The sequence below is a fragment of the Eretmochelys imbricata genome, chromosome 9, assembly GCF_965152235.1.
Source record: "Eretmochelys imbricata isolate rEreImb1 chromosome 9, rEreImb1.hap1, whole genome shotgun sequence".
Classification (NCBI taxonomy): Eukaryota; Metazoa; Chordata; order Testudines; family Cheloniidae; genus Eretmochelys; species Eretmochelys imbricata.
The window spans coordinates 60,585,304-60,870,357 of record NC_135580.1 but is presented as its reverse complement, the minus strand read 5'-3'; the positions used below and the strand labels follow the sequence as shown (position 1 = coordinate 60,870,357).

The 285,054-nt window shown below is 53.8% G+C and overlaps 4 protein-coding genes across 8 annotated transcripts; 1 reads left to right on the top strand and 3 right to left on the bottom strand.

Annotated features, from left to right (window-relative positions):
• Window positions 1–46,656: 46,656 nt before the first annotated feature.
• Window positions 46,657–75,631, bottom strand: OCRL (OCRL inositol polyphosphate-5-phosphatase). Of its 5 annotated transcripts, none has more exons than XM_077826097.1 (24): window positions 75,516–75,631; window positions 75,226–75,298; window positions 73,085–73,164; window positions 72,196–72,234; window positions 71,006–71,116; window positions 70,835–70,930; window positions 70,168–70,291; window positions 69,918–70,079; window positions 69,088–69,189; window positions 68,441–68,555; window positions 66,186–66,302; window positions 65,747–65,934; window positions 63,966–64,077; window positions 62,763–62,872; window positions 61,228–61,363; window positions 60,087–60,197; window positions 59,351–59,516; window positions 58,876–59,111; window positions 56,720–56,743; window positions 51,359–51,478; window positions 51,009–51,093; window positions 49,292–49,419; window positions 48,706–48,817; window positions 46,657–48,626 (listed from the first exon to the last, which is right to left on the bottom strand). In XM_077826097.1, the coding sequence occupies exons 1-24, from the start codon at window positions 75,550–75,552 to the stop codon at window positions 48,562–48,564; spliced, it is 2,649 nt and encodes an 882-aa protein (XP_077682223.1). In that variant the 5' UTR covers window positions 75,553–75,631; the 3' UTR covers window positions 46,657–48,561. The 5 variants fall into 5 exon arrangements, with proteins under 5 accessions (XP_077682223.1, XP_077682220.1, XP_077682221.1 ...); XM_077826094.1 differs by having other exon boundaries at window positions 46,657–48,606; XM_077826095.1 differs by having other exon boundaries at window positions 46,657–48,606; window positions 75,226–75,287; window positions 75,514–75,606.
• An 8,970-nt stretch (window positions 75,632–84,601) lies between these two features.
• ERCC6L (ERCC excision repair 6 like, spindle assembly checkpoint helicase) lies at window positions 84,602–89,579 on the top strand. The gene has a single exon (XM_077826402.1). The coding sequence runs from the start codon at window positions 84,798–84,800 to the stop codon at window positions 88,395–88,397; it is 3,600 nt and encodes a 1,199-aa protein (XP_077682528.1). The 5' UTR covers window positions 84,602–84,797; the 3' UTR covers window positions 88,398–89,579.
• A 5,343-nt stretch (window positions 89,580–94,922) lies between these two features.
• On the bottom strand, window positions 94,923–100,747 carry PIN4 (peptidylprolyl cis/trans isomerase, NIMA-interacting 4). The gene is made up of 4 exons (XM_077826883.1): window positions 100,594–100,747; window positions 100,282–100,361; window positions 99,567–99,686; window positions 94,923–95,254 (listed from the first exon to the last, which is right to left on the bottom strand). Exons 1-4 carry the CDS (start codon window positions 100,631–100,633, stop codon window positions 95,096–95,098), a joined length of 399 nt encoding a protein of 132 aa, XP_077683009.1. The 5' UTR covers window positions 100,634–100,747; the 3' UTR covers window positions 94,923–95,095.
• A 17,672-nt stretch (window positions 100,748–118,419) lies between these two features.
• NHSL2 (NHS like 2) lies at window positions 118,420–261,885 on the bottom strand. Its single transcript, XM_077826639.1, has 8 exons — window positions 261,621–261,885; window positions 133,252–133,404; window positions 131,969–132,105; window positions 131,246–131,441; window positions 128,555–128,686; window positions 122,677–124,980; window positions 121,133–121,265; window positions 118,420–119,683 (listed from the first exon to the last, which is right to left on the bottom strand). Exons 1-8 carry the CDS (start codon window positions 261,883–261,885, stop codon window positions 119,368–119,370), a joined length of 3,636 nt encoding a protein of 1,211 aa, XP_077682765.1. The 3' UTR covers window positions 118,420–119,367.
• Between the last annotated feature and the right edge of the window lie 23,169 nt (window positions 261,886–285,054).

The following is a 285,054-nucleotide window of genomic DNA, read 5'->3' as shown; positions in this document are numbered from 1 at the left end:
TCAGATCCCTTTACGCAGTACTCCTTCCTAGGCAGTCATTTCCCATTGTGTATGTGTGCAACTGATTGTTCTTTCCTAAGTGGAGGACTTTGCATTTATCCTTATTGAATTTCATCCTATTTTCTTCAGACCGTTTCTCCAGTTTGTCCAGATCATTTTGAATTTTAATCCTATCCGCCAAAGCACTTGCAACCCCTCCCAGCTTGGTATTGTCCACAAACTTTATAAGTGTTCTCTCTATGCCATTATCTAAATCACTGATGAAGATAGTGAACAGAACTGGATCCAGAATTGATCCCTGCGGGACCCCCTCGTTATGCCCTTCCAGCATGACTGAACCACTGATAACTACTCTCTGGGAACGGTTTTCCAACCAGTTATGGACCCACCTTGTAGTAGCTTCATCTAGGTTACATGCAGGGTGGCTCAGGGAGTGCTAGGGTTGCGACCTCTGAGCAGGACAACCACCTGCCCCCACCCTACTGCATACCCCCTGGGCACCACCTGCCCCCCTTCCAAGGCCCTGTCTCCCATCCTGTCTACTGCTCCCAGGGCTGCCATGGGCACTGACCTCACCAAGCAGGATGTGGCACCAGCCATAGAATCATAGAATATCAGGGTTGGAAGGGACCCCTGAAGGTCATCTAGTCCAACCCCCTGCTCGAAGCAGGACCAATTCCCAGTTAAATCATCCCAGCCAGGGCTTTGTCAAGCCTGACCTTAAAAACCTCTAAGGAAGGAGATTCTACCACCTCCCTAGGTAACGCATTCCAGTGTTTCACCACTCTCTTAGTGAAAAAGTTTTTCCTAATATCCAATCTAAACCTCCCCCACTGCAACTTGAGGCCATTACTCCTCGTTCTGTCATCTGCTACCATTGAGAACAGTCTAGAGCCATCCTCTTTGGAACCCCCTTTCAGGTAGTTGAAAGCAGCTATCAAATCCCCCCTCATTCTTCTCTTCTGCAGGCTAAACAATCCCAGCTCCCTCAGCCTCTCCTCATAAGTCATGTGTTCTAGACCCCTAATCATTTTTGTTGCCCTTCGCTGGACTCTCTCCAATTTATCCACATCCTTCTTGTAGTGTGGGGCCCAAAACTGGACACAGTACTCCAGATGAGGCCTCACCAATGTCGAATAGAGGGGAACGATCACGTCCCTCGATCTGCTCGCTATGCCCCTACTTATACATCCCAAAATGCCATTGGCCTTCTTGGCAACAAGGGCACACTGCTGACTCATATCCAGCTTCTCGTCCACTGTCACCCCTAGGTCCTTTTCCGCAGAACTGCTGCCTAGCCATTCGGTCCCTAGTCTGTAGCGGTGCATTGGATTCTTCCATCCTAAGTGCAGGACCCTGCACTTATCCTTATTGAACCTCATCAGATTTCTTTTGGCCCAATCCTCCAATTTGTCTAGGTCCTTCTGTATCCTATCCCTCCCCTCCAGCGTATCTACCACTCCTCCCAGTTTAGTATCATCCGCAAATTTGCTGAGAGTGCAATCCATACCATCCTCCAGATCATTTATGAAGATATTGAACAAAACCGGCCCCAGGACCGACCCTTGGGGCACTCCACTTGATACCGGCTGCCAACTAGACATGGAGCCATTGATCACTACCCGTTGAGCCCGACAATCTAGCCAGCTTTCTACCCACCTTATAGTGCATTCATCCAGCCCATACTTCCTTAACTTGCTGACAAGAATACTGTGGGAGACCGTGTCAAAAGCTTTGCTAAAGTCAAGAAACAATACATCCACTGCTTTCCCTTCATCCACAGAACCAGTAATCTCATCATAAAAGGCGATTAGATTAGTCAGGCATGACCTTCCCTTGGTGAATCCATGCTGGCTGTTCCTGATCACTTTCCTCTCATGCAAGTGCATCAGGATTGATTCTTTGAGGACCTGCTCCATGATTTTTCCAGGGACTGAGGTGAGGCTGACTGGCCTGTAGTTCCCAGGATCCTCCTTCTTCCCTTTTTTAAAGATTGGCACTACATTAGCCTTTTTCCAGTCATCCGGGACTTCCCCGGTTCGCCACGAGTTTTCAAAGATAATGGCCAATGGCTCTGCAATCAGAGCCGCCAATTCCTTCAGCACTCTCGGATGCAACTCGTCCGGCCCCATGGACTTGTGCACGTCCAGCTTTTCTAAATAGTCCCTAACCACCTCTATCTCCACTCCAGATCAGCCAGATCCACTCCATTCCTGGCCAGGGCGACCTTGCAGCTGGTATGTACGTGACAGCCACTGGGCGCTGCTGCCCCTAAGCTCTACCTGTCCTGCTTGCTGCTCCCAAGCCACCACCTCCCCAACACTCTGAACCCGAGCACCCTCTGCGCAGGTACTGCCCCCCTGGTGCAAACTGTAGGGCTGGGGGAGCCATTGGGGTGACTGACAACAACCAGGGCTGGGCTGGGAGGGCTTACAGGTTTCCTGGGACAGCTACCTAAAAAAGGGAAACTCCTTGGAAAATGAGGACAGGTGGCAGCCCCAGCGAGTGCCAGAGACAGGAACCGCTCAGGCAGCAGGGACAGGTGGCAGGGCCAGGGAGGGGAACCGCTCAGGGCAGCAGGGACAGGTGGCAGGGCCAGGGAGGGGAACCGCTCAGGCAGCAGGGACAGGTGGCAGCCCCAGCAGGCGCCAGGTTGGTAAATAGGTCAGGGCAGCACCTGAGACAAGTGGCAGCCCCACCGGGCGCCAGGGAGGGGAATGGCTCAGGGCAGCGCCCCAGGCTGAAGGGCAGCGATTGTTTGCTCCAGCCACAGGGAAGGAGCCCCTCAGAGATCTGACTGTGCCCTAGTACTGTATCTGTGTCCCTGGCACAAGGGTGCCAGGCTCTCTGAGGCCCTGTACTGCTGGCCATGGGCGTAGAATAAGCCAAAGAACAGGAGCTAAGGCGGCGGGTCTGGAGTTCAGCTGAGCTATCTCAGCTCTGACTGTCTTAAGCCCTGGCTGAATCAGCGGGCGAGATGGTGGAAGGGCCCCAGGAGAAGATGCAGGACAGTGTCCATTGGAACACCACCTTGTGGTGGAGGCAGAGGCAGGTTCTCCTCACACTCGGCTTGTCAACAGCCCTTATTGAAATAAAAACTTGCCTGGCTATACTAACTCCGCACAGCCCCCAGCTGAGTGCGGGTGTCAGCTGGTCCACAGGGACACATGTTCATGTCACCCAGGAGCCCACACCTCCTGTCTCCCGAGAACAGGCAGGGAGTGATCCACTCACCACATTTCCACATGGGACTCCATGCCATCAGAGCGCAGCCCATGGGACCTCGAGTCTGTGGGGGGGCGTGACCCTTGTGAAGGAAGGAGTGTCTGCTCTCCACCGGCAGGCATAGGGCTCGAAGACTCCTTGGGTCCCTGGCATCTAGATCCTGCAAAAGGGCTTTCCCCAAGTCGGTCAGGACCATCCCCATTGCACAGCGGGAAGCTGTGTGGGACGAAGCCTGGAGGGAGTGGAGTAGTGAGGGGCAATTTGGTTCTGATCAGTGGGAATTCATGAGCAGCTCCAGGGTGGTGGAATGTAACTGGGGCCCTGCCCAGTGCAGGAGACAGTCTGTCCCATCACCTTAGTCCCCTCCCAGGATTTACTGTTGCTGTTGCTGAGCTCGCTGGCCAAGGCAGTTGGTTCAAGCCCTGCTGTCCTTGCCTGCCTGCTTCAGCCACGCTGCAGCCCTCTTTGAAGTTAGGGCAGTTCAGTGAATCAACCCTCTGCCTCCCCTCCGTCCCATGCAGGCCCATGCCTGCCTTGCCAGAGCTGAATTAGGAGGGCTGTGATGCTGGCTTAGATGGCAATGCAAACCCTTGAGCCCAGAGTGAGTTCTTTGAACCAGGCAGCTGGTCTAGTCATGCTCCTCCCACTTCTGCCAGTAGCATTTCATTTTAGAGAGACAAGCGGGGGGGAGCGAATACATTTTATAGGACCAACTTTTGCTGGTGAGAGTGTAAGGACTGAGGCCTTTTTCTTCAGTAAGTAGCAGCACATGTGGACAGCAGCAGCCATGAGCTAAGAAGCAGAAAGTCACATACGCACATTGCATCTAAATGACATCAAAACAGTGCACTATCGGGCTGTTAAGAAGGTGCTCCCGTCCTAACAGTACCCACCGCCACCAGATAAAGAAACAGATCTTAAGAGCTTTAAATAAAACTTTGCTTGATAGCATTCTGTCTTGGCAAGAAATCACTTATCAACCATTGTGATTGTGAAATCTCTGCTTCTATTGTTTTGTCTTTGCGGTCCCCACTTCCCTGTTGTTTATCTGTAGGGTCTCTGATTCTTTCATTGTTTCTGTCTGTTGCATCACTCATTTTGCAAGATTTAAATCAACTAAGGTGGTAGGATCTGACTGGGTAAAGAATTGTTTAGTAGTGGTCTAGGGTGGGTGAAAAATACTGGTTTACAGGACTTTCATTTAAAATGATTGGTTATGGTATAGCTAAGCAGGACTCAAGTTTCACTATATAAACTGGAGTCCAAAGGGAAGTTTTTTGGAACCTAACTCCAGGACACAGCCCAAGATCAGAGCTGCCAGACCTCAACACACTGCCAACCATGTGGTGCAGAAGCTGGAGTACCCAGATGACCTGATTCTGACTGGCCACCAGGAAAAGTTTGTCTGCCTTATTGGGAGTGGTAAGCATTGTATGCTTAGCGTGTGGTGTCTGTTTTGGTAACTGTTAATAAATAGAGGATAAGGATATTACTGTATAAGGCCCTTTCACTTGTAAAAGGCCCCATGAACCCACAGAAGAGTATGCCTTGAGCCCTAGGAACTGAGTAAGGGTGGCCCCGAGCCCTAGGAACTGGGTAAAGGTGGGGGCATAGGTGCCAACTCTGAGGATGCTCCAGAAAAAAATTAGTGGGTGCTCTTCACCTACCAGCAGCCAAGCTCCCCTCAACCCCCATCCCACCTCCACCTCCTCCTCCTCCCCTGAGCATGACGCGTCCCCGCTCCTCCACCTACCTCCCAGCGTTTCCCACCCAGCCGCCATCAAACAGCTGTTGGCAGCGTTAGCACGCCCCGGGAAGGAGGGGAGAGGAGCGGGAACGTGGCGTGCTCAGGGGAGGAGGTGGGGAAGAGGCAGGCCGGGGTGGAGATTTGTTGAAGAAGTTGGAATGGGGCAGGGAGTGGGCGGAGTTGGGGTGGGGACTTTGGGGAAGGGGTTGGAATGGGGGTGGGGAAGGGGTGGGAAGAGGCAGGGCAGGGGTGGGGCCTCATGGAAGGGGTGGAGTGGGGGTGGGGTCAGGGGCAGGGGGAGGGGGTTGAGCACCCATGGGAAAGAGGGGAAGTCGGCCTTATGGGTGGGGGTGCCTAAATTAACTGGGTTATGCCTTGAACCCACAGAAGGGTAAAGGTGAGGTGCCCTAGAGTGTGTGGATAACAAGAGAGACTAGCTTTTAAGCTTACACAGAGCTCTTCCTGAGGTCTGGGAAAGGTCCCAGAGTGTCAAAGGTGGAACAGATTCGTAAGCATAAGGATCATTTTTCTGTCAGTTCATTCAAAAGTGTAGTGATTGTTGGTGGGGCATTTAGTGCACAGGATGAGGTACACCCCACGTTGTGACAGGCGTGTGCAGGGCCCATGGATTTTGAAAGGTGTGTAGTGGGGGGGCGTTGATCATCACATCAGGGGCACTACATCTGCACGTTTTGCATCTGCTGTTATGATAGGCGCTGGTACCACTTTGAGTTGGTGTGTCCTGGTCTGTGGGGAGCTTGCTTCTGATGATGAACTTAGTGAAGCTGGAGGGTTGTTTGAAAGCCAGAAGAGAGAGATTGGGAAAAATTTCTTTCAGAACATGGCTACCATCCAGTATGGGTTGTAACTGTTTAATGATACACCGTATGAGTTTTAGTGTGGGATGATAGGTGACAAGAAGTGGTGTGTGGTCAGTGGGGTTTGTTTCTGCATGGGAATTACTTCTCTGGGGTTTGGTGAAGGCAGTTTTAAGTGTGTTAAGGTGTGTAGCCTGGACTTTCTCCAAGGAGCATATTCTGTGGTATCTGAGTGCCTGGCTGTAACTAACAGATTTCCTAGTATGTTTGGGGTGGTTACTGGATCTGTGGAGGTAGGTGTGGTGACCCATGTCTTTCTTGTATATAGTTGTGTGTAGGGTTCCATTGCTGAAGCTGATCATGGTGCCTAGGTGTGGGAGTTCTCTAGAGAGAGTCTGATGGGTGGTGGTTGTTGAAGTTGTGGTGGAAAGCTATGAGGGAGTTTAAGTTGTCTGTCCAGAGGATGTAAATATCACTGATGTATCTCAGGTGTATCATTGGTTTCGTGGTGCATTTGTCCAGATATTCTTCCTCAAGGTGGCCCATGAAGAAGTTGCAATATTGGGGAGCCATCCTAGTACCCACGGCTGTGTTCATGGTTTGGACAAAGTGTTTGTTGTTGAATGTAAAATGGTTATGGATGAGGATGAAATGGATGAGTCTGGCACTGTGTTTGGGGTGGTATCTGAGGGGTATCTATTGTCTTTAGATAGTTGAGGCAGGCAGTGATGCTGTCATTGTGAGGGCTGTTGGTGTATAGGGAGGTGACATGCATGGTAGCGAGGATGGTGTTCTGAGGAATGTTATTAATGTTGCAGAGTTTCTGGAGGAAGCCAGTTGTGTCCTGGAGGAAGCCAGCCCTTTGTGTGGTGAGTGGTCCGAGGATGGTTCTATGAGTCCCCATATTACTTCAGCAAGCGTTCCATGGCCAGATATGATGGGTCTGCCTGGGGTCCCTTGTCTGTAGAAGGTCCCTGGGGTGGGTTCGTGGGGGTGAGGTTGTCAAGTTTCTCTTGGAGTTGTTTGGGGAAGGATTCAATGATATCCCTTAAATTCCTGGGTGGACTGTGGTGTGGGGTCTCTGAGTTCTTTATAGTAGGCAGTGTCGGAGAGTTGTCGGTTGGCCTCATTTGATGTAGTCTTCATGGTTGAGGACTATGATAGATACAATCACCATGCTCTCAAATGAACTCAAACAGAAAAATGATAAAACACCCTATCACCTGTAGGTTAACACTTTTCACAGAACGATCATTCCATATCTGACCTCTCAGTCTTTGTCCTCAAAGGAAACCTGCACACCTGCCAAAGTTGAGCCTGGGAGTTTAAATTCATAACTCTGCTAGACACTACTAATCATGGACTGAATAGAGAGACACTGGATTTATGGCTTGTTACAAGAATCATAGAATCATAGAATATCAGGGTTGGAAGGGACCTCAGGAGGTCATCTAGTCCAACCCCCTGCTCAGAGCAGGACCAATCCCCAATTAAATCATCCCAGCCAGGGCTTTGTCAAGCCTGACCTTAAAAATGTCTAAGGAAGGAGATTCTACCACCTCCCTAGGTAACGCATTCCAGTGTTTCACCACCCTCCTTGTGAAAAAGTTTTTCCTAATATCCAACCTAAACCTCCCCCACTGCAACTTGAACCTATAACGCACTAACCTCCTCTGTCCTATGACTGCAGAGGCGCTAATTTCACCATGAATGGTCTCTTGCAACATGTGTTAACTCCTTGTGCTTAACAATCTGTTCCACCTTGTGTTTAGCTGTGACACTCGTACCTCTCCCAAACCTGAAGAGCTCTGTGTAAGCTTGAATGAATGCTTGTCTCCCTCACCAGCAGAAGCTGGTCCAATAAAATGTATTACCACACCCACCTTGCCTCACTAATATCCTGGGACTGACACAGCTACAACACTGCAAACAACATTTAATTTTGTCACAAACGACTTGTATTTGCTGAGTCAGTGATTCATGGCTACAGTCCGGAAGCTGCTGTTCACGGACATTCCTACCAACCGCCGTGTGGGGTGTGAGTGCTCACAAACAGCGCATGAAGAAGGGGCAGGCTCGACAGCCAGGTTCTAACCCTCAGGGTCTGTCTACACTTAAAGTGTTACAGTAGTACAGCAGGAGCTGTGTCCGAGCACTTCAGCATAGACACTCATGGCAGCGGTGGGAGTGGGTCTCCCATCGCCATGGTTAATTTACCTCCCCAAGAGGTGGTAGCTAGGTCGATGGAAGAATTTTTCTGTTGACTTAGTGCAGTCCACACCGGGGGTTAGGTTGGCATAGCAACATCTCTCCGGGGTGTGGACTGTTCACACCCCAGAGAGCCATAGCTATGCCAATGTCAGCTACATAGTGTAGAGCAGCCCCCAGTGAGCTGTACACAAAGAGGGCTGTTCAGAGCAGAGAGTCTGGGCAGGAGCCTGGGACTCAGGAGGAGACCTGGAGTCCATTCCCTTCTCTGCCACAGACTTTTTGTGTGACCTTGGGCAAGTCACTTAACCTCTCTGGGCCTCAGTTCTTGACTCTTGGCCCTGCCCTGATGCACAGGGGATGTGAGAGTAAAGGTTATGACACACGCAGATCTCATGGTAAAGGGGGCTGACTAAGTATTGTTGCCCCTTGGCCCAAGAAGTGAGGGGCCTTGCTAGGTTGTTTCTGTCAGGGGTAGAAGCTGATGACGAGTCAGGTGTTTCTTTGGCACAATCCCATTTATTCACCAAGCACGTCCTCAGATGCTCTCCCTGAAAACAGCAGGAACAAATAGCTGCAGGCAGTTTCCTAGCTCATACTTCCCAACCCTGCCTTTCCAGCCAGTCCTGTGCCCCTAGCAAGCTCTGTCTGTGCTCCCGCTCAGAGCCATGCTCACGGCTGTGTCTCTCCTACACACCCCGACAAGCAATCCCCTTCATCCTGGGGCTGACTGCCTTGGGTGGTAGCATCAATTGTCTCCAGCTATCTCACTTCCTGAGGGGGCTTAACTGCTCTTTCCTGTTATCTTGAATTAGGGTGGTTAGCCCACCCCTCAGCTTTAACCAGGTCTTTGGGGCTGGTGGCTGAATTTATTTGGACATCACAGTTAAATAAATAATGTCCTGGTTACTAACTTTGCTGGCTTCTGTGTGCAGATTATTGTTTTTAATGACAAGTTTTTTAAATCGTGCCTTACATGTGTGTAGTTATGTATGCTGGTATTTTAAAATGCCAATGTTGCCTTGGTTACCAGCGTCTATGGCTCTCTAGTGAAACGTGCACTGAAGATTCACTAGACAGGCTTGGCTGTCCCTAGCAGGGTTAGTATTGATTAAAGGGGACTCCACAGTGTGGGACTGAAAAAGCCACCCAGCCATCCTAAAACCTGGCTGTACTGATGGGGTTGTCACCACGGACGACAGTGTGTTCCCAGGCACCTCTAGCCAAGAGGAATGCAGCCTAGCCTGCGATCCTGGCCTAGCAGCCATCTGGCAATAAACATACTGGGGAAGTGGGTCTCAACCTTCACTCTGACTCAGAGTCAGCCATTTGCCCAGCCCCCTCACCTTTGCTCTCAGAGTCAAACACATGTGACTGATTCCAATGCTACCCCTATAGAATGGAGGGGGTGTGTATGGGGAGGGAGAGGGCTGCGCTGGGAGGCTGGCAGAGAACGCTCAGCCCTCAAGAAGCAGGGCATGCGGGGAGTGGGGGGGATGAGATTTGCTTTTCTCTAGGCTATAAGATTTTCAGCACCTCCCCCCCACCCCAACTGCCTTTTGTGACACCCTGAAAACTACAGAACTTTCTCCTCAAGGGACACCACTCTTTTCCTGTTGTGAGCATGGTCTTAAGGCTCAGCACCCATTCCTGCAGCCGCACCTGACACAGCAGCTCACTTCTCCCCCGTCCGGGCCACTGGCTCTTCACTTCATAGAGGCACAGAATTTAAGCCCAGGCGGGACCATGAGGCCATAAGCTAGGGCAACCTCCTTTATAGCACAGGCCATTCATTTTCAGCCTTTCCTCTGTAGTGAACCCACAAACGCGTGTTTGACTATAGCTCACTGTGTCACAGGCACACTCGGGCAGGTATAGCTCCTCTGTGTCGGCCCAGCTTTGCAATATTCCACCCAAGGCTCTGTGTGGGTCTCCATCAAAAGCTAACAGTTTGCTGGTTCTCAAGGCTGTTTGTCCAGGAAACGTTTTTAGAGTTTGGTACCAGGCAGAACCTTGGCTTCTAAAACTGGTGGGGCTGAAACTTGTCCCCTGCAGCAGGCTGGGTCTCAACACTGAGAACAATCAACAGCCCTTGACCCAGCCCAGCCTCATCTGTACAGCCTGGGGCAGATGCAGACTTGATTTCACACAGAAAAGGTCTGGGACTGTAGCAGAGAGGGAAAGACGGCAACAAACATTATCCATTAAGGAGGCAACATTCTGCCAGCAAGGGTGTCTCATGAAAAGTGGATCCCAGCTCTGTGGGCCAGACAAGGACTGTACGAGCTGACTACTGGGTGACAAATACCTTATTAGACTGGAAAATTACTTGTTAATAATTCTAGGCTAGCCATTCTCTTTTACCTGTAACCTTACTTTCAAATCCTTTTCGTTGCCTTTAGTTTGAATCTATCTCAAGCTCTGTTAAATAAACTGTCCTTTTGTTACAATTGACACATCTACATGCCTTGTGCTAAGTGGGGTGTTGAACTAAGGTGAAACCGGGGTGCACTGCTTTCCTGGCAGCAAGGGTGTCCAGAAGACAAGGGACCAGACACTCAAGTGTAACAAAGGGGGTGTGTAAATTGCTAGTCTGAAGCGAGACAGAGCAGGGCTAGCAGAGCTCTTGTGCTGCCAGGGACTGGCAGAATTGGGAGGCACTAGGTGTGGGCACAGGTAAGGCTGGAACCTGGAAGCAGTGATGCACCCCAGGCACCCCCAGGAACCCTGAAATGTGTCACACCTACCTTTCCGAAAGGCAGCCAGTTTGGATCTGAAGACATCAAGAAATGGAGAAGTCCATCATGTCTCTTGGAAGCTTGTTCCAATGGTGCCTTATTTCTAACCTGAATTGGTCTGGTTTCAGCTTCCAACCATCGGGTCTTGTTCTCTACTAGATTAACAAGCCCATTAGTACCCACCATTTTCTCCCTGTGAAGATACTGATGCAGCATACTCAAGCCACCTGTCTACCCTCGTTTAGATTCACTGACTAGATTAAGCTCTTTAAGTTTTTCGCTGTCAGGGCAATTTTTCCAACCCTTGAATACTTTTTGTGACTCATCTCTGCATCCTCTCAAATTTGTCAATATTCTTTTTAAAACTTGCACATGAGAACTGGACAGAGTGTTCAGTATTGTTCTCACCAACACCATACAGAAAGGTCACATCTCTTCCCTGCTCCTCCACACCTCTCTTCTATTTATACACCCAAGGATTGTATTAGCCCCTTTTCTGACAGCATCGCAGAGGGCACTCATGTTGGCCGGCTTGTCCACTTGGATCCCTGGATCCTTTTCAGAGTCACTGCTGCCCAGGATACAGCCCCCCAGTCTCTAAGAATGGCCTTCATTCCTTGTTACTAGATGTATAACTTTGCTTTTGGCTGTACTCATAGATTCCAAGATCAGAAGGGACCATTGTGATCATCTAGTCTGACCTCCTGTGTGACACAGGCCAGAGAGCTGCCCCAGAATAATCCCTAGACCAGAGCTTTTAGAAAAAAATCCAATCTTGACTTTAAAATTGTCAGTGATGGTGAATCCACCTGAGCCCTGGGTAAGTTGTTCCAGTGGTTAATTACCCTCCTTGTTAAAAATGTATGCCTTATTTCCAGCCTGAATTGGTCTAGTTTCAACTTCCAGCCACTGGATCGTGTTAGACCTTTCTCTGCTTGACTGAAAAGCCCATTACTAAATATTTGTTCCCATGTAGGCAGAGGCAGATTAGGAGTTTGTGGGACCCTGGGCCACAGCAAGTAGGAGCCCCCCCCCCTTCCACCTGCAGTCCCCTCTGCCCCCACAGCACTCCTGCCGCGGAGCTGGGTCAAGGTGCGGGGGTGCCCATTTTTCCAGAGGCCTCCCAATTGGCTGGGGCCCCTGGGCATGGGCCCCGTTGGCCCAGTGGCTAATCCGCCACTGCATGTAGGTATTATAGACTGATCAAGTCACCCCTTAACCTTCTCTTTGTTAAGCTAAACAGACAGAGCTCCTTGAGTCTATCACTATAAGTCAGGTTTTCTAATCCTTTAATCGATCTCATGGCTCTTCTCTGACCCCTCCCCAGTTGATCAACATCCTGCATTGAAGCCGGGCTAGTGGTCTATAATTACCCAGGCTGCCCTTTTCAGATGTTGGCACAATATTCGCCCTCTTCCAGCCATTTGGCATTGTCAGGTCACTTCCCTGTGCACTGGACTCACGCACCCCTCATGGCTCGGGTGTTTCTCTATTTATAAACACAAGGTATTTAACGAGTGTAGAATTGCCAGTGCCAGCTGGTCAGAAAATGTAGAACAGACAATGAATATTGGTCGTTTGCATAATGCCAGCTAAGGGTGTTGTGGGAGATACCAACATGGGGGATAGTTTACCACCCAGATCCGGGTCCCAGGGAGCCGTAGGTTGGTAGGGGGAGCAGCTCCCCCAAGAAATGCTCCCAGAGCTGACTTCATGAGCACCCAGCACCTCCCAAGTGGGTGAGCTTGGTGACAATCACTGCTCTGCGGTTTGCTTCAGTCATTCCAAGCTCAGGGGTCAGAACATGGTGGCCCTGGTTCTGGGTCTGGCTACTTCTCACCAGGCTAGACAAAAAGTGTAGCGGTGAGGCTGCATAGCCAGCTTTGGATGCAGCCTGGCTGGCTCAAGAGAGTGAGCATGTCACCCTCTAGTGGCTGCTGCCCCTCCCCAAGGGGTTACAGCTCAGTACCAGCGGTGTGGTGGATGGGAGAGAGCTGGTGAGGCACCTGTCTGAGGCACTAGTGTGCTCAGGGGCCTGGAGGAGCCAGCAAAGCCCATGGTGCTGGTTTTTCCTGTTCAACTCAGCACCCTTAAATCCTCCCCTAATGTCAGCAGTCACAGTAGCTGCACCATGGCTGTAAGCCAATGGCCATCAGTGGTGAGCCCTGGCTGAGTGGAGAGGTGTTGGAGTCATTCTTGCTGTGCTCTGAACCATGTAGCTAGTGTGGTGCTCTCTGGCCGGGTTTTTAGCATTCCAGGAGGAAGTCTGCACTGGTTTAAACAGGACTCCTGGAAACGCTTCCATTCTAGAATTTTGTAAGTCACCAGCAACCCCCTCTGCCCCCTGGGGGATTTCAGCCACGCCTTTATTTTGGAGCAACGTCTAATTGAGACACAATAGCAAACACCAAACCAGATCTGGAGCACCCCCTGCCCCACCCTGCCGAAGGACAAGCCAACAGAGCATGTGTGACGAAGTGGGGATTTTTCTTTGTTATGTTGTATGTGAGCCTACGTGAGTCTTACTGTTTTGCATCAATGCATTGCTATGCATGCCTCAGTTTACCTGTGTATTGCACCAATGTCTAGTTGGTGGGAATAAGGGTGTGTGACTTTTGCAGGGGCTGCTCCAGCTGCCTGCATGGATGCTATGGCCTCCCCTTCATAACCTGAAACACAGGAGGGGGATGCAACCAGGTTATTCTTGGCCCAGGAAGCGAGACAAAGGTCGGAGGAGGCGCAACGGGCAGGGCAGGGGCCAGGCAGCTGGAAGCGAGTCAGTCTCAGCTGGCTTGGGCCACAGGGGAGGGCCAGAGCCCTGGCTCCAGGCTCCCCACCCCCTCAAGATGGACTTGGCTGAAAGTCACTGGTTTCTGTGCAAACAGGTTCTGTTCTACGCTGTGTTCCTATCCATTAATAAATCTTCTGTTTTACTGGCTGGCTGAGAGTCATATCTGACTGCGGAATTGGGGTGCAGGGCCCTCTGACTTCCCCAGGAGCCCCACCCAGGTGGACTCGCTGCAGGAAGCGCACGGTGTGGAAGGGGATGCTGAATGCTCTGATGTCAGACCCAGGAAGGTCGAAGCTGTGTAAGCTTCTTGCCCTGGCGACAGTATGCTCAGAGAGAGGAGGCATGGTCCCCACAGAGTCCTGGCTGGCTTCACACGGTGTAGTTCCAGAGCATCATCCCAGGTGACTCCGTGACAGCGTGCATGGAGGATTCAGGTGCATGCATAGAGCAGACAGCTTTGGCGTACCCTGTACCACCCCCTGCCTGCCAATGGGCACCGGAAGGCTTCCCTGGATTTTTAACTGGCATCTATTCAGCTCAGGTATGAGAGAGGGTAATGCCACGTGCCAGGCAGAGTGACATGAAGGGCACTTGACAGAATTATTTGCATTGCTGTGACACTGCCGAGCCATCTCCACTGGCCCTGGGGCGAGATAGGCAGGGGCTTCCTTCTCCAGAGGCTTTTGTTTATTAAAACACAGCTCAAGTGACCCCAGCCCAGGAACCAAGCAAACCTGCACACACCTGAATCCAAATAGCCTGGATCCTGCAGAGTCCCCACAGCCCTAACCGGTGTGCCAACCCCCCTGGAGAATCACCTTCACGCTCCTGCTAACACATGAAAACACAGGCAGAGCGCCACAAACACAGATCCCCAGCTGGCGCATGCCCCCACCCCCGCCCTGCCCCGCGAGCAGCGAGCACCCATCACAGAGGACTCTGCACATGGTGTCAGCGGGGGATGGAGGGTTCACCCACTCACCCAGCATGGCCACACCTGCCCAGAGGCCTGGGTCACACACACCAGCCCACACCCCAATCACTGCCCCTCGGTGCCCCAGGGACACATTCCCCCCCATGTAGCCTCTACTTCTGCCCACCCTGGTCCTCGCATACCGCCAGGGCCAGCCTGGGAGCAGGCTCTGGCTCCTGAGCCAGCCCACCCTGAGCCACTGCACCCCTCTAACATGCTCCGTAGCCAGCATGCTAATCCCACGTTGGGGGGGCCAGAGGCAGCAGCACCGCAGCAGCCTGGCCCAGGCCAGCTTGGTGCCAGGGTGCCTGGGTGGAACCCGCAGCACTGCAGATCCCCCGGACTCGGCCGCAGCACTCGCCCTGCCCTGGGGAGCGAAAGCTGGGCGTGCAGGGGCAAGCACCCCTGGAAGAGCAGAAACTGGAGCCAGGCAGCAAAGGACGAACGACAAGGAGGTCAGGACAAAGCATCCCCCCATCCAGGGCCGGCTCCAGGCACCAGCTTTCCAGGCAGGCGCTTGGGGCGGCAATTAGAATGGGGCGGCAGTCCGTGTCCCCTGCCGCCGCGGCAATTCGGTGGGAGCTCCGCCACTGTTGGGGTGGCAAAATTGCTCGAGCCGCCCCGCCCCCATCCCTTGGGGCACTTCAGCAGAAAACTCAACAAAACTCCCCCAGGACAGAGAGTCCATGGCCCCAAGTGCCTGGGGCCCTTCCCACTGCTGCATCCTTTTAGGAAGCGGTAGAGGCATCTGGACGCTGAGCAGTGGTCCCTCTAGTGGCACCAGCCGGGCACTGCTGGGAGACACTGACTGTTCCCTCCACGGGAGGGGTGAGATCCTTCCCCCCACCCCCAGACCTCCTACACTCCCCCTGTCGCTGCACCAGCCACTCTCCCACTCCCGCCCCCCATACTGGCTGTCTCCCAGCACAGCCTGTGTGCCTGGCCCCGGGGCAGTGACAAGGGCAGAGGGGCCCAGCCAAGCAGAGGGCAAGGGGCTCTGTGCAGACACACGCGGGCAGGGTGGGGCCCAGAAGGGCCCGGGGAGCAGCTCCCGAGCATTTGGGCTGGAGCTGGGGGGCAGGGTGTCTCTGTAGAGGTGGGGCTCAGCCACTTCCCAGCCTCTCCGGCCAGGGCCAGCTCCAGCAGGTGCGAATGGAGCGGCAGTCCGTGTCCCGTGTCGGCAATTCAGCAGCAGCTCCGCTGCTCTTCCCGCAGCAGCAGCTCTTGGGCGGCAGCTCTGCCACTCTTCCGGGCACGGCGGCAATTTAGCAGCAGCTCCGCCGCTGTTGCGGCAGTGGCAATTCGGCGGCGACTGCTTGGGGCGGCAAAATCGGTAGAGCCGCCCCTGTCTCCGGCTGCAGCGGGAATGCTGTGGGCACCTAGCTCCCCCGAGCAGGCCCTGGACCTTCCTGGTGGCCACGCAGGGACTAACCTCCCAGGAGCAGGAGCACCCAGAAAGCAAGGGTGTGCCTTGCCTTCCTCCTCCCCCCTGGCAGGATGTGTCCTTGCCGTGCTCCCAGCTGGGAATGAACCCTGACCCTGCAGCTAGGAGTCTGGCTCCACAGCCCAGCTCGGACATAGCTCGGGCACAGCCCCCTCCCACGGGCAGTACACTCAGCCGCAGCAGCCCCAGCCACCATCTTCCCCAGTGTTCCCATGGCCCCGCTGGACTCCGTTTGCTTGACAGGGGCCTTTTCACCCTCTCCACTGCAGGGGGCTGGTGACTCTGCCAGGATTCACATGCCAGGCCTGCGTTGGTGGCTGGCTCCCGTGATGGGGAGCAGAGGCCACACATGAGGTCAGCAGGAAGAGGGTTAACCCTGCCGCCGGGAGACGTGGACAGTCCACATCTGCAGGGTTCAGTGCAGGGACTGGGGCTGGCCACGGGAGAGTCGGCTGGGTGCATTTCATCCCCCAGGCTCTAGGAGAAGGCTGTACTAGGAGTCCACGCCTCCCCATGCACCAATGCCAGGCATCCCGCCCCTGCTGCTTGCTGGCCCTGAGCACGTCCCAGACAGCCTGCAGGGAGTGTCACTGGTCACATGTGGGTCAGGCTAATCTCCTCTCAGGTTCTTGGCATCCCGGAGGCCTCCCAGCAAAGCAGCCCAGTCTGGGTACCGGCCAAGTCCCTGCCCCTTCCCCACGGCCTGCAGGCATCTCTCCTCTTGCACCCCCTCGCATCCCAACCCCCAGGTGTTTGTCTAGGGGCCGGGGAGGTGGGGGCAGCCTGGTGCTGGGGTTAGACTGGAGTTTTCTCTGGTCCCCTGTGGCAAGAATTTCTGCAGCCCCTTGGGACCCAGCTCAGACTTGGTACTGACAGGCCCAGAACACCCCATACTTCTTGGGAGAGCTAGACCAGGGTCGGGAGAGGCCGTGGGCTGGTCCCTGGACAAGGCCCTAGGCTCCAGCTGCGCTGCTCTGGGGACTGGAAGATGGGCTCAGCCTAGTGTGCTGAAACCAGCAACGTGGCTATTGCAGCACCGGCAGAGGCTTGGGCCAGCCACCTGAGCGCAGAGCCACTCTGCTTCCTGGGCTGGTGCGAGGGGGGCTGGCCCACACTGCTAGTTCTAGCGCGCGCCTGTCTCCCCAGGCGGGGAGGCTGGCACCCCACTGAAGTCCAGGCACACCTTCTGCGTGCAGCAGGGCCTGGCTGTAGAACGGCCATAAGCCTGCATGCAGTCTGGGGTGTGGGGCACAGACCCAGCGGCGCTGGGGGCTGGCTAAGGGTTTGATGGAGAGCGCAGGCCATGCCCAGGGCGGTGGGGGCGGGGTACGGTGCATGGCAGCAGCCCAGCCCCCACGGGGATCCCCATAGCAGGGCTGCCTCTGTCTGGAAAGGGCGCCAGCACCGCCAGCTGCCAGCGTTCGGTCTCCCATAGGCAGGAGGTTGCTGGGTGGCGGCAAGGCTGCTGTTACTGGGCAAGTGATTTTTAGAGCCATCCCCCACCACCAGCCCCATCTTGCCAGGTCCAGCTTCATCCTGGGCTGAGAGGTGTCTGTGCTGCTGAATTTAGGGCTATTGCATCTCCCAGGCCCTGTGGAGGCTGGCGGAGCAGGGAGACGCCGAGCTGGCTGGGGGAGCGGGGCACAGCGAGAGCTCTGCCGGCAGAGATGCTGCTGCGTAGGGAGGGGAGGCTCACAGCCAGCCCGGCTCGGCCCTACAGCAAGTCAGCAGCACATTGCGAATGTCTGTCAGGCTGCGCAGAGGCAGCCATGAGAAGCAGGGATGCCCGTCCACTGTGCAAGGCTGTAGGACCAGCCACTGGCATACGTGTCGTCACTGTGCCATCGGCTGGCCAGCTGGGGGCGGGCGGGGTACTGGTGGGGGAGACAGCTCTCTGCCAGCTTCCTCAGTTTCCCACTCCGTGAGGGAGGCTCAGGGCTAGGGCTGGGATGGGTCAGTGCCTGACTTTGTACACCTGACCTTTCGGTGCAGGAGGGCCCACACCTGGGCTCTGGTGCCGGGACTCACACTCAGCCCCCAGCACGCTGAGATTTACATGGCTCCAGCACATTCTGGCTTCATCTCGCATCTTTGTCTCAATCTCCTTAAGATTCCTGCCATAGTTCTGGCCTTTCCCGGCCCTGAGGCTGCAGGGGCAGGGACGGGCAGATCCCTGGCAGGAATTCTGAGCATTGCAGCCGGACAGGAGGAGGAGGGAGGTCGCCAAGGCAAACCCCTCCCAGCTACGCTCTGCTCCCTGGACCCCCCTGCCCCGGGAAAGCAGACCCAGGGCGCTGCACGGGCCTGAGAAGGAAACCGAGGCAGTGCTGCTAGAGTGGGCACAGCTCTTGCAGCTCCACCCAGTGCCATGTGCCAAGGGGCTGATGGGCAATGGGGCTGGGGCTGCCCTGCCCAGGCACGGTGGCGCTCCCATACCCAGGTGCTCAGCTGGCTGGAAGGGTGGACAGAAAGGAGAATGGGCACGCAGCCTGATGGCCCGGGCCGGAGCCAGAGGCATGGAGCTCAGGCTCTCGGGTTCCTATGGGGATGACACCACAGTGTCGTTACCTTGGCACGCACGCAGCTCCAGAATTGCCCTGATGCTGGCAACCCCCAGCGAGACCCCCCCCCCCTCCAATGCCAACACCCATCTCCAAGCCCCCTGCCCCAGAGCACCTAACTCACCCAACCCCCTGTGGCAAAGGCCCCATCCTCAACCACCCCACACCCCAGTGCCAATGCCCCTCAGCCTGCACTCCACCCCAGGGCACCGCCAGCCCCAGCCCTCCCCGGCTGCCAGCACTGCCCGTGGCCACAGGGGAGAGAATTGGGAGGGGTCAGGCTCAGGGCAGGTCCACAGGACATCACTGGCACCATGAGCTGTATGGCCACCCCCAAAACGGTCAAAAATCATGTGTCAGGCACCACAAAAATCATGAGATTGTATAAAACTCACAGCTGTGGGGGGGCTCTGTATTTCCCTCCTGCTATCTGAGCCCTAGGGTGCCCTGGGGCCACATCTGGAAGCTTTCTCCACAGCCATGAGGGCTAGAGACTCACTTTTTCTTTAAGTGTGAAAGCTGAAATCATCAGCTCCACTTGGCTCCAGGAGCTGGGGCTTTAAGGAAAACAAGAATTATCATGAGACTCACGACACAATCATGAAAGTTGGCAACACTGCGGAAATTCATAAGAAAAGGCAGATGTGGACCAGGTCTTTCAGTCACGGGGCAAAAGCCCCTCTGCCCCATGGTTCCCTCCGGGGCCCCCCAGGGTCTGTTCCTCTGTCCCATGGCTCCCGCTGGGCCCTCCAGGGTCTGCCCCTCTGCCCCACAGCTCCTGCTGGATCCCCCAGGGTCTGCCCCACTGCCCCATGGCTCCCACTGGTCCCCCCGCCGGGGTCTGCCACTCTGCCCCAAAGCTCCCGCTGGGCCCCCCGGGTCTGCTCCTCAGCTCCTGCTGGATCCCCCAGGGTCTGCCCCACTGCCCCATGGCTCCCACTGGTCACCCCCCGGGGTCTGCCACTCTGCCCCAAAGCTCCCGCTGGGCCCCCCGGGTCTGCTCCTCAGCTCCTGCTGGATCCCCCAGGGTCTGCCCCACTGCCCCATGGCTCCCACTGGTCACCCCCCGGGGTCTGCCACTCTGCCCCAAAGCTCCCGCTGGGCCCCCCGGGTCTGCTCCTCAGCTCCTGCTGGATCCCCCAGGGTCTGCTCCTCTGACCCATGGCTCCCGCTGGGCCCTCCAGGGTCTGCCCCTCTGCCCCACAGCTCCTGCTTGATCCCCCAGGGTCTGCCCCTCTGCCCCACAGCTCCCACCAGGTCCGCCCCATGGCTCTTACTGGGCCCCCAGGGCCTGCCCCTCTGCCAGTGAGAAGGATGGAAATCGCAGCTCCAAGTCTGGCCAAGAGTCAGAGGCCGGGCCCAGGGTTTTCCCTTTGCGGGGTCTCCTGGGCTCTGCCTCTCTGCTGAGCAGGATCAGCCTGATCCGCATTCGACCCACCCCCGTCTCTCCACTCCCATCTGCAGCTGGTCTGCCTCAAGCCCCGTGCAGCCGAGGGCCAGCCAGCAAGGGGGCATTTGCTGCAGTTACCAGTCTAGCTCCCCGTTGCTCCACGAATCAGCCATCCCAGGGGTCCCGAAGCAATGTGCACCTGACACTCCCCTGCCCCTGAAATGCAGCCGCCTCTGGAGGGGACTGGGAATTGCAGCCCCTGACAGAGCCCAGAGCAACAGGCCCCTTTCAGACAAACAGCAGAGGTGGCTGCAGTGCCAGACTCAGCTGGGGGCCAATGAGCCCGGATGCATTTGCTCTGGCTGGTCCCTGGCCCTACAGAGAGTCCTGAGAGCTTGTGTTCAGAGCCGTGAGCCTCCAGCCCATCAGCAAGGCAGCAGAGCGCCCCCTGGCATCAGGCTGGGGTGTTAGCACAGTACTGAGAGAGAGATAAGGGGTCACCTACTGCAACCCCACACACCCCCTTCCTAGGGCTGACTCAGCCCTGCCCTCCTGCACTTGGGGGGCTGTGGGGCTAACACGGCAGAGTGGGACTGAGGAGCTGAGCTGCGCTGAGCACTGGCCCAGCCTGCGGGAGGTGAGTGGGGGGCAGCGTGGCCGGCACAGAGCAGACTGTGCAGACCGGTCAGCTGGGCCCAGGCTTTGCCCTGCAGCGGAGGCTCAGCAGGAGGTGGGAGGCGTTTGCCCTGGGTGGGGCTTGCACCCACGGGGTGTGCGCAGCTCTGCACTAGTGCTCGCATACTTCACTGTCCCAGTCCCTGGCAGGCGACAGGGGCCTGGCGGGGCCCTGGGTTTACAGCTGGCATTTCTCGGGGGGGTGGCAGGGCTCATATGCTTGGCACCCTGAAAGCTTGGGCTGGGAGAGGCTGAAGGGAGCCGCTCTCAGCTCACTGAGGTTTTTTCTAGTTGGGAGCACTTGTGTTACAGTTACCATAAGGTGGCAGCACAGCCTGGTGGTTAGAGGGATTGGAAAGCAGGACCACTGGCTCCTATTCCCAGCTTGGCTAGCAGCCTCCTCTGAGATCTACTCCTGGGGGAATTCTGTGCCACTGTGCAATGCAGAATTTTGCAGAAATTAACATTGTATGTGCAGAATTTTCTTTCCCCCACCGAAATAGATAGAAGACGGGGAGGGAGCTAGAGGGTTCCTGGCAGCTGCAGTTCCCCACATGCCCTGAGGGAAGGAGACAGCGCACAGGAAACTCCATGCAAGCCTGGGACCCAGCATCAGGCTGTTTCTCCCTCTGGATCCCTGGGCTCTGAGAGTAGGGGGGAGGGTATCTGGGCTAGGGGGGGCCAAAGCTGGGCTCTGGGGGGTAGGGGGTGTGAGTATCTGGGCAAGGGGGAGCGTGGCTGGGCTCTGGGGTGTGGGTGTGTGTGTGGGTGTGTATCTGGGCCAGGGAGCCCCCACGGCTGGGCTCTGGGGGGGTAGGGGGCGGGGTAGCGGGGCCCCACAGCTGGGCTCTGTGCGGGGAGAGATTGTATGTGTCTGGCCCCCAGGGTGAGTTCTGAGGGGGGGAAGCCAGCCTCCCCAGACGATGGTGCCCCCATGCCCCCTCCCCAGACAACGATGCCCCCCCCCGTTCCCTCCCACAAAATTGGACCTGTCCCACCCCTCTCCTCAGACTACGGAGCCTCCCCCCTGCCCCTCCCCCAAACCGGACAATTCCTACCCATCTCCCCAGATTATGACGCCCCCCCGTGCCCTCCCCCTCCCCAGATGAAGGTGCCCCCCGCACCCTCCCCCAAATTGGACCTGTCCCACTGCTGTCCCCAGACTACAGCGCCCCCCATCCCCTCCCCTAAATTGGACACGTTCTGCCCCACTCCCCAGATGATGGAGCCCCCGGCCCCAAACAGGATACATCCCGCCCCCGCTCCCCAGATGACAGTGCTCCCCTGCCCCCCTACCCAGACAAAGGCGACCCCCCTTACCCCAAACTGGATCCGTCCCTCCCCTGTTCCCAGCTAACAGCACCCCCTGCCAGCGTCCAAACTGGACCCATCCCGCCCCCTTCCCAGACAATGCCCCCCACCCCTCTCCCCAGACAACAGCCCCCTGCCCCTCTCCCAAACTGGACCCATCCCTCCCCCTTCCCCAGATGACACCGCCCTCCCACCCCCAAACTGGATGCCTCCCTCCCCCCTCCACAGATGTCAGCGCCCCTCTGCCCCAAACTGGACCCCCCCCCAGAAAACAGTGCCCCCCTGCCAAAAACTGGACATGTCCTGCCCCCATCCCCAGATGATGATGCCCCCCACTCTAAAGCTGGACCCGTCCTGCCCCCTCCCCAGATGTCAATGCCCCCCCACTGCAAACCTGACCCATTCCGCTCCCTCCTCCGTCTAAGGTGCGCCCCCCTCCCCAAATTTGATCCATCCCACCTCCCGACGACTGTGTCCCCCGCACCCTCCCCCAAACTGGACCCATCCCGCCCTCCTCCTCAGAAAACGACGGTGCCCCCCGCCCCAATCTGGACTCTTCCTGCTCCCTCCCCCAAACTGAACCCGTCCCACCCCCGTCTCCAGATGACGGCACCCCCTGGCCCCTCCCCAGACTATGGTGCCCGTCCCGCCCCCTCCCCAAACGACACTTCCCCCCCCCGCACACTCCCCCAAACTGAACCCATCCCACCCCCCCTCCCCGGACAGCAGCACCCCCTGGCCCCTCCCCCAAACTGGCTTTGACCCCCCTCCCCAGACTATGGTGCCTGTTCTGTCCCCTCCCCAAATGACAGTGCCCCCACGCACTCCCCCAAACTGAACCCACCCTGTCCCCCTCCCCAGACGATGGTCCCCCATCCCCAGAAAATGACAGCGCCCCCCATGCCCTCCACCAAACTGGTCCCATTCTGCCCCCCCTCCAAACGATGGCACCCCCCCACCCCAAACTGGACACGTCCCTCCCCTGCCCCTTAGATGACTGCGCATCTCCGCACCAAACTGGTCCTGTCCCGCCCCAGATGACTGCGCCCCCCTACCCCCTATCCCAAACTGGCCCTGTCCCACCCCCCTCCCCAGACAACTGCGCCCCCTCCACCCCAAACTGGACACATCCCGCCCCTCTCCCCAGATGACAGAACCCCTTTCCCCAAACTGGATATGTCCCACCCTTGTCCCCAGACAACAAAACCCACTCCTTCCAAACTGGACCCATCCTGCCCCCTCCACAGACAATGGTACCCCCTTACCCCCTTCCCCAGACGACGGCACCCTCCCACGCCCTCCTGCAACCTGGACCTGTCCCACCACCCTCCCCAGATGACGGTGCCCCCTGCCCCTCCCCCAAACTGGCCCATCCTGCTCCCCTCCGCAGATGACGACGGCACCCCCCTCACCCCAATCTTGACACTTCCCACCCCCCTCCCCAGACAATGGCCCAACACACCCCCTCCCCCAAACTGGAACCATCCCACCCCCATGACACGATGGTGCCCCACGCCCCCCTCCTCCAAACGACCCGTACCGCCCACCTCCCCAGACGATGACAGCGCCTACACTCCCTCCCCCCAACTGGACCCATCACAACCCCTCCCCAGACAACGGTGCCCCTGCTCCATACCCTGAACTGGACACCTACCAACCCCCTCCCCAGACGACGATGGCGTCACCCCTCCCTCCACCAAACTGGACCTGACCCGCTCCCCTCCACAGATGACAGCCCCCCCATCCTCCCAACTACCCATTTCCCCAGATGTCCCCCCGCTCCCCTCCCCCAAACTGGACCAATCCCACCCACTTCCCAAGACAACAGCGCCCCCTCGCCCAAACTGGACCCGCCCCACCCACTTCCCCAGACTACAATGCCCCCCCCGCCCCTCCCCCAAAGCCCCTCCCCCAGCGCCCCTCTCACCCCCCACCCCAGATGTCGGTGCCCACCCGCACCCTCCCCCAAACTGGACCTGTCCTGCCACCCTCCCCAAACAATGACAGTGCCTCGACGCTCCAATATGGACACTTCTCTCCACCTCCCCAGACCATGACGGTGCCTCCCCAAAACTGAACCCGTCCCGCGCCCCTCCCCAGATGTCGACAGCACCCCCTCCCACAAACTGGACCTGTCCTGCCTCCCTCCCCAGACTATGGCACCCCCTGCCCCCTCCCCCACATTGGACGCATCTCGGCCCACCCCAGACAATGGTGCGTCCCACACCCTCCTCCAAACTGGACCTGTCCCGCCCCCCTTCCTAGATGACGACGGCGGCCCCACTTCCTTCCATGAACTGGACCCATCCTGCTCCCCTACACAATGATGACGACACCCCTGTACCCCAGGATGGACACTTCCCGCCCCCCTCCCTAGATGACAATGGCAGCCCCCTCCCCAAAACTGGACCCGTCCCACCCCTCTCCCCAGACTACCAGGGGTCATGGCCCTTTCCATCATGTCCCTTGATATCTGCCCGAAGGTATCGTAATTCCTATGGCTGGAGCGCAGCTGGGGCTGGACAGCTTCCTCCCCCCAAACAGTGATGAGGTCCAGCACTTCGCCATTGCTCCATACTGGGGATCACCTGGAGGCATGGTCACCTGGAAAGATGCGCTGAGAGCACTCCACGCCTTGCTGAGCAAACAGGAAGGAGATTTTCAAAATTCCCAGAGAATTTAAAGGGCGGGTCTGCCGGTTGGTCACCTGAGGGCAGAGCAGTAGAGTTCAAAGTGATGTCCAGAGTGGCTAGAACAGGCATTGTGGGACACTTCTGGAGGTCGATCAGGCACATTAATAGACCAGGGCGTCCACACTTGTGCCGCAGACCTCCAGCCAGGGCACAGCAAGCGTTATGCTTCTCATGGAGGTGGATTACCAGGAGTGCTCCAGCTGCAAAGTCCGGGCTTTCTACGTGCCTTGCCAGTGTGGACACCTCATGGGTTAAGGCACCCGGGGCTGACTTAATGCACTCTCACTTGCAAGTGTAGCCAAGCCCTCATGATTTAGTTATACAGATGCAACTGTGTGTGTGGACACTCTCCCATCAATTTAAATCTGGCATGTATTCGTTTAGGTTGCACATGTAAGGCCTGGTCTATGCTGAAAAATTAGGTCAACTTAATTATGTCGGTCAGGGGTATGAGAAATCCACACTCTTGGGGCCAAAACTGTGCTGAAAATAACTCTTGATGTAAGCACAACTATGTTGACAGAATAATGCTTCCATCAGTGTAGATGAAACTTCCATCAACCTAGCTCCCCATGCTTGGGTGTGTGTGTTTTCCTACACCAACGGAAAACCCCTTCTCTTGGTGTAGGCTGTGTCTACCCTACGGGATTAGGCTGGCATAGCTACAGTGATGTCAGTGTCGACATACCCTGAATTAGCAGGAAAGGTTGAGTAAAGATCTACATAAATATTTGGCCCTAGCTGATTTGGCACCGATTTGTTTAAAGACGAGTCTGATCTTCCACCTAGCTCCGTTCCCAGGTGGAAGATCAGCAGCCTCCCAACATCAAGTGCAATCCAAGAGCAGTGTGGAAGCCCGGACAATGGTTGTGTTATGCACATCTCCCCACATCAGCTGTGCCAGGAATCCACTGAATCCCCATCTATGGAGACCCTGAAGTCTCCCTACCCCCTTCTGTGGGTTTTTTCACCAGAAGGGGGCAATTTGGCCCAAGTAACCCTAGCTGTGACTGCTGCAGGTGGTGGCGGTGCCAGATATACTATAGGGATGGTGGATGCTATATAGATTCCTAGTCTAAGGTGAGATTGTGACTTCACCATCAGACCTGAGCAAGGGGCAGCACATCTGAATCTCACTATAGTCCTTGTGGGGAAGCTTGCTCCATAGGGAAGCAATCCCTGTCACAGGCACAGATTACTTCCCCCTCCATGCAGGCTCAGTGGTGCTGGTTGGTGCACTGAGGGAGAGCAGAATGAAGCCTCTGCCCATGCCCTTGCCCACCTGTGCAGGAGGGAAAGGAGCAGCCCCAGAGAGGCTACTGCCTGCAGTAAGGGTAACTTGTGCAGGGGGCTGGGGCGCTTTACATCCCCTTACTGGCCTATGCTGAGGGGGAGTCAGAAAATGGTTCTTAGATTAACAGCTGGGCAGCCCACCTAGGCCCTGCGGGGTGGCGGAGGAAATGATGCCCAAACTCAGAAAAGGAGGAGGGAGAAGAAGATGAGGACTGAATGATGGGGATAATGACTGTCCACTCAAAATCAGGATGATGATCCCTTGCTAACATAAAGCCCAGCGTCAAAAGAGGTCTGGGCCCACTTAGCAATTCTGGGGCTGCTGTATTGGAAAGGCAGGAGCACAGTTAGGAGATCAGCAGCAGCAAGGGGAAGAAGGGGAGGTGAAACCAGCAGGAGAAGCTGGGTAGCTCACTCTTAGCTTCTGCAGCTATCCAGGCTGCGGGAGAAGATTCACTCATGTGTAGGGTGACCACATGTCCTGTTTGGGCTGGGACAGTCCCTTTTTTAAGCCCTGTCCTGGCTGGCCCAATGTTTTAGGCAAAACTGGGCATTTGTCCTGTTTGCTCTCCGCAGCTGAGCTTTAAGTGCCCCCCCCACCCCGGATTGCCCTGCAGGGGAAGGGAGGGAGAGGGGCTCTACCCTCTTTCCCTGTGCCTCCTGTTCCCCCCCGCCCAAACTTTGGCTACATTGGCTGCTCTCCCTGGCAGCCGAGTGGGGAGCAGGGCAGAGCCGCATCTGTCTGAGAGGGCTTGGCTGGGTGGGGGGGAGAAGAGGGGACTCTAGCTCGCTCGGCTCCAGTCCCTGCAGCATGGCCCGGCCCAGTTGCCAGGGACGGGGCTGAGCGAGCCAGAAGCATGCTGGCGGGGAGAGAGGGGGACTCTGGTTCACTCAACCCTGGTCCTGGCAACTGGGGCGGCAGTGGGCTGCCCCCAGCCCGGGCCCTGCTGCAGATCCAGGGGCCGAGCGAGCGGGAGCCCCGCTCCCTCCCACTGGCAGCCAAGCCCAGGCTGCCTCCCAGCCAGGCTCTGTCATGCAGAACTGGCTCTGTCCTGCTCCCTGCCCGGTTGTCAGGGAGAGTGGGTCAAACTTGCCTGGGGAAGGGGGAGGCACAGGGAGAGAAAGACAGAACCCCCCGGGGCCCCTCCCTGCAGGTAACACGGGGCAGGGAGAACGCAGCGGCCTGGGGCTGGGAGGTGTCACTCAAGCAGGGGAGACACGGGGGGGGGTCACATGTCCTCCCCTTTAGCTTGTGCCCCCCCAGTCATAACTTGTCCAGGGGCAGGGGGGAGGGACAGTAGTGGCTGTGCATGGATTGCATTTAGCCCTCTAAGTTGGAGATAGAGGGTCCATCAGCATTTAACAGAGGTGCTGGTGTCTTAACAGGGGACGTCAACTCCCCTCGCAGACACTTCACTTCCCCAGAAGGCTTCTGTGGTATTTCCCCAGCTGTGCGGATTCCACATCCTTGTGAGCACGGGAAAGGTGGCTGGGTTAAAATAGGTTTCAGAGTAACAGCCGTGTTAGTCTGTACTCGCAAAAAGAAAAGGAGTTCTTGTGGCACCTTAGAGACTAACCAATTTATTTGAGCATGAGCTTTCGTGAGCTACAGCTCACTTCATCAGATACATACCGTGGAAACTGCAGCAGACTTTATATATACACAGAGAATATGAAACAATACCTCCTCCCACCCCACTGTCCTGCTGGTAATAGCTTATCTAAAGTAATCTAAAGTTAAAATAATGGAACAATGAATGCTGAGACATTTGGCAGACTGCGACCTTAGCTGCTGAGTTTCCCATGAGCAGGGATTCCCATTCACAAGCCTGAAATCATCTCCTGCCTGGAGCGAGGAGAGGAGCCCTTTGTCCCAGCTGCCCAGGGCCTTGAGGAATCAGAGATCCTGAGAGGCATCTACATAGATGAGCGATGGGATAAAGCATCTCCGAACCCATGCCTGGGGGGATTCGCCCCCTGAGTACCAGAGATTTCTGGAGCCAAAAAAAATTATAAAGGTAGAGTCCTGAGGCCAGAAGGGACCATTACACTCATCCAGTCTGGTCTCCTCAATCACCTAGGCCAGAGAACCGCCCCTGGAGAATCCTGCATCCCGCCCAGTGGCTAGTGACTGAGCCAGAAAGGATCTTAGGGATTCAAAGAGAGAGTTCCCCCGTCCCCACTCTGTCACCTTCCCTTCACTGTTCCCTTTCCTAGCTGTCCTCTCCCATCTCCTCCCCTCTGCAGATGGATGTTGTGCGTACAAGTCTGGGGTTTGTGCCCTGGGAGAAGTGGTTATCGGTGACACACCTGTGTGAGGTTCCTATTTCCGAGTTTCCCTGTCTCCCACCCCCAGGGGATGGCTCGTGCCTAGACGGCCCCTTTATCCCAGATGATGACGGGATTGTGTCTCCAACTCAAGAGTCCTCACTGGGAAACCTAACTGGAGAGCGAGTGAAGCAGTGGGCACCCTCTGGAGCCACACAGAGAGAAACCCCCTCCATGCACTGGCTGTGGGGGCATCACAGCTGGTGTTCCATCTGCCAGATAGAAACCAGCAGGGCCATGTCTTCTGGGCCCATGGGGCCCCATCCCACCAGACACATTCTGCATCACATACTATTCGAGACATGTGGGCTCAGCCGTGAGTTGTGAGCTCGGGGGAAAGGAGCACTTTCCTGGGGTGATTGATTGCTTGGGAATCACATAACAGGGGGCATTTGGGTGGAAACCAGAGGAGAAGAATTCCTGGTGGAACCACTGGCCTGCTGGGTGACCTTGGGAAAGTCACTGCCCTGCTCTCTGCCTCAGTTTCTCTATCGGTAAAATGGGGATAATGTTACTGACCTTTGTAAAATACTTTGAGATCTAGTGATGAAAAGCACTAGATAAGAGTTGGGTCTTATTATTATTTTATTTTATTATTAAGGAGCAGCATCTTGGGCTTATTGATCATTGCTTAGGTGCCAGTGATCATGACTTGATTACATTTGTCATGTGCAAACAGAATAATGTCCAAACCAGTATAATTATATCTACACTTGTGCTTTAAAAGGGCCAGTTTCACAAAGCTGAAAACCGTGATGAGTCAAATGAGTTGGGAGAAAGGATTTAATCAAAAAATTGTGAATGCTATTTTGGAGTTGTATAAGAACATTGTACTAGATGTCCAAAAAGCCAAAAGTCTCCAAGCAAGAAAGAAGGCTACACAGGTGGAAAACAAACAAACAAACAACAACCTGGCTTAGAGGAAAAGTGAAAGCAGCCTAGAAAAAAATACAATATGTAACATATTGGGGGAAAATATAAATTAGATGCAAGGAATTGTAGAAAATTGCTAAGGGAAGCAAAAGAACACAAGGAGATTATCTATCGCCAGCCAAGTTAAGGACAATAAAAACACATTTTAAGAATATTCAGAACAAAAGGAAACCTAACAATGGTATTTGACCATTACTAGGTGGAAATGGTAGAGCTGACAATAGTAAGGTAGAAAAGGCGAAAGTGTTCAATAAATAGTTCTCTTTTCCATTTGGGAAAATGCCAGATAATGTATTCATGTTATATGATAGTAGGAAAGACTTGCTATTCCAAGTGACTAAGAAGAATGTTAACAACAGCTACTTTTAAAGCAGCAGATCCAGATAACTTGCGTCTAGTTAGGTTTTAAAAGAGCTGGCCAAGGAGCTTGCTCACCCATTAATGCTGATTTTTGACAAGTCTTAGTACACAGGGGAAGTTCCAGACGACTGGAAGAAAGCTAATGTTTTGCCAGTATTTTAAAAGGGTAAATAGGACACCCTGAGTAATTGTAGGCCTGTCAGACTGGCATTGATTCCAGGCAAAACAATGGAATGGCAGATATCCAACTCAATCAATAAAGAATTAAAGGAGGGTAATAGGATTAATGCCAATAGCATGGGTTTATAGAAAATAGATCCGCTCAAACTAACTTGATATCTTTTTTTGATGTGATTACAAGTTTGGTTGATAAAGGTAATAACACTGATGTAGTATATTTAGAATTTTGTGAGACATTTGACCCAGCTCCACCTTCCCCCCCACACTGCCCGGTGCTCCCGGAGGGGGCCTGTGGGAACCCAGCATCCCATCGACCCCCACCAGGTGACCCGGCGGGGGGGAGAAGGGGGGCTGTGGAGACTTAGCGCTCCTGTCCCCGCACCAAGTGCCTGGGGGCGTTGTGGCCTGAGGGGGTCCCCCCCTTCACATTGTCACTTGACATACGTATGTCCTCGCCAAGCCACCGCCTCTCCTCCCAGAGTGGGCCTGGCTGCAGTAGGGCTGGAGGAGGCAGCATGAGGAGATGGTGTCCCAGGGTTCTGGGAAGCTGGGAGATGGGTCTGGGGGCTCCCAGAGGCCGAAGCCCTAGGAGGAGCCACTGATCCCATTTCTGCTGTTCCCCCCCCCGAAAATTACGACTTGGGGGGGGCACAAGCTAAAGGGGAGGACATGTGACCCCCCACGTGTCTCCCCTGCTGAGTGACACCCCCCAGCCCCAGGCCGCCGCGTTTTCCCTGCCCCATGCCTGCGAGGCGGGACCCAGGGGTTCTGTCTTTCTCTCCCTGTGCCTCCCCCTTCCCCAAGCAAGTTTGACCCACTCTCCCTGGCAGCTGGGCACGGAGCAGGACAGAGCCGCTTCTGCGTGACAGAGCCTGGCTGGGAGGCAGCCTGGGCTTGGCTGCCAGTGGGAGGGAGCGGGGCTCCCGCTCACTCGGCCCCTGGATCTGCAGCAGGGCCCGGGCTGGGGGCAGCCCACTGCCGCCCCAGTTGCCAGGACCAGGGTTGAGTGAACCAGAGTCCCCCTCCCTCCCCGCCAGCATGCTTCTGGCTCACTCAGCGCCCGTCCCCAGCAACTGGGCCGGGCCATGCTGCGGGGACTGGGGCCCAGCGAGCTAGAGTCCCCTCTTCTCCCCCCCACCCAGCTGAGCCCAGGCAGGGAGCAGGGAGCGGGCCCCACTGCCTCCCAGCCAGGCTCTCTCAGACAGAGGCGGCTCTGCCCTGCTCCCCACCCGGCTGCCAGGGAGAGCAGCCCTTGTAGCCAAAGGTGGAGGGGGGGGGGGCAGGAGACACAGGGAAAGAGGGTAGAGCCCCTCTCCCTCTCTGCCCTCTGCATGGCAATCGGGGGGCACTTGACCCCCCTGCCACCCCCCACATCACCTCTGGGATGCAGACTTGAGCTGGGAAACACTTGGACCATGGAATCAAGAGCCAACCTGGCTGCACAGCAACCGGACAGGACCGGGTTAACCCCGAGCGATCAGCTGTGTTAGTGCTGCAGTATGTACACTGACTCCTGGTAGCAGGGACACTCATTCACTCCCTGTTAAGAGACACAGGCCAGGTGTGCAGAAACCCCCACATCGCTAGACTGGAGGCTGAAACCAGAGGCAAGCCCTACCAAGAAAAGGGGATCTCCGAGTTAAACAGGCTCCAGGTGCTCAGGGCCGTTCCCTGCAGGAATTAACCAGAATTCCTCCATCCATTCATCCATCCATCCATCTCAGAGTGAGTCCCCCCCCCCCCGACTCACAGCTCTACACTGCAACTCTAAACGTTCTCTTAGGCTTTCCATGGCAGTCACTGCCCACCGGGATGTTCAGAAACCCCAGTCCCAGGATACAGGGCACTCTTCTTTGTGACTGGCCCCGTTCGAGGGCCAGGGTATCCCCACCCCACCCTGAGAGGCTTTATGACGCTGGCACAGAGCACGTGTTTATCCCCTACCTCCCCACTCCACCCAAAAACACAGCTAGAGACTTTCTGAATATGGGCAGTAGGCAAGACACCCAGGAGTCTCCTCTTCCAAGCACAGTGCTGTGCTCTGGGGACACGTACTGGAGACCCTAATGACTATAATCCACTATCAAGCTGCATGGCTTCAGCCAGGCACCTGAAGAGGTCAGGAAGGATTTCCCCCACTGATGCTCAACTGTAATCTAGGGAATTTTTCCATCTTCCTCTGAAGCATCAGAGATCTGGCTACAGCTGGAGACAGGATCTTGGTTGGGGTGGGCCGGTGGTTTGAGGTGATGCAGAGAATCCTCTCTCGAGATGCCCAGCTGGTCCCTCACTCACAAGCTCAGGGTCATACCGATACTGGATTTGGGGTTGGGAAGGAATCTTTCCCTTGATCAGAGTGGCAGGGACCATGGAGGTTTTTCACCTTCCACTGCAGTATGGGGCGAGGGTCGCCTGCTTGGATCACCCCGAACCAATTCCCTGCCATTGCAGGGGCCTCGGGTGCTAGTGACGCCTGGATTGCTCCTGTTCTCTGTCTGTGATTCACAATAGTGTAGTGTCTCAAGGGCTTTAGTTTAACTGAAGTCACAGGGTTCAAAATTGGGATATCGGGGTGACATGTCAGGGCCTGTGACACACAGGAAGTCAGACTGGATGATGTAATGATCCCATCTGTCTGTAAACGCTCTGAAACTAGGAAATCTGGCCTGTCCCGTCTTCTGCTGGCGTGGCTCTGGGAGTGGGGGGATGACAGCCTCTCACACAGGTTCTGGGGACGACAGAAGCCTAGCCCTAGGAAGTCTAAGGGATAACAAGGAAACCTGAGGCAAGGCCTGGACTCCCCGCCCTCCCAGCTTCTAACACACGTGCCCTGGGGTGAGGGGAGGGGACCCAGTGCCCCCGTCCCCCCCTCCAGCACCTCCGGGCCCCTGCAGGTTGCCCCCAGGGATGGAAGGGAACCCAGTGCCCCCAGAGGTTGCCCCCGGGAGGAGGGGTGGAGGGGGGGGGACCCAGCACCCCCATACCCCTTGTCAGGTACCCAGGGGTAGGGTGACCAGATGTCCCAATTTTATAGGGACAGTCCCGATTTTTGGGTCTTTTTCTTATATAGGCTCCTATTTCCCTCCACCCCATCCTGATTTTCCGCATTTGCTGTCTGGTCACCCTACCCAGGGTGGATGACAAGGGGACTCAGCATCCCAATGCCATCTGCCAGGTACCTGGGGGGGATGAGGGGACCAAGCGCACCTGGCCCCCCCGCCAGGTGCCTCGAGGGAGTGGGGATCCAGTGCCCCCATCTCCCCTGCCAGGTGACTCGGGGGACCCAGCACACCCATCCCCCCCTTTGCCAGGTGCCCTGGAAGGGGAGGGCACCCAGCGCCCCTGTCCACCCTCGACACTGGATGCCCTGGGGGGGGGGTAGGGGACACAGCGTGCAGAGCCCCTGTCCCACACTGCTGGGTGCCCCGGTGGGGAAGGGGAGAGGACCCAGCACCTCCATCGCCCCTGCCAGTTGCCCTGGAGGGGGGGAAAGGTACCCTGCGCCCCTGTCCCCACCCCACACCTGGTGCCCCAGGAGGGGACCTAGCACCTCCATCTCCCTTCAGGGACCCTGGTGGGAGAGGAGGGGACCCAGTGCCCCTGTCCCCCCGCTAGGTACCCCAGGGGGAGGAGAGGAACCAGCACCTCCGATGCCTGGTGCCTCAGGGCAGGAGGAGACCTTGAGGGGGGGTGCCAGTCGGGCCGGACCTGGCCCAGTTGTGGGGGGATGGGGTGCAGGCTGGGCTCAGTTTCGGGGTGGGGGTGGGACATGCCCAGTTTGGGGGTTGCGATCTGGGGGGGTGGTGCAGGATAGGTCCAGTTTGGGGGCTGAGGGGGTGCCATCATCTGGAGAGGGGGTGAGATGGTTCCAGTTTGGGGGAGAGAGTGGGGGGCGCTGTTGTCTCAGGAGGGCAGACCCCCCCCCTTGCCAAATGAAGGTGGGACACTGAGGCCTCCCTTCCACACAGGGTGAGAGACTGTGCCGCTCAATCCTCCCTCAGAGCTGGGGAAAGGCCTGGAGGGATGGGGCTGGGGCAGGGGGGGACCCCACCTTGCAAGGACCTCCCCCCCCAGGCTGGCCCTTAAGAGACCCAGTCCTAGAGCATCCTAGAGAGCCTGGGTCACAGCGCCCCCTACAGGCTGGCACCAGCACAGGTTAGTTTCTTGCCATGACATTGCCCCTCCCTCACCCAACGCTTCCCCTGCTGCTAACAGCCTGCCTCACTGCACTGGGGCAGGCTGGAGGCAGCACGTGGTGACCCAGGCGGGCTGTTTCTTGCTGGAGGGCTTGTTCTAGATGACACACAGGCTGGCTGGAGACACGAGTCCCTGGTCCAATTTGCCTGGGGCAGGGAGTCCCCCTGGGCCTTCACAGTTAACCTCTGCACTGCTTGAAGCCCCATTGGCTGGAGCACTGTCACTCAGTGTTCCCAGCCTATCAGTCTTCCACACGGAGGGGCAGGGCTCCCCAAATCTGACACTCCCTGGCCTGAGAGCTGGCAGGGCAGGCCCTGGTGCCCGCCCTGCTCCGGGGGAAAGGCAGCTGGTGGGGCAGGCCCTGGTTCTTGCCCTGGTCTGGGGGAAAGGGGCAGGACCTTGACCTGACCCCTCTGGAGCTGCCTTAAAGCAGTGGTGTGCCCGCTCCTATCTGCATGTCCTGGGGCACGCCTCAGTCCCCACTGAGCCCAGTGGCCTGGCCAGGGCTGTCTGTGCTTCAGCCAGGTTGCTGTGCTCTCACTTGGCAGCCTGTACAGAGAGCATGAGCCTAGCAGGCATATAGGGCCACCCCACCATCCGGGGGCAGGATACAAGGGGATCCCGCAGGCTGGGTTGTAGGGTACATGGGGGCCGCCAGGGGTCAGCTGGGGAGGGTGTCCCATAGCACTGAACACCACGCAGCCTTGGTCCCTGTCCACCAGACACACAGCTGGGCTCTGACCCGAGCTGTGCTGTGTTTGCCTGCACTCAGCCGGGGCGTGGGAGGACCCAAGGCTCGGATTGTCCAGCAGGAGCGGGGCGGAAAAGGTTCCCCGTGCGGGAAGCCCAGCAGGGAGCGCTGGAATCTCTGGCCCTTCCTGGCCTGGCTCTCTGCCCACAGCCCTGCTCCGCTGCGTCTCCAAGGCCGAGCAGATGGGGCCGGCAGGCTCTTCCGAAGCCCTTGGCTTCTCCACTGTGCTTAAAAGCAGCTGAGCTCTGCTTTTCCCTCTGCTCGTGGCTTCCTGTCTGCAGGGGCCAAGGAGCCCCGTCCCACCATGGAGAGGAGGCAGGGTCAGATCCAGTGCTCTGAGATGGGGCAAAGCTTCCCATTCAGAGCATGGTGGGGCACTGCCTGGGCAATGGGGCTGGCATCAGACAGCAGCACTCTCACTAGGCATCGCTGGTATAGGCCTGTTGGCATACTCAGGGCTGTGCAGGGGCACGCAGTGCCAGGCAGGTGCTTGGCCTGAGGGCACCCACAGAGACCAACAGGGCCCAGCCAGGGAAGACAGAGAAGTTGGCACATGCCAGAGGGGAGGTCCTTCCAGGCGTGGGGGGCACAGAGATGGGGCCGCAGGAGGCTGGTGTGTGGACCAGCAGTAGGAGTGGGCCACCCTGTGGGACGCAGAGCCAGAGGTCTGTGGAAAGGAAGAGGAGTGGCTGGAACCCAGTGCAGACAGATGCCCACAGAGACATGGCCAGAGAAGTGGGCGGGAGGGAGACCCGGCAGCTGCAGTTCGGGGTGGCTAGCGATAGGCCCAAGAGACAGGGCCCAGCAGAAGGGTCGTCTGTCCAGAGCAGGGAGGGGATCTGAGGACTCAGCCCAGAGGTGATGGCCGAACCCAGGAGCTAATGACCTGGGAAAGGGGCAGAGTGCAGGAGAATGGAGCCCTGTGAGCACTAAAGGAGCCCCTGGGCACTGGTGCCCCTGCCAGGAGGGCACAGTGAGTCACACGCCCAAGAGGAGAGTCAGTGTCAGCAGAGACCCAGAGAAGGAGGCTGGCGGCGTGGCCATGAGACAGCCAGGACGCCAGCAGGGCTGGTGAAGCAGCCAGAGTGACACCAGGAAAGGGCAAGGCAGACAGCAGGGGGCTGGGGAGAGATGGATGGGAGCCATGCCCGGGTCCGGGTGCAGGGAGTGGGATGGATTGCCACAGTGGAGCCCCCTGCCAAGGGGCAGTATAATGTGGGCGCTGCACCCAGAGGGGCAGGTTTAAATGACTTGCTGCAGCAGAATGCAGATTAGCGGGAGCAGCTCCATGCTGGAGGATGGGGGCTGATCGAATGGGATGGGCGCTTGTCTCTGAGGATTGTAGATCAAAGAGGGATTAACACAGGAAACAGCTCCAGGCTGTGCTCAGACCTGGCAGCTTCCACAGCTTGCACTCACACACCATGTGAGCATGTGTTTGCACCCACACCCACCCACACACACACCCCTGTAAGTGCATACCCCCCCAGTGAGCACACAAGCCCACACACACACCCCTGTAAGTGCATACCCCCCCAGTGAGCACACAAGCCCACACACACCCCCCTGTAAGTGCATACCCCCCCAGTGAGCACACAAGCCCACACACACACCCCTGTAAGTGCATACCCCCCCAGTGAGCACACAAGCCCACACACACACCCCTGTAAGTGCATACCCCCCCAGTGAGCACACAAGCCCACACACATGAACACCCCCCTGAGCATGTGCATGCACACACCCATACCCTGTGAGCATAGGCACACGCACGTACACACAGCCCTTGTTACCACACACACACACACACACACACCCTGCAAGCGTGAGTGCACACACATGCACACCCCCATGAGCATGTGCATGCACTACGCCCTGTGAGCACCCACCCGCCCACACACACACACACACACACAGTGAGTGCACAAGCCCCCCCCACACCCCGTGAGCTGACATACACACACACGCATGCTGTGACCACACAAAAACACACCCTGTGAGCAGACAGATGCAGCCCTTGTGAGCACATGTACACTCCCACCCTGAGGGCACATGCAGACCCTTGTGAGCATGGGCACATGCACACACACCTCCCCGCAATCACACACACACACACATACACATGAGCTGGTCCCATGGCCCCAGGGCAGGCATGCAGCCACAGCTGCCCAGTGCTGGTGGGCCTCTGCACAGGGCTCATTCCCTGCTGTGCACTAGCCCTGCCTGGATCAGACTGTGAGCAACTTGGCTTCAATTCTCATTCCACTTCCTCCCGGGCCAGGCTGGTGGGGGGCACAGCAAAGGCCCAGAATGGGCTGGGGCCCGAGGGCTCCTGCAGTGGCACATGCCCCAGCTCTGTCATACTGTTGGCAGCTTGCCAGGAGCCCAGGGCAACCCCACTTTAGCTGTGAAATGCCCTTTCAGCCACACAGAGGGGTGGCCTCAGACCTGGCTCCTCCCTGACAGGGGAGCGCTGCATGCTGGCTGGGTCAGCAGTAATGAAAGCAAAGCGCCACTGCACCATCAGAGGGGCTGGGCCTAGCTTGGGCTCAGTCAGAGACCCCAACACGGTGTGGGGGGCCACACCTTGACTCTGGAACTGTCCTGGAGCATCCCTGGATTAGCACAATACAGGAGACAGATGTCAGAGGGAGCTGGTCCCTAGCGCCACCTATGGGCCGGAACCAGTGCCTGAGAGACTGGGTCACAGCATCCCCTATGGACCGGAACCAGCGCTCGAGAGACTGGGTCACAACACCCCCAGTGGGCCGGAACCAGCGCCCAAGAGACTGGGTCGCAGCACGCCCTACGGGCAGGAACCAGCGCCCAAGAGACTGGGTCGCAGCATGCCCTACGGGCAGGAACCAGCACCCGAGAGACTGGGTCGCAGCACGCCCTACGGGCCGGAACCAGCGCCCGAGAGACTGGGTCGCAGCACGCCCTACGGGCAGGAACCAGCGCCCGAGAGACTGGGTCGCAGCACGCCCTACGGGCCGGAACCAGCGCCCAAGAGACTGGGTCGCAGCATGCCCTACGGGCAGGAACCAGCACCCGAGAGACTGGGTCGCAGCACGCCCTACGGGCCGGAACCAGCGCCCGAGAGACTGGGTCGCAGCACGCCCTACGGGCAGGAACCAGCGCCCGAGAGACTGGGTCGCAGCACGCCCTACGGGCAGGAACCAGCGCCCAAGAGACTGGGTCGCAGCACGCCCTACGGGCAGGAACCAGCGCCCGAGAGACTGGGTCGCAGCATGCCCTACGGGCCGGAACCAGCGCCCAAGAGACTGGGTCGCAGCACTCCCAATGGGCCAGAACCAGCGCCCGAGAGACTGGGTCGCAGCATCCCCTATGTGTCGGAACCAGTGCCCAAGAAACTGGGTCACAGCACCACTTACTGCTCCCCATGACTCAGATGCCACAGTCCGCCTACTTCCCAGGATACCCCATAGATTCAGCCCTGTGCAGCCACCAACACTCCCCTACCCCTTGGCACCAGGACTCCTCATGCCAGAGCCAGCCCAGTGCTGCCTGTGCTCCAGCCAGGCCAAGGCCCTTGTCCTGATTCCCTGCCACAGTGATGGCTTGAGGGGTTGGGATGAGTCCATGGCTGGCCTCTGCCTGACTCCCACTGGGGGCTCTACTGGGAAGACTGGTTGTTCGGAGGCCAAGAAGTCTTGGTTGGATTTGCTGGTACAGGACCGAGAGGAGGCAGCTCGGGCCCCACAGAGGAACCTGGACCAGGCTGCCCGCTGCCTGCTCCCTTGGTGTGGCCGTGCACTGCCCTGCGGCCCCTCTGGCACATCCCGCCAGCTCTGGCATTTCCTCTCCTCAGCCTGAGAAATGCGGCTGGTGTGCAGAACAATGGGCTCACTTTGCCTGGGTTCCGGGATGCTGGCCGGGGCACCCAGCTGCTGCAGGGGGCCAGGAGCAGCCCTGCAGGAGCCCTGCAAGGAGGTGGCAGGAAGCAGCTGGAGATGACACTGCCTGAGGCTTCCTGCGGCAGGACGCACTCGGCTTTCTCCACTGCCGCCCCAGCTGCTCTCCCTCCCATGCAGGACGTGTCTGGGGACCAGAGAGGGGCAGGGCCGAGGAGAGCACTTGCCTCGTGCTCCAGGCTCTGGGGACCGGCTGGGGCCCAGGCAGTGGGCAAGGCCCCTGGAGGGTGGGCTGGCCCAGCTCAAGCACCCAAGTCTTTAGCTGGGACCTCCTGACCAGTCAGGCTCCCAGCTCCAACGTGCAACTCTGTTCTCTGCAGCAGGGGCTTAGCCAGTGCCCATCACCGCAGTGTCTGGGCGCCTTCCACCATGACTAATTCTCCAGGCCCATGTGCCCTGGGGCCCAGTGCAGCCCCTTAAGCGGCTGGCAGGACATTGCACAGGCAGGGCTGTGCTCCACGGGGACAGGCACATGGAACCAAGGTTTCCCAAGAGCTCTGCCCCCATGTAGGCAGTAAAACAGGGCCAGATGCCCCTAAACACCCAGCTCGCTGGGCCCCTGGCATGCAGCTTCTAGCCCTTACATGATGGCTGCCATCTTGGGCTACTCCAGAGATGGAACTGGGGTGTGTGGCCCTGGCACTGGGTCATGGCTGGGGCCGGGGGCTCTGTAGGGGGGGAGGTCCCAGCTGGGGCAAGGTGCTGCAGGGGGTGGGGGCTCACAGCTGGGGCAGGGGACTATGGGGTGCGGGATCCCAACTGGGGTAGGGGCTATGTGTGGGGGGGCACCCTAGCTGGAGCAGGGTGCTGCAGGGGGTGGGGGTTCCTGGATGGGGCAGGGGGTTATGAGGTGTGGAGTCCTAGCTGGGGCAGGGTGCAGCAGACATGTGGGGTCCCGGCTAGGGCAGAGGGCTGGGGGGTCCCCGCTGCGGCGGGGGGGTCCCAGCTGAGATGCTGCTCTGAGCGCAGTGCTGGGGCTACAGTGGGTTTGTCTTTGTCACCGAGGCCTTGTTCACATGGGCCATTTTCCCGGGACAAGCTGAGGGTGGATTCAATCCGCTGGCCTCACCTGGCCTCGTGCTAGCTGGTCAAGGCTCCCCAGGGCGGTTTTAGTTTCACTTGCAGCTTGCTGAAGGGTTAAACATGGGCAGGGAAGCTGCTCATGGCCCCTGGGGCCAGGGGTCTCACATGGGCTCAGGCCTCAGCCCAGCTGTTGGGGTCCACATGTGTTCTAGGCCCCTGGCTCCTCAGCCCATTGGGAGCTGCCAGGAGCCCAAGTGTGCCACCGGAGCTGCCCATTTGCCGGGACCGTCTGCTGTCCCCAGACCTGACAACTGAAGCTGGCTGCCAAGCTGCTCCTGGGCAGCAGGGCAGGCCCTGGCCCAGGCTGGCACCCGTGTGGGAGCCACACAGAAGCTAGGAGGACCTGGCTCTAGGCCAGCGAGTGGCCTTGTGAGGAGTGCCAGGTGAGGACTGATGAGTGATGCTGTCCCCCGAAGCTCTGCGCAGCTCCCGAAAGCAGTGGCATGTCCCCCCTCTGGCTCCTACGCATAGGGGCAGCCAGGGGGCTCCGCATGCTGTCCCCGCACCAAGAACCAGCTATGCAGCTCCCATGGCTTGGCTGCATCCCCACCTAGGAGCTGGAGGGGGGACATGCCACTGCTTTCGGAAGCCGCTTTCAGTAAGCGCCACCTGGAGCCTGCACCCCTGACCCCCTCCCACCCTCCAAACACCTCGGTCCTAGCACAGAGCACTCTCCTACACCCCAAACTCGTCATCTCCAACCCCATCCCAGAGACCTCACAACCCCTGCGCCCCAACTCCCTGCCCCAGCTCAGAGTTCCCTCCCATACTCTGAACTGCTCAGCACCAGCCTGGAGCCCCCCTCCTGCACCCCAAATCCCTGGCCCCACACCAGAGCTTGCAACCTCAGCCAGAGTCCTCACCCTACCCACACACACTCCAACCTCCTGCCCCAGCCCACTCCCGCACCCTGAACCCCTAATTTCTGGCCCCACCCCAGAACCCACACCCCCATCCCAGAGCCCATACCCCCTCCCACACCCCAACCCCCTGCCTCAGTCCATACCCCCTCCCATACTCCAAACCCCTCGGTTCCACCCCCAGCCCATAGTCCCCTCCTACACCCAAACCCTTCATCCCTGGCCCCACCCCAGAGTCCACACCAGCCGGAGCCCTCACCCCCTCCCGCATCCAACCCAACCACTGCCTCAGCCCGGAGCCCCCTTCTGCAACCTGAACTCCTAATTTCTGGCCCCATCCCAGAGCCAGCACCTGCAGCCAGAGCCTTCACCCCCTCCCACACCCCAACCTCCTAAGCCAGCCCAGTGAAAACAAGTGAGTGAGTGAGTGAGTGAGGGTGGGAAGAGTGAGCTAAGGGGAGGGGGGGATGGATTGAGTGGGATCTTGAAGAAGGGGCAGGGTAGGGGCGGGGCCTCAGAGGAGGGGCTGGACTGGGGGCGGAGCAAGAGTATTCAGTTCTGTGTTAGTAGAAAGTTGACAACCCTACCACCATGGGGCCTGCAGCTTGGCCTCAGGGTTTGCTAGGAAGGGGGCCAGGGGATTGACTCAGCCCACAGACCAGCAGGAGCCACTTAGCCAGGGTCTTTGCCTCCCACCCCGGCCCAGCCTCTGGGCTCCACATGCAAAGCAGAGGCTGGGCAGGTCTGGCCTGTGCTGCTGCCCCAGCCACTGCCTGCCAGGGCACAGGCTTATGCCACAACCCCAGCCAGTATCTGACCAGGCTCTCCCGCTGTGAGGGGGCAGGTGCAGCTCTGCGGCCCGGACTGGCTGTGGGGTTCAGAGCAGTCTGGCTCTTGAAGATCCACAGAGAGGAGAGACGGACGCCCTGCTAGCCCAGCCTCCTGTCAGTGCTGGATTGGCCCCAGTGCCAGGGTCCTCTCTACACCAGGGGGCACTCGACGGGGCACTGTGTATGACCCGGCCAAACCCAGCTACACCAGGGCTCCCAGCCGGGGCAGTGTTCTGGGAAGGGTGAACGAGGCCTGCCTGGGGCTCTACCCGACTGCTTCTCTCAAACCTCAGCAGGCTCAGGGCATGCAGCCAAGGAGCTGCTGGGGGAAGGGCCGGTTTGCTGGCAGCTCTCCCTGCTCGGTGGAGAGGGCCGGGGGCTGGATCGTCTATTGTCAAGGAACAGTCATACAGGCCCTTGACCAGGGCAGAGCCCTGCTGTGCTGGGTGCTGTATGCACATAGAGCAAAGATACGGCCCCTGCCCCAGGGCACTCACAGTCTAAGGCAGCTGGGCTGCTCCAAACGTCAGTCACACCATCCCGAAAGCAGCCAGCACCAGGGCAGACTGGTATGCTGCAAGGGGCAGGCAGTGGGTGCGCTGAGGGAGTGACGCTGCCCTGCTGAGTGCAGACGGGACCTACCTGCGGCGTGGCATACAGGAGATCCGTCCAGGTGATCCTCGAGGGACTGCTGCCAGGCTCCATGCTGTCTCCAGCTCAGTGGCAGGGGCCTGTTGCAGCGCCAGAACCGGGAGCTGGGGCCAGCCGTGAGTGACTGTGTCTGGTGTATTCTTCCCCTGAGGCCGGGAGCACAGGCGGGGGTCGGGGGGAGGCAGAGCACAAAGCCCATGTCTGGGCGCTGAGCCCCAGCACATGGACCTGTGCAATGTCCTGGGGGCTGCAATGGGGCTTTAGCTCAGAGGGAGTGGGGAAGGCAGGCAGCTGGGCTGTGAAGCTGCGGCCCAGCAGAAGGGGCTAAGGGACCAGGCAGGCTGGGAACATGCAGCCGCTTCCCCGTGTGTCACCGGGCCTTACCTTTGGCTCGGTGTAATGGGAAGGGAAAGTAGTGCTCTTGTGCCATCTGCTGGCTGCGTGTGGAATTGCTCTTCTCCCAGCTCTACCCTACCCTACATCCTACTCTACCCAGGACCCCTGTCCCCCACCGACCACTCCCAAGGCCTCAGCTCCAATATCCCACCACCCTGCCCTGAGGTCTCTGTCCTCAGTGCTCCCCCACATGCACCTACAGCCCTTGAGCCTGAAGGGGGGGCGGGGTAGTAAAATAATCTGTGAGTTGACAGAGATTTGCAATGCGGGGGAGAGGAAAGGGGCAGTTGACTAAGTCAGATTTCAGCAGCCTTCAAAGTGCCCTGGCCTGGTGCCTACCGCAGCTGGGGAGAGGGCAAAACAAGCCCCGTCTCTCCAGAAGTGGCCCAGCCTCCCCTGCTGGCCTGACCTTATAGGGGAGGGTGCTCACATGATGGGCACCATGCGCAAAGGAGCAGCCTCCTGGCAGCAGTCCTGCCATGTAGCACATCAGACGTGGACAGGCAGCTCAGCAGCGACAGCGGCTCAGTTCTCTCTGTTACGTGCCACTCACACCCATGCTGCTGGGTATGATACAACATGTGCCTTGCCACTAACCACAGCACAAACCGAGCAAAGACAAAGGGAGGCTGAACGGGAGAAGGAAGGTTCCCCAGCACAGGGCTGGGAGTCCCATTGCTAGGACTGGTATGAACTCGACAACTAGCGAAAAACCTCCATGGCATGGCAGGGACCCTCGGAGCATCTGTCTGCACGACAGGCAGGGGCTGGTCCTGTGAGCTACTCATGGCACCATTCCCAGCTCCCACAGCAGTAAAGTCTATCAGCTGGGCCCATGGTGCTGGGGGCACTTGAGGAGACACTGTGGAATGTGCTGCCACTTTGGTCTCCAAAGCAGGTGCTCCTTTGAAATGTTCTAGCTTACAAAGCTGGGGCCCAGGCGTGAGTCCCCACCCCCCATCTGGCTTAGCTTAGTGAAGAGGGCCTTCCCCATGGATCTGGCGATGCACCTGGAGGTGCATAGGCTCCACGAAGGTGGTGGGGACTGCACGTGTGTGAACAATGGCCTGGGGGCAGTCGAGTGGAGTGCTGAGGCTGCTGCCACTTTGGACCATGCCCTGTGGCGCTTCCAGGGTTACCCAGGGCTGTGGGGCACCTCGCTAGCATCTGCCCTTAGTGCAAGGGAGCCTTTTCTGTACCTTCTGGGAATCAGTTCCCTGCCGCCATCACCCATGGGCAGCACGCTGCTCCTGATCCACTGGACACTTGCCCAATTCCAAGCTCCTCTGTCGCTAAAGGAACAGCATGCCCCAGCTTAGCAGTGACACACCATGGAACTTACACTTATCTGCTTTCTCGATAAACAGTGTATTAAACAAAGCCCAGAGATTCAAATGCTAGCCAGCAGAAACCAAGGGTTACATATAAACTAAAGTCACAACATACCTACTAGAGCAGTGGTTCTCAAACTTGTGTACTGGTGACCCCTTTCACACAGCAAGCCTCTGAGTGCGACTCCCCTTATGAATTAAAAACACTTTTTAATGTATTTAACACCATTATAAATCCTGTAGGCAAAGCAGGGTTTGGGGTGGAAGCTGACAGCTCGTGACCCCCCATGTAATAATCTCACAACCCCCGAAGTGTCCCAACCCCCAGTTTGAGAACCCCTGTACTAGAGGCTAAACTTAACTAACCAGTTCCCCTCAAGTTCTTCTTGCAGCAGTTCATTGGCTGTGAGACTTCGTTGGTGAAGCAACCCCCTGCTGGCTAACTGCCTAGGGGAAGGATACAACATGAGTCTCTGGCCCTACAGTTACAGTGCAAAACTCCACTGTCTGCACTTATGACCAGGCTAGCTCCTGCCCCGCCACTTGGGTTTCCCTGGCTGGAATTTCCCCTGGAGACTGAGTCATGTGGTGACCCTGTGGCTCAGACTGTAACTTGGAGCTCACTAGGAAGTGTGCAACACTCAATGTACCTGCAGACAACCTGAGAGAAGGAAACACAACCAAGTTTCTTTCTTTTATCAACTTCCCATGGCTGGTCCCACATTCCAGACCCTATGAAGAGAACCATCAGTAGCTATACTTAACTCCTCCTGTGTGGTGTCCACACATCCATCTCACCATGGTTATAACAGCCACAGAGACCTCAGGACACTAGTATGTAAATACTAGACCCAGAGGCTCCTTGTGACCCTAATGCACCCCTGTGCCCTCTGCCAGCGGGCATCAAGACATCCCTGGATCACCAGTGCCCCTCCCCATTGCAAGCCCCAACAAGCCACCCCTGCAGAGGGTACACAGGTGCCATGAGAGCCTCCTGCGTCATGGCTGAGCCCAGCTAAGCAGCTGCTGCCGCTGATCAATTCCCACTGTGTGCAGTGGGAGTTACCTGGATGCAGGATCTGGCTAGCAGGGCTCCACAAGGCAAACCCTTGGGAGGAAGCTGGGACAGCCTGATCCAGCCCCAGCCCCTGGAGCCTCCCCAGCCCTAGGGTCCCTCAACAGCCTGCAGCATTTATGGCCCTTGGGGCTGGGTTTAAGGCAGTGGGTCTCTAGGGCAGGGGTTTCCAATGTGGGGGGTGCATGAGCCCTTGGGGCCACCTGCTCCTCTGTCCCTACTGCTAGCCTCATGCCCTGTCCCCTGCAGCAGGGCTGCACTGGGGGTGCAGAGGTGGTGAGCCCACAGAAGGAAAAGGAACTGGCCCACCTGGGAAGCTGTGATGCTGTGCGGGAGAAGCGGGGAAGCTCTGCTCCAGGGCTTTGAGGCTGCATTCTCTCTGTGGATTTGAAAGGCCCTGAGCCAGCTCCTCTCAGGGCCCGTCTGCTGCAGGGCCACAGGGAAACTTTCCCCAGCATGTAGGGAGAGGACAGGATCCCTTTCAGTAGTGGGAGCCCTGTGGTGGTGACGTTCGTGACCGAAGCACCCATTAGCAGTGGGCTGGGCATGGCTGGGAGTTGTTTACTGCTGTTGTGTAAAGACCCCAAACTGGGGAGTGCGGGCTCAGCTGCACACAGCCTGGGGAGCCCTGGTGCAGAGGCTGCTGGCTCAGTGCAGGTCAGCCCAACATGGCATCTCTGCTAAGTTCCCTGCATGGCTGAAAGGGGTTGGCAATGGGAAGAGATGGCAGGGCCCATGAGACAGTGCCAAGTGCCCCAGCCATAGCACAGGGCTGAGACCATTTGCCACAGGCCATACCCAGATACAGAGCAGATGTGTAGATGAAACTCATCTGGTCCCCGCAGGGAGCTATGGGTGGGTGTGGGTCACATCCCAGCCAACATGGGATGCTAGCTAGCAAGTGCCCAGACCACTCAGTGGTCCCTGTAGGAGGCATCTGGCCTCGCCTTTGCAGGATGGTCTGTGCACCGCCAAAGCCCCCTATCTGTCTGAGCTACAGACAGTGGGAGAGGAGGCTAAGGTAGTTATTTCCTCTACTCAGGCACTTTTGCCTTGGTGAGGACGGACACACAGTGCCAGGACTCCTGCCTCCAGCTGCTGTGTGGAGACTCCCCACCCCACACCTATAGCACCTGCACTTTGCCCTCCTTGCTGCTGGGGAGCAGGGCAGTTTCATGAGAACATAGTCCTGGGAGAGAGGGGAGCAAGGTGCTGAGAAGCTGATGGCACATGGGAGCTCCTGCCATGCAGCTGGATTCCAGCCCCTTTCTTTGGGGCAGGGACAGGCTCAGGAGCAGACTTTGGGGATCCCTTTCTCAGTAGAGTGGCCTGGAGCAGGAGCATGGAGAGTGGCCATAGAGTGGCCTGGAGCAGGAGCATGCTGCAAGGCCAACTCCGCTAAGTGCCCAAGTCAGCCACAGCACCATGCTTGCTGGGAACCCCCAACTGGGCTGCCCGTCAGCCATTCTCCCCCAACACCTGAAAGGTTTCCTATCTCAGAAAGCACAGCTGCTGCTGACAGTACTGACAGTGGCGGAGCCAGCCCTGAAGCCCTGCCTGGAGGTGCCAACTCCACAGCCTGCCCTGGGGAGTGCTCCAGTTTGGATCACCTACCTTCAGCCTCCTCCACTGTCTAGGATACCAGCTGGATGGCGAGGCCCAGGCCTTAGCATGGGCACAGCTCCCAGGCTGGGCCAGGCTGCAGGTTCCGCAAGCAGGTGCCATTGGCAGCAGTGGTGAGCATAAGCCCCTTGCACCGTGCATGCCATGTATGCCTAGGAACAATGTGCAGCTCCGAGCTGCTGCCCTAGGAGAGCCCAAAGCACTTACTACCCCACTGGGCAGCACAGGGAAAGGCAGGTCTGGGGGCTCGTGACACCACTTTACTCATTGCACAACAGAGGTTTATTTGGAAGAAACAGTTTTCTAATAAATTATGTAATAAAAAAGAAACAGCCCAAGGTACAGGAGCCCCGGACAGCTCCGAGCAACAGGACAACGCACAGAGCAGCACAGGAAATGGAGGGGAGAGCTCCACAGGCCAGCCTGAGTGCAGAGCCCTCCCTGGTGGGGGGGAACATGGGCCTTCCCCTCTCCTGGCATTGTGTGTGTGTGTGTGTGTGTGTGTGTGTGGGGAGGGAGGGGAATCTTCCTCCAGACACTTACCAGAGCCTACTGCTGACCAGGACCCACTCCCTCCCCCCAAACTACTAGCTGCCTGGACCTGGAGGTTCCTTTCTGCTGTGGCTCTGGCCCACATCTTGGCTCCTGGTGCTGGAGCTGCCCAGGCTGGGCCTGTGGCCAAAGCTGGCACGTCTTAGTGTTCTGGGAACCCTCTCCCCCATGCAGCCCCCACCCCCCTCAGCCTCAGACACAGACAGGAAGCACACAGCTGGGAGCACCCCACCAGCACTGGTACTGGGAGCAACACCAACCCCCTGGCATTTCAGCCCTTCCTCCCCGCCACGGGGGAAACGGAGCAGCAGAGGGGTGAACACCAGGGAACAGAGCAGTGTAGAATGATGTAGGCCTGCAACTAGTCTCTTCCACCGGCACCCGGCAGGGCACATGGCACGTCCCCCCTCCCCTCCTAGGGCTCAGCTTTAGGTGAGCACCAGCACAAAAAGGGGAACAAGTGCCAAAGAGCCTGGGATCTTCCGTCCCTTGGAGAGCAGGGCAAGGGCTCTGCACAGACAGCAGTGGGCCCAGCATGCACAGGCAGGAGCGAGGTGCTGGGCTCAACTGTAGCAGAAAGCACAGGGCTGGGGCACAGCCAGCGCCACACACAGGAAGGGGGATCCCCTCCTCAGTGGCTGACAGCAGAGGGCTGGAGGGTGCCACGGGCGAGCGTTGAGGAGACTGCAGGGTGCTGGCTGCAGCGTTCTGACCTGCCAGAGAATCGACAGCCCTGCCAACTGCCCACACAGTCCCACTGAGCTACCCCAGCACACCCCCAGGAGGCTCAGCCCTCCCCCTGTTCCCACGGGAGACTAAACTGCCCCGGACAACCCGACTATGCAGATGCCTCCCCCCATTCCCTGCAGCCTTCACCAGCGAGGCTGCACCTTCACCCCATAATTCCAACAGCAACCCCACCGGCACCCCAGAAGGAAGTTGGGCCAGGGTCCCCATGCTCACTGCCCCAGCACTGGGCTGGGTGCCAACAAGCCACAGTAAGGCTGCCCTGCTTGGGGGAGGGTCGGAGTGAGCAATGCAGGGGCAGGGGTCGCATCACACAAACCACAGAGCAGAGAGGAAAGGCCAGGCAGCCCTGAAGGGACTGGAGAGGCCAAAGGACTGATTAACCCTTTCAGTGCTGCTGCTGGCACACACAGGGCCCAACACAAGGGATGCACACTAGGGGAAACCCCTTTGCGCAGCTGGCAAGACACACAGTTGTCAGCTCCTGGTCTGCCCTTCCCATACATAAGTCCACTGCCAGGGAAGGGATGCTGCGGGATGAACCAGCACAGCCCCATCCCTTGGAGGGCTCTGGCTTGCATGGCAGTGTGATGAGTGTACAAGTCCTCTGCAGTGTAGGTACAGCAGGGGGAAGGGTGGGAGGCCACTTCCTTTCTGATGATAAACACGACCCGTAGCATAGCTTAGAGACTTCTCCCATATCCCCTCAAGGGCTATGGGGTGGGCCTGGCCCCCACTAAACCACCGGCAGTGGGTCCCACGCATCAACACCGTGGGCAGGGAGGTGACTCCTGGTCCCCGCCGAGCAGGAAGCCCAGGAGGAAGCTGATGGCTCGCTGGCGGTCTTGTGGACTCTGTTTCAACATCAGGTTGGGTGGAGGCCGCAGGAGGAGGCTGGTGAACAGGGTGGCTGCAAAGAGAGGCAAAATCCTGCATTAGACGTGCAGGCAAGGGCTTGTGTGGACACTGCATGGATGGCAGCAGGCGCGGGGGCAGGCTGGGCTCTTACCGATCATATTGGCACTGACGTTGTTGTCCTCCGAGTATTTCAGGAGCTCCCGCAGGAACGCCATCAGGTAGTGGAAGACGTTGTGGTGACACCGGGGCAGGTGAGAAATCACCTGCAAGGGGGGAAAGGTAAGCTTCCCCAGCAGCACGCGTTCCTCCTCCCCCCACGCCCGCACAGTCTGCTACGGCCCCTCCTGCCGGTCCAGATCAGGCTGCGTGTGTCCCCCTGGACCGGCACAGCTCCCGGATGCCCAGCACCACCTGCCAGGCCTCACTGTCTTTCCTCAGCAGCAGGACTCCTGTGAGGAGGAGCCCTCCAAGCTCAGCCCCTGCCTCAGGCGCACGTCAGAGGAGACGTATGTGCCTGCAGCCGCTGGACCCAAACCTCCCGAGCCAGCTTCCCCAGCCCCCACAGCAGGCACGTGCCGCCATAGAACACCGGCCGCACACCCAGGAGAGGGCCTTGGGCCAAAGGCCTGGGCGGGTGAGGGGCAGTGGCATAGCCTGCTCCAGCCCCAAAGGCCATGCTGCTAACCGCAGCAGGGGGGAGCCCCAGTGGCCCTGTGACGGGGGAGGGAGGCGCACACCTGTCGACACAGCCGGCTGTCGTGGGAACAGTCCAGGCATCGCTGATACAGCTCGTAACAAATGACCGGCTCCGGCAGAGCCTCCAGGAAGATGAGGAGTGCCTCAGCCACCGAGTGGTTGCTGCCCGCTGCGCCAACCCAGTCAAGGAGCAATCTTCTCCAGCATGGCCCTGCGCAGTGCCCAGCCGCCCCCACGACTGGTGTCTCTCCGCCACCCCTCCTTCAGCCTCCGCCCCCACCCGTCTCTGGCTTTGGGCTCCCCCTTTCCTCAGGCAGCCTCCTCAACGGTGCTTCCCTCTACCCCCTTCTATCCAAACAGCCAGGGCCCAGCACAGCCCACTGTGCACCCCCCGTCCCCCTCCGACACCCCCGCTGTGCACGCCCCCACACCCCCTGCCATACGCACCCCTGCCCCCTCCAACACCCCCGCTGTGAACCCCGTCCCCTCTGAGACCCCCGTTGTGAACCCTGCCGCACCCCCTGACATATGCACCTCTGCCCCCTCCAACACCCCCCACCCCCTGCCACACGCACCCCTGCCCCCTCCGAGACCCCCGCTGTGCACCCCCCATCCCTCTCTGAGGCCCCTGAAAACATGCCCCATGAACACCCCTACCCACTCGTACACCCCCACCGTGCATCCCTTCAATTCTCATGCACTGCCCACCCCCTCCGGCACCCCCCCACACTCCCTGCAGTACGCGTCCCCAACCCCTCCAGTACCCCCTCAACACCCTGCGTACGCACCCCCAGCCCCTCTGGCTCCCCCCTCACATCCGCTGCCATACGCACCCCCTTCCAACACCCCTGCTGTGCACACCCCCCACCCCCTGCTGTACACATCCCAGCCCCTTCCAGCACCCCTGCCATGTACCCCCCGACACCCTGCTGTATGCATCCCCAGCCCCTCCGGCACCCCACTCACATCCCTTGCCGTACACACCCCCGCCCCTTCTGACACCTCCGCCTTGCACCTTCCATGTGCATGTGCACCCCTCACTCTCCCTCCAGCGCCCTCTGCTGTGCACACCTCAACACTCCTGTCATGTACTCCAACCACACAGCCCCTGCCGTACCCACCCTTGCCCCCTCTGACCCCTCCGCTCGGCACTCCCTCATGCACGCACGCACGCACACACACACCCCCCCGTGCACACCCCCACCCTCCCTTCAGCACCCCCTGCCATGCACACCTCCTGGATGTCTCATCACAAACAGAACATTTCCGAAACTGAGCTCGTCCCCCTCTGACCCCTTCATCTCCCTCGCTGTTAACAGCCCCGCTATCCTCCTCACTTCCCACTCCCAGCATGCGCCCTCAGCGTGGGCTTTAGCGTCTCCCCAGATCCCTGCTGCAGCCCTACTCCATGCCGGAACCCACCCTACACCCTCCAATCCAAAATGCTGCTGCAAAGGGCTCCGGCCAACCCCCACCCTGCCTCCTCCACCCTCACCCTCACGCCCACACCTGCATCTCTGCTCTCTCATCAGGCTCCTCCCAGAGCTCCCTGAAGGCATCGCTCAGCGCCTCCTGTACCTGGTCCCCTTCTTCTGACCCAGGGCCCTGTGGTGCTTTGGTGTTTTCGAGTGGCTCCCTGGAGAGGGGTGAGATGGAGGCAGCTCCCCTCACAGGGAGCCTGCCCCAGGGAAGGCAAGAGCAGGATCTCCATGGGAAGGGCAGGGAGCTGGGCTCCACTCTCAGCACTGGGAAGGATACGGATTGTCTCGGGGATACTGGTGTCCAGGCAGTCGATGATCTGCTGCAGCTCCTCCTGCATGCCAGGCGTCTGGAACAGGTCCTCCTGCCAATGACAGCACAGTCAGGGCACCCTCCCGAGAGCCGCAGTGCAGAGAGTGCAGCCGAGGGAGGCTGCACGGGCCCTGGGACAGCCTGGGCTGAGGCTGAGCACAGGTGCGATGGCCAAGCCCTTGGGGAGCCAGCCTCGGCCTTGCAAACACCCAGCCTGAGTCGTGGTCTGAGTACTACCGACTCACTGAGCCGGGGTGTCTTCCCTGGTCACCAACAGTGGGGAGCTCTCTGTGCAGGCACATGCCCTTTCTGTTCACCTGATGGCAAGCGCACTTGAACAGGTGGTCCACCAGCAGCCAGATCTCCTTGGGCACCTTCAGGGGTCTCTCGCTGGCATCCTCGCTGTCCAAGGGGCCCATCTGCAAAAGTGATTTCTCCTGGTGGGAAAGAGCAGACCCAGGGTCAGGGAGCCCCAATCCCTCTACAGCACAGACACCAACACCACCAGAACCTGGGAGAGCATGCGCCCTACCGGCACTCACCCAGGCCAGCCAGCTCCCACCTGCCTTCCCAGCACCCAGCCCCGCTAGACCAGGGCCTCAGAGTCCTTTAGAAAAATTCTGCCACTCCAACAGCTTCTGCTCTTCTCCCCGCCCACTCGGGTGACAACCCTGTTAGGACCCCGTACAGCACAGCCTCCCCCTCACCTGAGATCTGCACCATGCAGCTTCCCTAGACCCTAACCCTCCTCCACACCCACCCTCCCTCTTAGCCCCCTTCAGACCAGGCTGGCTTGCGTGGATCACCTGACCCACAACTAGCAAGGGTGGGAATGCAAAAAGCTCATGTGCTAGGCAGGAAAATAACCTTTTAGAGAGGCCAATACAAACCCACCCCCCTTCCAGGCCACCTGTCTCCAACAGAATGCAAAAGGTTTCAATGCAGTATTTCCAGCCAGGCCAGAGCCCACAAACCCCAGCTATGACAGGCACAGGTCTCTGCTGCTCTGGCAGGTATCCATGCTGAGGATCCCCCCCTGGGGGGGCCAGCTCCTGCCCTGCCCCAGGGCAGGCAGCGCATGTCAAAGCACTACCGTGAGGCTGCTCCAGCAGCTGCAGGGCAGAACAGCCTGGCCCAGGATGAGGGAGCTTTAGCCAGCTCCTGTGCGGTATGCTGACCTTTGGCTCTAGAGCACTCATCCAAACCAGCTAGTGCCAAATGCTGTCCCCAGCCTCTGAGCAAGCCTGACAAGCCGGCTGACACTCAGCATGCCAGGAGATGCTAGAAGATGCGACAATGGCCTAGATTCCCCGCTGCACCTGGAGAAGGGGAAACACCCACAAACACCCCCTTCTTTTGGGGGCACTTTTCCATCCCCCCCAAAAGAACCCTCAACTTCTTCTCCCTACCCCCACCAAAGACAAGAGCCAAAACTAACTTCCTGCCCAGCTCCGCCTTCAGGCATGGAGACCCACAGCACTCTGGGCTGGACACATGCTGGGAGACCACTATTCTCCTCCTCCTACATCCAGCCTGCTTCTGCGGAGAGCTAGTCACCTGCTGTCCTAGGAGCTGCTCACGCGCTCAAATCAGCCATCCTTAGAAAGGAAACCGGCAAATTGCAGCCAACCAGTTAGCCAGCCTGAGAAGAGATCTGTGTAGCTCGAAAGCTTCTCTCTCCTCTCTCGTACCAACAGAAGCTGGTCCAATAAGAGGAACCTCCCTCACCTTGTCTCTCTCATACCCTGGGACTGACACATCTACACCATCACTGCAAGCTAGGAAGTTAGCATTCCCCTGCCCCAAAGCATGCTGAAGGGGGCCCAGCAATACACACTGGGTCCTGGGCAGGTATTGCCGACATGGTGATGGGACTCCCTGTGCATCTCCAAGCCTCTGCCAGGCTAACATATCTCAGCAGAAGAGAACCTGCTCATTGTTCCTTTGGGCAATGCCATTCCCTTAGTTACACCCCCTCGGGCCACACTAGGGTGTTTACCCCCACCCAGGATTGGGAGATGGCTCCAGCTCCTACACCACAGCTGCAAGTCCCAGTGAATGTCTCCTTTTAATCCGGCCCCTGCTGCTCTACTCTTCATTCTAACAGGCGGACATCCCGAACGTCCAGCTCCCTGCTGTCTGGCCGCTCAAGCGCTGCGCAGTGAGACTTCCTCTGGCCTGCCACGTGGTGCTTCTGCACATTCAGCCCCAAGGTCCCACTGGCTGCTACAGAACTGGCTAGTTGCTAGCAGCCCTAACGCGCTGTCATACTACAGGCACGTTTTGCTCTATAGCTGAATCCCTGGTTTGGATCACATGCTCTCTCCCCTCCCCTCAGACGTACTGGCTTTCATTTGTCCAGGTTCAATCCCACTGCTGTTTCCTTCCTGCCCAGCTAGCTGCCCATGACTGTGGGTTTAGCACAGTCGTTCACTAATGCCCTTAGCACTCTGACATGCATGTTCTCAAGCCTGCTGAACTGCCCCCATTCGGTCCCCCCAATGCCCACCCTGCTGGTGGTGAATAGCTATATTCAGGCTCCACTCCGTACAGAGTGCCCACACCTCCCTTTGCCTCATTCTCCTGGCTACCCGTGTGAAGCAGCTGAGACACTGCATAGCTTTGGACTCTCCACTCACTTCCCAAGGGACAGGGCTTCACCCGCAGTGCGTGTTCCCAGTTTTACACCACCCTGGAGGAGTGCCACTAGCCGCACGCAGCGCTGACCCGCAGGTACCGCTATTGGGAACGCACCTGCCCCCAGAGCGAACCCTGTCCTGTACACACACATGCGTGGCGACCCAACTGCCAAGTGGACTTGCTTGGCAGCTGCCCTTTTCCAGACCTGCTGGGTAGGGTTTCCCATGCGCAGCCTTAGGGATTCCCCTCAATCACAGGACGCACTTTCACAGAGGCTGTCTGAAGGAGCGGGACCTATTAGCTTTACAGTGCTAGAAATCACGTGCAGGTGAAGGCTCTCTCTCTCTCGCGGCTCTAAACATACAGGGCCACAGATCTGGAGCAGCACGTTGACAGCAGTGAGCATACTCCAACTACAGCTTTTATCCTGCAAAGCAAAGGCCAGAGCTTGAAATCCTTATCCCAGGGCTGAATCTACACCACAGGCTGTTTATCCCATCTCAGGGCTCGTCTACACTTAACAAGCAGCTGCGTCACTGTAGCGCTTCCATGTACCAACACTGACAGGAGGGGTTCTCCTGTTGGCATCGGAACTCCACCTCCCTGACAGGATTCTCCCATCAACTAGTGCTGTCTACACCAGGAGTTAGGGCAGTTTAACTGTGTTGCGTGGGGGGGGGTTGATTTTTCACACCCCTGAGCGACAGTTATAACAACCTAATTTCCTATTGTAGGCCAGGGCTAAGAGATTACATGGACATGACAGCTGCATAACACTGGCAGGTGCCACCTGCCAGGACTGAACACTGAAAAATGCATAGCTGGACTCTGGCTCACCTGTGGGTTAGTACAGTTAAAACAGATAGTACTGTTACAAGAATCAGAGTAGCAGCCGTGTTAGTCTGTATTCGCAAAAAGAAAAGGAGTACTTGTGGCACCTTAGAGACTAACCAATTTATTTGAGCATAAGCTTTCGTGAGCTACAGAATGCATCCGATGAAGTGAGCTGTAGCTCACGAAAGCTTATGCTCAAATAAATTGGTTAGTCTCTAAGGTGCCACAAGTCCTCCTTTTCATTCACCACAAGAGGTGTTATCCCCTGCCCATCACGAAGCACTACTGTGTCCAAATGGGCCATTGTGGAATAAGGACTTTGTTGATTGTTTCCCCCACAGCTCTGAGGAGGGGACATGCCCAAGCCCTCATTCCATCCCAGCTTGAACGCTGGGGGAAGGGAATAAAAAGGCCTGTTAAGGAGAACTGATTATTCCTTTCTTTGCTGCTTGAAATCTGAGGGGTGAGGATTTCTAAGGGCTTGTCTACACTAGCACTTCACAGTGCTGCAACTTTCTCACTCAAGGGGTCACTCTTTCTCACCCACCGAGCGCTGCAAGTTTCAGCAAAGTGTCAGTGTAGACAGTGCACCAGCACTGGGAGCTATTCCCCTCGTGGAGGTGATTTTTTTTATAGTGCTGGTGCCACAACTACACAGCCACATTAAAGCGTTGAAAAAGCTGACACAGTCCACCCCTAGCTGCTGGGAATGGTGACAGGCTGCACTGGATTCCTACCAGGGCGCTCTTCACTTTGGCTTGCAGATGTCTGACTAATTTGGAGCGCCCTCTCCTCTTGTGCTGGCAGGGAGGAAGGAGTTTCTCCTTTCCTCCCTTCTTCACCCCATTAGCCAGCTGCTCCAAAGACAGCAACCCTGGGAGACAGGTCGCCCTGCTGTTCCCCTCCTCCCTGCTGGATGAGAGGCAGAGGCTTTCTTGTCCCACAAGATCACTCCCTGACGCCCCACCTCCTCTCCTGGTTCGCTCTGCTCTGTGAGCACAGCCTAGGGCAGCAGCACAACTTCGCACGTTAGCAAGCCTCTGAGCAGCTGCAGGAGGAAACAAGAGACTGGGGCAATCCTCTGAGGATGAGTTGGAAGAATGGGGGAGAGGGAAGGACAGTGGCTCCTTGCCTCCTCTCCCCCAGGCAGCGGTGGGATTTGAGTCCCTGACTCTGCAGTACAATCAGCACATGCAGAACAACGGTTCCTAGCACTGCCCTGGCTTTGCTGCCTCTGCTCAGCTAGTGGCAGTTGCGAGAATTACCAGACTGCTTCATTCTGCCGCTGTGGCAAGTATCAGGCAGAAAGCGTGCCTAAGGGCTTTCCTCAAGCTATGGCAAGGCCCTCCCCAGCCCCAGGCCTCCACACAGACATGCAGAGATGGAAGCCATCCCTCCAAACTCTTTTTGCAGCTAGCAGAGACCTCTCCCCCAGCAAAAACATAACCTTCAGAAAGCCTTCCTCAATTCTGAAACCCATTTCTCATGCATTGATTCAACTCACTCATGGGGGGTAAAGCAAAGTCAGATTTTGCAGGCAGATTCACCTTGGGCACTGAGATCCGTCAGGAGAATTTCTTACCCAATAGAAAATGTTCTAAGGAAATTACACACACCTGAAAGGTGCCATCTCCACCTTAACTAGAGTCACTATGAGGCACACAGGGGCTAATTCAGTACTGTAGAGTGTACCTGTCTGTTCTAGGCCCACAGCAGTGCCTTCTGGCACCAACACTCCCTCTGCAGCAGTCTCCCCCTGCGCTCTCCAGGAAAATGGGAAAAAAGTCTAAGTTCTCATTTTTTACAGTGAGTTCAAACAAAAACCACTGGTTTCAGAGTAACAGCCGTGTTAGTCTGTATTCGCAAAAAGAAAAGGAGTAATTGTGGCACCTTAGAGACTAACCAATTTATTTGAGCATGAGCTTTCGTGAGCTACAGCTCACTTCATCGGATGCATACTGTGGAAAGCGTAGAAGATCTTTTTATACACACAAAGCATGAAAAAATACCTTTCCCCACCCCACTCTCCTGCTGGTAATAGCTTATCTAAAGTGATCACTCTCCTTACAATGTGTACGATAATCAAGGTGGGCCATTTCCAGCACAAATCCAGGGTTTAACAAGAACATCGGGGGGGGGGGGTTGTAGGAAAAAACAAGGGGAAAAACCACTTAGAAAGCCCCCTCAGCATTGGCTTGCATTACCTTCTCTAGGAAGCTGTCTTCTCCCTGAGAGGAGAGCAGGATGTGAGAGAGAGAGAGAGGAGGAGAGCATGATTAACAGAAAGAACCTGATTTAGGATTAAGCAGAAAAGAAACAGACTCTGCAGCCTGAGACCACACCAGCACTGACTGGCAGCTACTTCTCAGATGTTTTGCTGACACCACTGCTGTTAAAGCTGCAGCAGGAGATTTAGATCCCAGTTAGCAGGAATGCTGCTCACAAAGGCCTGTTAGGATTCCACTGAGCACCCCCAGTGACCTTGTAGCATTGTTCAGCACTCAGCAGACTCCCATGGCCAGAGGTGGAAACAGGCGCCTACCTGGAAGATTTCTCTGTCCACTCCCCGAGTCTTCACAATCAGCATCAAGTGTCCCTGTACAATCTGACCTGCCCAGTTTCTCCTGTGACTATTTGTGTGTGCGTGGCAGCGGGTGAGTTAAAGATGACCATCAGGAACATTGTGCAGTCAGGGGCAGGAAAACACATGCTCCAAAGGCCCAGAGCGAGTCAGCCTCAACCTAACAGTACTACATGATAACGCCTCCTCTTTCAAATAGCAGAGTTCTCCCGCACCTTCCAGCCTGTGTACATAGGGACCCCTCAGCCACCATGGAAAGGCAGCAAAGCCCAAGGGGGCCTGGGGTCAGGAACTCCCAAAACCTAGACAAAGTGGGCTCCCCTTCCACAGCACTAGGTGATTGGGAGCAGAGATAGACAATATAATCTTCGGCTCTGGTGACACCCGACAGCCACATCACAGAGAGAATGGCTCACTTTATTGCCTGTCCCACCAGGGCACTAGCCTTCTGCTTGCCTGTCCCCTTTCTGTGGTCAGTACAGTAACAATTATTTTCAATTTTGCTGCCTGAACACCATCCGCTCCTGTGGATGCAAACCCTCCAACAGGCTGCTCTGGGTCCTGGACTGGCATTCCAGCTGACAGCAGAAATGGTGCTAGTTCTTAAACCACAACAAATCATTATCACCTGGCCCCTGCAAGCACATTCAGAACTGGAGAGAACCATGCACAAATACGTCTCCAGCTATACTCACTATTCCACACCAATCCAATTTCCAGACCCTCCTTCAACCATTCTGTCCTGTTGCCTTTTAGAGATTATCTCCATTCCGGATCACAGTCCAAGTCAAGTTGGCCTTAATTTGAGCAAAGCTTTTGATGCAGTAGGCTTGTTTCACTATCTAAACTCAACAACACCGGATAGATAACAGATCTCTTCTCATGACCTCCTACAGCTCAGTCTCTGTATCTACAGGTTTCAGAGTAGCGGCCATGTTAGTCTGTATTTGCAAATAGAAAAGGAGTATTTGTGGCACCTTACAGACTAACCAATTTATTTGAGCAATTTATTTATAGGAGGAACTCAAAGATCACTCTGCTCATACACAGATCAAGCACATCTGCCAAATGTGCATGCTTGGTGTGAAGCCATCATGTGTGTTGAGGGTGCCATTGCTAGTGTCTGTTGCTATCACTCTCTCTGAGCTTGCTCTCAGCCTCGGAGCAAGCCCGTAAATCCAGTGCCAGAATAAATATGGGGAATTGATTTTGGCTTTAGAAGAGCCCAGCAGTTCGTTCAGGTAAGTCACTGGCAGCATTTGGAAAGGACTTGTATTTCCTTGTGCACCCAAATCAGGGCCAGCCTCTGGCATTTTCTGACAGTCTCTCTAACAGCTACTCACAGGACTGCTTGGAGGCAACGTCTGGAAATGGCAGACTCATCTTACACTGTGCCCTGAGCTGACCATAATCAGCACCCCCTAGAATAAAGGTTTCCATAAGGAAACCCAGGCAATTCTAAAGATGCAGCAGGAACACGACCATGAGGGTCTGGGTTAGCTTTTCATCCCATTAAATATGAGAAGTGAAGCCCTCAAGAGAGGTTGGGGTTGAAAGCACAGAGCAGTGAAGAGTCCTTAGGGGAACGTGAGGAAAGCCAGGGTGCAGCGTGTGGAGGGGAAGCAGTGGCGAGTCAGGACCATTACCCAAGTGAGGGAGGTTAGCCCTTGGGAAATGCGGCCATTTTTAGGAGGGGGAGAGTTCAGTGTCTGGTTAATAAACCACAGTGCAAATCTCAGGAAGCAAGTTCCCAGGAGCTTCAGGACTACTGCTCCTTACCAGATCGACAAGTTTGGTGACAGGAACTTCACGGATTGGTCGTCTCATACGGCACAGAGCCTCCAGGGAGGTGCCGAAGCAGCTGGGCAAGTAGCTCCCACTGATTGTGAGGAAGTAATCCTTGCCTCGGTCCAGGTGAAGGACAAGGATATCCTCAATTCTGTCCTCACCTGAGTTTAGGAGGGTCACAGAGTCCTTACTGACATACACATCCAGGGAGATGTCCACAGTCTCATCTGAAACAGGCAAAGGGCACACATGGACTTGTAGAACCCCACAGTGGAAAAGTAATGGAGACCTCATGGACAGACACAGAGCACAGGAGAAAGTTGGGCAGAGAGGCAGAAATCCAAAGGGGAAAGGGAGACAGACGGCTCGTGATGGTGGGAATGGTGAAAAACAGCAGAAGAGAGGGAAAGGACAGAATGGTGGTGGCCTTAGCCAAGACACTACAGAGACAGTGTGTAAAACTCACTCGGCTCCAGGTACCCCTCACAGGGCTCGGCCCGAAGCCATGGTTTACAGTACTGGCTATCATTAAGTTTGGGGATGAAGAAGAAGTGACAGGTGACCTGCCCGTTGTTGGTGATCTGGAACTTCTCCTTCTGTAGCTGCCGGAACTTCACTTTCTCAAACACAAACTACAGAGCAAAGAGAAAACAACTTTTCTTATTACCTGCAGGGAACTGTAGTTAGGTATAAGGACTCCACATCACCATCAACACTGGGAGGTAAGTACACCTACCAGCGTGCTTGCTGAGAGGTTAGGGCAATGGACAATTTCTAACCCAATACCTGGTTGTGTGGAGGTGACTGAAGTTAGTTTTTGGCACATTTGTCCACACTGGCGTTTAATAAAACATTACCAGGCCACGTCTACACTACAGCTGCCATAGGCCGTGCAGCTGTGCCACTGAAGCACCGTAATGTAGACGCTTCCTACACTAACGGAAGGAGTTTTTCCATTGATATAGGTGGTAACTAGGTTGACAGAAGAATCCTTTTGTTGACCTAGCTGTGTCTACATTAGGGTTAGATCAACCTAATGGTGGTACTCAAAGCGTGACATTTTTCACAGCCCTGAGAGATGCAGCTAGGTCAGCCTAAGTTTTAAGTGTAGACCAGGGCCTCAGACACCTTTAGAGAAATTCTAGCCCTTCTGCAGCTGCTGCTCTTTGGGAAGCAGACAAGGAATTCATTTCTGTTCTCACCTCTCTCCGGCTAAGCTCCAGTGAAGGAAGGAAGTCATTCTCCATTCTGTCCATCAGACGAACAATATCCTCAAACAACCTCCGGTACCTCTGCTCATCCACAATCTTCACCTGCAGGAGATCAGATCACACTCACTGAAGGTGTAGGCCTTAAGAGTGTAAACTCCCTTAGTGGTTTGTAAATAACTGCAGCAGAAGCTGAGGACATTCTTGGGCATTTCACATGTGCAGCTTTGAAGGCTGAAGATTTGTTCAGTTGCTCCCCCAAGTCTCATGGGTAATTTCATGCAAGTTATTATACCTGGAGTAATTGTACTGGTGTCTTTTTCTGGCCAATGGGCACCAGGAAGGATCTGCTATTTGCAGGAAATGCTCTAAGGCCATTATGCACCTAGTAGCACAGGAACTCTGCAGTCTTACCCCAAATTCCTCAGGATTTCAGCCTGCTTGATTGGGTAAGAGGAGAAAGCAATGAGTTGTCTAGGAGACCACCCTAGTTCAGAGAGTGGGGGAGAGGAATACTGGACACACATGCTGGCTCCGCCCAACAGGCCAGGGATCTCAAGTCTCTTCCCTCCCACAACTTATATTCAGCCGTTCACAACCCCCCCAGCAAGCCAGAAGCACCCCAGAGTTCCTGTTTCTCCAAGCAGAGCAGAAGCAGCATCATGGGAGTGGGTGCAATCATTTACAGGTAGCTCATGGCCCCGAGGAGGAGCCAGTTGCAAACAGCTCAGTGCACCCGTCCCAGTGGCAGACATATTGGGATCACACCTTAGAGCCTAAGAAACACTATTTAAGCAATCAATGGCTGGAGCCTTCCTGCTGAATACTCTGCATGTCTGCTGTGTAAACGCCAACCATTGTCTGTGTCAACATGGCACAAAGCTGCTCTGGCACTGCACAGCCGACCCGTGCTGCATATGAGAACAGCAGCTCTTGTGAGTCCCCTGCTGCAGAGACTGAGGTAAGTAAGGCTGCCCAGCTCCAGCTGCCGAGCAGCTATTACTCATTTCTGCTCGCCCCCCTCCCTTTTATATCAATACAAACATGGGTGTTTGTATCCCTTGCTTCAGCAGATGGATCCTTTAACTTGGAACTTCAACCAAGCGTTCTCCCCAGCACATCAAGTGACAGTTACCCCAATAAGGAACAGCGAGCTGACTGGCTTGTGGTCGCTGGTTTTCAGGTCCATGTGACTGCGGTACCGGAGCTGATTAATGTTCCCCCCTCTCCAGAGGATTCGATCGCACCAGGCTGGCACGCGACACTTCCCACTGCAGATATACAAGTTAACAGGAAATCAGACAGTCCTCCTGTCCATCTGACCATTCCCCTCCTCAGCCAGATTGGTCCCTGCAGGACACACTTCCTAGGGCAGCATCTGGAGTGATAGGGCTCCCACCACTTTCCTCATCCAAAATGTTACCATTCTGAAATCGCATCCCATTACTTCTGTTCTCCTCTCTCTGCCCCCCTCCCAGGGCTACAGTCCTACACTGGGAGTGGCACCCTTTTCATACCTAGTTAGGCTCCCTGCCCCAGTTGTCAGCTAGCCCATATACATGGATTTAATGCCCCTGATCTATTCATCATCCCCGCAATCGCTCAGGTTGCTCTTCTTAGCACCTGTTAACACCTTGCTGGTACTGCAGTGCTAAGAAGTGGAATGGGCTCAGTGGGGGCTATCACCATAACCGGAGGCTTCTGCATGTGGCCCCAAGTTGCATTAGCTTCTTTTGTTACCACACTCCGGTGCAAGCTCCAGTTTAATTTACTACCCCCACTGCTGAAAATCTATTCAGCTGTTCCTGCTTTCCAGGGTCCTCGAGTCTGTGTTTTGGATGATCTTTCCCCAGATGAATTTGCATGGGCAAGAGTAGCAGAGTAGTCTTCCCCTTTAAGGGCCTGCAGAGCCAGGGAGCAGCAAGCCTTGGCCTAAGGAGAAGCCCAACAGGCAGGTGTTGGGATCCAGCTGAGCAGCAGCTAATGATTGGCTCTGATTCCCAGCTGGAAGATATAAGGACCCAGTTCTGTAAGGGAGGAGGGGGGGACCTGGTAGAGAGAGACACTTTCCTGAGCAGCAGCAGAAGGCTGCAATGGGGCAGGTAGGCCCCGTGGTGCCCCTGAGGCTAAGTGAGATGTGTGATCCTTGAGTTCCTGGGGGGAAGAGGACCCTGCAGTGCCAGCCCAGGACAGGACTATCATTTTTGTTTCCTGTAAATATTTCTTGCCTTTGTGTGGTAGAGGAATCAAAGAGCCTGTGCTGAAGGCTAAACCAGAGTTCGGCATGGCTGACTGTTCTGTCCTCAGGCCCACCAGACTACAGCAAAGCTGACTTCTTCTGAGACTATCTGCACTTACTCCTAACCCCTCAAGTGCCTTGTGTGTTGTGTCTCTGTCCTCAGAGGTATTCCCCACACCTCTCAGACGAATATCAACTGTATATTTCATTCATTAGCCTCACTGACGTTCTGCATCAGCAAAAAGCTCCGTCCCAGATAACGCGTCTAGTCTATTTGTGAGGGATCCACGAGGCTATTCAATGTCATGTTGATGGCTCTAGGCGTGTTTCCAGGAGAAGGATCAGAGTCTAATAATTCAGCCAGGGAAGGAAGCTGTGTGGCAAGATGCTGTTGGTGTCACAGGTTAACAGGCCACCATCAACAGACTTACCTGGAATCCCAGCGGTCCGTTTTAGAGTCAAATTTGTACGTGGGGATGAATTTAATCTCTCCCTCTGTGAAATCAGCAAAAGCTTTCTTATGAGTCCGCTGAATATTCAACTAGAGGCAAAAAAGGAACAGCCTGTCAGCACAACAGCAAAGTCTTCATAACTCTGCAGAGCAGAGTTACAGGCAGGGCCCTTTTACTCCGCAGCCATGGACTCTGTCACAGAACCCACCCCTTACAACAGAACCGTGCCCCCAGACAGACACTTTCATTACAAAACAGAGCTACTCCGAGTGCAAAGAAAACCTTCCGAAGACAAACCAGATGCAAACTGACATAGTGCTGCCTGCCTGAGTCTGTACACAGCATGAACCAAGAGACAAGGGAGCCAAGTTGTTCATCTCAACCAAGTGTTAACTTTGAAACCTAATGATGACAGTTAAGCAAATCCATTGCTAACTACTTCACTGTTGGTCATTTTAACAGAAACCTACAACTGGTGTGCTTGGCCGACAAGGCCAAACCAGCTCTCATAAGTCTCCTACCCAGTTACAAAACCTCCTAAGTTCCCCTAACAGCATCAAAAATTCAGTTAGTTATTTTCAATACAAAATTCTGCAGCATCCTGGAAATTAAGTAGTAAGAAGCAGCACGAAGTCAGATTTACTATCACCATAAATACTCCAAGGGACACTGCACTGATTGTATTGTTCCTTTTGTGTTTCACTGGATAAACCCCGCTTTTTGAAATGTATCTAACGCTGGCCCAGAATTTCCAATGTGCTGCAGGGACATACTTCACAGCCCACACCCGTCAGAGAACTCAGGTCCAGCTTGTTGAGGAGCACACAACAGTTACAGGCAGGAATCCCCAGCGCTCCTGCAACACACTTTCCAGGGTCCCTCTGAGCTGTGACTGACCTCGGTCAGTGTTCCCGCTCTGTCCTCAAGAGCTGGTGAGAGGAGCTGTTGAGCATGCAGCGTGTATCTCTGAGCTTTAATACATATTCTTACAGCCTAAACATCACATCTTTTGGCCAGAGACACTTTTTAATATTTTTAATGGGAACTAAAACGGCAAGAAACAAAAAACACCCTAGAGCCGTGTCTAGATCTCATCACCACAGGATACATGCCAGCCTTCCCAAGTGTAAGGATATATTAAAACAGGATGACCCAATACCCACATGACTGAAGTTCACTTACCTGGTCATATGTCAACAGTTTCTGAAGCTCATGCTTACTGATCAGAGTTTTCACCTCACTGGCATCAGGGAGGCACAGCCTGTAGTTTAGGTCTCCCAGCCAGATGACAACACTACGGACAAAGGCAAACATGGAAAAGAAAAGCCTGCAGTTCGTATCAGAACTCCCATGGGAGAGAGAGATGGGGGTGTCAGATTGAAAAAGGGGTCTCTCGGGATAGCTAGAGCACAACAGGACATATAAGAGAATCAAAATATGCTAGCAGCTGCCGCTCCTGTAAGTGTCTACAGAGATAGCATCCCAAAGGTGGGTGATCTATATGGGATGAAGCAGTCAGCTAGCTAACAATGCAGAGATTCCAAGGACAGAAGGGCGCATTGCGACCATCCAGTCTGAGCCCCTGGACAGCACAGGATAGAGAACTGCCCCACAATAATTCTTGTGTGAACTAGAGCAGATCTTTTAGAAAAACAGCCAATCCTGATTTAAAAATGCCAGTGATTGAGAATCTACCAGGATCCTCAGGAAGGGCTGCTGACGTTTTCCCTAGCCTGAAAACAATGTGGAAAAACCCACCAATGTTTTCATGAAATGAAACAAATAAGAGGAACAACACAATTCACTGCACAGTGGTATTTATCTCTCCAACACAAGGCACACACGTCACCCCCAAGGAAGAGCTTGCACTTCTGTAAGGCACGCATAAGAACACAGCAGCAGAGTCCCCTGCCTACCCAGCAGTTAGGCCTTTTGCTTCTGCCCTTGGATCCCACACAAGTCTACCAGTTTGTTTGCTTTTCCAGTACCTAGTACATTACCAACCCAAGGCACCTATGCTGACCAACCCAAGGCACCTATGCTGAGCACACAGACTGGTGCTGAGCTGGCAGGACACACAAGCAGGTCTCTTGAAAATTCACAAATCTAAATGCAGCTGTCCTATCTCATTGTTCCACCCACTAATCATAGAATCACAGAATATCAGGGTTGGGAGTGACCTCAGTAGGTCATCTAGTCCAACCCCCTGCTCAAAGCAGGACCAATCCCCAATTTTTGCCCCATATCCCTAAATGGCCCCCTCAAGGATTGAACTCACAACTCTGGGTTTAGCAGGCCACAGCTCAAACCACTGAACTATCCCTCCCCCATCACATCCCTCTCTGCAATCACCACACCAATGACAACTCCTGTTCCCCTCACACATAGGCTTCCAGACAGTCCTATAGCCTTCTCATCACTTCCCAACAGGTATAACAAGAACTTTGACACTCTCATAATTTTCTTAGCCTTTTACAACAAAGTTTATATTCACAGATTCAAATCTGAGCTCATTTCTAGAATCAAAAACCTTGCAGACTATGTGAGCTGTTTATGTAAATCCTTCCAAGTAACAAGAGCTCAAAAATGAACAAACCAGAGAAACCTGGAATAAAACCCAGTTTGTCTGTTGTTCTAGAAATGCCCCAGGTTTTCCACAACCATGTAATAATCAGCCTTTGACTCAAGAGTGCCAGCTGCTGAGATGAGCACATTACAGACTTCTTGCAAGGGAAGGGTACTAGAGACAGGTTTGCCCTGTGAGCCACTACAAGAACACTGCCCACTAGTGCAATCACTGGTTCAGCTGCACCAACAGCAGTGTTAGTGTAAACAAGGCTCTGGCATTTTCCTCACCATCTCAATTAACCTGCAGGTTTGTCTACACTTGGGCTCTTCTTGGTAGCAATTTCTAGCTAATATTCCCCAGACCTTGGAGAAGGAATGTGGAGTTGGAGACTTACTCGTGTTTCATGATGCTCAGCTGAGGCAGGCCCTGGTCAGGAGGCAGGAAGCTTAACCGGGCACAGATATCCTTGTAATCCTGGTTCCGCCGCTCAAAGTCCTCCACATGAGCAGCAAGGTGGGAATTGACAATGCAGAAAGTGGTGTTGTGGAATACAAATCTCACAGCCACACCACCCTTGTTACCCTGGGGACAGAGTTACAGGTGAGACTGTTACACAAACACATACAGAAAAGGTTGGGTAACAGATTGAACAGGAGAGAGCTGGGGAAATGAAAACAATGGAGACAATGAAAACAAGAGGCACACTGACAGGAAAAGAGGCAGCAGGGATGAGAGAGTAAGGCAAGACACTGTACCACAGACCACATTTCACACAAACATACACCAGAGTCAGCTATTCTGAGGCTATGCACCCACAGACCAAGACCACTCACCATCTTCCCCATGATTCCAGTCCCCACAGTCTCTGCCATGATATCCGTGATATAATTCAGTTGATCCTTCCTGGCAAACACAACTAGCATCATCCCAACCAGACGGACCACCTGCACCTGCAAAACAAATAAATAAATATTCTATGAGTTTCCAGGTCAGCCGTAATACAATCCCCGATTTCTCACCCCCTGTGCTGCTTGTCTCCAGAGTCTCTTCCCATCTCCCATGGTCCCCCAACACTCCACGTACTGCACTAGCTTGGGGACTCCCTGCACAACAGGTGGAGACTTGGGAAGTCTATGGTCCTCCGACAGCACCCGTAAGGGGTGCTGCTGAGCTCATGGTTGTTCAGGTTCTGGTGTATTCCCTTGAAGCAGTGCCCCACTGTGAAAAATTTGAGGCTTCCCAGGTGCATTGTAGGATACAGATTGGAGCCACATAGCAATACTATGGTGGGAGGGATAGCTCAGTGGTTTGAGCATTGGCCTGCTAAACCCAGGGTTGTGAGTTCAATCCTTGAGGGGGCCATTTAGGGATATGGGGCAAAAATTGGGGATTGGCCCTGCTTTGAGCAGGGGGTTGGACTAGATGACCTCCTGAGGTGGTCCCTTCCAACCCTGATATTCTAGGATTCTATGAATACTAAACTAAGCTCCCACCAACAACACCTCGAAGAAGGAACTGACCAAACTAGTCCTGAACCTCACAAAAGGCCTGAGCTCAGGTCCCAGGATGGCTGGAATTTATTTCTGCTCATCTTTGCTTTTACAGAAGTACAGCAACCTGGTGGTGGAGCTCACGGTTTAAATTCCCAACTCTTTGCATGAGTAGTTTCAATGTAGGGGAAACAGCAAGCAAGTGAAGCATACACAGAGTCCGATATGCCTGACCTGCAGGCACCACAAAGCAGCATCTCTGGGGTCCTACGCAATGCCTGCTTCCCACAGAGCATTTGCTCCTTCTGCAGGACGGAAGAAGGGAGGTCATTCTCCACTGTTCTGCTCATCCTACAGCCATTAACATGGCACCTGTGTGCACAGTCTCTTGCTGCATGGATCCTGGCTCTGCCACTGTCTCTTCTGGGTGACTCTGGGCAAGTCACTTCACCTTCCATACTGATTTTACCAAGGTGCTTCTTTACTTTTTTTCTTTATAATAAAGTTCTGATTTTTAAGAATCTGATTGGTTTTTAGTGTCTTAAAAACCCAAGGATCTGGTCTGTGCTCACCTGATTTACCTATTTGGTTGGTAGATTATTCTCAAGCCTCCCCAGGAAAGGGGGTGAAGGGACTTGGGGGGATACTTTAGGGAAACAGGAACTCCAAGTGGTCCTTTTCCTGAATCTTTGTCTAACTCACTCGGTGGTGGCAGCAGTACCCATCCAAGGACAAGGAAGGATTTGTGCCTTGGGGAAGTTTTTAACCTAAGCTGGTAGAAATAAGCTTAGGGGATCTTTCATGCGGGTCCCCACATCTGTACTCCAGAGTTCAGAGTGGGGAGGGAACCCTGACAACCTGTAACTTGTGTCACTGGGCTCTACATAAAATAGTAGTGCACGGATGTCACAGCAAAACATGGTAGGGGAGGAGGAAGGGGAAATTAACTAATGTCTTAAGACAGAGCCACCTGCCAGAAGGCCTGCTATGCCAGCAAGAAAAGCTGTAGTGACTCAGTCCTGACACTTCATGAAGGAGCCAGCTAGCAACATTACAACTAAAGTTACTCTTTCCCAAGGCACAGTCTCCTAGCTAACTTCCCCTATACAAGCAATTTTGTTCCTTCAAGGAAAAGCTATTCACTTGGCTCCTTAGAACAAGACACACCCGGTTTTTATAGTTGCGGAGCTACCAAAACAAGGGAAATGTGGAATTTGACCCGCCTCTGCCTCTTATTGCCTGCGTATAGGAGGGACACATCTCACACCGAGCACCTGTCCTGTCAGCTCTCTGAGGGTATTTTTTTGTTGTTGCCCCACTCATGAGGCACCCACCAAATGGCCAGGGAGCTATTATTGGAGGATATCTCTGCCCTAGAACTATCTCCAGATTTATTCTAGTCCCACAGTGACTCTCCCTGCCCAGGAAACTATTCCATCAGCAGTGTCAGGTACACATCCTTGGGGGACTCTGCTCTTAGCCATTTTGGTTGGGTGACGTATGGACCATCTGAGTTGGGAAAGCGTGAGCTTCATTCCTGCCCCCATTCCCAGTCCCACCAGCTTGGATGCCAGAGGAGATGGTTTAGTAGGACTCACTTTCTTATACTTGGCCTTGGGGTGCAAGGCCTTCTCCACAGCAGCCAGCCACTCGTGCTCCTTCGCAGAGTCCAAGTAGAAAAAAGCTTCCGTGCTGAGGTCCAACTCCTGGAACCTACAAACAAGTCAATTTAGGACACAACCCCTCTCCCCCAAACCAGTCTCTGCTCTGTACCCCCATCAGAAGATGGCACTGCAGGAGGCCCAGTCTGAATCTCTCTATCATCATTCATCCCGGAGGAAGGTCAACTGGGCCTAGCTCAAACGAAGGCACTATGGCTCCCTTACAGTGTCTTACAGGCCCCTTCCAGAGACTATTTCCCTGAGGGACATTAGCCTGGTCTACTTTGCTAATGCCGAGGATGAGCTGGTTCTCAGCTGGTGCCTCACTGGAGGAAAGCTGCTCTGTTAGTTCAAGAAATCTACTTGACTTTTGGCTGCTTCTTTACATCATCCTGACTACTCCAGCCCTGTGAAGGAGGATCCCCTCCCTTCCGAGTCCCAGGGTACATGCTAGGCAGCAGTGTAAAGTTTGGAGTCCACTAGGAAGCCTGGGAATTTGAAATGAATAAAATCCACCAGTGTCCAAGGGAAGGGAGCGAGACACAAGATGTGTATGTATAAATGAACAGGAGTTCATGCCTCACCCAACACAGTAGATATCTGGGGGGTCTGAGTCACAGACTAGCCAGGGTTCCAATCCACTGTCCGGAGACTGGCCATTCACATTCCACGTTCCCACAAAAAACCTGCAATACACACAAGAGCAGCCATGCTGCTGGGGCAGAGCTTTACTGAATAGGTCCAGACTCTCTAATGCACACAACATCAAAACAGGGAGTGTCTGAATTGCATGAGGGTCCTGTGTAAAAAGGCCAGTGAACTTGCTAAGGAGTGTAAACTACACATAACATGAAGAGCTCTGTCCAAGACTGCAAAACACAGAGAATTCTGGGCATGGCACATTTCTAATTACTAGGGATGTCACAGAGCTCTGCAAAGTAAAGGGCACCTCACTGGGGGTCTACCTACATGACCCACACCATGCTTTCTACATTCTGAAAGTGAATTCCATGTTGGCAAAAAGGCACCAGATTGGCAACCATGAAGGCCTTTGTATTTATAAGACAATACAGCACGAGACAGCAGTGCAAGCTCCCGCTACCTCGCCTCTGCCAACATGCCTCAGTTCTACTTGGGGGAGTTCAACCCCCAGTCCCTGGGCTGAGATTACCTATAAGGACACCAGGAAGTGCCAATAAGATGGGTGAAGGGTGCTACTGTGGCCACCTGGCCACCTACGAACTGGACTGAAACCCCACTACTTGTTTCACATAGGCCATCCACCAGCAGGAGCTCATTTTGAGACCTGGGCTGGGTTCAAGGCAGTAGCCCACAGAAGCTGGGAAAATCTCTGCTTCTCACTACCCCTACATACTCTGTGCCTCGCGGCTATGGCTCTAGGGGCAGCACTGACCTGAAGCTCTGGATGTTGACATATTCCTTCTCTCTTTTGGCAAGGATGTGTTTGATGAGACCCTCTCTTTGCCCAGACTGCGTGTTGGGCACAAACAGCTTGCGCATGGTGTTGGTTACTTTTGGCTGGTCTCTGGTCACACCTTCCCTCTCTCGATGAAACCTAGACGGGAGACAACAAAAGACTTCAAACTGGGGTTACTGCCTAGGATACTGGAGGGTAAAGGCAACAGCTCTGGGATGCTACTTACTGCCTATTTTGTGGAGGAAGAGGGGGAGGCGGGGGCTCCCGACGAGATCCCATTTGCTGGTTTTGTAAGTTTCTTTTCTTCTCCAAACTTATGGCATTGAAATGATCTTCAAAGCCTAGAACCCCTGTAATGACCGAAGCCTGGGTGGTGAGAGTGAGGCCCAGGTGAATGTTCTTCAGAAAGCAGCTTAACAAGAACCTAGAGGGGGCAACGTAACTCCGGAAGCGGGAAGAGAGATCCCCACAGGAATGTGGGTGTGGCAAGGGGAAGCAGTATTATACCAACTCTGATGGTGCCAAGAGGGCGAGGGGAAGAGATGCTGACAGAGGCGAGGGGGAGCAGAGAGTGAGGAGATGGACAGACCAAGGGAGTGGAGAGACAATCATGAACCAAGAGGGACTTTGGCAGAGGGAAATACAGTACGTCAATAAGACATCAATCCATGGTAACATCACACTAGGACCAGGAGGTGGGCTTTTGTGGGAATTAGTGGGGGGATGGAGGAAAAGCACTAACCAGGCTCCTACCTGACAGGACCAATGAAAATCAAAGCTCCTGCAGAGGCCATAGTTTTGTATGTATCCCACCCAACCATTGAAAACAAGGGCCCCATGACTGTGCCCTGAACACAGGGCTGCAACTGCCGAGGTGGGACTCATTCCAGTACCTGAAACAGATGACTGAGGAGGAGCTGGGAGGTTTTTCTCCACCTGATACCAGCTGGCTGGCTCCCTGTGCTCAGGAAGAGGCGCTTTCAACTGGGCTGGAGAAGGAAACATCACTGTCAGAAACTGCTCTTGAGCCCCAGAGACACACACATGGCTGTAAGTGTGGTTACCTTCTTGTATGTTCAGCACTTTGGTGAGGAACCGAAGGCAGCATTCCTCATCGGGGATCTCAAAGAGGCGCTCTGGTGTGCAGTCTCCCTGTATTCTTATCTTGCAGCCAGCTTCAGACATACAAAACACACACACCAAGACACAGACAGGTTCGGCTTCTTGACCTTTAAACCCCTCCCGTGAACAAGCTACTAGCTGCCATTTGCTCCTCTGGGCCCATGATGGAAGTCCTCATTTATTTGCCATCATCTTGACAATTAGTCTATTTTAAAAAGTGAGTTTGAGGCAGTGTCGGGTCCTCCTTGTGCCCCTGAGACTCCCACCAATTTGTGGGTGGGCGGGGGTTCCAATGCCATTTTCCTGATTTTTAAAACTACTTCTCTCCCCTGCTGCTGTGTGAAAGACACTCACAAACAACAGGGGAAGCTGCCTTCACAAAGGAAACAATGACACTGCAAGCACCAAATGCAGTTAAAGGCACAGTGTCAAATGGAGACAGGAATCCAAGGTGGTATTTGTAGCAGTAGACACACATTTTCAGACAGAGTGATTCCAGATCCCCAAGACAAGCAGCCCACATGTTACCAAAGATAACCTAATCCTCAAGTGCATCTGTTCTCCCCATCTTCCACTGTGCAAAGCAAAGACAACCTATACTTGTCTATGCTGCATGCAAAGCACTGTGGGACCCTGCAGGGTATGAAAACCTCCTAAGAGGCCCTGATCAGGTTACACTTCCAATGTGGGCATCGTGTACTACCCCTGCACTCCAACCATGGGGTTGCTTCTGTGGCAGCAAGGAGTAGAGCAATAATATAGGACAGAAGCAGGAAAGCGAGGGGCTGGCAGGTTAAGTTCCGGGGAAAGTCAAACAGGCTCACAGGGAGGGGTTTTGCGAGAAGCATTAAGGGAGAAGTCAAAACTCAGCCAAGTGACACCTTTTGATCTAAGTATTTAGATCATACTCCTTGTGGTAATGAGCATTTTCCAAAAGAGTAACAAAGCCAGCCAACCCCTCTACAGCCTTACAACCCACAACTAGCACAGGGATAGCAAGTGGGGTAGAGCAGAGGGCAAAGGGGGAGGAGACAAGAGGGGGAAGCAGAGTGGGTGAAACAGGAAAGTGGGTGTGTCAGTGATGGAGAGATGATACATTTGTTAAAGAAAGCTCTCATCATAACAGACTCACTGTTTGTAGCTATATCAATCAACAGAGTTTCTTCAGCCTCTGGGAAACAAGAGAGAAGGATCAGGAAAGTTTAACCCTGTCCAGGAGCAGAGACTCAGTACATACAACACAAGCACAATGCCTGCCTTCAACACAAGGAGATCCCAGGCCCCAGCAAAGGAACAAACTGCTTCCATACCTCTCACCACTAGCAGTGGCACTACTGGAGAGAGTTACGACCCCACAGGCTGGGCCAGACTGGACAGAGGTCCCCCTGCAAAAGGGTCTCTTCAAATTCAGGGAAGTTAGACAGCGGTGTGTTTAAAATGAAAGGTACCAGCCTGCCAGTCCTGGAGACTGACTCCCCAAGTGCAGCATGAGCAGTAACAGTAGTACTAACTCCCCACATACACAGGTCCACCAACAAGTCTCACGGCTCGTCTACATGGAGAAATTTACCAGCAGAAACATGCCATAGCTATACTGGTATAATGCCCCTTGTGGACACTTATTGCAGAAAAAGTGTCCCCCCTCAAGGAAGTATCACAGGACAATTACAAGGTATAGTTCTGCTGGTAAATTTCCTCATGTAGACAAGCCCTCAGCCCGTTCAGATCCCATTTCCCATTCTATCTTTGGCCTCTGTGGAGCTGCCAGTAGAGAGGGCCATTTGATGCCATTCCAGGCAGTGTTTTTTGACACCAACACCTACCAATGAGGAACTGAACCGAGGCTCCCCAACCCACATTTATATCGAGATGGACCAAATCCCCACACCAGTTTGGGAGAGGTAGGAAGCTCTAATCATAAACTCTGAGTTTTAGTTGCATGGGGAAGTCCTAATCTGTACAGCCAGGGGAAAAAAAGCAGTGGATTTCTGGCTGAGGGGTAGGTGTGTTAGGGTCAGTACCTTGCACACATCTAAATCGGCTGTTGATGGGAATGTTATCCTGGTCAGGTGGGTCCTTCTCCCGTGAACGGATAACCAATCTGGAAACAGAGAAAAGCCTCATAACAGCACAGAAACTAAAAGATTCTAGAGCAAAGGTGTTGCTGACTTCATGACTGTATTTCTTCTGGAACCAAAGAGACCACAGGCCCTGCTCTCTAGTTCTACGTTGTTGGGGATAGTGAGGAGGAGCATTTATCACATGACATACGGGAGATGCATGCAAAAATATGCATATGGAGGAACCGCTTCCAAAGATGTACATGATAAAGGAAGCATGCTAAACTCCCGGGCCATGGGTCCACAAACTATACCAGAGGAGCTGGGGAGTTGACTGGGGACCCAGAACCAGGAAGCAGGGCCACTTTTCTGTCTGTTTAGAGCAGCGGTTCTCAAACTGTGGGTTGGGACCATGTTTTAAAGGGGTTGCCAAGATTGGCATTAGACTTGCTGGGTCTTGGGGCCAAAGCCCCAACCCTACTGCCTGGGGCCAAAGCCCAAGGGCTTCAGCCCTGGGTGGTGGGGCTCAGGCCTCAGTCCCCACGGGTCATGTAGTAATTTTTGTTGTCAGAAGGAGGTCACGGGACAATTAAGTTTGAGAACCTTTGGTTTAGAGGACAGCACTCCAAAGTGATTGGGAAGACTCCAAGAGCAAATGTGCTGATGGCGTGGCAGGGGCCATTCCATTTCTCAGGCCTTTGCTACCCTCAAAAGTTGTACAGCTTTAACTCATCTACTACTCTACCCTAACTCATCAACTTTAACTTCACTCATCTAGTGGTACAACTCCTCTACTGTGGGGGCAGTTATAGCGGCATAAAGGGTCTTTACACTGGTAAAGCTATTCCTGTATGGGAATAAGTTATATGGACACAAGGTACCAGTATAACACTATGGCTGTATCCACACTAGCAGTTATAGCAGAATAACAACTTTAGCTAAAAAAAATCAGTTTGTTAAGTGAACCAGTTAAATTGGCACAAAATCTGTTTGTATAACAGGCCACAGTGCTGTTCCAGCTACAACTAATAACTTGTACGCGGTGCAGGGAAGGATCTACCCTTAAGTCCTGCATGGAAAGGGCCTTTCTTGGGAAGCTCCAATATAAGTTCCTATTTTCTCCTCTTTATGTTCCTCAAAGAAAAAAAGTAAAAAAATCTTCAACCATCTTTTCAGACATGTGAGTGATTGTCTCTTTTCACATGGATTTTAATTTGGTTTCATGAAGGTTAAAGCTTTAACTTTTAATTGTAATAGGCTCACAACAATAGTTGTCAGTCTGACATTAAGTGTTCCACCTCAGCACTCAAGAGCATAAGGACGATCTGCTCTTAATTCCAAATGCAAGACAGGAGTTCAGCTACTCAGAGCAAGGCATCCCCAAGAACATATTGAAAAGTCACTGCAAACTTTCCAGATAGTTGCCTACCCACTAACAGCAACTAGGGAAAAAAATCCATCTGAATTTTCTTTTTTTTACTATAAAAAGATAAAAACCTAGCAAATGTTTCTTGTAACCTTCAGTATAACATCACCCTGGAGGGTGACACCATGGGGATTTCCCTAATGTACCCCATCTCCCAGGGAGCAACACTCCAGAAGACGTCACTGTACTAACCAATCACAATATTCACATAATGCTGCTGAGTCTATTCCAGAAAGACATCACTGTACTAACCAATCACCCAGGCCCACACACCAGAGGCAAGTGATACTAATGGAATCAGGGCAAGGGCAGAGATGCTCAGACAGTAGAGAAGAGGAACACAGTCCCACCAAAGCCTGCTCACTCCCTACAATAGCATGGGATATGCCCACCTTTTCCCAGTACACTAACTCCTGGTGGGAATCTCTACACAGCTGCCCCTGCCAACGTAGCCCAGGCGAAGACTGAATAATTCCCCTGCCTCACTCTGCCAATGTGCCCCCCGAGGGCGGGGGAAGGAAAAGGCCGTGCCATGACTCCAGTCTGTCAGTATGCCCCCAAAGAGTCCCTGCCACCTGCCAGCCTGGAGCCGTTTTCAACCCTGCGCCCGGGAGCAAGAGTCACTGTGGGCAGGCAACCTCCCTGCGGAGCCGGGGCAGCCGTGTGTGCTACTCACTCGCACTGCCCGTGGCGCTGGGAGAGGCTCAGGACACAGGGCTCCCTCCGTCCTGCTTTCACCTCCACAGCATAGGCACACGGCTAAGGAACTCAGCAATACCGCGGGCAGCAGTGTCCCCCCAACCAGCCCGCCCGCCTTCCCCCGGGCGCCGGGGTCCCCCAACCAGCCCCTCCCCCGGGCGCCGGGGTCCCCCAGCCCGCCCCGCACCCTTCCCCCAGCCAGCCCCCCCCGCCTTCCCCCGGGCGCCGGGGTCCCCTCGGGCTCCCTGTCCCAGCCAGCGGATACATCGAGGCTCCAGGCCGCGGGCGGCGGCAGCGGCTCCATGGGGAGCGCAGGGATCCGGTCCAGGCCACTCCCCGCGGCCCGGTCTCCCGGCGACTCACGGCCGAAGCGAGCGCGCAGCGACCGGGGCCGGACAGAGCGGTGCCGGCCGGGCCCGCAGTGGCCGGTGCCCCCTGCCGGCCGGAGGAGCTCACCGCAGCGCGCCGGCTCCTCCCGCCCTGCCCCGCTGACCTCGCCTCAGTCAGCTCTGGGCCCGCCTCTCCGATGCTCTGGGCACGGGGGCCGCACCGGAGCTCAGAGCAGGGCGACCCAGCCACGGGGCCATCAGGCGACACCCCCCTAGCCATGGGACCCCCCCCTCAGCCACGGGCCCGCGGGGCGAGACCCCAGCCACAGAGCGGCCGGGAACATGCTGGCTCACATCAGGGCAATCCAGGCACAGGCCCGCTGGGTGAGACCCCAGGCACAGGCTGCTGCCACAAGGCAGCAACGGCCCTCACCGCCCCAGCACTGACTGCAAAGCCCAGCTACAACCATGGAGGCTCTAGATCTCTGCCAAATGCGCCTGCCCTGCCACTTACAGCAATGCCAATGAGCCTGTCTCTGCCCTGCAGAAATGGGGGTGGCCGCTGAGTGATGCCAGGGCACGGCCTGTGAAATGCTGGGTTCCTACAGCAGGATTTGTTACCAACCTCAGAGTCTCTCCCTACCACCTCAGTTAAGCTGCCTTTTGGGTTTGCATAGTTAATAGGAATGAAATGCTTGGGAAGCCTGCTCTGAAATGAGAACCAAATTGCAGATATTGGCTCAGCTGTTCAAACCCCAGACAGCCCTGGTGATGACTTGTGGAAATATTTGCAGTTATTACCAAATAAAAACACTGCTACATCCTATCCAGAGAGTCCTGACAAATTATTCCCTGGTTCAGTCACAAAATCATCTCTGTCTTATTCAAGTAAGTAGGAAGGAGTGAAATTAGTTTTTATCACTGTAGGCTAAAGTGTTCCTGGAACCACCAATCCCCCAAGGTGGGTTTTTTTTTTTAATTGTGTGAGAAGATGTAAAAGGTGAAAGAGTGGACAGGTATGTCAGGGAAGCTCTTCCTGGTGTGGAGACTTTACAAACAGGCAGCCTGCTCTCTTTGGCTGCCTCTTTTCCTGCTGCTCCACCCTGCTCTCTTTGGCTGCCTCTTTTCCTGCTGTTGCATCAGCTCCTGCTCTGGGATAGATTCCTTTTCTTAAGCTGCAGCAGCCTCTCTTTCTGCAGCCAGTAGTTCTCCCTCTCCAGGTTGCCTTTGTCTTTGTCACCATGCCTAGGGAGTGCTGTGCTGGGTTTGAAATGCAGATTTTGAACAGGGAGGTAGGTAGTTAACTATTGCAACAGCTTTCTGAGGGATTCTCCAAGCACTTGGAGAGTGACTATTTTTCCAAAACATGTACTCTAATACAACCACTAGTTGTGGGGGCTGATGGAGGAATTTCTATAGCCTGTGTTATGTAGAAGGACAAACTAGGACACCATCACAGGGCCTAATAACATCAGCCACACTATCAGAGGCTCGTTCACCTGCACATCCACCAATGTGATTTATGCCATCATGTGCCAGCAATGCCCCTCTGCCATGTACATTGGTCAAACTGGACAGTCTCTACGTAAAAGAATAAATGGACACAAATCAGATGTCAAGAATTATAACATTCATAAACCAGTCGGAGAACACTTCAATCTCTCTGGTCACGCAATCACAGACATGAAGGTCGCTATCTTAAAACAAAAAAACTTCAAATCCAGACTCCAGCGAGAAACTGCTGAATTGGAATTCATTTGCAAATTGGATACTATTAATTTAGGCTTAAATAGAGACTGGGAGTGGCTAAGTCATTATGCAAGGTAGCCTATTTCCTCTTGTTTTTTCCTACTCCCCCCCCCCCCCCCAGATGTTCTGGTTTAACTTGGATTTAAACTTGGAGAGTGGTCAGTTTGGATGAGCTATTACCAGCAGGAGAGTGAGTCTGTGTGTGTATGGGGGTGGGTTTTTGGAGGGGGGTGAGGGAGTGAGAGAACCTGGATTTGTGCAGGAAATGGCCTAACTTCATTATCATGCACATTGTGTAAAGAGTTGTCACTTTGGATGGGCTATCACCAGCAGGAGAGTGAATTTGTGTGGGGGGGTGGAGGGTGAGAAAACCTGGATTTGTGCTGGAAATGGCCTAACCTGACGATTACTTTAGATAAGCTATTACCAGCAGGACAGTGGGGTGGGAGGAGGTATTGTTTCATATTCTCTGTGTATATATAAAGTCTGCTGCAGTTTCCACGGTATGCATCTGATGAAGTGAGCTGTAGCTCACGAAAGCTCATGCTCAAATAAATTGGTTAGTCTCTAAGGTGCCACAAGTACTCCTTTTCTTTTTGCGAATACAGACTAACACGGCTGTTACTCTGATAGATGACTATAGTGGTCCCTCCTGGTATTAAAATTAATGAACCATCTTGGTCTGTTTCTATAGTTATTTTGTAATGTGGCTGGAAACCTCAAACCTCCCCCTGCAAAAAAATGGTTTAGAGGTTGGCTTATGCCCTGATTCACAAGAGTTTAACTCCCTTCCAAACCACTGCATTATTTGAGACCCTCACCACTCTAACTTTGGCTAGTCTTGCTATGCAACACTGCTTTGAACACTGCTAAGCTCTTGGCCTCCATGGTACCTCCTAATGCTGCTGCCATTCCCTTGCTGAGTGCTCATTACGGATGGAGATGCATCCTGTATGTCCAGGGATCCTGATGACAGTTGCAAGGCACATTGTTTTAGGAAGATAAACTGTTGGGAAGCCCAGTGGTGTCACACGAGTCAATGTGCTCGCAGAAGTGGACAGGCAGGAGGGCTGTCCTGAAATAAATCATCCACATGCCATTGGGATGAGTGGGACAGTTCCTGTCCCTCGTAGTTACATCGTCAGTGGCTTGTGCACATGAGGAAGTCATGGCTTGGTGGGACTGTGAGATCACAAGAAGCTCCCCTTTCCCCTCTCCCCACCCCTCTTCTCCTGCCTGTTACTTATTGGTAACTGGCAGGATACTGAGGTCACAGGTACTTGGCAGAGAGGCTGGCCCTTGCTCAAGAAGCAGAGCAGTTGTTTGTGACTGGGCTTGAATTGTGAATCCGAACCCTGAAGCCATACTGAACAACCCCATATCACTGGCTTGTGATCACTGCACCATCCACACCCAAGCTAGTAGAAAAATGGCAGAACCTTTCATTGCAAATTGACTCAGGCCCATGAGGGAAATGACCAAACAGGGTCCTGACATGCAGCTTACTCAGTAAAACAAGGTTCTCCCACAGTGACCAGTCAGTGAACAACACCAATGGGACCAGTTAGTGGCTGAAGATGTACAAATGCAGGAGATAGCTCTGGCACTGAGAGCATGGGCCAAATCACTGCAGCCTAGCAGGTCACATCCTGCAGCTAGGTGCCTACTGATACTACACTGATCTGGGACACCCTGGTACACACACACACACCCTTGTGTTACACACACACGTGTGTGTGCGCATCACTGCCAGGCTCTGAAGTTTTTCACTGTGCTGTTTGAAATGTTACAGTTTCTCTCTCTCTAAATAGTTGTGGAAAGTTAGTTATTCATGATTGTGAGAGTGAGGGGCTGATAGCATGGACAAGAGCCAGTTACAGGCTGTACCACAGGAGGGTGCTATGCATGCTGCTCAGTGCACCTGAATCCTGGCCTCATAGCATCCCTGTAAGCGTAGTCTTGGGCTCCCAGAAAAGCTCTACCCTAACATCTGTCCTGAGATACAGCAGTGCGTATGTCCTCCAAACTGCAGCCAGTGCAAACACTGTCCAGGGCCACAGCACTCCCGCCTGTTTCCATCTTGGTCCTGTGACATGGTGTATCAGGCCTTCTCTGCCCCTGCTGGAGGAGTCGCTGCCCTGACACACCTACCCAAGGAGAATTGTCACCTAGGAAAGAGGGGCAGTGAGTTCAGAACTCTAAGTGGTCTCCTAGAACCAACAAGACTTGGTCCTCTGGTGGCTGAAAGGGCTGGGAGGAGGCAGTAGCCAATCAGGACCCATCAGGCAAGATAAGAAGGCTTGCCTACTTCCTAAGGGAGAAGGCTGGGTCACTGGGTGGTGGTTGAGCAGATCAGCTGCCTGGTCTTACCCCAAAAGCACCTGGGTCAGGGCCTCAAAATCCAACAGCACCTTTGATTAAAGCGTGCAACAAACCATTTACTTTTGTTGTGCCATTAAAAGCTCAGGCGACTGTTTTTTAGCTGAATTTCAACTAGCTGATACTGCACTGATCTAACAGCACAAGACTAACACGTAGATGCCTGGCTCCTGGTGATTTAGGCCAGGTTCCCACAAACTTTGCTAATGCACATCAATCCTGACTTGCAGCTCCTGTCATGGGGCCTCACAAATCTTTCCCAGTGCCTCTGACTCCCAGCCTGCTGTGCTCTCCCTGCCATTGAGTCTTTTTTGCACCTCTTATATTACTCAGAGTCCATTGTCTCTGCCTGAAGAGCCAGGAAGTCTTCCTGGGGTGCAAATTCTGTTGAGTGGTCTTCTCCCCCACTCGTTTAATTTGATGGCTTTGTTTCCCTTATACGTAAACACACTTTAATTGTTCTTTGCCTGTAACCAAGCCTGTCAGAAAGGTAAATACACATTCACTTGTCTAGGGCAGGCTGGTTTTATTAAGAACATATTTTCAGCACACATCTATAACTCATGCACAACCCATACATACATCATGCAATGATTTGGGGACCAGTGTGTCACCAGTTTACATATCATACCTTACATGACACCTTTGGGATATATCTTATGATAAGAGTGTGTTGAGGCAATTAATGCGTTATACCAATAAAATAAAAACCAGCAGGATCTTATTAAAGGGGAAAAGGCAAAATGCCACATTTATTGTGAATACAGAATCATAGTTAGCAGTTAGTTATAGCTATAACATTCCATTCAACTTCATATTTATTCATACACACACACATACACACAGGTTCTACAAGGTTGTTATCATAGTTACCAGCCTTAAAGTTGCTCATGCCAAGCCACTGGCCAGGTGGCCTGGACATGAGGAGGGAGCAGGGCCTTGTCAGATGCTCATCTGATGCTCCTGGAAGTTGGTTTGCAGAATCAGACCCCAAAGTTCTCACTTTCTAGAGTCCATTTTTATAGGAATTTCTTCGTATGCCAGTCTATGGGAATTGCTTCATCATGCTGTTGCTGAATCAATCAGCAGATGGCACATTCCTGACGGCTCCGTGCTGCCAGATGTTATCTTGTTCTTTGGTTTTCCCATCCTTGAGGCTGTTGGGTGGATTCCAGTCTGCCCTCCGGGGGTCCTCTGGTTATTTCCACTTGACGCCTTCTTCAGCCGATGGACACTGGATTCTTAGGCTGGCACCTCCCTGATCATTCAGTTATTATCCACACCAAGCATCCATCCACATACATCCTCTATCTCTATTTTAATCACAATTGTTAACAAAGCGAGATGAATACAACAAAAGGGAGGGAAGTCTCTGGGTGCTGTTTCTGTTGTTACAGAGTATTGCTTTGAGTCTCTCTCTGTGTGAGTAGCTACAAAGAATTGGTTTGAGAACAGACTCTGTCTTAGAATGTACTAACACAATTAGCAACTTGCAAGTTTCACACAGAGAGGGAGAGAAACAGTACCAAAACCCAAGAGATCTCTTAACTAGTAATACCCTGGAATTTAAACTATGGGGAATCAAACTCATTTGTGATTTTAATACAGAACTTCTTTAATATGATCCAACAAATGTTATCAGGTTTGAGGTGAGTTACAGTATGGGGAACCCTCTGCTAGTTGTCATTGAGGGGTTCCTGGGGTCACAGAAGCCCGAGGATCAAGCAATCCCAGTCAGTTTGTCTCCTGCACGACTGGAGAATCCAGCATCAAGAGACAGAGCAGATGCTATGCTGCTGCATAGGCCTCAGGCGTTTCTTGGTACCAGGGGCCCTGGAACTAGGGGTGCAGTAGCACCCCCAGCTTGAAGAGGTTTTCCTGATATCCTGGGCTTACAGGTTTGTTTAATACCTTTCAGCATCCCCACTATACAAATTGTTCCAATGCCACTGCCTGGTAAGGAGAGATTTCCCTGCTGCTGCTGTTGTATCATTGAAGGGGTCAGCCTTAATAGCCCAGGCACCAGTACCAGGGTCGATAACCCTTGACTAGGGTTCTGGGCAGTGTCTCTTCACAGGGGATGCTTTGCCTTGTGCTCCTGCTTGTTTCCTGATGGACAGTACAAGGGACTTTTCCTCCTAGAGTGGCTTGGCTCCTTTGAGGAATGTGGTCTGTGTTTCTTTCTCTGCACTGGACAAGGGGCTGGGGGCTGACTCTCCACAATGTCTGGAGGGTCACTCCTAACTGAGCTAGAGGTACTCCCTACCTGCCCGCAGCAGGAAGGTGTGACACTGGCAGACCAGGTGCCAGCTCAGGCCAAAGCCCCAGGACACCTCACTTGTGTATTAATATAGGTCAAAGTGATTGTTAAATGTATAAGATTGTAGCTGAAACTTCATGAAAACAAACGGGACGTTACTTGCATTGGTTTTACTTATCTGCATCCGGTTATAAGGTAGTAGCAAACATTTACGTTGTGTATACCCCTGTAACTAAACAACCCAGCAAACAGGAAGACGCCTCGGTGGCATAGGCGGTGACTCCGTGGGTGCCGCGGGGCTGCAGCATCCATGAGGAAAAATTAGCAGGTGCTCCACCCCCACCAGCAGCCAAGCTTCCCCCGCCTGAAAACCTTCGGACTGGGGTGGGGGAACCACTGACCCACAGAAAATACCAATCGCGGTCCACACAGCCCCGCGCCTCCTCTGCCCCCGCGCTTTTCCTCCCGCCCCCTTGCCAGGCCTCACCGTGGCTCTTCCCTTTGCGGCGGCCGAGAAGCGCCAATTGGCTGATTTTCCGGCTCTCATTTGCATGCCGCGGGTGATAGGCTGGCGGGGCGGCCCCGCCCGGGGCAGGTCGGGAAGGCGGCGGGCATTTTGAATGGTCGCGCGGCGGCGGGCGACTCTCCGTCTCCCTTCAGCAGCGCGCCATGGCGGGGCCCGGCCCGGCGGGGCTCTACGAGAGGTGAGGCCGGGGTTGCCGGCAGGCTGGGCTGGCGTCAGCGCCGCGGGCTGCCCGGGCCGGGGCACTGCGTCTGCCCTGAGGCGCTGGGAGCGGCCCGTTTCCCTCGCTCCGCCTCAGTCTGGCGTGTGCCTTCGCTCCCTCGCCTGTGAGCAGGGACAGGGGTGGGGCCCGGCTGGGTTCGCCGCTGATCGGCCTCTGTGCGCGGGAGAGCCGACAGCCCCGCCGGTCCGCAGTGCTCACGGAGCTCTACTGCCATCTCCTGTCGTACGGAGGGGAAACTGAGGCACGGAGCGGCTACTTGCCCGAAGCCACCCAGCCGCAGAACCTGGCATGGTCCCGGGCCAGTGCTCCTTCCGCTGGGAGGCGGGGCTGGTCTGTGATTGCTCACAGAAATCCCAACCCTGCTCTATGTCCCAAACCCTGACTGCTTTGTGGCTGGCTGGTGTGGCACCTTCTCCCCGCCCTTCCCTCCAACACTTCCTCCTTCCCGTCCTGAGCCATGAGCTGGCCCTGCAGAAACCAGTGACATGTCTGAAGTTGCTTCTTGCTGCCTCCTTGTTCTGTGCTGCTGTGCACACATGTCTGTCACAGACTATTACTGGAGGGCCTCACGCTACCTGGTTATGTAGCCTAAACTGCACACTGAACTGGGCCCCTCACTCCCTCTCCCCACCCCCAGCTGGGACTCCTGCACCTGCTTCAGCCAGGCTTCCCCAGCCATTTGTTACCTTCGTTCCCTGCACCCCAGCTCATATGGAGGGGCAGGGAGAGGGATTCAGACATCCCAGGGGGAGCAGGGTTCCCCAGACTTCCCTACATATAACAAGTAGGGCTCCCCTAATCCCAGCACACAAGGAAGGGGCAACTTCAAAGGTGACAGCCCCACCCCTAAACCCCCAACTTCCTCTGCTACACCACATATTCCCCAACCTCTCCTGTCTTCTCCCCTCCTACTTCCCCAGTCCTTCACCTGAGCCCCCCAACTCCTCTTCCCTCCTCTCCCCCCCATTCCCATTTATCTACCTGCCATAATACTCCCATTGCTCACTACAGACCTAAACCCCTCTTCCCACATCCTCGTGCATCCCTAATCACCGTCCCCTCCCAGTGACCATTTGGGAGTATTCTGCTGTACTTAGATTACATTTCCACAAAATAGAAATCGCCCTTTGATGGAGGCAGACTAGAGCAGTATGCCTGCTTTTTTTCACTTCAGATATTACTCTGGGTTGGATTTGAAGAACAGTGTGTGGGGTGGTGCACAGATTTGATAACTACAACATATCCTCACAGACAACCAGGTCCTGTGATATGGAAATGGATTTCCTCTTTGCACATGTTCACTAATTCTGTAGGTGTGTAAATGGGCATGGGAGCTGTAGTGTGCAAGAGTGGAGGCGCAAACTTTTTCAAATAACGTTTTGTTTGACCACCACCCCCCCCAGGCTGTTGGGTGCCATGTGCTCTGTTGGGGTACCCTCAAGTGTTTTTGACCCTGGTGTGGTGATCTGAGCCCTGGTTTTGATCTCTATCTGTGGGCAAAAAAAGTTGACAGACTGTGTCAACTTTAAGAAAAGCTGTTTTGTTTTTGGTTTTGGTTTTTCCTTAGCAATCTCTGGGTCAAATGCCCCCAAATTTGGATAATTGATTGTATCCTGTGCCCCCCAAGAGGAACACTACATTTCAAGGCAATCCGATTAACTGTGTGGAGTTTAGAGCACTTAAACAGTCAAGCTTTTAAACAGAAAGCTGGTCTTCACCTTAACTATGGCAGAGAAGCTGTTCTGCTATAATGAAGTTCTTGGGCAGTTAATATATTCAAATTGCTATACAAACATCAGACTTAATTATGTTAAAACAAATGGACTTATGCATGTTTGTGTTAATTGTTTGACTCCTGCAAACACTGCTCCTTTGTTTTGTGTTCTACAGGTATGTGACTCAGGCAAAAGAAGAGGCCAGGAATGGAAATCTGGAAGAGTCTCTTAAACTCTTCAACCTTGCAAATGAAATTCATCCCAGTGAAAAGCTGAGAAGCAGAATCAAAAGGCTTGAGGAAACACTTGCAGAGCTGGCACTTGCCACAGAGGAAGAGGAGGGATTCGTGGATGTATGTAACAGTGGTCTAATGATCTATGGAGAGATGCACAACAAACTCTTTGAGTATCAGAGAGAAGGCGTGGCCTTCCTATACAGTCTCTACCGTGATGGAAGGCGAGGAGGTATATTGGCAGATGACATGGGTTTGGGAAAGACTATCCAGATCATTGCACTCCTTTCTGGGATGTTTGATGCTGAACTCATACAGTTTGTACTGCTAGTCATGCCAACCACCCTTGTTAGCAACTGGATGAGAGAGTTTACTAAGTGGACTCCAGGACTGAGGGTGAAAGACTTTCATGGCACCAGCAAGACTGAGCGTAACAGAAAACTAGAGAGAATCCAAAGAAAGAATGGCATAGTGATCACAACATATCAAATGCTGATCAATAACTGGCAACAGCTTTCTAGCCTTAGTGGACGAGAATTTGTCTGGGACTATATTATTCTTGATGAAGCCCATAAAATTAAGTCCCCATCTGCTAAAACCACTAAATCTGTATATGCTATTCCTGCAAAAAATCGCATCCTCCTCACAGGGACACCAGTCCAAAATAATCTGCGTGAGATGTGGTCCTTGTTTGACTTTGCATGTCAGGGGTCCCTCCTAGGAACAGCGAAGACCTTTAAAATGGAATATGAGAATCCTATTACAAGGGCAAGGGAGAAAGATGCGACTCCAGGAGAGAAAGCACTTGGACTTAAGATCTCTGAAAATCTAATGACCATTATAAAGCCATACTTTCTCCGAAGAACTAAAGAAGACATACAAAAGAAGTACAATTCTGACAAAGTTAAAACCCATCTTCCTGAAGATCAGAGTAAGAACATTGCTCCTGTAATGCCCTCTCTTACCAGGAAAAATGACTTCATTGTGTGGGTGTATTTAGCACCAGTTCAAGAAGAAATATACAGGAACTTTCTCTCTTTGGATCATGTGAAGGAGGTGTTAATGACAACACGGTCGCCTTTGGCTGAGCTGAATGTCTTAAAGAAACTATGTGATCACCCCAGGTTGTTGTCAGCACGAGCATGTAGCCAGCTTGGCTTGGAAGGAGGTGGTTACCCTGAGCAGGATGATGAGAATGAAGGGGGTGCATTTTCAGGAACTAACAAAATTGATCATCTCTCTGATGAGATTCTGATTCAAGAGTCTGGAAAATTGATGTTCCTCATGGGACTTCTAGAAAGGCTGCAAGAGGAGGGGCATAGAACTTTGGTATTTTCTCAATCAAGAAAAATGCTGGATATCTTGGAGCGCATTTTAACTCACAGACATTTTAGGACCATGCGTATTGATGGAACAGTGACACACTTAGTGGAACGAGAAAGGAGGATTGGTGTGTTTCAGAGTAATAAGGATTACTCTGTCTTCTTGCTTACTACGCAAGTAGGTGGTGTTGGCATAACCTTAACGGCAGCTAGCAGAGTGGTGATCTTTGATCCCAGCTGGAATCCAGCTACTGATGCCCAAGCTGTGGACAGAGCTTATAGGATTGGACAAAAAGAAAATGTAGTAATTTATAGGCTGATTACCTGTGGTACAGTAGAAGAAAAAATATATAGGCGACAAGTCTTCAAGGATTCATTAATAAGACAAACTACTGGTGACAAAAAGAACCCATTTAGGTATTTCACTAAACAGGAATTAAGGGAGCTCTTTACGTTGGGAGACACTCGAACCTCTGCAACGCAGATTCAGCTGCAGTCCTTGCATGCCACCCAAAGAAAGACTGACTTAGAGCTGGATGAACATATTGCTTATCTGCACTCGCTGGAAATGTTTGGCATTTCGGATCATGACTTAATGTATACACGAGAAATAGCTCAAGAAGAACAGGCTGAAAATGAAGACGCTCATCAGTATATTCAACAAAGGGTACAGAAGGCCCAAGAGCTGGTCCAGTTAGAATCTCAGCTCAAAGACCAATTGATGGGGAGAATCAAAAGTGATACTGAGGGAGCATGGCTGAGACCAACAGTATCGTCTTCACAACCAAAAAATAAATCACCAGAGTTTAACACAAATCACTTTATTTCACCACCTGTATTAGTTGAACCTGCAAATGATGAAGCTGTTGATCTTACAGAGGATGAAGATGTTGCTAATGTCAGTGCTAGAATGACAAGTTTGCTTATTGTGGATTCAGAGGAAGAGAAGTCTGCACAGGATGTGTCTAATATGGATGTTAATGAATTGCATACTAGCAGTAAGGTATTGAAACAATCCAATATACATGAACCTGAACAAAAACTTGATCCAAATTTTATACCTTATTCCCTTGGAGTTTACTCATTTGTTAACAAAGAGAGTCATAGTCCTGAATCAAGAAGACACTCTCATCGCTCACAAAGCATAAACGATGTCCAAATTACCTCTTCGCTCTTTTCACAGCCTTCGTTTAATGGATCTGTCTTTGCCGATGATCCTAAAAGATACAGAAATGCAGAAATGTCACTTCAAACTCATGATCCTTATGACCCAGAAGATGATGGGAATGAAAATCCTGAGCTAGCTTCTCCAGGAGCATCCAAAAGTCTATTGAATGTCATGTCAGAATTCCCTAGTGGACTCCAGAAGTCTCATGTGAGTGAAGCCAGTTTGGAGGCTACATCTGTCGCATCTTCTCAGTATCAGGCTGACTTCAATCTTGTTTTGGAAGACTCTGAAGATGGACAGCAAGACATCTCAAAAAGGGAAAAATTACTGGAGTACACAGAAAACACAGGCTTTCATCTCCAAGTAGGAAACCATGGTAGTTCTGCAATGACTTCTTGGGTAAGAGAAGATGACAACTTTGGGAATTCCTGTAACGTAGCCATGGATAACCTAAATGACTCTATACCAGTGAGTGAAGCCTTGATGGAAAGTGGTGATGACATGCCTATTGGCAAAAAGAAGCGGGCGAGAAGAATTGTTTCTGATAGTGAAGATGAAGATAATTCAGTCATGATTTTGGATGAAAATCCGCCTGAAAAAATGTCCTCTCCCTTAAACAGCCCTCTATGTCCATCTCTGGTGGGGATTAGTTCATCTACTCCTAAATGTGATAAATCTATAGTAAACCCCATTTTTTCCCCAAGAGGAAACAAGTCTACAGCTTCTAGAAGATCTCTTATTATTGCAGTGTTGGACGAGGTTGAGGATATTGAAGAAACCATAGGAGCTCTCAGCCAAACAGAGGATAGTGATGAGGTACAAGAAGAACTTGTGGTAGAAGAAGCTGAAGAGCATAGTGTGGAGCCTGAGGAAGAACCTATTGGAGAAACACTTGATACAGAAGGTACAACCAGTTATTTAGATGATACAGAATCTGTCATATCTGAGGCAGATATTGAGGAAGAGCCTCAAGAGGAATCGACTGGTGATCCTGAGCTGCTATCTGGTGAGCAAATGGACTGCTTTTCAAAGGAGAGTGCAGGCCAGAAAGATAATCCGACTATTGTAGATTCTCTTCATGCACCAGATAATTATGATGCCCTGATAGAGTGTGGGAAGAAACTGAAAGACAATGGAAAACTACAAGATGCATTGAACTGTTTCCTGCAAGCTCTTGACATAAAAAATGGAGATCCTGAAGTTATGCTTATAACTTTAAATTTGTATAAACAACTATCGCAGAGGTGAGGACTTGGTTACAAGTCAATTCCCAAAAGAACAATCGCAAACCCAATCTCACTTTTTCTGAGGGGAAGGACCCAAAAAAACCACCTTTTATCTAAGCTACCGAATTGACTTGGATAATGGACAAAATTTGACTTTTTTAAAAGGCTGGCACTGACAGAAGCTACAGTGAGGTGAGACTAAAACTACAAAAGAGACTTGGGAGGTAAACATACTCAATTTTTTTAAAGAGGATAGAGCAAATATTACAATTGCATCTCTGAGCAAGGTATTGTTTCAAGAGCAGTTTGTAACTTCCACTTGGGTGCTGGAGAGAAGGGTATTTATTTTGCATGCAGTTCACAAAGGCAAAAAGTCACTAATTGTATGTTTAGAAAAATGTTTAAAGTTTAAAAAAAGAGAAACAATTACTTTCTATACTCCATGTCTGTCTTACTTGCAGTATACTAACTTGCCTCTGTGTTTTATACTTTTCCCTTCAAGTTTGGTCAATACATTTTGTCCCTCCGTAGACCGAGGGAGGCTTGATTACTAAAGCATGGAAAACTGGCTTCACAGTTGCAGCCTATGTCGGTCATTGAGGCATCTGATTTAATGCTGGGAAACTACTGTTACTGCTGAGCCCCTGAACTGTGCTAGTACAAGGGTTCTATGTTACCCATTGCTACTCACTTGTGTCCCTGATGTTATGCCTCATTAACTATGTTAGGAGTGCTGTGTATCTGCCCCAAACTTCCCATGGGGGGATTACTGAACTTTTCTTCTTGGCACAGACACCTGCAGAACAGTCAGGAGTAGCTTCAACCCATCCAGCTACTGCTGTGGATTTAAGTTGCCTTTCCTGGGAAGATGGGAGAGAGCAAAGCACTGCCACATTGGGAGCATCTGGTGGTGGGCGCAGGCTGGTACACTGTCTTGGTAGATGCTGCCTTGTCCTATGGCTACCCCTCTAGCTGTTGCGGAGGGGGGATGTGGGACAAGAGCTCTTTTCCTAAATCCTTGTAGCCAAAATACACGTTTGTTGTAATTGAGCTACATCTCTTTCCAGGGTTAGGCTCATGCTCTGACATGAACTTAAATGTGGGACTAGGCAACAATCTGCATGTCCCCTCCTACAAGAGGCTCAAATGAGGACAAGCCTCCTGGCTGCTGTGCCCCCTTGCAGTCTGTTTGGAAGATCAGATGTGCCTTCTCTCCATACCACATTAAGGGGGGCATCTGTCTGAGCATAGTTACTGAAGAGTCATTCACTTGTTTATGGAATAAAAACAGAGTCCTTGTGGCATCTTAGAGACTAACACATTTATAGGGGCATGGGCCATAGCCCAGCTTTCAGCCTTTGCTTAGACAGACCAGCCCAACATCCAAGCAGGAGTTAACTTAAATTTCACTTGTGTGGACTGCATTTGTAGTTGTCTTGTGCTGTGAGACAATAGGTCTGTGACTTTTGCCAGAGATAGTGAGTAGCCATGCATCTTGATGATCAGTCTCTGAAAACTAGGCACAAAGATGTCCTAAGTTTGGTTGCCAGTTTCATAGATTCCAAGGCCAGCAGGGACCATTACGATCTGCTCTGATCTCCTGTATAACACAAGCCATAGACCTTCCCCAAACCAATTCCTAGAGCAGATCTTCTAGAAAAACATCCAATGTTGATTTAAATATTGTCAGTGATGGCGAATCCATGACCCTTGGTAAATTGTTCCAAATGGCTAAAAATTACACCTTATTTCCAGTCTGACCCAGTTTCTGACTCTGGAGTATTGACAAGGAAATTTAGCTGGGTTCTGGATGTCCTCGTTTCCTAAGAGAAGTGCTGTACAGCAGTGGCTCTCAACCTTTCCAGACTACTGTACACCTTTCAGGAGTCTGATTTGTCTTGCATAACTAAAGTTTCACCTCACTTAAAAACTACTTGCTTACAAAATCAGACCTAAAAAGACAGAAGTGTCACAGCATGGTGTTACTTAAAAATTGCTTACTTTCTCATTTCCACCATATAATTATAAAACAAAGTAATTGGAATATAGATATTGGACTTACATTTCAGTGTATAGTATGTAGAGCAGTATAAACAAGTCATTGTCTATATGAAATTTCTTTGTACTGATTTCGCTAGTGCTTCTTATGTAGCCTGTTATAAAACTAGGCAAATATCGATATGAATTGATGTACCCCCTGGAAGAACTGTGTACCGCTAGGGCAGGGGTCAGTAACCTATGGCACGCTTGCCAAAGACAGCACATGAGCTGATTTTTTTAATGGCACGCTGCTGCCTGCTGTGTCCCCGGTGCTGGCCCCGCTCAGCCTGCTGCCAAACTCAGGCCAGCAGTGTGCTGAGGGGGGCCGGTGGCCAGGACCCCGGCAGGCAGCAGCGTGCCATTAAAAATTCTGCCCGCTCCGGCCCACTCTTCTCCCCCACCCCCACCCCACGACCCCATGGGGACAGGGTGAAGAAGCTTGGTTCTGCCAGCTACTGCTGCAGGGCAGGCAAGGTCCCCCCTCCCCCGCCTCTTCCCCTAGTATGCTGGGTTCTTGCCCCTCCTTCTCTCCCTCCCTGCCCTTGGTCAGCTGATGGCCCTTGCGAGGGAGGGGGAGAAGCGGAGCCAAGCACTCCCTGCTTCAGGGAGGAGGCAGAGAAGAGGTGGGGGTGGAATCAGGGCATATCCCCTCCAGCCCCCTGCTGTGAGCCGCTCTGGGCAGGGGCTGGGATCACCCCCATGCCCCTAGCCCATGCCCCCTGCCCTGACCCCTGCACCTCCCACGACCCCAGCCCTGACTCCAGCACCCCACACACATAGCCAGCCCCCCCACGCCCTGACTCCTGCACCCCCTCACATGCCCCCAGCTCTCTGCCCTGACTCCTGCACCCTCCACACTCCATGCCCTGACTCTTGCACCCCCCCACATTCCAACCCCCACCCTGAGCACCAAACGAGCTCTTGCACCAAATGGCAGCTGCCCAGGTAAGCACTCCACACCCAAACCTCCTGCCCCAACCCTGAGCCTCCTCCCTCATTCTAGGTCTTGGCCAGGTCCTACATCCCAACCCCCAGCCTGCTCCTTCACCCCCAGCCCTGTGCTCAGTGCACTCCCACCCTCTGCTCAGTGCAGAGAGAGAGGAAGAGAATGGGCTAGAACCAGGGAGAAGGTAGATACCCACTCTATGTAGGCAGGGCTGGGATCCCAGACCAGCGGCGGGCTGAGTGGCAGTGGGCTGAGCTGCTCAGCCCACTGCTGGTCTGGGGTCCCGGCTGCTGGCCTCCCTCAGCCCGCTGTCAGTCTGGGGTTCTGGCTGCCAGCCCCTTGCCAGCGGGGGTGCCGGCCACAGGCCCCACTCAGTCTGCTGCCAGCCTGGGTGAACGGAACCCCAGGCCGGCAGCAGGCTGAGCGGGCCGGCGGCATAAGATCAGCATTTTAATTTAATTTTAAATGAAGCTTCCTAAACGTTTTGAAAACCTTGTTTACTTTACATATGACAATAGTTTAGTTATATAATATATAGACTTATAGAGAACTTCGAAAAAATGTTAAAATGTATTACTGGCACGCGAAACCTTAAATTAAAGTGAATAAATGAAGACTTGGCACACCACTTCTGAAAGGTTACCGACCCCTGCTCTAGGGGTATGTGTACCCCTCGTGGAGAACCACTGCTGTACAACCCTGCTTCCTGCATGTCTGTGGTAAGTATAACCATCCTGGTTCTTAGAGGTGCACAAATAGCTTGTCCTAACTACACAAGTCAGTGGTAGAGCCAGCTAGCTGCACACTTAGTATCATAGTACCTGTGTGCTTATCTAACCCATCTCCCATATTAAATAATGTGGCCCAAATTCTGCCCTGGAACATGTGGACAATTCCTGCACCTTCAGTGGAAATTACAGGTGTGGGTTGGAGATCAAAATCTGGCATGTGGTTGTGGGGGCAGGTGCTAGCTACTTCTCAGTCATCTATGCCCTTCTGGCTTGAGATGGCTGTCTATTCCATGCAATCCAAGATTACTACTACTGTGCCATCTAAGCACCAAGCAGAGCCACTGTGCCCTGACAGCAATGAATTGCACTGCTCCACTCTGGTACTTTCCTACCACTCAAGGCTGTCTCTGCCCAACTGTACTTGGATTCTTTCCTTTTGCACAAGGAAGGAGTGAAGAAGGGACATCCAGGGCAATGCAGAGATGCCAGTGTGAGGAAAATCATGTCCCACATTGCAAAGGGTCACTCTCCCTTATTGTGTTATGGAGAAGGTTCATTGTGGCAGTGGAACACAAGAGTCAGAACCACCATGTGTCAGAAGTACAGTAACCAAACTTCTCTGCCCCCAATTGCCAAACCCTCCCATGGGCATCTGATGTGCTTCCATCACACCCCTACTCCAGTTGCCAAAACTGTCATCTCTACCCACCCTCTGTCCTTCCCATTCTTCAGTGGCTTTGCTCTAGTCACTGATAATGCATCGCTGTCTTGTCACCATTCCTTCAGCAGAAGGTGTTCCCCAGGTCCACTGCAGAACAGTTAGCTGTAGATCAGAGGTGAGCATACTATAGCCTGCAGGCCACATTGGGCCCACAGGACCATCCTGCCCGGCCCTTGAGCTCCTGGCTGGGGAGGCTAGCCCCCGGACCCTCCCCCGCTGTCCCCTCTCCCCCCCGCAGCCACACAGGCAGCGCTCTGGGTGGCAGGGCTGCATGCTCCTGCAGGGCAGTGCAGCAGCGTGTCTGGCTCCGGGCAGTGCAGCTGCCAGACATGCTGCTCTGAGTGGCATTGTAAAGGGGCTGGAGCCAGGGGGCAGACAGGGAGCAGTTGGATAGGTGTGGGAGTCCTGGGGGGGCCTGTCAGAGGGCAGTTGGATGGGGTGGAGGTTCTGGGGGGCCGTCAGGAGACAGGGAACAGGGGGCAGTTAGAAAGGCATGGGAGTCCCAGGGGGCAGAGGTGTGGATAGGGATTGGGACAGTCAGGGAGCAGGGGGTGGAGTCCTGGGAGAGGGCGGTCAAGGGACAAGGAGCAGGGGGGTTGGATGGGTGGGGGGTTCTGAGGGGGGCAGTCAGGGAGTGGGAAGTGGGAGGGGTCAGATAGTGAGCAGGGCCAGGCTGTTTGGGGAGGCACAGCCTTCCCTACCCGACCCTCTGTACAGTTTTGCAACCCCACTATGGCCCTCTGGCCAAAAAGTTTGCCCACCCCTGCTGTAGATGGTTCTTCAACAGCTGAAAAATCTCTTGGAGTACCTTTCAATCAACAGCTACTATCTGCCCTATTAGAACTAGTTCAAAGGCCAAACTAGATGCAAAGGGGTCCTGTCACTGAAAGGCTACTCACAACTGAGCTGGCCTGCTTTGCAGTGTTTCAGCACCATGTTCAGTTAAGCTTGGTTAACTAGAGTTGTATGGTTTTTATGTTAATTTGTGTTACTCATTTCTGAACCACTTGTCTCACTGAGAATGACCTTAGTGAGAAGCATTATGGCCATACTACTTCACAATGTTATTGATGTGAATAGCAAGGACTCTTAGGCATGTACACAACTAGGCCTCCTAGCTTGAGTAACTGACTGAAATATTTTGTAAACCAAGCAGTGGTGAGGTGGGGCCTTGAGATGACTTCCCATCTGGAATAGGTCATACTGAATGCAAAAGGTGCTGACTCATTCTATTCTTAAGAACAGTGCTGGTGGTGGAATCTTTGAGGGTTGAATTGAGGGGAGGCCAGATTTCAATTCCCCCTGAGAAACCCAGGTTAGGGAAAACAGACTGCCTGGGTCTAACATTTTGCTACATGTAACCTTTGGAAAGGCAGTCTTCCCTCCTTTCACAGCTCCTGCACCTAAGCTCTTGCCTCCAATAATGCACAAAGCCTGTCTGAAAGTATGGCCAAAGTGACAACTTTAAATATGCTTCTATTCCCAGCACCAACATCTACATGGCTGGCTTCTCATTTGCATGTTGCTAAAGCAACAGCCAACACACTAACAAAGTACTCTATACATCAGATTCAAGAGATAGGAAACAGATTACAAATATGGGTTTGTAAGAGGGTTGCACATTTAATTGCTCCTGGAGGCTGAGCTCTAAGTTCAATGCAGGTCTGGGGAGTGTGCACTCTGGAGGGTCTGAGGGGGATTGGTGGGAGTTTGGAGAAAGGGTATACAGCTCTACCTACATAAGTAATTAAGTGTGTGATGCTCTAGTCACTAGAGTCTAGTGACTGCTGCTTGTGATGTATGTGGGCAACAGCAGAGAGTGCCAGAGAGCTTCCTCTGCCTGCAGTACCAAATGGACACTCTGGGGCCTTGACTTGAAAACAGGCTTTTCTGGTTTTTACCCAGATCAATAGGATTTTGCCTATTAATGCTTGGAACATCCCCTGACATTTTGGAATTGATCAGATGTGGTTTTCAAAAGTTATCACCTTACAGACAAATGCCATTAAACTGAATGTAGGGCCTCACTCTGGCTGGCTAATTAGTGATCATAGCAACACTGGCTCGCAGACACTTCACCCAAAAGATGTTTAACACAAGTCTCTTAAGCTGATTTATACTTGGGTATTTATGGCACCTGTTAGTGCAAACCATTTACAAAACTAGTCCAGATTCCTGAGTCCTACATATCCCCAACCCTAACAACTCCCACAACAAATCTGCTGGGAAGTTCCTATTCACTGTATAGAACTGTAAGTGTCAGCTTCACTCTTTTTTATATTTTATTTTCTCCCTTCAACCATAATTATGTGGTATCCAAACTTCGTTTTGACAGGAGGGTCTGTGTACACTGGCTTGTCCATACTGCTGACTGCCAAGGCAAATGCTGCTTCCTGGAAAGGTCCCACCATAGAACCTCTGGTCATCCAGCCCAAGTCTCCCTGAAAGAGTCAACAAAAATGGTCAGGTCTGAGTATCCCATTTCAAAACATGCCCAGAGCTGCATTGTGAGACAGAGTGCGTAACATTTCTATAAAGCAGAGAGAAAAATCCAACAAACAGGGTTTTTAAGAACAAATAACCTTCTTCCATTCAGTGCTTGGACCCTTAAACTTTGCAGCTGTCTACTACTGCACAGATGTGTGTGGAATGAGAGTATCATCAGATACTACGGCAATGTGTTCAGAATAAAAACCTATAGAAAATAGAGCATAAGAATGGCTAAACTGAGTCAGACCAATGGTCCATCTAGCCCAGCATTCTGTCTTCCTACAGTGGCCAATGACAGATGCTTCAAGGAAATTAACAGAACAGGGCAATTATCAACGATCCATTCTCTGTCATCCAGTCCCAGCATCAAAGTCTTAGGGACCCCCTCAAAATGGGTGCATCCTTGGCCATCTTGGCTAATAGCCACTAATGGACCTATGCTCCATGAACTTATCTAGCTCTTTTCTAAAATTTAGATATGGCCTTCACAACATCCCCTGGCAACAAGTAGCACAGGTTGACTGTGCAGTGTGTCAAGAAGTAATTCCTTTTGTTTTAAACCTGCTATCTGCTAATTTCATAGGGTGACCCAGCTTCTTAGGTGAAGGGGCATTTAACACTTCCTTACTCACTTTCTCCAAACCATTTATGATTGTATAGACCTTTATCATATTCCCCCCTTAGTTGTCTCTTTACTCCTGGAGGAATACTGTGCCAAAGTATTAAAAATTCTGCACCAAAAAATTTAAAGTTCTGCACACAATATTTTAAAGTTCTACAAAATTCTGCACATTTTATTTGTCAAAATAATGCAATAAAATCATGCCAGTTTCAATTATTTTGGTAATTTATTTAAACTACAATACAATGGATGGAGAATGGGAGTGCAGAGCACTGGAAGAAATCCCCAAACCCCCTTTGTCAAATAATAATGTAGCTAGGTTTGACCCTTTATTTCTAGTTATTAGTCAACAAATATATGCAGCCATATGGTCAGTGTTACATCATAGGCAACTGAAGAGCAAGTGAGGGCTGGGGACTCAAATTCACAATTTATATTGGTTACTGACCATTTCCAAGAAGGTAAGTACCAAACAGGCAATGGAGCACATTTTGATAGGAATTTTTTTTTCAATCCAAAAAATTTAGACCAGTTCTAGTCACTAAAGCACCTTAAGAATTTATAAGGCCATACTGTCCTTTACACCACTCTGGCAATGTAAAGGAGCCTTAAAACTTTTACACCTGTTTTATACTCCTGGGGGAATTCACAAAGACAATGGGAACAATTCACTAAGCAGGCAAGCTGCTACATTCTGCTCTGCCTCACGCCTACCTCCTCAGAAACACCCTAGAGCCCTGCCTCTCCACACCGAACGTGCCGCAATAGCAAGCAAGAGGGACAGAGTGTCTCCCTCCCTCTTACATGCATGACTGCTCAGCCTCCCGACCCCATCCCAGTGGCGATTTACGTTTCTACCAGCTGCTCCAGGCGCCCGAACCAATCTGCCTGCGCTGCCAGGGAAGGGCACATGACCGCTCTTGTGGATTTCCCTTTGTTTCTCCATCAGAAGTCATTTTTCTGTGGGGAAGCAAAGAAATCTGCAGGGAACATGAATTCTGTACATGCGCAGTGCGCAGAATTCCCCCAGGAATTTCTCTTTTTCAAGCTGTACAGTCTGTCTTTTTAATCTCTCTTCATATGAAAGCTGTTTCATACCCCTAATCAAATTTGTCGTTTGGACCTTTTCCATTTCTAATTATCTTTTTTGAGCTAGGGTGACCAGAATTGCATGCAATATTCAAGGCACCATGGATTTATACTGTGGCATTATGATATTTACTATCTATCCCTTTCCTAATGGTTCCTAACATTGTTAGCTTTTTTGACGACTGCTGCTGCATATCAAGCAGATGTTTTCAGAAAACTATTCACGACTCCAGATGTCTTCCTAGAGCATTAACAGCTTATTTAACCCATCAAAAACATTTCCTGCATCTTTGTCGTCTGTACTGTTAGAATACAGAGAGGTAGCCGTGTTAGTCTGTAACCACAAAAACAATGAGGAGTCCGGTGGCACCTTAAAGACTAACAGATTTATTTGGGCATAAGCTTTCGTGGGTAAAAAAACCCACTTCTTCCGATGCATGGAGTGGAAATTACAAATACAGGCATAAACATATATTGGCATATGAAGAGAAGGGAGTTACTTTACAAGTGGAGAACCAATGTTGAAGGCCAATTTAGTCAGGGTGGAAGTTGTCCACTCCCAATAATTGATGAGGAGGTGTCAGTACCTAGAGAGGAAAAATGGCTTTTGTAGTGAGCCAGCCACTCCCAGTCCCTATTCAAGCCCAAATTGATGGTGATAAGTTTGCAAACGATCCGTCACTCTCACAGGCCTTGGGAGGCAGACCAATCCTCACTTACAGACAGCCCCCCAACCTGAAGCAAATACTCACCAGCAACTACACACCACACCACAGAAACACTAACCTAGGAACCAATCCCTGCGTTGCCTTCTCTATCCCCATATCTACTCTAGTGACACCACCATAGGACCCAGCCACGCCATCAGAAGCTCATTCACCTGCACATCTACTAATGTGATATATGCCATCATGTGCCAGCAATGCCCCTCTGCCATGTACATTGGCCAAACCGGACAGTCTCTATGTAAAAGAATAAATGGACACAAATCAGATCTCAGGAATGGTAACATACAAAAGCCAGTAGAAGAACACTTCAGTCTCCCTGGACACTCAACAACAGATTTAAAAGTAGCCATTCTTCAACAAAAAAACTTCAAAAACAGACTTCAAAGAGAAACTGCTGAGCTACAATTCATTTCAAACTTAACACCATCAATTTGGGCTTGAATAGGGACTGGAAGTGGCTGGCTCACTACAAAAGCAATTTTCCCTCTCTTGGTACTGACACCTCCTCATCAATTATTGGGAGTGGACAACATCCACCCTGACTAAATTGGCCTTCAGCATTGGTTCTCCACTTGTAAGGTAACTCCCTTCTCTTCATATGCCAATATATATTTATGCTTGTATTTGTAATTTCCACTCCATGCATCTGAAGAAGTGGGTTTTTTTACCCACGAAAGCTTATGCCCAAATAAATCTGTTAGTCTTTAAGGTGCCACCGGATGACTCCTCCTTTCTGTGCATTGTTAGACATACTTGCTGACAAGCATTTTGAAATAAATTACTAAAATAACTGAAACTGGCGTGATTACATTGTGTTATTTTGACAAATAAAATATGCAGAATTTTAAAATATTGTGAGCAGAATTTTAAATTTTTTGGTGATGAATTCCCCTAGGAGTAAAAAGCTAGAGCTAGTGTTCTGTCAAGGGGGTCTGGCTATGGATTGAGTTTACTGAGAGGATCAGACTAATGTGGAGTTGAAGTACTTTGAGTGCATACTGTAACACCCTCCTCTGTGACAGAGCATTTCCCTGCAAAACCAGATTGATGGGGCAGGTGGAGAAATATGGCCCACCCAAAGACTCTTATTTCAAGGAAAGAGGAAGAGCAGGAGATCCAAGAAGTCCATAAGAGACTTCCCAATGCAACATCATTTATCCGCTAAGTGCTATGACACCACTTATAAGTACTATGGAACTTGGTAGATTTCCCAGAGTCCCAGTCTCCTGCTAACGACTAGATTGGGATGGCCAAATTTACTGACTCTCCGAGCCACATACGATAGTCTTCCGAAGTTCGAGAGCTGGGCGTGCCTGCCGGTGCTTCAGCCCCAGCAGGTTCCTTCTGCAAGGATGAAGCCCCAAGACCCCCCTGCCCCCTAGCAGGGCAAAAGCTCCTAGCCCCACCACTCTGCCACAGGCAGAAGCCCGGAGCTCCTGCTGCCCCAGTCTGGTAGGCAGAGAATGGGGGGACTGAGGGTGGGTGGGGGGGCTTCACGAGCCACACTTTAACTGTAAAAAAGCCACATGTGGCTCACGGGCCTCCGTATAGCCACCTCTACACTAGCCAATGGTGCCTCCCTGACATCAGGTAGTCCACCTAAGAGCTGGTTTCAGAGTAACAGCCGTGTTAGTCTGTATTCGCAAAAAGAAAAGGAGTCCTTGTGGCACCTTAGAGACTAACCAATTTATTTGAGCATGAGCTTTCGTGAGCTCACGAAAGCTCATGCTCAAATAAATTGGTTAGTCTCTAAGGTGCCACAAGGACTCCTTTTCTTTTCACCTAAGAGCTGTCAGCACAAGCCTGACAATCAGTGAAACGTACCCCTTGTCTGGCTTTATCTTCACTGTACTGTGAGGCTACTTCACTGAAGCGCACTCCAGACTTCAGTTTCTCCATGGCCTCCATGATTCTGCTGTGCTTTTCACACAGAATGTGTCTAACCTAGAATGCAAAAGCAGAGGGAAGTTACATTTTGGAGGCTCAGCTCAGCTCCCTACAAAACAGTCATTTTACTGCAGTTAACTGAATAGGCTCCTGTCAGTGCCACTGTGCCCTGACTGCTGCAGCTCACAGCGTGTTTCTCACCACCGTAGAGTTGAGTCCATTGGAGGGCTTCCCACCTCCAGCCCAGGACATTCAGTTCAATTGCTGTCCCAAACAGCAGCCAGGGCAGAGCCAGGCAGTCCTCTGCCCAGCCTGCCTCCCACTGCTGCAAGTGGCACACCAGCTTGGCAGCAGCCCAGTCCCAAGCACTGCACCCAGTCCCACTGCCCTGTCACGCAGGCAGACTGCACTTAGCAGCTGCCTCTGAGAGGCATCTTCACCCCCCTGGATCTTACTGGGCAGTCGAGGGTTGCCGCCATGTGGGCCGGCACGAACCCCTGAACCCCGGAGCCAGGCCGAGCCCGAGCCCCAGCCCCTGCCTGGGCGCCCACAGCCTGTGCCTCGTGCCGCCTGGGCACACCACGTGCTTGGCGGAAGGCGGCAGCTGGGGAGATGGGCCTATAGCCCCGCTACCCCTCCGCGCCCCACTCACCTTCACAGAGCTGCCGCCGCCCTTCGGGGCCGGGGCCGGGGCCTGCCTCTCCCCACTGCTCGCGCCGCCCGCGGCTCCTCCTTGGGAACAAACCAGACCGTCATTAGCCGGGCGCGGCTCCTGGGGTGGCACCAGGGTCTGCCACAGACCCGGGCCCGCCTGGCGAGGACACGGGCTGCCCTGGGCTGAGGGAACGGGCGATGGACTTCCCAGCAGGGCGACTCCCCATCCCCCTCTATCCCTCCCCAGACCAGGACACGACAGCCCGCCGCCCCTCCCCGCGCCTCGGGGCGCTACAGGCCCCCGCCTCACCCTTCCCTCTTTTCCCGCCGCTTTTCCCTTTGGGGGGCATCTCCGCAGCCAGGAGCCGCGCGCGCGACGCCGCTGGGAGCGCGAGGGCCCCGCTCAGGCCCCAGCCGGCGGCGAGCGCGGCGCGCCCCGAGCCCGGGCTGTCCGCGCTAAGTGCCTGGCGGCGGCGAGGCGCCTCTGCTCGGGGAACGGCTGCGAGCCTGGGTCGCGGCACAGACCCCGGCGCGGGGAGCGCCCGAGACCCCCGCTCGCTCCTACGACGCCCCGGCCCCGGCCCCCTGCCCCGGCCCCGGCCAGCGCCCTGCCCCTCCCCCGCCCGCCGAGGGCGACCAGGCCTCCCGGCCCGACTGTTAGTTCTTTGTCCCTCGGTCGGGAGCCCACTTGTCCCGGCACTGCGGCCGTGGCCGCTCCAGGCGCTTTTTTTGTTTGTTTTGTTCCTCCTGTCCCGATATTTTGTCCGTTTCATCTGGTCACCCTACCCCGCCACGGGACTGGCCCTCGGCTAACGCCCTTCCCCCGCTGTCTCCCCACCCATGGGACTGGACCCAGCCCCCGTTTCCCCCCCCACGGGACTGGACCCCGGCCAGCGCCCTTTCCCCGCTGCCTCCCCCCCCATGGGACTGGACCCAGCCCCCGTTTCCCCCCCCACGGGACTGGACCCCGGCCAGCGCCCTTCCCCCGCTGTCTCCCCCCCCATGGGACTGGACCCAGCCCCCGTTTCCCCCCCCACGGGACTGGACCCCGGCCAGCGCCCTTCCCCTCTCTGCCTCTCCCCCCATGGGTCTGGACCCAGCCCCCGTTCCCCCCCACATAGGACTGGACCCTGGCCAGCGCCCTTCCCCTCTCTGCCCCCCCCATGGGACTGGACCCAGCCCGTTTCCACCCCCCCGCATGGGACTGGACCCAGCTCCCGTTCCCCCCCCCATGGGACTGGACCTTGGCCAGTGCCCTTCCCCTCTCTGCCCCACCATGGGACTAGGCCCAGCCCCCCACAATGGGCTGCCGCACCCCCTAAATTGAAGTGGTTTCCATCATATGCAGGGTTTACAGTTTGGTTCAATGGCTCTCGGCACCCCCACTGTACAGATTGTCTGGGCAGGTGGGGCAGGGTGATGAGACAATGAGAAGAAAACGTTTCCTGATCTCTTCTATGGCGTCGTATCCTGAGTATGCGCCTTGCCAGTCGTCTAATGCCTGAGTGCCTAAACTCTCATTAGGAGGCTGTAAAGTACTTAACACACATCTAGGTGTTATAGAAATAAAAACAATAAGCAGGACTAGCTTGGCAAACATATTTTATAACAAGTGATTCCTTATATCATTCCTCTTCCTCACCTTGAGAGAACTGTATTTTGTCAAGCTTTACTTTTCAATAACTAAAAAAAAAAACCTTAAGCATTCACATTTTTATCACACTTACTACAAGGGCCTCTTACAATCTCAGGGAGATTCTTTATATTTACCTGCCTTTTTCCCTGCTTTACTTCCTTTTTTGAAAATTTGGAGAATTGTTTGCAATGTTGCAACATGTGTACTGCAGCTGTAAAGGATGCATTATTGAGTCAAATTATTGTCATGCCTTCACTGTTGATATTTTGCTTCTAGGTGCTGCTGAGGGAAGGAGAGAAAGCAGTTACATAACTATCTAGGTATGCAATGGTGCATATAGGGGACTTTCAGTTAGTGGAATTTCTGCTCAGTTCACCTGACTCCTGAAATGGAGGCCTTATCTATCTACAGAAGTTGCACTGCTGATTTAACCTAAAATGTTTTTAGATAAACCACCCTGTGTGGATGCTGATTTTTTTATTTAACTCTCTTTCTAATTGATTTATGCTAAACTGATCTGAGCCTGATTTAAACCAGTATCAGTGTGTCTACACACAGTCTTTGGCATCAGTTTAAGTAAACCAGTGTATAATTATCTTAAGTTATATTGATGCAATTTGTGTGTGTGGACAAGGCAGGCCTAGGGAACTGCCAGATTTCTTCCCTGTTGAACACTCCTAGGCATAACATTAGTCACTGGCTTTATCTTCACCATTCTCATTTGGAGGGTCCACACGACCCCACCCCAAGTTAGCCAGCACCTGAAATGTGTTGCATACTTGCCACTGATGCATGAAGGACCGAAAGCCATCAATTTCTGTGGAATTTAACCTTGTTGTTTTTTTTTTAAGTTTCTTAGATTGTCAGCTTCTTCAGGGAAGACCAGTCTCTTTGTTCTGTGTTTGTACAGCACCTAGCACAACAAGGTCCTGGTCTGTGACTGGGGTTCCTACATGCCACTGTAATACAAATAATCAACAATAATAATAATAGTCCTTATGGCTGCAAATAAAACTTTGTGACGTGTGACTGGAGCACCGTTATCTCCTTCAGTGTGTAGACAGTAGATAGTGCTGCTGCGGTTGCTGGCCTTCATGGCATTTTCAAGAAACAGCAGAATGAAATTAACAATACCCCAGTCAGTTTCATAGCTGCTGTCCAGATCCCTGTGTGCACCAGTTAAACTGACAAGAATGTTAGTTTTACTCTGCTGCTACTTGAGAAAGCTGTTATCACCAGCTGAGAGACATCGGAGCTTTTGCCCCTAGACCTTGCTAGCTCTCCCTTTCTCTTCCCTCTGACTCGTAGCTTTAGTTCTTTGGGTGGTAGGTATCTGATCACTTGATCAAGTCCTATGTTTATGCCCTAGATTCACCTCTCTTTGTAGGATACGCTGCTACACCCACCTTGCCTCCTCCACCTGAGGAATAGGATGCATATAATAAATCACTATGCCGAAAAATACACAGCAGCCACATTTGTATAGATACCATACTTCTCTGCATAACTCACATACAGGTAACACAGGGTACAGTGTGCCCCTCATTCTTTCACACATCCACTGCTCATGTGAGGGGTTGAAGGGAACCAGGCCATGCACGTTTCACTAGGACAACAGGGCTTGGCTGGCTTTCCCAAATCAAAGTTGGTTTATTGGAACATAGGACTTGCCACTCTGGATCTGTCCTGAGGCCCAGCTAGCCCAGTATCCCAGCATCAGCTGTTTCAGGGGAAGGGGGAGGCTCTGAGGAACTCGGTAGGAGGCACTAAGGAATGACCTGCTCACAGGCTGCATGTGTTCCTAAATCTGTGTCAGTAGCTGGCTAGAGCCTGAAGCCAGAAGATTATCTCCCTTACATGTTTTTACCCTACCTAATCCTACTGTAGATTGCCCATGTCAGCCTGCTAAGCTCTTGGCCTCAGTAATACTTGGTGGCAGTTGTGACAAAGTGAGAATTTTCTGTAATACTTTTATTGCTTCTATGTGTGCCTCAGTTTCCCTCTATATTGCATTGCTACCCCATGGAGGAAAAAGGGGTAGAGTCTGCTCTTGGGAACAGCACAGGACACAAGGCGGGGGCGTCGCTCTGATCCAGGACAGAACTCTGCGTCTCACCCCAGACTGCTTAGTTTCCTTCATAGCTTCTTCTGAGGGACGTTGCTTGAGGCTTTTTGAAAACTCCAAGTGAATTATGTCAACGGTTCTTCAACTACTCATTTGTTGACATACTCAAAGAATTCTAGTTTTAGCCTGTCTAGAATGCAAAACTAATGTATGTCATAATTATTTGTTAAGTAGTGTGCTCTCCTTGGTGTTCTGCAAATGGGAACTACACATGCATTTCAGATAGAGTGAAAATTACATGTAAAAACCTTCACTAATTGAGTGGAAAGGGTGAAAATTGGAGCACAGTGGTCGGAAACTGCCCAAACAAAAGTTGCTGTAGCAATATTAACTCAGCCAGATTGTACCTAATGGAGACTAATTTAGAGCATATATAGCTGGGATCGGCAACCTTTCAGACATGGTGTGCCGAGTCTTCATTTAGTCACTCTAATTTAAGGTTTCGCCTGCCGGTAATACATTTTAACGTTTTTAGAAGGTCTCTCTCTATAAGTCTATATTATGTAACTAAACTAGTATTGTATGTAAAGTAAACAAGGTTTTTAAAATGTTTAAGAAGCTTCATTTAAAATTCAATTAAAATGCAGATCTTATCAGTTTAGTGCAGTGGTTCTTAACCTGGGGTGCACGCACCCCCTGGGGGTGCAAGATGCCCTTTCTGGGGGTGCGAGACCTGCCTGATTTTTTTTAGAAGGTAAATCATGGAAAACACAAATTAAGCACAGGCACATAAGTACGACTACTTTGTTGCATCAAACCTCTGTATTTATTAACATTATACATTTTTAACGATTACTGTAATATACAAAGTTTTTAGGCTAATTGTAGTGTAATTTTTGATAAGGGGTGAGAGAACATATTTTGAGAACTCCAGACGGTCAGCAGGCTGAGCGGGGACAGGTGTAGTGTATTAAATTGCTGCCCATAGGAATATGCTACTTAGGGTGTACTACTTACGGCTGCCAGTCTTGATGCTCGGACTGGCACAGTAAGGTGCCAGGGAACAGGGGTGGTTGGATAGGCGTGGGAGTCCCGGGGGGCCAGTCAGGGGTTGGGGGAGTGGATAGAGGTCGGGGCAGACAGGAGACAGGAAGCAGGAGGGATTGGATGGGTGGAGGGTTCTGAGGGGGGCAGTCAGCGGGCAGGGGTTCCCAGGAGGGGGTGGTCAGAGGACAAGGAGCGGGGGGAGGGGGAGGTTGGATGGGTCAGAGGTTATTAAGAGCGCAGTCAGGGGGCAGGAAGTGGGCCAGCTGTTTGTACTGTGGTGTAGTATATTAAATTTCTCCCCGTAGGAATGTGCTACTTACAGTGTACTAATTACGGCTGCCAGTCCTGGTGCTCTGCAAGTAGCACATTCCTACGGGGAGAAATTTAATACACTACACCTGCGGACAGAACCCCAGACCGGTGGAGGTCCTGGCCGCTGGCTCTGCTCAGCCTGCTGCTGGCCTAGGGTTCCGTTCACCCAGGCCGGCAGCGGGCTGAGCGGGGGCGTAGGCTGGGACCCTGGCTGGCAGCAGCGTGCCCGTAAAAATTGGCTCGTGTGCCGACCCCTGATATATAGCATTCTAACCAATCATATAAAATGCTCCCTCTGTAGGAAATGGTTGAGTTCCTCTTGCCTGGAAAAAAACCCACCTTTACTTTTCCTGATTGTTCTATGTATGTATGTATTTTTTGAGTTGTGCAGCCTTGGAGTTGCATTGAGCTAGATGTTTGTACTTCTGTTTCTTGGAGTTTTAAAAGCCTGTAAAAAAAAGCTGCGTTCCCGGCTATGACCCTGTGCAGTGAAAAGGCAGCTCTAGGCTGATCTATCTGTACAGAGTAGGAGAACACGTATTAGGGGAAGGGAAAAAACATTTTTAGTAATATATTGGTTCGCGATTTCCCAGGAAAGACACAAACGAGAGGAAGCCTAAAGACTGATTAAATCTGAACCTCTGAATCGGTGTGAGGAAGGGACCCTGCTGTCTCTGAGAGCTGCCCCTCATGATCCCCTCTCCTCTTCTCTCCCACCCCAGCAGCACCTCTTAAAGAGCTTGATCACCTCACCGGCAGGGCTGAGGTCAGCCTATCTCCCAGTTTTGGCTGAGTCTCTGAGACGTTCCCACTGTCCTTGACCAGATGCTGATGGGCCAGAGTGGCTGGTGCTCCCAGCTCTGCTCTCACTGTGGGAGACTAGAGGGGCTGCTTTCAGAGACAGCAGGGTCCTGCCCTCAGTTCACCCCAATTCCCAGGCTCAGATTCAATGGGTCTTTACGATTCCCCTGCTGTTGGGTCATTCCTGGGAAAGGTGCTGCTGATTCTGGCACTTTGCCCCTCTGCTCCTGCCCCTTGCCTTTTAGTTGCCATCTGCAGTGTCTCTGCATCTCCTCCCAGCAGATGTTTCCAGCTGCCAGTGAACTCTCTGGTCTGGATGCCCCTTATGGTTGTGCCTGCTAGGGGAATGCCAGCCCAGTGATTAATTAGGCAACAAGTCCCGTCCCCCTGTCCCCCCCCCAGTATACCTGCTATCCGGAGCATCACATGAGAAGGGCCCTGGGTTGCCAAATGCCAGTATGTTCACTGGCGAGCAAGGAAGGGCAATTCCTGGCCCAGTGAGGTCAATGGAAAAACGCCCACTGGCTTAAATGGGGTCGGGACTTCCAAGAGCATCTCCATAGGCGTCAGTAGCTTCATCTCCGGCTCCCAGTCATAGCTGAGCAGGTCTGATTCTGTTCAGCAGAGGGCAGCGTGTATTTGCACACACCAGCCTCTTCAGCCACACTGCCGAGAACAGTGTGCGTCCCCTAAGGTGGGGGACGACGCAGAGAGACATTTGGGGGCACACAGCTGGGCCTGGGCCAGCCCCCACAAAAGGCAGGGAGGAAGAGCCCTTCCACTCCACCCTGAGCTCAGCTCTGCCTTCATTCCCTCTCCACCCCCAAGCCAGCTCCACCCCCATCCCCAGTTCAGCCCCCAGCTCCTCTGCTGAGCCAACTGTGCAGTAATGTGGGGGTCAGGGGTGGTTTGTGGACAGATTCCATTACTGGCGGGACAGGAAAAGTTTGGGCACCACTGCCCTAGAAGCAGGGTGGTTCATACTCCCTGCCCCTGGAGCCCCAGCATGCTGCTGGCAGGATGTGGCTAACCGCTGTGAGCTTGGGGCGGGGGGCGGAAATCTGGCACAGGGTCACTGCTTACTCTGGGTCTCCCAGGAGGCAGCCAGTTCAGTGCACTTGGGGGCTGCTCTTGCCAATCAGAGGTGATGGAAGTCTCTCCCACCTGTGCTGCTCCCCCCAGGCCTAGGGTGGGTTCCTAACCCAGCAGACCTGGCCTCCACAGACATAGCTCTGTCCTGCCCAGGCCATACCAGCATGCCCAGGACCTATCCTGTGTGGGCCATAAATGATATGTAATCAGATTGGACTCCTATGATGTATCAGGTGCATGCAGGACGTCTAACTTGGCTACTGACTCACTAAGGCTGTGTCTACACAGCAATGTAAGCCTAGGGTTAGTGGGACTTGGGTCAGCTGACCCACGTCAGGGAATCCTGGGCTGGAGTGACTACACTGGCTTTTAACCCTAGATTAAGAATTTCCTGACCCATGCTTGAGCCTAGGGTGCTGGCAGCCACACTGCAGTGTACATATCCAGAGCATGCCTAATGCTCCCCCCATTGACACTCTAGGCCTAGGAACATGGTGCACTGTGGGAAAACTCTACTGTCTGTGTTCATGGGCTAGCTGTGCCACGATTCCTACCAAATGCCATTGACGTAAATGGTGTTATGTGCTGGGGAGGGGGAGAGAAGATGGCTCATTTTGGCAGGAGGGCAGTGCTGCGGGGGTGGGGAGGAGTGATCTTGAGTGCTATGTAGCGTAAGTCAGAATGACATGATGGAAAAACAATGTATGGTTGTGAGTAGGGTGGAGGGGGGCACAATGGCTTTGCAAAATGGCTCAAGCTTATCCGTCTGCACTGAAACCCTGGATGCTCTGAGGGTGCATGTGCCAACCACAGCTCACTCCCCCTGCAGAGGAACGCCCCAGGTGGGACATACACTGCATCAGAGACACCACACCTGGCTAATGTCCTGGGTGCAGAAGCAGCCCCCAGTGTGCAGCCGCTGGAGCCTTCTGACACCCACTTTACTGACAAGTCCCCCGAAGCAGCAACATGGTGACCCATGGGTCTGCCTAATAATCAAGGTCTTCAGTGCTAGGCACTCCCCCCTGGGAACCCCAGAACTAGCTACTTCCTTCCCTGCTCCACTCCGCCCAAGATGTGTGGCCCCAGCCCACATGACCCAGCTGGGGGGGTCACTGCTCTCCCCCAAAGATCCCCGTCCCTTAAACACACACCCAGCCTGGCTGTTGCCGCTGCAGAGTGGCGAAGTGCATCCCCAGGGATTGGGGTGCAGTGTGCTCCAGCACCTCCCCCTGCTCCCTTATCCCTGCCCCCACTGCACCCCAGGAGCCTGCAGGGAAGCTTTGGGGCTGGCACTTAGCAACTTTGATCCCTGCTCCAGGCAAACTCTGGGCAGCAGCGAGCTGGAACAGGACGGGAGAGCAGGCTCAGCCAGGCAGCACTGGCACTTGGGGCTGCTGGGCTGGCTGCCTGCAGTGCACACTGCCCCCAGGAGCTGTGGGATAGATCCGGAGGACTCCCGGGACCTGAGTCAAGCCAGGCTGTGCACACAGGAAAGCACTAGGTCCCAGCTTAACTCAGCCTCAGACCCTCCAGCCCTGCAGGGACTTGGGTCTGAGGCCTAGGTTAGCACAATTGCAGGGTGGATGCAAGGAGGGGTTTGCCTTGAGCCCAGGCTCAGAGCTGGGCTTATCTGGCTGTGCAGACATACACTAAGTGGTCTTGGCCAAGCTGCTTCACCTTGCTGGATCTCAGTTTCTCCATCTGTAAAATGGAGCTAATGATACCAGCTTTGGAAACCTCTATGAGGTCTATGGCTGGACACTATAACTGCTATTCCACCCAGAGCCCTGGCACAGTTTAAACTTCACACAGGTGCACCTGACAAGGCTGGGATAGGAGCTGTGCAGTCAATAGGATTTTAATATTTTCACTGGGTTTAAAATGTCTGACCACCCTCCACCCTGCCCTCACAGAGCTCAACTCTAGGACCTTTGCAGGCAAAGGCTCTGAGTGGCTCTGGGGAAGAAAAGCACACGTACAACCGGTGGATGTGACAGTTATTGGAGTTTACCAAGCTTGCAATAGTTAAAAAGTACAACATTCAGAAATATAAAAATGTGACTTTCGCCATCTCCGAGGGCTGTCCACGGGCAGGGATTGGGCTGACATTGCAAAAGAGGCCACTTACGCCGGGGGAGGGGGAACTGTTTGCATAACACACAAAAATAGTTCACATTCTTTCATCTTGCCCATGGCTGGCCCACTTAGGACAAACAAGCCCTATATATCCATAGGGCTTACTTCCATCTTTGCTGCACAGAACCAGTCCGATAATTTTATCTAAGTTCAATTGGGGGACATATGAGGAAACCCATCCCTAGCAATCCAATTAATTCCCTGCAGCGCTCCAGATCTGCAAAGTGACACTTTCCTAAAAAGGAGTACTTGTGGCACCTTAGAGACTAACCAATTTATTTGATCATAAGCTTTCGTGAGCTACAGCTCACTTCATCGGATGCATACTGTGGAAACTGCAGAAGACATTATATACACAGAGACCATGAAACAATACCTCCTCCCACCCACTCTCGTGCTGGTAATAGCTTATCTAAAGTGATCACTCTCCTTACAATGTGTATGATAATCAAGTTGGGCCATTTCCAGCACAAATCCAGGTTTTCTCACCCTCCGCCCCCCCCACCCCCAAACTCACTCTCCTGCTGGTAATAGCCCATCCAAAGTGACCACTCTCTTTACAATAAGAAAAGGAGTACTTGTAGCTCACGAAAGCTTATGCTCAAATAAATTGGTTAGTCTCTAAGGTGCCACAAGTACTCCTTTTCTTTTTGCGAATACAGACTAACACGGCTGTTACTCTGAAACCTCTCTTTACAATGTGTATGATAATCAAGGTGGGCCATTTCCAGCACAAATCCAGGTTTTCTCACCCCCCACCCCCATACACACACAAACTCACTCTCCTGCTGGTAATAGTTCATCCAAACTGACCACTCTCCTTACAATGTGTATGATAATCAAGGTGGGCCATTTCCAGCATAAATCCAAATTTAACCAGAACTAGGTGCAGACGTTGAACTTGGCAAAACAAAAGCCGCGTTCTCTGTTAAAGCATTGTGGGGGGGGGGGGGACGCCCTGGCCCCACTGAAGTCTAGGGCAGACCTCCCAGTGACTTCACTAGAGCCAGGATTTCACCCACGGGTTTTTAAGGCCGGGATGCGGAGATTCAAACTTTTTTTTTTGTTTTGTTTTAAAAAAGTGAGTTTTTGATGGTGAAGAAAATCAAGGGAAGATTCTTTTCCTGAAGCAGCTATTTTCATTAGAAGCGCTTTGCAAAGTCCCTTCCTAGCAGGACATTTACAATCCAAGTGCTAAAAATCACACCTCAGTCACATCATACAAAGCCATTGCTAACTGCTGGGTGTAGCATCTTTTCCCTGAGCAATCGTGTACAATACTGTACAGGGTTATTGGCATTTTTTCTTGGCCATAAATTCCAGCAGTAGCTTCTCTTTAACTTTATGCAACTAAACATGTTATTTGTATACTGAGCATTCAGATTTTACCCTGCAATATGCAACACTTCCCTAAGGACATGTTGCTTCTACTAAGGCTTACGTTTTTGCCTGGCCTAAAGCCAATTGAGGAATAAATGTCTATGGAAATGCTGAGGCATCTTATTACGCTCATTGTATAACAACTTTGCACAACCTGTTTGAGTTGTTCAAGGACTGGAACCCAGGTCATGCTGGTTTTCGCAGCCACAAATCCAGCTACTGGAACCGAGCAGGAGTATCAGATGACCTCAGACTACATTCTAATTGGTCAACAGCATGTTAATAGGGCAAAGGAATTGTTCTTCATTTGTTCCGCTGGCCAAGGGAGGGGACGCTGGCAGCAGAAGGGTTATGGCACATTCCCAGGTGGGTAGCAGTTCCAAGAGAAATCTGGGGTTCCCATCTCACCTGTTCTTCCTACGCCAGACACCACTTTGGAGATCCTGTTTGGGCAAAACCAAAATAAAATCGGGGCCTTAATTGGGGGCAGACATGGGCCTCAGCAGGATGCTGATCTGCTGCCAAAATCCTGCAAAATGCCACAGTTCAGTGCATGAGATTGAGATGAAGAGCAGAGGTTCTAAACTCTGCCCTGGAGGAGCCATCTGGCAAATCCAACTGGAAGATCCAGTGCTGTGTCTTTTGCCTTCCTTACAAGGTAGAGATATTAGGCATAGACCAATGGCTGGGCCACATTTCAAGCCTCGACCCATGCTGCTTGGAGTCAACACAAATGAGACCAGGTAAATAAACCAGCTCCTTGGCAGTGGAGTCAGCAACCCTGTGAACAGCAGGAGCCCACAGCATGGTGACAGATCCAGCTGACTGATATGTATGTAGTGACTCTTCGCTTGCCTTCTCAACATGGCTGTGATCACACATGGCACTTTATAACCTGGAAGAAGGTGCGCTTATTCAACAGAGCACAGTGATTGGCTCGCCTCACTTCATGTGACGTAAGCAACTTTGTGAGTCACATTCCATGTCTCAGATACATAGGGGACAGAGATGGGAAGGTCCTTCTGGGCCACTGAATCCATCTCCAGGATCATGTGGGATGTGAATTCCAGAGAGAGGGGGTCTGTGATGGGAGACAGATACTACCGTGCAGCTGGGAGAATCTTCAGCCTCAGCGGCATCTGAAGTCTTTCCTGTGGAGACAGCAGGCTGAAGACTATTGGTGGCAGAGGCAGAAGAAACAACAGTGAAGCTTAGAAATTTTTATGATCTATTTTTCCTGAGTTTCTCAGCCTGGGTGTTAACTACAGGCTGAAATTCTGCAAATCCATGACAACGGAAGGAGTAACATGTAATTAAAGAGACCAGAACTGGCAGCGTGAAGAGCTGAGCCTCCTGTAGAGCAAAGTACAAAGTCATCTTGGTAAAAATGGGCCAGTAACGCTTCTGCTGGGATAAAGGCAGAGCAAGGAGTAAACACAAAAGAGCCTGGTGCTTCTCCAGCAGGACTTCCCTGGTGAGGGAGAAGAGCCGGCTCTCCGCTCTGGGTGTGCTATGTTCCTAGGAAAGCAGTGGAGGTTCTAGGACTGGGTCTAAGAGTATAATTTTGCTCTACAGACTGGTTCCGCAAAGATGACTCTCTGGTGCTGCTTCAGTCAAATCAGAGTTGGGAGGAAACTGTCCAACACCAAATGCAAGACACCCAGGTTTTGTCTGGTCTCATCTGGAACGGGCACCCCCCCTACTCCTCCCCATCCCCTGAACAGCCAGAATCCAGTTCAGGTTCTGATACAGCCACTCACGTGGGTTATTCCCTTCCCCAGAATGATGGGTCAGGCACCAATCCTCGCCTGCACCCCTGGGGCTCAGAACCATCTGCAGGTGTAGGCCATGCCAGGAGCACTGCTAGAGTGTACACCATCACCATGCTGTGTGGACCCCTCAGTTCGCAGGGGCCTGGAACTTGTCAGCTGCCGTGGGGCTGTTGCTGGGGATTGGAGCTCAGAGCTCTTGCCAGTGCTGGATTCAGCAGCCTATTCACCTGAGAGTGGCAGTGAAACCCGAGCCTGATCATAGCCCCTCCCCTGGGTCACGTGGCATCTTCCCACGCTGCAGGAACCCACCTGACACTAAGGACACATGGCCCTGCCATTTTCACAGCTTGACTCCCCCACTTCCTCCCTGCTGAATGGGCACAACCCCAGCTCCCCTGCACTGGGTTTGGAGCCTGTTTTCCTGACACAGCCACAGGGGCCTGATTCTCCTCACACGGACACCTGGGTGATCCGGCCCAGGCCAGCACAGTCGGCTGGGTGCAATCCATTAAAGAGAGAACAGAAACAGGCCCATTGTGTCAATCACATACCACACCCCGTGTCAGAGAGGGACAGTTCATTCAACACAGGAGCCTGTGACACCAGCTTGGTTGCTTTTCCTGAGACACACCACATCATGAGAGCTCAGTCCAGGGCAGCTGCTGTGCAGGTGACAGCAGCAGCACCTTGCATGGTCAAGTACAGCAAGGAGAGGTAGCAAACGGTGACCGGTAAGCCAGGAAACTCTTCGGCATTAAATCTCCCAGCAGAGTGGGCTTTTAGCTTCATGTTACAACCCACAGGTGTTCAGGGTCTGAGGGTTGCCATAAAGCTAACGCCCACGCTCGCTGCAGAGTGTCCGTGGAGCGTCCACTTCACAGGGCCCTCCCCGTGATGCATGCTGTGCAGATGGAAACATCTGCTATCCCCTGGCCTGTCTGATAGGTGAATAGCCTGAGAACTCGTGGAAAGGGCACAATTCTGAACAGATCCTGGGGGTGCTGAGGGAAGCAGGTCGAATGATTCATTGTGAATTTAGCCCTTTTTCTGGTTCAGAAGCAGTTCCTGGGTTTCTGGCCTTCACAAAGATTTGCTGATTAGTTTGGACCAAAGATTTCCAGCTGAGTTGTGAGCTCTTTTTACTGTGACTAGCCACTTGCTGTCATTCATGGGGTGTGACTGATCATTGAAGTCACATGGTATCATTTCAACTCTGACTGGATACCTGAAACTTTTAAAACAGAAGAATAACACCCACCACCTAACGTGACCTTCACCTGTGTTACTATCCAGACAAACCCCCACCTGTGCCAAAATGCATGGTGCCACCAGGACTGGTGAGTGTCTTCCCGCATACCCCACTGGCATTCAAATCTTCACCAGCTGGCAATAACGGCCCCACAAACCCCAGCGCTTTCATCTGTGAAAATATCGCAGCTCTTTGCATTATTCAGCCAGCTCCGGTGCTAAGCGCCAGTGCTCCTGCTGGAATCAGCGTGACAGGATCAGGACCTTGAGTCACTGTCGTTCACCATGGTCTGCTGCAGGGTCCTCCTTGTACCAGATTCCAAAGGGAAGGCCACTCATGGCAGGGCATCACTCCAGGATATCCCATGCCTGTTTTGTCTCAGCCAGTCCTGGATGGGGGGGGGGCCTCTGGGGGTGTGCTCACTTGCTGCGATGAGTTCCGTTCGCCATGTGCAAAGGGTCACACACACCAGCACATTGGTATGTAGACAAATACAGAAGGAAGAAAAGTCCAGGTTTTTTTTTTTCTCAAAAATCCTCCATTAAATGTCAAGTTCTTGTCCACCCATTAGTCATCAGCCAGCAACTACTAATTGCCCTGTATCCCTCAAGCCACAGTTTGATCATTAGGGATCTGGTAGGTGTGTATGGGACATGCAAAGTTCTTATTGGTGCCTCACACCCGGGGTCCTTCCGACCAAAATGTCCTGTCTTCCAGGGACCGTGTGTGATGCAAGCGCTGAGCCAAATGAGGTCTGGCCATGAAGTCAAGCAAGAAAACGTTTAGATAGAGAACCCCTGGATTTCAGTGGAGACCCTGCAAACTGGGATGGGTAAATGAGCAAGGCAAGACCTGCTGCTACCAGACTGGCTGGCAGGGGTTGGGAGCCCCCTCGTCAAGCCAGTTGTTCATGCTGTGGTTGTGAGACTCGCTTTCAAACACTGTCTATATTTTGTCTAGAGCAGGGCCTGAGAGGCCAGGGCAAGCCCCAGGGCTCTAGGCCTGGGGGATCAGGACTTTGCTTTTGGGCCACTCTCTAGTTTTTCCCTTTGGTGAATGCTGGACTCTGAATGGGGCTGTTTGTAGTGTGAATATCTGCCCGCCTTGCCCCACCCGCTGTTGGCCCACACTGTTCTGTGTGTGGATCGTGGATGGTGTCTCTGTGGGTACATCTACACTGGAGCTGGAGAGGGAATTTCTAGCTCAGGCAGCCAGACCTGCGCTAGCTGGAATTGAGCAGGCACGCTAAAAATAGCAGTGTAGCCATGGCATCGGGCCTGGCAGGAGGGGCCAGCTATTTTGAGTACACTGCCATCTGAACCCTAGGCCAGGCTTTGGTGCCTGGCCCCTACTTGACACTGCGGCTGCGCGTAGACACTAACTTGGTCACTAACACCTTCTGACGTGCCTGCGGCCTGGCTGTGGGGAGCTCCTGGCAGTAGATTTGAGGGTTTGCAGTACAATTGGCTAACGTGGCTAGGTTTGGGGGGGTTTAATTCTTAACAATGGAAGGAGAGATTCCAAAGAAAAGCCCGGATATGGTCAGAGCCCGAAGTACTTCCCGTCCCGTTAGCACAACTGTAATGCGCCTGTTAGGACAATCAGATGGTCTCCCCCATGTTGCTGGGGCTGCTAGTGGGAAGGTGCCAGGCACAGACATTGCACACAACATAGACATGAAGGTTACTGCTGTGATTCCGTCCCCTCCAGGGCCGCGGTGCAGGGACAGCACAAGGTGAGCGCATGGCACTCCTTGTGGGAATGGAACCAACAATGGGTTTGCACAAGCGCCCCTGAAATGCTGCTGCTGGGCTGAGCTGGCCGAGCGTGGGGATCCCTGGAACTGGCTCTCTGGTTTGTGAGCCCTGACCCCTATTCTCGGGGCTGGTTTGTTGCTTGTGACAATGCCCAAACCGGAGGCCACTCCCAGGCTACCTGACGTGGCTTGACCTCGTTTGTGAGACTGGGCACCACCGAAGTCACATGGCAGTGTTTTTGCTCTCTGATTGGATGACTGAAACTATTTAGGCAGGCGACTCAGGAATCACACCATTTGCAGGGTGAATAAACCTTGCTGCTACAATCCCTGGGAAATTGTATCCGTGAAGCATTTCCCGAGTGCCTGGCCATTGCCAAATGTCTACCAACAACCGCCCCCCGTGTGACAGCTCTGCTTACACAAACAGCATCCTCAAAATTACCATGCAGAGTTGTGCTGCACCAGAATAAATAACCCTACCACAGCAGGTCAGCTCTGATTGCGTTGCCCCACTGATTTCTCATTCCTCACAAATCTGGTCCTGCGCGCAGTCACAGCATAGCGCGTGGACCTCAGCAGAGTCCTGGCTCCCACTACTTTCACCTGGCTTGTTTTTAGTTATTACTTGGATTAGCTGTGATGTGTAGTTCAGGAGCAGACCCAGCTCTGGTCTCTAGAGGGCTCAGTCTCTGGGCCTTTCCTAACTACTCATGGATTGCCAATGATGTCTGCTTTTCCTTCCTTTTGCCACTAGATGAAGCCAGAATAATTCACTGCTCGCGATGACCCCTGGCTACTAGAAGCTCTTTCTCGGTGGTGTGGCATCATCCTGGCCTGTCAGCAGGGAGTTCTCTCTGCATTCCTGTAGCCTCACACACGTGTCCACTGTCTCTGCCTCTCTGCAAAGCGTCATGCATAGCGAGTGCTATATAACCAGAACAGGGACATGATCATCCATTGCTGCCCACTCCTTCCGGGCGTCTCCCCAGGGCCTGGATCCCCCCAGCTGCTGCGTAGGGAATCAGACCCACCAGCTAGTTCCAGGGGCATGCTGAAGACTGGGGGCTGCCCTCAGATGAATGTGCTGCTGGCTCCTTCCATGCTGCCGTCACCCCCACCTCCTGCTATGCGCTTCAGGCAAGGAGCATGCCAGAGCCTGGCGGGGGGCTGATGGGAAGCAGACAGCTGCACCTTTGATCGTAGCACTGGCAGGTTGTTTCCCCCCACTTTTATTATTATGTTAAAAATATTAAGTGAACAGGCTGGGTGTCTTTGATCAGCGTGTTCCTGCGGCAGCAGCTCTTGGGACTGACAGGGAGTGAAGGGAATGCAGACTGGGGAAAGCATCTTGTTTGATAAAACATCAATACAGGCCTGTGGGACTCTGCAAGGGGCTGAGTCATCAGGAGCGCAGGGCGCTCGCAGAATCAGGCCCTGACTCAGCAATGCAAAGACTGTGCTTGGTGCTCATTTCAGTAGCTTTGCTTTAAAGCGAGCCATTCCCCCAAACCCACTGCTGATTCCCTTCCGCTAGAGTACCGTGGGGAGGGAGCTCACAGCGCAATGCCTGTGGGGGGGGGGACCCTGACAGAAGCATTCACAGCAATCAATCTTGTGAAAGCCAGTTGTGATTTGGAAGCATTTGTATCCGACCCAGGTCTGCACAGCAGGGGGAAGCTCAGGGAGAGGGGAATTTGTTATCTGAAAGCCAGGAATGGGGCCAGAGCAAACCCCCAACCCAACACCCCTCACCTTGGAGGGGTCTGAAATCCAGCTATGGCTAAGGCACCTCTCAGACAACCCAAAGCTGTCCAGCAGGGAGCAGGCCAACCAGCCTGGGGGCTTGCAGTGCAAGTGCCAACGGGGTGTAGGGCACTGCCTGCCTGTGTGGGAATGGAAGCAGGCCGGGGCCTCGGCTCTTCAGTGATTGTCACCGCATTCAAGGGGGGTTGGGCGGCTGTCAGGCAGCCTGTACATGACTCGCCCGGGATTTGTGCATCCTTGTCACATTAGCAGACACCCACTGTGTGTGTGTGACAAGTGTGCATGGCGCAGGATGGCCCAGCTGTGTGCACACACAATGCTCATGTGTCGCAGAGATGCAGCGCCTGGCTCAGCCCAGGTGTAACTCCACCAAACAGCAGCCTGCCTGCGTCCGAGGGACACACCAGAGCATAGGTAAAGTGCGTTTAGTGAGCAAGGTGACAGACTCCTCAGATATCCTAGAGGGAAGGAGAGCAGACCAGTGGGAGATAGCTGATCAATCAGATCAGATTGATAGGTAAGAGAGTTTGTCTTATGAAGGAAAATAAGCCATGCCTAGCACCTCCTGAGACACGGCTCGTATCTGACTCACAGGAGAGGAGTGGTGTTGTTCTTCAAGGCCAGCTACAATATGGTTTGGGCAGAACCCCTGGGGCTGGTCCCAGGGATGCTTGGTGTCTGGGCAGGGAAGGCCATGCCGTGGGTCCCTCCCGTGCTCAGTAGGACCCTAGACTCTCTAGACTGTCTCCAGCAGGGGCAGGAGGAACTAGGCTGTGAAGATTCCTGGTGAGGCTGAGTCCATGGCCTCCTACAATGCCCTTCAATCCTATGTCAGACACAGAGCCAGCGGAGGAGACACAAGCCGCTTTGCCAATGACTTGCCAAGTGCCTCTAGCTAAGTCGGTCCTTTCGATTTTCAGCAAGTTGCTTCAGCCTTCCCGTTTCCTTTGCAGAAAGGCACCTCCTTTCGTAGGTTGGCTGGGCCAAAGTCATCCTGAGCAGAATCCCAAGGACAGCCAGGCTACACCATGGATCAGTTTGCCCCAGGCACTTGCCATTTCAGGTCTTGGTCCTGCTAAGAGCATGTGGCCCCTTGTGCCCAGACAGATTCCCCCTGGGCTGAGCATACAGCACTCACGGCAGGGCTGGGCCTGGCCTTGGCTTGCTCCCTCTCTGAGCGTCAGTGCTGGATGTTCCTTCCTTTTGGCTGACAACAGGTCCATTTCTCTCCCTGCAGCATCGCCAGGGGCTGGCAGCTGGCATCGTGTGGACAGCACCGGTGGAAGCTCTCAGAAGAGCGTTAGAACCTGGCCAGGGAGTGACTGAGGGTCACTTTGGTTGAACACTGGGTCTGGAGCATCTCAGTTCTTCCAAAGCAACCTACATTCTAACTGGCCCTTCTGTCTCTGCTGCCATCTGTTCAGCTCAACTCAGTACTGGGGTCTTTGTCCGGGGAAGGAAAATTACAAGGTCAAATGAAAGAGAAAAAACATCATCAACATTTCGCATGATCAAAGCTATTTAAAGTACCACACGCTGAAGCGAATGAACAGTTTCAAGCTAGCTTCGTCGTGGGCACTGGGTTACAACTGGGGCTGAACTGGAGACCACTTGCAGAGCCCCAAAGAGCAGGAGGACAAGTCCCCACTTGTCATCAGACCCTGGGAAGCTGCTGGGCTGATGCAGGAAGGAATAGGAAGCCCACTGTCATCTGAGGATGGCCCTGCTCATGATGACCGATGTCTGCCTTCTCCATTCCACAGGCGTCTCCTTCCACTGTATCTCCACTGGAAACGAGGCCAGGAGCCGACTGCACAGGGGTGCGGGCTCTGTAGTTAAGACATTTACCTTCCGTCTGCTGGAGTCCCCAGGGAGACACAAAAAAGATTTGCAAATTGCCAGTAAAGAAAGGAAAAAATTACACAAATCCCAGCAGGACAGGATGTCCTCACAGCACCAGCCTGGGAGAGTGCAGCCCCTGCAGCTGGAGCTGGGCTTTGAAGAGCCAGCATAAAACTCCCAGCAATGCTGTCTCCACCCCTCCCTGGCCAGGATGAAGTCGGGGTGGTCAGGGCTGGGTTCTGGCACCGCTTGGGTTGTCTAACTCAGGGGCAAACTCCATCATGACCCGCCGAGCCAGTGGATTTGTGCTCTTAAGAAGCTCTGCCGCGGAGGTGCGAGTACCGGGACTGGCCTTGCTGCCTTTCTTCTGTAGCAGGGCCTTGAAGTCTTCATTCCGACTGGAGGCTCTGCCAGGGCCTCCTGTTGCCGGGGGGGACTCGCAGGCCGGGTGCCCGGCTGGGTTCTTCACCGGGGAGTGAGAATTCTGCCTGCTGCTGAAGGCATCTCCTGGCTCCTTCCAGCCCAGCAGCTTCCTCTTTGACCTAAAGACAAAAGAAGCCTGTGGTTGGCGTGGCTGTGGCAGTGTGTTCCAGATCCTGAGGCAGAGGCGCTCACAAAAGGGCATTCCCCACAACCCCCAGGCAGGCGGCTGCATCCCACCCATAACTGTGGTGAACACCTGACCCCCAGATACGTGGCCGTGCCCTCACTGCGACCCGGAAATGTTCCATCCACTGGAAACTTACGTATAACAGCCAATTCAGCACGGCCAATCAGTGCAGAGAGATGCAGAACCCAGTTACTTCACTGAGCTCCATTGCACAACATCATCGAGAATAGGCCAAATTCACCCCTGGTGCCAGCCCCTGAAGTCAGTGGAGCTGCTTTAGGTAAGAATCTGGGCCAACACTGCCTGCAAAGGATTCTCAGGCCAGTGAGAGGTCCTGGCCTGACAGCTCTGGACCCTGACCCTCTTCCCCTTGGAGTGAGGAGAGCAGAGGCAGAAGCAGGAAGTGCTATATTCTGCCATGGTGCCACCCTCCCGCTCGTCCCAGTGCCCGGACCAGGAGGGGAGGGGAGTTCAGCCTCCAGGGCACTTGGCACATCCAGTGTTTGGCCAGCAAGGAGGACAACTGGTGCCGCTGGTGATGGGGGGATGCGCTGTGGATAGCGGGAACTGCACTGAATCCACCCACTTCCCTTCCGAGAAGCCACAGAGCAGCCAGCAGGTGGCGATGACCAGTGAGGAGCTATAGACTCCCCAGTCCAGTGGTGCCCCCCACTCCCGCCAGCACAGAGCTGTCCAGCTCCTGTGACAAGCCCTGGCTCCCTGGCAGAACTGAAAGGGGCCTGGCTAAAGGGCTGCTGCCCCAGCCAGCACAGACGGGAGGCCCTGTCTGGTGCACTTCCCAGGGTCAGCTCTGCAGCTGGGCCAGTCCCAGGCACAAAGGGCTGCTGGGGGCACAGGGTGAGACTCGGGTTCTGCGTCCAGCCCTGTGCTGACAGCGGGCCAGGAACACAAGCTCTGAAATAAAGGCAGCTGGCTGCCAAGGGCTCTCTGTGGAGCCGCAGCACCGCCCGGTGTCCTGGAGAGAAATCTGTCCAGATTTTAGAGCCGGCCTCTCGGTGAGCAATGGGCCCAGCACCACCAGAGTGGTCGGGGTTTGCAGCAGAAGGCCCCGAGTGCCCTGAGACACACAACTGGAACCGGGGTGCCATGCCATGGTCATCTCTCTTGCCCTGGTCTGCTCAGGGCACTCAGTGCGTGGGGTGGGGGCCAAGCCGGTAGCCCTGGAGACAGAGGGGCCTTGTTTATCCTCAGAGCTGGGACTGGCCTCACCCAGATGAGTTTAGCCCCATGGCCTGCTCAGTCCTCAGCTCTGCGGAGACCAGCCCCCAATAACTGCCTGCTGGGCCGGAGACTCCCAGAGGCCAACAGTGGGTAAACGCGATGGGGGTGTGAGTTTTCCATTCACAACATAGGCTGGTACCTGTGGATGACGGTAAATAGATCCTCTGTTGTACGGGTTGTCACAAATACATCATCATCCTCTTCCACGATCGACTCGGCTGTTTTGTCACTTACAAAACTCCTCTCATCAGTGCTGAGCTCCACGGAATCCCCTAGACAGAGGGAAGAACAGCCATGAGCTGGGCTTGCTGAGAGCAGGATGGAGGGAAATGTTCCCAGCATGGCGGGGGCCTTTCCCAGGAGATGCGTGGGATCAGCCCGTTGGAGCAAGCTGAGGATATCTGTATCCATGTGTGTGCCCGGACTGGGGCACCCCTAGGTAACCTGGCTCTGCACATTCCTGTGGCTCAACAGGAGCAGAATCCCAGAGTTAGTACCAGCAGCACCTGTCCTGCCCGCCTTCCCGGGCGCTGCGACTGACCAGACGGCACAAGCGCACAGCTCCCCTTCCTGCACGCACGCACCACCCGGGAGACACCTGGGCTACAATGAGACTCAGACAACGATCCTGCAGTCCTCGCACAGGAAGCTCTGGCTGCTGGCCATGGGGTCTCCAGCTGGGCGTCCCAGGGTGCCCTGGCCACGTCCTGGCATGGGTAGCCGCCTGCCAGCTCTGTTGAGCACTTCCCACTTTTATACCGGCTCTGGGGAACGCACCCCACCTCCTATGGGCTGTGGGGAAACGCAGCAGAGAAGAGCCAGTTGCAGCAGCTGCAGCCAAAGCCAGGGCTCCTCACGTGCGCAGAACTCGCTGCAGCACGGCTGGACGTTCTCTGCCCTGTGCTCACCGGCTGTTTGTCCAACCCCCCTTCTCTCCCGCAGCCTCACTCCACATCCGCCCCCTTACCTTCCCCCTCCCTCCTAAGTAGCTGCACCCCTCTTAAGTGCCCCCCCACTTGCTGCCTTGCCATTGGTCGCTTTGCTGGGGTGTTCTGCCCATTCCCCAAGTCTGCGCTGGCTATTGGTCCGTGAGAACTGTTTGCGATGCTGTGTCCGTACAGCGTCTAGCACAGCAGGGCCTGTTGGCACCATTGCAATGGATGCGTTAACTAATAATACCCCCTTCCCCTCCTCAGCCAATGGAGCCTGCCAGTGCCCCTGGGGTGGGCAGGCCAGGAGAGACCTGCTGACAGGAGCCCAGCAAGCCAGTGCCAGGACCAGGGCTAGACTAGTCAGCTCCTACCTGCCTGCCGGTGCTTACCCCACCCTGCCCTTCGGGGCAGCCCACTTCCCTTGCAGACACATTCCACTCTCTACCAGGTCTTTTACATCTCTGGGCTGATCAGCAGCTGCCACGCTCTGCCCCAGAGTTAACTGCTTTTCAGGGCTGGGTGGGACAATCCCTGGGCAGCGGTGTGGGTAGAGCTCTGGGGTCTAACACCGACGCTGTCGGCATGGTTTCTTGGGGGGGGGGGTCTGGCCACGCCGCAAGGAGCTGCGTGGCCAAGGCTGTGCACCCAGGTGTGCAGTGAGCCATTCAGACGCCCCGGCAAGCTGCACATGGCAGTGATTCCCAAGGCATGCCCAGGGTGCCGGGGGGGGCAGAGAAGCTGTGACACTGACCTGCAGGACTCTGCCCAGGCATGGCAGCAGCTGGGGGGCTCGAGTTCTTCCCCATGGCCTCGGGTGATGGCAGGTAGTCCGCGTCTGGGTCGCAGCAGCTGGTGTCCTCATGCAAGGTGATGATGGGGCTGGGCGTTAGCCTGGGATCCCCCAGGCAGGCTCCCAGGTGGGGCGGAGGAGGAGTGAGCGGCAGGTACAGCACGCTAGGCTTCTTGGGGACGGGGGGTGGGACTTTGGCTTTCCTCTTCTCCCCCTCAGGTCCACGGGGGGTGCCGCTCCTCTCTGGCTGGGCCCTGGGCTCCTCCTCCAGGCTGCTCTGGGACAGTCGCCGCAGTCCTGAGAAAAAGATCCCTGGGCAGCCCTGGGAGGGCGCCAGCGGAGAGGGGAGCTCTCCAGGGCTCCTGGCCTCTGGGCTCCTCTTAGGCTTGGGTTTCCGAATGACCATGTAGATGTCCTGCAGCCCCCTCTCCTGGGCAGAGGTGCCCTGCAGCGTGGGCGGGGAGGTGGGAGATGCCAGGGTAAACTCCGCCTGCAGAGGTGGGGGCTTGGCCATGATGTTTGGGGGCCATTTGGCCAGCGTTGGCTTCTCTGCCACGGGCGGCTTTGCTTTCCTTCCTGGAAGTGGTATGGCATCACCCTCATGCTCCTCGACGCGGTCTGGGCTGTCCAGGTCATCCTCGGGCTCGGACCTGCTGACGGAGCGCAGGCGCACGGACCTCAGGTCCGACTGGGTGACCACGGGCATGATGGGCTGGATCGGGCTCGTCTTCGGGCCGAGCTTGGTCCCGAAGGTGGAATCCGAATGATGCCTGCTCACCTTGGTCTTCCCCTTGAGTGAGATCTTCAGCCCAGAAAGGTCCAGGTGTGTCAGAGGTGTGATGGGCAGGTCGAAGGAGAGCCGGGATTTGGGGCTTTTTTCCATCGGTGATGGGGGGGGCAGGGAGGACTTCCTTTCGGGCACCAGCGGCCTCACCTTGACGGTCTGGTGGGGGGAATGCCCGAGAATTGCCGAGGTGGGGATGGTGGGCGTTGGGGTCTCTGACTGGCTCGAGTAGCCACTGGAGGGGGACATCAGCCTCACGGGCCGCCCTGGGGAGGAGCTCTTTAGCTCCACTTCCGCGGAGAGCTGGGAGGGCGTGGTGGCCCTGGAAATGGAGGGGGATGGGAGGGACTCAGAGCTGCCCTGGGCCTTTGTGCATTCGATCACAGTGGTACCTGTGGCAGTACTGGAACCGGACAGGGACCGGTAGGGATCGCTGGCTTTCCAGTCCGCAAGGCACCAGTCCTGGGAAAAACGTCCGCCGTCCAGGTCCCTGGCAGGAGGCACTGCTGTGTTACCCTGGGTGTCCATGGGCAGCACAGCACAGCCCTGAGGATCCAAGGGGAGACAAAGGCTCTTGGGCCGCAGCTCCTTCGGCAGCACTGTGCCAGGCTCTGCGCTGAGCCCCTGCCCGTCTTTAATCAGTGAGACGCTGCGCATGGGGGGAGACGGCTTCTTCTTCGCCTTCTTGAGAGAGATGCTCTTGGAGCGGCGCCTCCGCTGGGCATCCTGCTCCACCCCCAGGGAGATGTTGTCCGTGCTGGTGCTGCCCTCGGAGCTGGCACTGGGGTAGCTCAGGGCGTAGGTCCCGCTGCCTCTCCTGTTCTCAGGGTAGGTGATGTCCACAGAACAGAGCGAGCCCGAGTCTGTGGGCACAGACAGCGACCTCTCGCGGAACGGGCAGGCCCTGCCCCCCAGCTCCAGCCGGGAGGGCGCAGCCCCCTCTGCGCCACTGTCCAGGAAGGTCACCTTGGCCTCTCTCCCCTCAGGTGTCTCGCTGCTGGCAGCGTTCAGTGGGGACTCTGGAGCAGTGCAGGGGAACACACAGGGCCCATTGCTTCCTGGCTGCTCGTCTTTCGCGATGAAGAAGGAGGCCGCGCCATCGCAGCGCTCGGGCGAGCCCAGGCCTGGAGACCCCGGGGAGCCGCCGGGCGAGGGATACGCTGCGTCCTCCTCGGCCGGGCTCAGGCAGTTGAAGGAAGCTGTGTTCCAGGGAGGGGAGAAGGTGGCGTCCTTTGGCCCATTGCAGGCAGGGCTGGTGCAGGCCACAGCTGTGCCCTCCATCCTGGCAGGAGGCTGGTAGCAGCGCGCCTGCAGGCCTCCCCCAAGGTCACTGAACGTCTTTCTCAGTGGCACTGCCGGCGGCTGCGGGGTGCAGGGATGCCGGGGCGCGCTCTTCCCATTTGCAGCCTCGGGGACAAAGCTGCAGGACACTGACTCCCCAATGGGCGCGTGGGGCGTGAACGTGGGGCCGTTGCTGCTGCCTGGAAGGACAGACACAAGAACAGGTCAGCGCTGAGCAAGCAGCTAGTGGAGCTCCAGCTGCAGGATGGGCCACCAAGCTGTGCACTCATCCACTGCCCACGGAGAGCCCTGGGAACCACGCTCACGCCTACCCGCACCACACTCGGCGGGCGCCTGTCTGCTCTGCGCCCAGAGCCCCAGCTGGCCTGCCTCTGACCTGCTACCGGGTGTCAGCGTGGTGCTGAGCTCTGTCTGGCCTCTGAACAGAGCGACAGCTGGGCCCGCCCTGAACAGAAGGGACCCTCCATGCGACAATTTCCTTCTCCAATCATGCAAGCTGGGCTCAGCCGTCTGCAGCATCAGTGCCCAACTCTGCACAGTCCTGTGTTCATGTGGGGGAGTAGTAGGGGAGGGCAGGCTGGGGGATGGATGAGCTGGGGTAAGGGCAGAGGATCCCCCACCCCCAGCTCCGCAGAAATCAGCCTGGGACCCACTCTGTCCTCCTGCCCCCATGGTGAAGCAAGAGACCCTGGCCCTGCTCGGTCAGCTGCAGTGGAGACAGTGTGGAAGGCCAGGGTTTCTGTAGGAATGACCCTGTTACCCAGGGTCCAGGCAGACCCTTGGGGATGCACCAGCTTTAGGAGCCTGCACAGAGGGTTCCTCTGGGGAGGATCTGACCGGTGGGTTCCAGTCCGGACAAGCTGGCTATGCGGGTCCAAAGTGCATGTGCCCAGCCCTTGCCTTGCAGCAGAATGCACGGCTGGGGACTGCTGACTCCCAGCCTGACTGCTGACTCCCAGAGCCACTGCTGGAGGTGGTGGGGAACAGCAGTGCCCCAAATCCACCAGGGGCAGAGGAAGCGAATGCTGGGGAAAGCCAAGGGCCCTGCACTGGCACCTGTAGCTTATCCCTGAACATTAGGAAGGAGCCCAGGAATGAATCCCCCAGGTGTTCCCAACGTTGCAGATTTAACATGACTGGATGCAAGCCCCCTTCCTGGGTGCAGGCTTTGGCATCGCTTCCCTAACCCCAGGGATGGGAGAGCACCCACTGTCCAGTACTGCCTACTAGGCCCTGCGTTCCCCCGCGGTGAATCCACGCAGGCCTGCCAGTGCCAGATGGGTTCCCCACAGCGGGGCCAGAGCAGGGGCCTTTCCACTGGGGGTGGGGGAGGGCAGGAGCCCTGATAAAGGCATCACCCCTCACTGTCAGCCCCCACTCCTAGGGCGGAGGTACTTCACCCCACTGGTGACACTAGCCTCAGACTTGCCCTCACTCCTGAGTTAGCTGTTCAGAGCTCCCAGCAAAGCGAGACACCCCCCGTGCTCTGCTCCCCGCTCATCGCTAGAGCTTTCAGGGCAGAGCTCCCCACATAGCACAACAGCACCCGGGCTAAGGAAGGGCCAGGCCTGAGAAGCACAGAGCAGCCTCTGCTCCCAGTGACAGCTGTGCATGCAGCACCTCGCAGGACCTGGTTCCCTGGGTTGAGCACACGGAGCCATGTTGTTGCTGCTCCCCCAGGGACTCTTTGCTGTGACCCAGCAAGGGCTGCAGGGCAGGAGCTCCTCCCACCCCTGGACTGGCCAGGGCGGTGGGGGGTGTTATGGCTGCAGTCAGGTTAGGCGCAGGATCTGGCTGGGCTGAAGTCTCACAAGCTGTTCTCACCAGGTTCTGGCCAAATCCAGCCTGCATCTGAAGACTGGGCCCCTCTGGACTGGAGGCAGCTGGACCCAGAATGGCAGGAGAGAGGTGAACTGGAGGCAACCTTCCCCCAGCCCACAATGGAGAGGGACTGGCATTGCAGGTGCCAGCCCCAGACCCAGTGCTCTGCTCAGTGCATCCTGGGCTGTAGGGTGGGGAAGTCTGACTGCTGTCTCCCCAGGCTCCTGTCTCCAAGCTGGGTCCCAATCCCAGCTACAGCTTCCTCCAGGGCCGGGCCTGGACCTCACAAAGCCCAATGTGGGTGGGGTGATGTTGTTATCCTGAGAGGTGTGGGGAGCAGGACAGGTCCCGAGACCCAAGGAGCCTCTCTTCCCATGGCTTGCAGCGTGCCTAGGAGAGGGGAGCCCTCCTCACTCCTGAACGGCCAGCCCACAGCACGGCTAGCAGCTCCTTCTGGCCTCTCTGGGGGGCGGTGCCGAGGCCTCTCCCCTCTGAGATGGAGTACAGGCCAGCCGTGAGCGATCTCCCATCCCAGAGGAACCCTCCCTCCCTGCTACCTGTTGCCCATTCCAACCCAGCCAGCAGCACCAGCCCTGGTGGTGAGCAGAGCCAGGACTGGGCTGAGCTGCAGGGAAAGGGAATTCTCTGTGCCCAGGCTGCAGGACACACCCCTGAGGTCCCCTCAGCTCCTTAGCACCAGCCAGTGCTGCTGGGTGGCTCCCGACATCCTGTTCTGGAGTCGTGGAAGAGGCTGGACCCCAGGGCTGTGAAGTGTGACTCTGGGGAAGAAAGACAAGGAGGACTTGTGGCACCTTAGAGACTAACCAATTTATTTGAGCATAAGCTTTCGTGAGCTACAGCGCACTTCATCGGATGCATCCGATGAAGTGAGCTGTAGCTCACGAAAGCTTATGCTCAGATAAATTGGTTAGTCTCTAAGATGCCACAAGTACTCCTTTTCTTTTTGCGAATACAGACTAACACGGCTGCTACTCTGAAATCTGGGGAAGAAGCTGCTTGTGCCACCAGAGATCTAGTTGTCATTTTACTTCTGCTCCCTTCCAAGAGCCAGTGTGAACAGAGCCCAAATTACCCCTAATTGCTTGTCAAGAGAGAGCATTTCACAGAGGAGCTGTCAGGCGCGTGTGAGCCCAGAACAAAAGCACTGGCTTCCTGGCAACAACTCCCCAGCACTCCCAGCAACTGCACTAGCAAATCCAGCGGGGAGCCGATGCTGCAAACCAAGGGCCATCAGGGCAGCAGACCCTGAACTCCGTCCCCAGCCTGAGCTCCCCAGTGCTCAGATCTAAGAGGAGCTGCACACCCACCTCTGCCAGTGCTCAGCACCCTCCAGCCAGGCCTCTGGCACTCACCTGGCGCACCCGCACCCAGGGCCCTGAGAACTAGTGAGCACTTCAGAAAACGTGGGCCCAAATGACTGGCCCACGGTCACACGGCAAGGCACCAGCAAGGCCAGGAATCCCACCCTGGGCACCTGTTCCAGGCCCCTTCATGATGGACCAGCCAGCCCTTCTCCCCAGCTCAGGGTGTCAGGCTGTAGCTCCTGGGATCCCCCTCCTGGACTGGGGCAGCCAGGGAAATGGAGGAGATGCCCCTGAAAGAGGGGTTCTGGCTGCCTAGCCTCAGAGCTGGAGAAGGCTGATTAGATCTCTAAGCTGCCCAGCCTGGCCAAGGTTGTAAAGGTGGTAAACCAAGGCTCTGTGTGGAGCCCCAGGCTGCTCCTTCAGCTAGCACATCTCAGGCAGCAGGAGTGGCCCTGCCTACAAATGAGGGCGGCCTGCAGTCGGCTCTGGCTGCATGGCCCCTAGCATGGCCTGGGGACACCTGCCCTTAGGAGCCATGTTCCTGGCAGTCCCTGAGTGCTCTCTAGCCTGGGACAGGGGAGAGAAGCTGTACAGTTGTCGTTGTCACCTTGGTCTCGCAGCGCGAGGTTAGGGAATCCGATAATGGTCCGTCTCCGCCGCAGCGTGGATTTGGGGTTCACCGCGGTCTCCGTGTTAAACAAGGAGTGCCGCGCACTCGCGTGCCTATCAAAGAGCTGTCCTGTAGCCAAAACAAACACACTGTACATGGCAGCAAGCAGGGGGCATGGAGAACGCCTGGTCCGGCCCTGGCCCAGCTACTCAGGCCACCTTCTCCCTGCGTTAGCTCCCCAACTCGCTTGCCTAAGGCTGCGTTGTGCTAAAGTGAATTTGGCTCTTGGGGTTTATAACAAAGGGCTCTGCCCTTTCCCCCGCATTGTTCCCGTTCCTGCGTGAGCACGAGGGCTCTATGCTGGAGCACACAGGCAGCCGTGGGGCGAGGCCCGGGTAGGGAGGGGGTTCCAGGGTTCATGAGTGGTGTTTGGGAAGGTCCCAGGCATGGTGGGGGGTCACACTAGGAAACTGCAAGCACCAGCACAGCAACACAGACAGTGGGCTGCTGTCCTGGAGCCAGGCAGGCTGCAGGGCAGCACATGTGGCCAGGGGTGGGGACACTCACAGAACAAGGAGTGTGGTCACTTATGTATGTATTTACACATGTGTGAGTGTGAGGCAGAGACGGGGTATAGCGTTTTGGGCCTGTGCTTGGGATGTGTGCATCGGTCATGAGTGATATACTCCAGGGGAGTCCTGTGGGTCACCCACATGCTGTCTGCCCACCCCCACTCTGCTTTCGCCAGGGACTCCAGACAAGCCGCTCTGCAGATCTGTCACTCAGCCAGAGAGTGTTTATGGGCATTATCTGGAGGTGCCCGACTCTCATGGGCCCCACTGCATGGCCTCGGGAGAGGAGTATGTAGATCCCCAGAAAGGCGCTGACAGGGCAGACACCAGGTCACAAGCCACAGGGCTAGAAACCAAGGCCTCGTCCCACTGGAAAGGGCACTGCTGGCTCCCTATGGCATCGAGCTCAGGTGTGTGTCAGCAAGCGGCCCTCACCCACGGTTTGGAGTACTGGACTTTGGGGCAGGCGCCCGCATCCCATCTCCCTAGGTGGCAAGCCAATGGCCATTTTATAATTGCCTGCTGGACAAAGGGGGCAGGTGGTCAGGCCAGCCCCTGCTCTCTGCTCCGGGAGCCGGCCCTGGTGGCCCAGGGCAGGCTCCAATGGGTGGGGGAGGGTCACTCTTGGGCATGGCCAGGCAGTGCTGCCTGAGGGGGCTGTGGCTGCCAAGGGCCAGCAATGGCAGCGCCAGAGAAGCAGGTCACCCCTGGCGTGCAGCTGCATTTCTCCCCCCTACCCACCCCCGGGCTGCTGGTGACTGGCCAGGCAGCTGAGGGGGCGATGCCAGGAGCAAGTTGGTGCTCAGGGAGAGGGGCTGGTTAGCAGCGAAACGCAGGCCTTTGGAGAGAGATGGCGTGATGGATGGGTAAATGACTCCAGGGGGGCCTCACACATGCTGCTGGGCAAGCCAGCCAGGGGGAATACAGAGACAACGGAGACACAATGTATCGGAAGCCACTGAGACCCATCCCCCCATCTTGGGGACCCTGGTGCTGGGCAGGAGGGCTCAGGGGCAGCCCAGTGACAAACGGGCAGAGACATGCTCTGCAGGTTCTCCCCACAAGAGGGGCTCTGGCCACACAGCTCAGAGCCCCCTGGGCCGGGCTGAGGGCCTGGCTCCAGGCGTCCGATGAGGTGTGAAGGGAGGAGTCAGGGGGCTGAGCAAGCTCCTCTGGGGCTCCGTGCAGGCCTCGTGCAGCTCCAGCCTGATCTCCAGCAGGGCCTTATGGCAGCCTGGACATTGCTAGGGAGGCCAGCGGGAGGGTGCAGGGGTATGTGTCCTCCCAGCCAGCTGTGGGGCAGAGTGCTCAAGCAGTGCCTGGGGAGGAGGGCATGGGGGGTGGGGGAGCTAGTTTCCTCCAGAAGCCAGGTAGTTTGGTGCTGCTGAAGGCCCCACACTGAGCGGAGCTGCTGCCCGCAGCCAGGGCCCTACAGCCTCGTGTTCCTGCCGAACACATGAGTTCCCTTGCACAGATAGATGGATCCCAAGCACTGGGAGAACCAAGGTGACAACAGAACACACTGACCGGTTAGCTCAGAGATACTCGTTAGATGATGCAGATGAGACTGGATTAACTTAATGACGTGGCTAGCCGGTCAAAAATGAAGGGTGATGTTATGGGTGGTAAAATACATGAACAAAGCACAGAAATGCTGCCCTGCAAACTGACCCCTGAGGGCTCTCCTCGGCCTGGCTACTGAACATGATCCCGGCCTCTGTATAACCCACAGCACATGTGGGCCAATAGCATCACTGCAGGCCACCCTTGCCTCCCTGTGCCTGGCTCTGCCTCCCCACATCTCTGCAGCCTAGCCCCGCCTCCCTGTGCCTGGCCCTGCCTCCTCACATTGCTGCAGGCCAGCCCCACCTCCCTGTGCCTGGCCCTGCCTCCTCACATCGCTGCATTTTGGTTTTACAGGACCTTTGCACTTTCCCTGGCGGTGGCATCACAGCGCCCGGGGCTCAAAGCCAGCCAGTGCTGTGCCCACAGCCGCCCCGTGCAGGCTGCAGAACCCCAGCGCCGCTGCTGGGAGCTGACTGGACAGATTTAACCCCTTGCCCCCCCATGCTCCTACACACGCTTCCCAGGGGGCCTGGAAGGGGCACAGCCCTACCAGAGACATTGATGGGGACAATGTTGGCTTGGGTGGAGCAGGATTGGTGCCACCTCTTCTCCTCCACGGTGGGCAGAGGGAAGGCTCGGGTCCAGGCCGGCTGCTTGTCTGGGGTGGTGGGCAGGCTCAGGAATGGCTCTGGGGGCCTCACACCCAGTGTGGTGGCCTCATCCTCATTCACTCGCCGGGCCGCGGGCTGTCAGGGAACAAAGGAAATGGATTGAGACACCAGTGTCCCGGTGGGGTGATAACAAGTGTGGGGAAGGTGGGAAGGGAGGGATTGTGGGAGCGTGGGGGAGAAAGGGGGGCATGTGGGGAGCAGGAGTGACTGTGTGTGTGTGGAGGAATCTAGTGCTCAGAATGAGGGACTAAGTGATGGCTTGAGTCAAAAACCTTGTAGGCAGGATTATCCTTCCCTCCTGTGCCACTCCCGACCCGCAGTCCCCAGCAATCCCAGCTCAGGGCCAGCTTTGCCAGTGCCCCTCACTCCTGACCCACAGCCCCCAGCTACCCCAGCCTGTCGCTCTCCCCTACCATCAGCTCTGCCGATGCCTCTCACTCCCGAATCACAAACCCCCCACCCCCGCCCCATCTATTGCTCTGCAGTAACCTCTCTGGGTGACCTCAGGCAGAGTTGGTACCCTGTGTCCCCGAGCCCATGGCCGCAGGAAGGCTGCTGAGACACAGTGCGTTGGGGTTCTCTCTGTACAGAGATGGACTCACCATAAACACGAACTCCAGGCGCTTGGCGGGCAGGGCCCTGGGAGAGGGCTCAGGGGGCGCGTCCAGGGGCAGGTGGCTGGCGTTCCTGAAGGTCTGACCAGTGACCCTGGCCTCTGTGTACTGCTCCTCATACTCCTCTGAAATACAAGCAGCCAGGGCATTTCCACAGTTGGCGGTTTGGGATGCGCTCTGCCCTCTCCACCCCAGTGCTGAGCCAAAGGCTAGTGGGACATGCACTGGGCATGTGCCAATAATGCACTCTCTGGGCCCCTTGCACAGCAATGGGGCCCTGCTCTCTGCCCCCCCCTCGCACATGGGGAGAAGAGCCCAGAGGAGCTCCTAGCTGCTCCCGAGTGCTCCACAAAGCGCCCCCAGCCTGGTTAGCTGGCAGTCCTGCTGCGGGCAAACCTCTGCTCGCTGCCTGTGCTGGACACCTCATCCTCCAGTCCCCAGGCCTGCATTTGTGACACCACTGGAGCTGTGTGGGGCAGGGCCTGGCCTAGTGCTGCCTGGCTGCCCGGCCCCAGGGCGCTGGACAGGTGCCTGCAGCAATGCACATGGGAGCCACTGCTTCAGGTGCTCCTAGGTCTCTCTGGGGGCGGTGGCAGCTCCTGAGAATTGGTGGGCACAGCAGCCTTGTGCTGGCCTCGTGCAGCTGCACGGGGGGAGTGCCAGGGCCTGGACACGGCTTCTGGCCTCTGGGCACCAGCCCCAAGTGGGTATTCTGCCTCCTCAGCTAGTAAGCCACGTGCTTTAACAGGCAGAGGAACCAGACAACTACCCTGGCTGGAGGAAGTGGCTCTCGCTGGGACCCACGTGTTTCTAACAGACCCACATGGCCCCACACCCTGCAGGAGGGTCTGGAGGGTTTGTGGGGGGATGAGAGGAGGGAGCAGCTGATGCCAATCTCACAAGAGGACAGGGGGAAGGGAGCACTCCACCTTCTCCTGTCAGCAATGGGTCAGTCTGTTCCCTGCTCCCCCCTTCCCCCCTGTGTGCAATGGGTCAATCTGCTTCCTGCCCCCCTCCCCCTGGGTCACTCTGCTCCCTGCTTCCCCCTTCCCTCCTGTGTCCGATGGGTCAGTCTGCTCCCTGTTTCCCCCACCCCAAGGATCACTCTGCTCCCTGCTCTCCCCTCCCCTCCTGTCAGCAATGGGACAGTCTGCTCTCTGCTGCCCCCTGCATGGCAGGAGCTGCGGAAACAGCCTGTACCTGCATGCCATGGGTGTGTCTTGGCCGAGAGCCAGCCCGGCAGCCCCAGCCCTCCCCTCGGCGAGGGGTACCTTGCAGCAAGCTCTGGAGATTGAACTGGGCCTCCTGGTGCAGCTCCTCCACACAGGGCGACCTGCCTGCAGCCAGGAACACATTCACGGGCTGTTGCCATGGCAATTTGGAGTGGGGCGTTTTCTTGCTCTCCAGGTCCAAGTTAGAGGTGGCTGCAGAGAGGAGAGGAGGGGTGAGACACGGGCTGCAGCTCCCCAGACCCTCTCATCCCTCCCCAGCCAAGGGTGAGCTGCAAGCCCGGAGCCCAAGGCCCCGATGTGCTCACCTGGGACACAGCCCTTCATCAAGGGCAAGTTAAGTGGTTGTGGTGTCAGTGTTGTTATCCCCATGCTAGGAGGGGGAAACTGAGGCAGATAGGGGTTGGGACCTGCCCAAAGTCATATGATAAATGGATGATTCAGCTGGGAACAAAAGCCTGGTGCCCTGAGTCACGGACCCTGGCTCCAGCCCACATCCCCTCCCTCCCTGCCCACCAACCAGCCTCTAACCCAACGCCTGAAGCAGCAGCATGGCCTGACACCAGGCACCAGACCATGAGCCAGGAAAGCTGGGTTCTGTTCCCAGCTCTGCCACTGCTCACTGGGTGCCTCAGTTTCCCCTCTGTAGCATGGAGATTCTGGGCTGTCCTGGCTTTGCAAGGCACTTTGGGCTCTAGGGATGGACAGTGGCAGCTGGTATTCTCCAGCCCCCTCCTAGAGTGCAGGGGTCAGGCCTCATGTCAACAGAAAAGAACTGCACAGGATTTGAGGCAATCACACCAGCCAGGCACGGGCTGTAATAAACAACGCACATACGGACTCTCGCTAGCAAACAAACAGCTCCTCCCCCACCGCCCCGACACCCCAGTTTGACCCTACACCACAATGGTATTGGAGCTTGCTTTGGGTTTTCCTGCCTGCTTTTCACCCTGGCGTCACTAGATGGCACTAAATAGCAGCAGACCAAACTCTCCATCTACACAGTCCCTGAAATTCAACCACCACACAGTGAACAAACCAGCAAACAAAGGGGCGCCATCACAGTCCTCAACCGCGATGACTACAGCAACAAGGCCAAGCAACAACTCTCCAATACCACCTGCCATAAAGAACTCAGAGACCCCACACCACAGTCCACCCAGGAATTTAAGGGATATCATCGAATCCTTCCCCAAACAACTCCAAGAGAAACTCGACAACCTCATCCCCACGAACCCATCCCAGAGACATTCTACAGACAAGGGACCCCAGGCAGACCCATCATATCTGGCCATGGAATCCTTGCTGAAGGAATATGGGGACTCATAGAACCATCCTCGGACCACTCACCACACAAAGGGCTGGCTTCCTCCAGGACCAGGGTGGACAAAAATCAATAATTAAAAAAAAAAAAATAAGAAAAATTGGATTTTTTTTTTTACTTAAATTGGATTTTTTTGATAAAATGCTTTTTGAGGAAAAAAACCTATCTAAAGATAGTTTTAATTAAGATACACTATAGCTCAAAGATATCTCATCATGGAATAGGGATTATAAATTATAATTCTATAGTATGAGACAATATATTCATGTAACGTTTAAGAAAAGTTTTGTAAATGAGTTCCAATAGTTCATAGATTACGGACCCCATTTTATGGGGTTCCACAGGCTTCTGTATAGATTATTTAGGTTAATCTTTCTCTCTACCCAATGGGACTCAGTGCTCAGTCTAGAAGATACCATCAGAGATGCTTAGTTTTGCAGTTCTCAAACTGTGGATTTGTCTCCCCAGAGGTAACATGCTTGTTAACAGCAAAAATGTTTTAAAATAAATAAATATTATATAGAGGTGAGAAATAACAGACCTCAACTCTATTGTGCCTCTGCAAATTTGTGTACACAAAGTCAATCCCTTACCTCTCTCTAAAAGTGCAAAGTTTCAAAAAGTTCAATGAATAGAAGATTGTTGGGGGCGGAATAGATCTGGACAAGGAAAAGAAGTCTGGAGAGAAATGTGAGACGCGAGGGACATATGCTTGTTTTGTTAAAATATTATATGTTTGCTGTTGAAGAAAAAAAATCCAGAATACTTAACGTTGTTGTTTTAGTTAAATAAAACGATTTAAATGTCTGTCTGGTGATGTTCTCCTCCTAATACAGCATGGCAAGAAAATCCTCCAAATATTAATGATTAACCTGTTGAATTGGAGATAGTTCACCTCCCAATAACTTCATAAATATCTGCTTCAATTACCTTTGGAAATGAAATAGCTAAACAATCATTCATTTTCTGATTTTGCTGTAAAACTAATCTGAAAAGTTTTCAAAATAAATCACTGTTTGAAAATGTACAGTGTGTACCTTCTAAAAATGAAACCTACATCTATCTCTGAGTTGTGAAGAATATGTATTAAGGCTATAACAACCAACAAGAATGCACTTTTATGTAGAAAACCATGATTAAATCAAGTCTTCCTGACTAGTGATTTAAATCATGATTTAAATCATTTTGATTTAAATTAAATCCACCCTGTCCAGGACACAACTGGCTTCTTCCAGAAACTCTGCAACATTAATAACCTTCCTCAGAACACCATCCTCGCTACCATGCATGTCACCTCCCTATACACCAACAACCCTCACAATGACAGCATCACTGCCTGCCTCAACTATCTACAAGATAATAGACACCCCTCAGATACCACCCCCAAAACAGCACCAGACTCATCCATTTCATCCTCACCCATAACCATTTTACATTCAACAACAAACACTTTGTCCGAACCATGGGAACAGCCAATGGTACTAGGATGGCTCCCCAGTAGGCCATGGTCTTCATGGGCCACCTTGAGGAAGAATGTATCTCCTGGACAAATGCACCACGAAACCTGAAAAACATCAATGATATTTTCATGTTCTGGAGAGAACATCTAAACTCCCTCATAGATTTCTACCACAACTTCAGCAACCACTATGCTTCCATTAAACTCTCTCTGGAACACTCCCACACTAGCCTCAACTTCCTGGACACCACAGTCAGCTTCACCTATGCAACCCTACAGATATATACAAGAATCCCATAGATCACCACACTTATCCCACAGATCTGGTAACCACCCCAAACACATCAAGAAATCTTGTAGCTACAGCCAGGCACTCAGATACCACAGAATATGCTTGGAGGAGAAAGTCACGGATATACACCTTAACACACTTAAAATCGCCTTCACCAAACAAGGAGACGCCATCTTGAGAAGATCGCATCAAGGAATGGGCCACCCACATATCCAGAGAGAACCTTCAATACGGAAATAAAACCCCTTCTGACCACACACCCCTAGTGGTCACCTACCACTCTTCACTGGAACCTAGAGGGGGTATCATTAAACAATTACAACCCATACTCGATGGGGACCCCATCCTGAAATAAATCTTTCCTGAACCCCCTCTTCTGGCCTTCAAACAACCCCCCAACCTCGCCAAGCTCCTCATCAGTAGCAAGCTCCCCACAGTCCAGGACCCACCAACTCAAAAGCCGCACCAAACCCTGTCAGAACAACAGATGCCAAACCTGAAGATGTAGCTCCACTGCTGCAATTATCATTCCCCACAATACACCTTTCAAGATCCATAGGTCCTACCCATCCATGCCTGTCACAACGTGTGGTGTACCTCAGCCAGTGCACGGAAAGCCCCAAACAAAAACAACTGGGTGAGTGAAGCCAGACAATCACTGCGCTCTCGAATGAACTCACACAGACAAAAACACCCTATCACCCATGGGCCAACACTTTTCACAGCACAATCACTGTATCACTCTCACACCTGTACAACACCTTCAAAAGACGAGCCCGGGAGCTTAAATTCATGACTAGACACTAAAAATCATAGACTCAACAGACACATTGGATTCATGGCTTATTACAACAATCAGACATCCGCCCCACTAACAACTGTCTTTTTAATTTCTTATTTTTCTCCTCTCTGTTCCTTTCTTCCCTGTGTCTGCAGGGGTGTTTACAGGCCACTTCACCTTGAATGGTCCCTTGAAATATGTACTAACTACTTATGCTAAACAATGTGTTCTATCTTGTATTTAGCTGTGACACTCTGAATACATTTCCCATACATGAAGAACTCAGTGTAGCTCATGTTGTGTGCATGGCTGTTCCAAGCTGCTGTGCGCCGCCCCGAGGTGGGCGCATGTCCCTGGGACCCCTGGCATGCTAGATATTCTCCGTAACAGCGCTGGTGCCCTGCCCTCTGCAGGGAGAGACTCCTGGGACTGGCTTCGCCCCAGGAAGTGGACAGGACCATGCACAGGGTGCTGGGCTAGCTAAGCACAGAGCTCTCTTTGCAGGGAAGCGGCTGGACAGAACGGGAAGCGGATTTCCTACTGAGAATGTTTTCCTGCCAGTGTGATTAGCACAGGGATGGCTGGGGGGCGGGGGAGAGGGGGAAGGGCATGAGAGCCCTGCCCAGCAGTCCCTGGGCTCAGTGCCCAAGTCACTGGCTATGCCTCTGACCCCAGTGGCCCAGACCCAGAGGAGATTCATTGCTCACTTTGCTCCCGCTGGCCTGGGTGGACCCCAGATAGTAGAACTCCAGTAAGAACAGTCAGCTCCCAAAGCGCTGTGCAATCCACAGGATCTGTGTACAAAACTCACCGCCCTGAGACACCAAGTACTCAGGAGCTGCAGGCAAGGGGAAAGCTCAGCCCCAGCTCTGCTTCCTGTGCTTGTGCCTTAAAACATGGACTCTTTTACAGCAGAAGAAATTGTTCATTAATCTTTCGTGCCAACCAGAATCTCCCCCGCACCCTTAGACCCAGTAAGGCCCAGCCCAGCCCAAGCAGACCTGCCAGGGTTCTTGGGTCTGAAGAAGATCTACAAAAGAAGCCAAGTTTGAAGCAAGTCAGTGGTGCAGCTGGAGAGGGCTAGAGGCTGGCGAGAGCTTTGTGTGCCATTGGTTTGATCAATTAAAAAGGCAAGCAGGGCTGACAGGGCTCAGTGGTGCCACCCGCACCCTCAGGTCAGAGCAGGGACGGGAGTGTCAGCCAGGGCACTCACATGCGACTGAATCCCACTACCCCCATGGGGGCGGAGGGGCAAGCTCCCCCTTGATCCTTACTTGTCGGAGCCAGCAGAGTTGTCCAGGGATCGAGCCCCGGCCCACCCCAAGCACGGCTGGGACTGGAGAGAGGGAACTTGGAAAGTGGCACCCGCTTGGGGACCCTTGGGGACCCTCTGCCAGAGGCCCCATCCTAACAGCATGCACCCAGGCCCCTCTGCCAGGCAGTCCAATGCCCCTCTGCAGGCACTGCCAGGCTCCTCTGCCAGGTATGCCCAGGCCCCTCTGCCAGGCATCCACACCCCCCTCCTGCATCCTCTGCCAGGTAAACCCAGACCTGTCTGCACCCTGTGCCAGGTGTGCAGATCACAGCCTCTCTGCAAACATGGCCCCTGACCTAGCACAACCCAGCACATCTCTCCAAGGCAGGCTCTGTGGAGACCACCCCAGCTCTGCAGCATGAGGATGCCCCACGGCTCCTGGGCCATCACATCTCTGTGCGCTCGCTTCGGGGGGTGGAGGGTGGGGAAGAGGCGGGGGCTCTGCACTGACAGGAAGGGCGGGTATGAACACTGCCACACTCAGCACACCTCAAGGTGGGTTCGTGTCACCTGCCTGAGTTACACCCCAGCTCAGCCGAGGCCCGCGGTGGCTGCCGGCTGCCCTGATCCCAGTCCGATTGCATAGAGACAGCCGAAGTGGAGCCCAATGCATTGAGCCTGGGAGACCGATCCCCCACCCCACCCTGGGAGCCCCTGTGGTTCAGGGCCTGCACTGGCCCCCTGTGTTCTGAGAGCGTTTGGATCCACAGCCAGACTTTGTGGCTGGTCTCTGTCTCCCAGCACCCTGACTTTGGGGGGCGCTGGGGGCCGACACATGTATCTGGGGGTCCCCTTCCCCCTCTCCCAGCCTGGTCCAAGGATGCTGAGTCCCTCAGCTGGGAGCTGCTCCTGGCCGCTCTCTTCCCGCTCTGCGTGGGCTCTGAGCTCTGAGGGGCAGAGGCATGGTGCCAGCTGTTGTGGGAGGGCTCCTGGCTCATTATCACTACAGGAAGCCCAGCCCCAGGCTGCCATGCACGGCTCCCCTAATGACCACCCAGCCTCTTTACAGCCGCCGTGCCACTGGTGCATCGAGCAACACGCCCTGCCCTGCCCAGACGCTCACAGCCGCAAGCAGGGTCACACGAGGCCACCTGGAAATGGCCTGGTCTGCACCCTGCCCAGCCCAGAGCAGGAGGAAAAGGGTATTGTTCCTACCCACAATGCACCGCACCCGGGCCAGGGCACAGAGCTGGCCTTGGGAGGCCTGAAGGGGAACAGGACAGTCTCCAAGGACCCTTCCTTTGCCCTCAGATCTTCACCACACGCACCTCCACACAATGTACCCTGCACACACGCACACGACAGGCCTGTCCTGAGACACGTGCACATGGAAATGCATGCACAGAACACACTTGCGTGTACAAGTGCGCACAGGTACACACACCCCCATTTACACAGAGGTATACACACACCCAGAGACATGTATTCACACACACACACCCGGCATACACACACGCACACGGCATGCACACACCCGTTCACACAGATATACACACACCAAGACGTATTTACACACACAAGTATACAGACACACAGGTATACATACACATTTACAGAGGTATACACATGCACACATGGGTATACACACCCACTCAGACACCCACTCACTCAGAGGTATACACACACATTCACACAGAGGTACACACACACAGGTATGCACAAACACACACACATCCACAATTTGCATGTTTGTGTAAGTGTCTCCCACAAACGAGCCCCTTCGGCAAGGCTCTGCTCCCTAAGGCCTTGTCTACCCTAGGGCTGGCTGCCGTGGGATGCCCAAGGGATGCAGGGCTCCTGACAGCAGCACAGGGGCAGCTGGGTCTGGATGCCACGCGCTGGCCTCACTTCCCCGTGTAACCCACAAGAACTAGGAGGCAAGGGGGAAAAGAAGCCAAAGCTGCATTAGCAAGCCAGGGTTGCATACACAACTGAGGTAAGGGATGCTTGGGAGCCCCTGGCAGTCCCCTACAGCCCGCACACAGCCCACGGCAGCAGGGCCCAGACAATTCCCCTCCCATTCCATGTCAGACCACTTAGCTGAGGGTAAAGCTGGGCATTTAACGAGTCATTGGCTGTCTGGGCACCTGCTCTGCTGCTGAGTTAACCAGGGCACTGTCGTCTTAATGGCACAGACACCCAAGTGAGCATTAAACAAACCAAACCAAAGCCATGCTCATCATGCTGCCCTGCCAGCCTCGGGCATGGGCCAGGAGAGAGCAGGGCAAGTCCAGGGCTAGCTGATGCAGAAAGCAGGCCCCACCTTTCATAGATTCATGGATATAGATAGATTCATAGATATTAAAGTCAGAAGGGACCATTATGATAATCTAGTCTGACCTCCTGCACTATGCAGGCCACAGAATCTCACCCATCCACTCCTGCAATAAATCTCTCACCTATGTCTGAGCTATTGAAGTCCTCAAATCATGGTTTAAAGACGTCAAGGTGCAGAGAATCCTCCAGCAAGTGACCGGTGCCCCATGCTACAGAGGAAGGCGAAAAACCCCCAGGGCCTCTTCCAATCTGCCCTGGAGGAAAATTCCTTCCCAACCCCAAATATGGCGATCAGCTGAACCCTGAGCATGTGGACAAGATTCACCAGCCAGATACCCAGGAAAGAATTCTCTGTAGTAACTCAGATCCCACCCCATCTAACATCCCGTCACAGGCCATTGGGCCTATTTACCATGAATAATTAAAGATCAATTGATTGCCAAAATCATGTTATCCCATCATACCACCTCCTCCATAAACTTATCGAGTTTAATCTTGAAGCCAGATAGGTCTTTTGCCCCCCTTCCCTTTGAAGGCTGTTCCAGAACTTCACTCCTCTGATGGTTAGAAAACTTCATCTAATTTCAAGTCTAAACTTCCCGATGGCCAGTTTATATCCATTTGTTCTTGTGTCCACATTGGTACTGAGCTTCAATAATTCCTCTCCCTCTCCAGTATTTATCCCTCTGATATATTTATAGAGAGCAATCATATCTCCCCTCAACCTCCTGTTGGTTAGGCTAAACAAGCCAAGCTCCTTGAGTCTCCTTTCATAAGACAGGTTTTCCATTCCCTGGATCATCCTAGTAGCCCTTCTCTGTACCTGTTCCAGTTTGAATTCATCCTTCTTAAACATGGGAGACCAGAACTGCACACAGTATTCCAGGTGAGGTCTCACCAGTGCCTAACACCTCCTTATCGCTACTGGAAATACCTCGCCTGATGCATCCCAAGACCACATTAGCTTTTTTCACGGCCATATCACATTGGCGGCTCATAGTCATCCTGTGGTCAACCAATACTCCAAGGTCCTTTTCCTCCTCCGTTACTTCTAATTGATGCATCCCCAGCTTAGAACTAAAATTCTTTTATTAATCTTTAAATGCATGACCTTACACTTCTAACTATTACATTTCATCCTATTACTATTACTCCAGTTTACAAGGTCATCCAGATCGTCCTGTATGATATCCCGGTCCTTCTCTAAATTGGCAATACCTCCCAGCTTTGTATCATCCGCAAACTTTATTAGCACGCTCCACTTTTTATGCCGAGGTCAGTAATAAAAAGATTAAATAAGATTGGTCCCAAAACTGATCCCTGACGAACTCCATTAGTAACCTCCCTCTAGTCTGACCGTTCACCTTTCAGTATGACCCGCTGTAGCCTCCCTTTTAACCAATTCCTTATCCACCTTTCAATTTTCATATTGATCCCCATCTTTTCCAATTTAACTAACAATTCCCCATGTGGCACCATATCAAACACCTTACGGAAATCTAGGTAAATTAGATCCACTGCGTTTCCTTTGTCTAAAAAATCTGTTTCTTTCTCAAAGAATGACAGGTCTCAGAGTAGCAGCCATATTAGCCTGTATCCGCAAAAAGAAAAGGAGTACTTGTGGCACCTTAGAGACTAACAAATTTATTTGAGCATAAGCTTTCGTGAGCTACAGCTCACTTCATCGGATGCATGCAGTGGAAAATACAGTGGGTAGATTTATATACACAGAGAACATGAAACAATGGGTGTTACCATACACACTGTAAGGAGAGTGATCAGGTAAGGTGAGCTATTACCAGCAGGAGAGCGGGGGTGGGGGTGGGGAATAAACATGGGGAAATAGTTTTACTTTGTGTAATGACCCATCCACTCCCAGTCTTTATTCAAGCCTAAGATAATTGTATCCAGTTTGCAAATTAATTCCAATTCAGCAGTCTCTCGTTGGAGTCTGTTTTTGAAGTTTTTTGTTGAAGAACTGCCACTTTTAGGTCTGTAATCGAGCGACCAAAGAGATTGACGTGTTCTCCGACCGGTTTTTGAATATTGTAATTCTTGACGTCTGATTTGTGTCCATTGATTCTTTTACGTAGAGACTGTCCAGTTTGGCCAATGTACTTGGCAGAGGGGCATTGCTGGCACATGATGGCATATTATCACATTGGTAGATGTGCAGGTGAACGAGCCTCTGATAGTGTGGCTGATGTGATTAGGTCCTATGATGGTGTCCCCTGAATAGATATGTGGACATAGTCGGCAACAGGCTTTGTTGCAAGGATAGGTTCCTGGGTTAGTGGTTCTGTTGTGTACCTTACAGTGTGTACGGTAACACCCATTGTTTCATGTTCTCTGTGTATATAAATCTACCCACTGTATTTTCCACTGCATGCCTCCAATGAAGTGAGCTGTAGCTCATGAAAACTTATGCTCAAATAAATTTGTTAGTCTCTAAGGTGCCACAAAAGTCCTCCTTTTCTTTTCTCAAAAAAGGGGATCAGGTTGGTTTGGCACGATCTACCTTTTGTAAAACCATGTTGTATTTTGTCCCATTTACCATTGACCTCAATGTCCTTAACTACTTTCTCCTTCAAAATTTTTTCCAAGACCTTGCATACTACAGGTGTCAAACTAACAGGCCTGTAGTTACCCAGATCACTTTTTTCCCCCTTTCTTAAAAATAGGAATTATGTTAGCAATTCTCCAGTCATACGGTACAATCCCTGAGTTTACAGGTTCATTAAAAATTCTTGCTAATGGGCTTGCAATTTCATGTGCCAATTCCTTTAATATTCTTGGATGAAGATTATCTGGGCCCCCCGATTTAGTCCCATTAAGCTGTTCGAGTTTTGCTTCTACCTCAGATATGGTAATATCTACCTCCATATCCTCATTCCCATTTGTCATGCTACCATTATCCCTAAGATCCTCATTAGCCTTATTAAAGACTGAGGCAAAGTATTTGTTTAGATATTGGGCCATGCCTAGATTATACTTAACCTCCACTCCACCCTCAGTGTTTAGCGGTCCCACTTCTTCTTTCTTTGTTTTCTTCTTATTTATATGGCTGTAGAACCTTTTACTATTGGTTTTAATTCCCTTTGCAAGGTCCAACTCTACTTGACTTTTAGCCTTTCTCACTTTATCCCTGCATGTTCTGACCTCAATAAGGTAGCTTTCCTTGCTGATCCTTCCCATCTTCCACTCCCTGCAGGCTTTCTTTTTCTTAATCACCTCTCTGAGATGCTTGCTCATCCAGCTTGGTCTACAACTCCTGCCTATGAGTTTTTTCCCCTTTCTTGGGATGCAGGCTTCTGATAGCTTCTGCAGCTTTGACTTGAAGTAATCCCAGGCCTCCTCTGCCTTTAGATCCATAAGTTCTTCAGTCCAATCCACTTCCCTAATTAACTTCCTTAATTTTTGAAAGTCAGCCCTTTTGAAATCAAAAACTCTAGTCGCCGATTTATTTTTGTTAATCCTTCCGTTCAGTTTGAACTGAATTAGCTCATGATCACTTGAACCAAGGTTGTCACCTACAACTATTTCTTCTATGAGGTCCTCACTATTCACCAAAACCAAATCTAAAATGGCATCCTCTCTAGTCCGTTCAGCAACTACTTGATGAAGGAATCCATCAGCTATTGCATCTAGGAAAATCTGAGCCCTATTATTATTACTAGCACTTGTCCTCCAGTCTATATTTGGGAAGTTAAAGTCTCCCATGATCACGCAGTTCCCATTAGTATTTACTTCATTAAACACATTAAAGAGGGCTCTATCCATATCCAAATTAGATCCCGGCGGTCTACAGCACACCCCAAGCACTATCCCAGGGGAGGCTCTAGTAGTTTTCTTCCCCATTGTGATTTTTGCCCAGACGGACTTGGTCTTATCCATTCCATCGCCTCTTATTTCTTTACATTCTACCTCATCATTGATATACAATGCTACTCCACCACCTTTGCCTTTATTTCTGTCTTTCCTAAACAGCACATACCCTTCAATACCTGTAGTCCAGTCATGACAACTATTCCACCATGGTTCTGTTATCCCTATAATATCTGGTTTCACTTCCTGCAGCAGTAGCTCTAGTTCCTCCATTTTGTTACCGAAGCTCCTCGCACTGGGGTACAAACATCTTAATTTTTGCTGTTTGGCCTCGCTCACATTCTGTACCTGATTAGGTACGGACATTCTACAGCCAGTATGACCTATTAGACTGGTATCCACACTGCCCTTCCTCCTTACGTCCATTCTCCTACCCACGGCTGTATCCTTTCTTACTTTGTTTTCTTCCCTCTCAGTGCTAAAATCCGGCGAGGAGATTACCTGGACATCTCCCAACCATCTCCCCCAAATTCCTAGTTTAAAGCTCTCTTAATCAGTTGTGCCAGCCTCCATCCTAGAAGTCTATTTTCTTCCCTACTCAGATGAAGTCCATCCTGAGAAAACTGTCCTCTGTCCATGAATGCCTCCCAGTGGCCATACATCCCAAAGCCCTCCTTATAGCACCACTGCCTGAGCCATCTGTTGATAGTCATAATCTTGTCACACCTTTGTTGTCCTTTTCTAGGAACAGGCAGAATCCCACTGAAGATCACCTGTGTCTCGATTTCCTTAAGTGTCCCCAGCCTGGCATAGTCTCCCTTGATACGTTCCAGCGAGAATCTACCGGTATCATTTGTTCCCACATGAAGGACAATCAGTGGATTCTTTCCCGCTCCCTTTAGGATCCTTTTCAACCTCAGGTCCACATCCCATATCTAAGCACCTGGAAGACAGCACACCCTTCTATTCTCTGGATCAGCTCTGGTTACAGGCCTGTCTATTCTTCTCAGTAAGGAGTCCCCGATCACGTGGACCTGCCTTTTCTGGAGACATGCGATTCTCCGATTGTATCCCCTGTTCCCTCTGGCTGCAAATTCTTTCCATTCCTATTCTCCCTTGTAATCCTCTTCAACTCATCCTGTATCCTCCTGGGGCTCATATTTGGTGTAGTCTCCATTGACTCTTCCCCTTTTCCTATAGGACTTTCAGTTGTGGTGCGGCAGAATGTAAATGATGGGCCCAAACACAAACGCCAGAACTGGGCATGCTTGAATTCTGAGCTAAATCCAAACACTGGGCCAGGCTCACTATCTCCAGAATGGGCCAGAACAAAAGTCCACATCCACTGCCCCACTGCACCCTGGTTTCTGATCAGTTCAGCAGCATGACCACCTCTCACCATCTTATCATACGGCTCGCAGGATTTGGTATTTAATGAAAGCCACAGCTCCAGGAGTCCTGTGATTAGGTGAGAATCTCAGTTGCACTAAGAAGGGTACATTCCTAGCGCTCTGGCTGCACAGAACCCCATTCGGGTCTGACACCGGAAGGCCAATACAAAAACCCAGCCTTGATTATTGTTAAAATCTGCTGACTTTTAAGCCATCTTGGGAGCTGGGGGCCCTGACTCGTGGTTTTTGCACACTTGGGGTTGGCAGTTCTGAGCCCGTCTCCAAGCAATACTTAGCAGCTCCCAAGCCAGCTCTCCTGCCATGTGGAGGTAGCCTACAGGGGCCAGACACATGCAGACTGGCCTAGGTAGGGGGTAGAAGGTGCTTTTGATAAAATAGGAAGTGGCAGGAAACTGCCCCAAACCGCAGCACCCTTGGAAACCGAAATTCCTGCGTTTATTCCCCCACCCCCACCCCTTCTTATGTTCCATTGTCATGAGCCTCTGCAACTCTGAGAGCCAGTTCCCTCCTCAGGGACTGTCCTGCATCTCCCCCACCCCAGAGGTATCAGGCTTTCCAAAACCTCGTGGTAGAGCAGGGGCGGGCTTCAGTGAAGAGAAAGAGAGTGCTGTCTGGGGGCTGCTGGACACAGACACACCTGCGGGGCTCACTGGCTGTCCAGCTCCCAGCCTGCACTAGCTGGGATGTAGCAGTCCTGGGTGCGCCTGTTCCCTGTCCTACCAGCCACCCACACCTTGCTGAGCAGGAGCAAGAAGTCTGGAAAACTATCCAAGAAGAGCATCCCAGAGGGGCTGATCCTGTGAGTGCTGAGCACCTTCAGCTCCCACTGATGTCAGTGGGAGCTGGGGGTGCTCAGACCCCTGTTGGAGAGGTATTCGCACATCACAGGATCAGGCCTGCCTGTTTGCAGCGTCTGGTTCAGCACCTGACCTGGGTTCTTCTCTAAACCTAGGCCCGGGTCCTGCATCACTCCTAGCCAATGTCCCAGAGGTGGCAGCGGGAGGGTTGGGTGCCATGGAATGCAGGAAACCCCTCCCCGTCAGAAAGCAGAACTCCTACCACTAACCCTTCCCCTGAAACATGCTGCTCAACGGTGACAACAGCCAGAGAACTCTGCAGTGAGCCACATGGCAGCTAAGCTCACATGAGTTACTGACTCTAGGGATGCGGTGCTGGCAGGGACCATGAGAACAGTGCAGAGCAAGTCCCCTCCCCACTGCCAAGGACTTTGCAGTAGCCCTAGAAGGACGCAGGCCTCACACAGCAGGGAGATGGGAAAGCCCCAAGTGGCCTCTAAAGTAAGCCTGAAGGAGGACAGATGGTCTCACTTTCCCCCGTGACCTCAGCAGACCCAGCCGGTTCCAGTCACTAACCCAGCCCACCCCAGCTCCCACCCTGCCAGTATTTTCCAGACTCCCTGACCCGAAACCAATGAGTTCAGATGCAGCCACCTGACTGCAAGCAGAATTAGGCAGCCTACTGCTTTGTGCTGCCTGTTGGGGAGCCCTTCCCCGCCCCACACGCCTGACCCTAATTAGTGCCAATGACAATGGGGAAGAGAGCCCGCCAGTCCTATTCACAGACTGACAGCGCACCCTCCGCAGGCCTCAGAGCGAGGTGCAGAATTACAGCCTCACTCCAATGAGGTGATCATGTCACTGTCCCCACAGATGAAAGGCAGCCGCCTCTCGGGCCCGCCTCTCAGGCGGAATGCAACAGCTGGGTGAGGGCACACCCCATGGGAGGCTTCTGGAGAGGAAATGAGGAAAAGCAATTCCACAAGTGGCTGCTGTGGGGCAGAACTCATTTGTGGGAGGCAGTTCCAGAGAATGGCTACTGGTGCTATTGTACGGCCCAGGCCCTGCTCCCCCAAGCTGGGCACCCAGTGGGAGGCAGAATGGCTTCTGGACACTGAGATGGATAAAACCCAATCGGCCCAACCCTGCTCTGTCAGTGCCGGCCCCCCTCGCCCCTCTGCTCAGGTGTGTGTCAGCCCCATGAGGACTGGGGTGCACCCAAACTCCAGGAGTGCTGGCCCTGTTTCTACAATGGATGAACCCCAACGCTGGAACCCTTGGGTCCCTCAGTCTCAGAACCCCCTCTTCCACATTCCCCCTGCTAATTCCCTTCACCCAGAGCCACAACCTGCAGTGACCATTTTTTGACTCGACTAGTCTAGACAGGGCACGGTTCCTCCACAGCCTGGCCACCCTGTTGCTAGAGAGCAATGTGAGGAACCTCCTCCTCTGAGCGCCCAGCGCCTCCCAGACCCCTTTGCTGGGAGAGAGAGTGGCACCTTGAGCTGCTGGCCTGGGCATGGTTTTCACAAAAGTGGTATTCTGCTTGACTGCGGGGACACCCAGGCCTGGCCAGGGACAGACACACAAACAGGGACATGCAAAGACAGAGACACCTAAGAGACAAGGACACACCCAGAGAGAGGGACAAATACACACACACACACAGGGACACACCTAAGACGGGACAGACGGTCAGAGACAGGGACACACACACACACACAAACAGGGAGACACAGAGACAGGAACACACCCAGAAACAGATGCACAGAACCATACACCCATACAGGTGCACACGCACACCCTGACACGCAGACCCACAGGTTGCACTGATATGCATCCGATGAAGTGAGCTGTAGCTCACGAAAGCTCATGCTCAAATAAATTGGTTAGTCTCTAAGGTGCCACAAGTACTCCTTTTCTTTTTACGGATATGTATGGTTCATCCTCCCCCAGCATTTGACATCACTAACACCTGCCTCAGCTCCCACTGGAGTTGGGGGTTGAAGGGGGGCTGGGCTGACACTGGGAGCAAGTGCAGTGGGTCATTTCTGTCACATATGCAGGTGCTTCAGCTGGGCTGTATTCCTGCTCCCCAGGGGCACAGGACTCACAGCAGGGTGGGAGCATGTCCTCAAAGCTCTGCCATACCAGCACTGGGCACAGTGGACATGAGAATCAGCATCAGAAGCTCTGTGCTCCAGAGACCATCCAGGCCGCCCCGGGCCTTCCTCCCCTCATCCCTTCCAGGCCACCCCGTCCCTCCCACCTCCCTGGGGGTTTTGCTGAGCCATGGAGTTTGTACAAAACTTGGGATCAAAGAGCAACATGCCATCTCCTGTGCCTAGCTACTGCCACAATTCATGTTCCCATGACGACGGCATTTAGCAGACGACTTTTTATTCTTTAAATAATTTGACTCGTTTCCATATCAACAGAGAGATGGGTGCACATGTAGGTGTACGTGTGTGTGCGTGCACGTGTGTGCGTGCGCATGGAGACGTGTGTGCATGTGTCAATATGCCTGTGTGCGTGCACACGTGTGCCCGAAAAACATGGAGCAGAATGGCCTTTCCCCAGCCGGGACGCGTCCATGAGACCTGCGCGGGGGAGCGAGTGCTCTTGCCACAGGTGTACTGGGCTGCCTTGCAGAGCAGAGTTGGGCGACCCGGATTTCGTGTCATGAGTCTTTGCCTGGGGGCAGCGTGGGAAGGGCAGAATGTGCTCTGTATAGTTCAATATGGGCCCCCTGCATTTCTGCCAGGAACATGGTTTCTCACGGGACACAAAGAGACCGTCTGCCTTACACAGTGAGCTACTGGCTCTGGGCAGCATGCGAGGCTGCCCTCTCAGCACTGTGGCGAGAGGACAAGATGTGTGGAGGCACCAACTAACAGGAAATCCCTTCCGCTCATGTGGCAGAGGGCTGGTGTACAGGGCTGAGCCTCTGTCGGGGACGGCTCCTGGGACTGTCAAGGTATCCATAGAGCATCGCGCTGAGGCCAGAACCACCCCTGGCAAGGGCGTAGCCCTGCAAACATCCACTTGGGGCAAAACCAGAGCTGCCTGCCAGCGATGATGGAAACTGCTGACACATCTGTGACCAAACCCCATTAATTTGCTCCTGCACTGCCAGGTGGCCCCCTGGCGCCCGCTCCTGCACTAACTGCCCGCCCCCCTTAGCGCCCACTCCTCCGCTCCCCACCCGGCCGCCCCCCACTCCTGCACTAACTACCCGCCTGCCCCCCTGGCGCCCACTCCTGCACTCACTGTCTGCCCCATAGCACCTGATCTTGCATCCCCTAACCGGCCCCACAGCCTGTCACTCCAGTGGGAGAGCTAGTGCCCACAGCATGCAGGGTCAGGTGCCAGGGAGCAGTAAGTTTCTGTGAAAGTACTTGGTAGGCTGTCACGGAGTCCCCGGGCGATGCTCTGGAACTGCTCCCTATGAAGCCAGTCAGGACTCTGGGGAAGTCTCCTTTCTGTGAGCAGACTGTCTGCAGGACACACAGCTCACACAGCTTCCACCTTCCTGGGTCTGACCTCGGAGCATTCAGCATCCTCTGCCCCTCCGTGCACTTCCCACAGCGAGTCCGCCCAGGCAGGCTCCTGGGGAAGCCAAAGGATCCTGCACCCCAACTCCGCAATCAGACGTGACTCTCAGCCAGCCAGTAAAACAGAGGTTTATTAGACGACAGGAACATGGTCTAAAACAGAGCTTGCAGGTGCAGAGAACAGGACCCCTCAGCTGGGTCCATTTTGGGGGGCAGTGAGCCAGACAACCACGTCTGCACTTCACTCCATGTCCCAGCCAGCCCCAAACTGAAACTCTCTCCAGCCCCTCCTCCTCTGGGCTTTCCCCTTTCCCCGGGGCCAGGAGGTCACCTGATTCCTTTGTTCTCCAACCCTTTAGCTCTCACCTTGCAGGGGGGAAGGGCCTAGGCCATCAGTTGCCAGGAAACAGGGTGTCGCCCATTCTCTGTGTCCAGACCCCTGCACACACCTGCCCTCTAGGGCTCTGCAATGATCATACACGCTTATCTCACCACCTAGATACTTAAGAACTGCATAGGGGAAACTGAGGCACCCCCACACTATTCAGAGGAAACATTAAGAACAGTCCCACTTCGTCACATAGGCATTTTCCTTCTTTGGTCAGTGCCAGCTGGTGGGGTCCCACTCTGGAAACTGAACTATCTCAGGGTGAGGAAGAGGAGACTCATGGAGCATCGCCCGCAGGTTTGTGAGGAGCGGTGTGTGTCTGTGCAGTGCTGCTCCCAGCAACGGAGTGAAGCAGAGGTAGGGCTGCCATGTTCTCCCGCTGGGCCAGCAGCACGGCTGGGCACTGGGCATGTGTGAAGCTGCTGCAGTGCAAAGGGGGATCAAACCCTTTGGGAGGCAGGCTGCAGCCCACAGGCAGGTGAACAGTGGCTCCTGGTGGGTCAGGGGGAAAGGGCTGCAGGTACTTTGCGAGGGGACGCGCTATAGCCCCAGGCATGCTGGCTGGTGTGTGCTCAGCACTAACATGGACCTGGCCCTGATTGTGCTAGCCGTGCACTGACAAGCGTGTATGTGCTCCCTGCCTCTGCTGGACAGATCACACCTAGGCACATGTCTCTACCGGTCAGCGAGTGCCCCAGCAGCACGTCGAGAGCATGGGCCCAGCTGCCCTGCTTGCTAGCTTAACCATATAGCTACCATCACTCTAAATGCCACTGGCTCCGGCTTTCCCAGGTTGCCCGGCAGCAGTGGTGCTGAGCCCTGCCTGCTGTTCTTTGGTATGCCCCAGTGGTCACTGTGCAAGGCAAATTCCTGCAACCAGCCCCTCTGGGGGATCTCTGGGTGGCTCTCCTGCTTAACCGGCCCTGTTGGGCTCCACCCAAGTCGTCCCTTGTGGTTCAGGTCATGCTCAAGGCTGGGCATGGGAAATGCTGTCTGATGTGACTGGTTTGCTTCAGCATCACAACAGAAACCCCACCCTCTAGGAGCCTGAAGAGTGGGTTTAATTCAAGCAAGTGGGACACAGAATGGGGTGGAGTCCAGGGTTGCGGCCCTGGCACCTGTGGCAGCTTTGAGAGGGGTGGTGGCAGCAGCATCAAATGCCATCCTGGGGACAGAGAGCCCATGCCTCTGCCTCTCCTCCCAGTCGGCACAGACTAGCCGAAGCCTGGCTCCCTGCAATCTGAACACAGATGGAAGTGTTGTCTTACATTCCCCCAGTGACACAGCATTACTTACAGTTTTCTCCAGCAAATCTAGGCAAGCAGGGTGTTCCAAAAAAACGCCCCCTGGGCAGGGGTTGCAGAGAGCGTGCTGAGGTTGAGGCAGGGGGCTGGGAGCTCACATGGAACAAAGGGAGAGCAGTGGCAGACTGGCAGTACATTCCTGGCCCAGGGCACCCCCCAGGCTGGCAACGCCCAGTCATTCTGCGCTAAGCTCTCTGCAGCTAGGCACACTGATGACCCAGGCTGACCACAGGGAGCCTAAATCAGTGACACTGGCCTATGGGCCGGGAACCAGCATTTACCAGTGCCCAGACATAGGACCGTATTCCAGAAATGAACTCCTCATTGGCCGAGAGCAGCAGCCTGGCACTGCTTGAACCCGCAGAGCTCCCTGCCAGCTGGCAGGGGTATCCACCTCCCATGCCCTCTTGGGACCCCGTTACCTTCAAACATCTAGACACAAACAAGGCAGCTGCAGCCACCACAGCTGGGACATGAAAGCAACCACCCTCCGCCATAGGGAGCAGGGTGTGAGAGTGCTAGGCATATTGCTTACGTGTCCACTGGCCCCTGATCCCGCTCAGTCCTGGACTCGCTGCGAGCTCTAGTCACTCTGGGCGACTCTGGAGCAGGGGCGGCAAGTGCTGCAGGGCAGTGGGTGCCCTCCAGCCCCACCCTCAGCCTGATCCAACCGACCAATTCTGGTCATGTGTGCAAACCGCAGTGCTGAGCCACGGCCCTTCTTGTGCAAGGAGAAGGGGGAAGTGGGGCGCTGCACAGGATGCAGGGAGGCATCCGACAGCTGCAGCATTAGCAAAACAGGCTTGCAACTGTCTCCTTAGCCCCACCCTGCTGACCCCATCCTTTTAAGCAGGACAGGGCTCAGGGCTGTCTCCCACTGTGGTGGCAGCTCCCATCCATTCCTCCGCTTGGATTCGGACGGCCCCCCTCACTCTGCAGGGTGTGACAATTAGAAGGGGCAGCGCAGCTGGAGATAGGGCAGGAGATGCTGAAACGCCACAGCCAGCAGCCATTTCCTATTTTCTACCTCCATAGGGTGCATCCAACATGGGAGAATTTGAATACAGACTGCAGACTGGAATTGATCACAGAACTAAAAGTTAACGGTAACTGAGGTACAAGTGATGTGATCACATTTGCAATGTGTAAACAGAATAAATTCCAGACCAGTGATACATATAGTCGGTGCTTTAAAAGGGGCAATTTCACAAAGCTGAAAACAATTATAAGACAAGTCAACTGCGAGGAAGAAGTTAATCAGAAAAATGTGAATGATAATTCGGAATTGTTTAAGAATACTTTACTGTTCGCCCAAAAAGCCACAATCCCACAATTTGAGAAGTTTTCCATATGGGTTAAAAAATTTGGTCTGGTTTAGACAGAAAGTGAAAACAGCCATAAAAACTGTATATAAACAAAAGGAAGAAAGGGAAAATTGATAGTAATGAACAGCAGTCAGAAGCTAGGAACTGTAGAAAATCGATGAGGGAAGCAAAGGGCCACAAGGAGAAATCTATGGCCAGCAGAGTTAATGATAATAAGAAGGAGGGTTTTTTAAAAAATATATTAGGAAGAAAAAGAATCCTAACAATAGAAATGGCAGAAATGTTCAGTAAATATCTCTGTTCTGTTTCAGAGTAGCAGCTGTGTTAGTTTGTATCCGCAAAAAGAAAAGGAGTACTTGTGGCACCTTAAAGATTAACAAATTTATTTGAGCATAAGCTTTCGTGAGCTACAGCTCACTTCATCGGATGCATGCAGTGGAAAATACAATGGGGAGATTTTATACACACGGAGAACATGAAACAATGGGTGTTACCATACGCACTGTAAGGAGAGTGATCAGGTAAGGTGAGCTATTACCAGCAGGAGAATGAGGATGGGGGGGAGGAGAACCTTTCGTAGTGATAATCAAGGTGGGCCATTTCCAGCAGTTGACAAGAACAGAACAGAGATAAAAAGAAAAGGAGTACTTGTGGCACCGTAGAGACTAACAAATTTATTTGAGCATAAGCTTTCGTGAGCTACAGCTTACTTCATCGGATGCCTGTAGTGGAAAATACAGTGGGGAGATTTTATATACACCACAGAGAACATGAAACGCTCACTTTACCTGATCACTCTTGTTACAGTCTGTATGGTAACACTCATTGTTTCATGTTCTCTGTGTATATAAAATCTCCCCACTGTATTTTCCACTACATGCATCCGATGAAGTAAGCTGTAGCTCACGAAAGCTTATGCTCAAATAAATTTGTTAATCTTTAAGGTGCCACAAGTCCTCCTTTTATTTTTATCTCTGTTCAGTATTTGGGAATAAAAACAGATGATGTAGTCATCGAGGATAAACACCCTTTCCACTCCACTAGTATCTCTGCAGGGTGTTAAACAGCAGATACTAAAGTTAGATATTTGTAAATGGGCAGGTCCAAAAAACTTGCATCCAAGAGTTTTAAAAGACCTGGCTGATGAGCTCACTGGACTGTTAACATTGATTTTCAATAAGTCTCAGAACACTAATGAAGTTCCAGATCAAGAAGACTGGAAGAAAGCTAATGTTGTACCAATATTTTAAAAGAGTAAATGGGATGACCAGGGTAATTATAGGTCTGTCAATCTGATATGAATCCCAGGCAAGATAATAGAGTAGCTGACATGAGACTTGATTAATAAAGACATAAAGGAGGAGAATATAATTAATGCCAATCAAAATGGATTTATGGAAAATAGATCCTTTCAAACTAATTTGATTTTTTTTATGAGAATACATATTTGGTTGATAAAGGAAATGGTGTTGATGTAATATACTTAGACTTCTGTAAGGCATTTCACTTGGTACCACAAGACATTTTAATTAAAAAAACTAGAATATAAAATTACCAAGTCACACATTAAATGGATTAAAACTTGGCTAACTGATAGGTTTCCAAATGTAACTGTACACAGGGATTCATCATCAGATGGCTGTATTTCCAGTGGGATCCTGCAGGAATCGGTTCTAGGCCCTAAACTTTTAAACATTTTTATCAATGACCTGGAAGAAACATAAAATCATCACTGATGAAGTTTGCAGATGACATAAAAATTGGAAGAGCAGTGAATAACAAAGAGGACTGGTCACTGATACAGAGCAATCTGGATCACTTGGTAAGCGAGGCACAAGCAATAATATGTATTTTACTGTGGCTAAATGTAAATGCACACCTTTAGGAACAAGGTGTGCCGGCGATATTTCCAAGATGGGGACGCTATCCTGGGAAACAGTGACTCTGAAAAAGATTTGGGAGTCGTGGTGGACAATCAGCTGAACATGAGCTCCCAATATGATGCTGTGGCCAAAAGAGCCAATGAGATCCTGGGATGCATAAACAGGGGAATCTCAAGTAGGAGCAGAAAAGTGATTTTACCTCTGCATTGGCACTGGTGCAAGCACTGCTGGAATCCTGTATCCAGTTCTGGTGCCCACAACTCAAGAAGATGGTGATCAATTGGTGAGAGGTCAGAGAAGTGACTTGAGAATGATTAAAGGATTAGAAAACCTGCCTTAGAGAGATAAGCTACATAGATTGAGCTCCTTGAGTCTAATAAAGAGAAGGTTAAGGGTGACTTGATTATAGTCTAAGTACCTACACGGGGAACAAATATTTAATAATGGGCTCTTTAGTCTAGCAGAGGAAGGACTAACACAGAGGTCAGCAACCGGTGGTATGTGAGTCGATTTTTACTTGCACGCTGCTGCCAGCCAGGGTCCCAGCCTCCGCCCCCGCTCAGCCCGCTGCCGGCCTGGGTGAACGGAACCCCGGCAGAAAGCAGGCTGAGCGGGGCCGGCGGCCAGGACCCCGGCTGGCAGGAGCCGGCGGACAGAACCCCAGACCGGCAGCAGGCTGAGAGGGGCCGGCGGCCAGGACTCCGGCTGGCAGGAGCTGCTCAGCCCGCTGCCGGTCTGGGGTTCTGTCCGCAGGTGTAGTGTATTAAATTTCTCCCCGTAGGAATGTGCTACTTGCAGAGCACCAGGACTGGCAGCTGTAAGTAGTACACCGTAAGTAGCACATTCCTACAGGGAGAAATTTAGTACACCAGGGTAGGGAAGGCTCTGTGTCCCCAAACAGCAGGCCCACTTCCCGCCCCGACTGCCCCCCTCAGAATCCTCCACCCATCTAATCCCCACTCCCCCCCGGCTCCTTGTCTCCTGACCTCCCCCTCCCTGGACCCCTCACCCCTATCCACCCCCACATCCAAGCCCCCCTGCTCCCTGTCCCCTGACTGCCCCGACCCCTATCCACACCCCTGACAGGCCCCCTGGGACTCCCACACCTATCCAACCACCCCTATTCCCCGGCCCCTTACCATGCCACTCAGAGCATCAGGACTGGCAACCCTAAGTAGTACACTCTAAGTAGCACATTCCTATGGGGAGCAATTTAATACCCTACACCTGGCCCTGCTCAGCCCGCTGATGGTCTGGAGTTCTCAAAATATGTTCTCTTGCCCCTTATCAAAAATTACACTACAATTAGCGTAAAAATTTGAAAACTTAAAAACTTTGTATATTACAGTAATCGTTAAAAAATGTATAATGTTAATAAATACATAGGTTTGATGCAACAAAGTAGTTGTACTTATGTGCTTGTGCTTAATTTGTTTTCCATGATTTACCTTCTAAAAAAATCTGGCATGTCTCGCACCCCCAGAAAGGGTATCTTGCCCCCCCAGGGCGTGCGTGCACCCCAGGTTAAGAACCACTGCACTAAACTGATAAGATCTGCATTTTAATTTAATTTTAAATGAAGCTTCTTAAATATTTTTAAAACCTTGTTTACTTTACATACAACACTAGTTTAGTTACATAATATAGACTTATAGAGAGAGACCTTCTAAAAACGTTAAAATGCATTACTGGCATGCGAAACCTTAAATTAGAGTGAATAAATGAAAACTTGGCACACCACTTCTGAAACGTTGCCGACCCCTGGTCTAACATGATCCAGTGACTGGAAGTTGAAGCTAGACAAATTCAGTCTGGAAATAAGGCAAACATTTTAACGATTAGAATAATTAGCCATTGGAACAATTTACCAGAGGTCACAGTGATAGATTCTCCATCCCTGACCATTTTTAAATCCAGACTGGCTGTTTGTCTAAACGATCTGCCCTAGGGATTATTTCAGGGAGGTTCTCTAACCTGAGACGCCAGACTAGATGATCACACTTGTCTCTTCTGGCCTCGGAATCGATGAAGCTCAGGCCTGACTGAACCCAACAGTGGTGAGGGATGAGAGCCCCTGAGACAGAGGCTGGGCCTGACTCCACGGAGTGCAGGAGAGGGGGCGCTGACAATAGTATCCTTTGCAGGTCAGGGGAGCCCCATGTCCAGCAGAGACAGGCCAAGAGCAGAGCTGAGCCCCACCCTGCTGTAAGAGTCTCTGTGCTTCTTGGAAACTTCGGCAGCCTCCATCCTCTCCTTTCCAGGCCATTCTCCCTGCTATGGCTCTGTGCTGCTCAGCTCCGCCAGGACCTGCAGGGAGGGTAGAGAGCTTGCCCCACTCCCATCAGCTGTGTTCAGAGCCCAAAGAGAGGGTTGCGGGGAAAAGCTGAGCTTGCTACGGAGAATGGAACTCATTGGCTAGCTCTGCTATCTCTCCATGGGCCAGCATCCCAGGAGCTGCACTCTCTCCACCCGGCTGATGCTGGGGAGGGGCCTGTCATTGCTAGTCAGTAATAAAACACCTTCCCAGTGCTGCCTAACTGTTAACGAATCAATCACACAGATGGGGGGACAATGCCTCTCATTAGGGATCAGGCAGGGGAAGGCAGTGCCTGGCACATGGCAGAGCAGGGAATTCACATTAGCTGGAGAAGTCACCCGGGCCTAGATCCTCAGAGGTGCTCAGGCTCCTAAATCCCACTGATATGCGTGGGAGGGAAGAACCTCGACACCTCTATGGAGCTGGGCCATGGCACATCTCCCCCGCAGCACAGGGTTTGTTCAAACCCAACTTCCCCAAACCCCATCTCCCACAAAATTCTGTCTGCGGTCACTACTGTCCCCCTGCAAGTTGCAAACTTTCTCAATACCCAGACAAACCCCTGCCTGTCGGGATCCTGGGCAAAGGGGGGCAGGACTGAGGGCAGTAACTGAAGCCAGGGACAGAGCACTATCAGGTCAAGCCAGAGTCAAGAGTCAGGAATCTGGCTGAGGTGCAATAGCAGGTCTCAGGGCCCCTGTTGGGGGTCCTGGGGTCTCCTGGGAGCCAGGCTCCAAGTCAGAGCTGAGGTTCAGAGTCAGGGAGCTTGGCAATGGAAAAGCAGGGCAATCGCAACAGATAGCTAGGAATCAACAATATTACCTGGGCTTTTTCTGGTATACCCCATGGGCCAATACAGGGACAAGGAGCCAATCAGGGATCGCTAAGACCACTTGAGGCTGAGCTTGCTGTGGCACGTAACTTTTTTGCACTAGGGTCCCAAGGAGAAGCCCGGTAATAGCAGGTGCCAGGTGGCAGTGGGGGCTGTCAAATAGCCCTGTGGGCCTGGGTTCAAGTCCTGTTGATCCTTACAAAGCCTGCAGCCCTGGGCTTGTGCCTGAGAGCGAAAAATCAGTGGGACCAAGGATTCTAGTTTCACCATCCAAACTGAGAGGAGCAGACACCCCCAGCTGGGGGAAAGGAGATGGGAGCGTTCAAACTCACTTCCCTCACTGCGAGTGTTATTAACTCAGGAGAGGAAAGAGTGAGTCAGTGCAGATGGGTGTGAGAATCACGGAGCTGTAATCTGCAGCTGTCCCCTTCTCTTCATCCAGTGAGCCACCAGGGGTCACATGTTCTAGCCTGCCATCTCCAGCCAGAGTTGCAGGTTTCCATCGGTTCTGAGGCCAGCAGGGCAGAGCTGCCCTCCTCACAGGGTGTGTGACAGGCTCAGGGGCTGCCCATATTGCCTGGGAACATGGACGTGGCGAGATCTTTCATTTTTAACTGAGTGGCAGAAGCTCCTGCAATGCCTGGCACCAAGGAGCCCCCTTCTCCCCATACCACAGCCCCATCAGCTGCCTCAGCCAGCCCCGAGGGCTCATCAGGCCATTTCGTTCCCATTCCCGCAGCAGGGCCAGGCTCTTCTACGGTTCGCAGTCGAAGAGCAACTTTGCAGCACTACGTCAAGTTCTCCGTTCCCATGGAAACCCAGTGGGAACCTGTGCAGTAAAGGAGCCATTTCCGCCAGCTCAGCCCAGGAGCCGGGCAGGGCTTAGGCCTGGGGCTGGGCTGCCGTCACTCCAAGGTGGTCTGATCCTCAGACAGCACTACCAGGCACAGTGCGCTAGGTGGCTGGCGGAGCCACATGGGAAGGGAGGCTGCATGGGAACCCAGACACCGTAAGCAGCAGCAGACCCAGCAGGGGAAAGGGTGTCAGCCCATCCACCCATGCCCTGCAGACTGGGCCAGCCAATAGGACTAACAGCTGAGTGCCTGTGTACTAGAATGCCAGAGCAGGGGCTGTTTCCCAGGCTTGCATGCTGTGGCTCCGTGTCCTCCCCGAGGCTGGAACAGGTTTCCATACAGCCCATCCAATCCTGTCGGGTGTTTCCATAAGAGCGGCAGCCTCTCTGCTGGCTGCAGCTGACTCCCCACAAGCTGGCAATAAATAGGGCATTTCTTGTGTTAGTAGAAGGGGTATTCACACCTCAAAGGTGTCCCTGGAAGCTGCCTTCCCCCTGCTTTTCCAGTTCAACTGTCTCCAGCTGGTCACCCCAGTGGCCCCTCACATGGAGCAGAAGTGCCGTGGTTACAGCTATGGATATACGAGGAGCAGGCTGCAGCTGCCCTGTCTTTCCTGCCGAGGAGCAGCCTCCAAGCGGACAGTTGCAGCAGGTGAGATCCAGCCATTGGTGCTTAGCTCAAGAGGGCACATTGCATGTTGGGGCCTGTGCTCAGATGAAGTCACATCGAGAAAGGGGAAGAGTACCCTGGATTGTCGTGCTGACGCTGGCTACAAGCCCCCGGACACACGGCAGCCCTGCTCACAGACCCTCCCCTATGCTCCGATTGCAACCCAGAGCAGCTGTGGATTCCATCCTTCAGCCCAGCCTGGGGCCCAGGGGCTGGAAAGCACTAGCGGAGATGGAGAGTTCTGTTAACCCCAGCTGAGCAGTGGTGACAGCTGCCCTGACCCTGGGAGACCACCCTGGCTAGACCGATAGAGTCTGTGTGGCTGAAGAGGCTCTGAATCCCATGTTATGATGGGGTGAGATCACTGCGGGGCCTTGTCAGGTCAGAGCTGTGGCTGGCCCAGACAGTGAGCTTTATTCCCCATCCAGATTGCCATCACAACTGCAAAGCAAGGGGATACGAAAACCAGGTGCACAAGGCAGTGAGAAACCCCCCAAACCTTCCACCGTAGGTGGCCCCACGGTTGTCAGGCTCCCCCTCCCATAACTCTACCCTCCCAGCTGAGGTGGCCCTTCTGCGCAGCATCCCTCCAGGGGCAGCGCGGTCTGCAGGTGATGGACACTGAAAACAAACGACCCACCAGGTCCCCGCAGAACTGAATCATTTCTAGTGTGTCAGGACCCTCACACAAACCATTCCACACCCCCCCACACACACACACACAAAACACACTGCTCAGCGTGGCTGTGTCCCACCACACTCTCCTGTGGCTCTGGGGCTACAGTGAGTCAGGCCCCGGAGCAATGCTCCCGCTCTGGCACTGGCTCCGGCTGGGACAATCTCTGTGCCGCAGTGTTCCCATCTCCCAGGGACAGCTGAGACTCACTGCCCTAATGTTTGCAAAGCACGCTGAGCGTGCGGGGAGAGGAGAGGGTTAATAGTGAGCCTTTCTGCCAGGAAAGATATTGGCTGCTTTCTTTACAAAGGGGACATCATCAGACCAGCCAGCAGGGAGGAAGTCCCTGGGAGCTGGTAGTGTCACAGAGAAGAGCTGGGCTTGCTTGGGTCTGAGCAGGGGCTGGCAGGACCGACCCTCCCCAGGCCCAGGAACAAATGCTAACAGACTGGGACAGTTTGCTTTTAAATTAGAGCCAGACTGACAGCCCTGGTCACCCACAGTTCACAGAGAGGGGCAGTCAGGCAGAGAGAGGGGCTCAGTCACTCACAGACAGCGCAAGTCAGTGCAGGGCTGAGACAGGCCCCAGGTCTGAGACTTGCAGGGCAGCAGTCTCCCCACTGGAGCTGCTGCTTCCCCCACTACGCCTCCTGTTACTGTGCTTACTGCCCCCTGCTTCAGCTCCTGCCTGTCCACCCCAGCCAGAGCCAGCAAGGAACTGCCCTGGATTGACTGACACAGTCCTGACCTTCAGAGCTCCCCAGAGTTAGGCAAAGAGCCCACAGAGCAAGGCTCAGCCCACTGACACAGCAACCCCCAGCCCCTTGCTGTGACCTCTCAGCACCACTCTCTCCTTCTCACACATCTTTCCCCTTCCCTGGCCTCTCCTTATCAGGTCAGCTCAAAATAAGCCAGTCACTCAGAGACGGCTGTCACAGGGAGGCCTTTAACTGGAGGTATAGTTCAGTGCCTGACCACTCCCCCCTCCCTCCTCCTGGCAGAGGAATATGGTGTGCAAAGAATAGCCCAGGCCCTTCCCTAGCCCGAGACTCCACAAGTGCCTTACAAACAGTCCTTAGTCAAGTCTCACTATCTGAATGCTACCCAGGGGAAACTGAGGCACAGACTGATGGCAGAACAAGGCCAAGGTGTCACAGGGAGCCAGCCCAGACTCCTCGCTCCCAGTCTCCTGCTCAGATCCTACCCCACCTCACTGAAAGGCTACTCCTCCTCATCCCCACGGGCAGGCAATACAAAGTCCGGCAGCAGCACAAGCTACAGTCGCCAGTGCCATGGGGCCTCCTCCTCCCTCCCAAAGTTGGGGAGGGCGGGGAAGGGGTGGCTTAGACAAGGGCCTGGAGGTATCAGGGGCAGTGAAAGATACCACAGCTTGTGTGTTTCAAACCCCCACCCACACTTCTCCCTCCCAGCCCCAGGCAACTCAATGACACTTGTTTTGCACTTACACCCATTTTCACCACCATTTGCATCAGAGCTGGACTTGGCTCCACATGGTTAAATGGAAGACGTCTCCAGAGACAACCCAAAATGTGTGTACAAGGGGGTCTCTGCACGCACACTTGCAGCTAAGGATTAAAGCCATGCTAGAGGTACCAACCACAAACATAGACCCAGGGGATCTTGCACTGAGATCGCTATCATTAAATGGGTTACCAGGCTAACAGTCCAGCCGGCACTGCTTTGCTTAATAGGTACTGGCATGACGGGGTCACCAGATGGTGCTGCTACACATAGTCTTCCAAGTTCTTTATCACAGTGTGCAAGCCAATGTTCAGCCTGTACTGTACTGCGGTTTGTGAGGCTTTGGGCAGGGGGACCTGTGTTAGCAACAGGTGCACGTGCTCTCTGCCTTGGGTTCTGATTAGCGTCAATCCTTGAGGAGGCATTGGTGCCTGGGGGCTGGGCACTGGTGCTGGGCTGAGATTCCTAGGAGAAGGGCATGCCCTACAGGCTGGGTGACCATCTTATTCCTGGACTGGTGTATGTGTGTACCCCCCCAGAGGGTACCCCTGGGAATCACACCCACAGGACCCTCCAAGCCTTTCCCTAGTGCCTGGGCATCACCAGTTCATAGAGAAAAGCTCAGCAGAGTTCCTGAGAGTCATTTTAATTCTGGGTAATGTTAATATTTGGTGGCGTCACTCTACAATGGTTGCCTGTACCTGAGGCGCCAGTCCTGTGGGGAGAGAACAAGAGCAGACAGCAGAGAGCGCAAAGAATGAGAAAATCCATGGCACCATCAAAACTCTCCTCACTGAATAGTCTCAAAGCAAACACAAAGCAATAGCAATGCAGATTTTGCCACTCTGGTCCTCGCTGATGGAAGGTGGTAACACACGGTGCTCAGACAATAGCAACAAGTGGTGGCACAGACATACAAACAAACTCTGCAGTGGCCCCAGCTGGTGGAGCACCAGTAACAAAGCACCAGTGGCCACAGCTGGTGGTGTGGTAGCAACGCAATGGTAACACAATGGCCGATTTTCAGAGCAGTTGGAGGACGGTTACAGGGAGCTCGGTGACCTCAGTCCTGGTAACAATCTGAATTCAAGCACTGGAAACAAAAGGCACCAAAATGGCAAGCCTTACGCTCACCCACTTCCTGCCACTCGCTCTGACTGGGCATGCCAAGGCAGTAACAGGCCTGCTCCTCCTCTGGTATGCCTCACTGATTTCAGCTTCCTCCAGCGTAAGTGAGAAGAGAAGCAGCCCCAGCGCTCTGTCAGAGGAGCTGGGTGACATTCGCTGTGGTACCTGAGCTGAAATGCATGCTGGGCAGTGCCCACTGGGAGAGAAGCAGAAAATAGGAAGCAACGGGATTTAGAAGGGATTGCACAGAACGTTTCTCATCTGAAGCCTGACTCACACTGAACTCACACACAGGCTGGTGCAGCTGCCCCACTTAAATGTGCCAAGTTAACAGCTCTGGATGCTGAAGATCATATCATAATGCTCACGCACAAAGGGGCCAAATTAAGGCTGTTGGGCAACCTTCATTTGGCATTTCCTATGTTTTCAGTGTTTGGCTTTGCAACCTTAATAATGTTCTTTAATGAAGGTGTATTGGATGCAATTTCCAAGGTTTTATTTAATCCCCAAACTGTCATACTGTGAACCATACAGACAGGGCAAGAATCTTTAGATACATGACTTGAGCTAAGGGAGTGACGGGTAGCAGGAGAAGGCTAGGACCTGCCACTAGAGAGGGATGAGACACACACTGCTGTGGGCTTTCCCTGCTAGTTGCTGACAGCAGAGGACTGGTGAGACTCAGAAATGTTACATTCAATTCCAGACTGGTTAGGGAAGTGCACTCTGGTGGTTACAGACCCTTTTGCCCCTGCACATCAGCCTCTTCCTCTGCTCCTGTCCCTTCACTGCTCCTCTCCCCACTAGCTCATGCCCAACTCCTGCCCCCCCTGCTCCTACCCTTCCCATCTCCTTCTCCCTGACTCCTGCCCCATCACCAACCTATCCTTCCTCTCTCCCCCTAGTCCTATCCTTTCCCCACCCCCAGATCCTGCCCCTTCTCCCCCCAAACCCTTATTACAACCCCCATCCCAGCTTCTGCCCCCATACTCCCCCCGCACTCCTTCACCTAACCCCTCTCCTCTTCAGGCTCCTATTCCCCCGTCCCCTTCATCTTTTCCCCTCCATTCCTCACCCCTCTGCATTCCCATCAAATCTGTTTCCTCTCCCTTCTCCAGGCTGCCTGGGTGCCAGCTGGGGGTGGGAGGTCTCAGAACACAGGAGACAGACTCCCTGCTCTTAGTTCAACAGTCAACATGTCAGTTCAACATGACAGCAACTGTAGAGTAGCCCCATTCAGCCCCTGCATTCCCAGGCTGGAGCATGCTCTGTCCCGACCTGGGGACGGAGCAGGCCTGCACAGTCTGATCAGCACTAGGAGATGGGAGGGGCTAGAGCACGCTTGGCACAGGGAGACTTTTGGGAGAATTTAGCTACCAAACTCTTAACAAATTTCTACTGAGTATGTGAAAACTGAGATTTTTCAAAGGCTTGACTTAGTTTGGGCATTTTCCCAAGGGGACAGTTAACGCACATCCCCGACACAAAGGAAACTCCTCCACCAAATTTCAAGCCCCTGCTTAACAGCATGGAGGTGCTAGAACTTCTCTGTGAAAGTTGGAAGAATGGTTTTAGCATGGGCAAAATAGCATATTTTCCCCTAATGTTGGTCTCAGAAATGGCTGCACTGTTTGAGCTGAAACTCAGCCAGCCTAAGTCAGATCCCCGGCATGGGACATTTCAGCCTGGCTGGTTAAAGCCTTGCAAAGGTATAAGCAACTGAAAACACGGTCTTAGAAAGTCTCAGGAAGCAACCAGGGGGACAGCCAGGAGCACCAATCATTCCAGGGCAAAATCACTGCATGCTGCAGCACTCCGATGCAGTGGGCTGGAACTTCTGCACCGGCTTCACTTCAATTAAACAATGCCACTTCTGATGGAATTCAATGACAATAATTAATACAATCTAAACAGTGGGCCCTGTGCTATTTAATCTACTGTTCAATTCAATGGAGTTTATACCAGTCCCACATTTCCACTGTTCACTGTGCAGCAGATTTTTCCCTTGCAGGAGAGAACTGCATTGGCAAAGCTGTCGTGGGAGGAGTGAACAGTTTTGGCAGCTGAGTAAGGGACATTTGTGGCATTTAGTAGGTAGGAGACAAATTGGGATTGTGAGATAAGCATATTGGTTGTTGTTTCTGCTAAAATATTCATCAATAGTTAATGTTAGTATGTACAGTATCATTGTTAGGGTTCAGAGTTAACATATCATAGAGATGAATGGGGCAATTCACCCTTCTCAAGCTGCAGATTCATGAAGGTGACATGGTAGCAGTTACACTCAGTTAACAGATCCAGGAAAGCAATGCTCACCTTGTTCTCTGATTTAACTTTCCTTCACTAACTCCTTTGCACCCTCCACCCCGCAGAGGCGCATCCCACTGTTTCCTCTCCAGCCTGGGAACGGGAAGAGACCATTATTTTGATTTGTAAATACAAACTCCTATTTTTCAGAGTCTCCTTTGTGCTAGACACACAATTTTTTTTCAATGAAAGCTTTGATTCAGCTCAGGGGTCGGGAGACATGGAGTCTGTCTTTATCTATGGGCCAGGGTCAGCTTCCACCCTACCAGGGAGCCTCAGCTAGGACTTCGGTCTCCACGGCCTGGTGAGTCCTTGGCCTCTCTGCTGACACGGGGCTACTGAGTGCCTCCTCCACTGACCCCTCAACTATCTCCAGCAATCCCTGACCAGCTGTACTGGCCTGCGCCTCAGCCCCCTGTGCATCCCCAATGCCCCAAGCCATCTGGGCCTCCAATGGCAGTGTCCTACATTCAGGATCCACTGGGCTGCCCTGAAACCTGCACCAGCTCAGCCCCTCCTTCCCAGAGCCCTGGCAGGAGCAATGGATGCCCAGAGGTTCCCCTGCTCCCCAGTACTCAGGAGCGGTCACCATGGCAATGGGAGCACTGTCACCTACTCAGGGACAGAACAGCCATAAAAGGTGAAAACAGCAACAGCCAAAGAGGCGCTGCCAGTCAAAGAGCTGGGAACCTGCCGGGATATAGTCCTAGAGACCCCACAGCACAGCACAGCTGGACACGGCCCCACGCAGGCCAGCTGGGCGACTTCCCAGGGGAGGCACAGTGCGGGGTATGGAGGGTGGGAAAGGAGATTATCATAAAGGAGACAGTGAAGATTGATCTCTTTAAAAGGAAGGGGGGTCTAGTGGTTAGAGCCGGGGGGGAGGGCAAAGCTGGGAGTCAGGACTCCTGGGTTCTCTCCTGGCTCTGGGAGAGGAGTGGGGTCTCGTGGTTAGAGCTGGAATGAGTGAATCAGGAGGCCCAGATTCTATCCGCAGCTCCACCACTGACTCCCTGGGTGATCTTGCGTGAGAGTCTCTTGCCTACTCAGTATCTCCACCTGTAACATGGAGAAACTGTGATTCCATCCTACCTCACAGAGTCAGGAGAATTAATTTATTCCTGTCTGTAAGTCAGGAAATCAAAACAAACCAGGGTAGGTTTCCATTCTGGGGATGCTCCACATGAGGCAGCTCTTCTAAAGGACCCAGATCCTGCTCGGGTCTCAGAATGATCCATTCTGCAGAGCTCCAGATGCTCCATGGTCACCATTAGAGAGGGGAAATCTGGTTGTCCTCCTCATCAAACGTGGCACTTTTACGAAAAGCCTGGCAAAGCTCACGGGCCCTGTGTAGACTGTGGCAAAGCCCCACCATCCTCCCTGGACCCCTGGGTGCCTGCTGTGAGCACTTCTTCCACCACTCTCTGCTCAGCCCTTGGATTAGGGAGGGCAGTGACTGGCCTGACTCAGAGAACTGCCTTCTGACATTGTCCAAACCCCTCCTGCAGCTCCGCTCCCCCTGCTCCCTGTGGGGAGGGGAAGGAGGTGAAGTCATGCACTTTCTCACACCCACCCTCCCGAATCTGGATAGCAGAGGAAATGGGACTCCAGATTCTGTTCCCATGCCAAGCCGGGTGATTCGCTCCAGCATGGGGGATGTGTGGGACAGCAAGCCACAAACCATTTTCTCTGTGCCTGCCCTGCAACCTAGGCTGCTGGACGCTGCACCCACCCCAGTAAGAAGATGACAGCCAAAACGAGGAAAACAGTAGTTTACTTCTAGGCATTTGAATGGTGCTCCAAACAGTACAATCTTCATGCTTCACAAACATTAGTCCTCAATGAGCCCTGTAATGCCCCAGTGCATGCTGAATTTTACAGGTGGGGAAACTGAGGCACAAGAAGGCAATGGGACCCACTGAAGGCCACATGCAAATCAGTATCAGAGCCAGGACTTGAACCTAAGAGTACTTTAACCACAATGCCATTCTCTCCAGGTGCTCACACAGCACAGTGTAGGAAAGAACTCAGCATGCCTCTGCCTGCTCCCACCACTGACACCCCCGCTTGGCAGAGACTAGCTGTGAGCTGACCCCACTTTCAGGGATCCGTATGTAGATAAGCAGCCCTGCATATTTTGGGAACTGGAGGCTCTCCCCAGCCCAGGTGTTTCCACCACAGATTGGCCCAGCAAAACCCCAGCTCCAGAGACCCCCCCATGTTTGACCTTCAGCCCAGACTTTACCGATGACCCTTATCTCTGTAAATGAGCCAGACCTAGGGTTGCCAACCCTCCCAATTTTGCCAGGAGTCTCCCGGAATCGGGCTCTATCTCCTGGAGGCTAATGAAGCCAAACCAGGAGATTTTAAGCTGCTAAAAGTCTGGCAGCGCAGCGGGGCTAAGGCAGGCTCCCTGACTGCCCTGGCCCCGCTCCCGGAAGCAGCTGGCACATCCCTGTGGCCCTGGGGCAGGGGGGGAGGGGGTCTCCTTGCGCTGCCCTCCCCCCGAGCATCAACTCCGCAGCTCCCATTGGCTGGCAACGGCAGCCATTGGGAGCTGCAGGGGTGGTGTCTGTGGGCAGAGGCAGCACGCACAGCCTCCCTGGCCCCTCACCCAGGGGCCGCAGGGATGTGCCAGCTGCTTCTGGGAGCAGCATGGGGCCAAGGCAGGCAGGCAGGCAGGGAGCCTGCCTTAGCCCTGTTGCACCACCAACTAGGAGCCGACCAAGGTACGTGCCTCCTGGCCGGAGCCTGCACCCCGCACCTCCTCCTGCACCCCAACCCCCTGCCACAGCCCTGAGCCCCCTCCCACAGCCAGCACCCCAAACCCCCTCCCACACCTCAATCTCATGCCACAGCCCTGAGCCCCATCCTGCACCCAAACTCCCTTCCAGAGCCTGCATCCCCTCCTGTACTCCAACCTCCAGTCCCAGCTTGGTGAAAGTGAGTGAGGGTGGGGGAGAGTGAGCAACAGAGGGAGGGGGGATGGACTGAATAGGGCGGGGCCTCAGAGAAGGGGCAGGCCTGGGGGCGGGGCAAGGGTGTTTGGGTTTGTGTGATTAGACAGTTGGCAACCCTAGCCAGACCTCACCCCTAGATCTGAACAACTTTCAACCACAAGCCTCATGCTGTAGGGCAGAAGCCAGCCACAACCCTCCTGGGTTAGCAGGAGATTTGCCCATAGGCAAATTAGTGCACCTTAGCCTGTAACAGGAGTGATGGGCAGTGAGGATGTGCTGCTGGGCGGAGAGAGGGGAACGTTGGTGGCTGTATGGTCACTGCCCCTTTAAGGAGGAGTGCTGTAGGTAGAGTATGAAGCACTTAGCAGCTTGCACTGGTAGCTGAGACTAGGCAGGGAGTGGGCTGGGTACAGCTTGGGAATACGCCCACCTCTACTTACGCTAACAAGTTGGGCATTAATTTGCCTGCTGCTCAGATCCCATTAAGAGTCCCTGTAGCTAACTGAAATGCCACGGCTGGCTTATTTGAGTCTGGAGCCACAGAGCCAGACCCTGGCTGGGGTGAAGTGCCATTGATCCACTGACGTCAGCGCATTCCCATGGCTTCACCGCATCTGAGCAGCTGGCCCAGTCAGCCAATGGCACAGGATCAGGCCCAGCATGTCTTGTGCTCTTGCTGTGTGAGATGGAAGTGGCATGCAGCCTGACCTAGTACTTCAGCCATTAATCAAATTAACTCACTCAGCCCCTTCGAGGGAGCAACGGCCAAAAGCTATGAGGAGGGGGCCTGATGATTCTGTCAGCCAGAACCGGAATAGCCAGGTGCAGGGCTGCCAATGGCACCATGGCTCACAAATACCGGGCAAGACCGAGCTGCACACCGCGTATTACCAGTGCTGGGACGGGGCAGTTCTGTGCCACTCTCATCCGAGTGCGAAGGGAGGCTGTGTATGCAAGGAGCTACCACTTCTTTGTCCCCTGGTTTCTCATTCTCTCCTGTCCCCTGGGCAGGTACCAGGTGCTGCAATCCCCCAAGACAGGAAAGCCAAATCGAGCCACTCATCTCCTGTACTCTCTCCTGCTACCTCCTGGATCCACAGACCCAAGGCTCGAAGGATCACCGGGAAAGGAAACAAATGAGATCTGTACCCTTTTAACTCTTGGAGGCTTTAGGCCTGACTGTCTTTGCTGAAGGACCCTGTGGACAAACAGAGAGCAGTAGGATCTCACTGAGCACTGCAGAGGGGAAGTAGTTTTTTTCAGGCTGTTTCAAGCTGTTTGTTTTATTATTAGCAGGTTTGTTGCCTAAACTTCCCCCTTGGGAGAAAAGCTCTTTGGGACAGATTCTAGCCCCCCAGCCCTTGGACGGCAAGGAAAGCACCTCCTCAGACCCCTGATCCTCCAAGGACAGCTCCAGCAGAAACAGGCAAGGCAGGACAGGTCACCCCTGGTATCTCCAGCACCAAGCAGCCCCCTTTTCCATGCACAGGGAAGGCACCTGTACCACTGCTGCCAGTCCTCTGTAAGGGATACGGAACAACGCTTTGCCATGAGCTGCTGGGGAACAATCCCTGGGGGTAGGGGGATAACGTGTCCTACCAGGCAGCAGTGCACCAGGGGGCTCCAGAGCTTTGCACGAAGAGCTGGACAGTGCCTGGCACAGAGCGGCGGTGGGCACCCTGCTGGCCGTCCCGCCTGGGGTACCTTGCTGAGCTGTAACCCATGCAGGGCCACCCAAAGGATTCAGGGGGCCTGGGGTCTTCAGTGGCGGGGGTCCTTCCGCTCCGGGTCTTCGGGGCACTTCGCCAAAAACACGGAGCGGAAGGACCCCCACTGCCGAATTGCCGCCGAAGACCTGGAGCAGAAGAAGCGGCGGCGGGTCCTTCACTCTGGGTGTGTTCACCGGCACTGAAGGACCCCTTGCTGCCGAAAACTCTTGTAGGAGCCCCTGAAAACTCTTGTGGGGGCCCGGGGCAAATTGCCCCACTTGCCCCCCCTTTGGGAGGCCCCGAGCCCGTGCTCAGGGCTGGCGGCAGCCCTGCAGCGCAGGGTGTGGGCAGCCCCATTCAGCTCTTGCTCACTGTGATGAACTGGGACTGTCCTTAATGTTTCCTCTGAATAGTGTGGGGGTGCCTTAGTTTCCCCTATGCAGTTCTTAAGTATTTAGGGGTGGGATATGGGTGTATGATCATAGAAGAGCCCTAGAGGGCAGGTGTGTGCAGGGGTCTAGACACAGAGAATGGGCGACACCCTGTTTCCTGGCAACTGATGGCCTGGGCCCTTCCCCCCTGCAAGGTGAGAGCTAAAGGGCTGGAGAACAAAGGAATCAGGTGACCTCCTGGCCTGGGAAAGGGGAAAGCCCAGAGGAGGAGGGGCTGGAGGGAGTTTCAGTTTGGGGCTGGCTGGGACATGGAGTGAAGTGCAGACGTGGTTGTCTGGCTCACTGCCCCCCAAAATGAACCCAGCTGAGGGGTCCTGTTCTCTGCACCTGCAAGCTCTGTTTTAGACCATGTTCCTGTCGTCTAATAAACCTCTGTTTTACTGGCTGGCTGAGAGTCACGTCTGATTGCGGAGTTGGGGTGCAGGATCCTTTGGCTTCCCCAGGAGCCTGCCTGGGCGGACTCGCTGTGGGAAGTGCACGGAGGGGCAGAGGATGCTGAATGCTCCGAGGTCAGACCCAGGAAGGTGGAAGTTGTGTGAGCTGTGTGTCCTGCAGACAGTCTGCTCACAGAAAGGAGACTTCCCCAGAGTCCTGCCTGGCTTCGTAGGGAGCAGTTCTAGAGCATTGGGTTTGTGGGTGTCATGGAGTCTGCCCGGGGACTCCATGACACCCACAAACACTGGCAGAGTGAGTGCCATCCAGCCAACAGCGGGCCAGGGCCAAGAACGCAGCGAGGGATGACCCGGGCCGAAGGGCCTGCCTGGGAGCCCCAGACCGGCCCCAGGAAGGGGCTAACCAGCTGCCAGGGTCAGGGCTGGGCCAATGGTAGTGAGGCCAGCTTGCGTTCTCATTGTCTGAGGGCGCTGTCACTTCACACTCTGCGGCAGCTCTGGGAGCTGAATTTGTTGGAAACTGAATGGGATAAAAGGGTCAGTCTGCCCCCTGCCCCCAAGCTCAGGTCCCCACTCTGCCAGATCAGGCCCCAGGGATCCCCCCAGATCGGCCCTGGGGGGGGGGGGCAGTGGGAGCAACTGATTTTATTTATTTAAAACAAAAAACCGACACCCACACTTCCCGCTGGTTTGGCGCCACCAAGAGGTTCCCATCTCCTCCAGGGAAACTGTCGGTCACTGCCCTCCGCCTTCCCTCCGACAGCGGCCCCTGCTGCCTCTATGCACTGTATGTGCAAAGCCCAGCACGCTGGGGCCCTGATTCCCCAGGGGGCCTTCAGGCGCTGCCCCGCACCCCCAACCAACAGCCATCTATTTACACCAACTTCTCGAAACGGACCAGAACCAAAGCCCAGACCAAAAGTAAGAGTCCATGGCCAGGTACGCACAGTCACCCCAGGGAATGAATGCAAGAGCTCCAGGGGAGCCTACAGAGCCCTACAACTTTGCCATCGGAGAGCCTTCTAGCTGCAGCATGCTGTCACAGGGCCAGGGCCCAGCCGCGAGAGAGAAGTGACCCGGGTCTGGATCTAGATCTGAACTCTGCCTGGGCACACCTCAGGCCTCGCCTGCAATCCCTGCGGCACTGCTTTCACTACCACCAAGATTTTCAAGCGGTTTCGGTACCATGGTGCAAAGCCCTCTGTGGACACTCAAATTCAATTTAAATCTGGCTCCTATCGACTTAGCTTCACTTGATTGCTTTCTATAAAAACCAGTTCACTGGGAAACTGGAGCAACTTTGCACAGAGACCAGGCCTCAGGTGCTTGTAGCACTTAATAAAAAGACAGCTGTTGGGTTCCTAACTCACCGCATTGCGTTTTCAGTCACACAGCACAGACCGGCTCAGGCTGTCCCAGCCAGGCCTCACTGTCCTAGGCCTGGTTTATTATTGTGGGGAGGGGGCTCTTCCTAGTTTTCCCCTTTGCACCCCCTCCCTAGTGGTCAGCAATGTTGTCTGTGTCTCAAGTGCACAGAGAAGACAGAAGAGCCCCTCCAGTGCACAGAATCCCCAAATAGCTTAGTGTAGAGGAAAGTGGAAGCATGCTGGTGTGGAGGGAGCAGCCAGCAGGGCAGCTTGTCAACTCGTCCATAGAGGGCAGACAGAGGAAGGAGAGGATGTGGGAGCTGCCTGCAGGCTGCACTGCCCAGTTTCCAAGCGGCACACGCCCCATCATGCCAGTACCAAACCGGCAGCAGTGAAAGCCTGGCTTCTCCTGTCATGATGGAATGGGGGAGGCTGACAGCTGCGATGGGCATGGGCTACGGGCCAGCCTCATGGCCTAGCAGCAGCACAGGCTCTCCACTGCCGTGCTGAAGACCCAGGCTCATGGGCAGGGACTTGGGTGAGGGACACCCGGGGCTGGGTGTAGGGCATGGAGGCCCTGATGCAATTCCAGCCCGGGCTGGAGTCACTGCTCAGGATCCCAGTGGCCTTGGGGAGGGGAGGGCTCAGTGCAGTTCCTAGAGGGCAGGTGTCCACCATGGGCTGTTTTGTCAGTCTTGGCAGAGGCTGGACTCCCCTCTCCCCCTAGAGATGCCCCCAGTCACGGCTGAGGCGCACTGGCAGGGCAGTGTGTGGGCACGATGGGGGAGGACAGCTGCGCTTGTGGGCAGCACTATATCTGCCCTGCCACAAAGGAAGGGTCCCCCAGAGAAGGGCTGCTGTCACAGTCGCTGCTGAGCTCTGCCCTTGCAGAAGTGCTGACGGCTGCTGACTGGGGGAGCTGCAGCTCCCAGGCGCTAACATGCTGCGGGGAACCCAAGACTCCAGGAAGATGGTGCTTCCCCATGCACCTCGCTACCCTCATGGCAATGCAGGTTCTTCCGTCCCCAAGGGCAATGTAAGGAAGTTGTGTGTTAGAGGAATGAGGCTGCGCAAGGGGACCAAGAGGCACGACACGTGGGATCAGAAAGGGCTCGGGAGGGCAGGGCAGACACCTGACCCCGCACGCAGCTGCTGAAATAACATCGATCCCCAAGTCTATAGCAAAGGGCTCTGCCTAAAGGTCCTGGCCCCACCCCCACCCCTCCCAGCCCTGCAGCTGCCTCTGGGGGATGCAATGGCTATCACCAGCACGTAGCACCACTGCTCAACGGTACAGGGCAGGAAGAGAATACCATTACCCAACAGAAAGGGAAGCAGGGCCTGTGGGGAAGAGCACACAGAGTTAGCACCCAGCTGTAAGGACAATCGGCTGGAAGCCATTAGCAATGCCCAGAACTCAGTCATCCAGAGCACCCATGGCAGACGGTCTACTGCCTGCACCTTCCCAGCACCCCCTCCCCACCCAAATAATGCAGCCCTGAACTCCCACCCCAGCCCAGGAGGGGAGCCGGAACACAGGGGATGCAAACCCTGTGCTCTGGGACCCCAGCATTTACCTCCCACGGGCCAGGCAGCCAGCCAGCATCTCAGACACACACACCTGTCCGGTAAGCCAGACGACACCCAGCCCAGGATACCCCACTCATGCCCACATGCCTTTCCAATTGGCCATCACACAAGCACCCCTGCCACTGGTGATCACACAAACTCCTTGCTCAGCCCTTGCACTCCCCAGCGCAGGTCCCACGTACCCAGCGGGAATGCGCCTGCCTTTCAGTGACATTTGGGTCTCTTTCATGGAGCCATGTTCTACATTTTCTTCAGTGTATTGTGTAAGCTGTTTCGGGGCAGAAGCCTGGAGTCCCAAGAACCTCCCGGCTCACATGGCCTCAATGCCAATAGGGCAGTGCCACCCTCCTCTCAGCAACAAGGGGGCACATTCCCATAGCTATAAAGAGCTTCCTTCTCTCGTCTTCCAGCTCTGGATCCTCCCAATATGATTTCAGCTCTGACACCCACTCCATCCCCTCTGGCTGCTCCATATCCCCCTCCACTCCGTATCCCCCTCCTCCTAGTGCCCCACAGACCATGGGTCACGGAGACCACCTTGTGCTCCCATTCATTTGGACGCAGGAGTCCTGGAGTCAGTCACTGTTCCTCTCCCGGTCACGGTGCTGCCCTGTACTTTACTGCACATCCAAACAGTACAATGGCAGAAGCCACGAGTGCTGGAGGGAGCCAGTTCCCGATTCAGAGCTCTCAGACACCCGCCTGTGAGCCTGTTGTAGCGCTGGATGGATGGAAATGCATGCTCAGCAGGGCTCCCTACCATTTTCACAGCTGCCAGCAGAGTAATTACATCCCAAGGGGCTGGAAAACTCAAACAAGCACTTGAGGGAGAAGGAAAAACCTCATGCTCCTGGCCAGGTTCAGCAAGGCAGCACTGAGCTACAACCCCGGGGCATGGGGGTAGCACTAGAAAGCAGGGCAAGGACTACAGCAGTGCTGGCTTGCACAGCCAGGCACCAGCCCCATCACCTGGCTGTGGAGGAGGGCAGCACAGCTGGAGAACCCTGCACAATCCATCAGTGCGAGCCCTGGGCACCAAATACGTCCCCAAAGCACAATGGACAATCCAGGGGATGCACCACAGCAGTTGCATGAAGCACTAATTGCTGCTCCATGCCCACTGATCTCTCAGCTCCTGCACAGATCAGACCTCTGGCCCTCCAGCCCAATAGCCAGCTCCAACCATTCCCGATCAGATCGCTGACACAGCTGGACTGGAAACCTGCCTCCTGCCAAGTGACCAGACTCCATGTGGTCTAGTCCTGGTCAGACGCCTGACCCATCCGCCCTGCACCCCACCAGCTGCCACATCAGACCGGACCCCTGGTCCATCCGCCCTGCACCCCACCAGCTGCCACGTCAGACCAGATCCCTGGTCCACGTAGCTCAATGTTTTTCCTCTGTCAGGGACCTGTACCAGAACATGAAGGAGCGCCCCATAGAATCCAGAGAAGCTGGACCCTAAACATGAACCCTCATTTAGCTGGAACATCCAAAATCCTGAGTGTCCACAGCACAGTGTCACTCACAGTAACTAAAGCTAACTAGCCAGACCAACTGCCCATTGACAGGGCAACGCTGGAGCTGAATGGACCTGGCTGGGCTCTGGCGGGTTCAACTATCCCATTTCTAGCTCTGGTTCTAAGCTGTATTATGCCCCGCCCCACCAACCATCTGGCCCTGAGATATTCCCATTGCATATGCAGGAGAGAGGCTCTGGAAGCAGTTGCCAGGTCCCAGCCAGACAGGACACTCTCCGAGTGGTGCTTCGCTGCACTTCCTTGCTGCTCACGCCACATCCCGGCTCTGTCCCCACCCCCTAGGATCAGTGGGGCAGAATGAACACAAGTTACGGTGTGTCAGCATGGCCACAGCCCCCAGTGCACAGGCCACTCTGGAGACAGCAGCCCACTGGAGAGATGAAGGTGAGCCAGGCTGAGGGCAGGTGGCTTCCCCGCCCTGGCTGCCAGTGAAGGGAGGGCTGCTCACTGAGTCTGGGCATGATTGGAGGGGCAGAAGGAAGCAGAGGCAGTTTGCACTCTGGGTGTGCGACTCACTCATTGCATCTCCTCACTTTCCCCGACAGAGAAACACCCAAGCAAGGGACCATTATTGCTCTGTCTACCCAGCAGCGCCGCAGTGTCCCTGGGAGTGGGGGCTTCCAGTCTCTTTTACCTGTTGCCCTGCAAAGGGGTGACGTGCTGGGTGCGCAGCTGTGGACCAGGATGTTTATGCCTGGCTCCAGAGCTGCCTCTGGCATGAAGTTCACCTCGCTATCCCAGCTACTCGCCACCAGGTGCAGCCCTTAGCACACAGTGAGCACCATCCTGCCCAGGACTCCAGCCCAGTGCTGAGCACACCCCAGAATAGCTTTATAAAGGGGGGCTGGTTTGTGCACACCAACGCCCCCGTTGCCCTGCTAAGGGAACCCCTGCATTAGGACCCAGTGCCATGTCACAAGCCCCAAAAGCTGTTGGCAAAGGCAGAGGCTGCCTCCCCGTGCTGCAGCCCCCACATCAGTGGTCAGAACCAGCCTGACGTCTTTGAAACTGCCTCCAATATGCAGGCCAGGTTCAGTGATCTCTGCCCTGGGCCCAGTCCAGACAGGTGGGACCCCACCAGATTCAGAGTCTACCTCAGAATTCTTGGAGGGGCCCCAAGTCCATGCTGCCCCACTGGAGAGCAAGATGCCCCTGTATGTGCCATATCCAGTGCCAAGCTCATCACTGGCACCTAACCAAACCATCCCCAATGCTCCAGGGTTTCTCTGGTGTCCTGCCTGTGCTCTTCACCAAACGCCCAGCTGGCCTCCACCCCACTGGCATGGGACTCACCGCGCTGTCATCCTACCTGCCCTGTGCCGGGAAAGGACCAGTGACTCAGACCAGTCCATGGCCGTGCGGCAGCTGCCCATGACTCCACATAAAGTGCCGACCCCCGCGGTAGAGCAGGGATTATGGGAACATCCAACCAAAACAACAGAAGAGTCTGCGCCGGAGACCCCTGGCCACACCCCACGGCTCGGGTCAACTCTGCTTCCAAATAGTGCCTTCGCTCCAGCCAGGCGTGGAGGGGAGGGGGGGGGTCCCCCAGCCGGCCCCGGCAGCCAAGGCTCCTCTGGCTGGGGGTCCCCACAGCTCCGCTCACAGGCTGGACGGCGCTTGCCTCTGGTGCCCACTGGGTCCTGTGTCATAAACACCCCGAGGGGTGAACTTCCTCTGCCTCCCCACCCCGCTCCAGCGACAGAGGGAGGAAATGACCAGGAACCGGCTGTTGGAGTCAGTTCCCTGCAGCCCATTGTCCTGGCCCTGTCCCCTCTTCCTTCCCAAGTGCACAGGAGGCTGGGGGAGGGGCCTTGCTTTGCATTCTCTCCCTCCCTCCTCAGACACATCTGGACCCTGCTTTGGGCTGTTATCCCCAGGCAGAGAAACCCCTCCCAGGGTTCCTAGCTGGAGCCAGCCCCTGTGGGAGGCTGGGCCTGTCCATAGTCCTACGCTGATGGCCAGATGCCCAGCCACTGGGAAACGGAGAAGCTCCACCCAAGGCAGCGGAGCTGCCTCTCAGCTGCTCCCCACCACAGCCACATCAAACCCCCCACCCCAAGCAGCACCAAGGGGCTGGCCTGGCCTGCAGCGGAGGATCAGGGATGCAGGTTTGTTGTCTAAAACTCCCCCCTTGGCAATAGTTCCTGGGCTGTGGCTCTCCCCCAAGGAGCCCGCTGCCAGCTCCCAGAGACACAGGTTAATGACAGCCCTTGGAACTGGAGCCCTCCCAGTGCCCCAGAATGCTCCTGTCGACTCCCAGGGCCATTTCTCTGCACCCAGCTGCCACAGTGATGGGTGCCCTAGGCAGGGGCTGGGTGCTGCCAGGTGCTGAGCACCCTCATCCCCAAAAGTTAGTGGGAGAGGAGGCTGCCCAGCACTGTGTGTACAGGGGGTGGGGTGGGGGGGCGGCGGCTGGGTCACAGGCGCAGACCCTACCCGAGGCAGCACCGCGTGACTGGCACAAAGACTTCTGGGCCAATGTGGGGAGTCGCACTGCAGCCCAACCACCCCTTTCCTTCCCAGCGGTTCAGCCCCCTGGCCACTCCCCATTTGTCCCACCCCATCTGCACATGCCTGACTGCCCTGTGGGCTGTCCATGGCGCTGGAGGGAGCAGGGGCACCGCAGTGTTCACTTGGCCAGGCTGGCTCAGGGCTCCTGCTCCGTGGGGCAGAGTTGTTGGCCTGCAGAGCACGAGGCAGCCCCTAGAGAGATGCAGGCACCGCCTTCGACCCTGGGCGAGCGGAAGGGGGGGAGGAGGAGGGGGCACTTCATGAAGCTCTGGAGTTGCCAAAGGGTTAGGCCTCTGCCTGAAGCATGCTGCTGGGAGGCTGATCCCTGCCGAACCCCTAGTACTGCTGGTGCTGGCAACTCGCCCCCTTGGGAGAACCCCAGGGCCTCTGCCGGCCAGGCTGTCCCTCCACGCAGGATGGCAGTCACAGCCCCCCTCCAGTCACTCCAAAGGCATGCTGCAAAGGCGCAGCAGAGCCCGGCTGGCAAAGCCATGACCCAAATGGCCCTGTCCTAGGTCTAATCCAGACGAGGGAGGAAGTGGTTGGAAAAGCGTGCAGCTCTCAAAGGAGAAGGACCCGGAGCTCCGTGGGGCAATGAACGAAGCCCTCGCTCTTCATTAGCCCCATATCGCATGGCCCATTTGCCACCATCCAGCCAGCCAGACAGGGTGTTCAACTGCCTCCCTACCAGCATTCGCCGACTAGCAGCACCCAGCCCGCAGGCCCCTCACCCCAGAGTGACTGCACTGCAAGGGACAGAGCACTGGGGAGGGAGCCAGACTGCCAGCCCTGGAGAGGAAAGGCCTGTGAATCCCTAGCGCAGGGACAGCACAGGCAGGGCACACTCTGCCTCCCTCCATGGCTTTCCTGCCGAGGAATCACGTCTTGGGGAGTAGGAGTCTGGGCTCTGGAGCACGATGCTACCCCCAAAGAACCTGATTATTGTCAGCATGAGGTGTGGCTGGAGACTGCTCCAGTGCAGCTCCCACAGAGCTCAGAACAGCCCTCCAACAAGTCACTCCAGGCCAGGCCCAGGGTGGTGAGAGGCCCAGAGCCCATTCCCAAGCTCTCTTTGCACTTCCTCCTCCTACAGCCCCTCGGCTTGGGGTGGGTGGGGATCAGGAGTGAGCCTGGGGCCTTCTTGCTGCAAGAGCTGGGGAACCGCGGCTCACCTCCCAGCAAAACAAACACCTACATCCAACAGCAGCTAGGGCTGGGTCCGAGCCCTGGGCCGGGATCTGAGCTCCAGCTGTGGCTCATTAGTAGAGAGGGGACCATATGCAAACCCACAGCTCAAAAGCCTCCCTTGGAGGGGTGCTGATTTGGGTCAGGATTCCAGCTTGCTGCAGGCAGACAGAGTCAGACCTGGGGTTTGGTTGCACCCAGTAAAGATGTTCCCCTTCCCCTCCCCCAGCTCTTTCATTTGGGGTAATCTGCTTCCCGCTCTGCTCTGTGCAGTGAGAAGAGAGGGGCATGGACCTTGCCAGCTCTGTATCTGTCAATCACTTTTGTAGCAGAGATGTGGGGGGGTGGGCATGGAGCACATCACTCACATGTCACTGGGATCTGGAGGGACTGATGAATGTGTGCTGGTTAAGTGATGCAGACTCAGATCCTTTCACGGGGCATGTGTACTTTATAGTGTCGTTCCCCTTTAAATGTGAGACAGAGCCAGTTGGGAGGGGGTGCAGGCAGGGTGACGCACACACTGTGCTCTCTTCTGGAAACTTTGTATTTGTTCTTTCTTGGCTACTAGACATCACCACCAGGCAGAGCGTGCATGCTTATCTGTGTGTGTGTGTGTGTGTGTGTGTGTGTGTGTGTACAGGAAATACAAGCTTGGAGGACTCACAGCTAGGTGGGGACATGGGAACAGGCTGCACATGCTGGAAGGTGCAAGCCGCAGAATTGGAGAGAAATTATTTGGGGTGGGTCAGGAGGGTGGAACTAAAGGGAAATTTAGGCTGAATACTGGGGAAGTCTCTCCAGGAGCCCCAATGCTTGGGACAGTTCAAACTAGGCTGGACAATGCAGTCCCCTGGTACAGTCAGGGATACTCCTGAACTGTCAGGAACCAAATGGGCCTTTTCCTTTGCTAATTTCAGTGGTGCCCCCACGCAGGGCTGACTCCTGCTTCCAGTCCTGCCAAGGCCAGCACACCAGTTCCTGCTGCCTGGGCTGACGCTCCCATTTCATAACGTGGGCAGCAAATGCCCAGTCCCTGATCGCTGGGGCCGGGTGCTCAGTCCCAGTGGGGGCCAGGCCAGGGAGCCGCCTTCTCATGGGGCTTTTTCCTACAAAAGTGTCAAAAAGACAGGAGAAGTTTTGAATTTTGAACTCTGACCAACTCCTCTATCTTTAGGCTGCCCGAACCCACTCACCCCTGATCCTGCCTCAGCCACAGACCAACCTCCCTGCTGTAAGGCCAACAGGCAACATTTCTGAAAGCACCTAAGTGACTCAGGTGTCTACGGCCTGTTTCCAAAGAGAATTGGGCACTGCAGCACCTACGTCTCATTGGCTTTAATGGGGGCTAGGCCCTTCAGTGCCCATGTCACTTCTGAGACTGGGACGTGGATTCTAAATCACGCAGGCACTTTCAAAATCAAGCCCAGTGCTCCTTTGTTTGTGGGTTTCAGAAAGGAGCCAACCCAGGGGTGCTGACGGAAACTCCACTGCAACCCAAACTGGGTATTGGCTGCTACTTGCCCACTACAAGCGGAAGATGAGGTACCAGGGCATCGCATCTCCCAGAGAGCCGGGATTTAAGGCACCACAGATTCAGCAACCGCCCCTGCCACCCAGCCCCCAGGGATATCCTGAGTAACCTAGGGACATGGGTCATCTCATCCACACACAAATTCAGCTCTCATCTCTATGCTGACAGCTCCCAGCCCTACCTCTCTTCTTCAGACCTGGCTCCGTCTGTTCAAACTGCCATCGCAGCCTGTCTCTGATGGCTCCTCGGGGATGTCTAGCTGCCCAACATGGCTGAAACAGAGCTCTTCATGTCCCCCAGTCCCTCCCTGTTCTGCCTTGCTCCATCACTGTGGACAACACCACAACCCTACCTGGCGCTCAGGCCCATAACCTGGGCATCATCTTTGCCAGGGCCTTCTCTCTAGGTCCTCACATCCAGGCTATGTCTGAGCTACGCCTTTCCGAGCCATCCACACAGCTAAAACCCTCGCCCAGGCTCTCATCTCATCTTGCATCTCACCCACTGCAACATTCTTCTCTCCAGCCTTGACCAATGTCACCTCGTCCCACTCATATCCATTCAGAACAATGGGTTCTGCTGCAAGGACCCTTCTTCTAGCCCGCAGCTTTGACCACATCATCCTCTCTGCATCCTTCCACGGGCTCCCCCTTCTCCACTGCATCAGACAGGAGCTACTTGTTTTCACTTCCAAGTTCCTCACAGACCATCCCCACCCGACCTCTCATCATGACAAGGCTCACCTCCAGCCGAGCCATGAATCCAGATTCCATCACTCATGGGTAGCCCATGAGTTACATGTTCAAACAAGCCCCTTCATGCTTTCCCCCGTGCTGTCCCCACAGCTGGGAGGAGCTCACTGTAAACATCTGCAGAAGTGACCCCTTCTCTTCCTTCAGATCCTGCCTCCCAGCTTTCCTTTGCCAAGATGCCTACTTGAAGCTCTCTGAGGTAGACACCATCTTTCTGCTCTGTTTGCACAGCACCTAGCATAATGGAGTCCTGCCCCATCACTGGGGCTCCTATGTGCTACAGTAATACAAAGAAATACCAGTGTAGTGGCTGAGGTGTGGGGAAATACGGGCAGAACCCATTTCCCACAGACACAGTTAGCCAGGCCATAGTTTACATGTGACCACCAGAGATCAAACTGTTTAGCTAGCATGATCTGCGCAAGTGTGGGACAGGAAGGGGGGCTCTTGTCCTGCAATTCATGTGGAGATAGACTAGGGACTGGAACTGGATTCCTTTGCCCACCTGGAATGGACTCTCAGCACAGCCCCTGCTTGCTGCTGACTTGGTGTTGGTGAGCTAGAGTTTGCTGCCGTTTCCCCAGCATTCCTCCACAGGTTACGGCAGGCCTGACACTCCACGTAGCTGCAGGACTGAATCTTCCTTGCTGCTCTTTGTTCGTTTTCTCTGAACCAACAAACATGACAAGCAAAATGTGAAAAATACAGAGAAGGGAAGCAGCTCTCTGGATGCGACCTTTCTGCAGGTTTCACAATGCAGTGCCGGAATTCCATTTCCAACCCTGCACGAGCCGTCATGCTCCACAGCTGCACGGCTTACCTTTGCAATCAATCTCTTAGAATCGAGCGACCCTGCACCTAGGCAGCAGGTGAACACTCAGACGCTCAGGACAGAATACACACATCACTTCCCGGACCCATCACCTTCCTTGGTCACTTTTTGCACACATTTCTGTGAGCAAAATGTTGTCCTCAAGAAACTCTGTGGAAACTGAAAGCATCGGGCATACTTGCACATGAGGGTGTGTGCATCATTATTCACAATGGCCATGTTCCCCAGGCCAGCTTAGAAGTTCTTAGCAGATCTGGCAACTCTCAAATTGTGAAGTGGAAACAATATCATGCAACTCTGTGACTAATCTCACAGCACAAATATTCAGCAATAGTGGCAGTGAAGAGTTCACGAGCATTCCACAGGCTGAAATAGGTTTGCACAGCCACTTGTGGATTAATCAACACATCCGTGAAACCAAAGCCTGTTTGGGGCTAATCCTCAAACAAGGAGAGGGGCTAATTCATCTGATGAACTGCTCACTGCAAACAGTCTGGGAGAAAGGCTGCTTTCCCTAATCAGCCCCAGCACACACTAGCAAATCTACAAACAAACAGCGTGCATGACATCAGCCAAAGAACCAGGCCACAACCTCCAAAACCAATGCTTCTCACTCAGCCTCTTCCTCTTTGCAGGCCTCCAGCCACCAGAGGGAGACAGATTCTACCCAGAACGAGCAGAGCTGAGTCCAGTAGAGGGCAGCAATGCATGTAAATGATTTGATTGGGTTTGGCTCTCGGGCATACACTGTACTCTGTATTCCAGCCTTTCTGCAGAAGCTTTGCTGTCCAGGACCCTGATGCAGGAGAGAAGTTTCAGGTTCATACAGAAGTGGGAAGAAGAGGGAGCCTCTGCAATACAACAGATTGGTGTGTGGAACCTCAAAGGGAGGTTCCTGCAGAGCTGATGCAGAGTCAAGCTGATACAAGGTCTCCTGCAGATCCACACAGGATCCCTGGCAACACTAGATCCATTACAAGGACTGTCCTTCGGCACTCCTGCTTCACAAAGCCAGCCTAGGAATCATCCAGGCATCACAGAGGAATTTGTGAAAAACACTAAGAAATTTAAGGAGACTTACACACACACACACACACACACACACTTACTTCCTGGTGAAATGGGGAGGAGCTGTGGGTATACTAGGCCATCAGGCCCTACGCCAATCTGTGATGCTTGTTACAGACATCTCTCTACCGTATACTGAGGACACATGGGGAGATGGAGAAGGGCAGAGTTAAGGTTACCAAAGGGTCCCAAACAGTGACATTTGTTTAAGGTGTTACGCTAACTTAGAGTGTCCTGGCTTTCCAACAGAGGTTTTTAACCCCAATGCATTCTTGTAAGGCCTATGCTTTACCTTTAATTAGGATACGTATTTAACAACGTTAGCTCCACTTTGCGGAGGCTGTGTCTGAGCACGTATTCCTGGCTAAGCCAGCCATTACTAGGGAACAGCTGTAAGCGTGAGTGGGTATAAAGACTCCTTCCTGCATTGCCCTCTGTCCTGGGGTGAGGCATGAACAGAGGAGCTGTTTGCAGAGGCTGTTGTGCACTTCCACTCCCCCTCATAAAGGACTTTAAATGTAAGGGATTAAGCCATGGCTAGATGCAGATGGCCTGATTCTGCTCAGTTCCACCAGTGTACCTCCATTGACGGCAGTGGTACAGTTCCGCCCCAGAGTCTATCATTCAGCCGAGCAGACAGCCTCATGCGCTATCAGGTCAGCAATCTCCAGCCTGCTCAGCCAAGACATCTCAAGGCTGTTTGCTGACACTAGGCAGTGAACTGTGGCCCAGAGCTCCAGCCGCAGATGACAGTGTCACAGTCAAAAAATGGCTCTGCTTCACTCACTCACCCGTCAGGGCCAGAGGCCTCCACCAAACCCACCAGTCTCCATGGGTCTGTCTCACTTTGGGGGCTCTCAGGACAGTTACAGCCTGCCTACACAACAGTCGGAGGTGGGATTCCCAGCTTGGGTAGACATACCCGTGATAGCTCTGCTCGAGCACTGAAAATAGCAGCATGGCCGCAGCAGCACAAGTGGTTCAGGCTAGGCACCCAGTACGTACCCCACGGATTGGGTGGATTGGACTCCGGTGGCTAGTCCAGGCTGCCGCAGCTATACTGCTGATTTTAGCGTGCTAGCGTGAGCAGAATTAGCACATGCACATGTGCCTGAGGTGGGAATTACACTTCCAGCTGCAGTACAGATGTGCTCTTAAAGCCCTAGGTCTCCAGGGTGACACATGGTAACCAGGGTCACTCTGTGCAGCACTGGATTACACAGACACTGCACACAGGTGCCTGGAGTGTGCAGTCACTGTCCATGCACACTGTGTCACTCTGCAATGAGGCCACAGCATATATGCAGGGTCTGATGGAGTGTCACAAACCTGAATTGCAGGGACTGAGGTCACACGTCCAGTGCTGGATGTCACTGCCATTCATCTCGGCCACTGTCCTGGGGGACGTCACCAGCATCTCCCTGCCCTCACACTGGCGGTCACTGCACAGTACTGGGGGGGCTGCATGTTAGTGAGAGTTCTGGAGCCATGGTTAGTAACTCCCACAGACCTTATTACTGCGACCAGTTACAACAGACAGATTGGCTCACTACAGAGCCCCTCCCCCGCAAAGCTTTGGCCTTTCCCTGCCAGTCACTTCGTCTTCATAAGGACATAGGAAATTCCACACCTGGTCAGAACATCGGCACAGCCACCCCCTGCCCCACCGGATCAGATGATCGGCACAGCCCCCCCTGCCCTACTGGGTCAGAAGTTCAGGATGGCCATTTCCATAGCCAGCCCCTGCCGCACCAGGTCAGAGCATCGGCACAGCCACGCCCTGCCTCACCGGACCAGACAGAACCTCAGTGCAGTCCTCCCCTGCCACATACTTGCTGTTGCCCACGTGGTCAGAACCCGGCCTACGACAGTATTTTTTTTTTTTTTTTTGGTGGTGGTGGTGGGTCGGTTCTGACTTGGGTCCCCTGCAGCCCGGAGGCCTTAGCCCCTTCCTTCCCCACCTCTGCTGGAAAGGAGGCAGGTGACTGACAAGCTCTCAGGGCTGCTCCCCATAGAAGAGTCAGAACCAATGCGTATTTGATGAGAACAAAGAGCTGTTTAAGGAGAGCACAAGGAGCAAGCACAGCACAGGCTGTTTGTGTGAGCACAGGACTTCACTGGATAGGGGAGGCCAACCAAGGCATTTCCTACCCTTAGCCAGGACTTTCCCAGGGTAGTGGTCAGCTTCAGGTTGGACTCCAGCCATGCATCCTGCCCTGCTGCTCCCAAAATGGATCCTCTTTCCTCTGCTCCCAGGGGCTGACTGAGGCTTTGCCCACACTGCTGGAAAAAACCCTCCTAGGTCAGGAAACATGTCCCCACCCAGCAGGTCCATGGAAGCCTCCGCAGCCCTTCTAGCCTGTCTGAGGCTGGTTGCAGTCCCACTGCCCAGCCCTGTGATTGAGTGTTGCAATCACTTGATCTGGTTCTGACCTGTCTGGGGAGGGGACCCACCAAAGGCCTGGTTTTTTCTGGGGATAGCAGGCACTAAGGGCTATCGAGTTTCAGTAGCTTCTTACTCAGCAGATAAGGCTTCACCTTCAGCTTTGGTTTTAGGGCGGTACCTTTCCAGGAGGAATGCCTGGGCCATCAGAATCCCAACAGCCTTCTAGCACTAACAGGACTGGGTGTGTCTCAGTTGTCCCCACTTTACATATGAGATGAGTGTGAAAATTCTCTAGCAGCCAAATTCGCAATTATGACTTAGCTAAAACCCTCAACATAGCACATCGACTAGGATCCAAGGGCAGCTTTGCTGTGAGAAGTTACCCAAAATTAAACCGCAGCACTGGGGAGGGGTCATATTAGTGGGGGTGACTCCATGGTATACACGCACTCAGTTAACAAGTAAAGAGATACAGGTTTGTTTTCTAAATAGCTGGCCCTGCATGCTCCTCAGGGATCTGGAGCAAGCCAGGGCCTTCCCTTCTCCTGCATCTAGCCAGACTAGCCTCCAGCTCCCCCTCTCTCAGCTGTGTGGGCTTTGCAGGGCTAACATCAGCCAGGACTCCTAGGCATGAAGTTCTCCCTGAGCTGTCATATTCCCATTCACTAGGTATCTGTAAGAGACAGGGCAGCATTTTGAGCTCTAAGGATTGGCTGAACTGAATGTGGAATAGTCTGAGGAGACCTGACAAAGGTTAGCCCAAGCACTGGGAAAACGGCAAGATCTGAGCATGTGCAGAGCACATCCTCACATCTCCTGGAGCCAGGGGTCAGAAAGAGGTGGAGGCAAGGTTCCCAAGTAGCTGAATTGCCGAGGTCAGCCCAGGGGAGGGCAGAGGAGTGAATAGACAGCCCTGTGTGAAGCAAGGTCAGGGCTAGACAAGGTTGGACTAGTTTGCTAGTCCAAGAGCTCTGCAGTGAATCCTGGTAACCCGCACAGGTCCCTTGGGGGTAGGTTCTGTCACTGCCTCCTTGCCTGGGTCTCTCCAGTGACACAGCGAGTCGTAACGCACCCTCTACGGTGCTTGACTCAAGCCCAGGAGTCGGCAAGAGACTTGCACCCATGCAGTGAGGGGAGAGAACAGACCCCAGGCCCTCCAGCTGGAGTTTCCCTGCAAATGAGCAGTGGGTGCTGGGATATGGACCCCATGTCACACTGCACATGTGCAACAAATTCAAGTGCCGCAGACGGTCCAACTCCTCTCCGAATCGCCACCGCCCCAACACACAGCCAGTCTCAGTCAGCTCCAAACACGTAGGAGAGCTCCCTGAGCTCGCAGCAACACCAGTGCCTTATCCTCTCTGCAGGCCCAGACACCAGAGGGCATCAGCAGTGCATGTCTCTCTCCCACACACAGCGTTACAATGCAACACAGAGAAGCCTGCCTCCCTCCACTGGGCTAACACAGCTGGGCTGGTTACAGGGGGACCCCAAGCCACTGAAGCCAGTCACCCACATTCCAGCCAATAGAGGGCAGCAGCAAGCCAGCACCTGCACACACACAACCTGGAGTGAAGGTGACATATTCTAGTTAGCAGCTGGGCCAAGAGCAGAACCCAGGTGTCCTGGCTCTGACTCACTGTGTGACCTTGGGCAAGTCCCTTAACCTTTCTCCAGATGTGACACAGCTAGAACAGGGGGTTGCATGCAGCAGGCCCACGCTCTGGGCCAGCCAGGGGGAATGAAAGCTCCCTGGGGAACTGCTGGAGCACACAGCCCAGTGTCATTCCCGTTGCTATAGCAAACCCCAGAGCACCTGCAGATACTCAGCATGTATTGTCAGCCCCCCCTCACCACCGCAACTCAGAGCACTCCAGGGAACAGAGCCTGCAGCCCAGCTAGGCAGCCTCCCCACCTGCCCCTGCCTGGCCTGAGGAGGAGGTGCAGGAGGGGTCTCCAGGGAGAGGAGAGGAAGTGTTCTGCTTGTGACCTGGCAGGAACATGTGTGACAGCAACAGGAGGGCAAGCTAGGCTGCAGGAGGAGGATTAGGGCGCAGGGCTGGGAGTGCACGGCAGGCAAGAAGCTGCTTGGCAGGAGCCCGGTGCCCAGGCTGCCAAGGCTCACCCTGCATTGGCTCTGCACTGGCAGGGGGCTAGCAGAAAGAGCCGGTGCCTGGGCTGCCAGGGCTGGGGCAGGCTCATCCTGCCCTGGCACTGGGTTGGCAGGGGGCTGGGCAGCACAGCATGGCAGAGGCAATATAAGAGATGGATTATGGTGCTGCCCACACCCTCCCCCAGGCAGATGCAGGATCCCAGCTGCATGGCTCATGCCGGAGAGGGGAGAGCAGGGGCTTACGCTGCACCCGCAGCACGGGGGGAGGGGAGGGGAGACTACCGAGTGCTGGGGGTGACACAGCCAGAGCGCGCGGGCGTGGTGGGGGGGAACAGGGGCTGCGGAGCGCACCCAGGCAGGGCCCCGGGGAGCCGGGCACGGAGAGGGACCCCCCCCAGCCCGGGCGCCGCGGCGGTACCTGTTGCCGAGTCCATCTTGCCTGGCCGGGGGCTCCTCGGCGGCTTGCGCTGAGAGTTGCCCATACCTGGGCGCCGGCGGCTCCGCCCGGGGGTCACCGCGCCTCGGCGCCGCTGCGCCCCGACTCCAGCATCCCCGCGCTCGGGGGGTCCTGTAGCGCCGCGCCGGGCTGAGGGGAGCGGCCCCCGGGGCGGGCGGGAGCCAGGGCGCGGAGCGGGCAGCCGGCCCTCATGCCGCCCTGGGCCAGGCCGGGCTCGGGTGGCCCGCGGCGCGCTCCCCGGCCCCCGCGCCGCGCTCCGGCACGTCGGCGGCCCCGCGCCGGACCCAGGCAGGGGGCCCGCCAGGCTGCGGCTCCCCGGCCGCGGCACGTTCACACCATGGGGACCTGCCGCCGAGCCGGACTCGCGCCGGGAGCGGGGGTCTCTGCAGCGCTCACGCCCACGGCGCCGGAGCAGCCGCTCCGGACTGACACCCCATGGCCACGCTCCGGCCAGGGACACCTGGGAGGCGGGAGGAACCCCAGGGGAATCAGATGTGGAACTGGAGTGAGATCGGAACCAGGCCCTGCCCCTCTCCGGGGAGACAGGCCGGCCACTGCTGTGCCGAGGGGTCTCTGCTGTTCGAGGAGCTGCGAAGCCGGATACCCAGGAGCTGCATCGCTGGCAGCCAATGGCATGGCTCCGTTCAGCAGCCCCTTTAGGAATGTAAACGTGCGAGCGTGTGTGCACACCCCCACATGGAGCGCTGCTCCCCCGGGGCCACTGCGGGCTTTGCAGGCTCTCAGGGGTCTGGGAGGTTCAGCTACTGCCTGCCCTGGCAGCTCTTCCAGGCTTTGGGCTTGGAGATGCCTGTGCTGCCCTGGGGAAAGGGGGGGGGGGGGGACCCTGCAGCAAGTCCCATGGCCCCACCTGCTGCTCCCCCAGGGCATAGGCACAACTGAATTGAACAGGGATCAAGCTGCTCAGCCTCTAGGGACTGAACAGAAATCAGGGTATCCAGGTTTATCATTTGTCTAGCAGCAGTCAGGTGAGACCAGGGCCCAGTACAGGCCCCCAGCCAGGGCTCCTGCCCCAAAGAGCTTCCACTTTAACAGACAAAGGGGAGGAAAGGAAATGGAGATGGGAAGTGACTTGCATATAGAGCCTGGTGTCAAGAGGCCCCCTCTAGTGCTCCCGCATGGCAGGATTGTTCTGTGACCAGCCCATGCCAAGAGGCATCAGCAGCTAGAGACAAAGGGATGGCTCTCTGGGGTTTTACCCCTTCGGTTGGGGAGCCCATCCTGAGGGTGTACTGCCACTGGCATGGGGAACAGCTGAGTCCATGAGCTCAGGGTTAAGGCAGCGGGTGGGTTTGGAGGTCACTGGAGTCTTCTCTCCCTGGGGGAGCTAATACCCTGCAAATAAGAATGGACATCCCTACATCTGTGTGGGTGTTGAGTTAATGGTGGGCCTGTGCTGGGGAGTACCGCAAGGTGCCAGGGTCCCTAAGAACTGCACCTGGGGACTATCCCTCCCAACACTAGTGCCGTTGCTGGGTGCCCTGGTATCTCAGTGGACTTCGGGGGCAAGCCCAGCACATGCTGCAGGAGCAACCGAAATACATTTAAAGGTGCCAGCCTCCTGCCATCCAGCCTGCCTGGTGCTGCGCATGCCCAGCCAGCACCCCCATCCTCACTGTAGCAGGGTCACTGGCCGGAGGCATGGCCAAGGCTGCCCAGCCTGGGCCTGATGTGAGCCAAGAGCTCAGCTTGTGCCTGGGCTAGAAGAAGGCAGCCAGCACAGATCACTGAGCACAGGAGCCTTGCGGAGCACAGGAATCCTTAGTGCTCTTGAGCGCCCCCTCCTAGCGACCCCTGGGAAGATCTGCATCGGCACCCCCTTCAGAGATAGGGGCATGCAGACAGAGGGGGCTTCTGGGTCATGCAGTGAGCTGGGCACAGAGCCCAGGAGACATCACTTGCCTCTTGGAGGAGCCCGGTCACTGCCTGGGACTCATGTATTTGATAGTTCACCCCACAGCCCCCCCCCCCATATAGACAGAAACACCTCCACGCTCAGAGGAACTCTGGAGGCCTATGCAAACATCAGTTGTTTTAACCCTCCCCTGACCACTTCCAACAGCTGTTCGACCGCCTATGTGGCAGTTACAGAGTTAAAATACACCAGACAAAACTCTGCGCTCAGAGAGGGGGCTGTAGGCAAGACTGAGGAGCACTCATAGAGCTGGGGGAGGGGAGGTCAGTGTTGGGACTGCAGGTTGGGACTGAGGGGAACTGGCAGAGCTGTGGGGAGCCCAGGGGACTCCAGGTGGCTGCGGTTTGGGACTGAGGGGCACCAGCAGAGCTGAGGGTTGCAGGGAGCCCAGGGGCCTGCAGGTAAGGAAGGGAGCCTACTGACAGCTCTGTTGGTGGGGAAGCGCCCATTGCCCCTGGAAAGCTGGGCACACATCACTGCTATTAGCCTCCCATCTTCACAATCCCTAAAACTCATCAGCTTCACTCAGGCATGCAGGGGAGAAAACTAGACTAATGCCTTCCAGGGGGGCGGTGCAGCAGAGTGATCTGAACTCACCAGCACCGCCCCATAGGGCAAGGAGATGGGGGGCTCACTGGCAGAGGTTGGGCCCATTCCCAACCTGCAGGGTCTGGGAATTATTATTTATCAGAGCCCGACTCTCTTTCCCAACGTGATGAATTTTGTGGAGCACTTACATGCCAAATCTCAATGTCTGTGTAACAACAGAGGACCAGAAAGCACTGGGAGGTTGTTATGGAAACAGGAACAAATTGAATCAGTACTTAGCATAAGTTGGCAAAAGAAATTTCCTCTTTGACTGACGTGGGCACAGGTGGGCGTGAATGGCTGCAGGTGTGCGTGGCAGACCTGCACTCGGGCGTGGGCGCGGCCATGTCACCCAGCCACAGGACATACTGCACCAACCCACTGCCCCACCAGGATACTTCAGTACAGCAACTTGCAACTAGATTTCAACAACAATTACCCATCTTTGCAGGAACCTTCCCTCTCCCCCGGAAAGAAGGCAGCACCAGGCCTAGACAGTCTGTATGTCCCATGTAAACACTCAGGCCTTGAGACTGAGCAACACTCAACCAGGGAAGATGCTCACCCTGCTGCAGGCAGGCTCATACCAGTCCCAGTCAAGCCAGTCTCAGCCCAAGCCACTCGGCCACTCCTTACAGCAAGAAATACTCAGACCTGCTTCCAGTCGAGGGCAGCACAACTCCCTGGGCTGTCCAGTGTCTGGGGGACTCCACCCAGACAAATCTGCGCAGATGCTTGCATGGAGGAGAGGAAGCTGCCTCTGCCTCCCTCGTATCATCAGAGTTTGACAATTGCTCTAGGCCATGACTGATCAGCCTCCGGGAACAGCGTCCACTGGAGCTCTCCCCTCTGCCCCGGACGCTTCATCTGTTACAGGTTTCTACCCCTGGGGGCAATGTACAGGGGAGAGGGCCCATTGTGGACAGTCTAGGAGCAAAGAGTCATGATGCCCTGCGAGGTCATCAGCTAAGTGGACCTTCTGCACATTGAGAAGTTTGCAGCCATGGTGCAGCATCCTGTCGTTGAAGGTTCACCCCCACACAATTGGGCAATTCAGTCTGCAGTTCAGGAGGCCCCTGGACTCCTCGCTGGTGCTGAGCTCTCACATAGCAGCACCTGCAAGGAATGCTTTCTGTCACCTCCGGTTGGCTAGGATGCTCCGGCCCGTCCTGCCGGATGATGACCCGGGCTCAGTCATTCATGCCTTCATCCCCACTGGGCTGGGCTACAGCAATGTGGGGCACCTGGGCAGGAAGCCAACAGCACTTAGGAAACACCAACTAATACAGAGCGCTGCAGAGCATCTCCTCAGCAGCACAAGTTTCCTCTGAGCTGTCCTCCCATAGACTAACACTGGCTCCCCATAGAATAGCAAGTCAAGGTCTCCGTCCTGATCTTCAAGGGACTCCTTGGCCTAGGCCCAGGGGATCTAAAAGAGCCTCAAGCTCCAGGATGAAGACTGTGGTTGCGAACTTCGCTCCTCTGATGGAACTCTCCATAATAACTTTCTTGGGAGTCAGTCCAAGACCGGGAAACAAACTCCTCCAGGAAGCGAGGGCCACCGTAAACTTCCCCACCTTCCACTCCAAGAGCCAGGTGCATTTCCTTGACCTTGCCTCCTCTAATCTAAACACATAGCAATATGCATGTGATTCTCTGCGTGTGAGAGTCTGTGTGTGGCTCTACATTATAAAAACAAATTCCAAACCGAAACATTCCACTGGGCAGAGGATGAGAGACCAGACAGATATTAGTCATATTGCTTAATGCATGTCTGAAAGGGGCTCAGATACGAAAGTGATGAGTGCGGTATGAGAACCTCTATAGAACAGACTAGGACTCACTGGCTGTAGGAACATCAGAAAGTAACTGGGATTGATCAGTCTCCACGGGTGGAGCAGGGAAAACCAAAAATCAGTTGGTCATTGGAACCCTGCAGCGCGCTCCCGGCTTCAAGGAGGATGAGCCACCTGGACACGTCTGGGACAGTTCATTTACAACCAGGGACCTGACCAGTATGGAAACATCTTTCTCCTGTCTCCCCCTGGCCCCACCCCAAACAGGCTCTGAGGCATGCGCTGCTCTCTGATAAGTGACTCTATAATTGTCATCCTCATGGCCTCCAAGTTTCTCACCTCCCAGTGACTCCAGATCAGACGCGCTCAGCGTACGGGTGCAAACAGTGCTGGGATCAGAGCCGAGCTGGGTTATTTTGGGCTCATGCATCATCTCTGATCATAAAAATTCTTTGGTTCAGATGCAGCCCTTGGCCCTCCCTGCCCTGTGACCTAGGTAGACCCAGCACTTCGGTGCTATTTAGTCACATGCTGGTGCTTGCCCAAAACCAACTCCCTGGGTCCTGCAGGCCATACAGGTTGGAGATCACATACCACATGTGATTAGGGTCTGAGCTCAGCCCCTCCCCATCCTGAACTCTGACTGTGTGATGCCTCCCACCTGGAGGAAAATTCTGTGACACAACGGGCTGGCAGGACATGAACCCAAGGAGCCATGTCCACCCCAGTTTGACCCAGCACATCACCCCATGGCACCCTTTGGGGCACAAGCTTGCATGAATGGACATAACTCAGCACATAACCTGAAACAGACGAACCATCTCTGCGGAAGAAGAGGGGAAAGGAATTCTGGACCGAGGGCTTTCTGCTGTTGATGCCCCACTGCCAGCCCCAGGAGAGCACTCTTGGGGACTGGCAGCAAAGCCCCAGCCAGCTAGCTCTGGTGCAGCAATGCCTAGGGACGAGAGGGAGGCGGGACCCACACCAGAGATGACCCCGTTGTAAGGCCAAGCAATTTGTTTCAAATGCCCAGTGATCAGAGCACAAGACTGGGAGTCGGGAGACCGTGCTTTAACTCCAGCTCTAAGAAGGACTCATGCAGCCTCAGCCAAGTCACTCCACACATCGGTGCCCATTTCCTGGCCCCACAGGGCGGATGGCACTGATCCACCATTTCTACGGGACTGCGGCTCTGTCCGTGTTTGGCAGTGCTTGGGAACGCTCCGCGGGGCAGAGCGATTGCCTCTGTGTGCACCTGCGTTCTAGTGGCTGCAGGAGAACATGGGACAGCGTCTGGGAGGCAAAGGGCTGCTCACCCAGAGCTTTCCAGCCTGGTTCCAGATTGTCACAGGCCGTGCAGTGTTTACATAGCTCCTGCCCCCAACATACCAAGCTCATGTCTGAGCCCCACTGGCTCAGGAAACCCTACTGCCTTCAGCTGGCTGCTTATCCTGGGGCTGAGAGACCAGTTGCTGGAAGGACAATCCGATCACAACAGATCGGTGTTTCCTGCCCGCAGGAAGGGGCACTTGCTGCTCATATGACCCTTATCCAGCCAGCCTCCCCTGGTGTCCCTGAGCCGCTGGTTCTCTGCCAGGAGATGGGCCCTCTGCCGGGATAGGTCTTCGGAAGCGCTGTTTGCTTGAGCTGAAAATAGATTTCCTCCTGGCCTCCATCCATCCAGCTGCCCATGTGCCGTGGGAGCCAGGAGACACTGCAGAGAATGACACACAGGCAGCTCCCATCTGCCCATCCAGCCCAGTCACTGTACTGTACAGGCCTGGCCCCTTGCACCATGACAGGAGTTTGTACTAAGGAAGCGGCCCGGCTGGCAGAAGCTGCTAGGGAGATGCTCTGGGTCAGCATGTCCTCACCGTGTCTCCAGCAGCACCGACCCCTGGCAGGTTGCCTTGGCCATATATTGGCAGATGGGGTTGCGGATAAGCCCCTACCGACAGAGGCCCCGTGCTTGGGATCACGAGTGGCCTGAATCTCAGCCTTGGTGTCTGAGATGAGACAAGGCTGGAGAGCAGGCTCCTGGCAGTGGAGAAGCGACGGGGAGGGCCAGCAGGGAGCCAAAGTGCTGTCGCTGCAGGAGAACGGGAGACCAGCCCTGGAACGTGCACTGTGGGCTCCTGACGTGGGGATCTGACTAGACTCAGTATGACTTCAGGCTGTTCGGATGCAACACGCGCTGTGCATGATACAATCATTGTCCAGAAAAATAAGAGGGGCTGTAGTGAGGGGACATGCACATGAAGGACTGGGGAGCCCCTCGCAGCTGGCCAGGCTCTTGGCTCTCTGGCAGGCAGAAGCCACTGGGCGAACTCGGCAGCTGGGTGCTCTGAGACAGGTGCAGGCCAGGGGATTCCCACAGCTCAGGAGAGAAGTGCAGTCAGGCAGGGGCTAGAGTTAGACTCTTGGTCATGTGACCCAGCATCTGGCAGACATCCCTCCCTACTTCAGGTCCTGGCTGGAGGGAGCTGTTCTCTGTCCTGGAACGACTTGCACGCTGTGATGGTGAAGCCAACAGGTCAGTAAGCCGCAGAGGCCAGGACTTGTCTACACTAGCAATTTACAGCGCTGCAACTGTCTCGCTCAGGGGTGTGAAAAAACACCCCCCGGCACGCAGCAAGTCTCAGCGCCGTAACGTGCCAGTGTAGACAGGGAACCAGCGCTGGGAGAGGTGCCCCTCGTGGAGGTGGTTTTGTTAGAGTGCTGGGCAAGCTCTCTCCCAGCACTGCCCTGCGACCACACAAGGCACATTAAAGCACTGCCACAGCAGCACTTTAGTCTTGTCCGTGTAGACTAGCCCTCAGATTTGCCTCCTCCCCTAGCCTTTCCCTACCCCGTAATGCAACCGAGCCAACTAAGGGCAAATAAGCTGTTAATGCAACACTGAAGCCATGAGATCAGGTCCTCCTTTTCTTTTTACGGATACAGACTAACACGCCTGCTACTCTGAAACCTGTCAGAGCACAGGGGAACTCCACTGCCCAATGGCAGCTTGCAGGTAGCCAGGGGGAGAGGACTAGCAAAATGCAACAGGCCTGAATGAACCAGGCTGAGGCGGCCTGACCTTACCTGACATCTGAGCGCTTGATCTTGACCTAAGGTTGTATTAAGTCCAGCGCTGCACTGAATGTGCAGAGATCATCCCCTCTACAGCTCCCACCTGGCAGCTAGGAGATACGCAGAGCCTCTCCCCTGCAGACAGTTGGACCCCCAGGCCGAGATGGAGCAAGAGTGGGTGGGTCTGACTCTGTATGTTAGTAGGCCCAGAGGAGGCCCCGCGCTCCCCCCCACATACCGCCGTGTCAAAAGCAGCCTTGCAGGCCCCTGAGCTGATGGAGAAAGCCGCGTCTTTGAAGAAGTCATAAACACCCCCTACGTGCACAAGCAGAATTTTCTGCCAAGAAACGATGTTAAAAATGAACAGAGAGTGAAATGAGCTCATTTGGAGAACAATGGGCTGGGGTGTGAGCCAAGCGCTGCAGAGAAAGAGCCTGGAAAGCAGAATTCCACACACATGTTCCTGGAAGGGAAAGGACCGCACTCCAGCATGCTCTGGCCTTTGGGGTAGAGGTGCGAGACCCGGCATCACCCCGGGTGGTGGGAGGGAGGGAGTGGAGATTGGGGAGTGATGGGCAGACCTGCTTCCTCCAGAATCTGCCTTTCCCAGCCAAACCCCCAGAGCCCACCTCCCCCTGGCTGTGCCCTGCTATCCCCACCAGAGACCACCTCCCTGGATTGCGCCCAACCGGACCAGCCTGGTGGAACCCTGCCCTGCCCTGTTCCACCAGGCTGCACTCCACCCCACCTCCCTGAGGCCACCCCATACCCACACTATCCCTCAGGGCCGTGCCCCACCTCTCCTCCCCTGGACCTAACTCAGGCCATGCTAACCCCATTCCACCTCAAATATAATCTGTATTAGAGAGGAGGAAACTGAGACACACAGAGGGGACTGGACTCGCTCAGGGTCAGGCAGTGAATCAGTGACAGAGCTCTGAATGGAACCAGCACTCCAGACTCTGAGTCCTGTGGCTTAGCCACAGAGCAGCCGCCCCTCCCCCGGCCCTGATGTAGCAGGAACATGCTCCAGACAGAGCTGTACATCTGTCCTCTCTTGTACCTGCTCTGCAGACAGTGCCATCCCTAGACCAAATGGCACCCTAGGCAAGGAGCATCTTCAGTGCCCCCCTCCATTTGTTAAACTTTTGAATACTTATTTTTAATTGCATCTGTAACCCATTTCACAACTTCAATGCACAATTTGCATGCATGTCAATTTTATCCCTGTCATATAAGATGATAAATTTGCACACTAGGATCTGTACAACAAAAACAGCACCCCGAGCCTGGTGCCCCCCAGGCCCAGCACCCCAGGAAGTCACCTGCCCCTAAATCCGGCCCAGTCTGCAGGGGACCAGCTGGTCGAAGGAGAAGCTGTAGCCAAAGGCAGAGGCTGCTCTGCCACCTTGTGCTACCTTGGGGTTCTGCACTCCTGGATTATTATAGCATCATAGAATATCAAGGTTGGAAGGGACCTCAGGAGGTCATCTAGTCCAACCCCCTGCTCAGAGCAGGACCAGCACCAACTAAATCATCCCAGCCAGGGCTTTGTCAAGCCAGGTCTTAAAAACCTCTAAGGATGGAGATTCTACCACCTCCCTAGGTAACCCATTCCAGTGCTTCACCACCCTCCTAGTGAAATCGTTTTTCCTAACAGCCGAGAACAGCCAAGCTCCATCCTCTTTGGAACTCCCCTTCAGGTAGTTGAAGGCTGCTATCAAATCCCCCTTCACTCTTCTCTTCTGCAGACTAAATAACCCCGGTTCCCTCAGCCTCTCCTCGTAAATCATGTGCCCCGGCCCCCTGATCATTTTCGTTGCCCTCCACTGCACTCTCTCCAATTTGTCCTCGTCCTTTCTGTAGTGGGGGGCCCAAAACTGGATGCAATACTCCAGGTGTGGCCTCACCAGTGCCGAAGAGAGGGGAATAATCACTTCTCTCGATCTGCTGGCAATGCTCCTACTAATGCAGCCCAATATGCCATTGGCCTTCTTGGCAACAAGGGCACACTGCTGACTCATATCCAGCATCTCATCCACTGAAATTCCCAGGTCCTTCTCTGCAGAACTGCTGGTTAGCCAGTCGGTTCCCAGCCCCAGCCTGATTCCACCACCTAGGGGCGCTCTGGTTGATGCTGGGTGTCTCAGGAGTGCCGATGGGAGGGGAAAGAAAGCTCCGTGGACTTGGTGATGAAGTAAGCAAAGGACTAGTAGCGTTATCTTGCTAGGTGTTGGCACAGTGACCCGTCCCCTGACAGCACCCCCGCTCCCCTAGTCCTGCAAATGCCAGCACCATGCAGCTCTGCTGATGCCTGTCAGTCCAAACTCACAGCCCCACTCTGCTATCCCAGCCCTGGGCTCCCCGCACCCAGAGCTCTGCTGATGCCCCTCACGCCTGGTAGCATCTAATAGCTGTTATTCCAGTCCAGGGCCTCTCTTGAACAGAGAACTCTAATCACACCAGATGCCGTGCTGCTTTAGTAACACAGACACAGTTCCACTAGTGACTAGACCAAGACTGCCAAACTCGCTTCACTTGTGAGCTGAGATGGGATCTCACCTCATGTTTCTGAGGCCACTCCTCCATGGGCCCTCTCCTGCCAGCCCCTTGTCCCCCTGCTCCAACACCAGTCCTGCTTTAAGCATCTCCGAAAGAGTTTGCAAACTGCAGCTGTTTCCAATTTGTTTTGGTTTTTACTAGACAAGATCCTAGCAAGAGGAGGAAAATATCCATGTTCCAAACACACGGCTACGGGCTGCGTCCATTTCAGGAACAGCCTCACTGAATTATCACATGACAGAATATTTATTACGGGGGAAAACTCATGTTTCAGGCCAGAAATCTGGAAGTGGTTTCCCAGGAATGAGCTGTTCTCCTGCCTTTCTTTGCTTGTCTGTGATATGGACTGAGCCACTGACCCAGCTGGCAAATGCTCTGGAATTCTATGATCGTCAGTAATAAGGATGCTGATGACTACAATAGTACTTGCTTTCCCAGCCAAAGACCTGATCGGTATCACTGGCCAGCCCTGGTCTGAGAGAGCATACAGGCATATCCTCTGGGGTTCACTGCAGTTGAATTAGGGCTCTGACACTTCAGAGACACCTGGGTATCACAGTGGCTGTTTATACTTGTGTCCGAGACCCCACGACCAGGCGGACAGCATGTACAGCAGGAGTCAATAACAGGGACTAGTAAGGGGCTGTTTCTGTAACTTGGAGAGAACTTCTCCAGGCTCAGCACTTCTGCTGACAGCTGTCTGTAGGGACAGCCCTGCTGTTAGCTCGCTGGATATTTGGGATAAAAGGAAATGTAGACTCACCTCAGAGCAGACCAGATTCATTCAGACTGAGAGGGGACAGTGTCTAATGCTGTCAGCTCCCCATAGTTCGTGTCTATTTAACCCTGTGATTGGTTTCATTATTTTTTTGTTTGTGGCCTTTAAATCTCAAAGGCCTCTGCTGTCTGCAGACAGGCAGCCCCACTCCATTGAGTTCAGCACAGATTGTTCCTAAGTTGACGCACACACTGTGCTCTCTCTCATCCAGACTCGACTGACATTCTTTTAATGTAAAATGAGTCATTCATGCTGAAATCAGCCGGCTGCTCTTGTGTATGGAGAAGCCCCACGTATGTGCAGTATACAAGGAGGGGTTCCTCCCTGGCCCTGGCTGGGGGATCTATTTACACCCCAAAGCCAGGCTCTTGTATTGCTATATGAGTCAGAAACCTGGATCCTCTTACAGGCAGACTTGGCACACCTAGAGGCCCTCCAGAGGAGCTGTCAGCACCAAATCCTGAACATAAAGTGGTTTGACTTTGTGCAAAATGTTACAGTCTCGCCGAGCTCTGGCCTTCCTTCAATCGCTCACCATATTCGAAAGTGACCTTGCATACCCAGCACACTGTGCTTTCAAACGTTCCATCAGCCCGCAAACGGGCACACGCCCTGACTCTGCCTGAAGGGCCACCCCAGAGAAGGGAGTCACGGGATTGAGCCAGAGTTTGGAACTTTACCACACGATACCCGGTGCAACGCCATCAGCCGTGGTCACTCTGACTGGCACAATGGTCCGTTGACTATGCACATCTGATGATGACGCATGAGGCTCCAGAGCCCCTGTGGCCTGTCCCCTAGCTAGTGTACCTGGAGGCACAATCCTTACTCATGTAAATAAAGCACGGCTAAGACTAGGCACAGGCAGAGCTGTCAATTGTCTCTGCTATGCCAGGCTGCTAATAACCCTGCATCTGATCCAACCATTCAGCTAAAGCTGCCACTTGCCAGGGAATAATGAATGTACCATGAAATCTGAGGCAAATCAAATAATTACAGACCCCGACTCCCACAGCTTACTGCGATCTGATCACCAGTCAGACTGGGGTTTATGGGCCTGTTGCGTGGTGAGCCGTGTCTATAACCGTGGAAGGGGGCTGTATATATGGGAGGCACAGAGCCAGCCAGCTGTTGCAGGGTGTGATGCTAATTGGAATCCCAGCTTATTTTGATGGTGGTGACAGCTGCTCCTGTTTCGCCCCCAGGCTTCACAGCCCAGAGACAAAGGCTGGCGCTGGGAATCACCATTGGACCCACTGCTACAGGGCCATGCTGTACTCAGCCACCCACACCCAGAGACAGCTGCCCACCACTCCCATTGGGGGATGGAGGTGCTCAGCCCTAAGGCATAAAGCTGTGATAATGCGGCCCGCTCCCTGCACTGAGACCCACTCTACACGCCCCCCCTTGTAAGCTTCTCTCTGGTGGGGTAGCGCATAGATCCCCTGCGCTGCTGACTGGGTGCAGCTGTACCTTCCCCATCCGGAGAGGGGCGCACCTCGGATGGCCATTGGGATGCGAGGAAGTCGGTGCCTCACCCCATCACTCCTCCTGCAAGACAGCACGGTGCTGGCAGCGTAGGTCACCTGCATCCAGCAACTGCACAGCAGGAAACACAGCCTGATTCCACCAACCTGGGGGCTGCAAGAGGGCAGCTGGGACTCCAGCACCGAGGCTGGGAGCCACACCCAACCACCAAGAGTCGGGCCTCTGTCCACTAGCTTCCCCACGGTGTCCCCTGCCAACAAGCCTCAGCCCTGACCTGCAGAGCATGCAGCAGGAGGCCTGTGCCCACGGCCAAGCCGGTCCTGCTGTGGGTGCCAGGGCAGGCCAGATGCATGCCAGTTCTGGGGCTGGTGTTACTGCCTGAGCCCCCTGAATTCCCAGCATGCAGGCCCCCAGGACTCACACAGGGCCCCCCTGCAGCGAGGGAGAAATGAAGGAATGTGCCGCATTCCTGGTGGAAGCCCAGCACTGCTGAAAGGCCCCAGTGACGAGCATCTGGAAACAGGGAGGACGTGTGCCAGGAGCTAGCCTCATGCTCGCTGAGGCCATGGGGAGGGGAGGCAGCAATACCAGTAGCTGTGTTGAGGGGCTTCCTGTCCTCTCCCAGGGATAGGTCAGAAAGGGATCCCCAGCGAGGACAGCGCATGTGGGGGGAACCCAGATTGAGCCAGTCTTGCAGAGGATTCACGAGAGTCGATTATTACAGACTAGTGTCTGCAAAGCAGCATGGCACAAACCCATTACAGGCCTGACGGTGCCAGGGGATGTTACACTGAAAGTGCCATGGGAACGCAGAGGCTCCCCCACCTCCCATCACAGAAGTTGGCTTTACTGGTTAGACCAGCGACCTGGGAGTCAGGACTCTTGAGTTCTGCTCCCATCTTTGCTGGTGACTTGGTGTATGACCTGGGACAAGTCCCTTCCCCCGGGGGGTCACATCAGTGCAATGGGCTGATGCTGCTGCCCATGGCAGCTGATAGCAGACAGCAGGATTGTTCCTGAGACAGGAACGTGCCATGCAGGCTGCCCCCCGTGACACATGTGGCGATGGGGCTGATCTCTGGAGCACAACGTGCGCATGTTGCTGCATGGCTCTCCCTGAGCAGCAGCAGCAGCTGAGTTTAGACGACGGACGTGACCCCTCTGTGATCACTTCCAAGCCCCATGTCACTTCAGTCCCTGCGCAGCCCAGTCCAGCCTGGGAGCCTCTATTGTCTGGAGATTCCAGCCACGCAACAGCTAGGTAAGAATCCTCCCAAGTCCACAACCCTGACAACCAGCTACTCCTCTCCAGTCCTGCGTTTTACGACAGCTCCTCCCACTCCCCTCACTAGCCCCCACTGCACCCCACGTGAGCCCCAACACTGCCGGAGTCCCGCACAGCCCCTCAACGCCAGCCTCCGTCCCCACCCACCTGAGTACTCGACTCTCTCACACATGCCGGTTCTGCGAGGAGCACACAGGGAACATGCAAGAAACCAGAGCAAGCGGCTCCACATGCACCCAGACGCTGCCATGGAGCTACAAAGTCAGGGCGTGGTGCCCCCTCCCCTCTGTAAGGGTGACTGGCTGACAGGTCTCACCCCTGTGCCCAGAGGTGTGAGGCACAGCGGTTCTGCCCTAGGCATGTGCCAGCCGTTCTGTCCTGGCCGGAACCCTCTGGGGGGTGAAGATCTGGGGGACCAAGTCTCAGAAGGCGGGGAGGAGGAGAAAATTTGTACATACCCAGCTCTCAGAGCGCCTTCCCCTCCAGGAACCCGGCACAGGCAGCGAGTGGCAGCAGGGGGAAGAGGCTGTCCTGTGCCCAGCTGGTTCACGTAACCTACCATCTGAGCCCGGGCCATGTACTGAGCCTATGCACAGAAGCAGCAGGCTGCTGCTCACCATGCCTGAGCGCAGGGTGGGGGAACGGCCACAGTGCCTCTATCCCCTCTGCTCACTTCCTAAACTCAATCCAGATTTGCTTTCAGGGAAACTGCATGAAATTGATTCCCCCACCCCCTAGCCTGGGCCCTTCTTAAAGATATAGCCTCTGCATTTCCGCCAGCACAGACACATACCGCCAGAGACAGCGCCGGGCCCTGCTCTATCACGATGGCCCGCTCCATGCACTATGCCACAGGCCTGCACGGGCATACGAGCACTATGAGCCACGCCCAGAACCAGAAGGGGATCTGCTGAGGTGAAATGGGACGGTGCTGCAGGGAGCAGCCAGCACAGAGACGTTTGCCCTTTGCTGGTCTCCAGCTCCAACGGTGCCTGCTGCTGGTGAGCACGTCCCTGGAGGGTGCCGTTCAGAACTCCGGAATGAATTTCTGCACTGGCCGTGTGCAAAAAAATACACCTGAATTTTCTTGGACAAGCTCGACTAGGGAAAAGCTTTGGCCATGCACCCCATGCTGCTCCCAGTGATGTCCCTGGGACCTTTTCCATGGATTTTATAACAAGTGTGCTCAGGGCCTAGTAGGGCCAAAACAGGGAGAGCAGAATATGCCTGCTGACAGGGCAAACAGCTCTCAAGAGCTTGGAGCCCTTGCTATCGGCCTTTTGATACTATTCCAATAGATTCCAAGGCCAGAAGGACCCACTGTGATCATCCAGTCTGACCACCTGGATAACACAGAGACCTGCCCCAAAATAATCCCTACAGGAGGTATTTTAGAAAAAAACATCCAAATTTGATTTAAAACATTGTCAGTGATGGAGAGTCCACCATGACCCTTGGTAAGTTGTTCCAATGGTTAATTACTCTCACTGTTACAAATGTACTGCTTATTTCCAGTCTGAATTTGTCTAGTTTCAACTTCCAGCTGACAGGCCTATAATAACCCAGGTCATCCTGTTTACCCATTATAAATATTGGCACAAAATTTGTTTTCTTCCAGTCTTCTGAAACTTCCCCAGTGCTCCAAGACTTATTGAAAATCAACATCAATGGTCTGGCAAGCGCCTCGAGCAGCTCTTTTAAAACTCTTGGATGCAAGTTTTTCAAAACTGCTGATCTACAAATGTCTGACTTTAGTAGCTTCTGTATAACATCCTGCAGAGATACTGGTGAAATGGAAAAAAATGGGTGAATAGTTGAATGTTGTGCCCTTGGCAATGTCCCACTGGGTTGGGTAGGCCTGTGCTCAGGACAGAGAGGAGGGGAGTAGATGAGGGCAAGTGGAATGTAGCCAGAGATTGCACAGACCAGTCCATGCAGGGCAATACCATGCCAGCCTGAGGAGCGTCATACTGCACCCTCCTCCCCAGAAGCATGAAGTGCCCCTCCCATATCATTTTTAATAAACTGGGATCAGGCAGCAGGATCCAGTTATTTGCTTGGGACTTTGCCCAGCTGCTTGTGACTGGAGCCCGGAGGCAGCATCTCCGTGAGAGCGCCATGCTCATCTGGCCCTGACCTCCATCTGCAGAGGGAGACGCGAGCAAGCCCTCAAGCCCGGTGCCTTGCCGAGGAAACCGGACCCACATGAGTTCCCTGGGGGCCCCTGGAAGAGCAGGCTCCAAGGATGTCGGAACTGGGCACAGGCATGCACGCATGGGAGCTCTGGGGAACACAGTTTGGTGTCCGCTTTTCTCCATGCATAGCAGCAGCCCCAAAGGCCTTGGGGCTACTGGATCGGGGCCCTGAAAGTAAGGCTGAGTTCTGCCCTGTAGTAGAGTCACTGCCAGGCAGTGAGTTTGGGGGTCTCCCTGGGGTCGCACAGCCCCACCTACCCTGGGGCTGCAAACAGGACAATACAAAAGCTATGGCTGACACGGAACAGAGACGCCCTCCAGGGTCATGCACCAGCCAGCTGCCATCACTACATAGACCAGAGTCAGACCCCAGGAGATCAGCCAGATGCCACATCCCGCCCCTTCCCTCCAAATACACCCGGCCACACACACCCTTTTCCATCACACACCACATCCTTCCCCCCCACACCCTCCCCCCACATACACCCCATCCTCCCCCTCCACACCATACCCTCCACCACCACCCCAGACCCTCCTGTGATGTTATTGACATAATCTGGGACCGTATAGATCATTGTTGCAACCAAGGTCCTGTAGTGGCACCAAATCTTATATAAAGGGGGTCAAATGAGGTGTCTAAGACAAGGTTATGGCTTGCTGATTATGATTATGCTATCAATATGTGTGTATCATTTTTATAGTTGAAGTTATGAATATTGGCTCTATACTGTCTGTATTTCAAACATATGCTATGCTTCTGGGTCACACCCCAGACAAGTTGGTGTCAGCTCTGCCTAGCCTGCTTGATGGCCCATTAAGGACCATCAGCTATACAACTGACCCACTGAGAGAAGGCAGACACGCCTTGCGACTCAGCAAGGTATGCAGGGACCTGCCTATGGAGAGAACTCTGAGGTTTTTCCAGGCCATGTGATGGAGAGCTTGTCTTTGGGACCAAGAAAGAAAGACCACATGGCAAGAGACTATAAAAAGCTGCTGCAGCTCCTCCATCTTGTCTTCAGTCCTGCTTCATACCTCTGGAGGGACTTTGCTACACTACACTGAAGCTTTGAACAAAGGTCTGAATGACCCATCCCAGCTGTGGATGTTCTCCAGAGACTTGATTTGAACCTGCAGTTTATTCCATCACTGCTACTAGCCTGAACCAAGAACTTTGCCATTACTAAAAAGAAAAGGAGTACTTGTGGCACCTTAGAGACTAACCAATTTATTTGAGCATAAGCTTTCGTGAGCTACAGCTCACTTCATCGGATGCAACAAATATGCTCAAATAAATATTATGCTCAAATAAATTGGTTAGTCTCTAAGGTGCCACAAGTCCTCCTTTTCTTTTTGCGAATACAGACGAACACGGCTGCTACTCTGAAATTTGCCATTACTGTATGTCATTGATTCCATTTAACCAATCCTAGCTCTCATCTATATCTTTTTCCTTTTGTGAATAAGCCTTTAGATTTTAGATTCTAAAGGATTGGCAACAGCGTGATTTGTGGGTAAGATCTGATTTGTATATTGACCTGGGTCTGGGGGCTTGGTCCTTTGGGATCGAAAGAACCTTTTTTCTTTTACTGGGGTATTGGTTTTCATAACCATTCGTCCCCATAACGAGTGGCACTGGTGGGGATACTGGGAAACTGGAGTGTCTAATGGAATTGCTTGTGTGACTTGTGGTTAGCCAGTGGGGTAAAACCAAAGTCCTCTCTGCCTGGCTGGTTTGGTTTGCCTTGGTGTGCACAGAAACCCCAGCTTTGGGCTGTAACTGCCCTGTTTTAAGCAATTTGTCCTGAATTGGCACTCTCAGTTGGGTTCCGCCAGAACCAGCATCGTTACACCTTCCCCCACATACCCTCATCTTCCCCGACACACCACATCCTCCCTCCCTCCACCCACAGCCTCCCCCATCACATCACACACAACACATCCTCCTCCCCCTCTCATCTACAAACACATCAACCCCCCACACCTTACCATATCCACATTTATCCCCCCACACTGCACTCTCACCTACCCTCCACATATACGCGTCTCTCTCTCTCTCTCTCTCTCTCTCACACACACACACACACACACAGAGCCATCACATCCACTCCATACATCTCCCCACACCTCTGGGTTAATGGACTTGGAGCCTGTGCTTGGAAGGGAGCCTTGCAGGCAGGGCCACTGTTCTCACAACACGATACACAATTGCCCCAGACCCATCAGGCCCAGCCTCCAGCACTTGGGGTACCACGCTGATGCCTTGAGAAAGCTTCCCGTCCAGGGGGTTCTGGGGCGAAGGGAGCAGTGCAAAAACAATTGCCCAACGAGTCATCTGTGCAAACAGTCAGGGGGTGTCTCGGGGGTCTCCACCTACCATCTCCAGGAGTGGCTAATGCAGCCTGGCACACGCCAGAGCTACCTCTGCTGGGGACACTGGGCTTCCAGGTGGAGACACTTGCCCCATGGTACTGTAGGAGTAAAATGCCAGCAGTTTGTGGGTGGGGAAGAGACACCCTTCTACTTCCCGGGAGCTTTAACACTGCTCTCCTGCACCTGCAACATGACGGCTGCATGGAAGTGAATTGTATGAGTGCACGCAGGGGAATGCACGCACATTCCCATGCACAGGTGCACCTAGCCATATGCACATTCCATGCTGTATACCTGTGTACACGCACACACATGAAGAGCAGTCCCTGCACAGCCTGAGAGCATCTTAGTCCTGCTTGGGAGAAAAAAACCCCAGCCTGGGGTGCAGAGTAGCTCTGGACGACTGCGTGAGTGATGTCATTCAGCCCACTGAAAGGTCCGGGGTTCTGCTTTTGCTCTCAGCTCAGGGCAGTGCTAATCTCTAATTGGCGTGTTAGAGGCCTGTGCTTTGGCAAGCGAAGGATCAGTCCTGGCTCCCAGTAGAGGGGTGGATGGATGTGCATCAATGATTTATCTGGTAATTATGTCTGTGGTCTCAGCACATTGGTTCCTTACACTTGTGTTGCCTGACCAAGGTGACAGGCAGCTTACAGAATTTAAAAACACCCTTGAGCCCCTTTCGATCTCCCCTACTCCCTGCTCCCTGCAGCGTTCCTATGTCCGGACAGAGCATTTGAGAGCAGGTCTTGAGATCTGCTCCAGGTCACCCCACTGTAGCAGCTTGTGAAGAAAGGGCTTTCTTTTATAATGGCACCAAACATCATCCCCCCCAAAAGCAACAGCCCATCCACGCAAGTGGGTACAGGGCTCCCAAAGAACTCCAGAATTGTGACAACAATATCGGGAAACAGGGCAACACTGAGAGCAGAAGTGACCTTATTTCACAGGGCGTCCTGTCGGGTTGGCTGTGTCTGGGATTGGGCACAGGCTACTCAGCCTTCAGGTTCTAGCAGACTGGCTCTCCCCTGCGGGTTGCATGCAGTGGTCATTTACAGCTGGACACAGGGAAGGGCGAATTACAGCAGAATTCTCCACTCACACTGGAGATTGCAGTTCACACCCACTCTGCACTGGTGGAAGTGACGACACAAGGGGTAAGACGGGGCAGGAGAATCAGGCCTGAGGACCCCAGAGTGAATCTACACTGGGCAGCAGTAGCTGAAAGCTGTGATCTCCCATGGGTTCCTTGTCACGGTCTAGTCTAGCCTGGGAAAGGGTGAGCAAACCTGCTTCTGCCACCACAGGGCTCGAGACCCCATTTACAGCCCTGCCTCCACGCTCACACCTGCCTGAAGCACATCTTTACAGTCCCCGCTGGCAAAGAAAGCTCTAAGCCAGGCAGGCCTGGCCCTGGAGATGGGCCCAAACTGCCTTGGAGCAGCTGGGTGGGGACAGAGACTGGAGCATGTTTGTTGAACATCCTCCTCGCACAGTTTGGGCCCATGCTGACTAGCCTGACCCCCTGTTTGAGTGCCCCTCAGCTGCGTTCAAACAGCCCCACAAGGCTGCCCTGCCGGTGGAGGAAAAGCCTCTGCACGTGATTGCAGTGGCAGTCTCAGAGGCCAGCAAGGCCTGAACAGACCCTGGAGACCATCCTGCCTTCTCCCCCTACCTGTATCCCTGCCAGTCAGGGCTGGCATGCTGCTACATGAACTCCGCTCCGCTGGGATGACCAGAGGCCTCCAGCTGTCCGGCACTTTTCACTAGCACATCCTCTCCTTTCAGCACAGCAGCAGCTGCCGAGGTTGCATCCAGCTAGCCAAGGGCCCCATGTAAACAGGAAAGGAGCAATTTCCTTGCACAGTATTGTTGTGTTTACTGTCCTGCCTGTCCGAGCTATAACGACCTGGATCATGGAACGGGTTGCAAATTCCATGCAGTGCGTGTCCCAGCGCAGCACAGCCATGGACGATGGTAGCAGCACATGGCACATCCACAAACCTCATTAACAGGGCTGGGATCTGGGGGCATGGGAGGCTTAGAAAACAGTGCAGTCTGCACAGTGTTGCCCGCCTTTACAAAACACACAATCCAGGTACGTAAGCACTGCCGGTTTCGGTGCATGCTGCCCTTATTCCATCCCTAGATTTCATGGGGCAACACTGGCATCTCCCCTCCCACCGCACACTGACCACCAGGCTGCACCACCGGGTTTCCAGTGGATGCCTGCTCACGTCCATGTGAAGCATCGCAGGCTGGCTGCTTTAGTGCCCAAGGGCCCCACCTCAGCATCAACCATGGGGGCAGCCCATAGGGCCTGGTGTGATCTGGCTGGGCTGGCCTCTGCTGGAGGTGCTGCCCTTTGAGGTGAGGGTGGGAGCCTCGCTGGGCTGAGGGTAGCAGGCCTGTGACTGAGGCTGATGACAGGGCTGCAGGGAGTCACACAGGGGCACGGCCTGATACATACATTGGGGATGCCCATCAATACTCCACTAGCTCTCACCTCCTGCCTTGATCACTGTGGAAACCACCGATCAGGCCTGCAACCTGGGCCTCATCCTCAACTGGACCCTCTCCAGGTACTCACCTCCAGGAGCCATGGGACTCCTTGCTGGCCTCCTGCAGAGCGTCTCTCACTTAGCTAAACTCCCAGCAACTCATGTCTCCATTAACGGTCTTAACAAAGGTACCTTTGTCCCACTCACATCCATTCAGAATGACACTGCCATGCTTCTCTGTCCATCCCTCCGCTGGCTCCCCCTGCGCCATTGCATCACACACGAGCCACGCGTCTTCACTTCCAAGGCGCTTTGCAACCGATCCCCACCTGACTGACCATCTCTCATCCGCTCCCGCCCATGACCCCAGCCTCCATCGCACACTTGTTAAATTCCCTAACAAGCCCCTGCCTGTTTTCTCCCCTCCTGCCCTACCCGCTTGGGAGGAGCTTGCTGAAAGCAGCTGCAAAGCCACCTCATTGCTCTCCTTCAGCTCCCTCCTGGAAAGTCTCCTTTCCAGTGAGAGCTGCTCATGGCTAGGCTGCTGCTGTGCGGAGACTGCCAATATTGCCTCATTGTTTCCTTGTACTCCCCCAACCGTCTCTCCATCTGTTGTCTCTTGTCTTATATACTTAGATTATAAACTCTGGGCCAGGGCACGTCATTTAGTTCTGTGTTTGTACAGCGCCTGGCACAGCAGGGTCCTGGTCCATGACCTAGGTGCTACAGTAATACACATAATAAATGATAATAATCAGCCATTTATTTAGCATCTAATATTGCCCAGCAGTGCAGCATTTCCCAGCGAAGGCAGAGGCTTTCTGAGGGGTCACTATTCTCACTTATAATGCTGCTCACGGAGCTAGGACTAACCTCCCGTCTCTGTTCCTCCAAAGGGACCAGCTGGAAACGGTCAGGAAAGGTCACTAACACCCCAGCCTGAAGATCAGTTCCCAACATATACATTTGGCTTTGAGACTGAAATCAGCCTTTACATTGGAGAGAGGGAACAGATGGGAAGATTTTAAATACATGCTTTGCTATTTCAGTTATTTTGAATGCAAATACCAACTCCCCTGCCAGCTGAGCTGGAAAAGCCCGCACTGCTAATCTCCAACAGGCTCCCTCCAGCCAGTTCCAATATGGGTGGACATTTTAGCCCAACCCCCAAATCTGCCTGGCTCAGAAGTTCCCTGTGCGGGTGGCCAGGCTGGGAGGAACCATTTCCACAATCACTGGTTTGATCCTTCTCCCTTTAATCTGATCACAACTGCAGTCATTTGTACTACAAACAACACCAGGTGTGCCCTCTGCCCCGATCCCGGTGGATCCCTGGGGCATATTTCATCGGACAATTCCACTGGAGACTAGAGACACCTGATAGGTGATCAATGAGATGGGAGCAAAATTGTGAATGAGTCAGAAGAGCGCCAGGAAAGTGCATGTAATGATAAAGGCCGCTGACCCCCAGCTGGCTCTGTTACCCAGACACTGGCAGTGATCTTTAGAAACATTTTTAGAAATATGAAGCCCAGTTCTGAAGCGGGGGGGGGAGGGGGGAAAGGTGCATGCAAAATGGCACTGTATTGACAAACTCCCTGATGCCTGAGCAGTCATCTGCACATACATAATCTTGTTGCTCATGCACGGTGTGCGTAGCCTTTTGCACACACGTTTTGCACATGGCCTTACAGCTGCCAGTTTTAACCATCTACAAGGACAACCCTGTGCTCTGCAAACTGTAACATGCGCCAGTCTAATGGGAACAATCTTATTCCAATCAAAGAGCTAGGGACAGAGTCGACAAAGATAAGGGGAAGAATCGATAGGTCACTTGCAACCATCTCTAAGCCCTTCTGCTGATGTGCTTATAACAACCAGCATAAGAATGGCTATACTGGGTCTTACCAATGGTTTAACTAGCCCAGTGTCCTGTCTCTGACAGTGACCAGTGCCAGGTGCTTCTGGCAGTGTCAGAGGTTTAGGGACATCCATAGCATCCCTGACCATTTTGGATAACAGCCATTGATGGACCCATCCTCCATGAACTTATCTAATTCTTTTTTGAATACAGTTAGACTTTTGGCCTTCACAACATCCCCTGGCAATGAGTTCCACAAATGGACTGTGCCTTGTATGAAGAAATACTTCCTTTTGTTTGTTTGAAATCTGCTGCCTGTTAATTTCATTGGGTGACCCTCAGTTTGTGTGTTATGTGAAGGGGTAAATAACACCTCCCTATTCACTGTCTTCACACCAGTCATAATTTTATAGACCTCTATCCCAGTGCTTAATTAGGTACCTCTGGGCTTGGCAGTTCGGAGCCCCAGCACATCTGGACTTGCTGCATCAATTACGAATGTAAAAAAATTGCTTGAGCCCCAGCACCCTTTTCATTACAAATTAAGTACTGCTCTATCATACCCCCTCGCAGTCCTCTTTTCCAAGCTGAGCAGTCCCAGTCTTTTCAATCTCTCCTCAGGTGGAAGAGGATAGTATTGGAACTGCATTCCAGCTCCACCGTGCCACTGTTAAATCCCTCCTCCTCAACAGCATGGATAGGATTGGGGCCGCACTACTGTGTCCCGAAAGTCTTGTCTACGCACCTCTCTCCCTTTGCTCCTCTAGCTCAGCCACTCTGCTCTGAAGAGCCCAGACTGCGTCTTGGAGGGCCAAGAGCTGCTTGCACCCTATACACATGTACGCTGCCTGCCCACACTCTGCTCCTGGCTGCAACGTGCCTATAATGGTTACTCAGTATTCATTAACCCTTTATAAACAGGACCATCCTACAAAGAACATGCCTGCTGCCCCAGTGAATGGCTCTGAGCGGTGGTTGCTTAGCACAGAACTGGGAGCCAGGGCATCTCTGCTGCAGTGCGGGCTCTGGCTCTGGGCCCTTGAGCAGGGTGGCAAGGCTAGTGTTCTCTAACAGGGTTCTCAGCTGTTCAGATTTTGGGTGCCCAGCCTGAGAAAACTTCATGGGCCTGACAAGTCAGAGACAAGGAGCAGTTGCTGCGCCCTCAGGCTCAGCCCTCTGCCAGACGCGCCCTCTGCCCTACCCGGGTACCCAGTGTCAGCACCCACTCCTGGACGTGCTGGTATAAGGCCTTCCCCAAACTGTGAGCTGCGATGCCCTTCCAACAATGGGCTGTAGCTTCCGGGCACTATGCTTTCGTCCCTCTGTTTGACCCCCCTCACTTCTTTTCGGCTATAACCTGCCCTCCCCCCACACCCAAACCAGAAGAGGTTGTGTCTCCCTCCCAGAGGGCAGGAAAAGCCAGCCCCAGCCCCTACTGCAGAGAAGCCCAGTCCCCATGGCTGACTGCTGAAGTCTCTCACCTAGGGGCAGGGGCTGTGCCCTCCGGGAAGAAACTTTGGCCAGAGCTGTTGCTCTCCTGCCTGGCCTTCCAGAAATGACATGGGTCACAGCTATCTGTTCCCCTAGCTGACCCCAGCTCATTGCACCCCCGTCCCTGCTGCCCAGCCTCCAGACAGACCATTCCCAGAACACCACTCCAGCTGTCAGGGGCCACTTTGCCTGGCCTCCCTGCACACACCATAACCTAGCCTGGCCCACACAAACAGACCCCCCCCACCCCCACAGCTTCCATGCTGGAGGGACCACCCAGAGAGCCAGCAGGCTCCCCCCACCTACCCTACTGGGATGAGGACACACTGCTCAGACAGAGCCAGGTTAACAGAAGGCCAGTGGAGGGGAGGGGGTGACAGCCTCTCCTGACAGCAGCAGGCACTGAGAGCCCCCAGCCTCACAGAGGGAGGTTCAGGGCCCGTGACCCTGCACAACTCACCAGTGTCTGTGGGGCCTGTGGGAACCAGGCTGGGAGGAAAGGAGGCACAGGATGCGTGGGCTGGTTTCTTTGGTACTCTAAGCGGACTGGGCTGGTGGTCCTTATAGTGGGGCAGTTGCCCCACTCCTGGAGAACAGGGGTTAAAAGCAGCCAAGCTAGGAGGGGATTGGGGAAGCAGTCACAGCTGTGGCCAGCTCAGTCAGGACCCAGCTGGCTCTTAGAAGAAGGCTTGGGGTGAGGAGCTGGAGGGGTCTCACTCTAGCTCTGGAGGGGGAAGGGCTAGCTGCCTGGGAGCAAAGTACCTGGAACAGAGCAACCCCCAGGCTGCAGGCCTTGTTAAAGGTCCAAAAAGGTACTGGGGCAGCCTGGGGATAGGCAAAGGCAGCAGGTCCTAACCCCTTGCCAATGATGAGTGGCCATTACAGACTGCAGTCTGCCCCAGTAAGTGGGGGCTAGATGATGACTAGCAGTAGCCACTGAGGCAAGGTGGGCTTAGAGGATTGGGGGTTCCCCTGGAGGAGAGACCTAGAGAGTGGGGGTACTCCTGGGGCAGAACCCTGAGGTAAAGGGGCACTGGGGTCCAGGAGGGACACGGGGGCCAGCGGCAGGCAAGACACCAGACTGAAGCGGGCGTGCCATACGCTGGAAAAGAGCTAATTCCCAGATGACCAGCAGAAGGTGCCATACCAGTGAGTCTTGACCTCACTTTGCTACAGCCCTGACACTGCAGGACGCTGGGTGGGGGGGAGCTGGCAGGGGCTAAGGATGGACCAGAAAAGCAGGTAAAACTCGGCTTGCAAGAGGAGGAAGGGAAAGAACACAGGAAATCATGGCACCTGGGGAGCTGGAGTCGAGAAGAGCCCATGCTGGGTTCTCAGCCTCTCCTTAGCACCTCCATTCCTGGCTTTCAGAGCGTCTCCCATGCACGAGGGGTTAACCCTCTGGGGGCTGTGCCAGCAATGACCTCCCTGCGCGGGCGCATCCTGCCATTCCCCAGTCCTGCCCCCACACAGGGCCTTCACTCCTGGCTGGCTTCAAAGCACTTTCCTGAGAACAACTCCAAGCACCCCAGCCGCTCGGTAATTCCCTCCAAAGCCCTTGCCACAAGCCCTCGGTTCCCTGCACAGAGGCTGCCTGTGCACTATGCCCTACCTTGCTCGGAGGAGTAGGGTGGGGGATAAGATACCACCATCTCCTCTCAGTCTGACCTCACAGCTGATCCTGCATAGCGACAAGGTCTGACTTGATGGCGCACAGGCCGAGCTTCCTCCAGCACTGCAGGGGACTCCCAATGCAGTCTGGGTTCAGCCCCGGGCCTGCAGAGCCTGCATGAGCACACGCTGTTGCAGAGCCTGGCCCTGCAGCTCAGGGGCTGTGGGGGTGAGTGTGGCAGCTGGACACGGCAGGTCACACCCACTGACAGAGGCCTGTTGTGCTGCCAGAGGGGATGATGCCAGGCGGCCACCACCATTGTCCACCCTCTCCTCACAACTCCCCACCTGGGTGGCCAGCTGGAGCCTGTCTATGCCTCAGTACCCTCCCATCTGCCACCCTGCAGCCTGCAAGTGGGGTGCCCAAAGCACTGGTACAGCCCTTGCAGCCAGCTGTGCACAGGAGAGAGCTGCCAGCTGAGCTCGCTCAATCAGCTCCTCGTACCCGTGGGCGACGCTGCAAATCTGCTGTCACGTGCTTCACCCTGGCACACTGCAACCCTGCAGGGGTTTGGTGCCACTGCACTGCCCGGGCTCTAGCACTGCCCAGAGGGGCAGGCTGAGGAGGGAGAGCAACTGGGAAGGAGAGGGGCAGGATAAGTGAAAAAACACTGCAAGTTAAACCAGCCAGGGGAGACAGCACCCTGACACCATCCAGCCTGGGCCTTCTTCAGAGGAGACCTACAGCCAAGGCCTTGGCCACTAATGACACCATGGCGCTGTCCTCGGGAATGGGGACGTTAGCTCCAGCATCTGGCCAGATTCAGGCCCCAACGGTCCCCTGCACTCCTGGTCTGGACCTGCCACACATCAAAGAGCAGGATGATGCTTCCTGGGGCCCCCAGGGCTGTGGGGCACCTCGCCTGTGCCTGCTGGGGGTCATCTCCCTGACACCACCAGCCTCTGGCACAAGTGCTGCCTGCCGGGCCTTGCCGGCCTCACTCCCTGCACAGTTAGCGATAGGCACACACCAGCCTCCAGCATCCCCCTGGAGTGCCCAGCCCCTGACGCACTGGGCACACACAGAACTCATTGATTTTTCTACTCCTGTGTGTACAGTACACCCCAGTATCCCCACTTCCCTTAGCACACAACACTTAGCTACACCTCTAGCAAAACAAGCCCGACATTGTTATCAAAGAGCAAATGAGTAAGTGAGAATATTGGAAACAAACTGTCACATATAAAAAAATCGTAGCATGCTTTCTACAGCATAAACGTTACTTGTGCCCCCCATGACTGCTCGGCGTGGCGCTCTGTACCCCTCTAGTGGCAGCTAGACCAGATAATGATTGACGAGCCTGCTACAGCTTTAGCTAAGAGAGATGTGTCTTGTAGCTCAGGCATTAGGCTCCAAAGGTACAAGGTTTGATCCTGGCTGCCACCACCTGGGGTCTGTCAGCATTACACATGGGGGGTGTTTCTTTCTTTTCTCCACTTAGACTCTGTGCTTGTGGGAGGGGACGTATTGCCTCTTAGAGGTGCCCAGGGGGTGGTGTGTAATTGTCGCAGGTTACTGGGTGGGGGCTTGAGCTGATTTTGTGTTGTACTGTTGAAAAGGAACCTCTAGATACTGAATCTGGCCCTGGTCACTGCCGACTCCACCTGGCAGAAGGGCTATACTCACAAGACTCCCCCCATCTCCGACACCCCAAGTTGTTTTCCCAGCATTTTCCAGGCAGGAGGGTTGAGATCTCCCTTCCATAAGATCAAGCCCACTGGTGGCTTGTCTTCACAGACTGAAGGATACCTGGGGTTTCATCTGCACCCTAGACAGACCAGACCACTGAACTTCATCTGAAAATGGGCTTCTTCCTCCACTACCCCTGCTGTTCACCTGTGCCTGTTCATTTCCTTCTGAAGTCACTTCAAGCTCTTCATTAGCATGTAACTCAGCAGGCTAACAGACTGCTCCAATACACAAAGGTCCACAGGGGAAAAGGTGTCTCCCATTTCCTGTCTGGAGAGGTTTCTCTCAAAGCATGTTGCCTTTGAGTGCTCTGCCTTTAACTATAAGGCTTAGAGAACACAGTGTTCAGCATAGATACAGAACCCCTCACGTATTTGTGTACAGACGTCTCACAATGGTTATGATGACCAGTGTGACACAGGTTTTCAGCAGAGACCTTGCGCGGCCCTTCTGGTGAACTCAAGGGTGTCCCTGTATCCCCCTGTGCCCTCTCCCAGCTGGCACCAAGAGGTACTTGGGTCCCAAGCAGCAGTTTCCAACGCAGAGGTGGTAGCATTTTGGTGGGGGATGTTGTTGGCAGCCCTCGTGATGAAAGGTGCTCGCCATACGTTGTTATTGGGGGGAAATTAAGACATGGAGTGCCCCCCTCCTCCCCGCCAAGAAGGTGCAGCTCACTCATCTCAACCCAAAGGGAACTGTAACACCAAAGTCCTGGCACAACTGGAGACCCCTGGAACGTCCCGATTGGCCACACTGAAATGCCCATGTCTCCTGTGCCTACGAAATGCACCATTGAGGAGATACTGCAGGCCATCAGTGCCTGTGCTAATGCCTCTAGGCCTCCGGCCTGAGCAAACACCCCGGAATCCAGTGCCTTGTGCGATTTCACCCTTACTACCAATCCCGGGGGAAGCCGGGTATATATGGGAAGAGCCGCGTGGCTCCAACTCAGGTCAGAGCTGGCTGTTGTGTGCTGCCATAATAGATCAGTATCTGACTGATTTTCTTTCCACATGGTATGTCTGGATCATGTCCAGCCTTCTCTGAGCTGCAGACAGGTGCAGCCCTCTCTGCCCAGCAGAGATGCACGCCGTCCGGACTCTCAGAGCAACACAGCCTGAGAACAAACAAATTCAGATCCAAGGGCTGTGGCAGTCTGCCCATGCCAGTAGTAAGCCTGCCATTCATGGCCAGGAGAAGGCAACTGATGGGACCTCTGGCCTCTTTAAAGGCTGCTGGACACAGCAGGTCCATCTAGATCCTCTTGTGACTGGGTGTCCCAGGTACATCCTTGAAATGGACACGCCATGCAGCCATAGAGTGAGGGCAAAGCCTGGGATCCATCTTTTCAAATCCCAGCTCCTGTTTCAGAAGGAAAGTTCAGGGTCAGGAGGTTCCTATCAGCGCGGAGCTGCCAACTCCTGTTGGAGGACAGGGCAGCAACACAGGGGATGCCTGAAGATCTGAGAGCAGAGTTCAAAGTTCAACCAAGTCCCTGGGAAAGTTCTTACAGCCACTGGGTAACTTAGTGATACTGAAACCTGGTGGGAGGATTCCCCTGACTGGAGTGTTAAAATCAATGGTTACAACCTATTTAGGAAGGATCGAGGGCAAAAGAGATGGGGGAGGGGCACTCTATGTCAAAAATGGCATTACCTGTTTCTGAGTCACTGACAACTCAGAAGTAAAGGATCCTGAATGCTTATGGGTCAATGTCCTACCGGAGAAAGCACAAGATGGGCTATTGGTTGGCGTCTGCTACAGACCAAATCACACTAAGGAACCAGCTCCACATTCATTTAGTCATAAAGCAGAGAAAATATAAATCCTCACTGATGGAGTTTGCAGATGACACAAAAATCAGGGGTTTGGTACGTAATCAAGAGGACAGGTCGTTGATACAGAGCGATGTAGCTCGCTTGGAAAACTGAGTGGAAGCAACAGTATGCGTTTTAATACAGCTAAATGTAAATGTGTAGAACAAAAAATGTTGGCCATACTTCCAGGGTGGGGGACTCTATCCTGGGAAGCCAGGATTGAACAAGATTGGGGTGGGGTGGATAATCAGCTGCACATGAGCTCCCAGAGAGATGCTGTGGCCAAAAGAGCGAATGCGACCCTGGGATGCATAAACAGGGGAATCTCGAGTAGGAGCACAGAGGTGATTTTACCTGTCTTTAGCACTGGTGCGACCACTGCTGGAATCCTCTGTCCAGTTCTGGTGCCCACAATTCAAGAAGGATGTTGATAAATTGGAGAGGAGTCAGCCAAGAGCCACAAGAACAACTACGGAAGTGAGCTGTAGCTCATGAAAGCTTATGGTCAAATAAATTTGTTAGTCTCTAAGGTGCCACAAGTACTCCTTTTCTTTTTGCTTTACAGTGATAGACTCAAGGAGCTCAATTTATTTCACATAACAAAGAGAAGCTTAAGGGGAGACGTGATCAGAGTCTGTAAGTACTTACATGGAGAAAAAATATTTAATAATGGGCTCTTCAGCCTAGCAGAGAAAGGTTTAACTCAATCCAATGGCTGGAAGTTGAAGCTAGATAAATTCAGACTGGCAATAAGGCATAAATGTGATCACAGTGCTCCCTTCTGGCCTGTGAATCTATGAGTCAGGCCAGCTGTTCCTCTGGCTCTAATAGCTGTGTCTACTGCGCCCTCTAGTGGCCTCCCTTCCCCATAGCAGCGTCAAGCACAGTTGGCTGGCCCAGGACCAGTTCCGTGTGTGGGCACTGGTAGCAGCAAGGCAGTGCACGCTGGGGCAGGGTGGAGTTGCTGGGCGCTCACACACAGGCTGCGTCCTGGACTGCATCAGTGTAGGGTCATTCACCTCCCCAGACTGGGCTGCCTCCTGTCGCTGGTCTAGGTGTGCGGCGTGTAAGAGAAAGAGCAGAGGGGCACAGAGTACCAAGTCTTTTCTCACAAAGACTTTACCCAAGGGGGACTCCAGAGCAGTGACTCCTAATTTACACCAATGTCACTGAGAGGGGATCAGGCTGGTGGGAAGGCCTGGGCACGGCAGGGAGAACACTGGCCAGGCAGACAAAGGGATAGATAATAAGACAGAAAATATCTATGCCACTATATAAACCCATGTTATGCCCACACCTTGAATTCTGTGTGCAGTTCTGGTCACCCCATCTCAAAAAAGATATGTTAAAATTAGAAAAGGTGCAGAGAAGGGCAACAAATATGATCAGGGGTATGGAACAGCTTCCATAGGAAGAGAGATTAAAGAAGAGGTTTTCTACCCAGAAAAGCTTATTCCTAAATAAATCTGTTAGTCTTTAAGGTGCCACTGGATTCCTTGTTATTAAAGAGACTGTGACTTTTCAGCTTAGAAAAGAGATGAGTAAGGGAAAAATGACAGAGGTATATAAAATCATGACTGGTGTGGAGAAAACAAATAAGGAAGTGTTATTTACCCCTTCACATAACACAAGAACCAAGGCTCACCCAAGGAAATTAACAGGCAGCAGGTTTAAAACAAACAAAAGGAAATACTTCTTCACACAACGCACAGTCAACCTGTGGAACTTGTTGACAGGGGAGGTTGTGAAGGCTGAAAGTATAAATGGGTTGAAAAAAGAATTAGTAAGTCCATGGAAGATATGTCTATCAATAGCTATTAGCCAGGATGGTCAGGGATGCAATCTCATATTCTGGGTGTCCATAAACCTCTGACTGCTAGAAGCTGGGACAGGGGATGGATCATTTGATAATTGCCCTGTTCTGTTCACTCCCTTTGAAGCACCTGGCATTGGCCACTGTCAGAAGGTAGGACACTGGGCTATAAGGACCATTGGTCTGACCCATTCTCATGTTCTTAGGCAGGAACTCCAGCAAGAGATCAGCCTGAGAGAACAGTAGTTTTGTTTCACCCATGCTCATTGGCTCCCCAGTCTTCTCTCTAGACCAGGCCTTTCCTCCCAGGGGATGGGTGCTTCTCCAGGAGATCAGGCAGCCTCTTGTGCCCTGAGTTGCACCCATGGGAGTGAGGAGTCCCCCTGTCCAGATAAGCAGCACCAATCCCCCAAGGCATGGCCAGAGCTAATGGGAATGCATCCTGCCTTCCGTGCTAATCAAGTCTAGCTTGGCCTCCCGCACAAACCAAGCACTGTCAAGGTATGTGTGTGCATCTAACAGCCCAGTTCCACAAGCCAGTACCCTCCTGTGCCCGCCTCCCAGCCATCCGTCACGCCCTCCATGCAAGACACAGGCCAGCGAATGCCAAGGAATGGAACTGTCCCCACAACAGAGCAGCTGGTGCCAAAGATCTGCACTTCACATCCTCTCCTGTCGGTGGCAGCAGCTGACCACACTCAAGGCAAAGCTGTGTCACTGGGTGCTGGGTGTCATGGGGCCGCACTGGCCAGCTGCAGCCCGGGGGTCTGTCTCTGCCCAGCCTGGAGTTCAGAGGGGTCGGACTGGGCTCTGGGCTCGGGCTCACCACAGAGCGGGGCCGACTGGCAGTGGTCTGAAATACAGCAAGCCTCCCATGCGATGTGTATGCACAGCACCCACTCCACAGCCAGCAAAGCTGGTCAGTGACAGAAATGGCTGCCCTTACCAGGGTCCTGCCAGGTTCCATTTCCCAGCCCGGGAGCAAGAACCCCATGCACCCACTTCACATAAAGGTCCCCAATCTCCCACCGAGCAGCACTTCCACTTCAACAGGGCAGGAGACTCCCTTTTCCCACCTAAGCCAGGGACCACCCGTCACGCAGCATGGGACAGCTGCCAGCCAAACGTCCCCACATCCAAGCAGGCAGGTACCTGTGTCACCAAACACGCAGCAGACACAGATTGGCGCCTGACTGGCACTCACAGCAACAAGGGCAAGAAGGCTGGGCCCTCCCCCGGCCCACAGAGGGCTCCCCCAAGCCAGCCCAGGCAGCTTGCCCTGCTGCAGACCTGTGGGTGCGGCCCCAGCACAATCAGTGACTGCTGGCAGCACACACAGGGCGGTCAGTGTGACAGGGGCACTTCACATGTCACCACCACCCCACTACTGACAGGGGCTTGAGTGTCCCCACATTACAGGGGGCGCGGTCACAGGGGGATGGAGCTGACACGGGAGTGGCTGGGGGAGACTGTTCCTGGGATGTCAGGGATCCTCTCTGACTCTGCTGGGGCCAGGCTCACAGCAGGGCTGGTGCTGAGGACAGTGCTGGGGAGAAGGAAAGTAGCTGGCACCTTACTCCTGTGGGCCTGTCGAGTTCGGCTTCTCTGGTTCGGTTCCCTGCACTGAACTGTCCCGCTGGCAGACGGCCCCCCTGCAGTGCCACGGGCAAAGCCATCGTTGACTCTCCCCAGTGCCACCAGCGAGCAGAGGTGCCAACTGGGAGGCGCAACGCCAGGCTGAACCCAGCGAGGAGCCAGCAGGACCGAGGAGACTGAGAGCGGCCCTCTCTGTGGAGTCTCTCTCTTGTACCCTCGGCCAGCGCTCATGTGCTGCCAATGACACTTCAGGGAACTGAACTGGAAGCTGGTAGCTCTCCCTCGGGACTCAGCCACCGCCCTCCTGCCCTGGACTCACTCTGCACGGACCCGTCTCCTGCAGATGGATGCTCAGGCTGGGGGTATTTTCCAAGGTGGGGCCGGAGTGGCTGGTACCCGCCCTGTAGTCCTTTGTGTGCTGGGTGGTGCCAGCTGGTGTCGGACCCTAGGGGGAGCGTACCCAGTTAGCACAGCGCCCCAGCTGCCCACCTGCCTTGCCCTGGAGTGGGGGTTCCTGCCTCGAGAGCTGCAGCCCAGCTGGGAGCTAAGCTGTCCCAGCCCTGGCATCAGGTGCTTGCTGTGGAGAGGCAGTCGGGGGCAGGCTCAGATTCACCCCTTCCCAGCCAGACCCTGTCCAGGGCTCACAGGGAGCCTCTGTTTACTGACTGTTCAACAAGACAGCAGCTTCTCTTTGGGATGGCGCCAGGCAGGTTACTATGGAGCTGCAAGACACCCTGACGTTACTGCATGGGCCTTCCCACTCCCACATCTCTGGCTAAGGGGTGAGGCGCCAGGGGGAAGGAGGAGGGCAGCGGCAGCAGGACCAGTGACAAATCCCCAGTGAGGACTGAGCTGAGCACTGGATATTCTCCTGACCCCCCGCCCTAGCTCTGAGAGCTCAGCCTTGCCTGGGGGGACAAGGGGGTGAGGAACATCTGGCAAACAAACCCTCCCCACACCATCGGCCTGATCCAATTGCATGGCACATGTTCGCTAGCACAGGCAGGCAGATTTCACACGCCGGCTCCCTCCCTCCCTGCCTTCGCTCTGGGGCTCTAATCACAGGCATCTGCCTGTATCCCTGCAGCAGCCTTGGTCCCAGCGCCGCGCAGCTGAGAGCGGGGAACTAGACACTCTGTTGCACATGGCCTGGGAAGGCTCCAAACCACATTACAATAAACGCCAGCTGCATATCAGCATCATAGCAAGTTCGGCTCCAACCCATCTCACACCACTTGCTCCGGGACACGGACAGACCCAGCCCAGCCAGACATTTCAATAGACCTCAGTAACATGCAACATTTCCCAGGCAAAGAGGAAGTCTAATACCCACTGGGTGCCCCTCATGAGCTTCCCCTGCTGGACTCACAACCCGCTCGCCTGAGCTGTGCCTCGCACATATTGTCCAACCCTTGGGCTGCTGGTGCGCACAGCGCCATGCACACCTGCAGTGCTGGACACACGATGCCTGGGAGTGCAGTGCTGGGATTGGGCTGGCCATGCATGTATCACTGTCACACGTGGTTGCACAACGGACTAGACCTAATGCATGAGGCAGCTGCTCCTCAGCCATGTCCACAAAGGCACTGGTGTAAGTGGGCACACATCTATGGGGCTGGGCTGATTTACAATAGCAGCAGGCTTGGCCCCAGGAGTGGAAGTTAACCATTCGGGTCTCTCAGTATGGGCTGGGGATATGTGATCAGGGCTGGGTCCAGCTTCCAGCCCCGGGGGGGGGGGGAACACGAGTCCTTCCTCTGACCTCCCCCAGAGAACAAAGCAGTGGGCTATGCCACCCCAGATCAGACCTGGGAGCTGCCACACAGAGCATGGCAGCACGCAAGCACATTGCATCAGACACTGGCTCATTGAGTCCAGAATCCTGGTTCCATTGTAGGGAATGGGTAACTGCCTCAGTAAAGATTCCTTCCTGATCCCTGCTGCGATCACCCCTGCCTGAAGCATGAGATTTGTTCAGCTAATGACTAATCACACCATTATCCAACCCCTTTTCAAAGCCAGCTGAGAGGAAATGGAATCGCTCCAGTGGAGTCCTTTGACTTGATCCCCCCCTGCAGCAGTGAGTTCCACAGCTCCGACTACTACCCCCCGCAAAACAGCACTTCCTTTGATCTGGTCTAAGCATCCCCGCCATTCATTTCATCCTATGTCCTCTTGTTCTCATAGGCAGGGGATGATAGGGAGGAGACACTGAGCAGCGCTTGTTCTGCCAGCTCATAACACTGAACCCCGCTTGAGCTCCCCTGCATTGGTTAAGCACCCTTGAATTCTCCCTGTCTCCTCCTGCTTGCCAAATAACACCAGGCTGGAGGCCAGACCAGCCCATTGGCCCTTCTCAGTCTCAGCAATCCCACATATTTCTTAAGCTGAGGTGCCCCATAACAGACACAATGCTGGGGCAACCCACGGTTTGCTATCTAGGCATGGTACAGAGTGATGGGCATTATCCATGCCCCCGGCCCAAATAGCCCAGCACTTGGAGATGGTCTCTTAGACCTCCAGGGCTCTTCCTGAGATCCAAGCATGGTAGGGTAGTGTGGCGAGCTGACACATAGAGTGACACCAGCGCATCAGAACCTGGCCCCGTGAGTCCCTTTCAAATGCACTAAACCGACCTAACTGCTATTCCCTGCGTGCCTGTCTGTCAGGCTCAGCCCCACATGTTCAGCCTGATCCCTCTCCCACTTGGTGCACTGCCCTGGTGCTGCCCTTGGAGAGCCCTGTGATGCACAGTCCCTCCTGTTGCCAGGCCGGGGGAGAGGCAATGCTGGCTCCTGGCCCGCTAGCAAGGAGAAGCTGACTCAATCTCAGCACTTTGCAGCCCTTGGAAGGAGATTCTAACTTTCTGCCCAGAGAAGGAGGGTCCCTCCAGCCCCAAACAGAAAACACTTCAAACTCAGCTCCTCAGAGGACCCTGCTAGGGGAGGAGCCTGGGGTGCAGTCATGGGACAGGTGCCTTCTTGCTAAGCACGGCTCCTCAGTCCCATGGCACCGGCCTTGGGCCATGGCATCTGCCTGCAGGTGCTGCCCTTTCTCCAGCCTCAGGGTAGCATATTCCAGGGACAACATCACCTGCCCTTTTCCTAGCACCTGTCACCCCACAGGACCCCACAGCACTCCTGGAGGGACTGGGATCACGGCAGGCACCACTGAAAAGCAACTGCCTCTGGGGCACGACATGACAGCTGTTCAGCAGCGCACAATAACACTGCACCATTTTGAGACTGTACCCAGCTGATGCTGCACAAACTTCAGCGGGACAGAACATAATGACCAGTGCTGGGGTTTGCCAAGGACTGCGGGGTTCACAGCCCCAACTTTTGTGCAAGTGCCCCAGGATCTTTAACAATCATGGGCAGACAGGCCCTTGATTCCACCTCTCACCTGATGCCTGGCATCTCCCGCAGCACAGCACCCCTAGCACCAGGGTGGGGCAGCACGGACGTGGAGAAACGCCCCCTGTTGGACACCCGCCCCACTGCCTGCCTTTAGGCATGAACGAGGCCCAAACCCCATGTATCTGGTGAGATCTGACCCCGCCAGCATGAAGTGAGAGCTGCGACACGTTTGGGGCACCTGGCTTCACCCAAAGCAAACTCTCCCCGTATGCCTGCTTGCAAGGAAGAGCTGCCACTGCCCCATATGGTGTCTGTCCTGGCTCCAGTCCCAGGCCTAGCAGGGTCCATGGGAACCACCCCACTGCAGCTGCTCCTGATAGCTGCAGGTGCGGCTGAGCTGAGGTAGAAGCTCCCCCCAACACGACACCGCCTGGCCCCTCCTGCAGGGTGGCCTTTGTCACTGAAAATGAGCACCAGGGAAAAATACAGGGAGAATGGGCAGAACCCAAGGGCCGGGCTGGGGAAGGGGGCCCAAGGGAGAGTGTGCGCAGCATTGTGTCCGGGACACAGGTGGCCAGTCAGTACCTGCCCCCAGGGTGTGCTCCCAGCCCCTCCCCCAGACTGCAGTGTGCACAGGAGCAAGGGGAGCTGTCAAGGTGAAAGGGGAACAAAGCTTGTGCACACACAACACCCAGCACCCCATGGAGTACACAACTCCATACACACCCAGCACAGAACTCCTCCACTCCGCACCCATGTGCACACAACTTCACACCCTCCAGTACACACACACACACACTGCTGCTCCCACTCCCTTATGCACACAGAAATGTGGGACCAGGAGGCACCTTGACAAGTCCCCAAGTCCAGCCCCCTGCATTGAGACAGGACGTAGTGACCCTACTTAGCGCCACACAGATCATCTCCATATGAGGGACACAGTGCAGGGGCCACCACAACTCTCCTCTACCAGACTTCGATGCTGGGAGAATCTCCCCTGTCCTGCTGTGCAAACACACGGTGTGTGTTTGTGTGCGGTCATGTGTGTGCATGCGTGTGTGGAGTCTGCATTTAGTTCACAAATCAGGTTGATGACTTTGGCACAGCCCTGTTACACTTGTTGCGCCTGATGCCCTTGGCTGGGCACCTTTTCCCCCTGAGCACGCTGGATGGACACACAGACTTCTGCAGTTCTCCCGGCAGTCGGGTCTGACGCTCATTTGCAAAGACAACCCCAGGTGCAGGGAGGGGAGAAGAACGGCCCATCAAAGGCTATTACAAAAACCCCTTTCTGCTTCCTGGAGTGGGAAATAACATTTGCTAACCTGTTACCATTTAAGAATTATGGAAACTCGGCCTTTGGCCTCCTGCCATCGCTGGCCATGTCCCAGCAGAATACACCCCCACTGACCTGCTGCAGTGTTCTCTTGATTTCAGTATCCCCCTAGGGTCCCTCCAGTGGTCTTGCTCTCCGGGTCCCAGGGCAGTCGGCACACAGCAGATGCGTTCGCCCTGGACCCTGCTAGGGCCATATAAAGCAGTTCAGTAATTCAGTGCCTCATGGAGTTGTGAGATCAGCAGCTGCGTTGCTGGGTTAACTGAGGGAGTTAGCTCATTCCCGCTAGCAGCTCTGTTCCACCTTCGTTAGACTCCCCCCGGCCATACTGCCAGGCTGTGGGTAGGGCCCCTGCTTGTGCAATCTCCTCATTGTTCAAGTTCCTCAGAGTTACCAGGCTGCTGAGGGGCCGCTCTCCTGTCGGTCGCCAGAGCGCACAGGACTTTCACCGGGCACCGCAAAGCAACGGGCCAGGTTTGTACCCACAACAGGCACTTGGGTTAAAGCTTGGCAATGCACACATGCACACAGAGAGATCTGCACACAAACACACACACAGACCCACGCATGCCCTTGCACACCCAGATCTACACACACACACACAGACTCGCACATGGGTGCACACACACAGATCTGCACATACACACACAGACCCGTGCGTGTGCTTGCACATACACAGAGATCTGTACACAAACACAAGTACCTTTAGTCCAGGATCCACCTGAGCGCACATGGCCAGTCTGCTCCCCTGACACATGCATCCCAGGCTGGCCGGGCAGCGAGCCTGGTAGATCTGTGCAGACCAGTGTCCTCTCTATCACCCCACGTGCTGTGTCTCCAGTGGCCAGGCTGCTCTGTCTGACAACTGCCCATTCAGTCCCCCCGGAGCCGCTCCGGAGGACGGGACCCAACCGCGACACACACACGCACATGCGAGAAGAACAGCCAATTCTTCTGGAGCGCATACTCGTCCCCATTCAGCGTGTCGCTGCTGGCAGAGCCTGCCAGCCAACTCCTGCTTAATCCCCACTTTGTGCCGCCAGCCAATGCCCTCTGTATGCACACCCAAGCCAGGCCTGCTGCCTGGCGCAGGGCCAGCGGGCACACTGTGCTTGGTACTCTGTGGAGGGAAGCCCCTTGCTTCTGGACACTGGTAAATCGAGTCAGGTCAGAGTCCTGAAGGTTTGAATTGAGTCATTATTAACTCTGCCCCCTGGGAGCAGGGTCCCGATGCAGCACAGCCCTTAGTGACACTCAGAGCTCCCACCACTGCAGTCTCTCTGGAGACATCCTCCTGCAGGAGGCCTCTCTCCGGTGCAACTGGGGGGCACATCGCTCCCTGGACCGCCGCCCCTGTGCCCGGTAGAGCTGTAGCCTTCAAGCCTTCTCTGGACTCACTAGTGTGGTTCCCCATTTCCCCAGTGCTGCTGTACTCGGACCGGGTCCTAGTGCATGGGGCTTTACAAGCATCATCAGAGGGGCCTGACCAAGGGGGTCCTGTGGCAAAGGAGACGAGTGTCCACTGGGGCCGGGAGGTGTGGGGCAGGACAATGCAGGTCACAGCGGGCGAGTCAATGCGACCGACAGTTTCACCAGATGCTTGGGGATGCTGCATCCCGGTGCCGCACAAACCATGCCCAGGCTGTAGCACCGCCGGGTGGGCTTGGCTGGCTCCAAACGGGAGAGACTCTGACTCACTTGCTGGCTCCCTCGGAAAGGCCAAGGCCAGGAGGGCCCATTGTGATCCTGCTGCCCCTGTAATCCCTTACAGCAGATCTTGCAGAAAGACAGCAGAGCTGGACCAAACCATTGTCAGTGCTGGAGCATCCCTGCCACCCCTGGGTACACTGTTCCCACGGCTCATTATGCCCCTGCCCCCGGGTTCCAGCCTTGGCCCTGCCCACCACTGGAGAGCAGGCACAGGCAGGACGGCAAGCTGGTGACTGCAGTGCCTGGTCTAGCATGGGGGGGAAGCTGCCCAGTGACAGGTCCCTGGTGAGCCTGACACCATGCCAAGCGCTGCCACCCCACTGTGTCCTCAGTAGGTGTTCGGGGGTGGAGGGGGCTTTTCTCACCTCTTCCCCTGGAACCACAAACAGGGATGTCGCAGACCCACTGATCTTCTCCCTGGGCAGCATGACGGCCAGGCCTCCCCTGGCCATCAGGGACTGGTTGGGGATTAGCTGGTGGGGGAGAAAAGGGAATTTGTTCCTTTTAAAAAAAGAGCTGAAACCAAAGGCAAGAGCTGGTGTGAAGCGACAGGGTGGGTGTAACTGGTTCATCCTCTAATGCCACAGAGCGTGATGGTACATGGTGGGCCCAACCCTCCCCCACCCTGGGGCCCGATCCTGCCCTATCAGGGACCCTGTGTCGCCATTCACACCTGTGCAGAGCAGGCGAGTGACATGCCCACGGTGGGGGTGGAGGGCACTGGCTTGGCCGCATTTCACACTATCTTTGTAGAAGTGGCACTGACAACACCAGACCCATAGGGGTGGGGGATCCACTGCTGCAGTGCCCACCCTGCCAGCTGACTGCTCTGGCCATGGTGCATCCCTCCTCCGCTCCCTCTGGGCCAATACCCCCAGGCACCCCTTCTCCCTCCCGCCATGGCCTCACGCGCCCTGCAAAATCCAGCAAAGCCACTGCCTTGTCCCTGTCCTCATGCCCTCTGTCCTCATGCCCTCTACTGGCTGGGCAGCTGGAGTGTTGACCCGCTGCCATGACACTATCTGGAGCCGTCCCCCAATGAGGCCTTCAGGTGCTCCCTCGAGACAAAGCACTGCAACTTTGGCATGGTCTCAAAGGCACAGCAGGGTGTGTATACGGGGAGTGTGAGCGCACACACACACATGCTGGGGCAACACCAGAGCGTTATGCATGGCACAGGACTGGCACTGTCTCCTGAGTGAAGGATGAGCGAGAGAGAAATGTCCCCTGGAGTGAGCTTGGTTTCTGTGAGTGCCAGGTGCTAACGCTCTCGCTGCCCTCAGGAACTCACCCCCAGAGCACAGACCAGCCCCTGCTTCATGGCTGTGCCAATGCCCAGGCCAGCCTGGGGCTGAGAGGGGAGGCAATGTGCTCCAAAGGGCACTGCACAGCTGCCTGATTGCCAGGGCTCTGGCACGTCCTGGCAAAGCCCCCTCCTGCTTTGTCCCACCCCTGGTGCCAGAGGAGCCAGCAACTCCGGCCCGTCACCTTCCCAGGAGCCCCTCCATCCGAGGCACTCCCAGGGGCAGGGCTTACAGCAGGTGGGAGGCCCCAAGTGCCCATGGCAAAGGGGCTTGAAGGTCCTAGTCCAGACACTGGGCACCGTCTGTTATTAATACAAAGTGCAATGTCAGAGACCACCTCGGCTTCTGCCTGAGTTCCAGACGGCCGGATGCCTTGTCAGGGGTGAAAGTGAGCCGGTACCGGCCCGTAAAGGTAACAAGCTGTGCCCCCCTGTCGGCCGCCCTGCTGGTAGGGACCCTACCAGCAGGGCCACCAATGAGGAGGGGCTCAAAAGGGGCAGTCACGTTAAAGCGATGCTGCAGCAGTGCTTTAACATCCCTGCCCCTTTCCCTCCCGCCCCACACCGGGTCGCTGATGTGGGGGTGGGGGTGGGGGGGGCAAAGGAAGCGGCTGCCCCGGGGCCAGAGATTTAAAAGGGCCTGGGGCTCTGGCTGCGGCCGCAGCGGCCAGAGCCCCGGGCCCTTTAAATCGCTACTGGAGTCCCGGGTGGCACAGGTCAGGCGGCATGGAAGGGCTGGCTGGGGGATGCTGACCCCCAGCCCCACCCCTTCCACTTGAGGTAGGGTTACCATATTTGAACATCCAAAAAAGAGGACACTCCATGGGGGGTGTCGGCCCCGCCCACAGTCCACCCCCGCTCCACCCCCACTCTGCCCCTGGTCTTGCCAATGGGAGCTGCTGGAGTGTGTGTGTGTCAGGGTGAGCGGGGGGAAAAGTGAGTGTGTCAGGGGCAAGGAAAGAGTGAGTGAGAGTGTCAGGGTGAGCACAGGGAAGAGTGAGTGACTGTGTCGGGGGAAGGGAATAGTGAGTGAGTCGGGGTGAGCAGAAGAGTGACTGAGTGTGTCAGGGTGAGAAAGGGAAGAATGAGTGTGTGTGTCAGGGTGAGCAGGGGGAAGAGTGAGTGAGTGTGTCAGGGTGAGCACAGGAAAGAGTGAGTGTGTCAGAAGGAAGGAAATAGTGAGTGAATGTGTCAGGGTGAGCGGGAGAAGAACCAGTGAGTGTGTCAGGGTGAGCATGGGGAAAAGTGAGTGTGTCAGGGGGAAGGAAAGTGCGCGTGGACTGGGCCCGGGAGAGCTGAGTGCCCACTGGGGCAGGGCGAAGGTGCACGGCCGCAGCAGGCAGGAGGAGCGCTGGGTTCTGCCCCCCGTGTGAGGGGCTGGCTGGAGTGAGGATGGGCAGGCGGGCGGTAGACAGCGGGGCTGGGCGTGCCCGGCCGATCCCCTCCCCTGGGCGAGCAAGGGGGCGGGCTGTGCTAACTGCCCGCCCCATGGTGGACCGACCTTAGTTCGGGGCTGACTTCACCGTGTCTCCAGCCGGCAGTGGAGGCGCAGCCCGGCCACGAGGGTCCCCGCCTAGCACTGCCCCGGGCCGAGCAGCAACCCCTGGGCAACCCCTGCCCCAGTCGGCATGGAGCTGAGCTGGCTGCTGGGGGGTGCAGCCCTGCTGCTGCTTCTGCTGCTGCCCGCGCTTCTGGTGCTCAGCCCCGCTGCCCACTTCCTGTTTCCCGGGAGCCACGGAGTGGGGCTTGCAGGTGCTGGCAGCGCGCAGAGAGCCCTCCAACCCCCCCCCCCCGACCCAACGAGCCAGAGGGACCTGCCGGGGGGCGAGGTGGAGAGTCCCGGCGGTGCTTACCTGGGGCGGCTCCCGGGAAGCATCTGGCAGGTCCCTCTGGCTCCTAGGGTTGGGTCAGGTCAGAGGGCTCTCTGCCCGCTGCTGGCACCTGCAAGCCCTGCCCCTGCAGCTCTGATTTGGCAGGAGGGAGCAGGTGCAGCACACAGAGACCCCCTCCGCCTCTGTGCCTAGGGGCCACCCACATTGGAGGCTCCTGCCGGCAGGCAGGCGCTGGGAGCTGGACCAGGAAACGCCACCAGCCCAGGGACTTTGGACCAAAGGTTACCATACATCCGTATTTTCCTGGATGTTTTTAGATATTTTAAAATTCCTCCTGGATGGTGATTTAAGAACTAAAAAGCCAGACATGTCTGGGAAAATACGGATGTATGGTAACCCTAGCCTGAGGCCCCGCCCCTTCCAGGGACCAGAGCCAGCCCCGGCCCCCATACCGGTAAGTCTTCGGAGTTGCTTTCACCCTTGTGCCTTGTTAACAAGACACAGGGACGGAACAAGCTCACACCGCACAGCCCACCAAAGCTGCCCTACCTCAGCATCTTCCACATGGATCATCTAGTTCCCATGTGACTGACTCCCTCCCCCCATCAAGTGAATCCTTCCCCACCAGGCTGCTCACTTCCTGCCCTTCCCTGCTGGTCAGGAAGAGGAAGGTGTCAATTTCAATTTCTGTTTCCAGGCTGATTTGCTGCAGACTCTCACACGCTGGCGCCCAGGGCCCATCGGTCAGGGGAACAGACCCATATAATCTATGTGCTGCAATACAAAGTAACCCCGCCAACCCGCAGCCGTTCATTGCACAGGAACAGATGGTTTACTCGATGAAACAAAAATTTTGCGCTTGGAGTCTGAGACAGGCAAATCCTTTGGCTTCCCATTTCAGGACATGCGCCAGTCCCTACCGCCTGTGATGCCCACAGAGCAGTTAGCTTTCACCTCCCCCAATGTGACCATCATTTGCAGCGTCATGCCTCCTGATTGCACCCACAGGAGGGAGCAGAGCCAAGCCCCCCGTCCCCCAGAGTGTCTCCTTTGCCGGTTGGCCAGTGCAAACTCCACTCTGCTCAGCGAGATGAAGCTGAAATTGATGCTCTGCGTTGGACATCCTCTTGGACCCGACTAGCACCTTCTCATACCAGCCCAAAGCACCGGTTAGCGAGGCCGCCCGGCTGATCAAGACACAGGGAGTTACTCTAACGCTCCTGCCAGAGCCTCCGGGGGGCGCACACCTTGTTCTGTGCCCCTCCTACATGGTGTCTATTCTAAAGGTCCGGATGGCGAACGTCACGCTCCTGAATGGCAGAGGCCAGGGTACGCGCCCTGTCAAAGCACAGTGACTGTCCAGGACATTCAATTGGGGTCAAGACCTTTGTCCGAATCCTCAGCAACTGTCCTGCAGAGACTTTACAAAGCCACCATGTCTAACCGCAGCAGCCCTCCCGCTGGTCAGAGAGCTCAGCTGGGGGTCTAGCTGTGGAGAGCAGGCCCCCGGGGCTCGTCCCAAAGAGCCGGGCCACCACGATGCCCCAGGCCAGCACCCCCGTGATTCCACTACAGAGATACTCCTCTGCTGTGGCCTGCTCCCTGCTTGTTAGTTGTAACAAACGGCACAGAGGGCTTCTTACACAGAGCCCTGCCGGAGGAGGAGCAGGAGCAGTGCTCCCTGCTGGGCTGCTGTTGCACACCTGGCACTGAGCACCCAAGTACGACACCACTGGGTGCTGCTGACACAGACAGGAACCGCACAGAGCTCCCAGCTTCGCCAGCACTGCCTTGGGAGCCTGTTCTACCAGTACCATGTGCCCTTCTGCCCCCGACAGGTGAGTGCCACCCAGTGAACTGCAGATCACCGCAGCAAGAGAGCCCAGAGATGCGTCTGCCAGGGAGGAAAGGGACTAGCCAGTATACAGGTGCCCACTGAGTCCCTGGGGCTAGAGTGGTGTGTGCCAGAGGTCGTATGTGTCCTCCTAGCATGGCCCCACAGACTGGCTGCCAGCCCCAGGCCCATGGTGTTACCTTTGATCCGGCGCATGGATCCGGTTCCCGGTTCTGCGCTGCTGCTCGGGGGATTGGCAGGGAAAGGAAGGAGCAGCTTGGCTCAGCGTTGCGGCTCCATTCACCTGCTGCTCACAGCACAGGCGAGTGAGCCTGGCTCAGCACATGGAGAAGAGACGAGGGGGTGGTGAGACGGGAGAGCTGGGGGCGGCGTGGGGGGTGGCTGCAGCGGCTCGGCTGCTGGAGCCCCTGGCAAACACACACGGCACTTCCCCAGCGCTGCACAGCGGGAACTGCAGACACCCACACGAGGAGCACAAAATAACGGCAGGTGAAGAAACATTCTGCCCAGGGATGGAGACATTCACACTCATTCTGCAGCACCACAGGGAGACTGGGCGACCCCAGGGGCCCTCGCCCCTGCCCAGGGCTGGCAGCATGAACAGGAGGGCAGGGAGCTATCTCCAAGCTGGAGGGAGAGATCTGGTTAGCCAGGGAATGGGGAGAGCCAGGCCTCAACCAGTCACCTTTGCTGCTCGTGCTTAGCCCAGCCCTGGTGGGGTGGCTGCAGTCCACCCGTGAGCAGCTGTGGAGGGACAGCATCCGGTGTGCGAGGTAGGTCAGGTAGGTGGCACAAGCCTGGGCTTAGAGGCTGGTGTCACCAGTAATACCAGGGTGATGAGCTCGCTGTGAGTTTTAGAAATCCTTTATCCACATCAAAAAACAAACATGCAGCTCAGCACAGATGTGCTTCTGCTCTGAAGCATGGAGGGGACTAGGCGTCAGGACTGAGGGGCACCCGAGGGGTAGAGCCGGGGGTGGGGGAGCATGGAGGGGACTAGGGGTCAGGACTGAGGGGCACCCCAAGGGTAGAGCCAGGGGTGAGGGAGCATGGAGAGGACTAGGGGTCAGGACTGAGGGGCACCCGAGGGGCAGAGCAGGGGGCGGTAGCCCAGGGCTGGGCCAGACCCCTTGTCACCCCATCCTTGTGCCAGGTGGCTATGTCCACCCCAGCCCACTGTCAATACCACCAGAGCCTCTGTCGCCCTGCCTCTGCCTCCTGCCAGTCCCACCCGGCAGTGCCCTGTGGTGACGGGGTGCGAGCAGCAAGTGGCAGCGAGAGGCAGGGCTACACAGCCCCAGCGCCTTCCAGCCACTCTCCCCTTAACTCGCCCAGCCTCAGCACGTGGGGCCCGCAGGCCGGGTGCCATGGCAACCTGCTGCCAGCTCTTCCCAAGGCTGCTCTGAGCAGCCGGCTCCGTGGCAGCAGGAGGGGGCAGCACCATGGCCTGCGAGGACAGGACTCTGCCCAGGGATGCCTTGCCAGCCCATGTGGGGCCTGGGGGCCAAGCCCAGCCACCCCACAGGGCCCCTAGCTAGTAGGAATGGGGGTGTGCACAGGAACACCTAGTTCAGTGATGAAATGCTCCTTTCTTTGACTAGTTCATGGCATGAACATGCATAGCTTCTGATGTGTCCCAGCACCGCCCAGCCCAAGTGTGCCCACCATTGGCATCGCCCAGACCGGATGTCCCTGCCCCTGCCCCCCCACCCCGGCACCACCTAGACACGTGTCCCTGCCCAAACCCTGGCACCGCCCAGATCACATGTCCCTGCCCCCCTGGCACTGCCCAGATCGAGTGTCCCTGCCCATGCCCCCTGGCACAGCCCAGACCGTATGTTCCTGCCCATTACGCCTGGCACCACCCAGACCGCGTGTCCCTGCCCATCTCCCCCTGCACTGCCCAGATCACGTGTCCCTGCCCCCCTGACACCGCCCAGATCAAATGTCCCTGCCTCCCCCCCGGCACTGCCCAGACCGTGCATCCAGTGGTGAGCTGGAGCCGGTTCGCTAGAACCAGTTTGTTAAATTTAGAAGCCCTTTTAGAACCGGTTGTTCTGCGAGGGACAACTGGTTCTAAAAGGGCTTCTAAATTTAACCGGCCAAAAGTGACGCCTTAGGCACCAGCTCCATGGGTGTTCCAGCCTGGAGCACCCAAGGGGAAAATCTGGTGGGTGCAGAGCCCCCACCAGCAGCTCCCAGTCCCAGCTCACCTGCACTCCACCTCTGCCTCCTCCCCTGAACGCACTGCCCTGCCCTGCTTCTTCGCCCCCTCTCCCCCCGGCTTCCCGCGAATCAGCTGTTCACGCAGGAAGCCAGGGGGGCTGAGAAGCAGGCAGTGGCTTCCCGCTCAGGCCCAGGGAGGCGGAGGTGAGCTGGGGCGGGGGGGGGAGGGGCGACGGCGAGAAGGACTGCCCACGCCGCAGCAGGTAACCCGGGAGGGAGACAGGGGAACCGCTCCCCACCCCAGCTCACGTCCGCCACCCTCGGCCTGAGCGGGAAGCTGCCGCCTGCTTCTCAGCCCTCCCGGGCTTCCCGCGTGAACAGCTGATTCGCGGGAAGCCGGGGCGGGGGGTGGGGGCAGAGAAGCAGAGCGGGGCGGCACTTTCAGGGGAGGATGTGGAGGTGAGGTGAGCTGGGGCCGGGGCGGGGAGCTGCCGGTGGGGGCTCTGCACCCACCAAATTTTCCCCGTGGGTGCTTCAACCCCAGAGCACCCAGGGAGTCGGCACCTAAGGTGCCACTTTTGATGTGATCAGTGGGGGGGAGCGGCTCCCCCACCCCTAGGAGATAGAGGGACCTGCCAGATGCTTCCTGGGAGCTGCCCCAGGTAAGCACCGCTGGGACTCCCCACCTCGCCCCCCGGCATGTGCCTCTGGCTCTTAGGGGTGGGGTGGGCACCCACTATGGTGGCCCACGAGACCCTCCTGCCCGGTTCTGGGGGCAGTCAGGGGACAGCGGAGGGGGGTGGATGGGGCAGGGGTCCGGGGGGGGGCATCAAGGAACTCGGGGGGGTTGGATGGGGCAGGAGTCCCGGGGGGTGGCGGTGGTCAACGACCCCCTCATGGGGTGAGGAGGGAACCCGTTGTTAAGATTTTGGCAGCTCATCACTGTGCGCGTCCCTGCCCACCCTCTCTGGCACCACCCAGACTGTATGGAGAATCACAAAACAAGAGGGTTAGAAGGCACTGCAGGGGTCATCTAGTCTAGCCCCTGCCAAGACGCAGGATTTGTTGTGTCTAAACCATCCCTGACAGATGGCTCCAGCCTCCTCTCAAAAACCTCCAGTAAAGGTGCCTCCATGATTGCTTACATGCCCACCCCTGGCACTTCCTAGACTGTGCGTCTCTGCCCACCCCCCTGCCCCAACGCTGCCCAGAGCGCACCCGTGAGCCCAACCTCATAGCACTGGCCAGACCACATGTGCCCATCTCTCCTGGCACTGCCCTGACCATGCATCTCTGCCCATACCCCCAGTGCTGCCCAGACTGCACATGCCCACCCCTGCCCTTCTCACAAAATAACCACCCCCCAGCTCTCCCCATTCCAGATGTGTCTGCTGCAAACACTGCCCTGAACTCTGCCCCATACTCATCTGCCTGCCCTCGCCCAGCAGAGTCCCCCAGCCACATGCCCCTCCCGGGGTGGCAGAGGCTGTACTGCAGTCATGGCTCCGTGGTTATCGCCTTGTCCCTGAACACAAACCTTGCTGGGCTCGGCCCTCGCTGCAGCCTCCCTGCTGGGGCACCCTTGCCCGCTCCATGCTATGCAGGGCTCTGTGCCAGCTGCCCCCATGCCTCATGGGCTCTGGTCTGGGACAGCCTCACTGAGCATCCCAGACAGGAGGGACCAAGCAGGGCAGGGTTGCTCCCTTGGAGTCATGCCCAGGGCTCTGCCCAGGCCCAAGCAATGTCCCCAAGGACACTGCTCCTCAGATCTCACTGCTCGACACTCGCCTTGCTGGCAGCCTGCATTTCGCCCAGCAGTTTAACCCCCTTCTGCCACCTCCCCTGGATCCTTGTGGGTCCGGTGACCCCACCCCTTGTTTGGCTGGCACTGGTGGGGGTGTCAGCTTAGCCCCCAGTGCTAGGAGCTGGGCAGCCCCCTCCCCGTGAGCAGCCAGGGAGGCCTCCCGGGAGCTGCAGCTCATTCATGTGGCGTTTCTTCCTTCCTTCTTGCTGGGTCCTGCAACCGCGAGGCACATGAGGCTGTCAGGGGAATCCCCCGACCCAGCTGCAGCCTCCGGCCGTGCCCAACCCCGAGGGGCCCACGGCTGCTCCCACTCCCGGACTCTTAGCTCCAGTCTTGGGAGAACACAGGCTCGGCTCCCTCCCAAGGCCTGGGGGTCATTGTGCCTAGCTGGCCTCTCCCTCCTGCTCTGCTCTAGGGACCTGGGCAGCAAGTTGATAGGCAGGAACCTGACAGCTCCTGTGCATGGGAGCCAGGCCAGCCCTGTCCCCCACTATTTGCCTGTGACCCCCAGGGCCTCAAGACTTCTGCCACAACTTCTCCCATAGCACCCCTTCTCTGCAGTCTGCCCTGGCCCCACGCCCAGCCACCATGGCACACGCCCAGTGCAATGGGATCTGGGCCTGGATGGTGCTTGGTGCCCCTGGCCCTGCTGCAATCTACGGGGTTAACAGTAACCATCACAGCCTGTCCACCGCCCACATATGCAGCCACCAACCCCGCAGCTCCACTTGCCCCCATTCATTTCAGGGTCCAGTTCAAAACCTTCCCCTGCCTTGCTGCCCTCAGCACACTTAGCACTGGGCTCCGCTCTCCCCCTCTCCTGCTCCCACTGCAAGCGGTGCAAGAGCCTTCTCCTCCACAGCGCCTGGAGCAGACGCCCCATCCGCGCTGCCCAGGGCTATGAGCATGCTGTCTGTGCTCACCGCCAGGCCGGTGCCTGTGCTGCACATGCTGCCTGGCCCTGGCGCGCCAGGGGACATGGGGGAACCGAGCTGGGGAGAGGCCAGTCTGGATGCTCCTCTGGTGTTTGTCCTGAGGCCAGACTCCCTGTGGCAGGTCTGGGGCTGGGCGCGGAGCCCCCAGACAAAGGCTGGTGAGAGGGCCAGGGACCCTTGTCCTGGGGTGAGCCATGGTGCAGATGGCGAGGTCAGAGCGAGGCTCCCCCCGCCCCTCAGTCAGAGGGGGTACCCTCCTCCTGTGCTAAGGAGCCTTGGCACTGATGGCACCACAGCCGCCAGAGAGATCAACACCCCAGGCCACGGGTACTGCTGGCCCACACTGGCTCTGTGAGCATAACCCCGGCCAACATTCCTGGCCCCCAGGCACACTGCCCTGTCCGCAGCCCCTTCCCTCGGAGAGCAAGCGAGCCAAGCGCTCTGAGTGGCCCAGGAGGTGGCAGATGGGCGGGGTGGGGGGAGTATACACTTCACCCCACAAAAACAACGAGGAGTCTGGTGGCACCTTAAAGACTAACAGATTCATTTGGGCATAAGCTTTCGTGGGTAAAAAAAACCACTTCTAGTCTTTAAGGTGTCACCAGACTCCTTGTTGTTTTTGTGGATACAGACTAAAACACAGCTATCCCAATACTTCACCCCACGTCACCGATATCAGAGAGCCAGGCCACACAACACCCCTGGAACGGGGTCAGTATCCGATGGGAAACAGGCACCGAGTGGGGAGGGGACCTGCTCCCAAGCCAGGCAGAAGCGAGGGGAGGCACAGCCTTTCAGGGAGGTACAGCCCCCCGCACATGTTGTGCCCCAAACCCAGCTTGCCACCTTCTCCACAGAGCCTGCTCCAGCCCCATCTTTAACCCGGAGCAGCGCACAGCCTGTGGAGAGCACAGCTCCCAACATGCAGCAGTCTGGCAGACATGCATGCTGGGAGCTACACTCTGCATAACCTGCACCCTGCTCCAGGCCGGAGGTGGGGCCTATGGCCAGCTATGCAGCAGAAGCTGGTGAGCTGGGATGGGCACAGTGTGCTTGGGGGGCCAGCACCCGCCTGTTGAAACAGCTGGGATTCTAGCTGCACAGGAGGCAGGAGTTTGCGGCCAGTCCGTCTCCCCATCCCACAGCAGAGCAGCCGCAGGTGCACAGTAGCAGGACCAGGCTCTGCACCATGTGTGCAGACACCAGCTGTCTGCCTCCTTCCATGGCAGGTGCAATTACTGCTGATGCATGTGTTTTTCCAGAGGGCCCAGCTATTCACAGAGGTCACAACAACCTCGTTAGCATCTACCAACAAGCAGAGAGGTCTCCAGACGTCTACGGCTGCATTCTCCAGGTGCCTGGCCACTTATCATAGAATCATAGAATATCAGAGTTGGAAGGGAACTCAGGAGATCATCTTGTCCAACCCCCAGCTCAAAGCAGGACCAATCCTCAATTTTTGCCCCAGATCCCTAAATGGCCCCCTCAAGGATTGAACTCACAACCCTGGGTTTAGCAGGCCAATGCTCAGACCACTGAGCTATCCCTCCCCCCACTTATCCTGCAGTGCAGTGAGTCCCTCGGCTGATCTGCCAGTGACCAGCAAGTCTGGGGGCCTGAGCCTGCCGGCCGACCTGCAACCCTGTTCTAAGTGAGCCCTGGGCCCATGCCCAGCATGAGGCCTGGAGAGGCTTCAGCGCAGCAGCCCGCCTCCCTCTCCCGCACGGAGCTGCTCTGCTCCCTGGGCCAGGAGGCCCATGACCTCTGGAGTTAGTGTCCCCCCAATGACACTGGGGTGGCATGTGCTACCAGTAGCCCAGCTTGCAGCCCTCCCCGTTTGCACGTGACCAAGCCAGTGACCCCCAGGCCACCATTTCACTGTCCAGAGTTGCAGCCACTTCCAGGAGGTGGGAGACTTCCTGGCTCAGGCTCATGCTCTCCATGGGCCTGCCCCTAAGCCAAGAACACAGAGAGCAGAGAGCCTGCTTGCTGGGGATGCTGGAGCGGCAACCTGCAATCTGGATCCAATTCAGGCCAGGCCCAGCACATGACTCTCTGGAGCTTGGAGCGCCCGCGCCCTTCAGCCCCCACTAACTAACACCCCACACAGCCTGTGGCTGGGCTGCTCCTCTCCTTCCAAAGGCTCTGGCTTTGCATCACCCCTCCCAGCTGCACGCTGGGCCAGCCAGAGCTCCAGAGCCCGCCCCCCACCCCACCCCCGCAGAACCAGCCCATATCCCCCTCCTTCTGCCCCTGCCGCGAGGAAACGCTGCTCTGTCCAGGCACTGGAACAAAAGGGCGAGTGGGTCCCTCTCCATTGGACTTGCTCCCCAGCCGCAGGGAAACCAATGCTGGTAGGGCCAGTGTCACGAACCTTTCCTGTACCTGCTATGCATGCAGGGCCCACCGGGAGCTTCCCAGCATTGTGCCCACCCAGGGATCTCTCTGCTGCGCGAAGAGCTCACACCACCATCAGGAGGCAGCAGCTATCTCCCAGCTCTGCAGGGAGGGGCGGAGGCAGGGACTACCCCATGGAACTGACTCATCACTTCACTTGCTGCTGTGAATTGGCTCTGCTCTGACTGCCCCTCTCCATGCCCCCCGGGATCCCAGCACAGAGGAGAGAGGAGGGACAGCATCCCAGAGGTGGAACAAAGGACATCCACCCATGTTGATCATGGGGGAGTTGATTGGGACCAGTGGGAAGCTTGTTGAAGCGTGACTTCACGTCAAAGTTGGCTCAAAGTTCTGGCAGAAGAAGTTTTTGCAGAACCTCAGAACAAACCCTGTTTCCATGGGGGCAAGGGGGTGTACCTGCAATGAAAATTTTACTAACCAGACCTTCCCCCGCAACTCTCCCACTACAGGCCTGGGCTGGGCCCCCTGAAGTGAAACTGGCCAAGTGTGCTGAGTGGACTATTTTCTCCCTTCAGGCGGAATGCAGAAAGGTAGCAAGCTGCCTTAGCAGTGAAAGGTCAATGCCCCCCCACCCGCGTGCCCTGCCCTTCTACACGAGTGAGGCCTGCACACGTCCCTCCGCACCGACTAGCAGTGTGGCACCTGACAGGTGCCTTGTGGTTAGAGCACTAGCCTGTGACAATTTCTGACTCCTCCACAGGTCGCAGGACCAGACCCTGGAAGGTATAGGGGCACTGAACTTCTATTGATTTCAGTGGGAGTTAGATCCCTAAATACCTTTGGGGATCTAGGCCTCAGTCTTTCTGGGCCTCGGTTTCCCCATCCCCATAACAGCCCTGCCCTGAAGCATGGGTGTGTGTGGCTCTGGGGTTGACGGGGGCCATCTAAAGCAGTGAAGATAAGGTAGATGGATTAGGATCCGTAATGAGGAGGAGCTTGTCACAGTTTCAGGGTTCACTGCACCTTTGACCCCCTCCCACAGTCTCCTTTGAGGGCACCTACTTGAGGCTTCCCAGGTCTCGCTCCCTTTACACTTGCAGCGCCTCTGCGCATCACAGTGACTTGCCAGCAGGTTGGAGCAGGGTCCAGCCCCTGTGGTTAAGTCTTTCTCCAGGCCCAGGGGCTACCACTGTGCACACCAGCTACCAACCAGCCTTCACAGAGCACACTGCCTTCATTCTTAGGGAAAAAACATTATAGAGACAACATTTTAAAACAAGAAGAGAACCTCCGTGCATGCTAAAAGCTTACCAGAGGTTTCATAGACTCATAGAAGATTAGGGTTGGAAGAGACCTCAGGAGGTCATCTAGCCCAACCACCTGCTCAAAGAAGGACCAACCCCAACTAAATCATCCCAGCCAGGGCTTTGTCAAGCTGGGCCTTAAACACCTCTAAGGATGGAGATTGCACCACCTCACTAGGTAACCCATTCCAGTGCTTCACCACCCTCCTAGTGAAATAGATTTTCCTATTTTCACCTCCAACGCCACCACAGTGCTCTGGTATGTGTCAGTCTTTCAAAAGGGTTTGCCTCCTTGGTTACAAGTTCATGTCAGCTTATAGCTCAGGAACAGTCTGACCTGGACAACACAGCTGGTTCTTTATCCAGCTTCGCTCATAGACTCATAGACTTTAAGGTCAGAAGGGACCATTATGATCATCTAGTCTGACCTCCTGCACAACTCAGGCCACAGAATCTCACCCACCCACTCCTGTAACAAACCACTGACCTATCTCTGAGCTATTGAAGTCCTCAACTCGTGGTTTAAAGACTTCAAGGTGCAGAGAATCCTCCAGCAAGTGACCTGTGCCCCACGCTGCAGAGGAAGGCGAAAAACCCCCAGGGCCTCTGCCAATCTGCCCTGAAGGAAAATTCCTTCCCGACCCCAAATATGGTGATCAGCTAAACCCTGAGCATGTGGGCAAGACTCACTAGCCAGACACCCAGGAAAGAATTCTCTGTAGATATCTCAGATCCCACCCCATCTAACCTCCAATCACAAGCCATTGGGCATATTTACTGCTAATACTCAAAGATCAATTAATTGCCAGAATTAGGCTATCCCATCTCATCATACCCCTCCATAAACTTATCAAGCTTAGTCTTGAAGCCAGATAGGTCTTTTGTCCCCACTGCTCCCCTTAGAAGGCTGTTCCAGAACTTTGCTCCTTTGATGGTTCGAAACCTTTGTCTAATTTCAAGTCTAAACTTCCTGATGGCCAGTTTATATCCATTTGTTCTTGTGTCCACATTGGTACTGAACTTAAATAATCCTCTCCCTCCCTGGTATTTATCCCTCTGATATATTTATAGAGAGCAATCATATCTCCCCTCAGCCTTCTTTTCGTTAAGCTAAACAAGCCAAGCTCCTTGAAGTCTCCTTTCATAAAACAGGTTTTCCGTTCCCTGGATCATCCTAGTAGCCCTTCTCTGTATCTGTTCCAGTTTGAATTCATCCTTCTTAAACATGGGAGACCAGAACTGCACACAGTATTCCAGGTGAGGTCTCACCCGTGCCTTGTATAACGGTACTAACACCTCCTTATCTCTACTGGAAATACCTCGCCTGATGCATCCCAAGGCCGCATTAGCTTTTTTCACAGCCATATCACATTGGCGGCTCATAGTCATCCTGTGATCAACCAATACCCCGAGGTCCTTCTCCTCCTCTGTTACTTCTAACTGATGCGTCCCCAGTTTATAACAAAAATTCTTGTTATTAATCCCTAAATGCATGACCTTACACTTCTCACTATTAAATTTCATCCTATTACTATTACTCCAGTTTACAAGGTCATCCAGATCTTCCTGTATGATATCCCGGTCCCTCTCTGTATTGGCAATACCTCCCAGCTTTGCCTCATCTGCAGACTTTATTAGCACACTCCCACTTTTTGTGCCGAGGTCAGTAATAAAAAGATTAAATAAGATTGGTCCCAAAACCAATCCCTGAGGAACTCCATTAGTAACCTCCTTCCAGCCTGACAGTTCACCTTTCAGTATGACCCACTGTAGTCTCCCCTTTAACCAGTTCCTTATCCACCTTTCAATTTTCGTATTGATCCCCACCTTTCCCAATTTAGCTAAGAATTCCCCATGTGGAACCATATCAAATGCCTTACTGAAATCAAGGTAAATTAGATTCACTGTGTTTCCTCTGTCTAAAAAATCGGTTACCTTCTCAAAGAAGGAGATCAGGTTGGTTTGGCACAATCTACCTTTTGTAAAACCATGTTGTATTTTGTCGCAATTACCACTAACCTCAATGTCCTTAACTACTTTCTCCTTCAAAATTTTTTCCAAGACCTTGCATACTACAGATGTCAAACTAATAGGCCTGTAGTTACCTGGATCACTTTTTTTTCCTTTCTTAAAAATAAGACTTATGTTAGCAATTCTCCAGTCATACGGTACAACCCCTGAGTTTACATATTCATTAAAAATTCTTGCTAATGGGCTTACAATTTCATGTGCCAGTTCCTTTAATATTCTTGGGTGAAGATTAGCTGGGCCCCCCGGTTTAGTCCCATTAAGCTGTTCGAGTTTTGCTTCTACCTCAGATATGGTAATATCTACCTCCATATCCTCATTCCTATTTGTCATGCTACCATTATCCGTAAGATCCTCATTAAAGACTGAGGCAAAGTATTTGTTTAGATATTGGGCCATGCCTAGATTATCCTTAACCTCCACTCCATCCTCAGTGTTTAGTGGTCCCACTTCTTCTTTCTTTGTTTTCTTATTATTTATATGGCTGTAGAACCTTTTACTATTGGTTTTAATTCCCTTTGCAAGGTCCAACTCTACTTGACTTTTGGCCTTTCTCACTTTATCCCTGCATGTTCTGACCTCAATAAGGTAGCTTTCCTTGCTGATCCCTCTCATCTTCCACTCCTTGTAGGCTTTCTGCTTTTTCTTAATCACCTCTCTGAGATGCTTGCTCATCCAGCTTGGTCTACAACTCCTGCCTATGAGTTTTTTCCCCTTTCTTGGGATGCAGGCTTCTGATAGTTTCTGCAACCTTGACTTGAAGTAATTCCAGACCTCCTCCACCTTTAGAGCCACAAGTTTTTCAGTCCAATCCACTTCCCTAACTAATTTCCTTAATTTTTTAAAGTTAGCCCTTTTGAAATCAAAAACCCTAGTCACAGATCTGTTTTTGTTTATCCTTCCATTTAGTTTGAACTGAATTAGCTCATGATCGCTCAAACTAAGGTTGTCCCCTCAACCATTTCTTCTATGAGGTCCTCACTACTCACCAAAACCAAATCTAAAATGGCATCCCCTCTTGTTGGTTCAGCAATTACTTGGTGAAGGAATCCATCAGCTATCGCAACCAGGAAAATCTGAGCCCTATTATTATTACTAGCACTTGTCCTCCAGTCTATATCTGGGAAGTTAAAGTCTCCCATGATCACGCAATTCCCATTAGTATTTACTGCATTAAAAACAATAAAGAGGGCTCTATCCATATCCAAATCGAATCCCAGCGGTCTATAGCACACCTCAAGCACTATCCCAGGGGAGGCTCTAGTAGCTTTCTTTCCCAATGTGATTTTTGCCCAGACAGACTCTGTCTTATCCATTCCATCGCTTCTTATTTCTTTACATTCTACCTCATCATTGATATACAATGCTACTCTACCACCTTTGCCTTTATTTCTGTCTTTCCTAAACAGCACATACCCTTCCATACCTGAACTCCAGTCATGACTACTATTCCACCATGTTTCTGTTATCCCCAGGTAATCACGAGTCAGTGGCCCTCTCCTCAGGGCATAGCTTCAAAAGGTTGGGGTTTTGCAAAATTGGGGTTGTGTAATTTGCATTAATCACTCCCCAGGGATTCCCCAGGAAACCCACTTAGCACAGATCTTCCCCAAAGTGCAGGCATGTCCGGCACGTTTCAGTCTAGTAGTTTGAACAGCTAACACTTGCCAGATCTCACATCTGCTCTTTTTCAATTTCCCTGCTTTGTATGCTTGCTGGGATAACAAGTTTGAATCATTTAAAAAACAGAACAAATAGAGTTCAATACAAGTAGAGTAGCTGTTTAACTGCCTGTCAGGGATAATTCTCTAGAAGGCGTTATCTGCAAGACTGTATGTAGGTACTTGTTTGATATCATCATCTGATCTTTACCCTGACTGCATGCCTCCAAGGTATGTCTACACTGCAGCTGGGAGTGGGCTTCCTTGAACTTGTGTGTGCAGAAGGGCACTTGACAGTGCTCTTCACTGCCCCCTGCGAGAGGACAGGAAGGGAGGGGCATCCAAAAGCAGGCAGGGTCCTGGCCCAGGGACAATCAGTGATAGCAGCAGCAGGGCAGACTTGGCTGGGGCCGGCTCAGCCAAGCAGCTGGAGCAGCCAGGGCTCCGCTCATGGTTCCTTTGCTCTTCTCTGAGCATGCTGAGCTTGCAGTGCACTGACTCATCTGCACATGGGACTGGGCTGGACAGCTGCTTTAAGGGCCCCCTCCCTCATAGCACCAGAGCACTGGCTTTGGCCTTCCCATAATGGAAAGGCAGGGAAAATTAACTTTGCGAGGCCGGAGCCAGGAAACATTGCTCCCGCGAAGGGGGGGAAGCACTTTCTATCAAGGAACTGGCTTTTTGTCAAAACAACTGGGTTCACATAAAAGTGGCCACTTCTTCCAAAGGCCTTGGGTGTTTGCAGAGCTTCTCCTGCTGTTTTTACCAAGAACATTTACCACATCTCTCCTGTACCCAGTATGTCCTGTTTACATGGGGTTTCCCATGGGGTAGAAGAACTGGAACACCATTTCAGTACTATCCACAATGCGCTCCATCACCCTCTCCAGGGCACTCTCCCCCAGTACTGGGTTTACCATGGCGCCGGGCCCAGAGTCAGAAGGGGCCCCAGCCAGCCCGATCCCCCAGCCGGCTGAGCAAGCCAGGAAAGCTGCCCCCGCCCCACCTCTTCCCACCCCTGCTCTGCCTCAGCCCCACCCCCACTCCACCCCTTCCCCTGAGCTAGGCATCCTGGGGGACTGCAGCAGGGGTCAGGCGCACCCTGCACTCACAGTGCGGCAAGAAGTGGAGTGACCCAGTACACCCGCGCTGCCGGTCAGTGTGGGGGGGCAGTTCCCCCTGCTCCCCAAGTCCCAAGGCTGGGAGCCAGGGGAGTAGAGCGGAGCAGGCTGTGGCCGGGTCACCCCACTTCCGACCACCCCATGAATACGGGGTCGGGCCTGCCCTGCAATCACCGGGTGGCAGGAAGTGGGGTGACCTGGCCCCAACCCTCTCTGCTCCGCCGGCTCGTGCTGGGGGGTGCTTTCCCCCCTGCCCCTCAAGCCTGGGGAGGAGATTGAGCGGTGGGGAAGGGGCATGGGATGGGGAAGAGAAGGGGATGGGGAAGCGGGGGCAGGAGGGAAGAGGCGGGGAGGAAGGAAGGGGGTGGGGAGGAGATGGGGCAGTGGAGAAGGGGCATGGGATGGGGAAGAGAAGGGGATGGGGGAAGCGGGGGTAGGGGGGGAAGCTGGAGCCCAGCATGCGGCATCCCCTTGGCAGAAGCTGGGGCTCCCCTGTTAAGCAGGCCCATCAAACCCTCACCCTGACAAGCCCGACCTCCCCTGCATCTGTACAACCCTGATGAGCCCCCCCAGACACCCTCCCCACTGAGCCCCAACCACCTGCACCTGGACCCCCATCCAAATGAACCCCCTTTGCACCTAGACCTCCCCCCGCTGAGCCTCAAACTTCTTCCCCTGGCTCCCCTGCAGAGTCCCATTGCCCCTGCACCTGGAACCCCCCTATGAGTTTCTGTGCATCCAGATCTCCCACTGAGCCACCCACACCCGGACTGCCCCACAGAGAACTCTCTTATCCACAGCTGGATCCCTCCCCCACTAAGTTTCTCTGCACTTGGATCCTGCTGCTGGGTTGAGCCTGCTCACCCTCAGCCGGTGCGCCTGGCACAGGGGCAGGGCCCCAGGGTGTTTCTGGGGCAGACCTGGCCCTTGCACTGTGTCAGGGTCGATGCAGCCTCACTGCCGAGTCCCTGTCCCGGGATGGGGTTGGGGGAGGCTGCAGCGTAATCTCCCACCTACATGCAACTAGTGGCCTGTGCTCCCCGCTGCCATGTTGGAGCCTCCACATTTATTTATTGACAACATTTGTAGAATTTTTAAATATTGTGCACAGAATTTTTATTTTTTTGGTGCAGAATCCCCTCAGGAATATGGGGTGCTGTGCAGCTGTGATGGTGGGACTGTGAGGAAGATGGTGGGCAGTGGGGAGGTCTATGGGCAGGGGGCACTGGGCGAGTGGTGTGGTGTGCTGTGCAGTCGTGGTTGGAGGCCAGCAGGGGAGGTCTCTGGGAGGGGTGGGGGCTGGGCATAGAGATCTGTGGTGGAGGCCTCTGGGCGAAGGGGCGCTGGGCATAAGGTTGGGGCACTGGGCAGGGGGGCGGTGTGGTGTGGTGTGGGCCCGCCCTCAAGGGGAAGGGGCATGCTGGCAGCACAGGGCTGGGATGGCCAGTGTGTGTCTGGCAGCTGCAGGTTCATAAACAGTGCCCTCCTGCTGGGCTGCGCAGAGCGGAGCTGCTCCCGCCGCACTGTGCCTCATTGTCCCCAGCCCGCCCTTCTCTCTGCAGACTGACCATCCCACTTCCCTGCACCTTGCCCCATGGGGGCCCACAAAAAGTTAATCCGGACTTGCCCTCCCCACAACCCTCCCCCTCGCCCTCCATACTGTGCCCTCCCCTGACGTGCACAAGTCCATGGGGCCGGACGAGTTGCATCCGAGAGTGCTGAAGGAATTGGCGGCTGTGATTGCAGAGCCATTGGCCATTATCTTTGAAAACTCGTGGCGAACCGGGGAAGTCCCAGATGACTGGAAAAAGGCTAATGTAGTGCCAATCTTTAAAAAAGGGAAGAAGGAGGATCCTGGGAACTACAGGCCAGTCAGCCTCACCTCAGTCCCTGGAAAAATCATGGAGCAGGTCCTCAAAGAATCAATCTTGAAGCACTTGCATGAGAGGAAAGTGATCAGGAACAGCCAGCATGGATTCACCAAGGGAAGGTCATGCCTGACTAATCTAATCGCCTTTTATGATGAGATTATTGGTTCTGTGGATGAAGGGAAAGCAGTGGATGTATTGTTTCTTGACTTGAGCAAAGCTTTTGACACGGTCTCCCACAGTATTCTTGTCAGCAAGTTAAGGAAGTATGGGCTGGATGAATGCACTATAAGGTGGGTAAAAAGCTGGCTAGATTGTCAGGCTCAACGGGTAGTGATCAATGGCTCCATGTCTAGTTAGCAGCCGGTATCAAGTGGAGTGCCCCAAGGGTCAGTCCTGGGGCCGGTTTTGTTCAATATCTTCATAAATGATCTGGAGGATGGTGTGGATTGCACTCTCAGCAAATTTGCGGATGATACTAAACTGGGAGGAGTGGTAGATACGCTGGAGGGGAGGGATAGGATACAGAAGGACCTAGACAAATTGGAGGATTGGGCCAAAAGAAATCTGATGAGGTTCAATAAGGATAAGTGCAGGGTCCTGCACTTAGGATGGAAGAATCCAATGAGCCGCTACAGACTAGGGACCGAATGGCTAGGCAGCAGTTCTGCGGAAAAGGACCTAGGGGTGACAGTGAACGAGAAGCTGGATATGAGTCAGCAGTGTGCCCTTGTTGCCAAGAAGGCCAATGGCATTTTGGGATGTATAAGTAGGGGCATAGCGAGCAGATCGAGGGATGTGATCGTTCCCCTCTATTCGACATTGGTGAGGCCTCATCTGGAGTACTGTGTCCAGTTTTGGGCCCCACACTACAAGAAGGATGTGGATAAATTGGAGAGAGTCCAGCGAAGGGCAACAAAAATGATTAGGGGTCTAGAACACATGACTTATGAGGAGAGGCTGAGGGAGCTGGGATTGTTTAGCCTGCAGAAGAGAAGAATGAGGGGGGATTTGATAGCTGCTTTCAACTACCTGAAAGGGGGTTCCAAAGAGGATGGCTCTAGACTGTTCTCAATGGTAGCAGATGACAGAACGAGGAGTAATGGTCTCAAGTTGCAGTGGGGGAGGTTTAGATTGGATATTAGGAAAAACTTTTTCACTAAGAGGGTGGTGAAACACTGGAATGCGTTACCTAGGGAGGTGGTAGAATCTCCTTCCTTAGAGGTTTTTAAGGTCAGGCTTGACAAAGCCCTGGCTGGGATGATTTAACTGGGAATTGGTCCTGCTTCGAGCAGGGGGTTGGACTAGATGACCTTCAGGGGTCCCTTCCAACCCTGATATTCTATGATTCTATGACCTGACCCTCCTCACCCCACAGCCCTGGGTTAGGGCTGTATCCAGCCCCATGCACATGGGGGTAGGGTTAGAGAGCAGCAGGGGGCACAGGGCAGAGCTAGAGAGCAGCAAGGGAGTGGGGGCAGGGCTAGAGAGCAGTGGGGTATGGTGGGAGGCAGGCTAGAGAGCAGTGGGGGGTCAGGTGGGGGACAAGGTGTTAGAAAGCCAGCCCAGCAGGGATCTCTGGCACTGCAGTTACCTTCCAGCTTTAGGACTCCAGCACTGTTTGTGACCCAGCCAAGAGCTTGCACTGCAGGGAGGGAACCCAAGCAGGACGCAGTGGACATCTCCTATCCCTGACTCCTAGGATATGCTGCAATGCCACTGGGCTCACAAATGGGTGGATTGTGCATATGCATGTGTGTGTGTGTGTGCGCAAGTGCACACATGCATGTGTGTGTCCACGCATACGTGTGTATGTGTGTGCATGTCTATGGGTGTGCGTGTATGCATACATGTGTGTGCACGTGGGTACGTGCATTCTTGAACTGGCAGGAAGAACATTTAGGACAGGGAAATGCTACACGGAAGATGTTGGTTACTTCTAACTCCCGGCTTCACTTAAGGCAAACCCCATGATCATCCCTCAAATGCTTAAGGTGAGAAAAGCATCTTCTGAGTTGTATATTTGCAAATATTTTGTATCTAAATGGAAGTCTATATACAACAACTGCCTGATACCATTGGTATGTGAGTAGTAAGATGTTCTATGTACAAATAGAGCAAGGTCATTTGATGCTATAACTGGTTACTAACAGAAGAAGCCATTGGAGTATTACCAACTCCTTACCAGACTCGGAAAGCCAAGTCCCACCTATACAAAGATAGTTAAGAAGAAATTGTAACACCTTCTTTGATGACCATTTAACTTTAGGGCTGTTAAGCGATTAAAAAAATTAATCGCTATTAATTGCTCAATTAAAAAATGTATCATGATTAATCGTGTGATTAATAGCACTGTTAAACTATAATAGAATACCATTTATTTAAATATTTTTTGATGTCTTCTACATTTTCAAATATACAGATTTCAATTATAACACAGAATACAAAGCATGCAGTGCTCACTTTATATTTATTTTTATTACAAATATTTGCACTGTAAAAAACAAAAAATAGTATTTTTCAATTCACCTAATACAAGTACTGTAGTGGAATCTCTTCATCATGAGTTGAACTTACAAATGTAGAATTATGTACAAAAAATAACTGCATTCAAAAATAAAACAATGTAAGACTTTAGAGCCTACAAGTCCACTCAGTCCTATTTCTTGTGCAGCCAATCTCTCAGACAAACAAGTTTATTTACATTTGCAGGAGATAATGCTGCCTGCTTCTTGTTCACAATGTCACCTGAAAGTGAGAACAGGCGTTCTCATGGCACAGTTGTAGCCAGCGTCGCAAGATATTTACATGCCAGATGCGCTAAAGATTCATATGTCCCTTCATGCTTCAATCACCATTCCAGAGGACATGCGTCCATGCTGATGACGGGTTCTGCTCGATAATGATCCAAAGCAGAATGGACTGATGCATGTTCATTTTCATCATATGAGTCAGTTGCCACCGGTAGAAGGTTGATTTTCTTTTTTGGTGGTTCGGGTTCTGTATTTTCCACATTGGAGTGTTGCTCTTAAGACTTCTGAAAGCATGCTCCATACCTTGTCCCTCTCAGATTTTGGAAGGCACTTCAGATTCTTAAACCTTGGGTTGAGTGCTGTAGCTATTTTTAGAAATCCCACATTGGTACCTTCTTTGCGTTTTGTCAAATCTGCAGTGAAAGTGTTCTTAAAATTAATAACATGTGCTGAGTCATCATCCGAGACTGCTATAACATGAAATATATGGCAGAATACAGGTAAAATAGAGACGGAGACATACAATTCTCCCCCAAGGAGTTCAGACACAAATGTAATTAATACATTATTTTTTAACGAGCGTCATCAGCATGGAAACATGTCCTCTAGAATGGTGGCCGAAGCATGAAGGGGCATACAAATGTTTAGCATGTCTGGCACATAAATACCTTGCAATGCCGGCTACAAAAGTCCCACGTGAACACCTGTTCTCACTCTCTGGTGACATTGTAAATAATAAGCAGGGAGCATTATCTCCTGTAAATGTAAACAAACTGGTTTTTCTGAGCGATTGGCTGAACAAGAAGTAAGACTGAGTGGACTTGTAGGCTCTAAAGTTTTGCATTGTTTTGTTTGAGTGCAGTTATGAAAAAAAAATCTACATTTGTAAGTTACACTTTCACAATAAAGAGATTGCTCTACAGTACTTGTATGAGGTGAATTGAAAAATACTATTTCTTTTATTTATCATTTTTACAGTGCAAATATTTGTAATAAAAATAATAATCTAAAGAGAGCACTGTACACTTAGTATTCTGTGTTGCAATTGAAATCAGTATATTTGAAAATGTAGAAAAACATCCAAAATAATTAATAAATTTCAATTGGTATTCTATTGTTTAACAATGTGATTAATTGCGATTAATTTTTTAAATCGCAATTAATTTTTTTGAGTTAATCGTGTGAGTTAACTGTGATTAATTGACAGACTATTTAAATTTTAAAAAACCTTTAAGAATAATTTAAGTCTTAAAAATAGATAAGGGCCCCGTCTGTGCTGGGTGTGGCCTAGACACATTTGAAGAGCACCCTTCTATATGACATTTGAAACACATTTTCAACCCTCTGAAACCCTGATGGAAGTGAAGGGGTAGCTCAGAAAATGACCAGAATACAACAAAGAGTTAAAACTCCATCTTCAGAGATGTTCTGATAGTTTTTTTGTCACAGACAAAAGCAGGAACCATAAAGTTGGAGAAGAATTACAGTCCTGCTCATATGCATTAGTGGACTGCATGTTCATGAAGGTATCACCAAAACCACTGCCCAATCTTATGAAAGCATTTTTTACATGCCCTTACACTTGTAGAGCTCATCCCAGCTCAGCCTGTTCACCTCATCTCTACCAGTGAACAAATAGTTTCTCATGAAACTGGGTGACTGGGAAACAAAATGGCAGATGAAATTCAATGTTGATAAATGCAAAGTAATGCACATTGGAAAACATAATCCCAACTATACATATAAAATGGTGGGGTCTAAATTAGTTGTTACCACTCAAGAAAGAGATCTTGGAGTCAGTGTGAGTAGTTCTCTGAAAACATCCACTCAATGTACAGCGGCAGTCAAAAAAGTGAACAGAATGTTGGGAATCATTAAGAAAGGGATAGATAATAAGACAGAAAATATCATATTACCTCTATATAAATCCATGGTATGCCCACATCTTGAATACTGCATGCAGATGTGGTCTCCTCATCTCCAAAAAGATATGTTGGAATTGGAAAAGCTTCAGAAAAGGGCAACAAAAATGATTAGGGGTATGGAACGGCTTCCGTATGAGGAGAGATTAATAAGACTGGGACTTTTCAGGTTGAAAAAGAGACGACTAAGGGGGGAATATGATAGAATTCTATAAAATCATGCCTGGTGTGGAGACAGTAAAAAAGGAAGTGGTATTTACTCCTCATAACACAAGAACCAAGGGTCACCAAATGAAATTAATAGGCAGCAGCAAGGAGAGAAGTGAGGAGTACAGGCGGAGCTGAGGGGCAGGACTGGTGTAGCAGGGGAAAGTGAGGAGCACAGGCTGAGCTGGGGGGGCAGGACTAGAGTAGCAGGGGGAAGTGAGGAGCACAGCAGACCTGGGGAACAGGACTGTAATAGCAGGGGGAAGTGAGGAGCACAGGCGGGGGTCGGGGAGGGAGGGAGGCGCAGATCTGGAATCGCAGGGACACTTCAGGCTGGGACTGAGGGACATCAGCAGAGCTGGTTGGGCAGGAGTAAACCAGCAGGGGAGCCATGCGGTGAGATGATAGGGTATGGGGAAGTCGGCAAGGTGTTTGCTTGGGGTGTATTTGGCTCTGTTAGTTATTCCATGTCATTCATTCACTACACTCACCCCATTTCTTTTTTTAAAGAAAAGCCAATTAGAGCATTTTTGGGGAAGAACCTCCACAGTCACCCATTTACCAGCCACCTGGGTTCCAGCCAGGGGTGCCAATGGTAACCCATCCTGACTACCCCTAGCCTTGGGGTGCACACCCTGCAGGGCTGGGGGAGGCTGTCTTGAACGGCTGCTGGAGGATATTCCAGCCATTTTTGGGCATTGGAGCTGACCCCTCGTTCTTGCTCTGCTTGCTTAAATGTTTGCTTCGAGGCCCAGGCTGGGAGGTCAGAGGGCAGCCAAAACATCAAGTATTTTCTACAAAACCGGTAAACAGCTCACCTCTGCGAGCACAGACTGGGGGTCTGCTCCCCCACGGCTCCTAGGGGCTGGCTGCCTTTGGGTTTAAAGCGCTTGTCTGTGACAATCTGTGTGCCCAGTCACTCCAGTGGGGAGAGAGGGACAAATGGCTGGCTTGCTCTGCTGCTGGTATTCATGTTACACAGCCAATGCCAAGGGACCTGCTTCTCCGCCTGCAGACCAGAACCTCAGCCAAGCAGAAACCTGCAGTAAAAGCATGAGGCTTAAAGGTACCATGCTCTTCTGAAAGGGTGAGTTCAGGCTGAAGGGCTGTCAATCAGATTGCAGCTTTTCAACTCAGCCAGTGCACAGCACTCATTACATTACAATAGCCTCCATCTCACAAACTATCCTCTGCAGGCTACTGGTTGGAGGCGGAGTCAGAAGTCCTGAGTTCTAGTCCCACATCTAGCAGGCTTTGTCTAGGGCTCAAGAGCATAGCACTGGGAGCCAGGATTCCTGGGTTCTGGTCCCAGCTCTGCCACCAACTAGCATGACCCTGGGCAAGCCTGTTAGCTTATCCGAGCCTTTGCTTCCCCGCCTGTAAAGTGGGTAGATTGACAGGACTGCTGAGATAACAAATGTCTGTAAAATGCTTTGAGATCATTGGATAAGCAGTGCAAAGCCTCATTACTAAGCAACAGTGACAATAAAAACAAAGTCAGTGTCTTCAGCTCTGTAGTGGAACCAGCTACCTGCCTTTTCTGAGTCTTTGGTTCTGATTAAATGCTTGGCCTTCAGCAGCACAATTCTTTCCTCCTGCACCCATGCATCTATTCTGTCATTTCGATCTCTTAACTAGTGGGCTGAATTCAAGCTCTGCAGCAGATCCTTGCTCTCCCGTTGTGTGTTGAACAGTCATGATGGAGTGACAATTGAGGCACACAAATGAAATCTTAAGTGCAGTTTCAGAAACACACACATGCACTTCCATTCTGGACCAGGGTAACAAGAGGACTGGATCCCATAGCTAAGAACATGAAATTGTCCAGATTGCTGGAAACGACCTCTGGAATCAATCTGATCTGCCATATACATCTACTAATGGGGAATCCGAATTATAGGAAGGACCCAGAGAGCCAAGCAGCCACACAGGAAAGGGATGGAAGTATCTTTAGGAGAAGTGAAGAAGATAAAGTTTAGTATGAAACTGATCAAGTGGAAAAGAGAGGGAACCTCATTGTTAAATCTCTGCATGGCTGATAAACCACCTGCTTTTTCACAAGTACTTGGTGATTGTTGTTTTACAATTAGAGTTCTGCAGCATCTGGATAGAAACATGCACAGTATAACACCACAGAAATATCCGATTATTCCCATATGGGATCAGCTAAGAACCAGAGGATGTGACAAAAACTGACCACTAGAGATCTCTGGAGATTCTCCCAGAAACCAGAAGTGGAGCAAATGCCTGACTGAGCACGGAACTGAGTGTATGCAGGGCAAGCTGTATGAACTCCCCTGTCTCTCCTAGAGGTGGTTCCTTCCCGAACTGGGTGAGTGAGAGTGTACACGTGCTGGGAGTATGGCCAGGAAGCTTAGTGGGCTGCCTGCCTGCCTTATTCTATCTACACTGTGCATGGAGGACTTCATTCACCATAGCTGTCAATCAGCAGCTCACACCAGCACCCCCCTCAGGCCCCCAGTCCATGCAGGACAGGGCACATACAATGAGCTTCTAAACTCATTTCTCAAATGTTGCCCTTTTGGGAATAGTGCACAGGCAGGGCAGAGGTGCACATTGGTGCATCATATGGAAAGATAAAAAGATAGCTGTTTCGGTCTCCAGTGCATAAAGCCCTCGGTGGGTTAGGGTGCAGAGAACAAAGCTCTCCTCAAACTCCCGTCTGTTGGGGCTGTAGGGCCGAGTCACTGACGATGCAATGGGGTGCAGAATCTGCTCTTTAGCACAGTGGAGCAAAAGCCGAAGGGCATGTTCCTTAGCTGCAAGGCTCCTGCTTCCTAAGAGCGTTCCAGGAAAATGACTTATCAAATAGATTAAGTGTCCACAGTACATGCCTTGGCATAGTCCTGTTGAAATCCCTGGTGCTATTCAAGTGTATCAGAACGTGGCCTAGGGAGATGGTTTCCTGTGTTTTTTGGAAGCAACACATGTTCTTTCTACTCTGTTTTGAAAAGAGAACCCCGCACTTCCCACCCAGCGCTTCCTCCTCAAGATGGGACACTGGGGTATAAAACCAAGAGGCATGCTTTGAAGATGGAAGGTTTTGCATTGCAATCAAACACCTTGGCCCCCTGGGCTCATTACTAATTCAGGCAACGTACAGACAGCAACACCGTCTTGTGTACAGCATTTCTGGACCTGCTGGAGCTCTCACCTGTTCCTACTGCACTGCTGGGATGCTAGCAGAGTTACAGGCGGCCTTCCTGCTCTCCGAAAAGCATCCAGCAGCTAGATACCAAACGCTTGAGCTTTAGAAAAACAAAACAAAATCAATAGAAATGATTTCACGTTTTAGGGTTTTTACTGAAATAAAGGTAGTGGGAGAGAGGCTGGGATTTCAGTGCTCCCTTCGGGTGACATAAATTCCCAGATACCTCAGCATCCTTCCAGAGAGTAGGAAGGAGTTACACCAGATTGACTAGGAACAGCCAAGAAACTCACCAATCAGATTCCCTCTCAGGGCTGAATGAAGTAGGAAAACCAAGCAAACAGCCTCAGTGGTGAAAGTGACAGAAGGTTTAGAAATCGTGAATGGAGATCAGGGAATGTGCACAGTGACTTGGACCCCTTCCGTTTGAAGGGTCTGAGTTAGTAACAACAGAAAGGAGATTGGATTAGTTCAGATCTATACTCTTTATCTTGATTGTCAGCCTTAAGAAAGCAATCACATCTGCAGACAAGGGATATTAACCCCAAGAACAGCAGCTGCCTGATTACATCTCACACACACACACACACGACATACACAGGGCTTTTATATTACAAGTTTGTTCCAAAAGAAACTCCGTTCCAAGGACCCCGTCTGACGCCCTGGGCTCTGCGACACCACATCTAAAACCACAGCAAGGCAGGAGTTAGAGCATAAACCCTGTAAAGCAGCAGCATTCTCCTCCCTGCCCCCTCGCCCCGCTCCTCCCCAGCTATGTGAGTCATACCCCCAGCACACTCCGCCTTACCCCCAAAACCCACCTTCCCTGCCCCCTCCCCCGCCAACACCTGCTCAAACAGATGGGCTTGGCAGTGAGCCCGCCAGACCTACAGACTGAGGCTATTTCAGACCCTGGGAGCCGGAGAACTCCGAAGGACGGGACCCTTGCAGAGAGCACTCTGCCTGCAGACCCTGCCTGTTACAACAAGGGGATCGAGTTCAATGACCTCTGCTGCTGACAGCATGGCTTGGGCAGGGAGGCAGCTCCACTAGGCAGGTCCCAGGCCACCTAGGGTTTCAGGGATCAAACCCAGCAACTTAATCTCCAGCCGGAAGCCGGGAGCCAGCCCAGTGAGGATCACGGAGCATTGGTAACACATGCAGCCCTGAGAGGTGCCGCATAGCACGAAGATGCTGCATTCCGCACCAGTTCAAGGTTGCTGGATTGACCCCAAATGCAGCATCACCCAGAAGCATGAGGAGAGATTAATAAGACTGGGACTTTTCAGCTTGGAAAAGAGACGACTAAGGGTGGATATGATAGAGGTCTATAAAATCATGACTGGTATGGAAAAAGTAAATAAGAAAGTGTTATTTACTCCTTCTCCTACTCTAGCTCACAAGAACTAGGGGACACCAAATGAAATTAATAGGCAGCAGGTTTAAAACAAACAAAAGGAAGTATTTTTTCACACAATGCACAGTCAACCTGTGGAACTCCTTGCCAGAGGATGTTGTGAAGGCCAAGAATATAACATGGTTCAAAAAAGAACTAGATACATTCATAGAAGATAGGTCCATCAATGGCTATTATCCAGGATGGGCAGGGATGGCGTCCCTAGCCTCTGTTTGCCAAAATCCATGAATGGGCAACAGGGGACGGATCACTTGATGATTACCTGTTCTGTTCATTCCCTCTGGGGCACCTGGCATTGGCCACTGTCGGAAGACAGGATACTGGGCTAGATGGACCTTTGGTCTGACCCAGTATGGCTGTTCTTATGTTCTTAAGCATTGCACTGCTTCGTCTCAGGTGATAAAGGCCTGGGTCATGGGAGCAAGCCCCATCCATGAGAAATGGTCGCAACCTCCTGGCGGGACACAGGTGGTATAAGCTGAACTGGTCATGGCTACAACGTGATCATCCACTAGCAGGAGAGGATCCACCACCATGCACACATGTATGCAGAAAGTGCCATCGCGCCTATGCTTGCAAGTGGCTTGGCCTCATGACTGACACACTGTTTAATTCTGACATAGAGCGGCGGTGACTCGACTCTGACTGCAAAGCCAAGTGCGGTGATCAGAGCCAATCCAGAGACAGCCCGGTCATGACTCCACCACCGTCCGAATATTCACCCCTAGAACTAGTGAGGGACAGGGTCACACACATGCAGCTGCCAGCCCTCTCTCCAGTTTCCCACAGTCCTGCCTGCTTCCCTGCTCCTCCCCCAGTGAATGAGAGCCCAGCCCAGCCCTCCTACCTCCCCGGTCCTCCTGAAGGCAGGGACACAGCAGCAGGCTAATGCTTCCCAGGTGCCTTCACTCCCTCACCAGGCAGCTCTCCAGTGTGGCACTGGCACCCTCCACACCCAGCATCCCCGTCCCCAGCGGCTGAGGCTGCTCCAAGCCGGTCACCTGCCTTTATAAGAAGAAATTTAAAAAAGAATCTTTTGGGCTGGACGTCGCTGTCTCATGCCAACGCTGACAGGCTCCAATACCACAGTCTGAATCTCCTCTGGCCCAAGATAGGTTAGACTGCTAAGCCCACAGGGCATCCTCTGCTCACCCTCACTGGCTGGGGTCAATCTCACCTGGTCCACTGGAATTAAATGCAGCATATCAGAGTTCTGATGCAAGAAATACTCAGTGAAATTCTCTGACCTGTGCTATGCAGGACATCAGACTAGATGACCGTAATGGCTATTAGCCTTAAAAATCTATTAATCTATCAACCCTTTGCCTCAGAGCTTGTACTCAAGATGCAGGATTTTTGGCCTCTGTCTCTGCTTGCCCTGGTAGCTTTTTTAATTATCACGCTAGTGTCTGCAACACAAACGTGTCTCAAAGGCCAACTCTGAAAACTTTGGTTTGCTCTCTGCATACAGGAAACAAGTTGCAGGATCCTGGCAGCACATGCAAGAGAATGCGGAAAACACAAGATGCACAACCTTTGCCAAAGGGCCTGACGAAAGCGCAGAGTCTGCAGAGGGAATGCGCTTGACACAAGTTTAAGAAGTATTTTCAAAGAAACCTTTACAAGCAAATCTTAAATGAGTGTATTTAAACTCCTCCAAAACACACTGCCCATTTCTACCCCAACACAGACATTTGTGCCAAAACTTAGCATTTGAAAGTGAAAATAAAAGCACTATAAAAACAAACCCACTGGTAGAGCTCCAGTGCAGAAGAGAACAGATGGGGCACACAGGACAAATAGAGTACAACTTGCCATTTTAAGCAGCAGCACAAGACTCCAGCAAAAATCTGTCCTCCTTAGTAGAAGAGGGCCCTTAGCTAAAGGTTGAATACCTAAAGATGGGACACACCTTAGGGAGTCTTTAAAGAGAGCGATTTAGATTGGGCTTTGTCTATGGGAGAAGTTTACCTCCATGTTCCACACCAGGGCTTTGGGACAACCCGGGAAGTAACCAGCCCCATAAAATCCAGCCCAGGCCTTATGCTGCACCCGGGGCATGGCAGGACAGGGCTGCATGGATGCCCAGCAGTGCAGACAGAGCATTAACACTCAGAGCTACAGTACACACCTTGCTGTGGAGTCACTAGCGGTGCTTTGATCTAAGGAGCTCCCTGTACTGCGTTCATTTGGCCAGCAGCCTGGAAAATGCCCAGAGTTTGGACAACTGTCAAGGAAAGGCAGGATTCAGGCTGCTGCTGTTGCTCTGTCCTCAGCCCACCCGCACTAGGCCTTGCTACTGCACTGGGCGAGAGGTGCCCAGGGTCCTGGGTATGTTATGGGGCAGGACAGGCGCCGGATAGCATTGGAACACCTGCGCGTCTCCCTCTTCCATGTAGTGAGACACTTGACATCACGTAAAGGTAGGTTGGGAACTAGAATTGGAAGGCGAAAGCCAAGCTGCAAATCGGAATCGTCAGCGTAAGTGTATCAGTCGCTCACTGAGATGGCGTTGCCAGCATGATGGATGGGTGTCAGGTGCTAGGGTGAGAGGAAGGCACAAAGTCTGAGCATAGTGTGTACCTGTGCAAGGCCCAATGCAGCTCCACTGCCAGTGAGGAAAGAGCAGATGGGGCTTTGCAGGCCCTGCCCTTCCTGGAGATGAGCGGCGGGTGTCCTGCCAATCTCCCAGAACAGGGTGCGTGGGTGTTCTGGGCGTGTGCCAGCACGACAGAGCACACAGCGGATCTACATGGCCACCAACACACTAACAAACATTAGGCTGTTCCCACTGCTCGCCCTGCTCCCAGCACCAGCAGCTTTGCCTGATTGCATGGGCTAGGATGCCCCAGAGCTGCGTTGGGCAATGCCCTGTCCCTTGGATTTTACTAGGGCAACACTTGAATCCTCATGCGATTTCCTTCCTGGCGGGACTGAGCCCGGGGCTAAGGGGCCAGTCCTGCCCCCACATAAATCATGGGGAGTTTTGCCACCTCCAGCACTGCCGCTTCCTGTGCTCAAAAAACACCCATCAACATCCCTCGTAAACAAGCCCTCCACCCCGACCGTAGAAGAGCTTTCACTGAAAAAAGGGGAAGGGTGAGAGACACAACTAAGCCCATTAGAGACTTTGCTATTGCTACTGACAACACAGAAGGCGCTCATGTACTACAGCAGGGGTGGGCAAACTACGGCCCAGGGGCCACATCCGGCCCTTCAAACGTTTTAATTCAGACTTCGAGTGCCTGTTGGGGAGCGGGGTCCGGGGCAAGCCCTGCTCCGGCACTCCAGCCAGGGAGCGGCAGCAGGCATTGCCCCACTCAGCTCCACGCAGCTCCTGGAAGCAGCGGCATGTCCCCCCTCTTGCTCCTACGCATAGGGGCAGCCAGGGAGCTCCGCACGCTGCCCCTGCCCCAAGCGCCGCCTCCGCAGCTCCCATTGGCTGGGATCTGAGGGCAATGGGAGCTGCGGGAGCAGCGCCTGCGAATGGGGCAGCCCGCAGAGCTGCCTGGCCATACCTCTGCGTAGGAGCCGAAGGAGGAACATGTCGCTGCTTCCAGGAGCTGCTTGAGGTAAACACCGCCCAGAGCCTGCACCCATGACCCCCTCCTGTGCACCAACCCCCCGCCCCATCCTGATCCCCCTCTGAACCCCTGGGTCCTAGCCCGGAGCAACCTCCTGCACCCCCAACCCCTCACACCCAGCCCCACCCCAGAGCCTGCAACCCCAGCCGAAGCCCTCATGCCCCCCTGCATCCCAACCCCCAATTTTGTGAGCATTCATGGCCCACCATACAATTTCCATACCCAGATGTGGCCCCCGGGGCCAAAAAGTTTGCCCACCCCTGTACTACAGCCACAACAGGTGATAGGGTAAATTCTTAGGACAATCAGACAGAGACTTCAAGGAGCCCAGTTCCCACAGGATAGCTGATTACTATACAGAAATAATCATAAAGCCAGTACCGGATGGAGGCGACATTGGGAGCAGCACCTTCCTGGAGATCAGTAACTGGATTGTGCAGTTGCTTTTAGCCACACCAGACACAGTTCCAGGTTTTACATTAATCACTTTACAAATTAAAGCAGGTTAACAAATCTCGAAGGCTAGTCACCAGAACGTAACAGCTTTGCTCCAACAGAGACTATGGGTGAAGCCAGGACCAGGCCAGGAAGCCTCACAAAGGGATAGGTGCCAAGGCCCTGAGTGCTAGGTCTAGGGGAGAAATGACAACTAGCCCTCCCCAGGAGGCCACGGGTGCCCCCACCCTGCTGCATGCAGCCCTACCCCTTCGGACCTAGGCACACCCCTGTGCCACCTCCTACGCCGTGCCCAGCACCACTAGGGCTCAGCCATGCCCACGAGTCCAGCGTTCAGGGCAGCCACACGTCAGCCCGGGGAACCGTCGGGGAATAGCCCCTCGGCAGGGGACGTATGGACCCAGCAGGGTCCCGCCTTCCAAGGGGCAGAGAGGAACAGAGCTGGCGGCAGCTCTGCCCGGCCAAGCTGGAAGAGAGATTCATTCCCCGGCCGAAGGAGAACCGCGAGGCGGCTGGGCAGGGGCGGCGGACGCGGGGGATGGGGAGAGGAGAGAGGAAGTTGCTTTTAAAGGAAAACAGCTCCCGAAAGAGAAGAGGAACGGCGAGGGGGCTCGGGTCCGGGGCTCCCCAGGGGCGCGGTGGCCGGGGAGGGGCTGTCGGAGGGTTGGGGACGCAGGAGCCTCCCCGCCTCCCGGTCTCTTACCTGGAGCTCGGGGGTGAGGGCGCCCGTGCAGCAGCCCCTGCAGGCGGCTCATGCGGTGGCGCAGCCGGCCGGCCCGGCGCCCCAGCGCCAGCAGGTGCCCCTCGATCTCGCCGAGCAGCGCCAGCGAGTGGCCGCACAAGTCGGCGAGCTGGCGGAGCAGGGTGAGCGAGGCCAGGCTGCAGACGTCCCGCAGCTCGACCAGCTGCAGCACGGCGCGGCTGGGGCAGAGACTGCGGGGCAGCACCGTGCGCCGGTAGAAAGGCATGGCCGGGGCGCCGGTGCCCAGCGCAGGGCAGGGCTGCCCTGCCTGGCCCAGGCTCGGTGCGCGCAGCGCGGAGTCCAGGCTGCTCCGGCCGGCGGGACTTCCCCGAGCCAACCCCGCGGCGAGGGAGGGGTGTGGGCTGGCTGTAGCGCCGGGCCTGCCGGGCCGCTCCCTCCCCCGGCGCCGGGGACACTTGGGGGCGCGGCGCCAGGGATCCCCCCTGCCCGGTCGGGGGGGAGGGAATGTTTGTGCCGCCTTCTGAGATCCGCGGAGACATAAGTGCTGCGCCCTCTGCGCCCCGGCCGAGCCCGGGGGTGTGTGAGGCGCTTCCCAGCCTGGGACTGGAGCAAATGTCCGATCCTGCAAGCCCCTGCCCAGCAGCACTCCCTCCCATTGAGCTCAAGCCAGCGAGGCTCCCCGGCTGTGCAAGTGCCTTCAGGATCGGGTCCTCAATAAGCAACTACCCTGCCCAGGGACGCAGCAGGTAGTGGCCCAGCTTGCAGGGGAGGTTTGCTTTGCCAGGGCTTGCCCCAGATGGCTGTCTCTGTCCCCTCCTCTGCCTGCTCTCTCTCCAGAGCCCCATACCCTGGTTCTAACATTGCTTTGGTGCTGTGCCAGATGCTACATGCAGCCAGCCCCACAGTGAAATTACAGGGGCCCGATCCTATGATACATCCGGCCATAGTGCTTATTGTTGTGTTGAGTCCCACTGATTTTGCTTGGTGGTGACTGCAGGATCGGGCCCTACTAGAAGACCACACAGGAGGGTGACACATTTATGGCCTTGAAGGACTCAGTGAAGATTAGCTGGACACTTGCCACAGGGGTAACTGGACACCAGGTGCCGGAAGGGAGGGGGATCAGATTTCTGTAACCCTGACTGTCTTGGAGCGCTGTGTACAGGGCCATGTGCTGCCATCCTTCCTCACACTGCCCTGAGCTCACTCTGGGGACAGACCCTTGGGGAGTAGAGACCCAACAGAGCAGGGTTAGGCCCAGTGCCATAAGGAAGAGGGATTGGTGCAGAATCAGAGCACTCCTGTCATGGTATCCATGTGATTCCCTCCTTGGCGGTAAGTGATTTCCGCCTTCCTAGGGCTGTTTCCTTTCCAAGCATGGCTGTGTTCTGCGATGATACCAAGGAATCTGAAACAATACAAATAACATTAAAACCCCCCTCAGCAACACCCTCCTCCCTTCCAGATCCCACAGTCCTCCTGGACTCCTTAGTGCACATCCTGTCAGGACAGCCTGATCCTGCAGACACGCCTGGCCTTCGCCTTTAGCCTCCCTCACGTGTTCTAAATTCTTTCCCCTCCCTCCACTCTGGAAGGCATGTGCTAAGTGTGCTCTTGAATCCCTGGGCAGCCTTGCTTGGGTAGCCAGCGATAAGATGAACCCACCTGGCTCCCTTTCCTGAACAGCTCCTTTTCCTTCTTTCTGTCCATCTCAAGTTCTCTGTTACTATCCTCCCTTTCTGTAGGGCTCACCCTGCTCCATGCAGATGCACCTCCCTTGGGGCTGTGGAGGGGATGGGGAGAAAGCAGGTGGAGAACCCAGGTCTCACTTGTCCTAAAGGGAGCCATGGAGCCACTGAAGAGAGAGAAGTCAGGGGCCTTGTCCACTCTGAGGAAGGGACTATGCTGAGGATGTGGCTGTTTGGCTTGCTGGGGAACGAGCTACCCCATTACATGGTGTGCGAGCAAACTCAGGAGCGATGAAACCTGTCAGGCTCCCTCCAGCACCCCTAATTCCCATCCACACTAGTGGGAACTTGGGCTCAGCTGCCTTCACTAGCTAGGTGCTTACAATCATGTCTTCCTCTAGTGGCCACTGCGGTGACTCTGCAGCTCATGTCTAACATGGGAAGGAGAGAGCTCTGGCGGTGCAGGGCTTTTAATGCTGAAGGCCTCAGGTTCGTTCCTGCTGACCACCGTGGTGTGACCTACTAGCCAAGTCACAGCACAGGCTGCCAGGAGCCATCGAAAAACACCTTTTCTGCTGCACTGGCCTGGGTAGGTCCAGCCCCCAGTGAACAGGCTCTTCTTTGGGTGTGGCCAAGCCCAGGGGGCATTTCTGGTTCTTTCCCACCACCCGTTTTCTCGTTCAGAGGGACAGAGCCATGACCAGTCTTGAACCAGTGCGATGGGATAAGAACAGCAGGCTTTGAAAGCTGGGCAAAGGGGCAGAAAGGCCATAGGTGCTGGAACTAGGGGTTCTGGGTGGAGCTGCCACACCCCCTGGCTTGAAGTGGTTTCCATCATATGCATGGTTTGCAGTTTCGTTCAATGGTTCTCAGCACCCCCACTGTACACATTGTTCCAGCACCTCTGGAAAGGCACTGGAGCCTGGCACTGACGCTCAGAGATGTGACCAGGTGTGTGGAATGACAAGACTATACTGCTGGGCAGGCCAGGCCCCACAGCCTGGCTCAGTGTCTGTTTATTTATTCTCAGCTATCACTGCGGCTCTTTAGTCCTTTTCCTGCCCCTGCACTGACCAGCTGGTGTGTGTGTTGTGAATAGTAGGCCTAGGCCTGAGCAGCAGCCCATGTCAGCCGCACACCAGGGCTGTGTGGGAACCACCCACCAGCCCTGGCTAGCAGGGTGCTGGGGCACTGAGGCCAGGCTTTCCCATGTCCCTGTTCCCCCTGGAATCGGGGTGGGAGAACCAGGGAGGTCTGACGGGGGTTCGTTGCTCACTCTGACCCAGGACGGGAACATGGGTCCCGAAGCCTGCAACAGGGAAAACATGGTTAGCTGTTCTGCTTGCATTCTTTTGGCATTCCTCTCCTGTGAGTGTTCCTGGCCCCCCCAGCAGCTGCGTGCCTCTGCCCTCCCCCCTCCACTCAGTGTACGCTAAAGTAAATGTTTATGCTGGACCTGCTGCAAACATTCTCCTCTTTGGAAGCCTCCCCCCTGCCTAGTGATCCCGCTGGCATAAGAAGACAGTGGAACAGAGACATAAAATCCTGAGCCTTAACATGCACCATGAGCATCTGCTTCTGCATGAGGGTAGGTCCTGGTGGGGCATCACACACCTGTGGTGATGAGGACGGAGGTGCCAGTTTGGGCTGGCCTGAGCCAGGAGAAAGGGGTCAGGCTCACTCCTTCCCAAACTGAGACCAAGAAGAGAGATGTTGTCGGATGCTGGGATTCACAGACATCACTAGAGACTCTGGAACTTCCATGGGCCTTTCAGCTTCCTCCCTTTCCAAAACTTCCCAATGTATCGCTCACTGAGGGGACTGACTGGCCGAGTCAAATCTAGGACATCATCCCAGCATTTTGCGAGCGATGAAGAACGATCACTTAAGCCACCACTGAGGTGCAGCCACCTCTGGGGTGGAGTATCGTGATGTTTTGATGGCATCGAGCAACGCAGGAAGTGAAGAAGGAGTCCTGTGTCCAGCAGACACTGCAGTGGGGATTTGGTGAGGCAGAATAGAATTAACAGAGTTGGAAACTAGCCAAGACACAGGAGTTCACACTCCTGTTTCTCCAATACAGGCCTTAGGAGCTTTAATAGCAACATGAGGTCAAGACCTGGGCTTTATATCTCCTCCCAATGATGCTCCCTCATCAGCAGCACTGGATGGGGGAAGACTCAGCTCCGCCCAATCAGTAACAGACTTAGATTCTTTGGAAGTCTCCCATCCAAGTACTGGCCGAGCATCCACCCTGCTTAGCTTCAGGAGGCTGAAAGGCTCACAGCACATGGCATCTCAAAGGAAAATAAACAAATGCAATCATGAGGCTGGGCTGCATAATCACAGTTCCTGCAGGGTTTGGCCACAGACCAGCAGGCTTCTCTGATGTGGGCTCTGTTCAGCATGCAGTGGCCAGGGTAGTGGTGGAAGACCTTGGTCGCCTTGCAGCCTTGCTGTCCCTGTAGCAGGAAGCTTGCAGTGAGGCCCTGTCTGGGAGCAGATGGTTCAGATTCGAAGTTTGCAATGCTCTCCCTACAGGGCTTTGGGAAACTTTATCCCCTGCCTGACGCAGGCTAATTTTAACATGTTTTTATTTGATCTTTTCTTCTTGCCAAGATTTAAATAAAAGCCCTTTGGCAGCAAATTCTTATGTCCGCTTGGCCTTCCCCCCCGCCCACTCCCAGTGCTCTGCAAGCTGCGCTGGGGTTCCCACAGGAAGCTACAGAGGAACATTCACTGTCCAAGAAGTTTGAGCAACCTCCTGCGTTCATGAAACCCTGAGATCCTCTGCTGTAGCTAGTGGAGAAAATCAAGTTCCAGGCGCAGGGTCTGAGGCAGACAGGCTACCGCTCTCCTGATCCTTCCCCCCATAAAAACATGCAGCGGTCAGTAGCCCCACTGGCAGGGAAGAAAAGGGGGAGGAAAAAGAAAGAGCGAGCCATGCGCCTGTTCTGCCAAAAGGAGCACACAGAACTGAGGGTGTACAGGCATGGGAAGCCCCCGGAGCTCAACGCCCATTGTGCTTACGGAGCTCTGGAGAAGGGCAGTGAACGGGATTTGCCCCATTAACAAACCCAAGGTTAAGTGGTGCAGGCAAAGGTGTGTAGCAGAGTTCTGAACCATGCGTCCAACCTGCAAACAGGGGTGCAAACAGGAGTGTGGTAAAAAGGGAAATCTGGCCAGAGCTCCTACATCAGCATTCATGTGGGTCAGGCTACAAAATGAGCAGGAATGAGGCAGCTTTAGCACATCCTGGGTGGCACAGCCATGGCCTCACGCATGCACATGGGAGCAGCGAGGTGTGGAGCCCCTGTGCCCACCCCCCGCAACTGCAGTATCCTAAATCCCAGAAGTAACCATACTTTGCACTTAAAAAGGGCTGCTCTGCTGTCAATCTCAAGGTGCTTCACAAAGTTCTTTCCACTCCACTGCATCGATGGGGAAACTGAGGCACAGAGCAGTGACGTGACTTGCCTAAGTTGATGCAGCAGGTCGGTGACAGAGCAATCCTGCGTCCAGCCGTCCTGAGTCTAGCTATCCATCAAGTGTGAGTCTGAGCCCTTTGCTCTCAGTACAGCTGGATGAGATTTTTTTGTGCAAAACCTTTTTTCTCCCAAAAATGCAGATTCAGGTCAACCAAAACAATGCTTGAATTTAGGCTGAATTTGCCAAATTGTTTAAAAAAAACAGACTTTTTTTAGCCTACACAGTTTATTTATGACATTTGCAAAATGAAACATTTCAATTTGAAATGCCTTTTCAAATGTTCCTGCAATTTTATTAACCCCCTGAAAACAAAGCATTTCGTATGCCCCTAATTTTTGCTTTTACTTTTTCAGTTTGCAGAAAATTTCAAGTTGATCTGAAACATTTTTTTAACAATTTTTTGGCTTGGCCACCAAATTGAAAAATCAGCTATTCACCCAGCTCTAATGCCAGTGATAAATGCGCTGTAAATACCTGCCTCAGGCTGATGATGGATCTCATGTCAATCCTGCATCTGCACTTCTCCAGCCACACCCTGCTGCGTGCTGCTTCCTCCAGCTTTTCACAGATTACTTGCTAGCCTCTCTGCCTATGTGTCAGACCCATGTTGCTGGGGTGTTTCACTCTGATATCTCTTGTGCCATTCACCAGCCTCACCCATCTGTAGCAGTGCTTCGAGGGCATGTGGGTTCACACCTTGCCTTCTGCTTTGGGCTGGCAGGGCCCTGATATTCTGCACTATGTTGTCCAGAATGAACAGACATTGCTAACAGCAACCCCTAGGCTCCCAGCTCTAAATCCAGTGGAAGCCATTCTCACATCAGATCCCCCTGCATGGCAAGGGCCGGGATGCCACCCAGTGCCACACACAGTGGCCTAGATGCTGCTCTCAGATAAATACCTGCACCTACCTTGAAGTCAGTGAGTCACGTGCATGGATCCAAAGGGAGAATTTCTCCCAGCATGCACTGCATTGCAGGCCATATGTTGTACACCCTAGAGGAGTCAAAGGTTAAGCAATTGCACTGAAGCAGAGGGTAGGGCTTTGAAAGACAATCTGTAGCCAATGGTAGGGGCGTTCATGGCAAGTCATGTTCAAATGGGCTTTTGAATGGAGTTTGCCATCTCACTGCAATTTCCAGTAGATGCTTTTCCAACACACAGCAAGGTTCAGGTTGGCAGGACAGCCAGTGTTGTCTTAGGAGAGGCCCAGGGCTGAAATACCAGAGGCTGCAGATCAGGATGGAGGAGTCGCAGCAAACTTTGCATCACCATTTAGTGAATACGTTCAACAAGAATGTGTAGTGTAGCTTCATGCTGGGATTTCGCTTTCTGAGTTCCCCCTGAATCAAATTCCTAAGCACAAGGTGAGGGCTTTAGAATTGCAGTGCAAAAATAAACAACTAGAAAGCCCTGACAGCAAAGTGGTCAGGAGATGATCCTCCTCTGGACTGTTAAATGGAGAGGCATCCAAAGGGCCCTGTCCCAGCCAGCAGCGACATCAGCAGTGTGGGCTTGGCTGTGCAGAAGTGAGATGTCAGGCAGGGCCAGAGGAACGGGGCCTGGTAATGGGGGAGGTGACCCACATCAAGTTAGGGGAAGAGGGGGCTGGGTAGACTTGTTCTCTAACAGTGACTGAGGCCGGGCGATGGTGCTGCAATGCACGCATGTGTTCACTGTATGTCCCACAGCTTCACTAAGGGAAGGGAGGGAGGCCAGGCCTAAGGGGGAAGGAGTAAGGGACAAGCAGTCTGAAGCTAGGTCAAAACTTCCCCTTTTGTCTGCTAGAGAGGGAGAAAAAAGGACTGACTAGAACAAATACAAGTGGTAACACTGACTGTCCAGGCCATGAGTAAGAGTAACCACTGGGGCCGTTAAGTGCTGCTACTAGCTGAGGGGACCATCCTTTGGTGCAGTGGAAGGAGGAAAGAACATCTCTGCAGGTCAGTGCCCCGTGCAGCAGGGACACCATGCATGACCCTTGTGTCTCCACCCCTTTGACCTGATTTCAAAGTCTGCTGTTCTTATCCCATTGCACCTGGGAGAGACTCAGATCCCGGCTCTGTTCCTCAAAGCAGAGAATGTGGGGTGGGAATGAGCCAGAAATGCCCCTTGCTGCTCTGGGCCTGGCACTGAATGGCATGCCCCAGAGAGCCCCACAGGGCAAACCTCCTCTTCCCTGGTGAGGGATCTGAGCTGGGCCAGCCAGTCACCATGGCCCCATGTGAAACCCAGTGGCACTTCTGGGATCCAGAGAACACCTGACATGCCCAGAGCAGAGCAGCAGGAAATGTGGTCTCAGTGACACCCTGGCCATGCAGACCTGTCCCTCTGAGGAACAGGGGAGAGTGCGAAGGTTGGCTGATGTGGCTTCAAAACAAGCAGAGCAATTATTAGTGGATCAGGCCTTTCTACAAGGCCTTTGGTCTGGCTAGGAGTGGCTGTTCCCAGCCCCTCTCACTGCCTGCTCATGTCCCTTTTGCCACACAGCCCATGGGTACACAGCTGTCCTGCTGAGAGGACAGTTGTGTGTGTGGGGGGATGTTCCCAGGCAGTTAGCTTTCCCCACAGTCCAGCTCCCATGACATGCAGGGGGCTCCCCTCTGTGCTGGACAGCAGATGGAGGCCTGAAGCACTGAGACTCCCCCGCGAGGGGCCAAAGTGCAGCCCACAGGTATAAGATCAGAGCTGAAGGACACTTTAACTGCAAATTGAACTACTTTACTCCAGCTGCCATGCAGCAGTGACACCTCCCCCTGGGTGGCTGCTAGCCATTCAGTGTGCTGTCCAGAGGGGACCACCCGCTCTTGGCCTAACGTGGCTTTGGCTTTAGATGAAGGAAAACTCCAAGAAGAAAGACCAGCAGTAAAATCCCCTTGAGAGAGAGCAGCGTGTGAACTTCTTCTGTAATGAGCTGAGACACCTGGGGCGAGTGCTTAGGAATGTGGAGGTGCCATGGGCACACGGAAAAGGCATCACAGCTTCATCTACCAAGAGTCTGTTCTCGGAGCAGGGTTTGATTTGTGTCTCACACACCCTGCTGCGGATCAGAAAGAGGTGTTCGTGCACAGCTGAGGCCGAGACACACGGTGCGATTGCTGATCTCAGTTACACCAGTGGTTGTTTTCATGCGGCTTTACTATTTACCATCATTTACTATTTGTTGCCAGTTAGTCTGATTGCTATGGTTTTCCAGTTGTCTGGGTCATTACACTGCAACTGTCAGTTGTAAGCTTCTGTAAGCAGGAGAGAGCAAAGTTAATATGTCAATGCAGTAATAAAACTGAGACACATGGCAATAGCATGTTTTGTTACATCCCCATCCACAAAAGTGAGATAACCCTTCAGACACAATGGCTGCAACAACACTGGGCACTTGTCTAACACTGTCCATACAAGCATCTCCCAGTTCTTTGAAAGTGTTAATGAATGGACAACTCTCTGGAGAGGTAGCTAGCATTGCCTCCATTTTGCAGATGGGGAAACTGAGCTCCAAAGAGATTAAGTGACATGTCCAAAGTCACAGAGGAGTCAGTGGCAGAGCCAAGAATAGAACCAGGAGTCCTCACTCCTGGGCTCACGCTACACTGTACTGCGATGTAAACCAAACACTTGGATGACGCCAGAGCACAATTTGCCACCCATATTGAATCCTGTGATTGCGGCTGGCATTTCCTGTAGTGACCATCAGGATGTGATCAGAATTACTCTAATAGCTTTTGCTAGAGGGAACTAACTGTACTTGTCCCCGGAGAGAGCTCTGTTCTTTTCCCCAACCGACCTCAACATTACCCTCAAATTCTTGCCAAAGAACCAAAATATGCACATACAATGGGCCTGTGTGTGCTTTTCAAAACCAGAAATCTCATTATCTTGTGATTTCCTGGTAGACCAGAACGCCTCTATTGCAAAAGGATCTGGTTTAAAATTTCCTCAGTTCTTTCAGTTGTTTTCTGGGATCCAAGCTGGAAGAAGGCAGGTAAGTCCTGGTTGTCAAACTTATATTTTTCTTGCAGCCACTTGACAGATTGTTCTCCCCCTTTAAGGCAAACCAGATTCTGCTCCCACTTACACCTGTGTCTCCCAGTGACTTGAAGGGTGCACAGCATTTGTGAAATTTGGACTAATACCTAGGCTGTTTTAAACGATCATCAGTTTTAAAAATCCACCCCCTGGCACACTTTGGATGGTAAAAACAGAGAAATAAAGAAAACATTGAAAATGTAACAGATAGAAGCCAGTGAGAACTGATTACCAGGCTGAATGGAAGAAGCAGCAGAACCTGGCTGGTGGGAGAAACCTAATTATATTCATACACATATGTACACACCCATTCACACACTCACAGATGTACACATGCATGCACATTCACACATACATGAACACCCATGCACACCTACATGTGCTCATGCGTGCGCACATCCACACACACTGTGTAAAATGAGTCAGTTAGGTGTCAGGTGTGTCTCTCAGAGCCATCTCCCTGCCCTTCAGAGTTCTCAGGTCAGCCTTGTTCATGGAAGGGTGATGCTGGTGTGTAAGGGCTGTGGGCACAGGGAATTGTTCAGCAGGCCCAACCCAAAACACCAAGGCTTCTGTGCATAAGAGTCTGGGTCAGAGTTAAGGTTACATTCTAGTGAAATGTGTATTTCTTTGTTCTAGGGAAGGATGCACTTATGTTTATTATGCTGGCAATGTGAGATTTATGCTGCTCTTAACTACTTATTTCCTTGCTTTTAAGTGGCTGGGCTGGTAAATGAATTATAGGTAGCCACATTTTGCAGTATGACCAACCTAAGCATTCAAAGATCATGAATCGGACTCCCAAAAATCCTGAGATTGGTTTAAAAATCACGAGATTTTAAAAAATAATACATTTTAGGTTCTTTGTCTTCTGGTTTCTGAGGCTTTAGGTTACACACAGGTCATGTTTTCAAGCTTTTCTCTGCAACTAGGAGGGGTAGGAACCTATTTTTTGCAATGCAAGCTGAAATTCTCAAGTAATTACTTGACTCCAAGAGTTGGAGTGTTCATAAAAACATCAAATATCACAAGTCTCTTGATAAAATTGGGAGGATTGGTTACCCTGTTTTTGTTGCCTAGCAACTTAATTGCTTTCAAAATGAAGTTTTTGGAGCCCCCCCACCATCTTGCGTTTTCTGCTTAGTGCAGGTAAATGATGGTTCCATTTGTAAAATGTTAGATAACTAGCAAGGTAGAATTATCACCAGATTATTACATTAAAAGTGTCCATAGAGCCATCTAGGCTCATAATGGTGGAAACCAACATTCACATTCCCTAAGTAGGTTTGAAAAGGACCTGCCAGGGAAAATGCTTTGTGTACAAGCAGTGCATGAAAGGGTACTGTGCACACGACACCCTAGCCAGGAATGGGTGCCCCATTCAGCACCCAGCACAATGGGGCACAATCGTAATGGGGCCTGTAAGAGCCATCCCAGTTCTGTTCCAGGCCTGGGACTGCCCCAGGGCATGACACCCCTGGCATGACAATGGAAGTGCAGTACACACCTGAGGGCACTAGGGGGCTCGTGTGTGGAAGTTAGGCCTGACTCATGGCAAAGCCAACCTGGTGAGGGTGGTTATCCTTTGTGAGTGATATGAACACAGAACCCACGCAGCAACCAGAGCCAGAGGGGCCAGAAAAGCAGCCTACGAAGCAGGTCAGTGCTGGGAGCAGAGTGACAGAAGCAGCCTGCAGAGCAGACCTGTCCTGGGAGCAGAGCTGCAGCAACCAGAGGCAGAGGGGCCAAAGAAGCAGCCCAGGGAGCTGGAGGCAGAGCAGCAGCAGCGCTGAGACAGAGTGGTGGAGCTGGGGCTGGAGCAGTCCGGAGCTGGGTGTGGTGAGCAGCTAGGGAGAGCGAGGGGGACCCTGGGCAGCGGGCCCAGCACAGGGAGACGCCTCAGCCAAGAGGCTCTGCAGGCCAGGCTTGGATCGTAACCCCGACAGGGCGGGGTGACACTGGGAAGAAGGGTCCTACCACTTAGAGCCTGAGAGCGTGTGGCCACCACCAGAGTGAGTGTCCAACCCACAGCATCCCTGCAGCACAGCCAGGGCCTGAGAAGGCAGCCTGGGGCTTACAAGGAGCAGACTGTGAAGTGCCCTGACATTGCAGAGACACTGTTTGTGATGTTCCCTGCCACAGAGCGGGTTGATGTGTTTCCTTTAGCCTTTCCCATTTTTCCTTATTCTTTTTAAAATTAATTGTTGATTAAATAACTTGCATTTGCTTTAACTTGTATGTAATGGTCAGTGGGTCAGAGAAGTGCCCAGTGCAGAGAGAGCACCCCGGAGTGGGGACACCCTAGCCCCTGTCCTAGGTGACCACAGCATGGTTGGGGGTCGAGCCCCCCAGGAATCCTGGGCCCAGCCTTGTTGGGGTTACGAGGACTCTGCCAGACAGGAGCGTGGAAGGGGAGTCCTCAAGTGCAGGGAGGCCACTGGGTAAAGGAAGTGGGAGCGAGGACTCGGATCCTTTCGCTAACCCACTTCACCGGGGTAATGCAGAAGCCAGGAAAGTCCCCCACAATAACAGGACTATTCCCCCGCTTACACTTGTCCCCAGGGTGGAAAAGCACTGCAGAGAAGTGGGAGGTGGGACTAAGGGGGAGAGGATAATGGGTGTAGGAAGGCAGGATATATCCATTGGCTCTGACATTATAAACCACTAAGGACAACGAGCATTGAGCAGATTGCTCTTCATAGGAAGCAGCGGGGTGGGGACATCAGACTTTACTACCTGCTGTTGGGCCAGCAGGTGCCTTGTCCCCTTGGCCTAGCTCAGAACTAGAGCAGGTCAGGAAATTTCTAACAAAACAGGTTGTCCTTGGAAAAAACCAAAGCTTTTCATGGGAATGTATTAGTTTGGGCTCAACTCTTTCCAGGAAAGGTTTCTCAAATCCTGGACAGAAATTTTTTTTGTGGGGGGAGGTAGGGCATTCATTTGGGGTGTAAGAGAGACAGGTTACAGTCCCTGATCTGAATCAAGCAAATTAGGGACTTGAACCTGGGTCTCCCACATCCTAGGTATGTGCCCAAAACACCAACCTATAGCTATTCAGGAGTGCAGAAGAGGGGTCTCTCCCAGATTTTTTTCAAAAATCTTCAAAAGGCCCCAGTTTCACCCCAATACTGAATGGGAACATTTTCAAAATCTTGAAAAGTTTCATGATACAAAAAAAACATTTTACACCCAGCTCTATTCAGATCCTGTAAAATCCACCCGGCTGGCTAGAAGCTCTGGAAGGATTGAGTTAGTTATCGCTGAGAACTCATGGAGGGTGGATGAGATCCCAGAGGACTAGAGAAGAGCAAACATATACCTATCTTTAAAACAGGAAACAAAGAGGACTCGGAGAGTTATAGACGAGCCAGTGTAACGTCAATACCTGAAAAAATGCTGGAACAAATTATTAAATAATCAATTTGTGAGCACCTAGAAGATAAAGGGGTGCTAAGGAATAGGCAGCATGGATTTGTCAATCAGAAATCATGCCAAACCAACCCAATTTCTTTCCTTGACAGGGTTACTGGCCTAGTAGATGCGTAGAAACAGTAGACATGATATATCCTGATTTTTAATAAGGCTTTTGACACAGTCCCACATGGCATTCTCATAAGCAAACTAGGTAAATGTGGTCTAGATGAAATTACTATAAGTTGCATACACAATGGCTTGAAAGACCATATTTAAAGAATACAGTAGTTATCAATGGTTTGCTGTCAAACTGGGAAGGCGTATCTAGTGGGGTCCCACATTGGTGTTTTACCAGTTCCTAGAAACATGGCATTATGGGGGTTCTATTTCCTGCACTATACTGGCATAGGATTTCAGAGCGTTTCATAGAATCATAGAATCATAGAATATCAGGGTTAGAAGGGACCTCAGGAGGTCATCTAGTCCAACCCCCTGCTCAAAGCAGGACCAATCCCCAATTAAATCATCCCAGCCAGGGCTTTGTCAAGCCTGACCTTAAAAACTTCTAAGGAAGGAGATTCTACCACCTCCCTAGGTAATGCATTCCAGTGTTTCACCACCCTCCTAGTGAAAAAGTTTTTCCTAATATCCAACCTAAACCTCCCCCACTGCAACTTGAGACCATTACTCCTTGTCCTGTCCTCTTCTACCACTGAGAATAGTCTAGAACCATCCTCTCTGGAACCACCTCTCAGGTAGTTGAAAGCAGCTATCAAATCCCCCGTCATTCTTCTCTTCTGCAGACTAAACAATCCCAGTTCCCTCAGCCTCTCCTCATAAGTCATGTGTTCCAGACCCCTAATCATTTTTGTTGCCCTTCTCTGGACTCTCTCCAATTTATCCACATCCTTCTTGTAGTGTGGGGCCCAAAACTGGACACAGTACTCCAGATGAGGCCTCACCAATGTCGAATAGAAGGGAACGATCACGTCCCTCGATCTGCTCGCTTTGCCCCTACTTATACATCCCAAAATGCCATTGGCCTTCTTGGCAACAAGAGCACACTGCTGACTCATATCCAGCTTCTCGTCCACTGTCACCCCTAGGTCCTTTTCCGCAGAACTGCTGCCTAGCCATTCGGTCCCTAGTCTGTAGCTGTGCATTGGGTTCTTCTGTCCTAAGTGCAGAACGCTGCACTTATCCTTATTGAACCTCATCAGATTTCTTTTGGCCCAATCCTCCAATTTGTCTAGGTCCCTCTGTATCCTATCCCTGCCCTCCAGCGTATCTACCACTCCTCCTAGTTTAGTATCATCCGCAAATTTGCTGAGAGTGCAATCCACACCATCCTCCAGATCATTTATGAAGATATTGAACAAAACCGGCCCCAGGACCGACCCCTGGGGCACTCCACTTGACACCGGCTGCCAACTAGACATGGAGCCATTGATCACTACCCGTTGAGTCTGACAATCTAGCCAACTTTCTACCCACCTTATAGTGCATTCATCCAGCCCATACTTCTTTAACTTCCAGACAAGAATACTGTGGGAGACCGTGTCAAAAGCTTTGCTAAAGTCAAGAAACAATACATCCACTGCTTTCCCTTCATTCACAGAACCAGTAATCTCATCATAGAAGGCGATTAGATTAGTCAGGCATGACTTGCCCTCGGTGAATCCATGCTGACTGTTCCTGATCACTTTCCTCTCATGTAAGTGCTTCAGGACTGATTCTTTGAGGACCTGCTCCATGATTTTTCCAGGGACTGAGGTGAGGCTGACTGGCCTGTAGTTCCCAGGATCCTCCTTCTTCCCTTTTTTAAAGATTGGCACTACATTAGCCTTTTTCCAGTCATCTGGGACTTCCCCCGTTCGCCACGAGTTTTCAAAGATAATGGCCAATGGCTCTGCAATCACAGCCGCCAATTCCTTTAGCACTCTCGGATGCAACTCGTCCGGCCCCATGGACTTGTGCACGTCCAGCTTTTCTAAATAGTCCCTAACCACCTCTTTCTCCACAGAGGGCTGGCCATCTATTCCCCATGTTGTGATGCCCAGCGCAGCAGTCTGGGAGCTGACCTTGTTAGTGAAGACAGAGGCAAAAAAAGCATTGAGTACATTAGCTTTTTCCACATCCTCTGTCACTAGGTTGCCTCCCTCGTTCAGTAAGGGGCCCACACTTTCCTTGGCTTTCTTCTTGTTGCCAAGAGTTTCGTTGAGTTTAAGGTCAGAGGGGACCATTAAGTCATCTTGTCTGGAAAAAAAAATCCAGAATACATCTGGCCAAATGTGCATTATATCAGGGGAAACAAATCCTTCCTGGCACCTGCAGGTGACTGGCTGGAGCCCTGAAGCATGAGACTTGATTATAGCCATTATCTTAATGCAGAGCTGCACGTATAAGAGCATGCTGAGGGCAGTGCAGGCTATCCTGGAGTCCCCATGGCCCATGAAGGAAGGGAATGAGCAGGGGGATTCACAGATTCCAAAGATAGAAGTGACCATCATGACCATCCAGGCTGACCCCTGTGCACAAACGCCCCATAAGCTGCATTAAAGCATACCTTTTAGAAAGGCATCTAACATTCTCTTAAAGACGCCAAGTGATGGTGATGGGGGAGGGCACCTTCCCAGGGGAGCTGCTCTAATTAGAACTATGCCCCTGTTAGAAACAGCCCGGCTCATTGATTTATCCCCATTAACAACTACATTTTGAGACCTGGCTGTCATTCAGTTTTTATTCCATCTAATATGTGCTCTGTTAGTTACATGTAATACAAGTTTTTAGTCAAAAAGTAATATGGTACTTGGTCAAATGTCTTGGAGAAATCCAAATATTGTATATCAACATAATTGCCTTTACCAGCTAGACCCATAATCTTTTTTTTTAAAAGACAACAGGTTTGTTTGACAAGACCTCCTTTCTACAAAACCATGTGGACGGGCATTCATTATATTTTTAGCCTCTGATTTTAGCCAGAGTAATTGTTCCATTATTTTACTTGGGATCAGTATTGGCTTAACCGGTCTGTAGTTGCCTGGTTCATCCCGTTTACCTTTTAGAAATATTGGAACTACTACGCTGGCAGTTCTCCAATCCTTTGGGATTTTCCATGGTGCTGAATCTTTAATGGTGAGTTTTTCTCCCAGAAATCTCAGTTGAATAGGTGTTAACAAAAGCAAACAAAACCCAGAGTTTTGAACAGTGTGAGACTTGAGGTCACTTTGCCTCTCACTTCAGCTTTCACTTGCATGGCACCTTTGATGGTCTAAACCTACAGTTCTCCAGGCCTCCATAGAGTCCTCCAGAATAAAAAGGGTTAATATGGCCTGAATTTTTGTAAAAAACAAAACAAAACAAAACAGAAAAAAACCCTTTAAATTAGATCAAAACAAAGCTTCTTAGGCTCGCTTTATCCCTAAAAAACAAGCAAAGAAGGGAAAAACCCAGTGTCTTTCTTTTTTGTAGGTCATGTTTATCCATGGCTCTCTGGGTAGAAACAGAAGTATATCAGAGATAAGCCAATGCCAGAGAGATGATTCATCAAACACTGAGTCTGGAAATGTGCAAAAGTGCAAAAACTCTGGGAAATTCTAAAGCCAGACAGTGACTGGATTGTTGGAACAGGCTGACTCTTCTCCCCCGCCTCTAGAGACAGGTCCCTGGAGGATCCCTTCTGAAGTTGTCTCCATCCCTTCTCACAGACGTCTCTGCATATTCCCTTTTCTTGTGTAGTTGTCTGTATCACATGGCACTGGGAATCTGCAAAGGTCCTGTTGGCGGACGAATGCATCTATAGAAGTCAAATGTCAGCCAGCAATGAAGAGCTGGGTTATGGTCTATGAGAAACAACAACAAATATGGAATCCTTGGCTAGCTCCAATGGTTTAAAATACACTATCAGTTTCATTATACTTCCCATTGGTCCTACACCACTTCCTGATGGCTTAGTGCCCAGTACAGCAAAGATCCCCGTTGCCTTAGTGCCCACTGGGCTTGTTTTTCCCTCCAATTTCCCATAGCTGTGACCTCCAGTTCAGGTCCCCTCGTGATAGCAATGATGAGAGGAGCTGGGGTTGACGGAGTTCCATGCAGCTGCAGGTGTTTTAAGCTCCATGTTGTCTAACTCTGCTCAGAGCAGGTCTATGTGACATGGCTGCCACTGTTGCTACCACCGGGGCAGCCGATTTAGTGGTAGCAACAGGGGCAATTTTTGGAGAAATAAGCTGGTGCAGACAAGGCCAATGGGAGCCTCACAGGAGCCAGCACTATGTTCAGTACTCAGTATTTGCAGGATCGCTCCCCTTGCCAGTAAGATATACTGGGTGGTGGGGACAAGAGTGAGTTTTATGTGTCCAGCACCCATGCTGGTAACACAAAAATGTTCAGATAAACCCAGGCCCCACCCTACTTGATGCAGATTGTTGTGTACAGTCTATACCTACACCCGACACATGGAAGGCTTGACACTGCGCGGTACCCCGCTCCATTCCCCTCAATGCCCCCAGAAAGTAGAGGTCTCCAGCACCTTCCAGCAGGGACCCAGCACCATGGGGAAGCAGGCCCTTTAGTGACCATGCACATTTGTGTCCCCTCAAAAAGCCTTTGGCTGAGCTGGCTCCTAGTCCAATGGACACACCCAGCATGTTCCGTGTCCCCTGCACTTTTAGCAGTGGAGCTCACCCTCCCATTGGTGCTGGTTGTGCGATTCACGAGAGAGGTAAAAGTTCTATGGAAAGGGTGTATTTAGTGGTGCCCTGATTCCTCCTCTCCAGTGTGTGCAGAGACTGTACAGGGCTGCACCATGCTACCCATTTGGAGAGGCAAGGCCACTCAACTCATTCCTGCTCTCGCTGCTCTCTGAAGTCAGGCAGTCGTGCCCACTGGTCCCTGGGAGAAGGCCGGCGGCATGACTGTCTGTCACATGCAGAGCACCAACTGGTCCATCATCATCCCCTTCCGGACATGGGGAGGTGATGTGATAACTGGGCCTACAATGTACCCTAATTGTGAGCTCGGACTGTTCATACAGTACATACAGTCCCCCTCAGTAACCACTAACGATAAATGGTGGTGGGAAATGGTGCAAAAGAAAGACAATATGACTGAATTAGTCCACACAAAAAGGCTACTGAGATAACTCAAGGACTGTGTTAAGATCATGCCTGTTAAACAAGAGAAGTGTGGGACTGGAAATTAATGGACCAAAATTGCTGGGTTGGCAATTAGACCTTATTGGTAAATAAAATAACAAGGGGATGGATTATTCTGCCCATCACACCTTTTCTGGGTCCGCAAATAAAGACTGAGGGAAACAGCTGGCTGCCATGACGTTGGCTGTCATGATGCTAGCTGACTGAAAGAAAGGGAGGAGCGAGCTCACTATCACGGCTGCCACCGGCACCGTCTCTTGGGACCATGGGATCCAGAGTGACAATATTGTGCCTTTGTCATCGTGACCCTGAGAGATGTCCTGATCAGACTAGGCCAGGGAGAGGGACCCCGATGGCATCACCATCTCCACTGGCTAAATCCCAAATACCACCTGGGATGTGAGCCTGTGTCTCCTCCACACCCTGCTGTGTCCTTTTCCTGCCCTTCCTTATTTCTTCTCTTTCCTCTCTCTCTTTCCATTCCCCTGCTGTCTAAGGAGAGTCTGGCTCAGCTGTCCAAGACTGCATATTCCATCACACTGCTGCAAGCCTGTGATCAGTGAGGTAGTGAAAAGCAAGGTCCTGAACTGCCTGATGCTGGTACATGTTTGCCAGGCCTCAGAGTAGCTGATCAGACTGTGGGTTGGTCCTCTGTTTCTCCAGCAGTGTGGGTGCAAATGAGAGTCAACACCAGAGATAGAAGATGCATTTTCTATCATTGATGTTCTTTTCTATCCCCATTTTCATCATGTTTTATCTTAAAGGCAGCAGGATTGGATTTTAACAACAGCTCCAACCCATTTCAACTAGCTTCTCTTTTCCCCAAGAGCACAGTTATTACCATCTTTGATACGTAACCAAGAGATTGTCATCAGAACGGCCATGCTGGGTCAGACCAAAGATTCATGTAGCCCAGTATCCTGTCTTCCAACAGTGGCCAGTGCCAGGTGCTTCAGAGGGAATGACCAGAACAGGGAATCATCAAGTGATCCATCCCCTGTCGCCCATTCATAGATTCTGGCAAACAGAGGCGAGGGACACCATCCCTGCCTATCCTGGATAATAGCCATTGATGGACCTGTCCTCCATGAATTTATCTAATTCTTTTTTGAACCCTGTTTAAATTGTCCAGGCGGGCCTCAGGGCTCCTAAGCGTGTGAGACCGCTCCGGGACCAGGTCCAGTGGGGGGCCCCATGGGCCGGCACAATTGGCCAGCATGGGCGGTCCTGGAAGTGACGGATTCACACTTCCACCCCGGACTCCATCCCCGCAGAGGCCTGGAATTTCTATCGGCCGGCCTGTCTGTATCTTCAATAAAAGGTTAAAAAGCTGTTAAATGGAGTATTTGCTATGGGCAAAGTGTGGGACAGGCTGAGATCTCTGTATGTTACACCCCAAACCTGGTTTAACACTGTTTAATGTTGGACAGTCACAGGGGCTTGTTAACACCTCTGAGTCTTTGGACACTTTATTCCAGCTACATTAATACCACAGAGGGGAATGTCCTGTGCTCCCTGATTCCTACCCCAAGGTCCAAGCCCCATAGGCACCAACTCCATGGGTGCTCTGAGGCTGGAGCTCAGCACCCACTGGCAGCCCTGCAGATCAGCTCCTTCCCCATCCCACTCCAGGCCTGCCACCCACCACAACCAGCTGTTCAGTAGCATGCAGGAGGCGTTGGGTGGGAGTGGGAGCAGCAGGGACAGGAAGAGGGGGGGGAGGAGGTGGAATGGGGTAGGAAGGGGTGGGGTGGGAATAGGTGAGGTGGGGGGTGAGGATTTGGGGGAAAGGATGGAGTGCGGGCGGGGTCTGGAGCAGAGTGGCGGTCGAGCACCCCGCGGGAACTGGTTGCCTCCGCCTGGCCTCATCACACACCAACAGTTATCGCCTGGCGACTGATGGTTCCCATTTTAGCCACACTTTAATAACTCCTCCTGCTTCTGTCCCTTCAGAGCAAGTATCCCCATGACAGGGCGAGCTGGCAAGATGGCTATTTAACAGGATGGACTTCGACAGCCATCTGCTGGGTACCACCTGAAACTGCAGCTTTGGCAATACCCCTACATCGTGTGAAGAGTCGGCTGAGGACAAAGGGTTACAATAAAGATGAAGGGCTGGATTAAAGTGTGGGGTCACGTGTGCAGAGAAGGGGAGCTTAGCGGTAGTGAGCATGCTCACTAGCATCCTGGGGGTGCTCACAGTCTAACAAGGGGGTGCTCTCCCGACACACGTGGGAGGCGGGTTTCTCGTCATGTAGGAATCAGGTGATTTTACTTTAAAGTTGCCGATATGAAAAATGAAAGGCTCTAGAGGGCTAGCAGTAGTGCCACGATGGAGCTGTAGTCAAAAGCGACTGTTCAGGAGGAACGAGTGGCCCATGGAAATAGCCTAGAGCGTCTGACAATAGGAGACCATGTGTATCTCAGTATTAATGGCATATTTTGATCTGTATCCAAAATGAGATGTATGGGTGTTAGACTTGCAAAGGGGAGTGTGGGTGTGGGGTGCCTGCTCAGATAATTCCAACAGCTCCCCACCAGCGAGACACAGGCGTCAGGCCAATGACGGCAGCTCAGTAAGACCAAGCTGGTCCAACCACCCAAACAACGGAGCAGCTCTTATGGAGGCATCCTCTTGGACAGGCCCTCTGGATGCGCTGGCTCAGGGGGAAAGTCACCAGGGGACTTCACACCTGGTCCCGTAAACAAAAACACCAAACATACCAAAACCAGATTGAGCCCTAGGGCAGGGGTAATCAATTATTTTTTGTCAAGATCCAAATTTCTTGGTCAAGGTATTGTCAAGGTCCAGACTCCAGAGAAAATAATACAAAAACAATACTAACGATAATAAGTAAATAAAAAGATGTTGCGGTCCATTCAAAAGTATCTGGCAGTCTGGATTTGGCCCACAGTTTGCCTATTGACTACCCCTGTCCTAGGGTAATGGATTCGCTCGGGGGCAGCAGGGCCTCTCTTCTACTTCAGAGAGACTAAAGTCTTGTCTTTGCTGCTAAAATAGTGTGGTTTTTACCTCAGGGTAACTAACGTGAGTGAACTGCATGGACGTAAAAACACTGTGTGACGTCATGGCACTTTAGTGGTAAACAAGGTGCGCTGAACCCCAGGCAGGGGTGGAGAGCTCAGCTGCCCTTGCCTGGCAGCAAACCCAAAGTGCCTTGCCTTTACACCGCAGTGTAGCTCCCAGGTGCTGGTTACCCTGAGGTACAACTACTTCTAGCAGTGAAGACAAGGCCGCAGACGAAGAGCAGCAGGGTTGCTGTCAGCCGGGACCAGCGTGCGTCACAAGGCCTGACAGCTTCGCTTTCTAAGAGAAGGCGAGTTGTGTCAGTTCTGTTCCTGTTGCTGGAGAAGAAGCCTGTCTTCCTTAGCTCAGAGGGAAGCATGAAACTGGATGAGGCTAAGTTTGCATGTTGGCTATTTGCTGTTTTAAAATTCTTGTTCTCTAACGCTTTGTTCCACCTGGTAAGTAAACAGACTTTCACAAAGGCGGTTGGTCATGATCACGGTCACAGTTCCTTGAAGGGAGGGTCAAGCAGGGTCCCAGCCGAGACACGCCTGCAGGGTGATAAGCAGTGAGTATGCACAGGGCAGAGTACCCGGGTCCTGCTCTGACAGTGGGGGAATCACGAGATCCTGCCATGAGGCAGGTAAGGGTGGGACAAGACCGAACGTCTGAGAGGGATGCATTCAGAGAGATCAGAAAGGAGGCAGAGATGTGGCTGGCCCTGTTATTGTGACAGTCTGACAGAGTCTTTCTGTCAGACTGAATACAGCCCCCATTCACACTCGGGGCGGTAAAAAGAGAGTCCAAGACTGTCTTCGTCCACTGGCTGAGGTGCCCCCTCCCAGGGCCACACCATGCTCTCACCTTCACTGGGCTAGTGTTCTTCTTCTGCCCCTCCTGCCTGGGCTCAGCATCTATTTACCTGTTGGCAGAGTGTAAAATGTGGAGGACATCCTCCCACCTTCTCTGGAAGTCCCAGCCTGGACGCCTAAAAAAGAGCAGGTGTCAACTTCCTTCACCATCCATCCACAGTATCCTCTCCAGGCTGCTTCCGTGTGAACATACCCTTCCGCAGGGCCTCCTAATTCCCCTTGCATCAGGGCTTGTTCCTTCAAACATTCTTGTATCAGTGAAAGAAGTAGATTAAGAATTCCATCCCATTTGAGACAATGTGAGTCCCTGAGGGGTCGTGAGGATGCAGCCCCTGTGGTCTCCTGAATCCAGAGACAACAACTGTGACCGGCTCTCAGGTAGATGGTGCAAGAAGGGGGAGATGCTTTGTACACTCTCTCCAGCCTGTATTTTTAAGTCTTTTCATGTCCTGTTAGCACAGTCGCCTACTGGGGGAAATGACCAGTCTAGAGAGAAGAATTTGTGAACGTCTAATCTCCCCTGTGCAGTACACACCCGTGAAGCACATCAATGCTAAGGAGTTGTCCGTATGAGCCACAGAGAGAATAAATCCCCCCAGTACCAAATGCAGTGATGTGAAGAACAGCCTGACTGCAGGACTGAGTGATATCCTTTGTGTCCACTTGGGGGTGCTCTTTGCCAGGCTTTGTATCAGAGATGTCTCCTGATCTCTCAGATTTGCAGCAGGTGTTAAGCACGGGCTAGAGACATTTAGCATTTAAAGAAACCAAATACAGGCCGGAGCGAGTAGCATTTGTGAAACTGAAAAGGAGGGAAATGTTTCCTTTTCTTTGTTAAAGCCACTGAGAGAGGGAAGTAACCCTGGTGACTGACAGACACACATCAGCCACTGTATGTAAATACCCCTAGAACCATGCTCATGCTTCCAGGGGCTCCATCACCCCCAGTTACACAGCCCATGGGTGACTGGCCCACTTCTGCACCCTGCCCTTAGAAGCTGACCCCCTACACATACACATTGCCCTGGGTCTCACCCCCTCTCTGGAGGTCTCACTCTCCCTGCTTGCACCGCTGTTCCTCAGACGTTCTTGTCAATTGGTGGAAATGGCCCACCTTGATTATCACTACAAAAGGTTCCCCCCACCCCCCGCCCCGCTCTCCTGGTGGTAATAGCTCACCTTACCTGATCACTCTCATTACAGTGTGTATGGTAACACCCATTGTTTCATGTTCTCTGTGTATATAAAATCTCCCCACTGTATTTTCCACTGCATGCATCCAATGAAGTGAGCTGTAGCTCACGAAAGCTTATGCTCAAATAAATTTGTTAGTCTCTAAGGTGCCACAAGTCCTCCTTTTATTTTTCTACACTCAGTTAGCTAGTAGCCACTTTGAGAGATGGTCTTGCATATGTTGAGATGATGTGTGAAAACTGCTGATGTGGCAATAATTCCTACATGCATCTTTTCTGGACCCAACCAGCCCCTTCTTCCTACTGTAGCCCCCGTACCCCAAATCTATGAGTTTCTCTCACTTTCTCCCACCCATATCTCATTCCAGGACTCAGTAAGTGAGCACAAGCAGCCCAGGACATATCTTCTACAAATTTCTATCATACTTCCCTTCAGTCTATCAGCATGGCTCATACAGCGTGTGTATGAATGCTCTATACATACCTAAAGGGGATACTACTACCAGGCACCTGACTCATGATTCCAACTTTGTCGCCACCAGAAGCACACACCCTTGCTCATGAAGAACAT

Excerpts from the sequence above, each read along its gene's own strand:
- OCRL (XM_077826094.1), bottom strand. The coding sequence starts at position 75,552 with ATGGAGCCGCTGCCGCCGCCCGCGGCCTGGAGCCTCG. Across the intron at positions 72,235-73,084 it reads CCGATTTAGATGTGTGCAAG|AGGCTGAAGAAACTCTGTTG; the intron begins GTACTGACCCTA and ends CTTGTTTCCCAG. Across the intron at positions 69,190-69,917 it reads GTCAACATCCAGAGCTTCAG|GTTTTTTGTGGGAACGTGGA; the intron begins GTCAGTGCTGCC and ends TGTGTATTGCAG.
- ERCC6L (XM_077826402.1), top strand. The coding sequence starts at position 84,798 with ATGATCTATGGAGAGATGCACAACAAACTCTTTGAGTATCAGAGAGAA.
- PIN4 (XM_077826883.1), bottom strand. The coding sequence starts at position 100,633 with ATGCCCCCCAAAGGGAAAAGCGGCGGGAAAAGAGGGAAGG. Across the intron at positions 99,687-100,281 it reads GCGGCGGCAGCTCTGTGAAG|GTTAGACACATTCTGTGTGA; the intron begins GTGAGTGGGGCG and ends TTTGCATTCTAG. Across the intron at positions 95,255-99,566 it reads AAGATAAAGCCAGACAAGGG|GGAGACTTGGGCTGGATGAC; the intron begins GTACGTTTCACT and ends TGACTCTTTCAG.
- NHSL2 (XM_077826639.1), bottom strand. The coding sequence starts at position 261,885 with ATGCCTTTCTACCGGCGCACGGTGCTGCCCCGCAGTCTCTGCCCCAGC. Across the intron at positions 131,442-131,968 it reads GCCTGGAGTTCGTGTTTATG|CCCGCGGCCCGGCGAGTGAA; the intron begins GTGAGTCCATCT and ends GTTCCCTGACAG. Across the intron at positions 119,684-121,132 it reads CTATTTACCGTCATCCACAG|GTCAAAGAGGAAGCTGCTGG; the intron begins GTACCAGCCTAT and ends TTTTGTCTTTAG.